The 240,340-nt window shown below is 39.5% G+C and overlaps 3 protein-coding genes across 12 annotated transcripts; 2 read left to right on the top strand and 1 right to left on the bottom strand.

Moving 5' to 3' along the window:
• Positions 1-337: 337 nt before the first annotated feature.
• Positions 338-73,361, top strand: ARL6 (ADP ribosylation factor like GTPase 6). 4 transcript variants are annotated; one of them, XR_009540781.1, is made up of 9 exons: positions 338-761; positions 4,282-4,431; positions 25,175-25,236; positions 25,656-25,724; positions 29,484-29,578; positions 41,935-42,064; positions 45,771-45,826; positions 48,947-49,021; positions 50,825-53,531. XR_009540781.1 is itself a non-coding variant. In XM_060150734.1 (9 exons), exons 3-9 carry the CDS (start codon positions 4,309-4,311, stop codon positions 50,848-50,850), a joined length of 561 nt encoding a protein of 186 aa, XP_060006717.1. In that variant the 5' UTR covers positions 338-761; positions 2,484-2,629; positions 4,282-4,308; the 3' UTR covers positions 50,851-53,531. The 4 variants fall into 4 exon arrangements, 2 of the variants coding, with proteins under 2 accessions (XP_060006717.1, XP_060006716.1); XM_060150734.1 differs by lacking the exon at positions 48,947-49,021 and adding an exon at positions 2,484-2,629; XR_009540780.1 differs by lacking the exon at positions 48,947-49,021 and adding an exon at positions 73,138-73,361 and having other exon boundaries at positions 339-761; positions 50,825-51,016.
• An 8,820-nt stretch (positions 73,362-82,181) lies between these two features.
• CRYBG3 (crystallin beta-gamma domain containing 3) lies at positions 82,182-196,699 on the top strand. The gene is made up of 22 exons (XM_060150724.1): positions 82,182-82,430; positions 98,900-98,966; positions 113,799-114,232; positions 120,831-126,954; positions 128,926-128,970; positions 129,209-129,324; positions 130,878-131,025; positions 136,116-136,252; positions 137,523-137,637; positions 138,793-138,828; positions 140,989-141,122; positions 144,576-144,702; positions 152,415-152,557; positions 152,663-152,789; positions 153,702-153,734; positions 159,172-159,284; positions 163,932-164,058; positions 179,035-179,174; positions 182,222-182,345; positions 192,610-192,768; positions 193,953-194,112; positions 194,904-196,699. The coding sequence occupies exons 1-22, from the start codon at positions 82,282-82,284 to the stop codon at positions 194,990-194,992; spliced, it is 8,847 nt and encodes a 2,948-aa protein (XP_060006707.1). The 5' UTR covers positions 82,182-82,281; the 3' UTR covers positions 194,993-196,699.
• Positions 196,610-223,525, bottom strand: RIOX2 (ribosomal oxygenase 2). 7 transcript variants are annotated; one of them, XM_060150726.1, is made up of 10 exons: positions 223,399-223,525; positions 217,787-218,255; positions 212,867-213,040; positions 211,321-211,449; positions 205,559-205,662; positions 202,080-202,182; positions 201,147-201,318; positions 199,150-199,238; positions 197,545-197,631; positions 196,610-197,091 (listed from the first exon to the last, which is right to left on the bottom strand). In XM_060150726.1, the coding sequence occupies exons 2-10, from the start codon at positions 218,216-218,218 to the stop codon at positions 196,933-196,935; spliced, it is 1,449 nt and encodes a 482-aa protein (XP_060006709.1). In that variant the 5' UTR covers positions 218,219-218,255; positions 223,399-223,525; the 3' UTR covers positions 196,610-196,932. The 7 variants fall into 7 exon arrangements, with proteins under 7 accessions (XP_060006709.1, XP_060006711.1, XP_060006713.1 ...); XM_060150728.1 differs by lacking the exon at positions 223,399-223,525 and adding an exon at positions 223,304-223,397 and having other exon boundaries at positions 201,147-201,315; XM_060150730.1 differs by lacking the exon at positions 223,399-223,525 and adding an exon at positions 223,304-223,394 and having other exon boundaries at positions 201,147-201,315; positions 212,921-213,040.
• Positions 223,526-240,340: the final 16,815 nt, after the last annotated feature.

Genomic DNA, 240,340 nt, shown 5'->3' with positions numbered 1-240,340 from the left:
CGGTTTTGCTTCTCCAGGACTCCGGGGTCTCAGGCCTAACATCCTGTTAAAGGGTGGATGCGATGGGTAACCAGGCAATTCTGGCGTACTTCTCGCCCTAGAGCTCATAGTCGGGTCCTGCAGTTGTCGCCACCGCGCTGCGCCCATGCTCGACGTCGACGCAGACTCCTCAGCGCTCTGGGCGCCACAAAGTGCGCCGCTCCCTCTGAGCTGACTTTCCCGAGAGGGCGGAGAGACCGTGCGGCGAGAAAGGCCCGAAGCCAACGCGGACGCCGAACACTTCCCAGCAGGCTGTGCGCAAGCCTACAACTCCCATTATGCTCCACCGGGGAACAGCGCGGCTCCTCCCTGGGAGGCGGCAGTTCACCCCTTCAACCTCGCTTACACTTCTTCAATACTGCTCGCTATGCCTCTGGCATTTGGGGGAGCTCTTCAGTCCCTTAACGGGAGCACGGCGGCTGACGCGCTGAGACCTGAGGAGGCGTGGCTCCGCACCGGGAAAACCTCCGGTTGCCCGGGGAACGCCGCGCACCACGGCGCCTGACCCGTCACTGATGCTTGGGCTGAGCCAGAGGCTACCCCTTCACCCAACTTGCGGAGGCGGCTTTGCTCAGGCCCAGGAATCCTTCCTGTGGAGGCCTAGAGAGGAAGGCTGAGGGACGCCCGGACCATATTCCCATTGCAGAGAGGGATACGAGCGAGTGTGTCCATTCCTGTTCTTCAGCAGCTCCCGGGCCCGCAGGACTAATCTCAAAGACCAGGTATCTCCCCAACCCCAATTTTTGTACCCAGCGCCACCCCCCAGTCCCCTCCGCCACCAATTTTAGAATTGCTCTTCCTCATGGTTTTCACTCCGTGTGCTGGTTTCTAATGTGTGAGAACTAGAAAAGAAGAAGTGGGCTATGGACCCCAGAAAACTCATGGAACTGCTTTGGGTGAATTTTTGTTTGATTGGATGGTTTTAACACTACCCGATTTGGGCCTCTTTGCTGTGTGGGAAGTATAATTGAAATTTCATCATCAAAGACTGAAAGCTGAATAAAAATATTTATTGGGGGTAGTGAGAGTGTGCTATAATTCACTCTAGAAACATTTTTAAAGTTACAAAGTACCATTCATGGTGTTTTCTTTGCTCGACCACTCTCTCTGTGTAGCCTACCTTCCAAGCTCATAACTATGGGTAACATCCTAATTCTTCAGGACTTTTATGGCAACAAGTTAAAAAAAAAAACTTTAGAAAGCAGATTCTGGGACTTCCCTGGTGGTCCAGTGGTTAAGACTCCTCGCTTCCGCTGCAGGGGGCCCGGTTCAATCCCTTGCTGGGGAACTAAGATTCCCTCGTGACGCCTGGAGGGGCCAAAAGAAAGAAAGAAAGAAAAGAAAAGAAAGCCGTTCCTCAGATAACAGCCAAGAGAATTTGATTGGCTGGTTTGCAGAGAGAGGAAAACAGTAAAATAAGAAACTGGAAAGGTAGATTGGAGCCAGATTGTGAACAACTTTAAAAGCTATGCATGGAAGTTTAGACTTTATTCTAAAATCCTGAAGTTCTCAATAGTGACTGTACATCAGAAACACTGTGTAGCTTTTTAAAATACAGATGCCCTGATTCCATCTTCAGAAATACTAATCCAGCTAGCTGATTCCAGTGTGCAGCCAGGGTCGAGAATCATGGCTATAGGAGTAGGTTGCTACAGAAAACTTTCACTGTATCTCCTCCTGTGCACTTAGGACATGGTTAATGAATGTCCAGTGACTTAAGTTATCTTGTTTCCTTATTTCATGCAAGCAAAAAGTAAATTTATAAAGATGTATAATTACTAAGAAATAGAAGCATATATAAGGCTCTATGATAGTTGTTTATAAAGCAACTTCAATAAATGTAATTATATCTCTTAGAACAACTGACTTTTTTATTTTATTATTTTTTTTAACATCTTTATTGGAGTATAATTGCTTTACAGTGTTGTTAGTTTCTGCTTTATAACAAAGTGAATCAGTTATGCATATACATATGTTCCCATCTCTCTTCCCTCTTACGTCTCCCTCCCTCCCACCCTCCCTATCCCACCCCTCTGGGGCTGATCCCCCTGTGCTATGCTAGCTATCTATTTTACGTTTGGTAGTGTATATATGTCCATGCCACTTCTCTTTTAAATTGCATATCCCACAGTATTTCAATAACAAGCATCAGGTGTTTGATAATCCATGAAAAAGGGGACAGAAAATCACAATCCGATGTTCTATGAAAAAACGAATATTCACGTATCAAGCTTTTGACAATCAATGCTTTATTGTAGATGCCCAGAGGGGGATGATATGAGAAGTGGTCATATTTTTTAAAATCTATTCAAAATTGTATGGGAATTGGAAAACAGGATATAAACCTATATCAATACGCTTAGTACAATTAATAACAAAGTGAGTAATAGCAAATTTGCCTTGAATTAAAATGGTCTGTGTGAATTGTTTCATGATATCCGAAGGCTAACTTAAAGTAGATTCTACAGATGTCTATCCCTAAGCTGAGATTTAAAGGAATGGGTTGAGTGAGATTTGAATCTCCAACACAAGGAGAGAAGTCAATTCAAGCGGCACAAATGGAGTACCTGAAGTCAAACCCATCCCTTGGGTAAGACAACTGTGGCCCCATGTTTGGGTGGGGCGCTTTACCTTCTCTTTTCTGCACATCATTGGAATTCAGTTTTGAAATTTCTGTCCATAATGATCTCTGAAGGGGCCTAAGCAAAACTAATGATGCAGCCACCTTTCAGATGCAGTTGTCTTGGAAGCTTCTTATTTTTTAAGTTGCTGAATCCTCATCCTTCAAGGTATGGTCTTGCCTTTTTGGTGTGGAATAAAAAAAATACTGAAGGAGCTGTAAGATGACAAGCTTCTGGAACCTTAGATGGAGATGAGAATAAATCAATTAAATGAAACTGATATTTAGAGGGTTTTTTGTTTTGTTTTGTTTTGTTTTTTAAGAGAACTTTGAAAATGGTGGTTTGGAGAGTAATAGGAAATGTTTGGAATACAGGTGTATTGTAGTTACTGCTGTAGCAGTCCCTGCAGCAGTTGAGGGCTGGCAAAAGTGGTATCTCTCTTCTCCCACCACATAATAATGTTTTGGGAGGTGGGGGTGGTGATGGACCCAAAGGAAGAACCTTTGGAAAGTTTAATTTGGAGACCTGAAGTCTAAATCTAACAGTACCTTAGAAGGGTATGAATAGCCATAAAGTTATCACATAGCCAGCAACGCATCATCAGCAGTTTTATCTGACTTCAAAATGCTTGTGTTTGGATTACTGATGGAGTTTTTTTGAAAGTTTGCATTGGAAGGATTTTTTTTTCCAAAGAAAGAATTGATAAACAAATGAACACTTCAGGGACAAGTTAACAAAGAAACTTTTATGGTATTTGAGAAAATGAGATGGAAATGTAAGATTGGTATTTACATTCATATTCTTTACTAGTACACTAGTTAAAATTCTTTTAAAATGATACTTAACAGGATAGTTCATGTAAGTTATAGTTTCAAAGAAACAGGTATTTATTAAGGTTCAAATTGTGTGTGTGTTTTATACACAACCTTCTTCCCAAATGGATTTGTGGTGACTTACAAAGATATACGTAAGGACTAAGGAAAAATTAAGATAAATATATCAGTTAGGATTTTTTGTTTCTTTTGATAGAAGACATAACCTAAACTGGATATAATCAAACAAAGAAACAAAAATGGTGAATTCAATGTTTATTACTTTGTATTATTGCAAACTACAAGGGGGCTGGCTTTAGAAAAAGATTTGACCAGTGGCTCAAATGATGTAGCCAAAATCTCAGTTATTCTCTGTTATTCTGGTCTGCCTTCTACTTTCTAAGCTTCAGCATCAGGCTCACATGAACGCCATTGCCCATCATTGTTCCAGATTTCCAGAAAAGGCTGCAAATATTCTCAAGTATCACAAATGGCAGACTCCACATGATTCTGAGTTTAACCACATTTTCTTCTTAAGTATTGTATGTTACGATGAGAAATGTCCAGTTACTTCAAGGGCATTATTCTGTGTTGCCAGGGGTTATTATCCGCCAATCTGCATTTCAGTTAAGACTCCTTTCTGGTAATCAGCTTAAACTCTGTTTACTAAATGCAAAGCTACATAGACATGGTTTTCACAATATCACTGTGTCTTTAAATTCTGAAATTTGGGATACATATGCTCATATTTTCTATTCTTAAGGTGCCTGTGGGTAATATATCTTTTTTTTTTTTCCCCTGACTTGCAGCTGGTTTGTAAATACTTGACTCACATTATGGGATTGCTAGACAGACTTTCAGGCTTGCTTGGCCTGAGGAAGAAGGAGGTTCATGTTTTGTGCCTTGGGCTGGATAATAGTGGCAAAACAACAATCATTAATAAACTTAAACCTTCAAATGTAAGTATATTTATTAGATACTTTGTGTATTTTCTTTTTTTTAAAGGACTGTTTTTATTTTTTATAATCCATTATTTTTTTTTTATTGGAGTAAATTTGCTTTACAATGTTGTGTTAGTTTCTGCTGTACAATGAAGTGAATCAGCTATATGTATACCTATATCCCTCCCTCTTGAACCTCCCTCTCCTGCTTCTCCCACCATCTAGGTCATCACAGAGAACCAAGCTGAGCTCCCTGTGCTATACAGCAGGTTCCCACTAGCTATCTATTTTACACGTGGAAGTGTATTTATGTCAAACCTAATCTCCCAAGTCGTCCCACCCTCCCTTTCCCCCCATATCCACATGTCCATTCTCTACGTCTGCGTCTCTATTCCTGCCCTACAAATAGGTCCATCTATACCATTTTTCGAGATTCCACATATATGCGTTAATACACAATATTTGTTTTTCTCTTTCTGGCTTACTTCACTCCGTATGACAGACTCTCGGTCCATCCACGTCACAAAGAACCCAATTTTGTTCCTTTTTATGGCTGAGTAATATTATGTTCAATATATGTACCACATCTTCTTTATCCATTCATCTCTCATTGAACACCTAGATTGTTTCCATGTCCTGGCTCTTGTAAATAGTGCTGCAGTGAATATTGGGGTGCATGTGTCCTTTTGAATTATGGTTTTCTCTGGGTATATGCCCAGTAGTGTGATTGCTGGGTCATATGGTAGTTCTATTTTCAGTTTTTAAGGAACCTCCATACTGTTCTCCATAGTGGCTGTATCAATTAATATTTCCACCCACAGTGCAAGAGGGTTCCCTTTTCTCCACAATTTCTCCAGCATTTATTGTGTGTAGATTTTTTGATGATGGTCATTCTGACTGGTGTGAGGTGATACCTCATTGTAGTATTGATTTGCGTTTCTCTAGTAATTAGTGATGTTGAGCATATTTTCATGTGCCTCTTGGCCATCTGTATGTCTTCTTTCGTGAAGTATCCATTTAGGTCTTCCGCCCATTTTTTAATTGGGTTGTTGGTTTTTTTGATATTGAGCTGCATGAGCTGTTTATATATTTTGGAGATTAATCCTTTGTCCATTGTTTCCTTTGCAAATATTTTCTCCCATTCTGAGGGTTGTCTTACCGTCTTGTTTATGGTTTCCTTTGCTGTGCATAAGCTTTTAAGTTTACTTAGGTCCCATTTGTTTATTTTTGTTTTTATTTTCATTACTCTAGGAGGTGGGTCAAAAAAGATCCTGCTGTGGTTTCTGTCAAAGAGTGTGTTTCCTGTGTTTTCCTCTGAGAGTTTTATAGTGTCTGGTCTTACATTTAGGTCTTTAATCCATTTGGAGTTTATTTTTGTGTATAGTGTTAGGGAATGTTCTAATTTCATTCTTTTACATGTAGCTGTCCAGTTTTCCCAGCACCACTTACTGAAGAGGCTGTCTTTTCTTCATTGTATGTTCTTGCCTCCCTTGTCATAGTTTAGGTGACCATAGGTGCGTGGGTTTATCTCTGGGCTTTCTATCCTGTACCATTGATCTATATTTCTGTTTTTGTGCCAGTACCATACTGTCTTGATTACTGTAGCTTTGTAGTATGGTTTGAAGTTGGGTAGCCTGATACCTCCAGCTCCGTTTTTCTTTCTCAAGATTGCTTTGGCTATTCAGGGTCTTTTGTGTTTCCATACTAATTGTAAAATTTTTGTTCTATTTCTGTGAAGAATGCCATTGGTAGTTTGATAGGGATTGCATTGAATCCGTAGATTGCTTTGGGTAGTATAGTCATTTTTGCAATAATGATTCTTCCAATCCAAGAACATGGTGTATTTCTCCATCTGTTTATGTCATCTTTGATTTCTGTCATCAATGTTTTATAGTTTTCTAAGTACAAGTCTTTTGCCTCCTTAGGTAGTAGGTTTATTCCTAGGTATTTTATTCTTTTTGTTGCAATGGTAAATGGGATTGTTTCCTTGATTTCTCTTTCTGATTTTTTTTTTGTTGGTGTATAGGAATGCCAGAGATTTCTGTGCATTAATTTTGTATCCTGCAACCTTACCAAATTCATTGATTAGTTCTAGTAGTTTTCTGGTGGCATCTTTAGGATTTTCTATGTATACTATCATGTCATCTGCAAACAGTGACAGTTTTACTTCTTCTTTTCCAATTTGTGTTCGTTTTATTTCTTTTTCTTCTCTGATTGCTGTGGCTAGAAATTCCAAAACTATGTTGAGTAAGAGTGGCGAGAGTGGTCATCCTTGTCATATTCCCGGTCTTAGTGGAAATGCTTTCAGTTTTTCACCATTGAGGACGATGTTGGCTGTGGGTTTCTCCTATATGGCCTTTATTACGTTGAGGTAGGTTCCCTCTGTGCCCATTTTCTGGAGGGTTTTTATCATAAATGGGTGTTGAATTTTGTCAAAAGCTTTTTCTGCATCTATTGAGATGATCATATGGTCTTTATTCCTTAATTTTTTAATATGGTGCATCACATTGATTGATTTGCATATATTGAAGAATCCTTGCGTTCCTGGGATAAATCCCACTTGATCATTATGTATGATCCTTTTAATGTGTTGTTGGATTCTGTTTGCTACTATTTTATTGAGGATTTTTGCATCTATGTTCATTAGTGATACTGGTCTGTTTTATTTTTTTTGTGATATCTTTGTCTGGTTTTGGTATCAGGGTGATGGTGGCTTTGCAGAACAAATTTGGGAGTGTTCCTCCCTCTGCAATTTTTTGGAAGATTTTGAGAAGGATTGGTGTTAGCTCTTCTCTAAATGTCTGATAGAATTTGCCTGTGAAGCCATCTGGTCCTGGGCTTTTGTTTGTTGGAAGATTTTTAATTACAGTTTCAATTTCATTACTTGTGATAGGTCTGTTTATATTTTCTAATTCTTCCTGGTTCACTCTTGGAAAATTATACCTTTCCAAGAATTTGTCCATTTCTTCGTGCTTGTCCATTTTATTGGCATATAGTTGTTTATAGTAGTCTCTTATAATCCTTTGTATTACTGCGGTGTCAGAAGTGATTTCTCCTTTCTCATTTCTAATTTTACTGATTTGCGTCCTCTTTCTTTCTTGATGAGTCTGGCTAAATGTTTATCAATTTTGTTTATCTTCTCAAAGAACCAACTTTTAGTTTTATTTATCTTTGCTATTATTTTCTTCATTTCTATTTCATTTATTTCTGCTCTGATCTTTATGATTTCTTTCCTTCTACTGACTTCGGGTTTTCTTTGTTCTTCTTTCTCTAGTTGCTTTACATGTAAGGTTAGATTGTTTGAGACTTTTGTTTCTTGAGGTGAGATTGAATTGCTATAAACTTCCCTCTTAGAACTTCTTTTGCTGCATCCCATAGATTTTGGGTTATGGTGTTTTTGTTGTCATTTGTTTCTATTTTTTTTTAAATTTCTTCTTGATTTCTTCAGTGATCTCTTGATTATTTAGTAGTGTACTGTTTAGCCTCCATGTATTTGTATTTTTTGCAGTTTTTTTCCTATAATTGATTTCCAGCCACATAGCGTTGTGGTCAGAAAAGATGCTTGATACGATTTCAGTCTTCTTAAATTTACTGAGGCTTGATTTGTGACCCAAGATGTGAACTATCCTGGAGAATGTTCCATGTGCACTTGAGAAGAAAGTGTATTCTGCCACTTTCAGATGGAATGTCCTATAAATATCAATTAAATCTATCTGGTCTATTGCGTCATTTAAAGCTTGTGTTTCCTTATTTATTTTCATTTTGGATGATCTGTCCACTGGTGTAAGTGGGGTGTTAAAGTCCCGTACTATTATTGTGTTACCGTTGATTTCCCCTTTTATGGTTGTTAGCATTTGCCTTATGTATTGAGGTGCTCCTATGTTGGGTGTATAAATATTTATAATTGTTATATCTTCTTCTTGGATTGATCCCTTTATCATTATGTAGTGTCCTTCCTTATCTCTTGTAACAGTCTTTATTTAAAAGTCTATTTTATCTGATATGAGTATTGCTACTCCAGCTTTCTTTTGATTTCCATTTACATGGAATATCTTTTTCCATCCCTTCACTTTCAATCTGTATGTGTCCCTAGGTCTGAAATGGGTCTCTTGTAGACAGCATGTTTATGGTCTACTTTGGTATCCATTCAACCAGTCTGTGTCTTTTAGTTGGAGCATTTAATCCATTTACATTCAAGGTTATTATCGATATCTGTGTTCCTACTACCATTTTCTTAATTGCTTTGGGTTTGTTTTTGTGGGTCTTTTTCTTCTTTTGTGTTTCCCGCCTAGAGAAGTTCCTTTAGCGTTTGCTGTAAAGCTGGTTTGGTGGTGCTGAATTCTGTTAGCTTTTGCCGTTGAATCTGAATGAAATCCTTGCTGGGTAGAGTAATCTTGGTTGTAGGTTTTTCTCTTTCATCCCTTTAAGTATATCCTGCCACTCCCTTCTGGCCTGCAGAGTTTCTGCTGAAATACTAGCTGAATATTTCATCCCTTTATTATTATGAATATTTCATCCCTTTAAGTATATCCTGCCACTCCCTTCTGGCCTGCAGAGTTTCTGCTGAAATATTAGCTGATAACCTTATGGGGATTCCTTTGTATGTTATTTTTTGCTTTTCCCTTGCTGCTTTTAATATTTTTTCTTTGAATTTAGTTTTTGTTGGTTTGACTAATATGTGTCTTGGTGTGTTTCTCCTAGGGTTTATCCCGTATGGCACTCGCTGTGCTTCCTGGACTTGGGTGACTATTTCCTTCCCCATGTTAGGGTAGTTTTCCACTGTAATCTCTTCAGATATTTTCTCAGACCCTTTCTTTTTCTCTTCTTCTTCTGAGACTCCTATAATTTGAACGTTGGTGCATTTAGTGTTGTCCCAGTGGTCTCTAAGATTGTCTTCAATTCTTTTCTTTCTTTCTTCCTTATTCTGTTCCTTGGCAGTTATTTCCACCATTCTGTCTTCCAGCTCACTTATTTGTTCTTCTGCCTCAGTTATTATGTTATTGATTCCTTCTAGTGTGTTTTTCATTTCAGTTATTGTGCTGTTCATCTCTGTTTCTTTGTTCTTTAGTTCTTCTAAATCTTTTTTAAACATTTCTGTATTTTCTCAATCTGTGTCTCCATTCTGTTTCTGAGATTCTGAATCATCTTTATTGTCATTACTCTGAATTATTTTTAGGTAGGTTGCCTATTTCCTCTTCATTTATTTGGGCTTGTAGATTTTTTACCTTGCTCCTTCATCTGAAACATATTTTTTTGTCTTCCTTTTTTTTTTTTTTTTTTGATGGGTGGGATTGTGTTCCTATTTTACTGGTTGTTTGGCCTGAGGCTTCCAGCACTGGAGTTTGTAGGCTGTTGGGTGGAGCTGGGTCTTGGTGCCGAGATGAGGACCTCTGGGAGACCTCACTCCAATGAATATTCCCTGGGGTCTGAGGTTCTCTGTTAGTCCAGTGATTCGGACTCAGAGCTCCCACTGCTGGAACTCTGGCCTGACCCCCATCTTGTGAACCAAGATCCCGCAAGATGTGTGGGGCAGCAAAAAAAAAAAAAAAAGAAAGAAAAGGAGCAGAACGATAACAAAGAGTAAAAAATAAAATTAGATTAGAAAACTAACAGATTTGTTAGAAAGAATAAAAATATAGTTGAAACAACAACGGAAGGTAAAACAGAGCCACAATAGTAAGGAGAAAAAGAAAAAAAAAATCCGGAAAAAGCCTTGGCTGTGGGGGGTAGGGAGTGGGCAGGGGTGGGTTTCAGGTGGGGGCGGGGCCTATGCTTAGGACCAACAGAGCAGGAAAAGGCCCTGGAGGTGCTGGGTGGGTGGGGTGGTGAGTCTTAGGCTCAATGCAGCAGGAGGAGCCTCAGCAGGAGGGGCCCAGGCAGTGCCTCTGGCCTTGGAGGGTGGAGGACCTGGTCCAGGACCCCAGCAGGCTCACTGGGCCCGAGTGGGCAGGGGAAGTGCTAAGCATATTCCCCCCAATCCTCTGATCCTGGAAGGACCCTCCCCATTGGCCTCTCTTCTTCTCCCCTCTCCCTCCTTCTTATGCCCCTGGGACCCACACAGCCAGAGGAGATCCCGGAAGGCAGAGGACCAGACCTGGAAGCCCAGCAGGCTTCCCGGGGCCAAGTGGGTGGGAGAAACGCCCACAGTGCCTTCCCGTGATCCCCTGGCCCCAGATGGTCTGCCTCTCCTCCTCTTCCCCCCTCCTCCTTCCCTCCCATTCTCCTAGGACCCACAAGGCTGGAGGGGGCCCTGGAGATCAGAGCACCAGGCCTGGGAGCCCAGCAGGCTTCCCGGGGCCCAAGTGGGTTGTGGGGAAATGCCGGCTGCACCTCCCTTGATCCTCCGGCCCCAGAGGGCCCGTCCTTCCCACCTCTCCTCTTCTCCCCTTGCCTCCCTCCTATGCTGCTAGGACCCACGCTGCCCGGAGGGAGCCTTGGAGCCCAGCAAGCTTTTTGCGGCCAAGTGGCCAGGGCAAAGACCTGTCGCACTTCCCTGATCCTCCAGTCTGGAAGGGCTCCTCCCACCCACCTCTCCTCTTCTTCCCCTCACCTCCCTCCTATGGCTCTAGGACCAACGGGGCCTTGGAGGGTGGAGGACCCTGCTGAGGAGCCCTGAGGGCTTCCCAGGGCCCGACTGGGCAAGGGAGACGCTAGGTGTGCTCTCCCTGATCCTCTGAGCCCCCCGAAGCCCCCTCCAGGCATGGGAACCCCTCCCCTCTCCCACCCACCCCTCAGGTGCACCAGTCCTGTCTGGCCTCCACTTCTCCTCCCCCCTCAATCCCCCCTCATGCTACCCAGTTGCTTGGGGGCTCCTCCCATCTCCTAGGGCGTTGAGGTCCCCCACCAGTGTCCAGCAGGCACCCTAGTTGTGGAGAAATGCGAACTCCGCGTCCTCTCCTGCCACCATCTTGACTCCACCCCCTGTATTTTCTGCTAAAGAAAGATAAGGCAGGATTATTTTGTTTGCCATTATAACTTCATTATCATGTTATGAAGTCTTGTCAAATTCGTGGTACCTTAAATTAATAAGTGTCAGCCAGCCATAATTTGCAGTGTATTTTATGCAGGTAGGTAGGTAAATCTTTATTATTTAAACTGGAGTATTTTCCAAATGTCTTTTCTTCTCAGATGATCTTCACAAATTTGTGGAATTTACTTTCAGGTAGCATTGCCTTCTTTTTGGCTCTCTCTTTACAAGAAGAGCAAAGCAAAGGGAAAGGTGAATCATTTTTATAGGTTCTAGGATAATTAGACAGTTTCCCAGGAGTGTGGTATGCATATCAGTAGTAGCAAGCAAGACGACTGAGTCATTTAAGTAGTAAGTACTTGAACATATTATTTTAATAACTGAAATATATATAAAGCTAGCACATCTACCACATAATGCATGAGTTACAGTTAGGTTCTGCTACGTATAAAGAAAACCCACAGAACAGTGGACTAAATAAGATACTTATTTTTCTGTCATCTAAATAAGTCCAGAAGAGGTATTCCAAGGCTGGTGTGGCAGCTGCATGGTCCAGGCGTCTTCCATCTTTCTGCTTTGATATCCTTAGTGCCTGGTTTTCTTCAAGATCCTCAGGATCTCCACATGGCCACCTTAGTTAACTATCTTATCTATATTCTAAATCACAGGGATGAGAAAAGAACAGGGCAAAAGAATAAGCCTTCTTGCTAAATAAGCCCTCTTTAAAGAGCTTACCTAGAAGCCCCAACTAATGACTCTTTTACCTCATTGGCTGAGGCTGGATTCTTTTTTTTAGTCAGGACATATTGCTGCTTCCATTAGTAATAGGGGTCCTGTAAGTATGAAAGAAGAGCAGAGTGGATATTGGGTAGACAGCTAACATTTACAGTTGTAAGTACTTTTATCTAGGTAAAAACCATTAGTCAATCAATGAAAAATGCTGAGTAAAAATTAATATAGACTGCATACAGACAGAACAAAAATTAGGAAGCTGGTACTCTTAATGACTGAATGGCTGGAGAGTGGGAAGCATTGCTCCTAAATATGGTAATTGAAGGTGGACTTCAGTGCCTCCAAACAGTGCTTCAGGTTGAGCAGAATGAGAAGCCTTACTGCCTTTTTTTTTTTCTTTCTCCCAACGGCTTCAGTTATACTTCTGTTTAGTTCGAGATTGCTTTGGAATTACAAAAATGCCATTATTTCTTTTCTTCTGGTCATCATTCCCTTCTTCTATGTGAGTGAGTTTGCCATGTGAAAACAACTAACTGCTGGTGTATTTTCAGGTGGGAGTTTGTTTGAGGCAGCCGTGATAAGAAGTTGAAAATGGATTTGCAAAGCAATTTAGGTGTTTTAAGGGGCTCCCCAGCCAAGCTGGAAATCAGCTGAGATATACATGCTGAAGTCAGGCAGAGATAAAAACTAGCAGTTTTATTGAAAAAGGTGATTGTGGAGGGCAAGGTTTAGGTCTGGCCAGAGGACTTGCTAACACTCTAAGTTATGATTCGTGTCCCAAAATTCAAGCTTTCCTACCCAGGGAAAGATCCTGCTCATCTAGGTTTACTGCATGCTTAAGAACAGGTGAGAATGCATGGTTTCAAGAAGTATGTGGCTCTCAAAGAGACAGAGACAAAGAGAGAGGCAGAACCAAGGATGTCGGTTTCCATTTCATAAACTGAGAAGTCAAAGAAGTCTCTTTTTTTTATCCCCTATGAAGAGGAATAAATTTGGAGAGGGGAGACAGTAACTAGAAGTATTATTTTAATGGATTTCTCTCTATATAGAAGCAGAGAAAAAGAGATTCTTCCCCAATAAGGAAAAGAACAGGTCAAAAAGTCCATATACATTGGAGTCTGTCTCCTGACCTAGGTGATTATGAGAGATTTCTTTGACAGTCCTTGAGAGGAAGATATAGCATCCTACCCAATTGAATGGGGTCTGAATTGAATTTAGAGAATGATGGATGTACGGTAAAAACAGAACCACGTGCAGCTGTGCTTGGGTCCATAATTAGTTCCATGGATCAGCTATCAGCAGATCAACCTGGGCTAATAGTTAAACTTAGTGGCTGGTGACCTGCACTTCTGCAGGTAAGGCTGTGAGCAAGATTATAAGGAAATTCTTTAGGTAGGGTCCTTTAGGTCCTATCCTATAGGAGATATTTCCATTTTTCTCCACGTGAAGGAATATCCTCTAAAGTAATTTTTTTGTAAAAGTAGTCTCAAATAAGTACAAAATGATTGAAACCAGAGCCACAGTTAATAGCCCCAAAGTGGACCAGCCCCCCCAGTGCCTACTATACTCAACTTGGCAGAAATGTCATTCAAAGAACAAAACAGAAATTACATTATCTTTTTCCATCATCCCCAACAGTATAGTGATCTTCTGTCCCAAGACATGGTTATTACCGTAGGGATAATCTTTGATATGGGTGGGAACAGCTTTCTTCTCTAAACATTATTGGTCATTTGTTTGGGGTAGAAGGGGAAGGAGGCAGCATGAGCTCAGTCTATCATCTTGAAATATTCTAATATCCCAATTTCAGACTAGTCCTGTGAAAGTTCTGCTAACCCTGCCTAACACACCACATTAGTCAGGGAGAGTCCTCAGGAAAACCTAGGCTTGCAGCCAATAAGTAAGACTTTTTAATTAATCTTGTTTTGCTTTCCAACATACCTATCTCTCTGCTACCTCTGATGAATATGGAACTAGCCTAGACTATCTCCAGGGCTATTATTAAGGAGATAGCCTAATTTCTGACACCACTTCCTGAGCCTTAATCTTTAGCAACTATCCTGTCTCCTGAGAACAATTGACCTCTACATCCTGAGAGCAGAGTAAGTTGCTTTACTTTAAAAAAATTTAAAAAACAACTTGGTGACAGAAGCCAAGAGGACACTTGAAATGGGACTTCTTAAAAACCCCAAAACCTCTGTCATTCAGGCACAGATATAACACTTGCTTCCTCCCTACCTTTGAACTCAAGAAAAGTGTCTTGTGAGCTTACATCCACTATGAGAAATTCATTATTTTTTTTTTACATCTGCATTAGAGTATAATTGCTTTACAATGGTGTGCTAGTTTCTGTTTTATAACAAAGTGAATCAGTTATACATATACATATGTTCCCATCTCTCTTCCCTCTTGCGTCTCCCTCACTACCACCCTCCCTATCCCACCCCTCTAGGTGGTCACAAAGCACCGAGCTGATCTCCCTGTTCTATGCGGCTGCTTCCAACTAGCTATCTATTTTATGTTTGGTAGTGTATATATGTCCATGCCACTCTCTCGCTTTGTCACAGCTTACCCTTCCCCCTCCCCATTTCCTCAAGTTCATTCTCTAGTAGGTCTGTGTCTTTATTCCTGTCTTACCCCTAGGTTCTTCATGACATTTTTTTTTCTTAAATTCCATATATATGTGTTAGCATACGGTATTTGTCTTTCTCTTTCTGACTTACTTCACTCTGTATGACAGACTCTAGGTCCATCCACCTTATTACAAATAGCTCAATTTTGTTTCTTTTTATGGCTGAGTAATATTCCATTGTATATATGTGCCACATCTTCTTTATCCATCATCTGATGATGGACACTTACGTTGTTTCCATCTCTGGGCTATTGTAAATAGAACTGCAATGAACATTTTGGTACATGACTCTTTTTGAATTATGGTTTTCTCAGGGTACATGCCCAGTAGTGGGATTGCTGGGTCATATGGTAGTGCTATTTTTAGTTTTTTAAGGAACCTCCATACTGTTCTCCACAGTGGCTGTATCAATTCACATTCCCACCAGCAGTGCAAGAGTGTTCCCTTTTCTTCACACCCTCTCCAGCATTTATTGTTTCTAGGTTTTTGGATGATGGCCATTCTGACTGGTATGAGATGATATCTCATTGTAGTTTTGACTTGCATTTCTCTAATGATTAATGATGTTGAGCATTCTTTCATGTGTTTGTTGGCAATCTGTATATCTTCTTTGGAGAAATGTCTATTTCGGTCTTCTGCCCATTTTTTGATTGGGTTGTTTATTTCTTTGATATTGAGCTGCATGAGTTGCTTGTCTGTTTTGGAGATTAATCCTTTGTCAGTTGCTTCATTTGCAAATATTTTCTCCCATTCTGAGGGTTGTCTTTTGGTCTTGTTTATGGTTTTCTTTGCTGTGCAAAAGCTTTGAAGTTTCATTAGATCCCATTTGTTTATTTCTGTTTTTATTTCCATTTCTCTAGGAGGTGGGTCAAAAAGGATCTAGCTGTGATTTATGTCATAGAGTATTCTGCCTATGTTTTCCTCTAAAAGTTTGATAGTTTCTGGCCTTACATTTAGGTCTTTAATCCATATTGAGCTTATTTTTGTGTATGGTGTTAGGAAGTGTTCTAATCTCATACTTTTACATGTACCTGTCCAGTTTTCCCAGCACCACTTATTGAAGAGGCTATCCTTTCTCCACTGTACATTCCTGCCTCCTTTATTCCTGCCTCCTTTACCATATGTGCGTGGGTTTATCTCTGGGCTTTCTATCTTGTTCCATTGATCTATCTTTCTGTTTTTGTGCCAGTACCATACTGTTTTGACTACTGTGGCTTTGTAGAATAGTCTGAAGTCAGGGAGCCTGATTCTTCCAGCTCCGTTTTTTGTTCTCAAGATTGCTTTGGCTATTTGGGGTCTTTTGTGTTTCCATACAAATTGTGAAATTTTTTGTTCTAGTTCTGTGAAAAATGCCAGTGGTAGTTTGATACGGATTGCATTGAATCTGTAGATTGCTTTGGGTAGTAGAGTCATTTTCACAATGTTGATTCTTCCAATCCAAGAACATGGTATATCTTTCCATCTATTTGTATCATCTTTAATTTCTTTTATCGGTGTCTTATAATTTTCTGTATACAGGTGTTTTGTCTCCTTAGGTAGGTTTATTCCTAGATATTTCATTCTTTTTGTTGCAGTGGTAAATGAGAGTGTTTTCTTGATTTCACTTTCATATTTTACATCATTCGTTTATAGGAATGCCAGAGATTTCTGTGCATTAATTTTGTATCCTGCTACTTTACCAAATTCATTGATTAGCTCTAGTAGTTTTCTGGTAGCATCTTTAGGATTCTCTATGTATAGTATCATGTCATCTGCAAACAGTGACAGCTTTACTTCTTCTTTTCTGATTTGGATTCCTTTTATTTCCTTTTCTTCTCTGATTGCTGTGGCTAAAACTTCCAAAACTATGTTGAATAATTGTGGTGAGAGTGGGCAACCTTGTCTTGTTCCTGATCTTAGTGGAAATGGTTTCAGTTTTTCACCATTGAGGATGATGTTGGCTGTGGGTTTGTCATATATGGCCTTTATTATGTTGAGGTAAGTTCCCTCTATGCCTACTTTCTGCAGGGTTTTTATCATAAATGGGTGTTGAATTTTGTTGAAAGCGTTTTCTGCATCTATTGAGATGATCATATGGTTTTTATTCTTCAATTTGTTAATATGGTGTATCACGTTGATTGATTTGCGTATATTGAAGAATCCTTGCATTCCTGGAATCAACCCTACTTGGTCATGGTGTATGATCCGTTTAATGTGCTGTTGGATTCTCTTTGCTAGTATTTTGTTGAGGATTTTTGCATCCATGTCATCAGTGATATTGGCCTGTAGTTTTCTTACTTTACGACATTTTTGTCTGGTTTTTGAATCAGGGTGATGGTGGCCTCGTAGAATGAGTTTGAGTGATCCTCCCTCTGCAGTATTTTGGAAGAGTTTGAGAAGGATAGCTGTTAGCTCTTCTCTAAATGTTTGATAGAATTCACCTGTGAAGCCATCTGGTCCTGGGCTTTTTTTTGTTGGAAGATTTTTAATCAGAGTTTCAATTTCAGTGCTTGTGATTGTTCTGTTCATATTTTCTATTTTTTCCTGATTCAGTCTTGGTAGGTTGTGCATTTCTAAGAATTTGTCCTATTCTTCCAGGTTGTCCATTTTATTGGCATAGAGTTGCTTGTAGTAATCTCTCATGATCTTTTGTATTTCTGCAGTGTCAGTTGTTACTTCTCCTTTTTCATTTCTAATTCTATTGATTTGAGTCTTCTCCCTTTTTTCTTGACGAGTCTGGCTAATGGTTTATCAATTTTGTTTATCTTCTCAGAGAACCAGCTTTTCGTTTTATTGATCTTTGCTATCGTTTCCTTCATTTCTTTTTCATTTATTTCTGATCTGAACTTTATGATTTCCTTCCTTCTGCTAACTTTGGGGTTTTTTTGTTCTTCTTTCTCTAATTGCTTTAGGTGCAAGGTTAGGTTGTTTATTCGAGATGTTTCCTGTTTCTTGAGGTTGGATTGTATTGCTATAAACTTCCCTCTTAGAAATGCTTTTGCTTTATCCCATAGGTTTTGGGTCATCGTGTCTCCATTGTCGTTTGTTTCTACGTATTTTTTTATTTCCTCTTTAATTTCTTCAGTGATCACTTCGTTATTAAGTAGTGTATTGTTTAGCCTCCATGTGTTTGTGTTTTTTACAGATCTTTTCCTGTAATTGATGTCTAGTCTCATAGCGTTGTGGTCAGAAAAGATACTTGATATGATTTCAGTTTTCTTAAATTTACCAAGGCTTGATTTGTGACCCAAGATATGATCTATCCTGGAGAATGTTCCACGAGCACTTGGGAAAAATGTGTATTCTGTTGTTTTTGGATGGAATGCCCTATAAATATCAATTAAGTCCATCTTGTTTGATGTATCATTTAAAGCTTGTGTTTCCTTATTTATTTTCATTTTGGGTGATCTGTCCATTGGTGAAAGTGGGGTGTTAAAGTCCCCTACTATGAATGTGTTACTGTTGATTTCCCCTTTTCTGGCTGTTAGTATTTGCCTTATGTATTGAGGTGCTCCTATGTTGGGTGCATAAATATTTACAATTGTTATATCTTCTTCTTGGATTGATCCCTTGATCATTATGTAGTGTCCTTCTTTGTCTCTTCTAATAGTCTTTATTTTAAAGTCTATTTTGTCTGATATGTGAATTGCTACTCCAGCTTTCTTTTGGTTTCCATTTGCATGGAATATCTTTTTCCATCCCCTAACTTCAGTCTGTATGTGTCTCTAGGTCTGAAGTGGGTCTCTTGTAGACAGCGTATATATGGGTCTTGTTTTTGTATCCATTCAGGCAGTCTGTGTCTTTTGGTGGGAGCATTTAATCCATTTAAATTTAAGGTAATTATCGATATGTATGTTCCTGTTCCCAATTTCTTAATTGTTTTGGGTTTGTTATTGTAGGTCTTTTCCTTGTCTTGTGTTTCTTGCCTAGAGGAGTTCCTTTAGCATTTGTTGTAAAGCTGGTTTGGTGGTGCTGAACTCTCTCAGCTTTTGCTTGTCTGTAAAGGTTTTAATTTCTCCATCAAATCTGAATGAGATCCTTGCTGGGTAGAGTAATCTTGGTTGTTGGTTTTTCTCTTTCATCACTTTCAGTATGTCCTGCCAGTCCCTTCTGGCTTGCAGAGTTTCTGCTGAAAGATCGGGTGTTAACCTTATGGTGATTCCCTTGTGTGTTATTTGTTGTTTTTCCCTTGCTGCTTTTAATATGTTTTCTTTGTATTTAATTTTTGACAGTTTGACTAATATGTGTGTTGGTATGTTTTTCCTTGGATTTATCCTGTATGGGACTCTCTGTGCTTCCTGGACTTGATTAACTATTTTCTTTCCCATATTAGGGAAGTTTTCAACTATAATCTCTTCAAATATTTTCTCAGTCCCTTTCTTTTTCTCTTCTTCTTCTGGATCCCCTATAATTCGAATGTTGGTGTGTTTAACGTTGTCCCAGAGGTCTCTGAGACTGTCCTCAGTTCTTTTCATTCTTTTTTCTTTATTCTGCTCTGCAGTAGTTATTTCCACTATTTTATCTTCCAGGTCACTTATCCGTTCTTCTGCCTCAGTTATTCTGCTATTGATCCCATCTAGAGTATTTTTAATTTCATTTATTGTGTTGTTTATCGTTGCTTGTTTCGTCTTTAGTTCTTCTAGGTCCTTGTTAACTGTTTCTTGCATTTTTTCTGTTCTATTTCCAAGATTTTGTATCATCTTTACTATCATTATTCTGAATTCTTTTCAGGTAGACTGCCTATTTCCTCTTCATTGTTAGGTCTGGTGGGTTTTTATGTTGCTCCTTCATCTGCTGTGTGTTTTTCTGTCTTCTCATTTTGCTTATCTTACTGTGTTTGGGGTCTCCTTTTTGCATGCCATAGGTTCGTTGTTCCCGTTGTTTAGGTGTCTGTCCCCAGTGTCTAAAGTTGTCTCAGTGGGTTGTGTAGGCTTCCTGGTGGAGGGGACTAGTGCCTGTGTTCTGGTGGATGACGCTGGATCTTGTCTTTCTGGTGGGCAGGTCCACGTCTGGTGGTGTGTTTTGGGGTGCCTGTGGACTTATTATGGTTTTAGGCAGCCTCTCTGCTAATTGTTGGGGGTTGTGTTCCTGTCTTGCTAGTTGTTTCGCATAGGGTGTCCGGCACTGTAGCTTGCTGGTCGTTGAGTGAAGCTGGGTGTTGGTGTTGACATGGAGATCTCTGGGAGATTTTCGCTGTTTGATATTATGTGCAGCTGGGAGGTCTCTTGTGGACCAGTGTCCTGAACTTGGCTCTGCCACCTCAGAGGCCCAGCACTGACTCCTGGCTGCAGCACCAAGAGCCTTTCATCCACACGGCTCAGAATAAAAGGGAGAAAAAGAAAGAAAGAAAGCGAGAAAACGAGAAAGAGAGAGAGAGAGAAAGAAAGAAGGAAAGCGAGAAAGTGAGAAAGAGAGAGAGAGAAAGAAAGAAAGAAAGAAAGAAAGAGAAAGAAAGAAAGAAAAAGAAAGAAAAGGAGGGAGGGAGGGAAGGAAGAAAGAAAGAAAAGAAAGAAAGAGGAAAGATGATAAAATAAAGTAACATAAAATAAAATAAAGTTATTAAAATAAAAAATAATTATTAAGAAAAAAATTAAAAAAAAAACGGACGGATAGAACCCTAGGACAAATGGTGACAGCAAAGCTGTACAGACAAAATCTCTCACAGAAGCATACACATACACACTCACAAAAAGAGGAAAAGGGGAAAAAATAGTAAATCTTGCTCTCAAAGTCCACCTCCTCAATTTGGGATGATTCGTTGTCTATTCATGTATTCCACAGATGCAGGGTACCTCAAGTTTACTGTGGAGCTTTAATCCGCTGCTTCTGAGGCTGCTGGGAGAGAGTTCCCCTTTTCTTCTTTGTTCTCACAGCTCCTGGGGCTCAGCTTTGGATTTGGCCCCGCCTCTGAGTGTAGGTCGCCGGAGGGCATCTGTTCTTCGTTCAGACAGGACGGGGTTAAAGGAGCAGCTGCTTCGGGGACTCTTGCTCACTCAGGCCAGAGGGAAGGAGGGGTGCGGATGCGGGGCAAGCCTGCGGCGGCAGAGGCCGGCGGGACGTTGCACCAGCCTGAGGCGTGCCGTGCGTTCTCCAGGGGAAGTTGTCCCTGAATCCCGGGAACCTGGCAGTGGCGGGCTGCACAGGCTCCCCGGAAGGGAGGTGTGGATAGTGACCTGTGCTCGCACACAGGCTTCTTGGTGGCGGCAGCAGCAGCCTTAGCGTCTCCTGCCCGTCTCTGGGGTCCGTGCTGTTAGCCGCGGCTCGCGCCCGTCTTTGGAGCTCCTTTAAGCAGTGCTCTTAATCCCCTCTCCTTGCACACCAGGAAACAAAGAGGGAAGAAAAAGTCTCTTGCCTCTTCGGCAGGTCCAGACTTTTTCCCGGGCTCCCTCCCGGCTAGCCGTGGTGCACTAACCCCCTGCAGGCAGTGGTCACGCAGCCAACCCCAGTCCTCTCCCTGTGCTCGACCGAAGCCTGAGCCTCAGCTCCCAGCCCCGCCCGCCCCGGCGCATGAGCAGACAAGCCTCACGGGCTGCTGAGTGCTGGTCGGCCCTGATCCTCTGTGCGGGAGTCTCTCCACTTTGCCCTCCGCACCCCTGTTGCTGTGCTCTCCTCCGCGGCTCCGAAGCTTTCCCCCTCCGCCACCCGCAGTCTCCGCCTGTGAAGGGGCTTCCTAGTGTGTGGAAACTTTTATTCCTTCACCACTCCCTCCCACTGGTGCAGGTCCCGTTCCTATCCTTTGGTCTCTGTTTATTCTTTTTTCTTTTGCCCTACCCAGGTACGTGGGGAGTTTCTTGCCTTTTGGGAGGTCTGAGGTCTTCTGCCAGCGTTCAGTAGGTGTTCTGTAGGAGTTGTTCCATGTGTAGATGTATTTCTGGTGTATCTGTGGGGAGGAAGGTGATCTCCACGTCTTACTCTTCCGCCATCTTCCCTGAACCCCCCAGAAATTCATTATTTTTAATGAATTAAGGTGAATAATAGAAATCTACAATGCTCTATTAGAAAATGTCTTGCAGAAGAAATCGCAAATCTCATTTTATAGTATCGTATTTTGGGGGGATAAAATCAGTTTCTAGATAACAAGATACTTCCTGAACCCAAACTAGTTTTTAATATTAAGCTGTCCTAATGTTCATTTATTGTTAATATACTGAGGTTGCTGATCTAGGTTTTCTAAACTGATGAATAGAGAGAGAGGAGGTACATTTTAACTTGATAACTTTCCAAGAACCTGATCTTAGCTGTCATTTTCTTGAGATGTGCTCTGTAAACACCTTTCTTCTACAATTCCCACTTTTGCCCCACTCCCCAATATAAATGCTCTCATTCTATCACATCATCCAGTTTTATATTCTTAACATTTAAAACAATCTGAAATTACCTTGCATATACAGTTGTTGTTTATTAAATTTTTCCTCATTGTAAAATTAAATTCCATAAGAGTATAGATCTTGTATTGTTCAATACTGAATCCCAGACACCTAGAATATTGCTTAGTAGTTAAATGTATTTTTGGACAAATGGACTGATGGGTGATTTTTTAAATTTTTATCTTTGGGCAGGGAGTAATGGTCGATAGCACCGAGGATATCATTTTTAGCAGTCTTAATAAAGCTAACCAAATAGGGTCTCTCTTAGAAATCTTGTTCTACTCTTATTGATGTTGGTCTATTCCTGGGCTGTCTCAGATAGCCTAGTCCACTTAGGTACTAATTCCTGTGCCCTTTGCTTGCTTGTAAGCATTCCCTGTCCAATTTAGAGAATTACCAAATGTATTTGTTCCTGGATAGAGCAGAGGAAAGTTAATTGGTGGAGACTATTTCGGAATTGTTTAGAGGAAAATCTGGAAGTACCAGCCCACATATCTTGTCCTATCCTGATTAATTTGTGGAGTTTCTTCTTTCTAATTATCTTCCAATAGAACTTTAGAAGTGAGGGGAAGAAAAGAAAGTTGATTAATTTTATCCCTATTAAAACAGCAAGTTAAAGGGTAGCTTATCTGGAAACAGAAGGAGTTTGTGAAGAAACTGGGTGATTGTGAAGAGGCTAGGCCAATTTCTAATTACAGCTCACTGAAGACAAAGCTACTCATTTGAGGTATATTTTCTGAGATTTCTTTAAACTTTTAACCTTTTTTATTATTATGTTTTTCCTAATAATAATAGCTGATGATTTTATCACATGATTGACACATGAAAATCCATAAAATCGAAAGTGTTGCATTTTGGGACAACAAAAATTAAGAAACTCTTTATTCCAAAGTTTGTTGTGCAATGAAAGACCCCTAAGGTATGAGGCAGGAATCTGAGTAGCAGGAAATAAAATCTGTCTAACATAAACAAAAAGAGAGATATTTTTGGAAGAATACTAGGCAGCTCACAGGATAAAAGGAAAAGCTGAATAAACAAATCTCAAAGCCAAAACCAGGGCAGCTCTGGGAGGTCTTTTCACTAGCACATTAGTATTAAGGTGACGAAGCTACAGTGACTTTTCACCTTCTGTCTTTCGATTTGAATTTTAAATTTTCAGGAGTAGACTACCAAAGTGAACATAATGATGTGGAGCAACAATTTCCCCTCTACTTCTCCTGTTTTTACATAAAAGCAACAGGATGAACTGAAAGGAAATTTTTTTAAGTTACACTTTGGGCAGTATGGAGAAAATTGGGGAATGAAACTGAAATCAGTGAGAGTGTAATTCTAATAATAGCAAACATTTGTTGAGCGTTTACTATGGACCAGACACTATGTTGAGTATTTTGCATCCATTAACTTATTGAATTCTCATGATAACACTATGAGTTAAGGATAGTAATAATATATTGTACATTTGGGAAAATTAAGGCTTAGAGCAGCGGTCCCCAACCTTTTTGGCACCAGGGACCAGTTTCATGGAAGACAGTTTTTCCACAGGGGGGGTTGCAGGGGGGTTGGGGGGGATGGTTCAGGCGGTAATGCGAGCGATGGGGAGTAATGGGGAGCGGCATATGAAGCTTTGCTGGCTCACCCACCACTCACCTCCTGCTGTGCGGCCCAGATCCTAACAGGCCGCGGACCGCTACCGGTCTAAGGCCCGGGATTGGGGACCCCTGGCTTAGAGAAGTGAAGTAACTTGTTTAGGTAGTATATTAGCAATTAGGAGTAATCAGGAGGCTGTTGTAGTAATTTGAAGCAAGAAACGATAATGGCTGAGCTAAGTTAGTGAGATAGAACCAATAAAGCTTAGAGAACGGTTGTATAGGGAATGTAAAAATGGGAGGAGTTGGGGGCTTCCCTGGTGGCGCAGTGGGCGCGGGTTCGTGCCCCGGTTCGGGAGGATACTGCGTGCCGCGGAGCGGCTGGGCCAGTGAGCCATGGCCGCTGAGCCTGCGCGTCTGGAGCCTGTGCTCCGCAGCCGCGGAGGCCGCGGCAGTGAGAGGCCCGTGAACCGCAAAAAAAAAAAAAAAGGGGGGGGAGGAGTTGAGAATAAATCCTAGGCATCTGGGTCAGAAAGTGAATGGATTTTTATTCAAAAGGAGAAAGTTTTGATGATAGAAGTATTATGATGCATTTGATGAGCTAACTTGTCCATTTAAGACCTTTTACTTGCCTGTGGGATGTGTCAGCAGGTCTCCCACTATACTCTTGCCCCCTTGTAATCTCTTTTCCACACAGTTCCCACCATGGCCTTCAAGGCCCTACCTATCTTACTTGGTTACATACAGCTCTTTCCCTCACTAAATATACTTTAGACATACAGGCCTTCTACTTTTTCTGAGTGGTGGTGAGTTCCTCCCCGCCTTGAGGTCATGCCCTGGCTAATTCCTTTGACTGGAATGTTCTTTGCCAATATCTTGTCATAGCTTTTCCCCTTCTTAACATTCACTCCTGGGTGAGATGTCCCCTCATCAGAGAGGCTCTTCTATACTAACCCTCCTCATCAGAGAGGCTCTTCTATACTAACCCTCCTCTGCCCCATTGCCTCCCACCCTCAATCACCTTTCATAGCACTGAGCACTGCTCAAAATTGTGTTCACTTGTAACTCAGTTGTTTATTGCTGTTTACCTCCTCCAGATTATAAATTCCATGAGCGCAGGGACCATGTATATTCACCATCTACACATGAGCACAGTCCTCTGTAGCATATATAAACTCAATAAGTATGAAAGATTAGAAAGTCCTATATGTGAGCTGAAGGAGACTTTTGAAAGCACTTTAAGTCCGTGGTAACTTGCAGCAAGCCACAAAATGTGAATGTGAAGACACACATGCAGATTTATAATTAGTAAACCTTAAACTTTATAAAGAATTTACATGCAGTGATCTCATTGCAAAATTTATAATTTTGTTTAATCCTGTCATCTCCTTAGTGGCAGATTTTAGAACTGGAAAATCTGGGTGCTTTTTTTTTTAACCTGAGGAAAAATTCATCTTTGGTCATTGCAATTTTCTAAACTTTGTCTTCTCTCTTAAAGGCTCAATCTCAAGATATAGTTCCAACAATAGGATTCAGCATAGAGAAATTCAAATCGTCCAGGTAATTCATTTTATTAAACTTGTGATTAAGAAGTTGTGGGTGAAAAGTGATATTAGATCTACATAGTTATTCCTCCTACTCTTAGAAAAAAGTAAGTTGCTATTTCAGAAGCCCATAGATATTAAAATACTTGTACCACTACCTCTGGATTATTCTAAAGAATTTAGAGTTTAGATAAACTCTGACAACGTCACTAGCAAAGGAAATATCTTTCTTATATGTTACTAATTGTAAAATCATATTTATATTCAAAAAATTCATTCTATGGCACTTGTACTTGAAAGCTGGCCCAAGTTGAATATTGTATATTAAGGGTGGTTTCTTTGATTGAAAACAATTTAAAATTTTAAGTAAAAGTTAGACTTTTACTACCTTATAATGTAATCATGTTTTTTCATTTTGTTTGTTTTGTTTTATAGTTTGTCTTTTACAGTGTTTGATATGTCAGGTCAAGGAAGATACAGAAATCTCTGGGAACACTATTATAAGTAAGTATGTTTATGAATGTTGGTAAACTAGATGGTTATATTTTAATAACCAGTAATGATTAGAAATCCAAATGATTACATGGGCTAGGTTGCAATGTTTATTCTTTATATAATTTAAGTATACTTCCTAATTTAAAAAAAAAGTATAATCATACTTCACATTATTTCTCAAATGCTTCAGGTTCTTCCTGACCTTGCATATGTTGTTCTGTCTGTTTTTAATGTCCTATTCTACCCTACTTCTCTGCAACTTAAGGTTAATATATTTGTTCTTTAAGGACTAGCTCAAAAGTCACCTCCTCTATGAAGGATTCCACTGTTTTGCCCAGTTATTCTGTCCCCCATGTTGACACGGTACTTCGTCCATTCATATCTCTTGAATCGTACTTATTACATCTTAAACTCATGTACCATAGCTGCCTCCCTAGTGGGATTATGAACTCCTCAAGGGCAGGGATTTTTTTTTTATTCAGTATTTCTTCAAGACCAAGTATGATTCTGGCCAGATAGATCAGTAAATACTTACTGTATAAATTTAGTTAAAATAACAGCACTAATAGTTGATCCATGTGTTCTACAAGCAATTGTAAACAAGATATTTTTAGCATGTGCAAATCAAGTGCTCACCAATTTCTTCAGATTAATAGCTGTCAAGTTGCTAGGATCCAAGTGTGTTATACTTTCTCAAGATTTGCATGCGATGTTAAAATAAATTCATTAAACTTGTAATATTGCTAGGACTTCTTCATTTAAGATGAGTGTAACTCACTTTTGGAGTCTGAAATTTATAAACAGTATCTCTTCACTAAATGCACTTTTGTTCTTATGAACTCTTGTCTTGAAATGGTGTGTGATGACTGCCAGATCAGATTTTAATTTTCATTGGCTAATTCTTTCATGCTAATGTGGGGACAAATGTTGTATTCCTTGGGTAGGAACCAAAGGAGATTTATTCCAGATATTCTTTAAATATTGAGGGCCTATTTAAATCATATAGAGCCAGAGGACCTCTGAGGTAGAAAGAGAAGAATGCTTCAGATTTGAGGGCCAGTTTGGAAAAGGAGGGGTGGAATGTTTGTGGTATCCTACAATAAATTCTCTGGGGGAAATGTGAGGCGTTTTTGTTTTTAAGGAAACCTCAGTTTTCAGTATAGGATTTTTTTATTCTTCTTCCAATTAGTAGGTAAACAATTCTTTTTTCTAAAAAAAAATGTATTTAGTTACTTTAAAAAAATGTAACATTTATTTTAATTATGGAAAACAATACTGCATAAAAAATAGTACTTTAAAAAGGAAGCTTTTTTTCTGACTTTAACTTCTTTTTCTTCAAAATCTTTTTGGAAGAAGTTAATGAATTCAGGAGTATTATAGGTACATTGTAGGTGGAATGCCGAATATGGTTACTGTTGAGAAGTCTACAGTAATAGTAAATTTATTTCCTCTATCTCTATACTTTTCTAATTGTGAAAGAACAAGTGCATTTTAATCTATTAGACTGAAAGAGGTTAAAAAGATTAAGTCTACTGTTGGCAAAATAAGCCACTCTTGTAGTGAGAATGTAACATCTTTCTTGGATAATTTATCAATATCTGTTAAAATGAAAAATGTTCATGCCCTGCAGGCATAATTTTTGCTTTCAGAAAAGTACAGTATGACTAGGACTACTGGGCAAAGATACACAGAAAAGAATGTGTGTTGAGAATTATTTATAATGACATTTTTTCATATCAATTATATGAAGAAAAAAATTATTCTTAATAAAAGTATGTGCTTAATATATATGGAGAGAGAAGAAAATTCTTAGTAGAATATACCGTACCATTAATAGCATTTGTTTTGGGAATAAGATTATAAAGGAAGTTTAGTTTGTCATTTGTATGACTCTGTAATGTTAATTATTGTATAATTTTTGCATATTACTCTTAGAATATAAAAAAAGTAATAAAGCATAAAATATAAAGAGTGCATATTTGGAAAGGAGTTAATATTTGGAAAATATAGAAAAGCATATTTAAACATTGTTTCCTGTAAATCTCACTAATAAATTTACCATTGTTAATCTTTTGGGTATGTTTCTTCTATTTTGAAATATATAATATACACTTTACATAATTGAGAAAGTAGCCTTCTAAAGTATGTACCGTGTACTATATAGTTTTTCAGTTAACATTTTATGATAAGGGTGAATCAGGAAAAACATAGAAAGGATGTAACTCTCATGGCAGCCTAATATTTTTTCATATTCCTGTGCCCAAATTTGCTTAATCATTTCTCTATTTTTGGACATAAAGACTGTTTTCAGTTTTTGAAGATTATAAGCAGTTCTTCAGTTAACATATTACTGTATAAATCTCTGTCATACTTCATGTTTCCTTAGTATAAATTCCAGAAATGAAATTACTGGCTCAAAGTGAACATTTTTAAAGCTCTTGATAGGTATTTCCAATTATATCAGTTTCCATTTCCACTAATAATATGTGACTGTGATAATCTGCATTCATTTTTTAAATGATAGGAGAAAATGGTATTAAAAATTTGTTTTATTTTTATATGCATGTGGTTACTAATGGCATTGAACTTTAAAATCTTAATTTATGATTACACTGAGTCACAAAACACATATAAATGTCCAATAAATATATGAAAATATATTGAACTTAACGAGCAATTAACAAAATACAAAGTAAAATAATATGCTGTTAGGGTGGTAAAAAATTGAAAAGAATGATAAGAGCCATGCTGGCAAGGGAGTGGGAAAAGTGCTGGTAGTAGTATAAATTGATATAACATTTCCAGAGGATAATTTATCAATGTTTATCTAAAACTTTAAATTTTGTATGTATTTCTGGAAATTTTATTCCTAAGAACAGATCTTAAAGTATCAAGAAATTTTTTAAATGTATTTAGGAGGATGTTTATCCCAAAGTTTTTCATAGTAATGAAAATTGGAAGTAACCTATGAAGTGCAAAAATAGAAGTTTGGTACAATATTCAATGACACGTCCATTATACTTTATAATCATTAAAAGAAAGATGCGAAGGAAATCAGTGATTTTTGAAGTGCCACTGTGATCTGTAAGTGAATCCTTATACAATTGCAGTGGCTGGTTATCAGCTTAAAAGTCAAATAGAATAAAATAAAAGCTCTTTGTAAGTATTGTCTCAGGAGACTATTTCAAATATATTTACATATACTTATGTGTCTAACGGCATCTTAATGTAAAATGTATTTCTCACTATGGTTATGGTAAAAAATATTTGAGAAACACTGGTGTAGAGCTTTAATGTTTCATATAAAAGTAGTTCAAACTATACTGCAAAAAAAGATCAGGGAAATGTACATATATTTCAGAAAGGCAGTATAAAACAGCAGGATTCCATTTAAATACAGATGTAGATATTCATATATGAATGTACACAAAGGAAATGTTGAAAATGATTTACATGAAAATATTAATGGTTGTATCTGTGTAATAGGATTATAGTTTTACTTGTTATTTTTTAAAATTATGAAATGTCACTAAATTTACCATATTATGATCCAAATGAAAAGAAATTATTTTACATGAAATATGACTAACATGGTTAATATATTAATTACTCATATAAACTAATAAGAAATAGCACCAAAGCCTGTAATGTATAAATGGACATAGGACATGAAGACATAATACACAGGTTAGGAATTGCAAATGGAGAGTAAACATAGAAAAATGTTCAAGTTTATCTTTAATATTTCTCATTCTTTATATTATACAGAGAAGGACAAGCCATTATTTTTGTCATTGATAGTAGTGATAGATTAAGAATGGTTGTGGCCAAAGAAGAACTTGATACTCTTCTGAATCATCCAGGTACATGTGTGTGTCTTTCAGTCTGTGATGTCTGTGCTTTGGGGTCTGTTTATGTATGATGTTTTGTTCTTTGGTGTAAGCAAAACGTGTTGTTTACGCTGTGTGATCTTCTATTTAAAATTTTTGAATTTTAAAACATATTAATTATGCAGAATTAACAATATCTTTACTTGCAGTACCATATATTTTTTAAATTTCAAAGCTTTTTGCAATGTTTTTATTTCCCTGAAAATGAAAATGCCCTTTTTTTCTGATTATATAAGTAATGTGTCAATAGCAAAATATGTGGATGGACAAAGAATAAGGAAGAAAGTAAAAATCGATGTTTCAACACATTAAAATTTTTTTGGTTACCATCTTTTTACGTGTGTGTGTGTGTGTGTGTGTGTGTGTGTGTGTGTGTGTGTGTGTATGTGTGTGATCACAGCATTTCTTAGATATTTATTGTGGGAATTCTTTTAAAACAGATCTTTTCTGTTTTTAAACTACTCCCAGCCCACTTTGAAGATATCAGTATTAACAATTTGGTACTTTTACTTTCATACCTTTATCTATATTTCATATCATATATACATACACAAACATATACAGGTACCAAAGATACATATAGTCGCCCTTGGTACCTATGGGAGATTGGTTCTAGGATCCCCAAGGATACCAAAAACTGTGGTTGCTCATGTCCCTTATATAAAATGGTGTAGTATTTGCATAGAATCTATGCGCATCCTCCCACATACTTTAAATAATCTCTAGATTGCTCATAATACCTAAGAAAATATAAATACTATGTAAATAATGCCAGTGCATGGTAAATTCAAGTTTTGCTTTTGGAAACTTTCTGTAATTTTTTCCTGGCGTATTTTCCATTCACAGTTGGTCGAATTTGTGGGTGTGGAGTCCACGGATACAGAGGGCAAACTGTACAGGGTTGGGCGCTATGAGAATTGTCATCGTTATTTACTAGACGGGATCATTTTCTGTACACTCTTCTGCATCTTCCTCTTCTCAAATAACACTGCATGATGGAAATCCTTTCAAGTCAAATTGCATATATATAATTATTCTTTTTAATGATGCCTAATATGCCATACTGTGAATGTACCATAGTTTATTCAGTCATTCACCTGTTGCTAGATATTCTTTTTTTTCCCACAGTAAGTTTTCCAGTAGTATTGTGAAATTCTGCATTTTTAGCCTTACTCATGGAAAAACATTTTAAGTGGCCTTTGTACCTGTGGTTTTAGAAAAGGACTTCTAACAATTCTTGCTGCTTAACCATAATATCTTTGGTATTTTTATTGGACAACCTCAAGTTTATGCAAGTATTTGGGGGGGAAATTATCCAGCCTGTACTTTTTATGTGACTTTTTCACTTTTAAAAACTTAGTCTTTTATCTGGGTTGAGAAGGCACTTGATTCTACATTCCCTTTTTTGTTAATATTTCCACTTTCTCCCCCAAAAGTGTTTTGACGTTGACCAAAAAATGAAATAGTTCCTGCAAAATCTGCTTTAAATACCGTGGGAACCTTGGTTTCCTCAACTGAAGCCTTGTCCATGTATCTTTATGTACTTACTGATGCATTTATTTTACCGTTAGATTCCCAAAGGAGGAATTTCTCAGCTGAAACGTATATGAAGGTTTTTTTAAAATTGAAGTATAAGTTGTAATACAGTGAAATGCTCAGATCTTAAGTATATAGTTCTGTAATTTTGACAAATGCATACACTCATGTAACTACATTCCCAATCAAGAAACAGAACATTTTCATCACCTCAAAAAGTTCCTTCATGCCCCTTTCCAATCAACACCCCACACCTGGAAACAGAGGAACTACTAATCTGATTTTGATCCCCAGAATTTTGCCTATTCTACAATTTCATATAAATGAGGAGAAAGGGACATACATTTCTGTCTAGGTTTTTTCATTCAGCATAATGTTTTGGGGAGGCACCCATGTTGTTGTATCACTTGTTTACTCCTTTTGCTTGCTTTGTAATATTCTATTATATGAATATACCACAGTTTGCTTATCCAGTCTCTTGTTGATTAATATCTGGGCTGTTTCTAGTTCAGGGCAATTATGAATAAAGCTGGTGTGAACATATTTTTGAGATATAATTCACATATAATATTATATCAGTTTCAGTTATTCAGCATAATGATTTGATATTTGTATATACAGTTAGCTCCTTGAACAACTGGGGTTTGAACTGCACAGGTTCGCTTATATGCAGATTTTTTTCAAATAATGCTACAGTAGTACTACATGATTCGAAGTTGATTGAATCCACGAATGTGGAACCGCAGATACAGAGGGTCGGCAACGAAGTTATTCACAGATTTTTGACTGTGCAGGGTTCGGAGCCCCACCTCCACATTGTGCCAGGGTCAACTGTATTATGAAATTATCACTATAATAAGTCTAGTTAACATTTTTTTTTTTTTACAACACATAGGGTTTTTTTCATGGGATGAGAACTTTTAAGATCTGTTCTTAGCAACTTTCAAATACACAATACAGTATTACTAACTGTAGTCACCATGCTATACATTACATCTCATGAATTATTTGATGACTGGAAGTTTGTGTTTTTTGGACCCTTTCACCCATCTCAAGCTCCCTCCACCCCAGCCGCCTCTGACAACAGCCAGTTTCTTCTCTGCATCTATCGGTTTGTTGTGTTTTGTTTTCTTCAGATTCCACATGTAAGTGAGATCATATGATATTTGTCTTTCTCTGACTTATTTCACTTAGCATAATGCATTCCATTTTGTCATTTCCTATCTTGCAATGCCCCCCCCCCGATTTTGTATTAGGGCTGTAGAGACCTCATAAAATGACTTGAAGAGTATTTACTCCTCCTCTATTTTTTTATCTTTTGGATTTGTGTAGAATTGATATTATTTCTTACTTAAACATTAAAATAGAATCTACCAATGAAGCCATCTGGGTCAGGATTTTGTCTGTATGTTGGGGGCATGAATTATAAATTCAGTTTCTTTAAATGATGTAAGGCTATTAAAGTTCTGTATTTCTTCTTGCGTCACTTTCGGTAATTTGTGACTGAATTTGTTAATTTGTTAATTTATCTAAGTTGTGAAATTTATTGGCATAAAATTGTTTGTAACATCCTCTCATTATCATTTTAATGTCTGTAAGACCTGTATGATATACATATCTTCTTTCATTTCTAATATTGGCAATTTATGTTTCCTCCCGTTTTTCTTGCTCCATCTTTTAAAGAGTTTATGGTTTTATTAATTTTCCAAGAACCAGCTTTAGGTTTTGGTATTTTCCTCTGTGGGTGTGTCTTTTTTAAACTTCATTAATTTCTGCTCTCTTTTTATTAAGAACTTCCGTTTTTATTATGAACTTTCTGTATTTAAATTGAATCTTTTTCAGATGTAAGTGGAAATTGTTGATTTTACACCTTTCTTTTCTAATAAAGCATTTTACACCTTTGTTTTATAGTAAAAGCATTTAAAGTAATACATATTTTCTGAGTATTTAGCTATATCTCACAAATTTTGATATATTTCTTTTCTTTATTATTTGGCTCAAAGTATTTTCCAGGCTTAACCTTGTAAATTCTTCTTTGATGCTTGGATTATTTAGTAGTGTATTATTATTTAATTTCCCAAATATTTGGGAATTTTCTAGGTATATTTTTGTGATTGATTTCTGATTTAATTCCATGTGATCAAAGAACCTATTCTGCATGATTTTTATTCTTAGAAATATATGGCCTAACATATACGATTGAGTGTGGTGAATGTTCCATCTGCAATTACGTAGAATGTATATCTTGCTGTTCTTGGCTGAAGAGTTCTATAAATGTCAGTTGATAGTGTTATTCACTTCTTCCACATCCTTTCTTTATTGAGGTATAGTTGATGTGTTAATACAATATCATATAAGTTTCAGGTGTACAGCATAGTGATTCACAATATATTAAAGTTATGTTCCATTTATAGTTAATATAAAATATTGGTTGTATTCCCTGTGTTGTACAATATATTCTTGTAGCTCATTTATTTTATACATAGTAGTTTGAACCTCTTAATCTCCTACCCCTACCTTGCTCCTCCACCCTTCCCTCTCCTGAGTGGTGACCACTAGTTTGTGCCCTACATCTGCGAGTCTGTTCCTTTTATGTTATATTCACTAGCTTGTCGTATTTTTTAGATTCCACATATAAGTGATATCATACAGTATTTGCCTTTCTCTGTCTGACTTATTTCACTCAGCGTAATACCCTTCAAGTCCATCCATGTTGCAAATGGTGATATTTAATTCTTTTTCATGGCTGAGTAGTATGCCATTGTATATACGTACCACATCTTCTTTATCCATTCATCTGCTGATGGACACATAGGTTGCTTTCATATCTTGACAACTATGAACACTAGGGTGCATATATCATTTCGAATTAGTGTTTGGGGTTTTTTTTTTGATAAATACCCAAGAGTGGAATTGCCGACTCATATGACAGTTCTATTTTTAGTTTTCTGAAAAACCTCCATACTGTTTTCCATAGTGGCTGCACTAATTTACATTCCAACCGGCAGTTTACAAGGGTTTCCTTTCCTCTACATACACACCAACATTTGTTATTTGTGTTCTTTTTGATGATAGCCATTCTGACAGGTGTGAGGTGATATCTCATTGCAGTTTTAATTTGCATTTCTCAGATGATTAATGATGTTGAGCATCTTTTCATGTACCTGTTGGTGAGCTGTATATCTTCTTTGGAAAAATGTCTGTTCAATCTTCTGACCATTTTTTAATTGGGTTGTTTGTTATTTTGATGTTGAGTTGTATGAGCTGTTCATATAGTTTGGATATTAACCCCTATTGGTCATATCATTTGCAAATAAGTTCTGCCATTCAGTAGGTTGTCTTTTCATTTTTGTCACTGGTTTCCTTTGTTGTGCAAAAGCTCTTAACTTTAATTAGGTCCCACTTGTTTAGTTTTGCTTTTATTTCCTTTGATTTAGGAGACAGATCCAAAAAAATATTGCTACAATTTATGTCAAAGAGTGTTCTGCCTGTTTTCTCTTCTAAGAGTTTTATGATTTCAGGTAGGCTTTAATCAATTTTGAGTTTATTTTTAGATATAGTGTTAGAGAATGTTCTAATTTCATTCTTTTACATGTAGCTGTCCAGTTTTCCCAGAACCACTTATTGAACAGACTGTCTTTTCTCCGTTGTATATTCTTGCCTCCTGTGTTTTAGATTAAATGACCATAAGTGCATGTGTTTATTTCTGGGCACTCTGTCCTAATGTGGTGTATCACAAGGATCAGTGGATCCTTCCACTGATCCATGTGTCTGTTTTTTTGCCAGTACTATACTGTTCTGATTATTGTAGCTTTGCAGTATAGTCTGAAATCAGGGCTCATGACTCCTCCAGTTCTGTTCTTCTTTCCCAAGATTGTCTTGACTATTCAGGGTCTTCTGTGCTTCCATACAAATTTTTAAATTATTTGTTCTAGTTCTGTGAAAAATGCCATTGGTATTTTGACAGGGATTGCACTGAATCTGTATTTTGTCTTGGGTATTATGGTCATTTTAACAATATTAATTCTTGCAATCCATGAATACAGTGTATCTTTTCACCTGTTTATGTTATCTTCAGTTTCTTTCATCAGTGTGTTATAGTTTTCTGAGTATAGGTCTTTTACCTCCTTAGGTAGGTTTATTCATAGATATTTTATTCTTTTTGATGCAATTGTAAATGGAATTGTTTCCTTGTTTTCTCTTTCTGATAGTTCGTTGTTAGTGTATAGAAATGCAACAGATTTCTTTATATTAATTTTGTATCCTGAAAATTTACTGAATTCACTGATGAGCTCTAGTAGTTTTGGGGGTGCATCTTTGGGATTTTCTATGTATAGGATCATGCCATCTGCAAACAGATCCTTGTGATAGTTTTACTTCTTCCTTTCCAATTTGGATTCCTTTTATTTCTTTTTCTTGTCTGACTACTGTTGCTAGGACTTCCAAAACTGTTTTGTATGAAATTGGTGAGAGTGGGCATCCTTGTCTTGTTCTTGATCTTAGAGGAAATGCTGTCAGCTTTTCACCATTGAATATGATGTTAGATGTGGACTTGTCATATGTGGCCTTTATTATGTTGAGGTATGTTCCCTCTGTACCCACCCTCTAGAGAGTTTTATAATCATTAATGAATACTGAATTTATTTCAAAGCTTTTTCTGTATCTATTGAGATGATCATATGGTTTTTATTCTTGAACTTGTTAATGTGGTGTATCACAATGATTGATTTGTTGGTATTGAAAAATCCTTTCATCCCTGGGTTGAATCCCACTTGATCATGATTCTTTTGATGTATTGTTGCATTAGTTTGCTAATATTTTGTTGAGGACTTTTGCATGTATGTTCATCAGTGATATTGGCCTGTAATTGTGTGTGTGTGTGTGTGTGTGTGCACGCGTGTGTGTGATATCTTTGTCTGGTTTTGGTATTAGGGTGGTGCTAACCTCATAGAATGAGTTCGGAAGCGTTCCTTCCTCTGCACATTTTGGAATAGTTTGAGAAAGATTGGTGTTAATTCATCTCTAAATATTTGATAAAGTTCACCTGTGAAGCCACCTGGTCCTAGATTTATATTTGTTGGGATTTTTTTTTTTTTTTTACTACTGACTCAATTTTATTACTGGTAATTGGTCTGTTTATATTTTCTATTTCTTCTTGGCTCAGTCTTGGGAGACTGTACATTTCTAGAAATTTGTCCAGTTTTTCCAGGTTATCCATTTTATTGGCATATAGTTGCTCATGGTAGTCTCTTATGATCCTTTGTATTTCTATGGTGTTGGTTTTAACTTCTCCTTTTTCATTTCTTATTTTATTGATTTGGGCCCTCTTCATTTTTTTCTTAATGCGTCTGGCTAAAGGTGAATCAATTTTGTTTATCTTTCAAAGAACTAACTTTTAGTTTCATTGATATTTTCTGTTGCCTTTTTAGTCTCTATTTCATTTATGTCTGCTCTGATCTTTACTATTTCCTTCCTTCTGCTAACTTTCAGCTTTGTTCTTCTTTTTCTAATTCTTTTAGGTGGTAGGTTAGGTTGTTTATTTGAGATTTTTCTTGTTTCCTGAGGTAAGCTTGTATCAATATAAACTTACCTGTTAGAACTGCTTTTGTTGTGTCACGTAGATTTTGGATCCTTGTGTTTTCATTTTCATTTGTCTCCAGGTATTTTTTGATTTCCTCTTTGATTCCTTCAGTGATCCATCAGTTGGGTGGTAGCATATTGTTTAGCCTCCATGTGTTTCTGTTTTTTGCAATTTTTTTTTCTTGTAGTGATTTCTAGTCTCATAACATTGTAGTTGGAAAATATGCTAGATATGATTTAAGTTTTCATAAATTTACTGAGGCCTAACATGTGATTTATCCTGGAGAATGTTTCTTGTGTACTTGAAAAGAATGTGTATTCTCCTGCTTTTGGGTGGAATGTCGTGTATATATGTATTAAGTCCATTGATCTAATGTGTCTTTTAAGGCTAGTGTTTCCGTATTGACTTTCTTTCTGAATGATCTGTCCATTGATGGAAGGGGCACTTAAAGACCCCTACTATTATTGTGTTACTGTCAGTTTCTATATTTACATCTGTCAATATTTGCTTTATGTATTTAACTGCTTCTATGTCGGGTGCATACATATTTACAATTGTTATATCTCCTTGGATTGATTCCTTGATCATTATGTAATGTCCTTCTTTGTCTCTTATAACAGTCTTCATTTTGAAGTCTATTTTGTCTGATATAAATATTGCTTTCCTTGCTTTGTTTTGATTTCCATTTTTGTATGGAATACCTTTTTCCATTCCCTCACTTTCAGCCTGTGTGTGCCTTTAGATCTGAAGTAAGTCTCTTGTAGGCAGCATATGTACAGGTCTTCTTTTTGTATCCATTCAGCCATTCTATGTCTTTTGAGTGGAGCACTTAAGTCATTTGCATTTAAAGTAATTATTGATAATATATGTTCTTATTGACATTTTATTCATTGTTTTAGGTTATTTTCATATCTCTTTTTTGTTCCTTTCTTCTTTTGTTCTCTTGTGATTTGATGACTCTCTTAATGTTATATTTAGACTCCTTTTCTTTTTTTGGGTGTATATCTATTATAGATTTTGGGTTTGTGGTTATCATGAGGTATATATGTATGTATGTATATGCATATATGTATATTTGTTTTAAGTTGCTGATATCTTACTTTCAAATGCATTTTAACAAGCCTGCATTTTTACTCTCCTCCCCTCGTGATTACTGTTGTTGATATCATATTTTGCATCTAATTGTTTTGTGTATCCCTTAACTGCTTATTGAGGATATAGATAATTTTACTACTTTTGTCTTTTAACCTTCTACTACCTTTGTGCATAGATGGTTTCTTATCTTTGCTATACATTTGCCTTTACTGATGAGCTTTTTCCGTTCATGCTTTTCATCTTTCTCATTGTGTCTTTTTCTTGTTCACTTAGGGAAGTTCCTTTAATATTTCTTGTAAAGCTGTTTTGGTGGTGCTGAACTCTTTTAGCTTTTGCTTGTTTGTGAAACTTTTGATTTCTCCATCAGATCTGAATGAGAACTTTACAGGGTGGAATATTCTTGGTTGTAGGTCTTTCACCTTATCACTTTAAATATATCCTGCCACTCCTTTCTAGCCTTCAGAGTTTCTGCTGAAAAGTCAGCTGATAGCCCTATGGGACTTCTGCTGTATGTTACTCATTGCTTGTCTCTTGCTGCTTTTAATATTCTCTCTTTATCTTTAATTTTTGCCATTTTAATTACAATGTCTTGATGTGCTCCTCTTTGAGTTAGTCATGTATGGAACTTCGTATTTCCTAGACTTGGATGTCTGTTTCCTTTCCCAGGTTAGGGAAGTTTTTCAGCTATTAGGCCTTCAAATATGTTCTTAGGCCTTTTCTCTATCTCTTCTTTTTCTGGTACCCTCATAATGCAAATGTTAGTGTGCTTGATGTTGTCACAGAGATCTCTTAAACTGTTCTCATGTTTTTTCATTCTGTTTTCTTTTTTCTGTTCCACATCAGTGGTTTCCACTACTCTGTCTTCCAGATCACTGATCTGTTCCTCTGTATCATTTAGTCTACCATTGATTCCTTCTAGTGTATTTTTCATTTCAGTTATTGTATTCTTCATCTCTGGTTGTTCTTTATATTTTGTAACTCTTCGTTAAAAACTTCTAATTTCTCTCTCTGTGCATCCATTCTTCTTCTGAGTTCTTTGATCATCTTTATGATCACTACCCTAAGCTCCTTCTCAAGTAGACTTCCTTGCTCCACTTCAGTTAGTTCTTCTTTTGGAGTTTTATTTTGTTCTTTTGTTTGGAACATGTTGTTCTGTCACTTCATTTTCCCTAACTTTCTGTTTTTATTTTTGTGTATCTGATAGGTTGGTTATATTCACCAACCTTGAAGAAGTGGCCTTTTGTAAGAGATGTCTTATGTCTCAACAGTACGCTCCTCTCTTGTCACCAGAGCTATATGCTTCAGGGTTCCCCCTCTATGAGGCTGTATGGGTCCTTCTGTTGTGTCGGGCTAACTGTGTGGGTAGTTTCGTAGGCCTGGTTGGCTCCTGGTTCATTGGTTGCCAGGTCCTGCTTTGTGTGGAGGCTGATGGCCACTGGTTGGCAGGATCAGCTCTCGAGGTAGCTGACTGCATAAACTCAAGAGGCCCTAGGGCTACAGCTGGTTTACTGGTGGGCGGAGTCAGGGTCCAGGAGATCCTGGGGCTGTTGCCTGCCCGCTGGTGGCTGAAGCCACATCCTGGAGCTAGTGCTGGCCTACTGGCAGGAAGAGCCAAGTCCTGGGTTCTGGTTGCAGAGCCCAGGGGTCCCATAGCAGGTGTTGAATCGCTGGTGGGTGGGGCCGGTTCCTGACACAGTTGGGTATGGGGCCCAGGGTGTCTTGAAGCTTGTGTTCACCCACTAATGGGCAGGGCCAGGGCCCAGCCAGTCCCAGAGCAGGGTCTGGGCAGGGCAAGGCTGAGATAAGCTAGAGAAGGATTCCAAAATGAGCTTACTGGCACCAGTGTCCACGTGGTACAACAAGTTCCCCAAAGTGGCTGCCTCCGGTGTCTTTGTCCCCAGGGTGAGCTTTACCTCTCCAAGATCAGCAAGTAGGTCTGACCCAGGTTCCTATCAAATTACTGCTTCTGCCCAGAGTCCTGAAGCCCATGAGAGTTTGTGTGCACCCTTTAAGAGTGAAGTCTCTATTTCTCCCAGTTCTCTGGGTCTTCCAAAAGTGAGCCCTGCTGGCCTCCTAAGACAAATGCTCTGGGGATTCATCTTCCCAGTGCAGGACCCCTGGGCTCAGGTGCCTAGCATGGGGCTCAGATCTGTCCCTCCTTTGGGAGAACCTCTGCAGTTGTAATTATTCACTCATTTGTGGCTCGCCTACCCAGGGGTATGGGATTCGATTATATCTCTACTCCACCCCTCCTACCCATCGTATTGTGATTCCTTCTTTATGTATTTAGTTGTAGAATATCCTTTCTGATATATTCTGGTCTTTTTCATTGATGGCTGTTCTGCAAACAGTTGTGATTTTGGTGTGCCCGTGAGAGGAAGTGAACTCCATTTTGCACCTGAGAGAGTAGAGAATAAACTGCCTGGGGACAGTCCGGGAAATGAAGGCTCTGTGCTGCGGTTTAAGATAATCATCTGGGACAAGCAGCAGCACAGCCAGGCATCAGATGTCAGGGGGTGTGGACAGGGAGCCTTTTCCTCCCACAGATGCCACCCAAAGTTGCTTCCTCATTCAGTCCTGTGGAAAACAATCACACATCTCCCACAATCTTACTGATTTTTTTTTTGTCTACTTGTCTATCAATTTCTAAAAGAGGGGTGTTGAAGTGTCCACTATGATTGTGAATTTATTTGATTTCCCTTTAATACTCTCAAATTTTGCTTTATGTATTTGGAAGCTTGTCTCTTAGATACACACTTAAAATTGTTTTGTTTTCTTGATTGCTTCACCTTTTTATAATTTTTAAATGCCTTTCTTTTTCTTTGCTAATACCTTTGTATATTGAATACTACTTTGTCTAATATTGGTGTAGCCATGCCAGCTCTCTTACACCTAAGCATACGCATAATATGTTTTGCAAGGCTTTTACTTTCAACTTGTTTGTGTCCTTATGTTCAAAGTGTGCTTCTTGTAAACTTCATATCTTACTTCATATCTTACTTTTTTATCTACTCTGAAATTCTCTGCTCCAGGATAAATTCCAGCTGGACTAAATATTTAAATATAAAAATTACACTATTACAGCAGTGGAAGAAACTATGGGAGAATTTTTAAATTAGAAATTTACATATCCTTTGACCCAGCAACTCCACTTCTCAGATTTATCCTATAGATGTTCTGGCCCCTGTACAAATTTTTGTATGTACAAGTTTATTCATTATAACATTGCTTATAGTTGTAAATATTGGCAACAATACAAATATATCTCAGTTGGGTACTAGATACATAAATTATGGTACGTAGTACTGAAAGACAGGACATTCACAACCGTTAAAATAATGATGAAACTGCTCTCTGTATGTACTGATATGGGATAATCTCCAAGCTATGAAATTAAGTGAAAAGCAAAAGGTGTAAAATAATGAGAATAGTCTGCTGTAAGAATAATATATAATAATTGTTTTCAAATATGTAAAATATTCATAAAAAGATGCCAGGATGCCAAGAAACAGATGATGATATGGGTTGCCTCTTGTAGAGAGGACAGGTGTATGGACTAGGACAAAGGTGGGAGGGAGGAGATTCTTTTGCTGCATACAATTTTGTCTCTTCTGAATTTTGAACTATTTAAATGTATTATGTATTCAAAAGTAAAAAAAAAATGCTCCCAAAATTGTAACAAGGTAAAAACATCTTGTTAAAGTATCTAGGTTACTTATAATGCTGCAACTAAAATATAAAACCAGGATCCATTTTATACTCCTACTTCTGTTTGAAGTTGACCTCTTTTTTTTTTGACAGTAAAAATGAAACCCAAAATGTGTGACCCTTTTCTAGGTGCTGTTCAGTAACTGTTTAATGAGCCCCCCACTCCCACCTCATCCATCTTTAGTTTACAGTTCCAACCAGAGGGCAGATAATCTTAAGAAGAGGTATTTTTAAAATTCTCCTGTCACTCAAATACATGCTTCACAGTATATGTCTTTAAATGTTTATGTATGTGTGATATGGGAAGAAGTGATTGGAAAACAATTTCATTGGATTACAGTTTTAAGGATTTGGGAGAAGATAACCCAAAAAGCTGGAAATGTGATGATAGCCTTATTTTCTCTTTTAGATATTAAGCACCGCCGAATACCAATTTTATTCTTTGCGAACAAAATGGATCTTAGAGATGCAGTGACATCTGTAAAAGTGTCTCAATTGCTGTGTTTAGAGAACATCAAAGATAAACCATGGCATATTTGGTAAAGTTTTATATTTACTTTTCATTTTATCATTCTGAAAAAAATCTCCAAACTTTAAGGGTTTTTTCCAAGCTCACTTTATAAGTGCTAGGATGTAAGGTAAAGATTTTGTTTTATAGAATCGTGGCTTGCAGGTATTCATTAATATATTACTGTTAAAACCTTTTCAAATCTTTTCAGGGATAGACAAATAAAAACAACTCTTTAAAAGAACAACTTAAACAACCCACTTACTCACCCAAGTTCAGCCACACTGATATCCTTCTGCACATTGAATCAGCCAACCACAGTCCCACCTCAAGGTGCTTGTACTTGTTACTCCCATTGTCGGAATCATTCTTTAAAATAATTTTCCTGCTTGTTATTGCACTTCCTTCAGGAAAGAGACCTCTCTTAATAACTCTGAAACATCACTATACCTTACCCCCATCTCTTGTTTTTTCCTTACTTTGCTTTACTTTTGTATTTCCGTATGACCCCTTCTTCTTTTATTTTTTGTTTTATAGTCTGTCTTCCTACACTAGTGCATTAGTACCATGAGAGCTGGGATTTCATTGATTTTGTTTACTCTGTAACCCCCAGAATAGTAATGGTACCTGCTACTTAGTAGATACACAATAAGTATTTGTTGATATGAATAAATAGAAATGCAAAAATTAATATTATTTGGACATACTAATAAGGTTGAACTCTTAAATAATTAGTGTCTGAAATTATTATACGTTGTTTATTTGGAAAGCAGTTTCTTGCTAATATATTTAACTCCAGTGTGCCTTTCTACCAAATATTCCAACAAGGATAACCAGAAGTTATATATTAGTATTTTAAAGCCTACCACTACCTTATGTTAAATTAACCTTCCTTCTAACCACCTGCTTACCTCTCCATGCTGGAAGATATCCTTCTCTTGCCATTTTTCCCCTTTTTATAAGAAGATATCTATAGAGCAAGGCTGAACACAAAACAAGGAAGTGGTAGAGCTCAGAGAAGAACTTTAAGAGCTAACCTTGGTGCTGAAAAGAGAAGAGCTTGAGAAAGCCCTTGAAACTTTTCTGTACCCAAGGCTTCATATCTCAAGTAAAACCCTCCTTACTTTGGAAATCAGAGGAAAAGTCAGTGTTTACTAAATGATTCTTGAGTTGGAATTTGAGGTTTTGTGGTATTTGGTTGGTGAAGAAAGGAGGGACTTGGGGTAGAGAAATATCTTGAGATAGAACCTTTGTATTTTTGTATATCATACTTAAATTGATAACATCTGAAGTAGAATAATTTTTAATTTTTGCATTAAGTGTTGTGATTACTTTGATAGAAAGTACAACATTCAAAACATAGGTCTAATTAGTAAAAGATGCAGTCCTCTTAATTTCGAAGTAGAAATTAATTTTACAAATGGAAGAATCTCTTTCTACTTAAAATAATTAGTAATTGAATTTTAACAGATTTATTGTGACACCTGAATATTTTTTAGTGAGAGAAAAAAGTAATACCTGATGCTAAAAGGATATGGACTTATAACATATTGCCAGTTTCTATATTACACAACTTATAGAAGAATACCAAGTTTTTCTTTTGAATTTATCTAAAATTTTGACTTCTCCTTAATTCAAACTGGACATCTCACTAAGTTCCAATTAGTGTTTCACTTGTTAAGTTTGTTTTTATCTTTTGCAATGTTTTTAAAGCATGTATGAAATTAAAAATACATTTATCCATTAATTTTAGAGAAAGAAAGTAGCACTCAGTGATGCAGAGATAAAATATTGCATCTCTCTTGTCTTAGGTACAAGTAAATTTGGTCAGTAAAGAAAAGCTCATAGAGAAATATAGTCTGGAAAATTAAAGGAAAAATTTTTTGGTTTATTTTTGACCAGTGTACTAAACATATAGTCAACTCTGATTTTCAGGTCTGATTATGTTATTGTTCTTCCAGTGTGTTCTTTGACTAAGTCCCTGGTGTGATATATGTATGTATTTGCTTTTTTTACTATCTTGTGAGGGAGACAGATAATAAAACAGGTAAATAGATGTATAAAATGTCAGTTGGGAGGATGAAAAAAAATGAAGTAGAATAGTAAGAGAAAGAATAATGAATGTGGTCCCTCTCTGAGATCTAATTGAAGTCAGGGAGCAGTTCACACAAAGGTTTAGAGGAATAACTTTCCAGATAGAGAGGCCAGCAAGTGAAAAGGCTCTTGGATGAGAATGTGCCCGGTGTTTTCTAGGAACAGCAAGAAGTCCATGCTGGCTGGAACAGAGATCTAGGGGGAAATTGTAGATGAGGCCACTGAGAAATAACCAGGGGCCATGTCACATAGGGCCTTGTAGGAAATGGTAAAGACTTTGGCTTTTATTCCAAGTACAAGTCTTATGATTTATTTGAAAGGAAAGTAGGATTTAAACATTTGGGAATTATTAGGAAAAGATGCAGGGTTTTTAGTGAGGTAGTGACACCTCCACCAACGGGGAAGGATTTCTTCATGGTACTGTACTCTTGTTTGGGACTAGAAGTTTGTGATAAAATCAATACATTGATCTTACTTGATATAAGTATTTCAGTTACTGATGTTTTGCCATTAATATAGGTAATCCATAGTTTGCTTTGAATAATTGTGTATCTTATGCTGTTTGTTTCTGTCTTCCTATTTTAAAATAATTTTATGATAAGTCATATTCTTAGTCTAACAAGTAATTCCTTGGAAGTAATTTCTGTTTTGATTAGAATCCAATTAACAGCTTTAAGGTAATTGAGTACATTTTAAAATCATGCTTCAGCACACTAAAAGGAACCCTAATCATTCAGAAAATCTAATTATGTATACTAATTGTTATTATACGATTATATTTTGAAAGGAAATAACTATATCAGTAACATGTTATGAGAAGCTATTAGTCTGTGTCTTTGAAAAGGATTATTTGATACCCTAAAAATCTTCTGCATTTTATTATTTTAGTTTATATAAGTTTTTATTATTTATAAAATAATGTCACAGTAAGGATTTAGGTTTACTCTCAAGAATGGAAAGACAATGAAAAGACCCTGTGTTCAGTGTTTTATATCCATATCTCAAATATTTAATTCTTACAATAATCACCTGAGGCCAATGGTGATATTCCCCCAGTTTACAGAGGCAGAAACTGAAGGCAGAAGAGTTAAACAACCTATCCAGGTTTTTGAAGCCAATAAATAAAAAACTGTGGTTGAAATCTCCTGGAATTTTTTTATTCTACTAGTTTACCAAAGTTACAATTACAGGTTTATGCCTTTTAGATATCAAACTTCATGTCAAATAAAGTCACTCCATCCTATGGCTAAATTACAACCGAAGTATAGCATTTCTAATAAATAAATGCTGTTGAATCATTGGGGCTGGTAGGGTGGTGTATTCTATAACGCTTTTCTGCTACTGGGACAATAACTCAAAGTGTATGTTTCATTAATGCCAGTCTGAGTAATATTCCTAGAATAGTAACTTTTTAGTGATACACTTTTCCAAATGTCCATATAAATTATGAATAATTTTCTCATGTCTTGCTCCTGAACACTTAGACTTTTATATCCTATATATATTCAGTTTCAGTGCTTAGCCAGTTTTGCTCAGATATGTTAGTAGAATATATTAATTTGCTATATGGCAAAATTGTAAGTATTTATTCTTGTAGTTTCATGATGTAATGAAATGGATTTTTTTTATGGATTTTATTGCAGTGCTAGTGATGCCATAAAAGGAGAAGGATTACAAGAAGGTGTAGACTGGCTTCAAGGTACATCACAAAATACTGTGCATCTTCAGCCTTTATTTCCCTTCCATTCAAGTTTTCTTTCCTTCTTTACATTTTATTTTTGTTATATCACTGCCTTTCTTCCTCTTGTTTCCATTTATTTCTGCGATCAGAAAAAACAATACAGTAAGTATCCAATACTTTGCTCCATTTACTTCAATTACATTTTTGTAAAGGATTTATTTAAATAAAGTGCTTACATCAACATGCATGACATCTCTAGAAAATAATTTTAATTTATGGCAACAAATTTCTGTCAGATCTAGTAATAGAAGCACATTTGAAGTTTGGGACAAATTTTAGACCTTACTGTCAATAACTAAAAATAAATCTTCATGGTATGTATCGTTCAAGAATCATGCTATACACCATATGTAGCTCCATTTATTCATGGCGTGTTTTTACAACTTTTAATACTCATATTTAGTATTATATATGCTGGTATTCTATTAATGTTTTGTAATCACAGTTCTATTTGTTATTCATCACAATAGCTATCATAAATTAAGATATATCATTTTTCCTAAGGTTACATTGTCTACTAGACACAGGAATGGATTGAAGCACAGTGACCCACAGAGAGCAACAAAATGTGAATGTGAATGAAACCAAGTTCTATAGGTCCTTCTTATTACAGGACCCTTGAAGATCAGGCCAAAAAATTTCCATTTTTGAGCAAGACAATTGAGGATGATTTCTATTAGAATCTCCCTGCCCTGAACAAGGGTGAAATAACAAGAGATTATAAATTCTAGCCGTAGTCTTGTGGCTATAAATTTAATTTCTTCTACACAACCCTCTCAATTCCAGTTATTTGTGGGGTTTTTTCTCTTCTGTATGTCATAGTGGATCTAAGAGTAGCCTGCTTGTCCATACATAAAGAGACATAGTATTTCTTTGGTTCAAAGTACTAAATGTACTTCTGATAAATATTTCTATGTGTTATTAGTAAAATGTGGTGTTTTAGGTAACTGCACAGACCATTGTATTTTTTTCTCTTTCGTGTTGTCATCATGACATCTACCATTAAACTGCAAAGAACCTTCTAGTTATATTTTACAATTAAGTGAAACTTAACTGAGAACCTCTAGTAGTTCTCAGAAGAGCTAGTGGGATTTTTCTGTGAACACACCAACTTCATTTCCTAGACTGTGCAAAGAAGTGGTCAAAGTGACCACTCTGGGACTGATTCCCACATAAAACAGGTAGGTTACAGAGGAACATTATAGAGAAGACACTAGAAGCATATTTTCAGCCTTTACTTCTTATTTTACAAGTGCTTATTATTGTTCACAGTGGAGATATAGCATGGATGGAAACACCACAATTGCTCATAATATAGTAATTCAAAGCACAGTAACTTACTGAAAATAGGTTGATGGTCATCTGAATTTTAAATTGTAAATCTCTTTTTTTGGGGGGGGGGTATTTTGTCTGTAACAATGAGGCCACTAGGTGTCAGTAACGATCCAACATCACAGTGCCACTTGCCAACTCTGGTCTTACCTAATTTTTGTGTCTTTGACTTTTCTGATCCATTATCTTTGCATCTTACCTCCCAAGTCTTTGTAAGAAGGATACTTTATAGGAAAAATTTTTGTGCCCTTGTGTTACCATATTATTTTATGTAACCTTTACAACAATTTTCTGCAAAGTAAGTAGTAGTATCCCCATTTTATGTGGGCAGCGTGGAATAGTAGTAAAAAGCACTTGGGCTTTCAAGTCTAGCAGATTTATTCCACTACTTATTAATTATTAACTAATGTCTCTAATTATCTTATAAAAATAATTTTCTTCATCTGTAAAATTAAAAAATAAAATTTCAAAAATTGCCATACAGATTAAATGAAATACTGCATGTGTTAAAGTGCCTACCGTAAGAAAGCACTCAAAAAATGTTAAATTTACCCTTTTACCTAACTTCTCCATTTAGTAGAGGAAGAAACTTAGTATGTAGATTTAAAAGTATATCAGTTTGGTTTTGAGTAGGAGATCCTTTGTTCATAATGTCTATGTAACAGTAAATAGTTTACATTTTTGATGCTCCTAACTTGTCTCTCTGGATTTGAAAAGAGGGGAAAACCTATACTGCAAAATAGGTAGCAATAAATATAGGAGACTAGTCTGTGCCTATAACTGTTAACTTATTAGCCAAAAGTTTTTCTGTAAATCTGTGAAGGATGTTCTGAACTTATATCTCTTCATTTTCCTTGCAAAATTCTGAAATTTCCTAGCATGATAAACCAGAAGGCCTGTGGTTCATTTTGGACCAATTTAATCTTATTAAGTTTACGGTTGAAAAATTGTGGGTAAAACATTAAATGACACATTTTGTGCCATGATTCCATTCTCTTTTGGAAGGATTCTCAATAATTACCTATGCACTACAGCCAAAGACAAGAACCCATGAGTAGACTATGAAATATTTTTTAAAACCACCAGAGAATATACAGAAACCATTGCAGAGGTAAAGAGAGATATTTATAAAATGAAATCCTCTCATGTGACTAATGAAACTTATTCATTGTATCACTTTATCTGTATGTGAAAAGTTAATAATGCTTCCAGGTTTTAATATAAGAATTTTATAAACTATGCATATGAGTATTCCAATGAAAGACCAAGGATTGAACACACACTTAGTTTCATCCCCTCTTCAGATCTCACTGACAGTAAAGAGACTTTTGTTTAAAGCCATTTAACCCAAAAAAACGGGAGCGACAAAAATGGCAACCAGATTTTGGAAGCCAAATATCTGATGAATGTTGAATAACTTAACAGACCTGAGAAAGCGGAATTCTAAGCTAGCACTGGAGAAAGCTGGAAAGCATCCTAATTTACATTGCAGATCCCCTCAAAGGCTCAGAAATTGATGGAAATTGGAAATAAGGATGAAGTGAGACAGAAAGGAGAAGACAGTTATACATCCTTGCCCCAAAAGAAGATTGAAGTTTCATTCTTTGCAGAGAGTCAAATAGTATCCCTGGACTGGAGAACACCAAGCACAACTGTATGTTGGCATGCTGACCTGAAAATGAGGAGTAACTGAAAGTTTCATACTGAAGGTTATAACCGTCTTCTGCCTTCTCCTATTTCTCCTAGAAGACACTGGCAATGGGTAGGAGACAGCAAGTCAACTTTGAGGAGTCAGACCAGACTAAGAGAAAAGACCTAAAGGTATTAACATCAGAAATTCTCAAGGAAACGGCTTAGCTAGATACACTAGACTGAAGATCACTTTTGACAAGCCTCACACATGTAACAAAATTCCAATCAGCTTTATAGTGTTCACTCATACATATGAGAAGATAGCAAAAGATCACCAAGTATTTGAAGATCAAAACATTAGAATTATGGAACATAAACAAAAAAAAGCAGATTAGAAGAAGACTATTTAGGGAGAACATTTCAAAAAACTATTAGAGTAGCTTCAAAGAGATAAGAGAGAATGTATTACTTTCATGAATATGACAAGAATACTACTTGAAAAATAACAAAAAAAATGAGTTCTTGGAAAATAATAATAGAATAGTAGAAATGGAAAACTCAATAAAAAGAAGATAAAAAAGAGACAATCTCTCAGAAGGTGCAAAAAAGACAAAGAATGGAAAGAAAAGATAAAGTAAGGAGTCATTTTAGGAGGCTCAATAACCTAATAAGAAGTTCTAAAAGAGAGAACAGAGAAAAAAGAGGGGAGAAAGTCATCAAATAAATCATCAAAGAGTATTTTCCAGAACTAAATGATGAGTTTTTAGTTGCAAGGCCCCTTGAGAGCCCAATGCAGTGGATGAAAATACTCCCACACCAAGGTGCATCATTATTAAAATCGACACTGTAAGACAGAGGAAGATTCTACAAGTTTCCTGAGAAGAAAATAAGAGGTTTCATCTAGAGGATAAGGAAACAAAGTAGCAACAGACTTCTCACCAGCAACACTTGGAAGCAATTCCTGGAAGAATCTAAGGAGAAAATAATATTCTCTGGCAGTATCAGTGTATTATAACTGTATAATTAAGACATCTTCAGCCATGTAAAGTCTGAAGAGTTCACTTTCTATACCATTTACTAAGGTAGCCACTGAGGTGTACTGATCAAAAACGAATAAACCAACAAGAAAAAAAAAATAAGGGAAATAGGAAAATCTGCACAAGAGAGTTGGGAAGGAATCCCTAGGATGATAGTGGAGATCCTAGAGTGATAATGAAAGATCTCATATGAAAATAACTGGCAAACATGGAGAACAACTGGTTCAGATTAAATAGTTTTACACAAGACTAAGGGAGAGTTCTTTAAGAAAGTGAAATTGATTGACTGTGTATTATGCTTCATAATAGTAAAGGTTGAAACAGTGTGAGAGTAGTGGGATTGAATTAATGTTAAGTACATTTTAAAAAAAAAGCTAAAGCAGGGTTGGGGATGAAGAACAATTAATAAATAACTGCAGGGAAAACAAAATGTAGTAGAAGAAAGGAAAAGTAACTGGGGTATATCACTCATTTCAGCTGTGAATAGCATTCATATAGTCATTCTATTGATGACTACATCACTGTGTTAGGAAAATGGGAGTATTGGTCACATGATGAGCGTGGCAGAAGAACAGTGTACAAGTGTGTGAGAACCGAAGCCCCTTATTACATTGAAGGAACTGATATTTCAAGAAGTAATAATAAAAGCATATTATTTAGAGATACACAGGTAATCACCTAAAAGGGAGTTGAAAGTAGTTGCCTGTGAAAGGAGAAAGAGGGGATGAGGCAAGGAACTGCTTTTTTTAATACAAGCCTTGTAGAACTAGTTGATTTTAATTAGGTGCATGTACAATGACAGAAATACAAACTATAGTGTGAATTGTGCTTTTAAAAAGAAAAAAGCGTACACATAGGTTTCTACCATGTTCTTATGGATATGTCTTGGATTACTTTAGAGCATGGGTTTTGCCCTGCAGAGACTGATAATTTTTTATTTGGTTTTTATTATCAGATCAGATCCAGGCTGTGAAGACATGAAAAGATAGTATTCGGAAACCTCAACAATTTTCAATTCAAGGAATATATATTAAGGCAAACTGAATACTTTAAATTTTTTGAAAGTTTTTACATCTAAGAATACTTGATAATCTTCTGCTTATATTTATGGACTCTGAATGAGGTTTTTAAGAACATAAGACTTCAGGTATGCTAATCTGGCCATTAATTATATAAAAACTAAATGTTTCCTGAAGGGCTCCCTCCCCAGAATTATCAACTTCTTGAAAGGTCTACATTTGATTGTAATTAGAATGTGTAAAGTCAGAGTTATCTCAGTATCTCATCTTGATTTATGATATCTTTAATGCATTTTATTTTTTTAATTGTCTTCTAAAAACTTAGCTTATGATATAACTTTGTAGTAAGATTATGCTTGTGAAAAAGAACTTTTAAATATTTATAAGGGACCATGGGTAATTAATATATATTGAAGTTTTGCTATATGTCACCATCAATAAAACATAAAATGTAATATACAAACTAGTGTGCTTTATATGCTGAAAAGAATAATGCTGTGTTAATATGGTGTTTGGTATTTTACTGTCAAACATTTGTAAATTACCTGAGTCCAAGTTAAGCTGAATTTATTTATTCAGTGAATAAAACACTGAATAAATAAATGAAACATCTCTGTACCTATACTAGTTTGACATTGTCCTAGGCAATGGTGATACAAGGTAAACAAAACATATTCCTTATCCTCAGAGAACTTAAAATTTAATGAGGGAGAATTTGAGAATCTTTTCATACAGAGTATCTAATTTTATTTCATTGGCTGACTGAAAATATTGCATTTTAAGATTAAGAGGTATAAAAATGAATTAATGTGATTCTTCATAATTATTACAACTGACTTATTCTTTCTTCCTTTAAAATGTCTCCAGTTTACTGCAGTACTTTGTTAAAATAGACTGTGACTCACCAACTGTGTTTTTCCTGGGCATAAACTGCTACAAAAATGTTTTTTAGAATTTTAAACATATCTCTGCCATCTACTGTATGCAAATTGTGTTACTTCTCACAACTTAGAGACTGCTTATAATTGTAAACTCTAAATAGAAGCTTTCATTTTTAATTAATCACTGGGAAACAGTGGATAGAGCAATGGTGTAAATCCTGAAAAATATTACATATAAAGAAAAACTGTAATATATAATGTGTAACATCATAAATATCCTTAGGTGTGAAAATGATAAAAACAGAAGACCAAAGGTAAGTGAGTAATAAAGATGTATTATGATAACTACAGTAGTGGTATGTTTCACAGAGATTTGAATAAAATATTTTTAAAACTTCAGTAAAAGTTCTATAATTCAGTTTCTCTTAGTCCAGAAATCCCAGTGCTTTCGAATTTGGCACACTGAAAGTCATCCAGAATATTCCAGTGATCCAGCATTTTAGCTAGCTTGCCAGCCTCTCATAAATTGTTTTGATGAAGATACAAAGTAAGTCTCATTAATCTAGAGGTGCCTCAAATATAAAAAAGACATGAACATGAAAACACTGTAATTCAACAAAAAAACCCTAATATGCTATAACTATTTTAGGAGGATGGAGAAAGGGGTGTTTTAAGAGAATTCAAATCCTCATCTACCATAAGGTAACAATAACAATGATAAAAGCTATCACTATATTTTGAGCAAGATATTATTACATGTATGGGATTTTGCATCATATAATCCTCATAATAGCCTTATGTAGTAGATTCTAGTATTTGTTTTATAGACAAGGAAACTGAGGCCTAAAAAAGGTTGTTTATGGTCACAGAGCTAGTAAATGGTGGTACTGGGATTCAGAACCAAACAGTCTGTTTAAAATGGATGATTCAAGAGCTAAGAGTATTACTGATTTTAGAAATATAGAGATATCTGCCATAAGAATAGCTAAAAGGATGGGAAAAATCTCTCACTGGGGTGGGAGACCAGGATTGGGGTGCTGGAGGTCAGGGACAAGGGACTACTGTTTTTTTCTTTTTGCTTGTTTTAAGTCTATTAACACTTCAAACTTTAAACTCTGGACAAGAATGACTATGATAAAAATAATTCTTGAAATTATGTTGATTTGTTGATTCTAAATTAGTATTCCACAAACTACAGTCATTTACACCTATGCAAATATGTAGAAGAGAGTACTAAATGCTTCCTTTGTTTTCATGATCTCCAGATCTAGTTTATAGTCTATAAACATCCATTCGTACTCTACATTTTCATGTAAATATTATGTAGAAGCAAGTTGGGCTACAGTGGTCACAGCATGCCATGTGTGCATACACTGAGGTTATTGCATTTGTATTTAACATATTATGCAATTAAAATTTATTGCATTAAAGCTCAAGCAAGTGTTTTTTTATGTTTAGACATCACTGTGTTAACAAAGTTTAGTTCATTAAGCTCCACATTTCAATGTGACACCTCATAAAATGTTCAAAAGTTAGCCTATTGTATGTTTTGCATTTAAATATTTATAATGTGGCCCTATTCAGCCTGTGCCTTATAAATCACAAAAGAGCTGAGTTGTATATATTTTTCATTTATAGGTCGTCTGCTAAAAATTATGAATTGCCTTCTGATTACTTATTTTTTTCCCACCATATTGTGATTTCCATAAATATATGTAGTTACTCTAGAGAAAACTTAAGGCAAATACATCCTGCATGTAGCTCTGGTACATTAAAATACATTAAAAATGATTTGCTTTCTGATTTTTCCTTCTTGCTTCTTAGTTAAAAAATAAATAAAACCGATATTAAATGCTCACTTAAATGGATGTTATAATAGGTTTGTTCATTTCTGTGACTGGAAGGAACTACTTTGAGAAATGGTTATTGTGTTTAATTAAATGTTTCAAGTAACTTATTTATTACATTTTTATTGTGAATCTTTCTCATTAAGGATGTTCCTTCTGGGATTTACAAGGAACTGCCTCAGGACCATTACTGATTCTTCCCTCTGATCATTCGATTTTAATGCCACACTTGGCAGCTTCATGAACATATAGTATTAAGCTTTTCTCTGGTGATTTAGAATAAACCAAAAAGGAAAAATTTAATTCTTCACCAAATTTCAAGTCACCAAGTAATGCTAGAAGTCATAGAGGAATAGGAGGTACTTTGAAAATAAAATTTGGTTAGAAATATAGTAGAAATAATAAACATTTTTGTGGGTTTTACTATGTGCCAGGTACTTCCTAAGCATTTTATATATGTATATTACTTCATTTAATAACATAATATGTATAAAATGGATAACTAATAAGAACCTGCTGTATAAAAAAATAAATAAAATTCAAAAAAAATCATCATAACAGTTCTATGAGGTAGGCGCTATTATCTCTATTATGTAGGTCACGGGTCAGCAAACTACTAATCTGTCTTTGTGTGGCCCTTGAGCTAATAATGGTTTTACATTTTTAAAGCGTTATTTAAAAAAAAAAAGGCAACAGATACAGTATGTGGCCCACAGAGCATGAAATTATTTACTGTCTGGGGCTTTACATAAAATCTTTGCCGACCCCTATCATAGATGATGAAAGTGAGGCAAAGGAGGTTAAGTAACTTGCCTACAGTCCCATTGCAAATAAACAAAAGACCCCAGATTTTGAGTCTAGACTATCTGGCTCCAGAATTTGTGTTCTCAACCTCTACAAGGTTTCTTGAAAAGCTAAAGAGCATTCTAAAATGGAATAGAACAATTTGAAATTACTTCTTTCTTAAATAATTATATTAAAGATGAAAAATCAGATGCGAATAGCTGAAAAGTAATGCTCATTGAAATCCTTTCTCCCCCCCCCCCCCCAGTTATATTGATGTCTTGGCCCTCTGATGTCTTTTTCCTTCCTTTTCTTTAAATGGGTGGCAACAGATGGGGCTGATTCTGAAACATCAGACATGTTAATGTTTCAAAGTTTAATCACACACAGATTATCCCCAAGCGTCTGGCATGGTCTTCCAGATTTCTCAGTGACTTTTACCAATATTTTGAGTTAACTGATAACTAGTGTTGACAGTCTTGAAACGTGGTAAAATGTAGGCGCATTAATAATCCAATTTGTGGATATGCATTTTAAGTTGTGACCCCAAGTAACAACTATAGCTAAAAATATTTTCTTAATTGCAAATATTTTATGGCTTTGCCTCAATGTTCTAAATTTTTGCCATTTGACTATTGGAATAGCATATATCCATAAAGGCCTAGGCCCAGAAATCAGTGTGTGTGTGTGTGTGTGTGTGTGTGTGTGTGTGTGTGTGTGTGTGTGTGTATGTGTGTGTGTCTGTGTGTCTGTGTGTCTGTGTGTCTGATTGTCTTTTGGAAAACTTTATAAACTCTTCCAATTATTTAATGAAATGTTATAATGTTGCAGTAAAATATTACTGAGATAGGTTTACATTTCCTTTAATTGAGAGTAATCATTAATGTTGGAGTTAAAGCCAATTTCACATTAAGCTCTATTTTCTTAGGCTCAGTGTGTGCATGTGTGTGTATATCAGAATGTACCATCCTAAGGTCATAGGAAGCTCTCACTTCACTCATTTTAGTGATCACTAACTATTTCTCCAGGGCTTTCTTGGGAAGGTTTATAGATAAATCTTACAGATATGTTATTCTTTCTGTGTTGTAGGGTTTTTTATTTTGTTTGTTTTTGTGGTGCTCTTAAATGATACGTCAGTTCTTGCCATTTCTGGAAACTTTATTATCTACTTGATAGAGTTTTTACTGCATTTTTTAGATGCTGGATTATTAGTGTATTAAGTACTGTCCACTAATTCCATGAGCTTAATTTATAGATTCACAAAATATCACTTATTCCTTTTTACATTGCAAAACCCCCATACTGTGACTAATTTTATTTCATTTATACATAGCAGGACAAAATTTCTTAAGAAAAAATAAAATGATTTCCAAGACCCTGTATCAACATGGTATCTTGTTAATGTTAAAATCTGTTTTTCTAATTTGAAATATGTCTAACACAGAACTATTTTTTAAATATTAATGCTATGTTTGCTGATTAAAAAGTGTGTTGGTCTCTGTAAAGGCAAGAGGCAGTATTTTTCTACTAATTAGACCTTCAGATGTAACAAGCAGATATATCAATACTTATCACAGAACTTGTCTATGTGGGAAATGGGTATAAACTTAAGAAATAGACTATAGTTCTTTCTTAAAGAGATCAGGACAATTCTGAGGCTTCGCCTCCATATCAGGAGGTCTTAGTCTTTTTTAGGAATAGGAATAGGGCTTGCCCTACTGTAGAAAAGGATTCGAGCAGCAACTTTGTCTAGGAAGCCTACAATTGTATTTCCTTTTAATATAAGAGAATTACTAGTGCCACAAAGAAGACTTTATTTACATTTAAAGATTATACAGTACTCTGTATTTAACTTAATACATCCTTATTTTTATTAGATTTATTTAAATATCTGTCTTATGTATCCTACCTTCCAGAAGGAGACTGAGGAAGAGTATCTACATCCTAAGGTCACTTCATAATAAAATGAAAAACCGTAATGCTAAATATCTTATTCTAAGGAAACTTAGAGGTTATTCACTTAACTCATGGTTAGTTTTTATTTTTTTATCCTTTTTACTTTATCCTTATTTCAAATTGTTCTTCAAAAGGCATAAGTTAATATTGATATATATGCATTCATTAAGACAATCCTTTAATCAACTACAATCAGAAAAAAATTTCATAGTGTAACTTAAGTGTAAACTCTCTAATTATAAAGTAGGTACCCAAATCCTTACCTTCTCTTCCTTCTTACAGAAAATAGTATGGAGTGGGAGGGTTCAGTGGTGCCCTGGATAAAACTCAGATCTGGGCTAACTCACAGAAAAATCATGATTTCAGATTACTTCCAAGTCCTTGTAGCTATCACTGAGTAGATGGGTCTCTAAAATTGATAGCACATTTGCTTATTCCAGTAAACCCAGGTCACAGCCTGGAAGCCAGAATGTGAACACATTAGGGATTGACATGGCTCTGCATAATAATGTAAATCACTTCACAGACTATATTTTATTTAGAAAAATTGTTTCCCTCAAAATTATTCTAGAATTTGACTCAGTACTTATTTTAGAGACGTGTGCATAACCTTGATTTGCAAGGGCAATAATTGTGTCTTGAATGTTTGAGTCTTTACCATAATCCTTTATTGAGGAAGCTGATGGATTTCATCTTCCTTTTTTACACATCCTAGTCACTCTTGTTTTGAATATCCACTCACCACCTAAGATCCTTTTCTCTGCTGGTTCCTGTCTTAAGTGTTTTCTAAGCAAGTATATCAGTTCCTAGGGTTCCCTATGGAAACTTAACATATTCTATTTAATTGAACCATATGACATTGCCATTTTGTAGGCCCAAAGCAGCTGAATGATAGCACTTTCATATGGTTCAGTTAAGGTCACCTGGAAACTTCCGAACAGCTTAATTTTTCAGTAAGTGTCAAAGAAATCAATACCTAAGCAGCCACAACCTAGCCTGGCCCAAAAAAGACCTATGGTTTTTTTGGCCACAATACTTGGTAAGTTCCATGCCTCAAACCAAGCCAGTAATCTGAGGGATTTCTTAATTTTTAAGGTATATATCATTTCAGACACATTTTATGAGCCATTTCAGATTCTCTCAGACTCACCATCTCTTGTTTCAGCTGCCACTGCTTTTAGGCTCCAGCCAACTATATGTAGGTGCAGAGCACCCTATTTTTGTTCTCATGCCCCTACCCCTACCATTCCAAAACGCACATAACCCAGCAGGGGAACCATTGACAAGTGGAAGACAGAACTAGTGAATAAACTCTCCCCTCTTTCTATTGTTCCCATCAATCATGGACAGTCTAGAGACTCACCATATATAGCTTCCGGGATGATTACTGTGACTCTAACAATTAGTCACACTCAGCAGCAGCCAGCTGAGAAACACCTCACATTGCCACTCTCCTAACCTGCTTCATTCTCCTTTCCCATGACTTTACTTCCTAATAATACAGAATCTCTCTGCCTCAACAATACTTTCTGAGGAACCCAGGCTATATCCAACAATATTCTCAAATTTGCATCAGAGTCACCTATGGTAGAATACATGCTGAAGTTTGAGAAGTATTCCCCTAGGACTTTTCTTTCTTCATTTTTATATTTTAAATGTTTTTAATATTTATTTTATATTGGAGTAGAGTTGATTAACAATGTTTTGTTAGTTTCAGGTGTACAGCAAAGTGATTCAGTTATACAAACATCTATTCTTTTTCAAATTCTTTTCCAATTCAGGTTATTACAGAATATTGAGCAGAGTTTCCTGTGCTATACAGTAGGTCCTTGTTGGTTATCTGTTTTAAATATAGCAGTGTGTACATGTCAATACCAAACTCCCAATCTGTCCCTTTCCCCTCCTGGATAACCATATGTTCATTTTCTAAGTCTGTGAGTCTGTATCTGTTTTGTAAATAAGTTCATTTGTATCACTTTTTTTTTTTAGATTCTACATATAAGTGATATCATATATTTGTCTTTCTCTGACTTACTTCACTTAGTATGTTCATATCCAGGTCCATCCATGTTGCTGCAAAGGACATTATATCATTCTTTTTAATTGCTGAGTAATATTCCATTGTGTGAGTGTGTGTGTGTGTGTGTGTGTGTGTGTGTGTGTGTATATATATATATATATATATATATATATATATATATATATATACCACAACTTTCTTTATCCATTCATCTGTCGATGGACATTTAGGTTGCTTCCATGTCTTGGCTATTGTAAACAGCACTTCAGTGAACAGGGGTGCATGTATACTTTCGAACCATGTTTTTTTCTGGATATATGCCCAGGAGTGGGATTGCTAGATCATATGGTAGCTCTCTTTAAAGTTTTTTAAGGAACCTCCATACAGTTCTCCATAGTGGCTGTATCAATTTACATTCCCACCAACAGTGTAGGAGGGTACCCTTTTCTCCACACCCTCTCCAGCATTTATTATTTGTAGACTTTGATGATGGTACTTCTGACTGGTGTGAGGTGATATCTCATGGTAGTTTTGATTTGCATTTCTCTAATAATTAGTGATGTTGAGCATCTTTTCATGTGCCTCTTGGCCATCTGTTTGTCTTCTTTGGAGAGATGTCTATTTAGGTCTTCTGCCAATTTTTTGATTGGGTTGTTGGTTTTTTTGGTATTGAGCCACATGAGCTGTTTGTAAATTTTGGAGATTAATCCTTTGTTGGTCACATCATTTGCAAATATTTTCTCCCATTCTCTAGGTTGTCTTTTCGTTTTGTTTATGGTTTCTTTTGCTGTGCAAAAGCTTTTGAGTTTAATTAGGTCCCATTTGGGTTTTTTGTTTGTTCTTATTTCCATTACTCTAGGAGACGGCTTGAAGAAGATATTGCCGCGATTTATGTCAAAGAGTATTCTGCCTATGTTGTCCTCTAAGAGTTTTATAGTATCTGATCCTTCATTTAGGTCTTTATCCCATTTTGAGTTTATTTTTTATATGGTGTTAAAGAATGTTCTAATTTCATTTTTTTTACGTATAGCTGTCCAGTTTTTTTCCCTGGGTCCTGGTGCACACAAGACCTTGTGTGTGCCCTCCAAGAGTGGAGTTTCTGTTTCCCCCAGTCCTGTGGAAGAATTCCTGTGATCAAACCCCTCTGGCCTTCAAAGCCAAATTCTCTGGGGCTCTTCCTCCCGTTTCCAGGCCCCCAGCTAGGCAGCCTGATGTAGGGCTCAGAACTTTCACTTCTGTGGGAGAACTTCTGTGGTATAATTATTTTCTAGTTTGTGGGTCGCCCACCCGGCGGGTATGGGATTTGATTTTATCATGATTGCGCCCCTTCTACTGTCTCATTGTGGTTTCTTCTTTGTCTTTGGTTGTAGGGTATCTTTTTTGGTGGTTCCAGCATTTTTCTGTCAATGGTTGTTCAGCAATTAGTTGATTTTGATGTTTCCATAAGAAGATGTGAGCTCATGTCCTACTCTGCCATCTTGTCACCAGGATCCTCATTTCTTAAATAGACTTTATTTTTAGAGCAAATTTAAGTTCACAGCAAAACTGAGCAGCAGATACAGAGATTTCCTACATACTACTGCCCCCACATAACGCATATACCCTCCCACACTGTCCACATCCTGAAGCCCTAGGATTTTGAAGCACGTAAAAGTCACCCTCAAGTGAGCATAGTGATAAACAGTTGATCAAAAGCTACCTTGGAAGTTCTGCCTCTGGGTAAGTTAGAGTAAGTACACTCCATCCTATCCCCACCAAATGCAACCATAAAACCTGCATAGACCAGGTATTTGAATGCATGGTCCAGCTACTTGAGGACTCAGAGTGGCAGTCAGATTGAAGAAGACCAGAATTTAACATACCACAAGACCAACAGTGAGTTTACCCGTATTTTCCCCTTTGGTAGCCCCTCTACTTGGGCTTAAGGCTGCTTAAAACCCAGAATTGGGATTCTGTGCAGACAGAGCTCCAGAGAAAACCTAATTTTGGCTCAAAGAGTGGGAAGGGAGTCTCCTAATGACCAGCAAAAATTAAGAAAATACTCCTTTCTCTTTTTCTATGTTTTCTTGCACACCAGCTCTCAAACAACCTGAGGGTGTCAGCAGCAACAACAGTGGCAGTGGCAAACCCACAGACACCTAAAATTCTGAGGAAAGGGAACCTTCGTGTACAATCAGAGGAGCTGTTGTCCCAAGAGGATGTGGTAAATCCCATTGCTTTTGTTCTCTCTGTCTTCCCACTGCTTGGCCCCAGACGGGCATATTCATAGAAAGTGTCTGGTAGAGCAGGGCACATAAAGCCTCAGCTTTCTAGCTGGGAGGTTAAAAAAAAAAATAGTAGGGGGAGCCCCTGGAACTAAAGTACAGAGGAGATTGGGAGACGGAAGAGATCAGCAAAGTAACCCCATAAAGTTGCTTATGAAATCTCAGTCTTGCCCTCAGTGTGGGTCTGAGTCCAAACAGCATACACAGACTTGGAGAATTAAACTATGACCCAAATCCAAGATTAGCCACTGGGTGGCTCACACATGGCCTAGATATGAATAAAACTCTGGAGGTTTTTGAAAACAGAAATAACATTGAAATATGACTCCCACAAGGCTGGTTGGAACTTTTGACCTGAATCTAACCAGAATGAAGGCCTGCTAAAGAAAAATTATCAATAATCTCCATAGAATTTAAAAAAGAGGGACTTCCCTGGTGGTGCAGTGGTTAAGAATCTGCCTGCCAATGCAGGGGACACGGGTTCGAGCCCTCGTCTGGGAAGATCCCACATGCGGCAGAACAACTAAGCCCGTGCGCCAGAACTACTGAGCCTGTGCTCTAGAGCCCACAAGCCACAACTACTGAAGCCCATGAGCCACAACTACTGAGGCCTCTGTGCCTAGACCCCATGCTCCACAACAAGAGAAGCCACCGCAATGAGAAGCCCACGCACCACAACGAAGAGTAGCCCCTGCTCGCCACAACTAGAGAAAGCCCGCGTGCAGCAACAGACCCAATGTAGCCAAAAATAAATAAATTTATTAAAAAACTAAAACTAAAAATAGGTAAATAATTAAGACTTAGACTCTCATTACATAATACTCAAAATGCCCAGGACAATCCGAAATTACTAAGTATACAAAACCCAGGGAAAATTCACATGGGAAAAGAAAAAGCTGATGCCAGTATCAGCATGACACAGGTATTTGAGCTATCTAACAAAAACCTTAAAACAGCTACTGTAAAAATGCTCAAAGTAAGTTTGAACACAAATTTGGCGAAGGGCAGAGTGTACACATTTCAGAAGCTCAGCTTGAAAGCAGCCAGAGAAAATGACATATTACTTATAGGGAAACAACAATTTAAATGACTACTGATTTCTCATCAGAAATCATTGAGGCCATAAGGAAGTGGCACACCATTTTCAAATTGCTTAAAAAAAGAGAAGGAAGGGAAGGAGGGAGGGAGAAAGAAAGGAAGGGAGGGAAGGACTCTCAACCCAGAATATCTAGCAAAAATATCTTTTAAGGATGAAGGTGAAATAAAAACACTCAGAATAAGAAAAGCAAGAGCATTTATTGCCACCAAAACTGCTCTAAAAGAAATGCTAAAGGAAGTTCTTCAAACAGATGGGAAATCTTACCAGAAGGAAACTTAAAGAACATCTTATGTTCTTTAAAACGTTTGACAGTTGAAAACATTGTGTTATGTTTCAATGTATGTAGTTGTAACATATACTACAACCACAAAATAAAGGAAAATAAAGGGTCAAATGTGGTGCTTTTCTACTCTTGAAGCACAAAAATATTTTTCTAAGTAGACTGTGAAAAATATGTTTATTGTAATACCTAAAGAAGCCACAAAAAACTATACAAAAAAATTAAAATCATAAGTAAGTTAAAGTGAAATACTGAAATATATTCACATGATCCAAAAGAAGGCACAAAAGGGGAAGCAGAGAAACAAAATATGGAGGGAACAAACAAAACATAATTGTAGACCTAAATCTAAAAATATTAAAAGTAAGTGGCCTAAGCATACCAATTAAAGAAAGAAATTGAATGGATAAAAGCATTACAAAACTATATTTGCTTACTAAGTTACTGTCTATAACCTCTCCCTCAACTAAAATGCAAGCTACAAGAGAGCACAATTTTTGTTTTATTCACTGCTGTGTGTGTAGTGCCTATAAAAGTATCTAGCATGTGGCAGTTACTCAATAAATGAATGCACAGAGAGATGAATGAATGAACTGCAAGTAATTCAATTCAAATATAATGATATAGGGAAGTAAAAAGGTAAGAAAAGGTTTACTACGCAAACACTAATCAAAAGAAAGCTGGAGTGCCTATATTAATATCAGACAAAGTAGATTTCAGAGCAAAGAAATTTATCAAGAATTAAGATGGGCGTTACATAATGATAAAAGGGTCAAGTTACCAGGAAGACAATATTTTTTTGTTTTGTTTGTATTTTATTTTATTTATTTTTTTATAAAGCAGGTTCTTATTAGTCATCCATTTTATACACATCAGTGTACACATGACAATCCCTATCTCCCAATTCATCACACCACCACCACCAGCCCCCACCGCTTTCCCCCCTTGGTGTCCATACGTTTGTTCTCTACATCGGTGTCTCAGTTTCTGCCCTGCAAACCAGTTCATCTATACCATTTTTCTAGGTTCCACATATATGCGTTAATATGCGATATTTGTTTTTCTCTTTCTGACTTACTTCACTCTGTATCACAGTCTCTAGATTCATCCATATCTCTACAAATGACCCAATTTCTTTCCTTTTTATGGCTGAGTAATACCCCATGGTATATATGTACCACATCTTCTTTATCCATTTGTCTGTCGATGGGCATTTAGGTTGCTTCCGTGTCCTGGCTATTGTAAATAGTGCTGCAATGAACATTGGGGTGCATATGTCTTTTTGAATTACGGTCTTCTCTGGGTATATGTCCAATAGTGGGATTGCTGGGTTATATGGTAATTCTATTTTCAGTTTTTTAAGCAACTTCCATACTGTTCTCCGTAGTGGCTGTATCAATTTACATTCCCACCAAAAGTGCAAGAGGGTTCCCTTTTCTCCACAGCCTCTCCAGCATTTGTTGTTTGTAGATTTTCTGATGATTCCCATTCTGATTGGTGTGAGATGATACCTCATTGTAGTTTTGATTTGCATTCCTCTAATAATTAGTGATGTTGAGCAGCTTTTCATTTGCTTCTTGGCCATCTGTATGTCCTCTTTGGAGAAATGTCTATTTAGGTCTTCTGCCCTTTTTTGATTGGGTTGTTTGTTTTTTTAATATTGAGCTGTTTATATATTTTGGAGATTAATCCTTTGTCTGTTGATTCGTTTGCAAATATTTTCTCCCATTCTGAGGTTTGTCTTTTCGTCTTGTTTGTAGTTTCCTTTGCTTTGCAAAATTTTAAGTTTCATTAGGTCCCATTTGTTTATTTTTGTTTTTATTTCCATTACTCTAGGAGGTGGCTCAAAAAAGATCTTGCTGTGATTTGTGTCAAAGAGTGTTCTTCCTATGTTTTCCTCTAAGAGTTTTATACTGTCCGGTCTTACATTTAGGTCTCTAATCCATTTTGAGTTTATATTTGTCTATGGTGGTAGGGAGTGTTCTAATTTCATACTTTTACGTGTAGCTGTCCAGTTTTTCCAGCACCACTTATTGAAGAGAATGTCTTTTCTCCATTGTATATCCTTGTCTCCTTTGTCATAGGTTAGTTGACCATAGGTGCATGGGTTTATCTCTGGGCTTTCTATCCTGTTCCATTGATCTATATTTCTGTTTTTGTGCCAGTACCATATTGTCTTGATTACTGTAGCTTTGTAATATAGTCTGAAGTCAGGGAGTCTGATTCCTCCAGGTCGGTTTTTTTCCCTCAAGACTGCTTTGGCTATTCAGGGTCTTTTGTGTCTCCATACAAATTTTAAGATTTTTTTGTTCTAGTTCCATAAAAACTGCCATTGGTAATTTGATAGGGATTACATTGAATCTGTAGTTTGCTTTGGGTACTATAGTCATTTTCACAATATTGATTCTTCCAATAAAAGAACATGGTATATCTCTCCATCTGTTGGTATCATCTTTAATTTCTTTCATCAGTGTCTTATAGTTTTCTGCATACAGGTCTTTTGTCTCCCTAGTAGGTTTATTCCTAGGTATTTTATTCTTTTTGTTGCAATGGTAAATGGGAGTGTTTCCTTAATTTCTCTTTCAGAATTTTCATCATTAGTGTATAGGAATGCAAGAGATTTCTGTGCATTAATTTTGTATCCTGCTACTTTACCAAATTCATTAATTAGCTCTAGTAGTTTTCTGGTGGCATCTTTAGGATTCTCTATGTATAGTATCATGTCATCTGCAAACAGTGACAGTTTTACTTCTTCTTTTCCTATTTGGATTCCTTTTATTTCTTTTTCTTCTCTGATTGCCATGGCTAGGACTTCCAAAACTATGTTGGAAAACTATAATAGTGGCAAGAGTGGACATCCTTGTCTTGTTCCTGATCTTAGAGGAAGTGCTTTGTTTTTCACCATTGAGAATGATGTTTGCTGTGGGTTTGTCGTATATGGCCTTTATTATGTTGAGATAGGTTCCCTCTATGCCCACTTTCTCGAGAGTTTTTATCATAAATGGGTGTTGAATTTTGTCAAAAGCTTTTACTGCATCTATTGAGATGATCATATGGTTTTTATTCTTCAATTTGTTCATATGGTGTATCACATTGATTGATTTGCATAGATTGAAGAATCCTTGCATCCCTGAGATAAAGCCCACTTGATCATGGTGTATGATCCTTTTAATGTGTTGTTGGATTCTGTTTGCTAGTATTTTGTTGGGGATTTTGTTGTTGTTGTTGTTGTTTGCGGTATGCGGGCCTCTTACTGCTGTGGCCCCTCCCGCTGCGGAGCCTGTCGGACATGCAGGCCCAGCGGCCATGGCTCACGGGCCCAGCCGCTCCGCGGCACGTGGGATCCTCCTGGACCGGGGCACAAACCCGCGTCCCCTGCATCGGCAGGCAGACTCTCAACCACTGCGCCACCAGGGAAGCCCTGTTGGGGATTTTTGCATCTATATTCATCAGTGATATTGGTCTGTAATTTTCTTTTTTTGTAGTATCTTTGTCTGATTTTGGTATCAGGGTCATGGTGGCCTCATAGAATAAGTTTTGGAGTGTTCCTTCCTCTGCAATTTTTTGGAAGCATTAGAGAAGGATGAATGTTAGCTCTTCTCTAGATGTTTGACAGAATTCACCTGTGAAGCCATCTGGTCCTGGACTTTCGTTTGTTGGAAGATTTTTAATCACAGTTTCAATTTCATTACTTGTGATTGGTCTGTTCATATTTTCTATTTCTTCCTGGTTCAGTCTTGGAAGTTTATATATCTTTCTAAGAATTTGTCCATTTTCTTCCAGGTTGCCCAGTTTATTGGCAAAGAGTTGCTTGTAATAATCTCTTAGGATGCTTTGTATTTCTGCAGTGTCTGTTGGAACTTCTCCTTTTTCATTTCTAATTTTATTGATTTGAGTCCTCCTCCTCTTTTTCTTGATGAGTCTGGCTAATGGTTTATCAATGTTGTTTATCTTCTCAAAGAACCAGCTTTTAGTTTTATTGATCTTTGCTATTGTTTTCTTTGTTTGTATTTCATTTATTTCTGCTCTGATCTTTATGATTTCTTTGCTTCTGCTAACTTTGGGTTTTGTTTTTTCTTCTTTCTCTAGTTCCTTTAGGTGTAAGGTTAGATTGTGTATTTGAGATTTTTCTTGTTTGTTGAGGTAGGCTTGTATAGCTATGAACTTCCCTCTTAGAATTGCTTTTGCTGCATTCCGTAGGTTTTGGATTGTGGTGTTTTCATTATCATTTTTCTCTAGGTATTGTTTGACTTCCTCTTTGATTTCTTCAGTGATCTCTTGGTTATTTAGTAACGTATTGTGTAGCCTCCATGTGTTTGTGTTTTTTACAGTTTTTTTCCCTGTAATTGATTTCTAATCTCATAGCGTTGTGGTCTGAAAAGATGCTTTATATGATTTCAATTTTCTTAAATTTACTGAGGCTTGATTTGTGACCCAAGATGTGATCTATCCTGGAGAATGTTCCGTGCGCACTTGAGAAGAAAGTGTAATCTGTTGGTTTTGGTTGGAATGTCCTATAAATATCAATTAAATCTTATCTGGTCTATTGTGTCATTTGAAGCTTGTGTTTCCATATTAATTTTCTGTTTGGATGATCTGTCCATTGGTGAGGTGTTAAAGTCACCCACTATTATTGTGTTACTGTTGATTTCCTCTTTTATGGCTGTTAGCACTTGCCTTATATATTGAGGTGCTCCTGTGTTGGGTGCATATATATTTATAATTGTCATATCTTCTTCTTGGTTTGATCCCTTTATCATTATGTAGTGTCCTTCCTTGTCTCTTGTAACATTCTTTATTTAAAAGTCTATTTTATATGATATGGGTATTGCTACTCCAGCTTTCTTTTGATTTCCATTTGCATGGAATATCTTCTTCCATCCCCTCACTTTCAGTCTGAATGTGTCCCTAGGTCTGAAGTGGGTCTCTTGTAGACAGCATGTATATGGGTCTTGTTTTTGTATCCATTCAGCAAGGCTGTGTCTTTTGGATGGAGCAGTTAATCCATTCACGTTTGAGGTAATTATCGACATGTATGATCCTATTACCATTTTCTTAATTGTTTTGGGTTTGTTTTTGTAAGTCATTTTCTTCTCTTGTGTTTCCCTCTTAGAGAAGTTCCTTTATCATTTGTTTTATAGCTGGTTTGGTGGTGCTGAATTCTCTTAGCTTTTGCTTGTCTGTAAAGCTTTTGATTTCTCCATTGAATCTGAATGAGATCCTTGCCGGGTAGAGTAATCTTGGTTGTACGTTCTTCCCTTTCATCACTTTAAGCATATCATGCCACTCCCTTCTGGCTTGTAGAGTTTCTGCTGAGAAATCAGCTCTTAACCTTATGGGAGTTCCCTTGTATGTTATTTGTCATTTTTTCCTTGCTGCTTTCAATAATTTTTCTTTGTCTTTAAGTTTTGCCAGTTTTATTACTATGTTTCTCGGCATGTTTCTTCTTGGGTTTATCCTGTATGGGAATCTCTGCACTTCCTGGACTTGGGTGGCTATTTCCTTTCCCATGTTAGGGAAGTTTTCAACTATAATCTTTTCAAATATTTTCTCGGGTCCTTTCTCTTTCTCTTCTCCTTCTGGGACCCCTATAATGCAAATGTTGTTGCGTTTATTGTTGTCCCACAGGTCTCTTAGGCTGTCTTCATTTCTTTTCATTCTTTTTTCTTTATTCTGTTCACAGCAGTGAATTCCACCATTCTGTCTTAGAGGTCACTTATCCGTTCTTCTGCCTCAGTTATTCTGCTATTGATTCCTTCTAGTGTATTTTTCATTTCAGTTATTGTGTTGTTCATTTCTGTTTGTTCTTTAATTCTTCTACATTTTTTAAAATATTTCTTACATCTTCTTGATCTTTGCCTCCATTCTTTTTCTGAGGTCCTGGATCATCTTCACTATCATTATTCTGAATTCTTTTTCTGGAAGGTTGCCTATCTCCACTTCATTTAGTTGTTTTTCTGGGGTTTTATCTTGTTCCTTCATTTGGAACATAGCCCTCTGCCTTTTCATCTTGTCTATCTTTCTGTGAATGTGGTTTTTGTTCCACAGGCTGCAGAACTGTAGTTCTTCTTGCTTCTGCTGTCTTCCCTCTCGTGGATGAGGCTATCTAAGGCTTGTGCGAGTTTCCTGATGGGAGGGACTGGTGGTGGGTAGAGCTGGCTGTTGCTTTGGTGGGCAGAGCTCAGTAAAACTTTAATCCACTTGTCTGCTGATGAGTGGGGCTTGGTTCCCTCCCTGTTCCTTGTTTGGCCTGAGGCGACCCACCACTGGAGCCTACCTGGGCTCTTTGGTGAAGCTAATGGCAGACTCTGGGAGGATTCACGCCAAGGAGTACTTCCCAGAACTTCTGCTGCCAATGCCCTTGTCCTCATGGTGAGACACAGCCACCCCCCGCCTCTGCAGGAGAGCCTCCAACACTAGCAGGTAGGTCTGGTTCAGTCTCCTATGGGGTCACTGCTCCTTCCCCTGGGTCCCAATGTGAACACTACTTTGTGTGTGCCCTCCAAGAGTGGAGTCTCTGTTTCCCCCAGTCCTGTTGAAGTCCTGCAATCAAATCCCACTAGCCTTCAAAGTCTTGATCCTCTAGGAATTCCTCTTCCCTTTGCCGGACCCCCAGATTGGGAAGCCTGACGTGGGGCTCAGAACCTTCACTCCAGTGGCTGGACTTCTGTGATATAAGTGCTCTCCAGTTTGTGAGTCACTCACGCAGCAGTTATGGGATTTGATTTTATTGTGTTTTCGTCCCTCCTACCATCTCACTGTGGCTTCTCCTTTGTCTTTGGGTGTGGGGTATCTTTGTTGGTGAGTTCCAGTGTCTTCCTGTCGATGATTCTTCAGCAGTTAGTTGTGATTCTGGTGTTCTTGCAAGAGGGAGTGAGAGCACATCCTTCTACACCGCCATCTTGAAACAATCCTCTATTTGTACTTATTCTTCAATCCAACTCAAGTTCTCAAATCAATAATGAGTCCTACAAAATTTGAGACATCCCTTTTTCATTTTCCTATGACTCATACTTCTTTCTTCCTGGCAGTTTGTTGGGGTGGGGGTACGAGGAGGAACTCTCCAAAATCCGGAACTCCACACCAAGAAGACAACAATTTTAAATGTGCATTCACCTAAAAAACATCTTCAAAATACTTGAAGAAAAATTGACAGAGCTGAAAGAAATAGATCCACGGTAATAGTTGGTACTTCAACACATCTCTGTTAATAAGTGATAGAACCTGTAAACAGATGATCAGCAAGGTTATAAATGTCATCAAACTGCTATATTGAAATGACATTTATAGAACAACACTCAATCCAACAGCATCAGAATAGTACTTTTTTTGAGTGTATAGGGAATGAATCATCAAGATAGACCATATCCTAGGTCATAAAACAAACGTTAATAGACTTAAGACAATTGAAACCATACAAAGTATGTTCTCTGACCATGAAGGAATTAAATTATAAATCAATGACACATTTAAAAATCTCTAAACACTTAGGAATTAAACAACACATTTCTCAACAATCCATAGTTCAAAGAGGATAATTCAAGGGAAATCAGAAAATATTTGTAACCAAACAAAATGAAAATGCACCATATCAAAATTTCTGGGATGCAACTAACAGCACTCCAAGGGAAATATATAGCATTAAATATATAGCATTAAATTAGAAAGAAATTATTTCAAGACAATAATCTATGCTTCTATGTTAAGAAAATTGAAAAAGACAAGAAAATTAAACCTAAAGCAAACAGATCAAAAGACATAATAAAGATTAGAGAAGAAACCAATGATATTGAAAAACAATAGAGAAAAATCAGTGAAACCAAAAGCTAGTTCTTTGGAAGAAATAAACTACCATAGCTTTGAAAGGGGTTCTAGGCCTTGGATGGACCTTGCTTTGATTCACATATTCTCTTGTTTTCTGATCCTGATTTAGTTATTAGGTAAATCTCACTACTAGAAATAGAAAACACTTTATATGATAAAATCAGATTTTTGATGCAACCATGGGAGATTGAGGGATATTTTTCAAGGCCTTGACCAGCCATGTAAATCGAACTGTTTAGAAAATTGACTTAAGAACTGGAGACAGATAGTAAACAGCAGCATTGAACTATTTCTTATTCTGTGTTTTTGACAACTTGTTGTGTGTAGATATCTATGTAAATACACTATGTATGTATGTTTGAATCAGGACAGATTTAGGACTCTGAGAAGCTAGATAATTTTTCACAAAATTAATTTAAAAGAAGATTCTTTATATTTCTACTTAGAAATTATAACTTATTAATACAAGTGATACCCTAAAGTTTCATAAAGCATTCATTCTCTGAAAAATACCAATATGTTTTAAGCTGTTAATGAGGTCTCCAAAATGTTTAAAATTTCATGCTTTTTGTTTCACATATGCACATTTTGGAAATCCTGGATGGTTATATTACAACAGTACTGATAATAAGTTTCATTTTCTGCTGTTAAATAAAGACCAAATGACATCATTTTGTACCCTATCCTAATATTTTACAGTAGGGTATGTAAAGAAAAGTGGGAGAATTGAGTAATCACAGTATTCACAATTATATAAACATGGCAAAATCAAAAGAACTTATCCATTATAATCAATATTCCATTCACTTTGCAAATAAGTATAGTAAGAAGATCCTATCTTTATATGTACCAACTTGCATGAGTTCATTTAGCCAATCAAAATAAGATATCAGGAATTAAAAATGGGTTCATTGATGGGACTTCCCTGGAGGTCTAGTGGTTAAGACTCTGTGCTCCCAATACAGGGGGCCCAGGTTCAATCCCTGGTCAGGGAACTAGATCCTGCATCCCACATGCCACAACTAAGAGCCCACATGCTGCAACTAAAAGATCCCACGTGCTGCAACTAATACCCAACACAGCCAAATAAATAAATAATTTTTTAAATGGGTTCATTGATAGCAAAGTAAAATAATGACAATAATACTGAATGCAAATTATGATTCATTATGCCAATAATCAAATTGATAACAATTAAAATATGAAGAAGAGATATAATTTCTTCTCTCATGTCCCTCTTACAATCCATCAGCAAATTCTGTTTCAAAAACAAAATCCGGAATCTGACCTCACACCCCCTTCACTAGAATTTCTCTAGTCCATACCACCATAGCCTCCTGTCTGGACCTCTAAATTCACTTCCTAGTCACTCCACTTCCCTTCTACCTCAACAACAATGTTCTCCCTTCGCAGCAACCAGTGTCATTTTTCTTTTTAAAAAATAAAACATATCACTCTCCTATTCTGAACCTTCCAGTAGCTCCCCATCACATGTAAAATAAAATCCAAAACTTTACCAGGGCTTACAAGGGTCCCTACCTCATGCGTTCCAGCTACATCTTTAGTCTCCTTCCCAATAATTTGCTGCACTTCAGCTTATTAGTCCTCAAATGAGCCAAGCCCATTCTCTTCTCAAGACCTTTGCATTTGCTCTTCCCTCTACCCAGAATACCTTTCCCTGGATCTTTGCATGTCTCACTCCATTTCATTCAAATCACTTCCTCAGAGGTTTCATCTCTAACTATCATATTCAAACCAGCAAATTCACCCTCCTCTACTCTCTTCTCCTGCTATATTTTCCTTAAAGCACTTTATCATGACCTGATATTATTATATATATTTATGTATTCATGTTGGTCTTTTACACTAGAACATAAATTTCACAAGTGCAGGGAATTTATTCACACCTTACATTCCAAGTGCCTAGGGCACTGCATGGTATATATTGTGCCCACATTTGTTAAATGAATGAATATGTAAGCCAATATTATATGTAATTTTTGCCTGGTCCACAGATTTTGGGGGCATATTAAATAAATTTGGAATGTTAGTGAAGGGTTTTTTTTTAATTTTATTGAAGTAGTCTTTATTTTTGTAAAACAGAAAAGAATAAAGAATAAAACAAGCAAAAACACCAATTATCCCTGTACCCAGAGAGTGTTTGTTAACATAGAGAAAAATTATACATACATAAGATTTTTCAAAAATTAACAGTACAGAAATGTAAATATTAAACAATGTCTCTCTTACCCACCTCCATGGTTTTCCCCCACCATCTCTCTCCCAAGAGATGTACCTATCACATATTTCTTATGTCCTTACAAAGAAAAGAAATTAAATTTTATGGCATATATAGATCCTTTGAAAATGTATACACCATATTGTTACTCTTTATCTTCCTTTAAAAATAAAATTAATAGTTAACTATACTTACTGGCATTTTCCATTTCATCTCTATTCTTTTTAATGGCTGTATAGTTCTTTGTTAATATGTACCATTATTTGTCTAATTTGTCCCCTTAAACATCTCCATTTTTTCTACCACTTTTTGTATCATAAGCACTGTGGCAATGAATTTTTTTTTCTTTGCTTAGTATTTGTAGATTTTTTTAAGTTTATTTTTTATACAGCAGGTTCTTATTAGTTATCTATTTTATACATATTACTGTATATGTCAATCCCAATCTCCCAATTCATCCCACCACCAACACCCCCACTTTCCCCCCTTGGTGTCCATACATTTGTTCTCTACATCTGTGTCTCTATTTCTGCCTTGCAAACCGGTTCATCTGTACCATTTTTCTAGATTCCACATATATGCGTTAATATACGACATTTGTTTTTCTCTTTCTGACTGACTTCACTCTGTATCACAGTCTCTAGTTCCATCCACGTCTCTGCAAATGACCCAATTTCGTTCCTTTTTATGGCTGAGTAATACCCCATTGTATATATGTACTACATCTTTATCCATTCGTCTGTCGATGGGCGTTTAGGTTGCTTCCATGACCTGGCTATTGTAAATACTGCTGCAATGAACATTAGGGTGCATGTGTCTTTTTGAAATTATGGTTTTCTCTGGATATATGCCCAGTAGTGGGATTGCTGGGTCATATGGTAATTCTATTTTTAGTTTTTTAAGCAACCTCCATACTGTTCTCCATAGTGGCTGTATCAATTTACATAGAATGTTAGTGAAGGTTAATATTTGATTATGTTAGTCTAAATAAAATATTAAATTATTCAGTGATTAGCTATTTTTATTTTTATTTTTTATTTATTTATTTTTTTGCAGTACGCGGGCCTCTCACTGTTGTGGCGTCTCCCGTTGCGGAGCACAGGCTCCGGACGCGCAGACTCAGCGGCCATGGCCCACGGGCCCAGCCACTCCGCGGCATGTGGGATCCTCGCAGACTGGGGCATGAACCTGTGTCCCCTGCATCGGCAGGCAGACTCTCAACCACTGCGCCACCAGGGAAGCCCAGGACATCATTTTGAAAACATACTTTCAAATGATTCAGGGAATAAAAAGTTCTTTGTACTATTCTTGTAGTTTTTCAATAAGTATAAAATAATTTCAAAATAAAAATTATCTTTACATAAAAATAATTTTATACAAAACAGTAATATAGAGTAAGTGGCATTTTACATAAGAAGAACCAGAATAGAATATAGTAGATTTGAGTAATTAATTTTCAAAAAAGAAAGTCTAAAATTGTATAACATAAAAATCAACGGCCTGAATATGTTGACAACTGCAAACAGTATGGGAAATGTGAATATATTTATTATATGAGTTACAGATCTCTTGAAATTTGTAGATATACTATTAGACAATACAGCACTGCCACCAATTTTTAGAGGAAAAAAACCACTTTAACCACTAATCATAAACATGGACCAGGTGACTTCCTGGATTTCACAACAGAAATAATAACAACCTGACAAGTTAGAGTGAATTCAGTGTAATAGCTGTGAGAAAGGCAATTTACAAGAATGCCAAACAAATGTCAAACTGTTTGGTTCTTGTATACACTTGATTTTGGTCCTAAATTAGATATTTGGTTAGTAGTAAGACTTCTCCATCCTGATTTACTGGTCTAACCTGTCTCAGTCAGTAATTGGCAGATATAAACTCAGATTATGTAAATCGAGTTAGGATCAGTGCAGCAGTTTCTCTGCTTGCATATTTCTCATACTTTATTATTGTCGTCTACTTTTTAATTATGCAATTATTTTAAAGAATGAAGCAAGTAGTTCACTTAAAGGTAGTTTCATATTAACATACCAAAGCCCTTAAATATCCTTATGTTACACATATTATTTGATGATTCACAATGTAGTAGCACCCACTGACTGTAATGTCTCCTCACCAAATCAGATAGCAGGTATTAATTATATGTCTATTGTTGGCCCAGTGTTGTATGCACTCCTGTTGGGCTTTGATACTGCTTTCTGACAAGTGCGACATTTCTAATATAAATGTTTCAACAGGTGTTTTAACTGGTTGTGGTTGCAGGACTTTCTGATCCATGTTTCTGGAGCCTGATTTGTGAAATCTATCCCTGACCTCAAGTACAGCCTGCCCAAGTGATACAGTTAGACACTTTCTTCTCCCCTTTTCCCATGTACGTATTTCTCACTTTTCCAATTTATCACACTGTCCTGTGATTTGTAACTGTCACTTAGTTCTGTTCTCCTTTTTTGAGACAATGTCTTGAGGTGGATCACATTCATATTCCAATCGCCAAACGCAGGGCCTGGAACAGGTAGAATGTTTATTGAACAGGTAGAAGGCCATAAAATAACTTTGTAGATGGGATATCGTTTTTTGGTTTTTCTTAATATATATTCCTCCCACCAACTTTCCTAATCGAGTTTGAGGCAGCTAACACTAGAAGAATGACTACTAGGTCAGTGATCTTGATTTAGACTCTATCTAGATCTTTATTTCAGAATTTTCCATTTTCTTATTTTTTGTTTTGTTTTGCTTTTCTGAAATGTAGACTGATTAATAAACTTTTCAGTAAATACTTAATTTTTAAAAATTTCTCTGTCTACCTTCCTTACCTACTAAGGAAGAGTTTTCCAGTAGCTACATTTTAAATTTTATTAAAAGATGCTTTTTATTTCTAACCTAGATTGTGTTTTATTTAAGCTGCAGAGATACATATACCTACAGAATGTCTTTAAGTGGTAGGAAAAACTAGAATGAAAGTGGCAGAATTTAAGATGAATAAGTTAATTTCCATTCCCCTCAGACTGCATATGGTTTATAAAGTTGTGGTGTGGTCAGCTCTTTCATTTGATGATGTACATGACTGATCATTTGAAGTGGAGTTCCTGTTGAACCAGATAGAAATGGAATCATCATTTCTGGAGTTACTTAAATTAAGACCAACTGTGAAATTGATAAAAAACAATTTGTTCATTTGATTGTCTTCCAGACTTGATAATTCAAAGTCATATGTCAATATATTCACCTGTAGGAGAAATAAACCAAATGACTTACGATGGAAACTGACTACCCAAAAGTACTTATTTGGAGAGTTGAAAGAAAGAAAAGTAAAGTAGAAGATAGGATGTAGAAATGAATGAAACTTAAGAATGGTTGTTAATATGAAATCAATTATAAGAATTACCTTTTTACTTTGATACTGGAGTCAAAATATTCCTATTGTAACTTCTTCTGTTTCACCTTTTTTTCATAGGTAACTCCTTTTACTATTTACCAATGAAAAGTTGATTGGAAGAGGTGAGGAAGGAATTCAGTTGCTAACACAGACTGATGGAAATATTTGATGTAGGCTGCTTTTGTTCATTATTTGCAAAACCAATTAAGTTATAGTTTGATAAATTTTTAGAAATTTTTCATAATGAAAGTGGAGGCATTGAGAATGTACTTACTTCATTTCTAAAAAATCAAAATTGTATCCTCTACAGTAACACTTGATTTTATAAGCTCCATATGGATTTTTAACTACATTTAGCAATATTTTTAAGTGAAATTTCATGAAAATTTGTTAATGATATTATTATTTCATAACGGACTATGTAAGATTTCCATAGGTAAGTATCAGTACTTCATCACTCCAGATTATAAACAAAGTGAATAGCCATCTAGTCCATTCTATACAAAGAAAATTCATGTAAAGGAAATAATGCTAATCTCAATTTTAGATTAGGTAAAGTCCCCATTTGAAAACTGTGGCTTATCTTACGTGACAGCATGTATCATTTCCAGCTGCTTTCTCTCTCTAATCAAAACATTTGCTCACAATAACAGCTGCCTCTATGCCTTGCTTTTAAACCATTTGCAGCAAATCAAACTGGGAACATGTCCATAGTAAGAAAACTCAGGATTCTGGGATATGTCTGTTCTCCAACTTCAAAATAAAAACAACAAGAAAGCTAATTCACAAACCAATTATCTTTTTCCTCTGAAGCTTTGTTTCATGAGCCCTAATAAACAAAATTTACAATAAACACTAAAATAGTACAGTCCAGAAATTTATAAACAATTGTTCTTTTCAAAATAAATCCATTTAAAATTGTATATCAGATATGTACAATACAGTACATAACTTCTGTACTCATCAATTATTTTCAGAAAACAATATAGGAACTGAGTTTTGCAAATAATAGTAAATTATTATTCTGAGCCATTATCTGTGTCATCTGTATGAAGCTGCATTACTAAAAGTTAATAGTCTACATATGACTTTATATTATAGATAGCTTTTGACTCAAACAAAAGATATATCAAACTGAATTGGTATGAATAACTATTTTGGAATAGATTTTATAATCTATGTTTGCCAAAGAAATCCTTCTTCTATTTATATACCCTTTAGAATACAATGGTTTGGTATTAGCAAATTTTGCACTGTTTTAGATGAAAATATTTGTTAATGTTATAATTTTTTAAAGCATTCATTTCTCTTCATAAGTATCATCATCAATTTCAAGGGAAGAAAAGTAAATATAATTTAGGTCAGACTAACACATCTTAATTTAAGCATTAAAAGATGTGTGTTTGAAAGATGTCAATCTCCACATGTTCTGGAAATAAAAACCAGACAAACAATACAACAGAACTTCATGCATCCCATAGAAATCTGAATAACCAATTACTTAAAATTTTACCATCTGCTCTCATTGAAGCAGCAAGACTGAGGCATTTTCCCGTGTTACAAACCATGATAATCAGAATGTAACAGAATGAGAAATGCTAACATCATTTTCCCCCCTTCCTTATTTGCTGTTGTGTTTCTTAATGAAAACCTGGGCTATACAAAGGAAAGGGGAGGACGTTCCCCCGCCCCATCTCCTAACTGAGGGCTTATACCAAGTAATAGCTTTCTACTGCCCTGGGCAGCGTGACATTGCCTCATTTGGCCAGCTATTATTCTAGGAGGCAGCTAGTGAAGTGCCCCGATCCATCTGCTTGCTTTTCATGGACTGGTGCTTTCCTTGATGTTGACAGCTGTCTTAGTATTCCTGGGCCACCTGCCACATAGTAAATACTGTGCTCCAACATATATACAGAAGCTTATCCCTCTGGTGGACTTTTTAGAACAAAAAGCTTAACATTTCTAAACTACACTTGCATCTTTGTTGAAATGCTTCAGAGTCAGCACTTTGTCTTTTCTCATACTTTTGAGGAATACAGTGCTTGTGCATTGGGAATGGTAGTTCAGTTACAGTGTGATGAACTTCAGCTTTTCTCAAACATCAAATAAGTATTGAATTGCAGACCTTTTGTGGAAGTCATGGTGGTCACAGGAGGCAGAGGGGAAAAAAGTTATCTCCTCTAGTGAGCCTTCCTGGAACCTTTTAGACTAAGTTGGGGTCCATCCTATTTATACCCATAGAAAGATTTTCCCTGTCCTACCTGCTTTGCTCCTCCGTTTACCCCATCAGACTTGCTCCTTGAGGGAAAGCACTGGTTTTTATTCATCACTGTATCTCTAAGAATGAGTGTGTATCTGACACATGGTTGGCACTCAAGGACAGACCAAGGTTTTAAGGTACGTGAAGATTTTTGCAATTTCTCTTTAAAGAGAAAGATTTAAAATTAAAAATAAAAATTAGATATAAAAGTGAATGAAGCCGCAACTACTGAAGCCCACGTGCCTAGAGCCCGTGCTCCGCAACAAGAGACGCCACCGCAATGAGAAGTCCGTGCACCACAACAAAGAGTAGCCCATGCTCGCCGCAACTAGAGAAAGCCCGTGAGCAGCAACGAAGACCCAATGCAGCCAAAAATAAATAAGTAAAAATTTTTTAAAGTGAATGAAAAAATAAATCATACAAATTACCAATTTTAAAAGGTTGGCTAATACTACAAATATCACGAAGTCTAGAAAAACAGTATTTTTTCCATTAACTGCCTGGTATACCTCTATAATATTTTTTTCTTATACCTTTGTTGGTATACTCTTTGATAGCATTTCATATGACAATGATTTTCTAGTGTCATTTTCTGTACATATAATGGAAAGAGAATTCAGTCTTTCCTCAAATTTGATTGAGTGTATTATTGATAGAAGGGCCAGGTAAACATACAACACTATACACTCACATACACACTCATTGTTTGTGGTATTGCCACAGGTTTTTGCCCTACAAACAAAAATTCTGAAAAATTCTATTTTACATGATTTTCATTTAAAAAAAGTTTGCTGAATTTACAATTATAAAAATTATATACACTCCATTATTGAACATATTACTGTTATGAGAGAAATTACATCAATTAGATGTGATTCTTTCTGTTCTGGTTTTGTCTTCTGATGCCTGAAATAATTTTCTACAACTCGCCTTTTGCTGTTGTACATTTTGAATCTTGTTTCACCTCCACTACCCACACATATTTTCAGTGTTAGGGGAATTAGGATGTGTTTATGTAGTGATAATGTATCCTGGGTGTAATGCTTGGTGAGTTGCACAATGGACAAATTGGAATTTAAGCAGTAACAACTATTCTTTGGAGAAGCTGACAACCAAAAAAATATATCCTACTAAATCCAAACTGAATGTATCCCCAGCGCAAATTTCCCAGCAGATCCCAAAGTGCCCCCAATAACTCCAATACCAACTGACTCTAGGCATAAGGTGATGGAGGGAAAATCCAAGTGGAAAGAGATTGTGGTCTTAATTGCAGTTTAAATGTTTGCTTTTGTAAATTTGTAAATTTCATAAACACACACGACCAAGTGATCACATTCCTGAGTTCACACTGGAAGAGACTGTACCAGTGGGATGCCCTGAAGCTTCAGCTTCATCAGCTTCACAGTAAATGTGCTTCTACTGCAGATACTCATTAAATGTCTTCAGGAAAACTGAATGAACAAATGAAGGCAACTGTGCTAAATTAGCATCTCTAAGATCCTTACAACTCTAAAATTCAACTTTTTTACAGACTTCCTAACGTAATCTTAGAACTTAGTATTCAGAAATTTGTTATTATGAGTTTAGAATAGAAGAATGGAGGACATCTAGGAACTGATAAGTACTTGAAAAGTAAATAAATTAAAATTCAGGAATCATTAATTTATGGTTTTAAGCTAATTTTTCATAGACGAAGTTTGCCTTAATGGAGGCAGGACACCATGTATACTTACCTTACAATTCATTTAAATGCTTTGTTCTACCACAGGCTGGAGATTAGAATATCGTTAGACATTGTTTCCTTCGTGAAGTAGTTGCTTTTGAGGAAAAAATATATATATATAAATATTTATAAAATATAAATATTTATATATATATATCATGGGTCTGTATTGGACCAACTGTTCATTTTAGGGGCCTCTAATAACATTTATATTATCTTATACCTTTGCAAGCTGTTTATTAATAGAAGGGATTCTAGCTGGATGAACATTAGCATTATTTCTACTACATATACTATCACCACCAATACTATAAAACGTTTCTATATGAATGAAGGACTTTACCCATTATGATTCTATGCCTTCTCATTTACCAAGGATAGTGGTTATTGAAAGAATATGACTATCACAGCATTCTCCTTGACAATTATTTTTTAGAGAAATTCCTTTCTTTAAAAAAAAGCATTATTAGATAAAACCATAACTCAGTAATAAATCTTACTGTGCCCAGTAAGTTTTTATCCCCAGAAAGACTTCCTGAAAATCTACCCTCTGGGTAGGTATTAGGGTGTAGGGCTTGCTTTGGTCAGTACAGTACAGTACAAGTGGTGGACACATCTGGTAGTTATTTAACATTCCTTTGGGGAGATTAATTCTCTAGCCCTTCTAGATGGAGGGAATGGTTTGCTTCATACTTTCTTTGCTTTCATATTCTCTGGGCTTTCTGGTAAGCTGGCCTTTAATGGAGATTCTTCCCTAAAATAATAAGGCTCGAATTGGGAATTTTACTTGTCTTATTCTAGTGTATTAATCTAGCTTTTCCCTTTTTTCTCAGACTCACAGAGAGGGAAGAAAGATTTGCAAAAGAGAAGGTGCTGACTAGCACTTTTGATCCCAGACGATTCCAATCTTGAGGGATCATCTGGGATGAACCCAGCAGAAGGAAACTAGACTGATTTGACTTTGGTAGGTTAAATTGAGCCAGAACAAATTAGAGTGATTGGTTTTGGGCTCTGCTGCAGTTAGTAGGGGCTGGAGTGCTGCTGCGAGGCAGCTGTGGTGTGGCAGGGAGGCTCAACAGCCATCAGCTGGTGTTGAAATGACCTGGGATGTATAGCCATCCAATCGACTCATCAGCAACCTTCTCTTCCTCCAGGACTCCAAAGAAAGAGGGGGGATGACCCCAGGGTACCTTCCTGCCCCTCCCCCAAGTCAAAACTGCCTTGGACATTTCATTTTTATCTCATTTACCTGTATAACATTTTCAGTGAACAGGTATAGGATGTTCACTTTTCTGATTTCTACACCCTCACAGGGGCAGCTTAGCTTTAAAACAAAACACCTGCGGTGTATGGGCCCCTTGATATTTTCTCTACTAGCCACTAGGGTATAAAAAACTAAAAAAAAAAAATCGTGCTACTATATTAGTGAAATAAGTCAGACATAGAAAGACAAATACTACACTATATGGATTCTCTTATATTGATGAATCTAAAAAAGTCAAATCCATAGAAGCAGAGAGTGGAAAGGAGGTTGCCGGGGGCTGGAGATGGGGAAACAGGGCGGTATTATTCCAAGGGTACAAAGTTGATGTTATGTAAGACGAGTAAGTCCTAGAGTTCTACTTACAGCACAGTGCCTATAGTTAACAATACTACATTGTATGCTTAAAACTTTGCTAAGAGGGCAGATCTTACGTCATAAGTGTTTATAATAATAATAAGTAAGAGGGTGGGAGGGAACTTTTGGAGGTGATGGATGGTTTTATGGCATAGATTGCCATGATGGTTGCATGGTGTATATTTATCTTCAAACTCATCAAGTTGCATACATTAATTATTACAGCTTTTTGTATGTAACTTCTTTTAAAAACTGAGAAAATCCAAACTACAGTATTTAGACATATTTAAAAGCAAATCTTAAGGACCTTTTTTGGTCTCCAGATTTCAGTGACGTCTGTGTAATAACTACAAAATATTTGTTCCAGCATTTACAAGTTTGAATTACACTTGTTTTTGATCAGTGACGTTTTGCAAGAGGGTTCGCCGGGGAGTAGTATGTAACACGGAGTGTGAGAAATACCAAAACACATCTGGGTTAGGGTAAGTTACTCCACACAGTAGTAAGCCAGCCGAACAAGAAACGAGTTGTTGACAGATCTAGACCAGGCACCTACGGAGCCCTCCACTTCTAAGACTCGGCCACGGGGTAACCTCATCTTCTGCAGCCCCGGGTAGCTGTTCTAGGAACAGCTGTTAGTTAGCTGAAAGGCAGCCCAGGCCATTCTGGTACCGCAGTTTACCAGGTGTGTTCACAAACTTTAGTTAATGAACTTCTTTCAAAAGTCTGAAAACTGTTCCGCCCATTGGCTGGAAGATAGAAAAACAAATCAGTAATAGGAAGGAAAATTTGAGCGAAAAGACAAACGGGCTGGAGCTCGTTTGGGCGGGAATCCCGGAGCCGGGCGTAGCGGGGTTCCGCGTCCCCACGGGTCTCAGGCCAGCACCGGCAGCGAGGGCCCGGCCGGCGGTGGCGGACGGCCGCGGGGCCCGGGCTCGGGGCGGTGCCGCGGCCTCTGGCTCCTCCCGGGGGCGGGCGGGCTGGGGGCAGGAGGAGGAGCCGCCGCACAGCGCAAGAAGTAGCCGCGCTGGGAGCGCATCGTGCCCGCGCTTCTCCTGCCGGAGATGGACTGAGCCGCACAGCCCGCCCGCCCGCGCCGAGTCAGTCCTGCCCTCGCCGGGTCCCGCGGCGCCGGTGTCAGGGCGCAGGACACCGTCTCACGCGTTCCCCGGGGACGGCCGCGGACCGGCTGCCGCGCCGGGGAGATGTCCGGCGGCCGGAGGAGGGGCGGCGCCCCCTGGCACAGCTTCTCCCGGTTCTTCGCTCCCCGAAGCCCTTCCCGGGACAAGGAAGAGGAAGAGGAGGAGAGGCCGGGGACAAGCCAGCCGCCCGCGCCGGGCCGGGGCGCAGCCAGGTGGGAGTTGCGGGGGGGACGTCGGGGGGCCCTGCGCCGACTCGCGGGACGGGGGGCTCCTGGCCCCGGTGTCCGCAGCCAGCCGCTCTCGGCCAGGCTGCGCTCGCCACTTTCTGTTCCTCCATTGCTCAACTTTCGTCCTTCTCGCCCAGTTCTCTTGCCGCATCGCTTGGTTTGTTAAATCCGGGTGAAGTTCGTGACCCGAGGCCGCGCCAGCCCGCGGGGCGCTCTGCCTCCCCACCTCCCCTCCCCGGATGTGATTCGGTTCCCGTCCCACAGTCGCGTCTGCTCTCCAAGTTCTGCGGCAAAAGCGAGTCCCCCGGCGTCCTGCCGACAGTAATGGGAAACAGTTGTGAGCCCAGCCATCCGCCAGGGCAAAGAGGGCGCGATCCGAAAACCACTTCTGTGGGAAAGGTAACGCTTTGGAGCGCCACCCCCTTGGCTGGGATTTTACCATTTTATTCATAGTTTCTCAAAATGATTTTTTTAAAAAAAAGAATGGTGATACTGAGTTCCGAAGACTCCATCAAAATATAAAACCCTCGCTAGGCTTATTTACCATTGCCTGACATTTAGATGATGCCGTCCTTCTTTCCCATGTCTCTTCGGAAACATCTGCCTCAAGTTCCCAGACAGATTCCAGAAACCAGAACTCGAGCTGTCTTGGTTTCAGTAATGAAAACTTGCCCCTTCTCTGCAGTCCTTTTTCCTTCTCCACCTGCTGCTACAAAATCGAAATTAAAAAAAAAATTCATGTCTAATAAAACTACCTATTCCTGAGTCCTTTCATCTGAGTCCCGAGGGAGGAAGAGGGGTTAAGTGATATACAACTCGCTGTTTTAAACTTTTGATGGCAAGAGAGGCTTACTGCTCCGTCTTCCCCCAAATCGCACTAGAAGATCACTCATGTGATTGGAAGGACGCTCTCCAGAAAGCTGTGTTTACTTCAGATGTTAAAGCCTTCGTGGAGGCCTTCAAAGAAAAATGGATAGGAAACAGAACTGTAACTGTGACTGAGCTGATTCCATCAATATTCATTCAGGTCTTGTGATTTGATTCCAGTCATTTATGTGTTCCTCAGTTTCCCTATTTGTGAAACATTTCCATTTTGACCATCTGTTAATAAAATGCCACATCTTTCCAAGAAAGCTCCTATATAATATTTGGAAAACTTCTTCTGGGAAACTTTAGCTATTATTGCCCTGTTAAGAGAAAATTTAAAATTCAGAGTTACACAGTAGTTAAAAATAGTTTTGAAGTCTGACAGGGCTCAACCAGAATGTCTGAATGCTGGTGTGGGCAGACAGCCTGTGGTGCCTGCCATCACTGTAACAGCACTAACAGCCTTGGATAATATGGAGGCAGTGTTTAAAAGAAATCCCAAGTAGACTCAGCAAAAGTTGGAAACTTGTGTCAGTGTTAGCAGGGAATAGGCAGGCCAATTTCAGGTTTATATCAGAATTGTCCTGAAACCCTGCCTGCTGCCCTGCCCGTCTTTGGGCTTTTTAGGCGCTTCTCAAATCTCTTTTCTCTCTGGAGCTAACCGCTACAGCAACTTGTCTCTTGTCTTCTTACCACTCCTCCATTCTCATCTCCAGAGAGGCACACACTGTGGCTTTTTGACAATGAGAAATTTAATTGTGCTTATATGAACACTAATTGTGTCCTTATCTTTTTTAGAACTTGCCAGATGTTAAGGGGATAGCAGATAATCCTTTGTGTGGGTGTTTTACCTTTTAAATGAGTTTAAATCTTTCTTTTCAAGGATATAAACAGACACAAAGCGTTTATTGAAAGTTTAATGAAACTAACGGAAACAATGTCCTAGTAACACAGCACCTGGTGTTAACAAGATTGGAAACAGAATTGCGATTTGTCACTGTGATCTTATTTCAAAATGAAGGGGGTTTTGGCTGTTTATTTTTAGAGGCAGTAAAAGCTTTTGGTTTTATTGGGAGCCTAGTTTACCTTTTGTACTGGTGATTTTAGATGCAGGGGGAGTCCGTTCGGACACGAGGGGCTTGGTGTGGTAGGGATGTAAAGATGACTGAGAAAAAGGTCCTTTCTCTCAAGGAACTGGGAGAAGGGAAGAAGACCACTTGAAAACAGTCATCCTACCATCTATGGTGTGTCTGGCCCATTACAATTGACAGAGTACTTTTAATAATATTACACTTTGAGGTTGGACAGACCTGTACGATCAGTATTTTCATTTTACTATAAGAAACAGTTAAAGAAACTTCCCCAAAGTCACACAGCTGCTTTTCAGTTAATGAACAAGTATTAAGTCCTATGCAGTGCCTGCAACTCTGAGCCCTCTTAACATACATTAAGTATTAATCCCTGCATTCTGACTTTTCCATGTACTCAAAACAAAATGCATTCTCTCAAACTTGGGTTGTATAGTCTCTGTTTCTGCACTTCCAGTGTTGGCTTACGTGAATTTTGTGATGTAACTGTGTGTGTACAAACAAATGGGACATAAATTCCTTAAGAACAGAATTCTTTAACAATTAAGAACAGAATTAAAAATTAAACACAAACGTAACCACAAGACCAATAAAAGTAAAATTTACAGCATTATCCTAACAGCTGTTTTTTGGCTACTCACAAAATGCATATGGTACCAACTGGGACAAACGCAAGTTTTTTGGGGGTTGCTAGGATTCTAGCACTGTGTACCATGCCATGATTCAGGTTGTCCAATATTTCCCTATTTGAACCATAGGAAAACTTTTGCTTTTGTGGTGTGCTGTTAAGTTATTTGGGCATCATTTGCTGTGAACACATCATTTATATATTGTGTTCACTGCTGTTCTCATTAACCTTCAGCAGTTAAAGAAGGCCTGTTTGCATCAGCACTGTTGTATATGGGAATTCAGGTGTTGGCAATGGAATTACATTTCAGTACTTATGTCTTAGGTGGTTGACCAGATCCAGTAAGTGTTTATATTAATTTGTTTTAGGTGTTATAGAGATGAAAACTGCAACTGAATTCAATTCACTGCTATAATGTTTAGCCCAGTTTATGAGCATGCAGTGAATGGACTCATTAGAAGTGATAGGGGAGAGCAGGGAGGGCTTCATGGTGGAGGTGGTTTTACCTGGGCCTTCAAGGCGCTGGTGTTTTCCACAGGTAGAGAATTTAGCCACGAAGAGAGAAATAGGGAGTGGGTCTTCTAGGCTGAGCAAAAGCCTTCAGAGGTTATGATCTCTTGGGGGCTGTATACATTAGTGGGGCAGAGTGAAAGAGGTGTTAAGAAAGCTAGATTAGTGCTGGGCCATAAAGAGCGTTTGGCTCTCAATTTAAAGCTTAGAGAATTTTTGTGAAGGTCTTTCAAACAGATACTGCTGAACTGAAATTTGGAGGATACCTGCCTTCTAATTTTCCCCACTTTGAGAAGATGATTGCTCAGTTTTGTTTCTTTGCTATATCACACATGATGGACGTGTTTAAAATGAGCTCCGTACAGCGTTCATAAACTCGGGAGGGGGATAGTAAGGCGAGAACAGCATTTATTCAAGGGCCCACTGTGCACTTCCTCCCGGGCTGGGTACTTTTACTTGCATTGTCTCATTTAAACGTCACCCTCAGCCTGGAAGGTTGGTATGCTTATCACTATTCTGACAGTTGAGCACACTGAAGATGATAGGGTTCTTAGGCGTGGACACTGTTGGCATCTTGGGTGGAACAATTCTTTGTTGAACTGGGCTCTCCTGTGCTTTGCAGGACATTTGGCATCTGTAGCCCCACCCGCTAATTGCCAGCTGCATCCTCCGGTCATTGGGAAAACTCGAAACGCCTCTACCTGGGTGGGTGGCAGGGAGAGTGATAGCACTCCCAGTGGAAAACGATTTACCCCAAATCATGACAGGAGTAAGTTTCAGGGGTGAGATTTGAAATTGGGTCTCTCTGACTCAGAAGCTCTGATTCTTTTTCTACACCATTCTGCCCGCCACCCTGCTGAACTGTGCTCCTTCAAAATACATCTGAATATGTAAGTTAGTTGGACCTTTCCTTCCTTTATTCCAGAATGGGTAACGCTGTGGCCCATTTCACATATACTCTTTTTGGTTGTTCCTTTGAGCGTCCCAATATAGTGCTATTGATAGAAGGTAAGACAGGATCACTAGACCCAAGGCAGGGCTGTGTCTCATCTTGGTGTCCCCTTTACCTAGCTCAGGTGAGGGAGTGAATCTCTGTTGATGGAGCATTAAAGCACTTACTACTGGCTTTAAGCGAGGGTTAGTACACTCCTACCCTTAAAGTGGGCATTTTGAAACATGGGGGGACCATAAAGCTCTCTAGACAGAGTGTTTGGCTATTGATTTAAAGTTCAGAGAATATTTGCTTTGCACCATGGCTGAGTGTGATTGATAAATGGGTAGAGCCAGGATGCTAATGGGATGCAGTGCAGGAGATAGTCTCATAAAAAATGTCAATAATGCCCCTGATACCAGCATGAGAACTGTTGGCCTTCAAATTAAATGTTGACCACAGCATCAGTTATGTAAGGAAAAAAAGCTTTGTTCTCCGAATTTTTATGATGATTGAATTTTCATTGATTTGAAAGCGCTATAGAGAATAATTGATAACTAGTTTAGTGGAATAAGAGATACCTATGTGGTGTTGAAGGACCACATCTGTAGTTCATGCCTGCAACAATAAAGATGACTGGGGGCTTCCCTGGTGGCGCAGTGGTTGAGAGTCCACCTGCTGATGCAGGGGACACGGGTTCATGCCCCGGTCTGGGAAGATCCCACATGCCGCGGAACGGCTGGGCCCGTGAGCCATGGCCGCTGAGCCTGTGCGTCCAGAGCCTGTGCTCCGCAACGGGAGAGGCCACAACAGTGAGAGGCCCATGTACCGCAAAAAAAAAATAATAATAATAAAAAAAAAATAAAGATGACTGGAAAATTCCAGAAGTCCTCAGCCCTGTGTATTTTGTGAGAATCTTGAGCTTCCAGGTTAATGGAAAGCACAGAACCTACCTTTGGCAGTGGATTAGAAATATAGACTGTTTTATGGTATTGAAACCATACTGTTTTTCAAGTGAGATTTCTGACTTTTGGGCTTAACAGGGTGTCTGCCAGATGTCTACCTTGGGGATTCTGTTTCTTGCTGAGGAAATTCCTTGAAAGCTAACTCAATTGTACACTCTAAACGGGTTCGAGTTGCAAGTGTACCTCAAATTGGCCTGCAGTAAATTTAATCAGCACTTCTAACTTTGAAAGTTCTGATTAAACAAACATTTTTGTTTTGTTTTTTTATCTCAGTGGAAAATACGTAAAAAGGATAATAGCACATTCTGTAAAGTAAGAGGAAAATAATACTCCCTCAATAAAATATTTTATCTCCTAACCAGAGTTTTGATGAAATACACTGATGTGCAGATATACCAGAAACGCCAGTACAACTGTGGTAGCAAGAAAACAGGTTGACAGAAATTGAAACTGGGGAAAGTAATCCAGGCTCTCTACTGAAAAGAGAGTATCGGCATGAAGTAAAAGTTAGTCCTATTTTTTTAGTCTGTTCATTCCATAAATTTGAGTGACTGCTACTTGTTGAGTATGTCGCTAAGGAGTGGGATACAAAGATGAATGAAAGACCAAAACTGCCCTCAGAGAGTTCCTAAATTAATGGAGGAGATAAACATGTATGTCAGTATTTTCCAGATGAGCTCATTATGCGCCAAACATGTATTTGGTGTGTGTGACATGTGGTTCAGAACGCATGTACTGTATCACGAGGGTCAAACATTGTATGAAGACTTTCTCATACAAAGTGACCTCTCGCTGCTCTGAACTTCTCTCTGAGCGTGGTTTGATGAGCAGCCTTGGCCAAGGCAGACTAGTGGGGAGATGTGGCAGTAACTATACCAGCAGGGATGGAAGTGCTTTCCCTCAGTCCCGCCTGCTCCTCCTTGACTCAGCAAGTCTTAGATGGAGGCAGAAAAGCGCATCCTTTCAAAAGTCAGCATGCCGGGCTTCCCTGGTGGCGCAGTGGTTGAGAGTCCGCCTGCCAATGCAGGGGACACGGGTTCGTGCCCTGGTCCAGGAGTATCCCACATGCCGCGGAGCGGCTGGGCCCCTGAGCCATGGGCGCTGAGCCTGCGTGTCCGGAGCCTGTGCTCCGCAACGGGAGAGGCCACAACAGTGAGAGGCCTGCGTACCGCAAAAAACAACCAAAAAAAGTCAGCATGCCAAGTAAGCGGAAATCCCTATACAAAATGACTTGGTGTTGATAGAGAAATAAGTTGAAGTTTTGTGACCAGAAATAACCAATTCTTAATGTTTATTTGTCAGTTGTGAAGGCCAAGTACTGGTACAACTCCAGCAGGATTACCTCTCGGTGTTTGACCCCTGGGGGTATGTAATTGGAAATATCCCAAAGCAGCGAAACAACTGTTTGCTTAGTCAAGTGTTTCTTTTTGCCTGACAGATTAATGATGACAAAACTAAACTACCCTTAACCGGGAGATTGGGATTGAAACATATATACAGTAATATGTATAAAATAGATAACTAATAACCTGCTGTATAAAAAATAAATAAAATAAAATTCAAAAAAAACAAAAACCTAAATCACCCTTAATTGAGGCCCTAATAAGATCTAAGCCCTATGGTTGGGGCTTTAAACATATACATTCACTTAATCCTCAAAGCAACCTTATGAGAGAGGAATCTTTACTCCATTTTACAGATAACATAATTTAAGGCTTGGAGAGGTCCAATAACTAATCAAAAGTGTCAACATCTTGTGGTAGAGTAAGGAGTCGAATTTTCCTTCCTGAATTCAAAGCCTACAGCATTATGTGACTACATCCCCTGCTTAACTTGGGAAGACCCAAACAGAAGGCAGGCCTTAGAAAATGGTATTGAATGGCAATAAAAGACAATGGCATGCAGCTGGATGTCTGTCCAGATGGCCTGGATCAGTGCTCTGTACAATAAAGAATTTATGGTCCTGGAAGTTGAGAGAGGAAAATATATACACTTATACAACTTATAAATTTATATTTGAGCACGTAAAAAGAGTCAATCTCCTTCGGAAAAGATACAAATTAAGACTAGCAAGATACCATACTCCACCTGTTTGATAATCAAAACTTGAGTTTGTTGGGAGGAACTCTCATACACTACTAGTGGGAGTGTAAATTGATACTTTGGAGGGCAATTTGACAAGTTCTATCAGTATTACACATTCACATACTCTGATTTAACAGTTCCCTTCTAGGAATTCCATTGGGTGTATACAGTTTGTAAACAGGCCAAAAGTTGCCTCTACAAGTTTAGTCATTGCAGTGTTGTTTTAATTAGCAAGAGATGAAAAGTAAAGTGTAATCCCATCAATAGTGGACTAATTGGTAAATCATGGTATATCCATGTAGTGGAATATTATACAGCTGTCAAAAAGAATGATAAAGCTTTTTATATACTGATAAGAAAATGTCTCTTAGATACATTAAGTAAAAAATTAAAAAAGCAAGATACAAACCACTGTGTATAGTATGCTCCTGTTTGCATATGAAAATGGGGGAGTATGAAAAAAGTCTGTTACTAGTATTGTGTTAACTACTTAGGGAGGATGAGAGACTGGGTGAATTAATGAGGAACAGGAGGGAGACTTTTCATTTTAGACCTTCTTATACTTAAAAAAATTATGTGAATTATCTATTTCAGAAAAAAAAGACTGGTTATGACCTAGTGAATATCTCTGTATAAAAGAGGAAAAAAGAGAGAGAATTTATAATCCTGAGTTGGCAAAAATTCTCCAAAGAAAGAATGAACTCCATTAACTTGTTCAAGTGAGAAAAGTTATGATTAAGGCTATAAGTAAATGGAATATTTATAATGGAGAATAATTAGATATTTTGATACTTTCTGCAGGTATGAGGAAGGCTTATGTATTATTAGTCTGCAGTGTGAAACTGGGTGGAGTTAACAGAGCATCAGAAATATCAACTGTGCTTCCCTGGTGGCACAGTGGTTGGGAGTCCGCCTGCCGATGCAGGGGACACGGGTTTGTGCCCCGGTCCGGGAGGATCCCACATGCTGCGGAGCGGCTGGGCCCGTGAGCCATGGCTGCTGGGCCTGCGTGTCCGGAGCCTGTGCTCCGCGGCGGGAGAGGCCCCAGCAGTGAGAAGCCCGCGTACCGCAGGGAAAAAAAAAAAAAAAAATCAGCTCATTTTTGTGAGATCACCTAAATCATCTGCTTTAAGTAGCAGTGTGACTCTGGGTAGTTCATTAGCTCTCTGTCTTTGATTATAAAGCGAGGGAGGTGGCCCTCATTGCTAAGGTCTCTTCCAGCTTTATCGTGCCAGCCAAAACTCCATAGGGTAATAGGTGTGTACAAAATAAAGAAGTATGCCTTATAGATTAGGAAGACTTTTGTTTTACTGGAAAGGTTACGTATGAATATGCATTGGGTATTTCCCTCTGTGGTTCTAACATTTTCATCAGTTGATTTGAAAACCTCACCAATGTTTTAACAAGAATTCATTTGGTACCACTTGTGCCAGGCCCTGTACTAGCCTCTGGGAATCCAGTGCAACATGGTCTTTGGTTCAAAACACTCCTGCAGTTTTGTGGGGAAGGCCGACATAGCACAAATCTTTCTTTCCCTCTTAAAATAAGTACCAAGGTGTCTCACAGGGCTGTGGAGGATTTAACAGGTGTAGGCCCATTCTTGAGACTCTCTTCTTAGAGGAAACGGTTTTAGTCTCTTTTAAGCTGTTTCTTCTGGCCTTTCTGTACATGTGTCTATTTACTATTCTTTCTTGATTTGTAAACTTTAGACAGTTTATATTGATTTCTGATGATGGTAGATGAGGACTTAGCTATTTTACACCTCTTCCCACTTCCCTTTATTCATTCAGTCAAAATAAGTGTTATAATTTTGGGACTAAATCAGAAGTCAACCTTTCCATGTATATAAAATACAGTTTTGTTTAGAGTAGTACAACATGCTTTTGAAGGAGCACACCTTTTATATTTTCTTTATGACAAGTAGCGCAAATGGTAGTGCCAGAAATGACATGAAAATGGTATTTGAATGCGCTCACAAATACTAATTTTGTGTGATTTCTACATGATATGTTAGAAATTTCTCCTTTACTCTTTGTGCTAAAATTTATACAAAACATGGATGCTACCTTAGTGGCAGATCGTAATTTTTTTTATAACTGCCATGCTTATGACAAGGAATGAAATACTTTGAATTTTAAAGTTTGATAACTGGGAACAGGTTGGGTGAGATATAAACTCTCAGCTTTTTATTGTCTTTGTTGTCAGAGCACGAAAGATCATACCCTGGCTGGAGGGGTGGCATTGTGCTGTATTAGTCAAAGCTGAAAATATGTATGATAATTTTTTTTTTTTTTTGTGGTACGTGGGCCTCTCGCTGTTTTGGCCTCTCCCGTTGCGGAGCATAGCCTCCAGACACGCAGGCTCAGCGGCCATGGCTCACGGTCCCAGCTGCTCTGCGCCATGTGGGATCTTGCCGGACCGGGGCACGAACCTGTGTCCCCTGCAGCGGCAGGTGGACTCTCAACCACTGCGCCACCAGGGAAGCCCAAATATTTTTTATTGTTCCATTGTTCTAGGTAGGCAGATAAGGATATTATTTGGCAATGTTGTATTTATTATGATACAGAGAAATTGCCATTATGAAATATTTGTACTGTTAGTATTTAGTTATTTGTCTACTTTAAATTTGCTAGCATTTTTCACTAACTTGTTTTTGTGTTTTAAAATCAACTACAATACTTGTCTTTTCTTCCTTTTGATAGTAATATATGCTTTTCTAAAACAGCTGTGAAATTATAAGAAAATCAAAAAGAAAAAAAGCACAGCTCATACCTAACCCTATCCACCCGGAGACGAGTACTGTTCTTCTAGATCATTTCCTATGTGTATGTCTACATGTATACATATTTTTAGAAAAAGTAAAAGTTCTCTTCAGGATTTTGAAACCTGAATTTTTTTTTCACTTAACAATGGTGCTTTGTCATTTCCTACAATAGTACATATACTTTTACAAATTATAAAGATAATTTTAACCCTTTAAAAAATCTTAGATGGGTCATTGCTTTTCAGAATCTAGCTTGAATATCTAAATGTGTCTCTGCTTACAGAGGGTTTGTATTCCGATGGGAAAGTTATATAGATTTATATATAATGTTAGCTTTGAAGTAAAATAAAGCCGGGTGAGGGAAGAGGACGTGATGGAAGTAGTGGGTCTGTAATAAGGTACAGAGAGGATGGTCATGAAACGCCTCTCTATTGGGTACCATTTGACCCAAGACCTGCATGACATTTGGAAGTAAGGACATGAGCAAATCAGAGGAAAGGTCTTTCCAGGAAGAGCGAAGAGCCAGTTTCAAGGTCCTGGGGCAGGACCATGTTGGCACAGATGCCAGAATAGGCAGAGACCACAGAATGGAAGGGAGCCAGGGGCCTGTTGAGGTAGGTCTTGGTAAGGAGTTGAGATGATGAGATTACTTTTTTTAAAAAAAGGAATCACTGAGGCATGGGTTTATATGTACTTGTATGTTTGTATATTCTCACACAGTTTATCAGCTTATTGGTATCCAGAAGACTTGACAGAGGACGAAGAGTTTGAGTTGGAGGTAAGGTCAGCCTTGGTCGGCTCTGGGAAGGCCCAGTCTCACCTGTCCTTGCATCTCCAGTGCCCCTCCCTCAGGGCAGTTTGTTGAATGGTACACGAATGGATGTCCCATTTTAGACAGCAGCTAGAATACTGCTTTGAGTTCATGTCACAGCAAAAGTTCAGGGTATTGATTCTTTTTTTTCTTTTTTCTTTATTTATTTATTTGGTTGTACCCGGTCTTAGTTGCGGAGGAGTATTGATTCTTGTGATTTGGGTCACAAATGTTCAGAATCTGAAGGGTATGAGGAAGAAGACTTTGGGAAAATAGAGCAGTTGCTGATGTCATGTGTAGCTGGACAGCTCAGGTCACATCAAACAGACTGAGCTTCTCTATAGCCTGTGATTAAACTGTAAGTATGGGTCTTGTTTTGGGAGCATGTGATGGGAACAGGAAGTAAATAAGCTTCAAGGTGGATACATAAATTATAGGAGAGAGTTGACATTATGGGGAAAGGACTGTCAGAAGCTCTAAGACTGCAAAGCCATGAAGCTTCATAATCATGTCTATTACCTCTCCTCCTTGCTCCCAGTTTCTCTCCAAAGAGTTCTGAAATTTAGACGCCAGATGTTTGGGCTAAAATACATGCTGTTTGTCTTAAAAGTGCAGCATTTTGTTACCTTTTAATTTGAAACCCAGAAATAGCCATAACCACCTGTTTTATATTCTGTTAATAGTCATTAAAAAAAAATACAAGTACTACTCTACTGCTGGCAGTCACTGTTTATGAATGGGGTTGTTTGGAAATTGTCGGTGTGGAACTGTCTTAATTCCCATAGAAGCAGGGTTGGAGATGCTGGGTGGGATTCCAGGCCAGTGCACAAAAGTCAGTCTAATCCATAATGTACCTGCAGTATAGCAGTGCACAAAGAGAACTCTAGAGCTTGTCGTGTGAAGATGTGTTTCTAAGATCCCCAAGGTAGTGTAGATGCCCCAAGGAATGAGCAGACCCTTTGGAAGGTGTGAGGGTGCTATATTTAAGGACCCAAGTGAGGGATGAGAGGGAACAGTCCAAGGGAATAGAGGACAGACCCCGGCTTGGCCTCAGTCACTTTGAAATAAGGGACAGTAGAAGTTTCTGCCTCCTTTGTGATGCCCTGATATCAGTTTTGACTGAGTTGGTTTCTTGGTCACAGTCTTTTTCTTCCTTTACCACAGAAGCCTCAAGGTTAGTCTCCCTGTTCCTGTTTCCCCTCACTCTGCTTACTGAAGGATCATGTGGGATTTTAGATATGGCAGAGTGCTGAGCTGACACTTCCAATGTACATACTTGAAAAAATCAGATCCAGAAAGAAGCATTTTGACTGAAGTGCCTTTTGTCCCTAAGGTGCCATCCCTGAAACAGACCTATGTCCGTTTTGTTTTATTTTACGTCTGGCATAAAGTAAGTGGTTGCTTAATGACTGTAAGTTGGATTCCTGGTTTTCAGACATGGTCTAAATATGTTTGCTTCAAAAATGAGGAGCTTCTGTGTTGCTTTGACCTTGATATTTATCTGGACCATTTTGAAAGAGTAATTTCCAGAGTTCTGTTAGCTAAGTAAGATGAGGCTATTAAAATTCAAGGGAGTCTTATTTGTGCCTACGTGTGATTATGATTACTGCCCCTCACCCCCTGCCGTGAGCAGAATGTGTGCTTTCTAAAAATACTGCTGTTGAAATAATTCCCGGGTCCCAAAGGGGGTTAAATTGTGAAAGAACAATAGGAAAGGCTTGTCGTCTTTCTTAACGTTTGAGATCATCTGAATTGGAAATGTTTCTCTTTCTTTTGTATTTTTGAGAGGCTGAGAGTACCACTCCAAGTCTTTCGAGACTTTTCTGTTAATGTTTCTTCTTCTTCGTCCTCCTCCTAAGTTGACATCTAAGTATGCAGTATTTTGAGTGTCTTTATAGATTCTCTTCTAATTTTTTTGTGTTTTGTTTGTAAATCAATTGGAAATACCCTTGTTGCTATTGAGTAATTTTCTTCTCACAGCCCTACTCCCCTCTTTATACCTTTAGAGAAAGATGATGCAGGATGAGAGTGGATGGTACATGCTCTCAAGAGACTTATACTAGTATTTCATTAAGGAAAAAAGACTAATGTGTATTATTCCATTGTTCCCAAATGGAATAGTGTTTTCTGATTAAGCACACATAACTGGAGACTGTTTAATATCAGTTATTTTAAAAATTCATTTAACAAACAATATTTGAGTGCCTTCACACTGTCAGGCACGATGCTAGGCTCTGGGATACAGCCATGAATGATATCGTTCCTGAGTTAAATGAGTTCAAGTTCTAGTTCGACAAATGGACAACCAGCCAGTCATTACCAGCAGAAACGTATGAGGGGTATCAATGAGCGCAGTGGAAGCACAAAAAATACAGGTTAATGGACTTCCCTCGTGGTGCAGTGGTTAAGAATCTGCCTGCCAGTGCAGGGGACACGGGTTCGAGCCCTGATCCTAGAAGATCCCACATGCCGCAGAGCATCTAAGCCCGTGCGCCACAACTACTGAACCTGCGCTCTAGAGCCCACGAGCCACAACTACTGAGCCTGCATGCCACAACTACTGAAGCCCGCGTGCCTAGAGCCTGTTCTCTGCAAGAGGAGAAGCTACCGCAGTGAGAAGCCCGTGCACCACAACGAAGAGTAGCCTCCACTCTCCACAACTGGAGGAAGCCCGCACCCAGCAACGAAGACCCAACACAGCCAAAAATAAATAAATAAATGAATAAATTTATTTAAAAAAAATATAGGTTAAGCTAGAACTAAATTGTAAAGGATTAAGAGTTGGACAGGGTGGGGAAGGATGTTGCAGGCAGGAGAAGAAAGTGGTTTGCTGGCATGTGAATTTGGTGCATTCTGAGAATGGGAATTAGTTCTATGTGACAGGTGTGTCTGCGACCAGGAAGTGAATAACTTTCTATATCTATATTAAGGACTCTTCATTTTATTCATCAGCTGATGGAGATTTACTGAAGGAGTTTTTGAACAGAAGAGTGTCATGGTCAGATTGAAAATCACTTTGACCAGGAAGAATGGATTGAAGCAGAGTGATCCTGAAGATGTCAGAGACAAATGAAGAAGGGACTCTAGTAATCTAGGAAGGAAGTGGGGAAAGCTTATCTGAAGCAGTGATTTTTATACTTACCCCAAATTTTAAAATATTTGTTTTAAAATTCAACACATTTTAAAATTTTGATTTAGCAGTAAGATTAGTGAAACAAACATAGAATGTAAGTTTCAGAAAGTTTTACGAGTGTCAAGTATTACTTCTTTTGGTGATTTCAGCTTTAAATTCTTCAGTTGTTTGCGCAATGCAAAATACTTATGTGCTGACTTAACAACTGTTTTTCTGGTATTTTGTGTGTGTTTATAGTGTGGAAATGATTATAGCTGCTTGAAAATACTGAGTTCTGCCTTAAATCCCATGGACGCCGAGCTGCATTTTCTGCAGAGTTTTTGTATTGGAAAAGACACTTTTGCCATTTTCATTTACAATTTCACTAAGGCAGTAAGTTTATAGAATACCCTGTAAATGCTCTAAGTAAGTATACTTTCAGAAATCTTGAAGCAAGAACTAGGATACTAAAATGCCTATTGTATGTTTAGATAGTTTTTAGGTCATTCAAAATAGATTGTAGTTAGAGAATACACTTATAAAATCACCATAATCAGTAGTATTCATGATTATACTCCAAATTTTTATATCATGCTCTTTTTATGTGTATTTTGCCAGTCTCTTCCTTGATTTGAGCTTAAATAGACAAGTATTGACATTTAATTTAAAAAACCTGAATTGTAAATAACCTTGTGGCAAAAGATAAGCCTAGTAAAATAGGAAAAAAGAGATAAGAACCCACTAACATTTAAAATATTAACCATCTGAAACATTCTTATTTTATAGACATGTACATGTATATAGGTTACAATTCTGTGTTGTGCATTATTTTTTCTACTTTTGTTCCTGTTTTTTCCTATGGAATTTCCATGTGTTAAACACATAGCTCACAGATTTATCTTATTCACATGCTTGCTTTTTCCTATTTGGCATTTAAAAGGCTTAAGACAATGGCTGTTTCTTGTTGGTCCTTGTATTCCTGCATAGAGTCTGAGACTAAATGAAATTTTAATCCATTATATTTTCCAGGTGTTCATGATCTTTTTATTTGTTCCTTCTGTTTTTGGGGTTTTTTTTTTAATCATTATCACTTGTTGCCTGGATAGTCTGCTCAAGTGCACTGGATTGTATGGATAGAAAATCTAAGTAGCACAAATGTGGCCTCTTTGCATCCTGATGTGAGCTATCGACCCCCTCCTCCTTTCCATTCCCAACCTCCCCCCCACCCCCCGCCAGTCACCATGATTCCATATGTTTTCCCCCACCCAGTCATTCTCCTGCCTGAAGGCTTCCCGGTGCTTCTCACATTCTGTAACTGGTCCTCTGGTCTCATTCTCATCTTTAGCAGGATTACCTCTGCCTGTCACAAGATCCTGTGCTCCAGTCTTTTTTTTTTTTTTTTTTTTAATTATTTTTGGCTGCCTTGGGTCTTCGTTGCTGCACGGGCTTTCTCTGGTTGCGGCGAGCGGAGGCTACTCTTCGTTGTGGTGCGTGGGCTTCTCGTTGCGGTGGCTTCTCTTGTAGTGGAGCACGGGCTCTAGGCGCGCGGGCTTCAATAGTTGTGGCACGCAGGCTTAGTTGCTCCGCGGCATGTGGGACTTCCCGGACCAGGGCTCGAACCCGTGTCCCCTGCATTGGCAGGTGGATTCTTAACCACTGCGCCACCAGGGAAGTCCCCTGTGCTCCAGTCTTATATTAAAAACAAACACACAGAACACGGTTTCCCCAAAATGCCGCATTCTCTATCACCTCCTGCCTTTGTACCTCCTCTGTGGGCACTTGACTGAGCAGGCAGAATCACTGCCTCTTGTTTCCTCTGTGCTCTATGGCATTTCTTTCATTCAGCAGTTGTAACTTGTATCAAGTTGTATTATTTGTTTGTTTGTGTATCAGTCTCCCCTACTAGACTTTTTACAAAGACCCTGACGTACTCCTTCTTAAATCCACAAGGCCTAGCACAGTCCCCAGCACGTGGTAGAGTGTCATGATAACCTTTAGAGTGGAGCTACTCAATTTGTCTAGGATTATCAAAGTGTGAAAAGAAAATAATATGTAAACATAGAGACATAAATATTTAGATCTAAAATGTACGTGTGCCTAATAGGCAAAATAGGTTATTGTGACATCTGTGAAGGTATTCCAGACAGGACAATTAGAAGTGACTATCTGGAAAATCAGAATTTTAAGGGGCCATCTGGGACACATTTGGGGTTAGATAAACCTGCATCTATTTTGAGTGTCCCCAGAATTCGCTAGATGACCCTATACATTTATAAAAATTTGCTGAGTAGAAATATATTCCAAATAACACTCAACATAGGCATTAAAAAAAGATTAGACTGTGGAGAACCTTAATAGAGATAAAATCAAAGAATGGTAACACTTTCCAAGATTATGATAGTTGTACACGGGTGCTCCTTTGTTCAGGTGCATCGTTAGTGTGATGCTGGTCGTCCACATAAGAAAATACAGCGCAGAATGGACTCACAAAAATGTCTGGAGTCTAGATGAGCATTTTCAAATGTGTGTTTCAAGTGTAGAGACTCCTATCAACATCTTTTTAGTATAACACTTTGTATATGAATCTTGAGTATTTCAGATATAAAGGACCTTTCAGTTTTTTCACCCAGAAACTGTATGATTTTAGTAATTCTCTTTTAATTTCAAAAGAAACTGTGGTTTTTATTTTTCAGTGTTGAAAATGAGCCCATGAGCACAAGTCAGAAAAAGGAAAAGGTACTTTCATCAGAAGCAGTAAAGGTATAGTTTTAAATTAATATTATTTTATATCAAGCAAATATGTTTCTTAGTTTCTGCTGTTTCTTATTCTTTTAGATTCTGTCATCTCATTTTACGTTTCAAAAAGAGCATAAAGTCTTATCACTTTATGTGGAACTCCAGCCCAGCTCTACTGGACATTTGCATCTTGGGGTGTGGGTAGGGGGAGAGGACTGAGGAGAGACTTGAGGCAGTGGTCCTCTCACCCCAGCCTAGCCACTAACCAACTGTGAGGCCTTCAGCTGAGGCATTTAACTTCTTTGTGCCTTGGTTTTCTAATCTGTAGATTGTATCATCTGACCTCCACAGTCTCTTTTCTCTAGGAACTTCTTTGATTTATGTTGTGTTTTCTCAGATGTTTCTGACAACTAAGAGTGCTTTTGAGGGCGTAGAAGTTAAAGACATGTTCGTACATGTCATTAGTATGTGATGATATGTTTGTCAGCTCATATATGAACTGGCTTTCCCTGCATCTACAGGGCAAGCATGAAAAGAGTATAAGGTACACTTCTACGCAAATAGTTACTGAAAAGTGTGGTTAAAAATCCTGGAAAACCACTAAACCTTATAACATTTCTTTTTAGTCATAAGTGATTTTATAGAAATTGGATGTTTATGTTGTTTGGGGATATGAGGCCAGGTATGTGATCAAGTTTCGGTAGCTGTCTCCCATTCATGGAGTTTGGTCCCAGTTACTTTCTTTTTAAACGATTTGTGACAGTCAAGGAGAAAGCTTGTGCTTTCCAGGGATTTCTGGGTACATTAGCTTGGTCAGTGAAAGGACCAGAAAGTCATCTTAATTCTTCCTTACTGATATGGGGACTCTTAAACATTATATGAGATCCAAAGACCTTAAATATGGTAAAGATAAAGCTGTGTTCCTTCTTTATTCCCTCCTTCTCTATCATAGTTAACAATATAAATATTTTTTGAAAAAAAAAATCAGAATCTGATTTATTTTTATTTGTTTGTTTTGTTTTGTTTTGTTTTTTTGCCATACGCGGGCCTCTCACTGCTGTGGCCTCTCCCGTTGCGGCGCACAGGCTCCGGACGCACAGGCTCAGTGGCCATGGCTCACGGGCCCAGCCGCTCCGCGGCGTGTGGGATCTTCCCGGACCGGGGCACGAACCCGTGTCCCCTGCATCGGCAGGTGGACTCTCAACCACTGCGCCACCAGGGAAGCCCTGATTTTTTTTTTTTTAACTTTATAGGAAGAAAAAAAATCAGGATCGCCTTGCTTCCCTTCCCTTTCTTCTTCCTTTGTGAATTTGGCTACTAAATCCTGCTCCCAGGTTTGATAACACCTCCTGCCTATTCTGTTTCAGCTAGTCGTTAGCCAGCTTGCTGGTTCACCACTGCATGGACTCTGTAGCTTTCTCCCTCTTGCTCAGTTTTCACATGTCCTGAGATGCCTTACTTCAAGATTTTTGCTTGAATTCTATAGGTGCAACCTTGCTGTTGAGTTGCTTCACAGGAAGTATGTATGTTACTTCTGAGATCTCAGACTTCACAGTTGCTTTGGCTGCCAGCTCCTGTCATTCTCTCTCTTAATCTCTCATTGCCTCTGCACCCACCCTTGAGCTTCAGAGAACCTTCATGTTTTCCCTGCTCTCTTCTCTTCTCTTGGTCTCTACTTGTTTGTCTACTTAGCCTGGAACTGATATGTAACACTTCAGCTATTAATCTCACTGAAAGAAACAGTCTTCAAATTGGCCCTCAGACTTTAATTTCCAGTAGTCCTGCTTTTTCACCTGCAGAGTTCTGCTCTAGAAAGTTACATCTTTGTGGCTTCAGTGTCTATGTGGTGGCAGATATAGTGGCTGGGCCTCCATGATTATGATCTTTTCTATCCATTCTTAGTATCTTGGTTTGAGTGCCCAGGATAATTTCAGTTTGGGATTTGGGCCCCCAAGTAAACAGGGCTCATGTTGTGAAACTGTTTCTCTTATGGTTTAAACGAGACCTATAGGATTACTTATACATGGGCAGTTTTGTTAGCCCATGATAGAAAGGGCACCGTGGCACTCTCACTGGGGTAGTGTAAGCATTTTGGACCATGTAACTGCATTTTTTTTTTTTTTTTTTTTTTACTCTCTGGAAATTATTGGTAGGATTTCCTCAACCTCGCTACACAGACCCAGTTCTGGGACTTGCTGCTGCCAGGCATCAAAAATACTTACATTTTGCAGATTATATTCCATTATAAGTTATGACCAGCTATTGGGTATAATTCTCTGTGCTATACAGTAAATCCCTGTTGCTTCAATTAAAAAAAGGAAAGAAAAGGTACATATTTTGATAATATCAATAGTCAGATGCATACCTAGGGGGAAAGAAAGGTTAGCAACAATATCTATGATCTTATTATTTTAAATAGTCTCATTTAAAGTTTTTTATTTAGCAATTAGTATAAAACACGCATTTGCTTTCTTTGTAACGAATGGTTTTCTGAAACAGCACTCCACTGTAATGTGACATTTCTTGCCATGCTTCCATCTTCTTAACCTGAATTTTATGATAATGCCTTCCATGATAAGGAAAAATGTGTACCATTTTTCCTCTCTAGTGTAAAATGTAACAGATTTATATATAATGAATGTTTTTAGTGCATTGCTTTTTGCATTTGACCTTGAGATACCAAATCAAGATATTGAAGATTGTTTTGTTATAAATTTAAGCTACAAAAAATTAAGTATATTTTTCAAACAGCTAGAGACTGTAGAAGCTTTATATTATCTTTGGACATAATTAGATTCTTAGTTCTTAAAATATCACTTATACGCTATACAAATTTTGCTGTTTTGATAACATTGGAATCTGTTTCTCACATGTGCATGTACCGTTCCACTGAAATATATATTTCTTCTATATTAATCAGTTTTTGTATCTAACTGGCAAAATTCCAGGTATTTAGTCCATATTCTATGTTTATTTCTCTATAGGGAGTGTAGATTCTTGTCTTGCAGGCTTAGACTCTTCCTGTGCTCATGTCTACTGTTATTTAAAAGAGAGGGAAGGCATGTTATAATGCCTTGCTCCCTTCTGCCTGTTTCAGAGGACTATTCATCCCTTCCTGCCTTCCAAGGCTAAACTCCCTAAATCCCCCTGCTAGTGGTACTGGTCTCTAATTTCCCACCTTCTTTTGGACTTCGCCTTGCACTGCATCCATCTCTCCATCTTCACTGGCTTCCTCTATTTCTCTCTAAATATATAAAATTTTTAAAAATATACTTTTTTCCTTTCATGGGTCTGGATTCCTTTCAGGCTATCATTTCATTTTACCTGCTGCCTTTAACTCAAAGATTTCTTATGAAAGTTTGTCATAATCACTGTTTAATTCTTAATGCTTTCTAATCTGACTCCGGTCTCCCTCCTGGTTCCCTTAGACATGGGAAAACCAGTACTGTGCCTGCCATACATTGTCATAGTTGTTAAATGAGTGAGAGCCATTCCATGAAACCCTGACCTCTTGCTAACCATCAGTGGCCTTTTCTTAGTTCTTATTTAACCAGTTGAGACACTTGATTTTCCAAGTCTTGTCTCCTTTCCAGAAAGTCTCTTTTTTATATTTGCACTTATGATATTGTACATTCTTGTTTCAATTCCTGCCTCTGGCCATTCCCTTCTGTTTCCTTCACTGATTCTCTTCTGGCTAAATTACTTTTCATGTAGATGTTTCTCAAAGTCCTCGACCCTCCTCAACATCAGTCTTTCAAAGCAGTATCTTCCAATCTTATTACTTCATCTTTTGGCTCTCAGATCTCTACCCGACATCCCTCTTGAGCTCTAGACTTGATTGTCAGAGTTCCAGACATTTCTACATGGATGGCCTTTGATACTGCAAATTCAGTCTGCCCAAAAGTCTCAATATTTTCAGAGATGTTCTCTCTATATAAATTTGTTTGGGAGATAGAGGTGTTGGGAGGTAGGGAGGATTGTTTAACGGCTTGGGATGGAGGAAGAGCCCTGGGGGTCAAGTACTCCATTTGGAGATTTTCAATCAAACTCTGCTATTAATCCTATGTCTCATATTGCCCTAAGTAGTACCTAGTCTCTTCAAATCCTGAGCTTTTCCAGGTGATCTGCTGACAATCTGTCTGTAGATTGTTTCCCCCTTATGATCAAGGTTCCCTGTTGCAGACACTTGAGTGGAAGCTTCTTCTGGTCAATTACCATGCCTTCATCTGCTTTTGCCTTCTAAACTTTTTCTGAAATCTCTTATCTGCTAATACCTACTCTCTTCCTCTCCTTGTATTTATAACTTAAAAAAAAAACCCTTTACTGTCATTTTAGAGTGTTTTGTACAAGAGAAGAAATCAGTGTGTGTGGTTTATCCCCAGTGTTAATCAGAATTTTTATCTCTCTTTCTTTCTATAAATTTATTTATTGATTCATTTATTTAATTTTTGGCTGCACTGGGTCTTTGCTGCTGCACGCGGGCTTTCTCTAGCTGCTGAGAGCGGGGACTACTGTTTGTTGCGGTGCGCGGGCTTCTCATTGTGGTGGCTTCTCTTGTTGCAGAGCACAGGCTCTAGGCGCACGGGCTTCGGTAGTTGTGGCATACGGGCTTCAGTAGTTGTGGCTCGCGGGCTTTAGAGCACAGGCTCAGTAGTTATGGCGCACGGGCTTAGTTGCTCCACGGCATGTGGGATCTTCCCAGACCAGGACTCGAGGCTGGGTCTCCTGCATTGGCAGGCGGATTCTTAACCACTGCGCCACCAGGGAAGTCCAGAATATTTATCTCTTAATAGTTGAGGAAAGTGAATCTCAGATTGTCACTTGACAAACTCATATTATTATTGAGAGGAGGCAGGAGAATTCAGATGCAGTTCTATACCATAGTGCTTCCCATTTGTGAACTTAATTTGTAAGGTATACTTATAAACTTAATTGACCAAAAAGAAATCCTATTAAAAATTAAAAGAGCTGTGGTGGTAAGTCTGTTTTCAGAATGAGTCATGAGCTAAATAAAATAAATTAAATCTGAACCATAGGTTATAGATTTTCCAAACCAGCCCTAAATAACTTGACGATTATTAGGCCTGTTCTCAGTAGCTTGGCATCTGTTTTATGTAAAGTTTAACTCTTGCCCCATTTTAGAATTGTTGCTTATAACTGATCATACAACATTGGTGAAGGTTCTGGTATCTTTTAAGAGATGTCTGGTTGCTATATGCCTATGATGTTTCTAGGGACAACCGAGGAGTATCAATCTCGTGCATATTACTGTTAGTTGTTAATAATTCATAACCCTTATTTTTAATATTATCATAAATAGTTTACTAAAAAGAACCACGCTTGTTTTTATTGTTGCCACTGTTCACTGATATGTAAAAATGGAAGAATTGTAGCTCAAGAGTATCTCACTGAATAAAAATAGTCACAAATTGTTCTTTATATCAATGCCTATATTGAGGGTACAGTACTGTTTAGTAAGATGAATATATTAAATTATGCATTTGTTTATATTTTGATTCGTGTAACTGTTATTTCCTTATTGGTCTTTTTCAACTCTTTTTTGGCCAGAGGTGAAATGGTAGTCAAATTTAAATATATTAAATGTTTGCATGGTTAGGAGAAATTTAATTACTGAACTAATTTTTAAAAATAAATTATAGCCTTAATGCATGCTTGCTGTCCTTTTTTTCTCAGTGATACAAATAGCAATATGACATAAATTTAAAATCAAGATTAAAAAATTTTTCTTTTTCAAACACGGGAACTCTCTTTTCAAAAACTTCAACTATAGTTGGACTTGGAACCCCATATGTAAACAGATCCAAGCAACGCTCCCCTGTTGATGATGGGAATGAGTAGCCTGGAGCCTCAGAGTCAGCCGCTGTTCCCTTCCTCTGCCAGCTATGGCACCTCCTTGGAACAGTTTTAAAATTACATGTGCAGTGATGGAAAGAACACAGTCTTTGGAATCAGACATATCTGGGCTTAAATCCCAGGTCTCCATGTGGTAGCTTTCTAACCTTGGAAAATGTACTCAACCTCTCTGAACTTTGGTTTGCTGCTCTGTAGTGGGAGGTGTCAAACCTTATTTTTTTTTTTTTGCGGTACGCGGGCCTCTCACTGTCGTGGCCTCTCCCGTTGCGGAGCACAGGCTCCGGACGCGCAGGCTCAGCGGCCATGGCTCACGGGCCCAGCTGCTCCGTGGCATGTGGGACCCTCCCGGACCGGGACACGAACCCGTGTCCCCTGCATCGGCAGGCGGACTCTCAACCACTTGCGCCACCAGAGAAGCCCCAATCCTTATTTTATAGAAGTGTTTTAGAATTAACTGAGATAACATGTGCTGCACTGCACGATATCCAACACAATTTAGGTACTGAGGAAAAGAGCTGTCTTCCTACCTTATGCAGTCTGACGAAAACTTAGAATCTAACTCTTTGCTTAAGAATGGTGCTGACTTTTTCTGGGTGAATTGTATGGAAATCAGCTATTAGAAACATTGATTCTCTGTAACATTTGAAAAGAAGGCATGCATGAACGTATGTATGCACATGGAACTTTAGCTAGAACTCAAAAACTCTCACCCCTGATTGCTTCTCTAAAGACCGGGTGCTGTCAGCGTGCCTGAAGTGGAGATTGCACTGCATGTTACTGCACCATTCACATGACCAAAGGGGCTGCCAGGGCTTAAGCCTGTTGATATGGCTGGTGCTGCTCTGGGGCCTTGATATCTCAGAGTTCTTGGATGTTGAATGTATTGCATGGTATCTGGTTTGATTTGCAGCGGCTCCAACCTCTCATAGACCTGGAATAGTCCTACTCTGTGGTGTGGTGGCGTACCTTATGAAAATGGAAACTGAGGGTGAAGGGTCATGTACATACTCTAGATTTTTTGTGAGTAAATTTGCCTCCACAGGTACTGATTTGAGATACTGATTTGAGAGCTCCAAAAGGCTCTCACAGAATTAAAAACATTTATTATTCTTGCCCAGTGTTTTCGTTGGAGAAGTGTTTATACCATAACAAGAAGGAATGGCTTTCCCCCTACACTATGTCATCTTGTTCTTTTCTCTTCTCACCTTACACACCTGCCCTGGTTGATTTGATTTTACCTACATCTTAGCCAATGACAAAAATCACATCTGTCCCTCCAGCCCAATGTGTTCTCCTGAGCTTCAGGGTGACGGAGCCAATTCGTTGATGGACCTTTCCTGTGAAGGTCCCTGAGTATGAGATTTGACTTCCTCAAAGTTGAATTCAGTGTATTTTATCCTAATTTCCTTCTGTTCCTGTATTCCCTGTCCTGCTGAAAGGTGCCGCCAGGTACCCAGTATTGGTATCACGGAATGATTCTGCCAAGTAATGTGTTGTGGCCAGATATCTTAGGAGAAGACTAACTAGAATTGTCTAGTAAGCAGCTGGGTTTAGTTTATGAATGCCAGATTTTGGTAACTGTAAGTAATCTAGGTAATAGTCCTACTCATGAAGCAAGCATGAAGTTGTTTGCCCTAACCTTGTGGTGACAAGGAAAAATAGGATGTTAAGAGTTGTTTATTGGAAGAACACGCACGCACGCACGCATATATGTAGGCAGTCTCCATTCTGAAAAACTTTTGAGTTGTAGTAGGAATTTCCCAGGCAAAGAGGGCAAGGGATAAATGGTCTCAGCAGTGGTAATAGCTTTGTGCAAAGACATACCTGTAGTAAGAGAAAGAGGAAGCAAGAGGGCAGGGGGGAGAAAATAGGCTCCCATGAATGCCTGAGACCGCATATGGTGACATTAGGCATTGCGAGTGACAAGAGATCAAATCAGAGAGGGGCTAGACCCACCAAGACCCTAAATGCCATGCTAGGGAGTTTGGATTTTATCCTGACAAGGGTGCACAGCCAATGGAGGCCTTTAAGGATGATTAGATTTGAAATCTTTTAGATCGCTGTGGCTTTTGTCTGGAGAGCAGACTGGGGAACTTTAGGAAACAAGTCATTCATTGCTGGCAGTGTTCTAGGAGAGAGGTCATGGTGTCCTGATGTTTCATCTGACTTTTTAACAAGTGGGAATGTTAAAGTTTACAGAAAATGGAAGAATGGAGACACAGCATGGTCAAGTTCAGTTTCGGATGTATTGGGTTTGAGGTGCCAGTGAAGCATCCAGGTGGGTGTGGATGTTGGGTTGATCGTTGGATATACAGTCTGAGTTGAGAATACAAATCTGGCAATCATCCGATTAATCTGTGAGAAATGAGACCCCATAAGAAAATCATGAAGGTAAAGCAGCCCCGGGCTGGAAGTTGGAGAAACATGACATGTAGGGAATGGCTAGAAGGATGTGAACTTGAAGGAGATGGAGAGAGAGGAAGAAGGGAAACCTCAGGGTGATGTCATGGAAGCCAAGGAAGACTGGTTTTCAGGATCAGATTCAGTCTCACCTCCTGTAGACGCATCATATGAGACCAGGGCAGAAAGAAAGTACATTGAATTAGCAAGTAGGACAGTGTCTCTGAGAGATCGTGGTCAGAGCACAACTGGGGCAGAAGCCAAATTGCAGGGGCTCAAGGAGTCACTGGGAGGAAAGGGAAAGAAGATGGTGAGGGTTGGTGACTCCTTTTAAGGAGGTTGGTGGTGAAGGCAGAGGAGAAGGCTGTCCCTGGACTTAGACTTTTGAACAGTGGGCTCGCAGAAGGGGCAGACGAGGAAGTGGGGTTCCTTAGGAGACATCAAGCGTTATGAAGTGGTGCCCTGGTGGATCCTTAGAGGAGGAGTCCTTCATGCCTTTATGCTGAGGGTGAGTGAAGGAAGTGGGACAGATGTGCTGTGAGGCAGGTAGAGGAGGGGTGGAGGCAGGACCATAGGAGAGCATCTCCATGAAGTAGAAGGTAGGTGCCTCTGCTGGGCGACGGATGGGATGGTGGAGGGGGTGTGGCAAAGGTTTGAAATAGCTGCTGTGGAAAATGGGGACTGTCGCAGACTGATTTCCAGCAGAGGCTGTAAATCGTAAATTATTGGCAGCCTACATCTGCATAGTTGTGCATATCCCTGTGGATTTTTAGAGCAAGATGCATTCACTTATGAGGAAAAGGTAAAACTGGAATCTTTCCGGGTGGGGATGACCAGAGAACAAGCAAAAGAGGCTCTGAGGGTGTTAGCCATATTTGATGGCTGGATAGAAAAGATACGAAAATTTGCGGGAGCTGAAAGGGACAGAGTGAGAGAGGCCAGAAGCTGTGATGAGGCAGGAGGACATTGTGTGGTGGGTGCACCTGGGACAGTGGGTTAAGAGAGCTGGAAAGATGATAGGGTGTGAACACTTGGGAATGCCTGAGATTGAGATTCACAGGCTGGGTGATTATGGGTAAAGACAAGGGTCGGGTTGCCGAACAGTGAGGTCCAGCAGAAGTGGAGGTCATCGGAGTTGAGGACGCTAACACAGGTCAGGGTGTTGTAAGGATTATCCCTGCTGTGTACAGTGAAGGCAGAGCCTGAGGTGGGCGGATGACCAAGCCAGGTGCTTGAGACGCTAAAGGAAGGGCCATCTGGCTCTTCACTATTTCTCATCAACAGACTCTTCGTTTGGTGACACTCTCTACCCCTTGGCCTTCTTGACCTTGTTCCCTGTGCCAGTCACCATGTTGGGACAGCACCGGCCACCTGTTAGAGGCTGATGAAGGAGGTGACAAACTAATGCCAATTAGACCTGAAAATAAGTTCTCACATCCCTAGACTGTAGGCTCTGTGAAAGCAGGGCTCTTGGTATATTTTTTTTCACTGTTGGATCAACGCACATAGAGTAGTATCTCGCTGTTCATCATTTATATAAGAATGAATACCTTAACATTTGCATTGACCCCGACTGTTCCTTGGAACACCTGGTCTCAGCCTATTGCTGCATTCCCCCAAACGCTCTTCCAAGTCTTCTCTATTTGGGGAGCTCAGATCCCAGCTCCACCTCTGTGTCCCTTCTTCAGCAGAGCATCTCTCCTCTCGCTTTACTGAGGTCAGAGCCACTCGTTGGACCTTGCTCATAGTCTTCTCCCCCTTACAGAATTGCTCAGGCTTTAGCCACTTCCTTATCACTGTAGCTGGAAGAGGAAGTGCCCCTACTCAGCTCCAAAGCTCGTGCTTCCCCTTTATTAGAAGTATTAGAGACTGTACTGGTCTCTTCATCCCATCACCTTCTGCTTTTCTTCCTCATATCCGTCATCCTTCTGTTGTACAGCAGTTACTCCCTTCCCCCCAGGTGTAGAGCTGAGCCACAAAACAGGAACAAAAAGTCATTTCTGCTGTCTTGGACCTTAAACTGTCACCTTTTTACCTTTTCTCTAGTTAAAAAAAAAAAATCATAATAATTCAATAATTATTGAAAAAAAATCAAATAATTCAATCTTCTATTGAATTATTTACCGAGTGTTTCTATTTCTTTGCTCTGTGTTCACTGTTTAACACCTTGCGTTTGGGGCTGTACTCACAAATTCCTGAGCTGTTATGACTATTTCTCCTGCATTCCTAGGGCTTTTCTATGGTCTTCATTCCTTCGTTTATTAGTGCAATGAGGATTTAAGCACCCCTTATTGTCAGGCACATTTCAAGGTGCGAGAGACAACAGCAATGACTAAAACAGACAAAAAACCCTGCACGTGTGGCTTTTACTTTCTAGAGGAAGAAACATTAAATAATATGTGTGTGTGTGAGATGTGTGTATTTGATACTAACAAGTACAAAGGAGAAAAATAAGGCTTTTACTTTCTAGAGGAAGAAACATATTAAATAATATGTGTGTGTGTGTGTGAGATGTGTGTATTTGATACTAACAAGTACAAAGGAGAAAAGGCAGAGAAGGAATATAGGCCGTTTCAGAGTGGAGGAGTTTACTATTTTAGATAGAGTGACTGGGGAAACTTCAAATGGAGATGACAGTTAATAAAGGTTTGAAGGTGGTGAGCGGGTGTGAGTCATATAGCTCTGTGGGGGAAGAACATTCTAGGCAGAGAGAAGGGTGAATGCACAATTCCCGAGGGATGAGTGGGCCTCATGTTTTTTGGGTTTTTTGGGGTTTTTTTTTTTTGCTGTACGCGGGCCTCTCACTGTCGTGGCCTCTCCCGTTGCGGAGCACAGGCTCCGGTCGTGCAGGCTCAGCGGCCATGGCTCACGGGCCCAGCCGCTCCGCGGCATGTGGGATCTTCCCGGACCGGGGCACGAACCCGTGTCCCCTGCATCGGCAGGCAGTCTCTCAACCACTGCGCCACCAGGGAAGCCCGGGCCTCATGTTTCTGAAGAACAGTGAGGAGGAAAGTCCTCATCTTTCTTGACCTTACAGTGGCGTTTGTCATTTGCTCCCCTTTGCTTTCGGAAATATCCTTCGTTGTTTGCCTCTGGAGACCAGCATTCTGGTGGGATGACTGTTCCGGCTTTGGCCTTCCCCATCTCTTTCACTGATTTTTTTCTTCTTTGTGCCTGCCTTTTAATCTTTTTTCCCCAAGGCTCTTTTGTTGGTCCCCCTTTCCCCTGAACACACTGTGTATCGCCAAATTATGTTCTTAACTGTGCTCTGACTGCTTCACCAGGGGACCACAGATTCTGCACGTTTGACATCTAGTTTGTTGCCTCACCTCCCCCAAACCCCACAAAGGCTCTAATCTCACCTTTCCTTCTATTTCCCATATCCATTTTTGTCTTAACTACTTAGATAGTTTCCCAATTTAGAACACTTAATCATCTGTGACTTTGTTATCTCTCACCCTCCACTTCTAATTGGTCATCTTATCGACTTCATTCTCTATCCTCTGTGCCCCAGTCTTCTTCACCCACAGCCCTGCCGTAATAAACGTACTTCACACTTCTGTGTGCTCGACCCAGGCGCTACCTTATGTGTTGAATGCTCTTCTCACCCTTCAGGAGCAAGCTCAAACATCACCTCTGTGTAGGGGATTCTCCCCATCCCCAGCCAGATTAATTTTGTCTTCCATTGTGTACATATCTCTCCCTTGCCCCACCCAGTGATATAATGATGAGTATCTTGCTGGACTGTAAGTTCCTTGAAGCCACAGCTGAGTGTTATTAATCATTGTTCTTAATGCTTTCCTGTGTTTCCCTGTATTGGGCACATAGCAAAGAGAATAGTTAGATAGACGGATGAATTTGGACCTAAGGACACTGCGTTACAACATATTGAGTATGAAGGGAAAAAAATTAAATTCCCAAGATACATATGCCTTCATTAGTAGCCTTTATGTGTTATATTCGGAATACCAACATCTTTGAGGGCAACTGGAACCGATGTTTTGTTAACGTTTGCTTGAATCCTGAGTGCTTTCATTCTAGTACTCGTTGGAACAGTGGCAGACACTACTATTGGCAGGTGACATTGGCCCTAGCTTGTGGCAGGCTGAACTTCAGTGTTGTCTAGGCTGAGGTCAAAGAGCAGCTATTTTATATCAAATTTTAAGATGTAGTTATATAAATACTGGGTTTGTTGTGTTAACTTTGAATAGCAGTGCTCTTTCGCGCTAACTTTTGTCTCTAAATTTAAATAGTTTTTTGGTGGTGTTGTTGAAGGTATTTTAATTACTGATACAGATTTCTCACAAGATTAGTAGGCAAAAATTAAGCAACTAAGACATTAAAATGCTCTTAAGATACTGGGATTCTGGAATAGCAAAGAAGTGATAATTGAGGGGAAAGAGAAACAAGTGATTTTTTTAAATTTTATATATATCATTCTAAAAGCGTTAAATGAGAAGGCTTTCACTAGTTTAGCAACATGTATTTTCCTTGTTGAGACAGCAGTCCATTATATTTTGAAAGGAATCGTCAAGTAAAAATAATTGAGGCAGTGAGAGAAATAGTATTTTTGACAAATTGTCTTGAGATTTTATGAATGTCAAAAAATGTAATTTCAATGTTCTCTAAGTTTTCCTTTTTCAAAAACCATTGCCCCAATTTTATAGAACTCCTTTGTGACTCTCTAAAGCATTTCAGGAATATTTGTGTTATTTTAGTGAGCAGCCTGTAGTTCCCGTTCCTCGGGTAGCCTCCCAGGAGGAGTGATGATACTCGTTGCAGGAAACAAATCACTGTTCTCTTCGTGCTGCAGTCTTGGTTCATTTCGAAGCAGGAAGAAATATTGTGGGTGGCCATTACAACAAATTAAATGGAGTAGTTAAAGGCAAAAAATATATGTCTTTCATACACACGATCACTTTCAAAATGTCAACTAGCATATTTGCTGCTGCTGTACCGAGAGGCCATCTATGCTGTCAACGCGAGGAGAGGGCGCAGTTAATTTATAGGGCGGACCCCATAAAGAGCAGGAGGCTGGGTGGATGAAGTGGAGGCGCGTGGGATTGAGATGCCGTTGAAACCAGTAAAAGGCGAGACTTTGAGTGCCTCTGGAAGGCTGGTGCTACTCTAAACGTAGAGACTCACAAGTTATATTAAGGACGTAACACACAGAAAAATGCTATGCTGGGTGTTTACTCAGAAATATCCCTGACTTCTAAGGTGGGAACAAACAAAAAATATTGTTCGCTTGAAATTGATTTCCTGGGTTAATGGGTTCTAAACATTTTCTCAACCCTCCATATGCCAAATATTATTAGTGGTTAGTGGAACACTCCTTTAAACTGTTTTGAATTTGGATTAAAACAGGGAAGGGAGGTGAACAAATGACATTATACTTATGATGTTCTTGGCTTCTTGAAGATCAGCTTCTTACAAAACGTTTTCCTGTGAACCTGCAGTGGCCTAAGGTGGTCTCACCTTGGTGTCCTGATATTTTTCTGACTCACACTTGAGCTTTCCTTTTATAAGGACTAGTGAGTGTGACATCTGACACATACTATCAGACCGCATTCCTTTCACAAGTAGGTGAGTGAGCGTGTTGGGAAGGCAGGCTGAGCTGGTCCCTTGGCCTGAAGCTAACGCAGCTTTAGGGAGGAGCGTGCCCTGGAATGCCAGCGCGCGCTCGGATGGAGCAGCTCCGTCTCCTCACACAGAGTACGCGTGAATGGGAGCTTGCTTCACTAGTAGGTTAATTATGAGCAGGTAAGATGCACCCCTGAAAGTGTTTAACGTCTGCAGGAATTCCCGGTGCTGCCCACCGTTTGCATTAGTGCACATATCAGGGCTTTGTGTTTTACCTTGAAGAGTTTGTAGCGGGCTTTTCCTCTAAATTGATACACCATGTTGCTGTCTTTCCTCATCTTCCTGAGGAACAGTTTTCCACCATGTGGCAGCTTCAGAGGTTAACACAGTGCTGAAATGATGAAGTCTATTTATCATATGTGAAAATACTGTCCATTAGCTCTGTAATAATAAAAGCTAAATTTAAACACCTCTGAGGTCTGCCATGATCTGTCCTTTTACTTATCTCTCCATACTTAACTTTTTGCTCTTCTCATTTTACACTCTTACCTCCAGTCCTTTTAAACTCCTTAGAAGCTGACACCTCTCTAAATGCAGAGAGACGGGGAGAAGAAGCAGGGAGCGGAGAACAGAGAGTGAGGGAGATGCACAAGCATCACATAGGCACTTTTTAGGTCTCCTTCAGAGGACACTTCCTTTAGGAAGCATCCCCTGAGTTACCTCCTCTGCTCTCTCCACAACCAAATCTGGACTGGTTACTCCTGGGTCCCCATGTGGGCTGTCCTTCCCCCTTTGTGACATTTACTATATAGCTTTGTTAAAGTTGCACTGACGGTGCCCTTCAGTAGCTTGTAAACTACTAGGGAACAAAAGCCATCTGTCTTATTCACAGATGTATCCCTGGCATCGGGCACAGAGTGTGTCATGTAATAGGTTATCAGTTAGCTTATGTCATTTTTTAAATGATGTTGCTTAATATTCTCTCTTTCGTTTTCAAAGATTCCCCAAAGTGAGGACAAAAGGAACCATGCTGAGAAGCTAATCACTCTTCCAACACAGGAAGATTCCAAAAAGCCAAATGACCTTTCCGGTTCCACTTCAGATGCCAGAATGGGAGAAAGCGATAAACAGCCGAAAGAAAGCTTTTTTCAGTTTCTTGGTAACTTATTCAACATCTCAGGAAAATCATCTCTTGGTGAAGCCAAGCAGTCTTCTTTCAAAGATGAACATGACAAAACTGAGAAAGACTTACGAAATCCCAGTGACCATCCTGATGAAGGGGTCCAAAGGGAGAGGGCTGTTGTCAGTGGCTCCCTGGGAACCCTGGCACTTCCAGAAGAAGCACAAGAATCCAACTCAGCTGAACTCTCAGATGCCTTTTCTTTGGATACAACACAAGACAGTGAACAGGAAACCAGTGATTTGCTAAGAAAGTAAGTTTAAAATCTACTTATCTAAAAAAACTGAGCTTTTGGACCTAGCTTTTGAGCCTTAGTTCTACTACTGTTAAGTAAGGGGATTAGAAAAAGTATTCTGTAATGTCCCTGCTACTAGGTGAAAAATTATATGATTCTGTGTACCATACACATATCTAGGGCCCTTTGAGCTATTTTAGGGGGTGATACTAATACCTTTTAGGTGCTAACTTTGTCATAGTAAACGATTTATTTCTGATTTAAGACTTCCTTAAATGGGAGTGTTTTCTGTTGTCTGAATTCTTCTGTAGTAGGACAGGCAATGTGTTCAGTATCTGCATTTTGGGAACAAAAATAATCCTACGGTTTGTGTTCACGTTCCATCAATATCTTTTCTTTGTGGAATCCAATTAAAGGGGTTAAGAAAAGAAATTAAATTGACTTTATTTATGGAATTAGCCTTTTGAACCTTTCCCACAGCTCCAAGAAACAAATCTTGAAGAAATTTAAGAAGCACTTCACCAACCCTTTTTTCTTTCTTTGATTTACAAATGGGCACTAACTTGTTTTTCTTTGACTCAAATGAGCTAGAAGGAACATTTTCTATCCAGAAAATGTTTGTAACAATGTTGAGTCCATTAGACATTTTGTGTAACATAAAAGTATTCATTCATAACTGATAAGGATCTGTTTTATTTTATTTTTAAAAATTTATTAATTTATTTATTTTTGGCTGCATTGGGTCTTTGTTGCTGTGTGGGCTTTCTCTAGTTGTGGCGCGCAGGGGCTACTCTTTGTTGCAGTGCTCAGACTCTAGGCACGTGGGCTTCAGCAGTTGTGGCACAGGGCTCAGTAGTTGTGGCGCATGGGCTTAGTTTCTCTGCGGCCTGTGGGATCTTCCTGGACCAGGGCTCGAACCCGTGTCCCCTGCATTGTCAGGCAGATTCTTAACCACTGTGCCACCAGGGAAGTCCATGGATCTGTTTTACTGATTTTAATTTAAACTCTACTTGAGAATTATTTTTGTTCTTTGAAGAGTTCATTAATACTATAGTCAGATGACAATTTAGGACTATGTGATTCTTTATAGTTTCAAAGAGTCCTCATGCATGTGATTTCAGTGAATTCCTCATAGTAAGCTTTTGAAGTAGGGGTAGGCACAGACCCATCTTACAGTTGTGAGAACTGAGACCCCAGATGGATTTGGGTTTGCCCATCAAGAGTGATGAGGTGGGGCTTGCCCTACCAGTTGTTAAAGTGTACTGATAAAGCTACGTAAATTGAAATGATGTAATACTGGTGTAATATTTGCTAGACATTTATATGGAACAGAATAGACAGTCTAGAAATAGACCCTTGTGTATTTTGTGATTTGAGCCCTTGAATGTGATGGCATTATGTATTCTTGTAAAAAGGAAGACTTGGGGAAATGGGATAATAATTTGGAGAAAAAAATAAAAGCTAGATACTCATCTCATTTTTACATTAAAATTAAAGTGGAATAAAAATGTTTAAGAAACATACAAAACTAAAAGCAGCTAAATGTGAATTATTCTGGTGAGAAACAATTTTCTAAGCATGATAGCAATGGAAAGTATCAGGAAAGAGAAGATCAGTAGATAGGATTGCTTCCAGTTTTCCAACTCTCTATGATAAAAACTGTGAACAATGATACATTAAATTGGCAAATCAGAAAATTATATACAAAATTTGTATGTAAATAGTATATACAATTATATGCAAATATAATCATATAAATATACAAGTCAAAATTTAGACAAGTTATTACCTATAATTTGAAGTGTTAGAAAAAAATCCTTATCAAAAAGCATTGTAAATGATTTCATCTTCACTTAATTAAAAATAATAAACAGCTGTGTAATTGTTTTTATGTACCGTTGAGTATGCAAATTTCATTTTTAATACCAATAAAGCCTTTAAGTAAACCTGTTGTGCTAACACTTTTTAGATTAATTTCCATACATTAACTCATGCTTCTCGTGTAATTTATGTAGGAAGCTACTTCACTGTTGGATTGAAATTCTTTAAAAAGTTCTGCAATTCTTACATTTTCAGCAAATTCATATCCATCATGAGAAACTCTTCTGTCAAAACTTTATTGTGCTTTTTAAGTAAATGTCTGGTTTTGCAGCTTTTCTTTACATAAAATAGTTAAAAGCCTTCCCTATTGTGAGAGAAGATATTCTTTTTAAAAAATTATTTTTATTTTTATTTTATTTGTTTTGGCTGCATTGGGTCTTTGTTGCTGTGCGCGGGTTTTCTCTAGTTGCAACTAGCGGGGGCTACTCTTCATTGCGGTGCGCGGGCTTCTCATTGTGGTGGCTTCTCTTGTTGCAGAGCATGGGCTCTAGGTGTGTGGGCTCAGTAGTTGTGGCATGTGGGCTGTAGAGCACAGGCTCAGTAGTTGTGGCACACGGGCTTAGTTGCTCCGCGGTATATGGGATCTACCCAGACCAGGGCTCGAACCCGTGTTCCCTGCATTGGCAGGTGGATTCTTAACCACTGCACCACCAGGGAGGTCCCAGAGAGAAGATATTCTTTTTTAAAAAAAATAAATTTATTTATTTATTTTTATTTTGACTGTGTTGGGTCTTCATTGCTGTGCATGGACTTTCTCTAGTTGCAGCGAGCGGGGGCTTCTCATTGCGGTGGTTTTTTTTGTTGCAGAGCACGGGCTCTAGGTGCGCGGGCTTCAGTAGTTGTGGCTTACGGGCTCTAGAGCGCAGGCTCAGTGGTTGTGGTACACGGGCTTAGTTGCTCCGTGGTATGTGGGATCCTCCTGGGCCAGGGATCAAACCCATGTCCCCTGCATTGGCAGGCGGATTCTTAACCACTGTGCCACCAGGGAAGCCTGAAGATATTCTTCACTATGTAATTTGAAAGGAAATAAATCTTAACACTAAAAATGTAGCTTAATCATACTTACTAAAAGTGAATTAGATATACTGAATACTTTTGCTCTAATGCTATTATTTTCAGGCTGCCTTTATAGAATTTTCTTTGAAGAATGACACATGTCTTTGGTTGATCTTTGTAGTATCAGATGCATTAAGTTTATCCAGGATAGAGTACAGCCATATGTAGTACTTGGAGGCTTAATAAACTTGCACATGATAGGTAGTTAGGTTTGGGCTGAAATGCATAAAACCCTTTCCAGATTTTAAATATGTATGTCTATTCCCTTAAATAGTTGAAATTTCTAGATATTTTACTTTTTTCTTAGTGTTGTTTGGATCACATACCTCTACTTATATTGGATAAGCTACAGATCCCATGCACAATTACATAATACATGAAATGAATATGTTCTTTATTCAGTTTGTGAAAATAAACCTTTTTAATTTTCTATCTTTAGTTTATTTGTAAAGTTATGTATTTTTGACATTTCCATTTTCTTTCTATTTTCTGTATTAGGGAAAATCTTAATTAAAGGACAGTTTTATGGTCTTAATACTATTCAGTTATGAAGACTCAACTACAACCTGTGAGAGAATGTTGTAGAAAATAGACTATCTCGGCATGACTAACCCTTTACAAAGTGTGAGTATAGCTCATCAGTACCTGAAAGGACTAATTATAATACATGAAGCTAAGCTTGAAACTTTGATGTTCAGTGCTTTAAACGTGATAGTATAGTTGTTTAGTATAAAGGGTACATATTTTAGTCACAAGCGTATAACATTTCCACCTAGGGTGCTGAGGGAGATTATTTCATTAGAAATTTATACTGGTTCATATAAATCAGTTTAATCATTCTAGTTGACAGTAACCAGAAAGCTCCCAAGATGGGAATGGAAAACAATTATCCGCGCCCCACCCCCCCAAAAAGGACTCCAAAACTACCAAAAGGCATTCTTAGAGTGAACTGAAATTTTTTCTGGAGTGGATTTTTCTCTGTGCTTTATTTTAATAGAAGTTCTTTTAGAGCAAAAGTTGCATTATTGGATTGATGTAGAATAAAACGCCTTGACGTCTCGTTAGGATGGAGTTGGTAGTAAGAGAACCTGAGTCTACTATACTTGAAGAATAACTTCTGATCCTTATCTCTCGAGTCTTATTTCTTCGGACATCATGTACATTTTGGTGATCTTTTAGGGGAAAAAAAATTTGCAGCCTTGAAAGTAGGTTTTAAGTATAAAATTTAAAAGCTTTGAAAGAAAAATCAAACAATAAAACTTCTTGTCATCTGTTCATACTTCTGGATCTTCGTGTATTGTTCTGAAAGGCTCTTGTATTTTCTGAATAATTTATGCATTTTGATATAGGATTTTACCAATAACATTAATTTACCTATATGTATTTTTTCTTCTTGTATGTTTTCTTAGATAGGTTCCCTTATCCAACTTTTAACTTTGTTTCATAACTGTCTTTGATCTAGCCTGAAATTTGTGTAGTAGCTAAAATCACTTCTCCAAGGCAAAGCTTTTCTCTATACATCTCCTGTAGCTCTTTTAAAATAGACAGTAAAATGAATGTAACTAATACAAACTTTTACAATAGTGGTGTGGTAGGATTTTAGAGGCCAGCAATTACATAGATTGAAATAAATTATTTCAGCTAAAATTCAAGAACTACGTTAAGGGGCACAGTTAATTGAGATTTTACTTGTCAGAGGTTTACTTTGTGTTTTATCATGTGGGCAAACCTAGCATTCTTCATGGTGTTGCTTTAAAGTTGGGGAGAGGGCTTTCCTGGTGGAGCAGTGGTTAAGAATCAGCCTGCCAATGCAGGGGACACGGGTTCGAGCCCTGGTCCGGGAAGATCCCACATGCTGTGGAGCAACTAAGCCCGAGTGCTACAACTACTGAGCCTGTGCTCTAGAGCCCTCAAGCCACAACTAGTGAAGCCCACGTGCCTAGAGTCCATGCTCCACAACAAGAGAAGCCACCGCAGTGAGAAGCCCACACACAGCAACAAAGAGTAGCCCCTGCTCTCCGCAACTAGAGAAAGCCCGTGCACAGCAATGAAGACCCAACGCCAAAAAAAAAAAATTTATTAAAAAATTAAAAAAATAAAGTTGGGGAGAAAATACCTCATTTTTAGATACTGGAATACTGATAACTGGATTTCTTAGTTATTCATATGGGTTCTATAATGTTTTGTTAATTATATGTTTAACCTGAAAAAGTTAGAGCATACATCAAGTTTTTCTACCATACATTTTTGTAGCTGGGACCCTAAAATGTAACTAGAGAGCAGAATTGAAAACACTTTAGTATCATTTATAAGGATTAAGACAGAAACAAATTACTTAGCGTTTAGTATCATTGCTTTACTTAGCCATTCATTAATTCACACAAAGTTATTAAACATACATCATTTGCCAAATCTTATGTAGGGCACTTAAAAATATGAAAATGGGGCTTCCCTGGTGGCGCAGTGGTTGAGAGTCCACCTGCCGATGCAGGGGACACGGGTTCGTGCCCCGGTCCGGGAAGATCCCACATGCCGCAGAGCGGCTGGGCCCGTGAGCCGTGGCCTCTGAGCCTGCGCGTCTGGAGCCTGTGCGCACCACAAAAAAAAAAAAAAAGGAAAGAAAATGATGAAGATGTAGTGCCTGCCTTCAAATAGGCACTAGGTTAGTGGGGAGATAAATCAGTGCATATATCTTTATAATCTAATATGGCAAGTGATGTGCTCAGGGCCCTTTGTCCCCACAGATCAGAGGCTAACTGCCTGTTCTAGCAGTAACGGGGTCTTGGGGTAGGTTTGCATTGGGGTTAACTTGGGAACTGAGTCTTATAGGACAGAAGCTTCTGTCTGGGGCTGGAATTGAAGGGGAGAGAAAGGTGTGTGTTAAGGGCTGTAAGGCAGCATAGCATAGCATAGCATAGCATCAGAGCTCCCAGGGGTAGATTCTCCAAAAGAAGTTAGATGCTGAGGACATCAGGAACTTTATGCTAGGGTTGAGAAAAAGTAGGGAACTTGTGCTAGAAACCTTTTTTGATTTCTGCATTCACCCAGCCAGTTTAATACTTACTCTGCTAATTGAAGAACTTAACAGGAGAGAGGATTTTTAAGGGAATTCTGTCATTTATTGACTTAAGTATATTTTGAATGCTTACTGCAGGCTAGACATCTTGCCAGGTGTTTTCTTTACAACTTCTCTAACTATGCTAAAAGTTGCTGTTCCAAATTCACATCTAAATAAAGGAAGAGAAGCTCTCTATGATGCTCTGTTATGGTGGAGAAATCAGTGATTAGCCATGAGGTACCAGTATGAGGCACAAAGGCAATGTGGTTCCTTCTAGTCAAAAACTCTTTGGAGATCAGAGCTAGAAATCAAGCCTCAGGCTTGTCCGCCCACGTTCTCTCCATTAGCCACCGTGAGAGAGACAGACGTAATCAGGTGAGAGGGACAGTTCTGAGGAGCTCAGACATTCATGCTGGTTGACACTTATGTGCTGCTGGTCACGTTTGTATTATGCTTAATAAAGGTTGAGGTTGAACTAAAATATTCTAGGATTTCCTTCCCAAGTTTGGACATATGAAGAATAGGAGTGTTTGAAAGATATACTTCACTATGATTTCTGGAATTACTGTTAAGTGTTACTAATTATATTTCCTGATACTCTCATGCTATCTCTTTTTGCAGACAAATGGATGGTAAACCAGAGAGGCCTGTAGTAACATATGCCACGTACCGAGGCCCCAGACAAATTAGGAAGTATTTGAAGCAGCAGACAGCGCTGGAAACCTTGAATCCCTTAGACAGAGAAAATGAAAGTTCCGACTCTAGTACGAGCACACATATTGGCCTTGGAAGTGAGATAGAGGCTGGGATGGTGTCATTGTCATCAGCTAGCACAGACGTTTCTGTGAAAGGACAAGTGCTTAAAGGCCGGATAGAAGACTCTGATTATAATAAAATAAATATCAACCCAGAAAGCCATTCAACAAACAACCGAGCACTGTCTAGCACTGCTTCTTCTAGGGATGTTTTAAATAAAAATGATCCTGGGGGACCTGAGAGAAGTCGGTCATCCCGTTCTGAGACTAACTCTAGCTCCACTGATGGAGAATTTGACTCACAGCACCATTTAAGTTGTATACCAGTTTCTCAGACTGACAGAAATTTGGTATGTTCAGCATTGTTTACAAAAAGTAACAGTAGCAAAATTCCTTGCAGTCCAGACTTGCAGAGGACAGCAACACCAGAAACTACAGTAATAGAAAACAGCTCGATGATGAGTGATGGGACACTGGTGCAAAGAGAGGAACGTGTTGAGCCTGAGAACCCTGCTGTTTCCGACTTCTCTGGTAGTATATCTGATGGGAGTGACACTACCAAACATGGAAATACAGATTTGCCAAGTCCAAATAAATCAATTAGGCGTCAAGCTCTGCAGTGGCCAGAGAGTAAGTGTTCTGACAAGCACACCGAAGGTAACTCGTCAAAGCACGCTGCCAATCACACCAGCAACATTGCTCTCCAGAGACATGCTGTAACAGACACAGAACTTGTAAGTGAAGAAAACAGATTGTCTGCCCTGGACACACAGGAAAATTTGGCTCCTACAGAAATCAAGCAAGAAACAGAAAGCACCTCAGTTGGTGAACCCACAACTTCAAGTCATGGAAAAGCTCCAGAAGATAGAATCGAGTCATTACCCAAAGGTACTGACAAGTTGTTGGTAACAGAAGCCAAGAAGCTCGTTAGGCCACATAGCAAAATGCCTCCCATTGTTAGAATGAATGAAAAGGATGCTGCCTCTGTAAAACACACCAGTGAATTAGCCGTTGTAGCATGCTTAGAAAATAAAATATCACCTGAACTGGATAGAAATCACATTTCAGGATCTATTCTTGACTCTCAGAGTCGTCAGCAAGCCAAAGCATCACCTGATGCCAGGACATCTCTTAACCTTGACCATAAAAAATCAGATTTCAATACTTCATCTCCTACCTTGGTTTCCCGAGCTGGCCTGCTGAGCAGGTTGGATATTCCTGTCTTAAAGAATGAAGGTCCCTCTGTGCTCGCTGAAACTGGGGATGTCAGCATCATTGGTATTTCCCATCAGCCTCGTAAGTGTCAAGAAGAAAATGTGGCATATCATGCTGAGGCCACAGACAGGAAGAGTCTCCCTGCTTGCCTTCATCCTGAGCGTGCATCTGCAATTCCTGAGTCCAAGGAAGTTCTTCCTGATAGTGAAAAATGCCAGTTTCCACTAGGTCTTGAAGCCAGTGACACCCGCTTAACTGCAGTGGACTTGAGCTTTGAGTCCAAAAGCCTCTCTAAGGACCACAGTTCCACTTCATCTCAAGACCGTGATAAAGCAGAGTTCATGCTGTCAAGCGCCAAAGCAAGTCAGGGCACTATAGGCAAGTCTGATTCTCTTTTCTCCTTGGAAACCAAAACTGATAACCTTGCAGAAATGTTGTCAACGTCTGAAATTGACAGTCAGAACAGTGTTCCTGTTGGGTCACATTCTGGAAGAGGAAAAACTCTAGGTCTCTCCAAGATATCTGTTCCCCAAACAGAGCCCAGAGACACTTCTCAGGATACAATCTCTTCTCCACTTGAAATTACAGATGAGCCAGCAAGTCCTCTTTTATCAGAATTGACTTCCCTAGAAGTTGAACAGGACAGAAGTTTTCAGTTAGTGGGTCATAAAGAGATTAAAGAGAAATATTCAGATGCCAGCCTTAAAGAGAATCGCCAAACTGAGGTTTCTCCTTCTGCCTCCAAATATCAAGGTACACAGGAAGCAGAGGTGGAAGCCTCAGGTAATTCTGCTCTTCTCCAAAGTAATATACTTGGGACTTTACCTGCTGTTCATGATGGAAAAGTCACTAGGCAAATGGCACAGAACTGTGAAGCCAACACTTCTGTGATTCATCAACCTTCAGTTATCTGTGGGACCAAAAAGATTTCTGGTTTTTCAGAAATGGCAGAACTCAGTTTCACTAATACTTCCCCCAAATTCCAAGAAACTGACAGCGCAGCAGTAAATGCACCTTTTCTAGGCTCTGGTGTGAGTTTGGAAAAAAATGCGTTTGCATCTGAGGATTCAAATTTTCGTACTCATCCTTCTGTGCTGAGATCAGAAAAGAGAGCCTCATCTCACAGAAAGAAAGAGGGTGCTCATCTCCTAAGTGGTGGTATTGATGGCATGACTTCTTCCTCCAGTAACTCTGAAGAAGTTAGCATGGTTACCAGTTCACAGAATCCCCCAAATGATTTTAGTTCTGTAAAAGTTACCATAGATGTCCCACATGAAGGTGCCTCCTTGACTAACCTGCTGTACCCTGATAGCTCTTATTTGGAATTTGAAACATCTCTCCCAACAGGGGCAGAAGTCACCCCACTTCAGGACCATTTTGGGGATCATACTGGGATGGTATCAGTTGATTTCCCAACTGCTGCCCAATTTGACAGTCCTATGGAAGCAGAGACTGGAGCAGTTGCTGGGGCCCCAGCGTCAGTTAACAGCTCAAGCCAGCAGTGTTCTGAAGCATCTGCTGAGCACATAGAAGCAAGGTGGAGAGCACGTGAGCAACTTCTGGACCTCGAAAGTGGTTTATGTAAAAAGGCTGATACATTGATTGGTGAGATCTTTAATTCTGTCAGGGAAGAGCTAAAGTCCAGACACACAGTTGGTACCTGCCAGGAGTATATAGCCGTAGGCGGCATAATGAATCCAGGTACCCTAAAAGAAGACGTCCTTGAGAAAAGCCCATCAGAAGTGACACTGACAGGGATCCAGCTGACAGAGCATTTGGAAGAGCAGGCCGTGGAAAATATGTCTGAAGTCCAAGGGGAAGAAAAGGCTTGTGCTTCACCTATGGGTGGTGAGAAGAGTCTCCTTTTTGATTCTGATAGAATGAATGTATCTTGGTTGTTAGAAGATCAAGCTAGGGAATTAGTCAATGAGATTATTTATTCAGCCCAAGAAACCTTAGCAAAGGATGCTCAGGATACCCGGGATTCTGAACTTCAGGCTAATACTTCAAAACTTCTGAACAGTGATAGTGTTAAGCCGCTTGATGTGGTAAGGGAGTTCTTGGTGTCAGAACAGGCAGGAAATCAAAGCACATGTGAAATTAGTGAAAAAGTGTTAGGTAGATTCTTTGCTGTAAGTAACTTAGTTAGTGACACAGAGTCCATTAAAGGAAGAGAAATTGTTCTCTACCCCAAATCCCCTTTTTCAGGAAATAGAGGTGGACCGTCTAATAGTATAAACTTGCAGGAGTCAGATACTGTTTTACTAGCTGAAGACACGCCCCATACAGGGTTAGATGATAAGTCAAAAGCACATTCGTTTCTCAACAAGGACTGTAAAGAGAAAATGGAAATAAAGGGTGTTGATAATCACAAAACTGAGACAGAGGAAAGAAGAACTCTTGTATTAAATTTCACATGGCCTCCATTTGTGAATGATGACATCCATGTACCTGGGACATCTAAAAGCGGTTTGTCTGATACTGTTTTATGTATATCTGAAAAAAGCTTGCCAGGATATAGTAATAAAAGCGTACCCCTTGCAGTGTCAGAAGTAGGGAAAGTACACAAGAAGGATACTGAAGTAAATATAGGAAGAATTGAGCTTATATCTTCCATGGTAGATATGGGAAAGCCAAATAAGAAGGATGCTGAATTGAATATTATGAAATATGAGGCAGTCCCCCCTATGTCAGACGTGGGAAGAGCACATAAAGAGGATGCTGAATTGCATACCTCGAAAACTGAGCCAGCAACTGAAATTCTTAAAATGAGAGAAGCATACCAAATGGATGCTGAGAGGTACATTGAAAAAACGGAGGGATTACCCGCCATTTTAGGAATGGAAAAAGCTTATGAAATGAGGGATACTGAAGGGGATATTGGCAAAACTGACATAATACCTGATATGTCAGAACTGAAAAATGTCTACCAAAAAGATACAGAGGGAATCACTGGAAAGACTGAAGTGATACCTGCTACGTTAGAAATGGAAAATGTTTACCAAAAGGATGCTGAAGGGGATGTTGGTAAGACCGGGATGACTTTGGTTATGTCAGAAATGGACAATTTCTACCACAAAGATGTTGAGGGCACTGCCGAAAAGGTTGAAATGATACCTGCTACACTAGAAATGGAAGATATTTACCAAAAAGATGCTGAAGGAAAGATGGACAAAACTGAGGTGATGCCCGTTACATTAGAAGTGGTAAATATCTACCAAAAAGATGGTGAGAAGATCACTGGAAAGACTGAAAGACCTATGATGGACGTGGAAAACACTTACCAAAAGGATGCCAAAGGGGTTATTAGGAAAACTGAAATGGTACCTCTTTTTGTGTTAGAAGTGAAAGAAGCACACAAGAAGGCAGTACCTGCTTCCTTAGAAATGGAAAAAGCATGTAAGAGAGATGCAAAAGAGACAATTGGAACGATTGTGTCCATGCCCTTTAAGATAGACATGGAAAGAACATCCCCAGAAAATTCTGATGGGACTGTCAGGAAACATAAAGTGTTGTCCACAGCGGTAAACCTTGAGAAAACATACGGAACAGATCTGGAATTGCCTGTTACACAAGAAGAGGCCACGCCTCCCATATCTGAAGCTGAAAAAGCACCCCAAGAGGTTGCTGAAGGGAGTGGTGGAGAAATGGAGAAGGAGCCTACTGAAATGAAGGCATGCTTGACAGCGTTTGACACTAGACTCACCTCTTTCAGGGGTTATGAATCACCTATGCTAAGTAAGGATTATGAAGGCTACCCAGCCTTAGCAATGCCAGATTTTCAACCCGAGGCTACCATAGGAAAGCTAGACAGAAGAACATCTGTTACTGCAGTACATAAGAAAATAAGAGATCTAGATTATGGAGATGAAAAGGAAGAGCCTAACTTAGCCTTCGTTGCTCAGGATGAACAAGAAAGTTCTTCCTTTACTATATTATATGAAGAGCCTCTTCAAGATGAGGACAAGTATGCTACTGCAGAAGTAAGAAGAACACAGTCCCTCCTGATTCCTGACACATCCACCAACAGCATGCCTGTTTCCGCGTGTGAAAGGTCTGAGAGTAGAACTGACCTCTTCCATCATTTTGAAAAGGAAACTAAATTAGGTGAGACATTCGATGATGATAGTTCAGAAATGATCTTATCAGTAGAGGCCAAAAGGTACAAGATTTATCCCTTAGCTTTGTCTCCCATTTATGAGGATGACAGCTCTCAGGAGGACATTCTATCCAGCGAAATCTCACCTGGCCATCGTGGCTCCACGAAATCGAGAGAGAGTGCAAACCAGTCCTCTTCTGTTTTATCGCTTCTCCAGTCAGTATCGGAGCGTTTAAAGATGAATTTGGATGAAGATGACAGATGGAGGGGAGGGGAAGAGGAGAAAGAGGAGGAAGAGCCATTGCACAAAGGAAGTCTGAGAGCTAGAAGGCGGGAAAATGTTATCTTCAAGCTGCCAGATTCTTCTGTCGCATTTTGCCCTGATGATGACCAGGAAAGTACTGGCGTTTCTAAGAGTTCTTATGTGATGTCAAATGAGCCTACTACCTCTAATCTGCAAATTGGTCTGTGGCCAGAAAAGGCCTCATTTCTACAAAAATCTGACCTTACTTCCAAACTACATTCTTCTTTAAAGAGTGCTTATCATCAGTATTTGCAGACTTCCAAAATCCGTTCTTCAGAAAAAGGAGCCAGATTTGGTGGAATTTTTCAGGAACCGGTGTCAAAATATTGCTGTGCTCGAGACACCTCAGGCCGATTAAGCTCGTTCACAGAGGTGAGTTATTTTGATTATTAACTAGTGAAGTAGTGCTTTGGATCATGAAATGATCTAAAAGTTTATTAAGAAAATCAGTGTTGGGCTTCCCTGGTGGCGCAGTGGTTGAGAGTCCGCCTGCCGATGCAGGGGACACGGGTTCGTGCCCCCATCCGGGAGGATCCCACAGAGCGGCTGGGCCCGTGAGCCATGGCCGCTGGGCCTGTGCGTCCGGAGCCTGTGCTCCGCAATGGGAGAGGCCACAACAGTGAGAGGCCCGCATACCGCAAAAAAAAAAAAAAAAAAAGTGTTTTGAGGTTGTGAAAGATTTTTTTTTTTAAATACCAGAGGTTACTTTGTACTTTGAAGTGTATCATAACTCATGAATTTTAGCTGGACTGGTATATTTGAGAAAACAAAATTGCTTCATCAGAATTTAAAAGGCATAAGAGAGAAACAAGTTATATCCCAGTTCTTTGCTAATTTTTAGTTTTCAAACTAAATTAAGTGACAGCCTTCTGAGTTTCTCAAGGTACTGTATGTAGAAAAATTGTCACTTGCTGTTGAGCTTATGTGTCTCAAGAAAATATTTCACGATACTTAAAAATACTTTAACTACTTAAAATATTTTAAGTCTTTGCTTGACAACAGTCTCTCACTGTAGTTGGTCTTCTTCTTGTTCATACATAGCAGGGCAATGAACAGACTAATTCAGAGAAAAGGAGATGAAAACATTATAGCTGGAAAATGTCTTGAAATTCAATTACACTTTTCTTCAACTTAGAAATATTTAAATGTTTACTATAGACTATTCATTGAATATGGGACATTCCTTTTATTTTTTTAATATATTTATTTATTTACTTTTGGCTGCTTTGGGTCTTCATTGCTGCGTGCAGGCTTTCTCTAGTTGCAGCAAGCGGGGGCTACTCTTCGTTTCAGTGCACGGGCTTCTCATTGCGGCGGCTTCTCGTTGCGGAGCACAGGCTCTAGGCACGTGGGCTTCAGTAGTTGTGGCACGTGGGCTTCAGTAGTTGTGGCTCGTGGGCTCTAGAGCGCAGGCTCAGTAGTTGTGGTGCACAGGCTTAGTTGCTCCGCGGCATGTGGGATCTTCCCAGACCAGGGATCGAACCCATGTCCCCTGCATTGGCAGGCAGATTCTTAACCACCGCACCACCAGGGAAGTCTCAGGACATTCCTTTCTGACATTCCAAGATCATGGAACTTTCTCTAGGATTCCCAAGGACTGTATCTGTACTTTGAATACCCTTAGTAGCAAGTACTAATACTTGAATACCAACCAATAGCTTGCAAGGCAAGGTCCTTTTAAAAGAAAGCTTGGTATTTGAAGAAATGTTTCTTGGTATTTGAAGAAATGTTTCCTGGTTTCCTACTAAGTCAAGTGCAACCTCTTCACTCTATGACGAGGTCCCCAAGTCTTGTTTGCTCAGCGTTCTCTCTTTGTGCGCTGGTTCCACGCCCTGTAAGAGTCTGCACTTTTTCTCAAGATGGTCTCTTCCTGTAATTTTTTTCTTTACTACCTCCACACCAACCTGCCACATTTTTTCACTTAACTGAAGTCCTGTTTTTCAAGGTCTGCTCCATACCACTACTTCACACAAGCCTCTTGGGCACCTTCTTCTGCCATCACCTCACCTCCATGCTGGTGCCATTTCTCTTGACTTCCATAACTTGGCATTTTGATTGTATTTTACCTGAGGGTTTAACTTAATCCCCCCACCTAGAAGAGACATGGGAATGTGATCACCTGTTTCCCCTTTCTAAGCTATAAACTTCTTGAGGGCAGAGACAAAGCTTTATTTTCCTTTGTATTTACCTTTATATCCCTTATAGTACCTAGAGGTGCACCTTGTAATGATGCCCACTAAATAAATATGCGATAAATTGGATCTGTGACCGCTAAGAAAGTGAACTGTATATCTTTCTGTTTATGTTTCTTAAGGCTTACTTCTTCCACTTTTATTATTTCAGAATGTTGACAGACAGACTCTGAAGTGTAACCCAAGACCTGGGAAGGTAAGCACAAGTTTCTTAGGTAGACTAAAATAAAAGAAGTAAGGTTACTTTTACGTTTGGGAGTTTAAAGTAAGTACTTTTAACTGACTTAGAACATGATTGTTTTACTCAAGGGTTTAGCATCTAAAGTAATATTTTTGTATATTTAGGATGTTTTATTTTCTACATTCTAGGACATTTTGGAATTTTAAATGCATTCTTAAAATTAGTTATTGTGCCTACTTACTGTGTGTTGCAGCTGGTTATCTATGATCTCCATGGAAGTAAATATAAACAAGAGATCTACTGTAATATTCCCGATGCTACATCTTGGTCCTTTCCGAATGGGGTACTGATAAAGGTTGTAAGGGGCTGGTAAGAGATCTCTTAAAATTTATAGCATTTTCCCCCTAAATTAAGTGTTTTCTTGCTGTTTATGCTTTATGTTTTTTGTATTGAGGTCACATTCCTTTTCCTCTAGAATAACTGTTTGAAACGTTATTTGTATTTTATAACTTAATTGTTCTCTTTATTTACTGTGACAGAAAATATAGGTTGTTTTTAGTACTTACAGCCTGCAGTAAGTAGTAAGTCCTAATATATACAGTATATATAATCAGTACCATTTTGTAACTGCATTATTAGCAGGATAGATTTGGCAAGTTTAGTTGAAGGCTTCAATTGAACGAAGCATAGCTTTGAAAATGAGTTCAAAATTTGTCGGACACTAAGGAATGTGAAGGCCACATGCTTAAAGTCATTTGTATCGGGCTTCCATGGTGGCACAGTGGTTAAGAATCCGCCTGCCAGTGCAGGGGACATGGGCTCGAGCCCTGGTCCAGGAAGATCCCACATGCCGTGGAGCAACTAAGCCCGTGCACCGCAACTACTGAGCCTGCGCTCCAGAGACTGTGAGCCATAACTACTGAGCATGCGTGCCACAACAACTGAAGCCTGTGTGCCTAGAGCCCGTGCTCCACAACAAGAGAAGCCACCACAATGAGAAGCGCACGCATTGCAATGAAGAGTAGCCCTCACTCTCCGCAATTAGAGAAAGCCCACACACAGCAACAAAGACCCAATGCAGCCAAAAATAAATAAAATAAATTTTTAAAAAGTCATTTGTATCACTGATCTGCTCAAGAAGTGAAAGATTTTTTGTATGGTGTAAAAATGATGGAAAACCTCATTTGTTATTATGGACCATGTCCCCTGGACATGTGGGGGCCAGAGTTTCTTTGTCCAGTGTTTGCGTTACCCACTGGTCAATCACGTTAAAGCAGTGTCGTGTAGTGTATCTTCATGTTATAAAATGAGACACATGTGCTCTATTGTCCAATGACAGGAAAATTAGGGTAGAAGTGGAATTTGGAATTGTTAAGCTATTGTTTTTTTTGTTTGTTTGTTTGTTTTGCGGTACGCGGGCCTCACTGTTGTGGCCTCTCCCATTGCGGAGCACGGGCTCCGGACACGCAGGCTCAGCAGTCATGGCTCATGGGCCCAGCCACTCCGCAGCATGTGGGATCTTCCCAGACAGGGGCACGAACCCGTGTCCCCAGCATTGGCAGGCGGACTCTTAACCACTGTGCCACCAGGGAAGCCCCAGCTATTGTTTTTAATGTAAATGTGTATACAGCATCTGTAAAGTGTATGTATACATAAATATAGGCACAGGCATAGACTGTGGTGCTGTGTTCAGGAAGTATTACTTCCAAGTTCTGTGCACTTTTATTCTTCACTCTTTGCTTATCCTTACATTAGCATATTTATCATTGTTTCAAAATAGGATTATATGCTAGTAGTGGAAAATAGCCCAGATATTAAAATTTAAGTAGAGAAGATGGTCTGTGAATTATAAGTATCATTTGTTTTATGCCTCGTTTCTTAGAAAATTAATTATAACTGATCATGCTTTCATATTTGTTCAGCTGGATTTTATATGAGAAACCACATTTCCAAGGTCAGAAATGTATACTGGAAGAAGGGGAAAAGGTGTTAAATCATGACTGGATCCTTCAGAACAGAAAGCATCCACAAAGAAACTTTGTATTGGGGTCTATCAAACGTGTCTTAAAGGTAATGGAACAGTTGATTTTATCCCTATTTTTTATTTTATTTTGTTTGTCATGTAGTAAAGCTGTACTTTGGCCCAGCAATGCTAGGAAATGGTTGCTAATATTTGTGCTAATTTTATTAATCTTCATATCATATTGATAATTTTTTGACCAGATATGTATAAAGTGTTAAGTGAATGAAAATTTAAAATATTACATGTAATCTGGCACATAAAATGTTACGTTATGTATATGTATTTTTTTTTTTTTTTTTACCCCCTGTATTTTTAATAGTAGTAGGAGTATACCATCCAGACATCTTTAGGATAAGATATTTACAAATATATCTTTTTCTAGTGTAGATTTCTATTCCTCATTGTAGCTGTGTGTGTGTGTGTGTGTGTGTGTGTGTGTGTGTGTGTGTGTGTGTGGTGTTTATGAGAAAGGGGGAGAGAGACGAGTGTTAGAAGAAATTAGAGAAGGAAGGATGGGGAGAGGAAGCGAAGAAGTGTTGCTTTTTTATTTTCTGTTTAGAAAATATTATTTAATACTAAGATGAGGAAGGTCTTGCCACATAATGAAACATTTTGTGGGAAGTGCCTTGGTGGTTTAGAGGAGGGGTGAGTTAGTGATAATGACAGAATTCTCCCATGTATTCTTAAGAGTTCCTTCGGCAGTAATGTAGTCCATGATTTAGCGCAGTGACTCCTGTGACAGTCGTGGACATATATATTTTTCAAATTATGGAGATTCCATTTATATGCTAAAAATGTCTAAATTGGAGTGGACCCTATCATGATGACTTGAATCAACATTATTTAACCTTGATAGTTGCAGATAGCATATAGAAAAATAAGAGGACATACAGGAAAACTCATATTATCATAAAGGAGTGTCTGCATGAATTAATACCTTCTGCAAAACTGTTAAACAAACCTTTGTCTAACAAATGTTTGTGTCTTCTTTTGGACCCAATACTGTGATAGGCATTGGGAATAGAAATACAAGTGATGTACGGTCTTGTACTTCAGATTGCTCAGAGTCTAGGTCAGAGACAGCTGAATCACATGACCATATGATGTGAGAAGTACTACGCAGGGCCCTACAGGTGCTCGAAGAAGAGGTACCTCACCCAGAGGAGGTGGTACCTGATTGGCATCTTGACTGAGTGAACAGGAGTTAGGCAGCACGGGAGATGTGAGGGAGTCCCTAACAGAGCCACATGTGTCAGATACTGAGGTGAATGTTGGTGGCTTGCTGGTACTTCAGGGAGATTGATGGCTACAACATAGAGGGCAGTGTTCGTTTTCATTGAAGAATTTAATCGCAAGCAGTTCAGCTCAGCAAGCAGCATTTGAGTGCTCACATAATTAGCTAACTCACGAGAAATTCCTTGAAACAGATAATTAGTTTGTAGGTGGAATCTTCTAAGATTTAAATAATGTGTGGTTTTGTGCCTGCCTTGTGAATGTCAGGCACTGTGCCAGGCATAGTGGGGGAAAAAAAAAAAAGATGAATAAAGTATTGTAAGCAGCAACCTCCACCCAGAATCAAGCAACAATAAAATCAAACAAAACTTCAATCTGTTGAGCCTGGGTATATAAATGGGTATTTGCACTTCCGCCATTTGCTTCGAATATATTATAAGAAAGAATAAGTCATACTTGCATTTTTTTCTTCTTCCACTGTTTGTTTGTGGAGTCATTTTTTAAATTGCAGTGTTAGTGCCCGCTTGTCTTGGACATGCTCGCAACTATTAGTGAGGAAGGAAAATAAAACTATTGAGCATTGAATGGAAAAAGCATTAGCATTGTTCTAAATATTTTACAAAGCAAGAATCAGGCATCAAACTGCTTCCTTTCTCCCACCTTGTCAAAATTCTGCCTATCGATAGCTTCATTTTCCTGGCAGCCATTCCAAATTCACCTAGGCCTATGCCAGCTTTAGCTTGTTCCAGCATCTTTTAGTGGCTCTAGTCTGAGTAGTCAAACTTTTAATGTTCTTTAAAGAAAATACTTTCATGATGTCTTTGTTTTGCCGTGAATAGATAGAGCAAGTAACAGAAGATACCTCAGTCATCAGCAGTTGTAGATTCTGCTCAAGGGTCATCTTTGCCCCCAGTGGAAATAACTGGAGGTGGGGTAGCAGTGCAGTGAGTCTTGAGTCAAGTGCTTTCTTTTCTCAAACAGAAAGAAGGAATATTGCGCATTACTCTGTTTATTACGCATTTAATATTTATTTTCAAAGAATGACATTTCCCTCTTTCAGAAGTTACTTAGGTTGTGCCCTCATTAATGAGCTGAGAAGAGAGAGATCTGTTGTTCGATCAGGGACTGGAGGTATTTCATGTAAGGTGGAGGCAAGTTTTTCTTACTGTTTTTGTAATTCATTCCCACCCTGTTTCTCCTATAGCTTTGTCTCCATTCCTACTAGTCGCTTTAATAGTCTAAGCTTGTAGATTTCACCAAGATATTATAAAGTATATCATGACTAGAAAAGTCTGGGAGGAAGCCATATAAATTCTACCAGGAGTAAACTGCTTCTTGTTGCTAGGTTACCATAAGGCGCCCTTCAGTTGCTAGTGTTTACTGCCTTTGTCAAGAATTATACAAATCTTGCAAAAGACATTACTTCTGTGAATAGCCACCGTGGAGAAAATAGAACTCATCAGTGAAATCTTTTTCAGTCAACTAGAGAAAAAAATTTGTCCTCTAGTAAAGATAGTTGAGAGCATAAGCATTCTTATTTTTATTTTCAATTTTTTAGCCATCATTATGCTTTTTCCATTATCTGTTTCCTTCTGTGTTGTGGTAGACTCATGCCTCTTAGCTTTTTCCCTTTTAAAATACACCACCCAAACATTGTTTGTATAACACAATGCAGAGGAAACTTATTTGTGTGAGACACTTAGTTATGTATTCTGTTACTGTACCTCAGATCCCTGGGGGAACATTAGTATGGCAGCATTTTAAATAATGTTACTAGAGCTCTATTTTTAATAGCAAACAAAAGAGTCTTGAAGATTGACAGGTGACTTCTGGAGATTTCTGGCTGTTTTTTAAATGAAACTTTAGAAGGAAATATACCTTTTATACTTTAAAGGATATTTTAGGTTATACCTTTTTACCGTACTGCATTTTAGAACTAACTTTCTGAAAACAAGATGTATCAACTTGCTTGCTTTTACATATTAATAAGAATGATTAAGAACGATTAATAAGGAACTCAGTTTGAAGAAAGATTAAAAAATCAGAAAATTGCAGTTTTAAAATTGCAAAGCAGATTATAATAAAAATATAATTGTTTAATAACTGTCACCTCTAATTGTTATTGCATTTACCTATTTTATTAAAGCACAGTCATTTGAATTTCACAATGTCTTGGATGAGAATTACGCTACTGAAACTTGAGTTGTGTAATTAAACATTCATGATTACTGAGATAGATTGTGTGTTCAGACAGAAGCACATCTGTAGTTTTAGAGAAGAGAAAAATAATTGTGGTTTTGATTCTTTAAGAAATGATAAGGTATTTTTTTTAATTAATTTATTTTTGGGGGGTCTCTCCCATTATTCTTTTTTTAAATTTTTAAATTATTTTTTAACATCTTTATTGGAGTATAATTGCTTTCCAATGGTGTGTTTCTGCTGTATAGCAAAGTGAATCAGCTATACATATACATACATCCCCATATCTCCTCCCTCTTGCATCTCCCTCCCTCCCACCCTCCCTGTTCCACTTAGAGATGGTCACAAAGCACCTAGCTGATCTCCCTGTGCTCTGCAGCTCCTTCCCACTAGCTATCTATTTTACATTTGGTAGTATATATAAGTCCATGCCACTCTCTCACTTCGTCCCAGCTCTTTTTTGAGTTAGGACTTGACTACCGAAAACAAACTTATGGTTTGCAAAGGGGAAACGTGGCTGGGAGGGATAAATTAGGAGCTTGGGATTATCATACATACTACTGTATACAAAATAAATAACCAACAGGGACCTACTGTGTAGCACAAGGAACTCCACTCAGTGTTCTGTAATAACCTATATGGGAAAAGAATCTGAAAAAGAATGAATATATATATATATATATATAACAATCACTATGCTATACACCTTAAACTAACACAAGATTGTAAATCAACTATATTCCGATAAAATTTAAGAAAAGATTTTCGTAAGTAATAATACAGACAGTTTTGTCTTTAGTTACAATAAGGGAAACATTTACCAAGGTTAGAGAGGCCAGAAGCAGAGGTAGTATGGATACCAGTATGACTGAAGAGTTTTGGGGAGTTAGTGTATAGCTCACTGGGTTGTTGCCATATTATAGAAAGGAAAACAGAAATATAAATTTGAAATGCTTGGGTCTTGAACCAAGGATTATGATGAGGGAAGTGGTGTTCTCACAGGCCCAGCTCTATAAAGAGTAAGCTTACTCGACTGGTGGCCTAGGCCCGTAATCAAAGTCTTGGCCTTGATGAAGAACCTTGACAGTGGAAATTTTAAAGGAAAGTTTGACAGGACATGGTGACCGTGGACGTGTGACGGAGTATAGGTTCAAATTTCATAATGTCTTTCTTCTTCAAACCAACTTGTACTAAAGAAAATAAATACCACAAGTAGGAAAACATTTCCTTTGCCCTCACCTCTAATTCCTATTTCTTTTGTCAATGTAAATTGGATAACATGCTGAGGGAGCAGTGCCTCTCTGTTATTTATTTTTTATGTTCCCCATGAGATCAGCTTTTATTTAACTCCCTTCCTCCCTATGGCTTTGTTATGCTTCTAAGAAGGAAGGCTTACAGACTCTTGGCACTCAGATAGTTTGGTAAATCTGAACCTTGGTTAATGGAGCAAGACTTTTAAAAACAAAGCAGAGAGACTTGGAGTAATACTTTTTCAATCAATAATATTTATAATTTTCATGTTATCAACGTAACTCCTTAGAAAAATTTATTTTAACAGACTGGTAAGGAGAAACAGTACTTCCTTTAGGCTGTTTTTGGATAGAAATTCAACTGAACAATGAGAATAATTGTAACTGCATGTCCAGGGTGTTGAGAATACTGGAGTGTGTGTCTCTAGATATTTCAAAGCCAATTTTTTTTTCAGGATTGCAGCATTCCAGAGATAGAACTTTGCCCACAGTCTGACCCAGCATGTTGTCCTATCTACCTACAGCAAGCAGTCCCCAATTTGGAAGAGCTGAATATCCCCAAATCTGTGTCTCTTACTGTGAAGTCAGGAGTGTACGTATCCGTTTCTCTTTATTACAGTGATTGCTGGTTACCAAAGTTAACTTTTTGTTTAATGTTTCAATTGGTGACATACACATTTCTGAAGTTTTAGTTAATTTTACTGTTTATACTTCTGTATACCCAAGGAAGACTTTTGCAGGGATTAAAACAGATTCTGTCTTTTTTCGGATCCAATTAAGTCTTTGGTATGTGACTCACAGGAGCAGATACAGATTCTCAGACGTAGTTCTTGATAGATGCATCCATTGTCTTTTCATCCACCAGACTGTGGGACTAAGAAATAGATACATGTCCCTGGCCTAAAGTTCTGGAGCCTGAGCTATTTGTAGAGTGTCTCAGTGCTGATAGTTATTGAGGGCCTCGTAGGACCAGGGACATGGCACCTTTTTATTACTCCTCTATTCCTGGAAGACAGGTAGAGCTGCTCTCATGTCATAAATGAGGAAATTAAGTGGCTTGTCCCAGGCTACCAGTTGGTAAGCATTAGATTTGATACTAGGCCTTTCTGATTCCAAAGGTATCTTCAGGACTGTGGATCTAAATTCAATCTTAATTCAGTCCCAGATTGGCTTAAATCATAAGTTTTGTGATGTCTGGTTCAACATGGATCCTTCTCTCTTTCAGCGTTTTCATCTGCTCTGGAGATGGTTAGTGTCGAATTTGGGGGTCACTGTTGGACATCTTTCTTCATCTCCCCCAAGTGTAGATTAGAACTGTTGGGCAGACCCAGTAATTGACATGATCCTGAGAAATGTCTGTAATTATCAAGTTTAGCTGGTTGCTAAATGGGTTTTTTAGGAATCTTATTTCAAATGCTGTTCCTGAGGCAGCCCAAGAACTGATATTGATTCTAAAACTGTGGGTCAAAGGTATAAAACGCTTAGTGGAATCCCTACCTCTTATTGTCCTAGTTTAAAAAAGAATGGAATATAGTGGAATGGTTTTTATTTTTCAGTTACATCCTAATTGTAATTGTTTCACACCTTTTAAATATTGGAAAATTCTAAAGAAAGCAATGCCAGTGCTTGGAAAACATATAATAAACTTAGGATAGTATCTGAATGTAAGTACTTAACAACTTGTTAACTCATTGTTATATGCTGTCTGGCAATGTCACTTTGAGTGTGTTTTACTAGTGTAATTCTGTGACAGAGGTTTCTTTTACTTTTTGTAGCTTTTTTTTTTTTTAACTTTCAACTCTCACAGAACCAGATTAAGGTATTCCTATTATACTTTAACCAACCATTCATTTCTTACTTAGTTGGCTTGCCTACCCAGATATTAATTTCAAGGGGCAAGCCACAGTTTTGGAGGAAGACCATGGACTCTCTGAGATTTCTGCAGCAGAAATGAAATCATTGCATCCACTTCAAATGGTAAGCATATTTAAAAAGAAGCATTTTCCCAAGTATCCATGAATTCAAAATTAAGATAGCTCTGATGATTGGTCATGCATCTCGGTCTTGAGAAATGTATATGTATCCTACTGAATGGGCAAACTATTCATACATTGTGTTTCTGTTTCTTTCAGTGTGTGTGAAAATATTTTAATGTTTTCTAGAAGACAGATGTCTGAATTTACTTTGTGCTAAATTTATCACAATACAAGCAGTTTCTTTATAGTAGTATTCTGTGAAAATTTTGCAAACTTTAAAAAGTTCTGAATTTGTTTTTTTGATGCTTATTAGAAAATTGCTTGTTGGAAATTATACTCTTCCATTGCAGTAATGAATGATAAGTTCAGCATTAATAATAAATGGGCAGTTCTGTCAATGGTTGCCTTCTTAAAAGTAATAAATGCCTGCATTAATGATTTATTTTGTTGCAAACATTTTTACTTGAGGGGCAGACTTCAGTTAAATGATACTATGTGATAAACCATTATGGTTGTGCTGTGCCTTTAAAAAAGCAACAGGAAAAACTGAGAAATTTTAAGGAATATCACAGTGTGGAGTACCATTGGAAACAAGGAAATTATAAACTAGAGCTTTTGTGAGGAGTGGGTTACCTTTTATGCTCTACACCCCTGTGGTCACAAAGATAGTAAGTGTGATACGACGTGTTGATAGAACTTGGAAGAGGAAGTGCTCTCTCTAATGTAGAAAGCCCAAGCAATTGTAGAGAAGCAATTTAGTATTATGTGGTTTAGAAATGTACTCTGCCAGATGAAAGTTTTAAATCTACTAACAGCTCCACTGTTTTGAGACACTCCGCTGTGGGGTTAAATCTTTAATTGGTCACATGTACTTAAGCACTAAAGTTTGGTTTCCTTCCTTGTAGCGGTTATACTCTAGAAAGTATCTTTTAAGATATCTTACCCCATCTACACTGATGTAGAGTAGTCTGACTTGATTTTGACCACTGTAGAGTTCTCTACTTAAATTTCTAAATTTTAAAATACACAACTTAAATTTGACTAGTATGTAATCTTCACTGATCAGATTTTTATATAACCTACATACATCACTTAGTTACTTTTGAGTACTTTAAATATGTGTATGTCTAATATTAAAATTTCTTGTCATCTTAAGGGTGGACTGAAAGTGGAAATGCCTATGAACTTAAAGGTGAGTCTTAAACACACTTTGGTAGCAGGCTAAAAAGTTTGAGTATTAATCTTTAAGTATTTTGGACTATTAAAATAAAAAAATGATTACCTGAACGTATGCTAATAATAGCTAGCTAATGCATATTGGGGTGGTGGGAAGTGACTGCACACAGTGGTTGCTGAGAGCCCAGGCTTGAATGAGGAGAGGGCTCAGTATGCAAAGGTGGAGGTCTGTTCTGACAACCTAGTCAGACCCAATAAGTACCTCCTAACAGGGTGGAAAGATGATAGGTTTGATATTTGTTTTGTGGAGTGGTTGAGGTGACAGCTAGACATTCAAGTGGAAATACCTGGCAGACATTTGGGCGTGATGCTGAGGATGGAGATCAAGGATGATGGAAGGAGGTGTAGGCAGCTCCTATGAGGTGATGTCAGTTTGAAAGTATGAGTATCTGAAGGGAATGGTAGAGGCAATGAAACCTGGGGTAGTAATAATGCCAGGATTAAGTATGTTTTGGGAAAGGAAAAGAAATGGAATTAGAAAATTATGGTAAAGAGAGATAGGAAGAAAACCTCTGTTTAATTAAGTTACAGCATTTCCAGAGACAGGCAGGGAGACAGGGATTCATCCTCCTCTCCTCCAAAACAAGGCACAACTCCTCCAGCTTTCCCATTTCTGGGCTTCCTAATTTTTGGAATTGACTACCGTTTTCTCAATCACATAGGTGGAGTTTTTTAAAACTTAGTATCTGACTATCTCTAATACACCTTGGCTGTATGTTGGAATCATACATGTGTGAGCTTTAAAAAATACTTATGCCTGGGTTCCACTGGAAGAGATACTTTTTTTGGTCTGGGGTGTGGTTAAAATTTTTCAAAGCTTCTTAGGTGATTCTAACATACAACCAAGGTTTCGAACCAGTGACCTAATAGTTTCAGAATTAGTTGTGACACAGTTAGTTGTGACACTCCCTGAGTGATGTCTCAATCTCCTTGTCTGCTGAATGAGAATTTCAGGTGCGACAGGCTGGGAGTCTGACAAGTTGTAGAGGTGTGTGAAAGGAATGGCTATCCTAGATAGTCACAATTTTCACGTTGTTAGGTGTTGGCTTATGACTTACTCATCAAAAAATTATTGCTTCTTACTTAGTTTGAATGTGTTCAGCATATGTAGCATGTATTAAACCCAAATAATACTTCATCACTTCCAATAAACACTCTGAAAATTTAATACGTAGAAAACAGCAGGAACAGTACTACATATTTTTTTCAGTCTGTATAATGTTCTCAGTTTGTTTTTTTAATAAAGAAGCTATAACTTGCTGGTTCAGTGTGTCTAAGCATGGGTCTTATTTGCCAATTGTACACAAATTATGCCATTAGCCATAAATAGGACCAAGTGATAAGAGTGTGAATAGATGAGCGCTGTTATCACTCTTATCACTTTCCTGTACTAAGGGCAGCTTGTGTTTGGGAAGTAAAGAGCATCAGAATGGTAGAAGAGAACTACTACCAATCCAAGTTTGAAGTAAATGAAATACTAGAAATCTGTTTCCTACTACATTCCCTCCTCCCCCATTTGAACCAAATATCCAATAAAAATACCAAAATTCTTTCAATCATTTCAAACTTTTAGGAAGTTTTGTATTTAAATTCAGGAATTTGCATATCTAATTCTTCTCAGTGATTAGTAGTGACCATACAAGCAGTGCTACAAGACACAGCATGTTCTCTCAAACCAGTAGATAATTTGTCATTATGCCCTGGAACCCCTAGAGAGTTTTTATTTCTTATAGAGGACATTAAATAACTGTAAGGCAGGTCTGTATCAAATTTTGAACAGAGAGAAAAACGTAGAAAGATAATTCAAGAACCAGTTATAAGGCAGTTTACTCCATGAGATGGTCCTAGGATTTGGGTAACTAGAACGATGTAATCATGCTTGAGTATAGTGATACGAGAGAAACATATTATCAAGATGTTTTAGCTTTATGATGATAAAGACTCACATATTCCTTGTGAATGTCAGACAGCGTGCTCTATTTTGAGTATGTATTAATGAAGAAAATGGACAGTGGCCCTTAATTCAGGTTGTGGCCTTTAGTGTCACTTAAGTAAATCAGTATGTATCTATTCTAAAATATGAGCCTGCTAAGTAATTTTCTTTCATATTTTTCAGGTTATTATTTATGAAAAACCTCACTTCCATGGACAGGCCAAAGAGTTTAGTGAACATGTAGACTCTGTCCCTAATTTTTTAAAAAATGATGTAGACTTTCATGGAATTGGATCAATGCGTGTCATCGGTGGAGTGTGAGTGTTATATTTTCAATATGTGATTCAGTTGTCGATTTTTGAAGATCAGCACAAAACATGTGCTAAGCAGAGAAAAAACAACCTACCTTAGTCTAAAACTATACATCCCTTCTGAAATGTGGGAAATAAAAAGTATTAGTTACTGACAGCTTCCTGTGAACTCTTGTTAGTATTAGAGATTTTGAGATAGATTAAATGAAGAAAACAGTTTCTAAAACGTAAACACTTAGTATTTCTAAACACAATATAGAAGATAAGAATTGCAAGATAAAATTATTTTTTGACAGATCGTGCACATGAATGAGAGCCCCAGTTTTTACCCCCTATTCTACCTTAGTTGACTTTCTGTGCTGAGCATCTTGGCAGTGAGTCCTCCCTCATTAAAGAAGTAGCCTGGATTGTGTGTTTACAAAGTCGAGGATTCTTGACACTGGTTATCCTCTGGCCCTGCATTGTTTTAAGAAAGCTCCCTAAGAACTTCTAAGTACAAACCCAAGTGTAACCATCATGCTGCTATCCCAGTCTCAATCGGCAGTTACTGGGGCAAGAACCCCAGAATATCTATGACTGCACCTGTGATGTGCCTTTGTATCCTGGCAGGTAAAACCATAGAGAAGAAGCCTTCCTCATAGCTTATTTGCCATTGTCAACTCAGTGCTAGAATTCCTTCAGACACATTGTGTTAGTCTCTCTGTTGATAGGTTGGACTGTTTGGAATGATGGTTTATTTTAATTTAAACGTCCATATCTCGTATTATTTGCAGTAATAACATCATATAACTTGTTCATGCTATTCTAGCAAAAGATGCTGCCCAAATATTTTATTCATAGAAGTTAAATAACTTGTTTAAGATCAGTCAAGGGTCTACATTTAGAGACTTAACCTTTGCAATTTCTGACAATAAACCAAGCAGTGGCCACACTAGCCAAAATGGAAATATAAGAGAGTATGCGATGCATTAGATATGTAGGTCATGTCCATAATTAGTCTTGTTACTTACCAGGGTTCTTGGCCTCTTTCATCAATAGGAGGCTGACAAGAAATTCAGGCAAGGCTTCACTGGGGCCCCTGCTGTAGCAGGGGGGGAGAGAGAACAAACAACAAATTCCCTTTCTTACTCACTCCCTGAGCGGGTGGTGAGCTTGTTCCTGATATGGGGTGAGGGTAAGGGTGTGTCCAGGGGTTGAGCCCGAGGGGTAGCTTAGGTAGTCTGCCCACCCCTTAGGTGGTGGTGTGTGCAGGGGGCATGGGCAGTGCCCTGCCTTTGCTCCAGGCACTTCAAAAGTGGCAGTTGTGTTTTTTGGTCTCTTTGTATCTTTTGTTCAGAATTTGCCCCAACTGCACATGTACTCAGTTATTTTTAGTCCCATATTGTTTCTTTGTATTTTGTTGCTCCAGGAGAGGTTTGTTCAGGTGCAAGCATTGCAGCACTGCAGCAAAGGGTCCCAGGTTCCAGCCTGTCTGAGTCTGACATATTAGTAATCAGCTAATTCCTTATCTTTGAATTAAAAAATTTTATTAGAGGCTTGAAAAACACAGCTCTTTTAGATAAACAAATTTTTATTGTGTTGTATTTAGTTACAGTGTTCTCTGATCTGTGGACACACATGCTTCTTGTTAATCCTGATATAAAATATTTTTTGCCTTTTCTTTCCTTTAGGATCTGAATGGTTTTATCATTAACTATATAGTGATTTGCATTGTTATTTTCTGAGTGTATTTGCAGTTATTTTATAAAAATCTCAAAATATTATGGCTGGTAAAACAGTATACACACTTTCATTTTTTATATGACACCTGCAGGAGAAAAATGTGATGTCCTAATTTAAAGGTGAACAGCTGACTTCGTTAGTTTTTCACAATTTCTACTATTTTTTTGTTTTGTTTTACTGCTTCTCTATTTCATTATTTTCACTTTTAACTTTTGAACTTTATCTGTAAGTAATAGGAACTCTTCCTCACCTCTGTCTTGTCTCGAGGAGTCTAGGGAAAGTGAGGTTGATGTGTCTTAATTTTTCTCAGATAACATCTATTTTTAAATATCCCAGATATATAAATTGAATACTAATCAAAACTTTATCTATTGAGAAAAGCTGGGCAGAAGATTTTTGAACTGTCATTATGTAATAATTGCTGATCTGTCCTTTAATATTAGATCTTCTATATCATATTATTTTTCCCATTCAGGTGTATTAAAAGCATGTTTCGAATAGCTACATTTATGTAAACTTAGAATTTGAAAGTTCTCGTGTGAAATTTATTTTCACATAATAGTTTAAGAATAAAATAATGTTAGTTTCTTTATATATTACAAATGAATGAAGACGTATAAAATGTTTTTTCCAACTCATGTGGACCCTTACCCTGCCATATGCACTAAGGAAATTGGAGACAGGTTCATGATTACTGAGTGGCTACTGTTATTTTTGTACCCTATGAAAACGGTTCTTTGGAATATTTTTTGTATCTTCCCAAAATAATTGTAGTCAGCCCTACCTGGCTTCATTTTGTCAAGCTCCAGAATTCAGAGGTCCCTAACCCAGGAGCCCAAAATAGTCGCCCTTGAAATCTGCCCCATTGGAGGGGGTCCCACGCTAGTTACACAGTGCCAGCTGAAGGCAGATTTAATCAGGTCAACGTGTGTTTTGAACCATCTATGCCCACGTTGCGTTAGCTACTGTGGATTGCTCCAAATAAAGGTAAGTTTCCTGGAGGAAACTTAATGACTAACGGTGTTTATCAGTGTTCTGTACTGATAATTTTAAAAGTCAGGAAACCTGTGTCCCTGGAAAGACTGCCACAGTGCTTCCAGTTTCCATTATCACCACTGATAAACTAGTGGGAGCAACATTTCCTACCCATACATATTTACAGGAGTCTTTGTAATATACTTAGGCCACCAGGGCTAATACCAGCCCAGTCGCACTTCCCAGTTCTTGCTTGCTAAACCCACCTGTAATGTGTTTCAGATCTGAAGCTGGTGACGGGTTCCTTTGATTTAAACCCTAAATAAATATTTAATATAGTAATCATTCTGGGGTTCCAGCAGAGCTTAATCAGAAAAATAAGACTGATTATCTTTGAATCTCAGTGTGGGCTTGCACTATTTCTCATTGGCTATTTGTGCTTTCCATTCGTTTTTACTCGGCAAACTATTCTCCGACCACGTTGAAATATAGTATCGGGTCATGCCGCAAACATTTAATGAGAGTTCCTCTGTTGCAGTTCTACAACAGTTAAGCTTTTGTTGGGAAAAGCCTCCAAACTATAAAAACTATTGATCCATGAGGCATACACCATTTGTTTGTCTCTGTAAACGGTAGCAAAATAAATGTGTTGCTTTTTAAAATACGGTGATGGGCAGCTCGGTGCTTTATGATGATTTTCTCTCTTGCTTTCTTGCCTGCAGTTTTATCAATGACTCAGTTGGATGTCCTCTGTATTTCTAGGTGGGTTGCCTATGAAAAAGAACATTTTAAAGGTCAGCAGTTCTTGCTTGAAGAAGGAGATTTTGAAGACAGTAGTGCCTGTGGCGCGTTAAGTGGTTCCATCTTGTCTTTCCGGTACTTACAAGCTGTGAGTTGGCCTCCTTGTTCTTAATTTTCTTTTTTCTTTTTTAGCTCTCCATGTAAACTGGATATGACCTCTGGTAGAACATAAGATTATAAAATGTTTCTAATACCTGAGAGCATTAAACTGAACGGCTTATGTGACTTGCATGCCTTTCTTAACTGCCATGATTAATATAGACTATTTATGTTTAGTTTTCATCCATTGATTCCATAATCATTTTTGACCACCTGCTTTGTTAGATGTATTGTGTCAGGTGCTGGAGATATGGTGGCCAGAGACTCAGTCCCTGCCTTCGCAGAGCAGGCAGTGATAGGGTAGATAGCACCTATATAAATGTTTGATATTGTTTGACTATGACTGGATTAAGCACAGAGTACTCAGGATACCCAGAGAAAGGTCAAGTACTTCTCCTTGGAAGTAGAGAGGAAAAGAGGGCAGCTGAGTTGAAATTTCAAGTTTGAGAGTTAGCCAAGTGAAGAAATTTGGGGACAGGGTGAAGAGGAAAGACAGGTGTTTCAGCAAGAGGTTAACATATAAAAAGGCAAGGATGTAAGCCAGTGGTTCTCAGCTGGGGGTGATCTTACCTAGGGGGCATTTGGCAGTGTCTGGAGACATTTTGGACTGTTATGACTTTGGGGCGGGGGGTGGTATGGCATGCTACTGACATCTAGCGGGTAGAGGCCAGGGAGGCTGCTAAACCCCTGCGATTCACTGAACAGCCCCCCACCACAAAGAATCATCAGCCTAAAATGCTAATAGTGCTGAGGTTGAGAAACCCTCATGTCAGTGAACCTGGTGTGTTTTGGAAATGCAGCAAAGTCGGGATATTAGGCAGAACTTTGGGAAGATGAATACAGAGCCAGATAACGAAGGGCCTTATATGCCATGTTGAGGAGCCCACACTTTTTTTCTTGACCTTCTTGGCATGAGGTGAAGAAGATAAGTAAGCCTGGAGGCAGGAGGTCTAGAATGTTCCAGGACTCCAGGCGGAAGCTGATGTTAGAGAGTTCTGCAGGATATCAGGGCTTCTCAAATGTTGCTCATTTTTCTGACCAGCTCTGGAGACTTTTTTGGTGTGTTCAGAGGGGCATGTTTTCTCATAATTCAGGAGTTATACCACCGCAGTGTATTTCCAAAATAATCTTTACCCATATAAACTCTAAGCTATCTGGCATGGCCTCCAAAGCCTCCTTTAGAAGGAATTGATAATGAAGTGAAGGGTGATTATTGGGTCCACGTGGGCTTTGCATGAGCACAGGGGTTATGTGCTCTGTTCCTTAAGTTTCTGTCTGCCGGGGGCCACCAACACCACTGGTGCAAACCCTCACCTGTTCAGGCATGAGGAGCCCAAATGGGAGAGAAGCAGCACAGGGAACAGGAGAGCTTTTTTTTTTTCCCATGAGTGATCATTGTTAGTAAGAAAGTGAGTTGGAAACCGGTTCTACCAAAAAGAAATGTAACACAGTCCACTGAAGATTGGGCACTGAGTTTGCATGAGCAATGGATAGATAGCTTTTGAGGTATTTAGTTCACAATTCTAATGTACAAGGGCCACGGGTTTCCTCTACATAGCTACTCCTTACTTGAGCACTAAAAGGCAAGCCAGACAAAACACAATACAGCCTTTTTTTTCTTTTAGGTCATTGTGACCAGACGCGTCGAGGAAGCTAAGGGTTGTGATTCAAAGCATCTTCCACCTAGTATTGAGTAATTTTTTAAATTTTCCCTCCTGATTTAAAAAAAAGAGTTGGGTGGAAGTGTTGCTTCTAGAAATGTTCAGCAGTGAATATGATGGTATCTTCCAAAGATGACTATGACTAAAACAAGCAAAACACAAACCAAAACCCCAAGATTTTACTAGTTGAACTCTCCCAATAGTAGAAAATGTAAAAATTAAAAATACTGTATAACTATGTAGCTAAAATTTTAGGAGATATTTGATATAGACAGTCTATGATAAAATATATTGGAAAAATTAACAGAGATTGGCATGTCAATTACCTCTGCAAACAAAAGTTTTGGGTATTTACAAAAATGATGACACAGTTTTTGTACAAATAAGTACGACTTTCCTTCAAAGAAAATCTTTTTAAATTAGATTTTAAAAAAATTAGGACTATGGGGCTTCCCTGGTGGCACAGTGGTTAAGAATCCGCCTGCCAATGCCGGGGACAGGGGTTCAAGCCCTGGTCGGGGAAGATCCCACAGACCGCGGAGCAACTAAGCCCGTGCGCCACAACTATTGAAGCCCGCGCCCCTAGAGCCCGTGCTCCTCAACAAGAGAAGCCACTGCAGTGAGAAGCCCACGCACCGCGACGAAGAGTAGCCCCCGCTCGCGGCAGCTAGAGAAAGCCCACGCACAGCAACGAAGACCCAACACAGCCAAAAAAAAAAAAAAATTAGGACTAGTTTACCTTGTAAAGATGTTAGCATAATCCTCATTATAATAATCCTAACATTTTCAGGTACTTATTAATGGCTTTACATGCACTTAATCTTCACAAAAATGAAGAGATAGAGACTCACGATTCCCATATTATAGATACAGAAGCTGAGGATCTAAGATGTTCAGTACTGTGCCCGAGTGTGGAGCTGTGATTTGAGGGGCAGTCTGTCTTACTCTAGAGCCCATGTCGTATTACCCATTTTCCTTTATTACAGAATGATTAGAGTAAAAAATTTAAGCACTTCAAGAGTAGAAAGCTGGAATTTCATTCAGCCAAAGGATTATTAGCATTTCATTTGTAGCTATAAATATATAGTTACTCTGCAGACTACTACACATGTATAAATATAAATAAATATTTACATAATTTTCAGATTATTTATAATTTAAATGTATGTTCACGAAAATGTTTTCAGATGAAATATTTTATACTCTCCAGGTATAGCATATAATTGGGGAGGAGTTCTTTTTTAAAAACCACTTTATTGAGGTATAAGTGACATGTAAAAATCTGTACATATTTTTTGTATACAACTGAGGAGTTTGGGAATAAGCATACACCCATGAAACCATCACCACCATCAAGGCCATAGACATAGCCATCTCCTCTCAGAGTTTCCTCGTGCCCTGTTTATAATTATTATTAATGTTTTTGTGCTGTAAGACACAACATAAGATCTACCCTCTGAAAATTTTGAATATATGATACAGTATTGTTAGAAATAGGATTTAAAGCTCTTGGGGTTGTCACCTATGTCAACCTATGTGATTAGCAGGCAGAGTTGATGTGAGACATCTTTTCCCCATGTAGACTCTCAGAGGTCTCTCACCTGGGAAGAGTGAAGCACTGCATTTAAGATCTAAGCTGAAATAATAGAAAATAGAGGACAGAAAAGTTGCATAACACAATGCAGTCTTCTAACATCCTGGCTGTAGTGCGTGGAACACTCTGGATCTGCGAAGGTCAGATCCTGGATATGTTCCTTAGGGATAATGTGATCTGTGTCATGGATTGCTTTGGAGAGGACAACCAGAAATGTGTTTCTAATTCCAAATGAGTCAGGCAGATGTGTTGACTTGGAGTTGATTACTTTCTAAAGCGAAAAGGACCAGAAGGAATATAGCAGTATTTAGACTCCAGGGATTAAAGAAGGAATTTTTATTCCTTGGTTTCCTCTAAAAAACTTTCTTGGGATGCTTGTTTTTCCTCAGTTTCATACTAGCCTAACTTCTGGATTTGCTTTTGATATGATTTTCAGACTTGGGGCCTCTTTTCAGATCTCTGAAAGCAGGTGGTGTGCAGCAGACACTGTTATGTCTCCTAAATTAATGGATACACCAGATCCCAGCTGGTGTCTCGTATTACGCTGCCCACCCCGGGGGGTTGTAGCGTAAGAGTTCCAGGGCCCAATGAGCTGAGGGATTTTATGGAATTTAAGAATAATCAAATTACTGATCCTTAAGACTTATGCTTGCTCCAACAGTGGGGAGTACTGTACCTGAAACCATATTAGACTACCCAGATTTTTCATTGGATTTAAGTTCTTTAAAAATACAAAACGGAGTACAGATTTGAGGTTGTTACATCATTATTCATCCTTCTGGAGCAACAGAGCTCCACTTAAATCTGTGTGACTTTCAAAGTTATTTGATAAATTTAAGTATTATGTAATTGTGCTTATAGTCAGAATGATAATAACCTAGAATAACCTAGTAACCTCACAGGACTTGTGTCCTGTGGCAGTCACCTCCTGAGCAAGGCAGTTAGAAGTTTTGGTTTTTTGTTTTTGTGTTTTCTGGCATATTTTATCCCATACTTTATACATGTGACCCTTGAGATTTAGCCCCAGATGAGTGGATTTGGCTTGGAGTTAAGAACTCTGACCAGCAGGGACACCATATTGATGGCAACTAGTCAACTGGATCAGATACTGTATATTTGGTAGGTTTGAGTGAAAAATGCAGAGGGGGTCAAAGACCGAAGCCTGGCTCAGAAACATACTTAGAAAAAGATGGAAGGCAGAAGCTACAAGGCATGAATACACAAAAGCAGGAGATTAAAAAAGAGAACGATGTCACTTAGGAGTCTCCTGTGGCCTTTGGCCACGTCTCTGGGAATGGTAGCCAGAGTAGGAAGGACACAAACTCAAGCCACATGAGTAAATTTATTTGTGAACCCATGTGCTGCCAGCACTTGTACTCGGCACTGCGTCCTGTGGCAGTGGGTCCCTCCTCCTCTGCTCAGCTCCCGGCTGCATCACTGCCAAATGGCCTGCGCCTTCAGCCTGCTTCCCAGCTCACCCTCCTCACTGCCGCCACTCTCCCACGACCCACACAGTAGGCTTTGTGCAAATCAGTGCTCAAGTAGAGTCCATGACACTGTAACACAAGTGATTTCTCAATGAAAAGGCACAGTCCCAGCACATGTGCACATATCTGTGCTTGTCTTTGTCCCGTTTCGCTCCAGCGTGACGCAGTGACCCATGGTTTATGTCAGCTTATCCCCACTCAATTCCTACAACCCTAACAGGGAGTAGAGAACAGTTGTAGGGGCAGAGGAGATAAAAGCAGAGATGGAGCGTTCCAGAATCACCAGAGTATGGGAGGAGGGGTCCACGTGTGAGAGCTGCTGAAGACCTGCCCATTGTCATGGGGCCTGACTTGGTTGGCAGCTGTTGATACCAGTTCCTGACCAGGACCCAGATGGGCGCCTTCAGTTGTCATTACCGCATTGTATTCTCACAGCCGCCTGGAGCTATTTACACACTTTCAGGTTGCAAGAAACAGAGGCATGTTCGTGTTCCTTGGATGATGGAAGTTTATGTTGTCAATATAACCAGGTTTGTTGATGTGGCGCCCAGGCTGTAAAATGTCATTGGGGAGGCTTGTCCTGGACACCTTAAGGCAAATCTCTTCTAGGATGTTGAAGCCTTGATTTAATATATGTATATTCTAGATTTGTATCTGGAAAATGGCAGATCTATATCTGTAACAAGATAGATATAGACATCTGTGTATATGTGCACGTATATGTATATATATGTGTATATATACACATATATATGTAAAATAAGGGTTTAAGGGGAGCTCAAAAGAGATAACAAGTGCAAGTGTTTTGAAAAGTGTTCTATTAATAAAATGAGGGATGGTGGGAGTCATGAAGAGTAAATCCACCCTGCTCCCGTTTTCTTGAGAACCATGAGAAAGTAATGAAGGTGACAGGTGTTCTCAGGTTGCACATGTTTACTCTCAAGCAGGAATTGAGAACACGAATATGGGTTAGAAATTATTTTATAATAAAAATTTCTGGTAAAAAGCCTTTATCTTTGAAAATTTCAAATGAAATTTGACCCAGCTGTGTTAGCAGTTTTTAAATCCTTCAAACTTGACAAGTTGTAAGTGCAAGAGAATTTGTTTTTAAATGTATTTTCTTTCTCTCCTCATAGGTGCTTTGTTTTTTTTGGACACTGTTTTGCTTGTTCATGTAAAATGAATGGTTATACTAGAAATCTTAGATAATATTTATAATAATAATCATAATGAGAAATTTGATAGTGTTTGAGATGTATAGAAGCTGATAACTTTTTTCCATAGGTCTAAGACTTGAGTTACAAACAATGAAATATAGTAGGCAGAAAGGAAGAGTCTTTGTTTTTTGTTTTTTTAAAAAATATATTTATTTATTTACTTGGCTGTGTCAGGTCTTTAGGTACAGCACGCGGGATCTTTAGCTGCGGCACGTGGGAATCTTTTAGTTGGGGTATGCAGGATCTAGTTCCCTGACCAGGGATTGAACCGCGGCCCCCTGCATTGGGAGTGCAGTTTTAGCCACTGGACCACCAAGGAAGTCCCTCTTGTTTTGTTTTTTTAATGCATTCTGTATTTTCCATTTAAAAATATACCTATTATAAAGTTTTGAAAAAAATATAGGGTAAAATTGTTCAACTTCTGGACCCAAAGTTAACCAGTCTTGGTATTTTCTTTTTTTTCTTCTAGTCTTTTTTTGATGAAAGTTGGGGTTTTTTTGAGAACTTGTAATCTTACCAAGTTTTTAAGTTTTAGTTTTTGTCCTACTGTTTCATCCTTACATTTATATCTGACAGTAATTAAGAGTTTAGAGTAGACAAATAGACAGATTTGGACTCAAATTCAATCTCTGCCACTCAGTAGCTGTGTTATATCAGGCAAGTTACTCAGTTTTGTTAGCTGTAAAATGGGAGTGATAGTAATATAATCACATTGGAAATAAGGCATGTAAAGCTCCTGGCCACTAGTAAGTGTATGATATAATTTTTAACTGTTAGCTTGTTAAAAACTCTGCTTAATTGTATTTATTCCATCAAGCAGTGGATGCATAAAGGTTTATGTTTGTAAATCTTTGGGGCATTTACACTTTTTACAGCTTTTCGCTATGATAAATAATTCATCTTTGCATATAAATTGGCTATCATTTAGTTTTAGGAAACTTAAGAAAAAAGGAATTTCAGACTCAAAGAATGTAATCAATTTCAGTCTTTTAAATATATATCTAAATTATTTTCTAAAGTAGCTGTAAAATTTATATTTCCACCAGGAACGTTCCCTGGTAAAACTGGGTTTTTAGATCTTTCTTAACTTAAAAAGTGAAATTGTATCTGTTTTAATTTGAAGTTCTTCATTTTTATGAGTGAAATTATACATTTGTTTGTTTTTAACATTAATCTTTTTTGTGAATTATATGCGCCTTTTGCTGATTGTCAAGTTGGGTCTTAGAATCTTTCTGTTATTTTTGTTTTAAATATGCCGTCTGACTATACAGAGATGTCCTCTGATTTTAATTTTTAAAGAACAATTTTTTTGTCAAGCGGATTTTATTTTTTCTATTACATTTAAGCTCATAAAATCCTCTCCCACAATGCCCACAGTACATTGTGTGTTTACTTCTTGGTTCATATGGCTTTTGCTTTTTAGGCATAAGTGAGACTTTAGTTTCCTTTACATTTAGTGTCATATGTGATAGTCTGTAAGTCCTGGCAATTTACTAACTGTTGACTAATTTCCAATTTCATAAAAATGTGTTTTCCTGATTAAAGTAAATTCAGACTTATTTTTTTTCTTTAAAGTATATAGGAGTAGTGACTATTAAAATTGTTTTCAGTGCCATTTAAAATTCTTCCTGGATTTATTTGTGTGAAAATCATCCCACAAGTATGTGAAAATTTGCTAAAATACAGCAATCCGTAAAACAAAATACCATTGTTCTCCTAAACTTTCCTCTTCCTCCTTTTAGAATTTCATAGAATCTTCTATCACACTGTTTGAATCTGATCTAGAAAGTGGAAAGTTTATTGACATTACAAATCAGGAAATTTCTGACTTAGAAGAAATGGGTTTTGGCAGTGAAACAAGATCCATTCACGTTAAAAGTGGCGTGTAAGTTGTCTCCTATTCTGAGAACCTAGAGCTTCTTTGGTGTTTAAAATTATTGGTTGCTCGATTCTGTGTCACCTCAGTTCTTTTTACTTTTTATCCTGCTAGATGGGTTGCCTACCAGCAGAAGTTCTTCTGTGGAGAACAATACATTTTAGAGAAAGGGAAATACAAATGCTTTTTTGACTGGGGAGGATCAAATAATATAATCATGTCAATACGACCTATCCAACTGGTGAGTTAAATGTGAACATAACCAATGCCAGTGACATGTAATGGCATACAATTGAACACATGGAACAGGCTTTTGTAAAAGTGGAGCTGTTGGATTATTTTGTATGTATCTATAGAGAAGATGAAACAGCATATGGATTTCTGCAGATTCCATAGAGAGCTAGTAGATTGGCATTAGCACCTCGATGATTAGGTACTCTGTAATTTGATCAGTTCATTCAGTAGCATTTATTTAGTGCCTTTGCTGTGTCAGACAGGACTGATCACTGGAGATGAAAGATGAATAAGACTGCCCTGTCTCAGTCTCTTAGAGAAGACAGGCATATGCACAATTGCTTATGGTATGACTAGTGAGGAAATGAAGTGTGTAGGCAGTGCTGAGGGACCAGGGGAAGGGAGAATGGAGAGCCTGGGGAGCTGGGGACCATGCCTCTCCTCAAGAAGAGGATGCATTGAGTCATGTCTTAGAGGATAAAAGCAATTTTGCCAGGAAGGGAAGTGGGGCAGAAAAGGCAGTTCACCAAGAGGGAATCATCTCCTCATGTGCAAAATTACGAAGTTATGAAAGAGTGTGGCCAGTGTGGTTAATAACAAACACTGCAGAACTATAGGGTGCCCAGGAGATAGTGACGGGAAAGAGAATGTTGGCAAGTTCAGACTCTATCTTTCTGATGGACTATTGGGGCACATTTTTCTTCTAGCTATAATATTACTCAAAATGAATTAGTAATAAACATTAAAATTATTATAAGCTAATTTAGTAGGTTATATGAGGGTCCTAACCAGTTCAAGGAATCTAGTAAATTGGTCAGACCATATATTTTTTCATTTTTCAAAGGAGATTTTCAGCACTTTCAAAGACAACTGTGATTATACAATTATAATTTTTAAAATGTTTTAATATATGTTTCAGGAACCACTTGGGATAAATGAGCCTCCACATTTGGTATGTTTAAAAATATTCTTAACTTATAATTGTTAAATTGTGTACTAAAAATGTATGCCCTTTCTCTCAAGTCTATCCCTTTCCCTCAGATAACTTTTATGGGTCTGTATGGCAGGGCAGTTTCTGTTGTCCTAGGAACCTGTGAGCACAAGAGTGCCCATCTTTGTTACTGATCATATTGGCCTGGATTTGTCACGGTTCCTTTCTTTTTCTCCTACTAGAGCTTCAGCACTGACCACTTTGGGTTCGTCTTGAACCTCTGCCACTCCTTCCTTCCTGTTGCCCATCCATTCTTCAGTGTCACATTCGTATTCAGCACAGTACGTTATGCTGACTGGAGGAGCAGACTTACCAGGGAGAAATGGCATGCTTATTATGTAAATGTAATTCTAATACCTAAATCACATATTCCTTAAAAGCACAGATAAAACTGCAACCCCGCTCCTTTATTTCTAGTGTGTTAATGGTTTGAAGGATTGGGTAATACTCTGGAGCCTAATGTTTGTTTATTATCCATTGAGGGCTAGAAATTGTGCTTATTTAATGCTTCTGATAACTCTGTGAGGTCAGGATTTATTCCCATTTATTAATGAGAAAGCAAAGATTTAGAATTTAAGTAAGCATCATTTCACACAGCTAGAAGTAGCAAAAGAGGCATTTTCTTCAGTATCTAATTCCAAGATTTTACGTCAAAGAAAGACATATCATGATATGAGCGGTACAACCACAAAAGAAAGGGGATGAGTTACAGTGATTCCTCTGTCTCATTTTAAATAACCAATTTAGAAAAATTTCTTCAGGAAACCAAATACAATGATTAATTTTTAATATTTGACATTTGCTAGTTTTACATAAGGCTGAATCTTTTTCTCTGAGTGTGTATGTCTTTCGTGTTCATGTCAGTGTTTATATATTTCAAATCAGCTTAGTTTAACTGTGATTCTGTTCACAATGCTTCCAGGTTTTATTATTTTCCGATTAGCTCAGGCCTATTGGGAACATTTCCTCCCTGAATATAACTCAGTTGCTGTTCTGGAGACACTTCCCGCCAGCTCTTTATTTTGAATCTTAGAAAACTCCGAGTGTGGACTTTCAAAGCACTTTTTCACATGCATCAACACAACCTGAGTAGATAAAGAGGTAAACCAGGATAATTCCAAACTGCACATTTCTCTGAGTTTTAAGTGCAGATAAAAAAATCACATTCTTTTAAGCTCTGTTTCTCCCCCTCCTACATCCCTGTTCTTTCTTATGAACTTCCTTGTTTGGGGCAGATTGCTCAGAGGATTTACAGCCCAACTTGAAGAGAAAGTAAGCAGCAGCAAACACCCAGTGAAATTGGCCCTGTTTAATTTTCTCAGTATAGCTCAGCCATTGCCTTGTGAAATAAAGGTCTCTGACTAGTGTATGACAGCTGGATATTTGGTAACATGCAGACAAAGCCTCCTTCGTTTACCCAGTATCGAAGCCCTTATTATTTCCATTGGACCAAATATTCAGAAAGTTGTGCTTGTTTTCATTTACCCAAATGAAAACAAACAGATCTTGGCTGATAGTCTGCTTCCATTCAGTAAGTAGAAGGTATTTTCTCCTTCGCAAGTAGTTGTGATAGGTTGACGATGCAGAAGCTGTGTTCGTTTGGGGTAGTTAATTTCCCTATCTAAGGTATAAGGAGGAAGTTACATCTCAGGTTCAAGTCAGAGAGGGAATTCTTGTCTGCTGGTGATTTGAAAGGAAACCTCAAGCCACTTAAGGGAAAAGCCAGAAGATATATGTGTGTAGAAATTAATATACAGCATGAGAGTTATGCTAATAAAAATATTATTGCTGATGTGTAAGCATATTATGATGATATATGTCTTTTTTGGGACACAGAACACCACCTTTTATTGAGAAGATTATTTTTTCCCGTGGCTGAAGATTGATCACCAAGTCTGATTGCCAACACAGAATATTTGATACAGTGACAGGACCATTATAGAGTTCTTCGTAGCAGCTGGCATTTTATTTTTGTTTTTATTTTTTCCCAAACAAAACAAACAGAATGTGGATTATGTTCAGAATGTCCTCATCTCTCTCTTTCAGCAAGTCCTGAGTATCAGAAATCTCACTAGATTAAATCTTCTAAAAGTGAGTTTCGTTTCTAGAGAGGCTGTAGTCAGGCATCCATTCTCTAGAAATTCTAACCAGTTCCCCACTTTGACCCAACCAAGGACCTTTCTTTCCTGGAATCTTTTAAAAGTCCATTTGCAAATATAATTAGAAGTTTGGATTTCTTTAAGTACTGAGCCCTCTGTTCCATTTTATACATGATTCTAGCTGAGAAAAAGCAACTGAATATTTTCTTCTATTGGATAATTTGGCCAAATTGAATTTTAGAGCTATCACAGGATCTTTAACAGTGGTGGTTACTGTTATCATGTATGGAGGAGAAGTAAACAACAGTTTTAGTCAAATATCAGTAAGATTCAAGAGCAGTAGAGGAAAACATTTTTTTGGTACTACGACCAGATCATTTTTATAGAATCCAGAGACCAGAAATATTCAGGAAGTAGTACTTATCTAAGTAAAGAAAGCCTTCTATGAGTAAACAGGGAAGTAAGATTATTATTGAATATGTAATGAATGTGAAAACTACATAGCACTGCATTATGAGACAATGTGATGTAATGGAAGAGTGGAAACAAAACTGTTCTTTGTTTAACAATCAGTACATTTATTTGAAGGAAGTCCAAAGGGCTGCAGAAAGTCTTGTTTAGACAGGATAGGATGTTTCTCAGAGAAATTATTTTAGCATTGGAATAAATAAAATTACGTTCAAAAATTATTCTGATATTGTGGAATAAATTGAGAAAGCACAACTGTTGTTCAGTAATTAAGTTCTTGAGGTTTTAGTTTGTCATATTGAAGAACTATTACATCTATTTCTATATATCATAAATGAAAATACATAGTAAACAAAGGATCTCTACAAAATTTTCATCATAAAGAGGTGATAATATCTGCTTCAAAGGGTAGTTCTAAAGAAGATAAAAGATAGATATGTGAAAAGGCACCTTGGAAACCAGTGATACACTGTTGTTTTTTTTTTCCTTCTTCCATACAGTTCCATTTGGTGCTGGTAGGGATTAAGCCATGCTCACATGGCACGGAGGAATGGGCATAGTTCGAAATAAACTCATTTCTTGTTCAACTGACTATTCATCTGTGTTCTAAGCCACCTGTCCGAGTTGTTAATTTATTCTCCATTAACCTGGAAAGGAAACCAAAGTAGTGAGTCATCCAGCTAGCTTTTCACAGGACTTATTCTCACCAAGGTACTGCCACTTAATTTCACCAAGGGTAGAAACCACAGATTAATTATTATAATTAGAAAGTGCAGAGTTGGTTTCAGGTGGTCCATCCTCAGAACATTATCATGAGAATTATTCTGTTCTGAGGCATTTGTAAGGTACTCAGAATGAGGGGTTACTTTTCTGGGGTTGGACAAATCCTGAGTGAACTGTGTATCAATACCATATCTCATTTGGGGGGTAAAAATAAACTCAGGTCAGTATTAAGTCCTTTTTTTAAAATTTGGGTAAAGAGTATTTTAAATCATCAAATCAAAACAGTACTTCATGGCAGAGTGAGTGTGTGTATGTGTGTGAATTTTAATGCTTCTGAGTGTGACAACTGAGACTAAAAAGTAGAGGTGGCTGTTACTACATCAACTGCAATATGATTAGCTTGCATCGTCAGTTGTCCAGGATTTGACATTTCACGACTTCATGATGAAATACTGAAGTGTAAATCTTAGGCTCAGCAATATGAATATAATTAATTCAACAAACTGGGAATACACATAGTGAATCAGACAACCGTGATCTCTGTTCTCATGTGCTTTTTCTGATTCTTATTGTGAATAAAGATAATATTTGCCTGTAGGAGAAATTACTCCACATTTTTGGGAGTTAAATGTGATTTACTTTTTAGCCTCATGTTTTATAAACCTTTAAGTTAAAAAACATAGTCTGAAAAACCACTAACTAAAATATATGCTCTTATCAAGGAATCCAGGGCAGTTTGCCTGGACATGTAGAATTGTTCTTATACAGGGAATCAGTCGTTCCAGAGGTTTGTATTATTTTGAACTTGCGTTTTCTTTCTATCCCCTGTATCCACCAAAGGACCATGATGTAGGAACTTGATGGATCACGCTTCCTTAAGGCAGGGAGTCCCTTGGTGTTTGAATGCTCCAAATAGAGCCTCGTTTCACATTAGGAAATCGTATTGTGCAAGCCCCGGTTGGTCGGGGGGAATGGGTTCTCTCGGCTTTCTGGTTTTGGCTTCGCTTTGATATCAGACCTAGCAAGGTCAGAGCAGAATGAGCTAGCTAAGAAACAATTCCTCAGAACTCAGAGACCACCCGTCTCTAAGAGGACCCTTGGGACAATGAAGCTGAACTTCAGCTGCTCAAAGAAGCCTTGTTCTCCAGGACAGCCGTGGCGGGAGAGAGGGCGGTGCTGTAGATGATCATGATGCGCTCTTAGCTACGACGCAGGCCTCTTGGTGCCGGGTGGATCTGTGGGCCATGTTATTTCAAGGCTCCACTGTATTATGAAATATTTGTAGACCTCATTCATTTTTTCTTACTTATTGGAGATCCAAGGCCACTAGTGTTGCAGATTATTATATCTCTGGTCTAAAGGGAATTATAGTTGAGACTTCATGAATTTTCCTTGACAAAAAGGACTAAAGCAGAAATGTACTTATATAAAGCTGTAAGCTGTGCATTTAAGGTACTCTTCAGTAAACTGGAACCTGTAAGCTGAAATATATGGCACAGACATCTTTCTTCACCATAAATCTTCCACTAATCCCATCATTATTGTCTTCTCTGCCATCTGCTCCTATGGTCTCACAGTCACCCTCATGCTCTCTTATGAGCATGCGCTTGTGCTTCCTCCATCTCCCTTTTATTAACTGGGGATCAAGAAGGCTTGGGGAGAGAAAAGGCATAGCCACCACACCTCATACCACTCCAAACCGCCTTCGTGTTTAGCACTAAATTGCTTCTTATTTTACACATGTAGTCTCACCATAGGGGATAATAATTGCTTGATACAATGGGCAAGGACCACATTTTAGTAGAGGAGGGACTCTGATTTACTCTTATAGGTAGAATTATTTTCCAGGCCTCTGTGCCCAGCATCTGATGCAAGAGATGGATGGAAATGATAAATAAATCTTGACGCTTCTGGCAAGTACGTAAGGGGAAAAAAATTGAGTTTAAGGAGAATGTCATCCTTAACATGGATTCCTTGTTAATAAATAAAACACGAGTCGAGTATTTTGCTGAATTCTTGTAAGTACATGAAATGAAAGGTTTTCATTTGCTTTGTGATGATGTCAAGCAACTGTTTTCTGTTTCATTGTTGTGTTGTTGCTCTTATAGCTCAAAGCATTCAGTAAACCAGGGTTCCAAGGTGAATGTGTAGATTTTACCAAAGAAATTTCGGATTTGACTTCACCATTCACGCCGTGTTCTTTTAAAGTTCTTCGGGGTTGGTAAGTATGCTTACGGAGTGATTTCTGCTGTTGTTTACATAACTAAATTGCTTTTAAATTTGCAGAGATTTAACTTTATTTTTTGTGTATACAGTGAAATAAACATATTTAATCATTAGTCAACTGCTAATTTGCCTATATGATCTTTGCCCAGCTTGTATTACAAGCTACTGTGAAATAGAATGCTGATTAGCCAACATTGGGAGCATTTTTGGTGGGGTTTTTTTTTCTCATCGTTATCTTAGATTATTTCCTAAATGTTTTGAATGTTTATACTGTGTGTTTACTGTGTAGTATAATAGAATGCTATAAAAATTAGCATTTTTGTCCAGATAAGACATATTACTCCTAAATTTAAAAAAATAAATAAAAAACTTTTTGTTTGTTTAAAGTATTCATTGTCCCCATTTCACAGATGAGGATCCCTGATTCAGAGCTAGTTTCCCAAGGTCACACACCAAATGTCAGACCCAGGATTGTTGGGCCGTTTTTTTTTTTTTTTTTTTTCCTGTGTTCTTCCAACTGTGGCAACGTACTGGACCTTTCTCACATGTATATGAGACTATATGTGATTCTCAGCTTATATTCTAACATATATTCCTTTTTTTAACATCTTTATTGGAGTATAATTGCTTTACAATGGTGTGCTAGTTTCCGCTTTATAACAAAGTGAATAAGTTATACATATAAACATGTTCCCGTATCTCCTCCCTCTTGCGTCTCCCTCCCTCCCACCCTCCCTATTCCACCCCTCTAGGACATATATTCTATGTATCATTTTTTATTGTGGTACAATATGTATAACATGAAATTTATCATTTTAGCCACTTTTAAGTGTATGTATCTTTACAGTGGCATCTCTGTATGTCAAGTATCTACCTAATAACTCATCAAAGTCTCTCTTCTCCCTTCAAAATATATTGGATTCATCCGTTCTCCTCCGTTTCTCTTGAACTGGTAGAGGGGTCCTATCTTCCACTTGAGGAATTTCAGTCCCCTAATGAGCCACACTCCAGTGTCATCTTTTTGTTTTTTAATTAATTAATTAATTTTTTGGCTGCATTGGGTCTTCGTTGCTGTGTGCGGGCTTTCTCTAGTTGTGGCAAGCGGGGGCTACTCTTTGTTGTGGTGCGCGGGCTTCTCATTGGAGTGGCTTCTCCTGTTGCGGAGCACAGGCTCTAGGCACGCAGGCTTCAGTAGTTGTGGCACACGGACTTCAGTAGTTGTGCTCATGGGCTCTAGAGCACAGGCTCAGTAGTTGTGGTGCATGGGCTTAGTTGCTCCGCGGCACGTGGGATCTTCCTGGACCAGGGCTTGAACCCTTGTCCCCTGAATTGGCAGGCAGATTCTTAACCACTGCGCCACCAGGGAAGTCCCCCAGTGTCATCTTATTTCCAGTGTTTACCACAAACCAATCATAGCCCAGTTATTTGTCCCAAAGTCCAGCTTAATATTTTACTACTCTTCTTTAAATCCCACTCATTCTCTAATACCAGTCAGATCAAGTTCAAACTCTTCCTTTTCCAGGATTTACCATCAATGAGTCTCATTTTCCATATCCATACTCCATTTTATCCTTGTACTATCCTCCTTTCCTCCTGTCTTTGGGCATTTCCTCAGCTATGTGTTTTCCTCCTTACCATCTGTACCAGGGGTCAGCAGACATTTTCTGCAAAGGGCCAGGTAGTAGATATTTTCAGTTTTGTGGGCCATACAGGCTTTGTCCCAGCTACTCAGCGCTGCCACTGTAGCACCAAAGCAGCCATAGGCAATACATAAACGAATGAGCATCGCTATGCTCCAGTGAAACTCTGTTCATGAATGTTGAGATTTGAATTGTATATAATATTTGCATATCACAAAATCTCCTTTTAATTTTTTAAAACCATTTAAAAATGCAAAAATCAGTCTTAGCTTGTGAGGTGTTGGAAAACTGGCTATGAGGTGGATGTGGCCTACATGCTGTAGTTTGCTAACCCCCGCTCTGTATCAAACGTGGTAGGTTTCAGGTAAATCTAGCAGATGTTATTTGGTTGGCCTACACACTGTTTAAAAAGTTTTTTGGGGGCTTCCCTGGTGGCGCAGTGGTTGAGAGTCCGCCTGCTGATGCAGGGGACGCGGGTTCGTGCCCCGGTCCGGGAAGATCCCACGTGCCGCGGAGCGGCTGGGCCCGTGAGCCATGGCCGCTGAGCCTGCGCATCCGGAGCCTGTGCTCCGCAACGGGAGAGGCCACAACAGTGAGAGGCCCGCATACCGCAAAAAAAAAAAAAAAAAAAAAAAAAAAAAGTAGTTTTTGTATCAATACTTAAGTTTAGAATATTTTTCAGAAGAACCTGTTTTTCACCTTCCCTTTAAAAATCAGAAGATTTGGAAACTCTGGGGAAACATTCACCTTTGGTGATAATTAGCTGGTGTTGAGTAGAGGCATATGTGCTCCCCAGTGTACCATAGGATATATTGCCAATTTTTTTTTTTTTTTGAGGTACTCGGGCCTCTCACTGTCGTGGCCTCTCCCGTTGCGGAGCACAGGCTCCGGACGCGCAGGCTCAGCGGCCATGGCTCACGGGCCCAGCCGCTCCGCGGCATGCGGGATCCTCCCAGACCAGGGCACAAACCCGCGTCCCCCGCATCGACAGGCGGACTCTCAACCACTGCGCCACCAGAGAAGCCCTGCCCATTTTTTTTCATCTGGTACACTAGTCATTTATATTACGTGCCTGACCTCCTGCAGGTACGTAAGTTCTTGAACCCTGCTTAATACTAACCTGCATATATGTTTTTAAGGTTCAGTCCATCCTCATTCCCTCTGTTAACCTTCTTGATTAACCCTAAATAAAACAGTCTTTTCCCTTTCTGATTTCCTGTAACTCTTACTACTTTGAACCTCTCTGTATCTGTTACTGTTCTTATACTTACTTCCAAGAAGGATATGAAAGTTTTACAATGTGAAAACACATAAAGTAGGACACGGTTAGTTAAATAGATTATCTGCAACTTAGAAATATGTATATCAAGGGCCTGAAATAGTCTTGTTCCTAGTATTTGAGTTTTCTTCTCTAAGAAAAAAGAAAGTATTTTGCAAGATATAGTTTAAATTTTCTGATAAAAGGAAGCACTGAAGTTGTTTTTGGAGGGGAATGTTTTTGTCCTAGACACTGAAGTCTAGGACAAATTAGTCATATGTGTTGCTTCATGTAGGAAATGTATATGTTATTTACTTATAAATAAATATATATATATAATTTATACATATTTTTCAGTATAATGTGTGTGTGTGTGTGTGTGTGTGTGTGTGTATATATATAATTTATATACACAGTTGTTCCTTGATATCTGTGAGGGACTGTTTCCAGGAGTCCCCACATATACCAAAATCCGTGGATGCTCAAGTCCCTTATATAAAGTGGCTGATGACAGTCGGGCCTCTGTATCTGCAGGTAGGAAACCTGTAGATACAGAGGGCCAACTACATACAAAATGTACATTTTATTTACATATTTTATTTAGATTTATGTGTAATTTATTAAACTGTAGTTTTAATAAAAGAATACAGGAACCATGGTGATTGTTTAAGTACCAGGGATGCTTCAGAGATGAGGATTTGAGCCCAGTTCACCACTATGTAATCTTAAGCAAATTGGACCATCTCTCTGAACCTTAGTTTCCTCCTGTGTAAATGTGGGCTAATAACAGTACTTACCTCAAAGGATTCTTATAAGAACTAAATAAATAATGCATGTAAGGGCTTAGCTGCATGCCCAGCACATTGAAAAACCTTTCGGAAATATTGGCTATAAAATGCTTGTTATGTAGGAGACGTGGCAGTAAATTTTGTCACAGAGCATTTCTGTGGTTATCTAAAGTTAACCTCGTATAGCTAGAGCATGGTTCTGGTGATCTTAAGATATAGAGCTAGAACTTAAACACACCAAAGCTAAAGTAGTAACAGTCAATTAATTTCTCCCTTGTGCCCCTTCTTTCCAAAATGGCATGTCTTAGCCAAGCTTTTGATGAGTGCTATATTGAAGATAATTTGCTATGGAAGATTCTAAAGGGTTCATTTCTTTTTAAAAATCTCCGCTTGCTATCAGCCATGCAGGTGACAGGTTTTAAATACTGTTGTGTGATTTTTGGAGTCTAGCTTCTAACTCAACCTAGACTGAAAGCAAACTCATCATTAAATAAGGATACAAATTTTTGTTTTCCTCAAAAAGAATTTCTAATCTGTTAAAGTACTTAATAATTACTATAATTTGATCCCAGGTTTTTATACTTGAAAGCACTGAATGAAGTTAATGTCTTTAGCTTACAGCAGATGTTTTATTTCAAATTTATTTAATAGTTGGGGGAATCTTGGGCAAATCACCTAACTTTTCTACCTCACTTGTTTCTACCTCATAAAGTAATGAGTACACGGTGAAATAATGCATGCAGGGTACCTAGTCTGGCACATGGTAAGCAGTCAATAGGTGACAGTAGTAGCTTCTTTTTTTTTTTTTTTTTTTTCCAAACCGACTCTGGGTATTCGCTGCTGACCAGCACCAGGAGTTTTATGTCTTACTCCTACCCTGGCTCCCACTGCATGATGACGAGTCAAACTGCCAACTGATGCACTTTGACTGAATGTTCCACTGCTTGTTTTTTCAGCTGGCTCCTGTATTACCAAGAGGACATTTCTAATCATCAGTGTGTGTTAGAAGAAGGGCTGTATGCTGACCTTACTTCCTGTGGCTGCCCAACATCTAGAGTCAAATCCCTCAAGCCCATTGACTATGTAAGTACTTCGCTGATGCATATTTATAAGACTTTTTCTTGTCCAGTTTAATTACCGTGAATGATAACATAAAGTTGGAAGAAATAATACAGGGAAAATGTAAAAATTTAAGTAACTTGCTTGAAGATTGTAAAATTGAGATTCACTCATGAAATCCAACTAATGAAAGATGGATTTTTTTTTTTTTTTTTTTTTGCCGCACCGCGCAGCTTGTGGGATCTTAGTTCCCTGACCAGGGATTGAACCCTGGCCCTCGGCAGTGAAAGCACTGAGTCCTAACCACTGGACCACCAGGGAATTCCCAAGATTGATATTTTTCTTCTTTCTTTGTTTTTTTTTTTCATCAGAATGCAAAATTTAGGAAGTAGAGTAATATAGCCCTGAGCTTAAATGAATACTTTAACGACTTTGGGTGACATTGACAAAGTTACTTAGTTTCCTCATCTATAAAAGATAGTAGTACTTTGTAAGGCCACTGGGATATTAAATGCGATGGTGCTTGTAAAACACCTAGCACATGGTGAGCGCTCAATAAGTATTAGCTGTTAGTATCGTGACTGTAATTGGTAGAGCTGCTTAATAAAAATAACCTGATCATTTTATTATTCTGCTAGATAAGTCACATGACAGCTTGTCTGCTACTTAGGTTTGCAGTGTTACTTTAAGTCACGGAGCACCGTTGGTATTGATTTCAAACCTTGTTTTGGGGGAACTAGGGCTTTCCTGCCTAGAGTGTGCAGAGTTATCTGGGTCACCTTGGAGGCTTACATTTATAGAGTAAGTAATTTTACTCCTTTCTATCATATTTACTCAGAATTTTAAGTGTGAGAAAAACAGGATAGCTATTCTGGGACATTCATTCCGGGTCCCTAGTTAGTAGTGTCTTTGCAGAGGAAGTAGTAAGGATCTGGAATATTTTTAAGATGTCTAGTTATGATGATTCCCTAGGAGCATTTGGTCAAAGCTGAGATTTACACAATGATGACTAGAAGCCCAACATGGTGACAGGAGTGACTCAGTCAGATCTTTCAACCAGAGCTGACTCCAGGAGTGATGATCATACTCAGGATCTTCGATCCCAACCTCAGCAATGTAGTCTTTTTTTTCCTTAAGATTTATTATTTATTTTTAATTTTTTAAATTTTTGGCTGCATCAGGTCTTAGTTGCGGCAGGCGGGCTCTTTGTTGCGGCACACGGGCTTCTTTCTGGTGGTGGCGCACAGGCTCCAGAGCTCATGGGCTCTGTAGTTTGCGGCACGTGGGCTCTCTAGTTGAGGCGCATGAGCTCAGTAGTTGTGGCTCATGGGCTTAGTTGCCCCGCAGCATGTGGGATCTTAGTTCCCTGACTAGGGATCGAACCCGTGTCCCCTGTATTGTAAGGAGCATTCTTTACCACTGGACCACCAGCAAAGTCCCAGCAATGTAGTCTTATTTCAAGGCATTCCTGGAGAGAGTATTCTTGGTATCAGGGTAAAAATAGAGTCTTGGCTGAGGAACAAGAATAAAAATAGAGGCTCGGTCTCTCTTAGTGGCCTTTAGACACCAACTTGGAAAGACTGAGTGGCTACGATGCTTCCTGTCTATTGGAGGAAAACTGGATTTAAAAAAAAAAAAAAAAAAGAATGTGTTTTGGTCAGTCTCTCCAAGTATTGATAAGGCTGAAAAAGGCATGGGAAAGTAGTCTGCATTTACTGGGAAGGGAACTTTTTAGCAATTTTTAGTGGTCAAACTAGCAGACAGATACTTAGGTGCTCCAAATGAATGGTATTACTATTTTTGTGTGAGGAGTTACATTTCTTCCACATTCATGAAGTCAAAAATAAATAGTTAAAATTAGGAGTAAAAATACAGACAGAGAAAAGAAACATCTCTACATAAGTTGAACTTTGCAGTTGCATGTCCCTGGTTTGGTCCTGTGGAATCCAGGCAGTGTAGATGAAGGTGCCTCTTGGAAAGGATTTGAGAGCTATAGCCTTTTCACTTCAAGAACTGATTAAAGAGTGTATTCGGTTTATGTAAGGAGAGCATATAAGTTTTCTTAATGCCTTTACCAGGTATGTTTTGAATCTCTGAAAGGTCTTTGTTGAAGCCATGTTTAGGCAGTAGGTTTGGTGGTGAAATGGAAGGAATATGAGGTGACATTGGGCATCCCAGTAAAGATCTGCAAGCTGACCAGGAGGCAGCCTCAACAGGTAACATTTCCTTGGTGAAGTCAACCATGCTTCACCCTGGTGGCCCTGAAACCCTGAGTTGATCAGACCTAGGAGATTGATAGGTGAACCAGAAGGCCAACCTGGTAATTTTGTAGTAGGTGGATTCTAGTAACTAGAATACTTGAGAATTCTGTCCTGGGTATTTTTCTGCCTCTCTGGAAGAACCCAGGAAATGGAATTAGTCATCAGACATTTTAATATTTGGATAAAATTAGGTAGATGTCTTGAGTAGTTTACCTAGGCTAATATTCCCCACAAAAGAGACTCCACCACCCCACCTCCCCAGTTGTTTGTATTCTCCAAATTCTGTGTCTCCTTTCCTTGGAAAATTCTAGACACACTGTATCTATCCTGCTTCTCTGATTACTTTCACAGCCCCTGTCCCCCTACTGTGTTCCCACTTAGGAACTGATACGCCTTTTTCTATAGATTGGTTAATACTACTGCCTATGCCACAATCCAGTGTGATTCTGGATTCATTGTGGGAAATGTTACGTCCAGCTGAGTTAACTTTACATATATATGAGCTAAATTTTTTTATTTTTGCTTTTATTAGTTAAAACTGCAGAATTATGAGGGTGTTGCTTGTAGTTGGCATTCCCAGACATGCTGGGACTTTTAGTGCTAAAGTGTCATAATGGTATAATATTGAGGAATCCTAACACTTCATCTTCATACAAGATCAGTATGTCTTGCAAATGACAGTTTGCTCCAGGCTGATTTCTATCTGTGCAGACATATGTTACATTCTAGAGGTCCATGGATGCATAATTTGCAGTCATTTTACAGCAAAAGGAGCTGCGAGCATAGTTTACAGTTCTGCTTTTCACTAGTGTGACCTTGTACAAATCATCTAATTTATTTTGACCTCAGTTAACTCATCTGTAAAGAAACTGTTAGAACAGGTATTTTTACATCTTTGACAGCCTCCACTTCAACAGAATAAGTATCCTGGGCATATTTCTAATTGGACATGAAAAGCAATGTGTCCAGTCTTAGGCCTCACATGGTCTGAGGGAATAAGATGGTATGTTAGCTTTCAATAAAGTTTTGCCAAATAACAGTCCCCAGAACAGTTGGTGAGGGGCTAGAGGTGAGTTGGGAACATTAAGTAAAATGTTTTTTAAGCATTGGTCTAGTAGTGTGTGGGGTAACCTGCTTTTGTTGCATTTCCATGGGAGCAGCAGTCTTCTCATTACTTCTTTAGTGTCTCCATGGTGGCTTGGCATGGAAGTTGGCCTCCTTTGAAGTATAATCCAATCCTGGTAGCTATAAGCAGGCAAAGCAAAAGAAACATTGTAACAAGAGATTGTAGAAAAAGTTCAAATGAAATTTATGACTGTGATGACATAAATGATCTTAAAAGGTAGAATAAGAATTGGCAAGACAATAATTCATTCTGTGCAAGAGTAATGAATAAGGGAGGGGTACAGCTATAAATAGATGACTGTAAATCCAGGCACAGATGAAAGGAAGCAATGACTTTATAAAGTGTAGGGGAGTTCGGTTACTTTTAAATTTTCAGATGAACTCATATATAGTTAATAGCAGTAACTACTGTGTACATTTTGAACATGAAGGCCAACAAAAACCTACAGTAAACATCATACTTCCAAGTAAGATATCTGAAGCATTTCCTTTTAAATTCAGGCAGAAGACAATGGTCTCTACTATCACCACTTGTATTCAACATTATTTTGGAGTCCTAGGCACTTTAATAAGATTAAAACCACAAAAGGTATAAAGGAAGAAACAAAATTGTCAAGAATATCCACAGACAAGTTATTACGATTAATATGAAATCTTTAAAAGTTGCTGATTACAAGATAAATAGCAATTAAAATATAGGATACTTAGAAATAAATCTAACATATGCAAGTAAGTTCTTTATGAGGAAAATTGTTAAAACTTTCTTGAAGGACATAAAAGATGGAGAGAGATTTTATAGATGAAAAGACTCAATATTGTAAATATTTTGGTCTTCCCCAAATTAATAAAATTTCAGGCAGAATGCTTACAGAATCTTTTGTCTTTTGCAGGGGTGGTGGTAAGACATGATGAGCTCCTTCTAAAATTAATTTGGCAAAGATAGGGATTCAAAATAGCCAAGATTATTTTTAAGAACAATAGGCAGGATCACTTGTCCTACCAAATACAGATATTGCATTATTCATCAGTAATAATTAAGGTAGTGAGTATTGGTGCAAGGAGAGACCAATAGAAGAGTGGGATAGGAGAGCATAGAAACTGACCTTCATGAATAATGGAATTTGGAAGGTGACAGAAATAGCATTTCAGTGGGACTATTATGAAAGACAGTTGGCCCTTTACATGGAAAAAGATACCATTTGAATCTTGCTTTATTCCAAACACCAAAAATAAACTCCAGATGGATTAATGGCAACCTAAATGTGAAAAACAAACCTGAATGAAATGTACAGTGCCGGGCATATAGTTAGTAATTACGTAATATCTTTGTAAGGTGACAGATGACAACTCGACTTCACGGTGATTGTTTTGAAATGTATAGAAATATTGAACTACTGTATTGTGCACCAGAAACTAACATGGTGTTGTAGGTCAATTATACTTCAAAAACAAACAGACAAACAAACTCATAGAAAAAGAGGTCAAAGAAAAAAAAGAGGTCAGATTTGTGGTTAATGGGGTGAGGGGTGGCGGAGGGGGAACTGGATGGCAGTTAGTCAAAAGATGCAGACTTCTAGTTATAAGATAAATAAATACTAAAGATGTAACTTGTAATATGATAAATAGAATTAACACTGCTATATGTTATATATGAAAGTTGTTAAGAAAGTAAATCCTAAGTGTTCTCATCACAAGGAAAACAATTTTTTCCCATTTCATTTTGTATCTATATGAGATGACGAGTGCTCACTAAACTTACTGTGGTCCTCATTTCACAATGTATGTAGGTCAAGTCATTGTGCTGTAAACTTTAAACCTGTACAGTGCTGTGTGTCAATTATGTGTCAATAAAACTGGAAGAAAAAAACAAGAAAATATGGGAAACTATGCTAATGATATTGGAGTAGGATGGATTTAAATGCAAAACATACAAGTCAGTAGTAAAAGGCAAGCGTTATCAGTTTCCTGTTGCTGCTGTAACAAGTTACCACAAATTTAGTGCTGAGGGGACTTCCCTGGTGGCGCAGTGGTTGAGAGTCCGCCTGCCGATGCAGGGGACGCGGGTTCGTGCCCCGGTCCGGGAAGATCCTACATGCCGCGGAGCGGCTGGGCCCGTGGGCCATGGCCGCTGAGCCTGCGTGTCCGGAGCCTGTGCTCCGCAACCAGAGAGGCCACAACAGTGAGAGGCCCGTGTACCGCAAAAAAAAAAAAAAAAATTTAGTGCTGAAAACAACAGAAATGATCTTACATTTCTGGAGGTCAGAAGTCTAAAATAGGTCTTACTGGGGTAAAATTACGGGGTCGGCAAGACTGCATACCTTCTGGGAGACACTAGGGGCGAATCTGATTCTTTAACTTTTCCAGCTTCTAGAGGTGCCCAGCATTCCTTGGCTCATGGCCCTCTTCCATCTTCAAAGTTTATCACTTCAATTTCTGTTCTCTGTTCTCTGTCTCTGACCCTCTTATAAGGACCTATGTGATTATATTAGGTCTATCTGGATAATCCAGACAAATATCCCCATCTCTAGATTCTTAACTTTTTTTTTTTTTTTTTTTTTTTTTTGTGCGATACGCGGGCCTGTCACCGCTGCGGCCTCTCCCGTTGCGGAGCACAGGCTCCGGACGCGCAGGCCCAGCAGCCATGGCTCACGGGCCCAGCCACTCCGCAGCACGTGGGATCTTCCCGGACCGGGGCACAAACCCGTGTCACCTGCATCAGCAGGCAGACTCCCAACCACTGCGCCACCAGGGAAGCCCTAGATTCTTAACTCTTAATCACATTTGCAAAGTCCTTTCCAGTATATCAGCTAACATATTCATAGGTTCCAGGATTAGGATGCAGACCTCTTTTTGGATGGTGGTGGGGCAACATTAATTATTGAGCCTACCACAGCAAGCCACAGACTAGAGAATATATTTTCGGCCCTTATAAGCTACAAAGGTTTAATGTATAGAATATAAAAAGAACTCTTTCAAATCAATTGAAAAAAAAAAAAGAAAAACCTATTTTAAAAATCAGCAGAGACTATGAATAGCCAGTTCATAAATGTGAGAAGATGGCTAAGAACATACAAAGGATGTTAAACCTCACTAGTGATCCAGTAAATGCAAATTATCAATAAAATAGTAATTAGGTAGCATTACCTTACTTTAGATACAAACATTGGAAGATCTGACAACACCAAAGTTTAGTTTAGTGGCAGAGAAGTGGGATTATTCATACAAAGCTAGTGGAAGGAGTATCAGTTGCTATGAGGGAAAAATAAGGATGTTTGTTGCAGCACTGTTGGATGAAACAAACTATAGTACAGCACAGTCATAAAAGGAAATAGAATATATTAAGTGAGGTTCATGTGTTACTAAGGATGTTACAGTAAGATATATTTCTGTGAAATTTAAAAACAAAAGATGTATAAAGATTCACAACTTCAGCATAGTGGTTACTTCTAGGGAGGGGGGAAAATTAAAATTCATCTGTACATGTTATGATTTTACTTGTTTATACAATTTGATATAAATATAGTAAAATTCAAATGTATTACTTCTGGGTGCTGGATACATGATCGTCTAGATATTATTTATTCTTTTTTGAAATGTATTATAACTTTTTTTTTTAAAGGAAGAAGACCAGTTAGAAAGGTAGGCCTGTGATGAAACTGATTTTCTAAGCCAAGTGAAAGAGGCTCTTATGAGGGGCATTATAGTTCACTGGAGAAGAGTTTGGTTTGAGAGTCTGACAGACCATTGCTTGTTAGCTGAGTGACCCTGGGCATGTTTCTGACCACTCTGTGCCTCAACTTTCTCATCGAATAAAATGAGGATTATATGAGCTAGTGCATATGAAGCCTTTAGCACATGAAAACACTCAATAATACTATAATAGCTCATAGACAAGAATTCATATTTGTTGTGCAACATCAAGATTTGATAAGACTGAAAGTATTTATGTGATTTTGTTTTAAATGGGCCAAAGTTCGAAGATTCCAGATTAGAGTCTCATTAGAGATTTATGAGCCTTCTATTAAATTTTCATCACTGCAGATACGTTTTTGCCAGCACACTGTTTGGTATTTCTCTGGATTGGAATGGTACTTGAGGTGCACATTATGGTTACTTTCCTTGAATTCAGTCTAGTTGTTCTTAGTTTTTTAGCCGTGGTTCACTTGGCAAAGATTAGGGTGAAGTGATATTGTTGGGCTGTACAGATATGGCTGTTCTTAGTGGCTGTTTGCTAGATATTTTTAAAATAAAATAACATGTTATATTTAGAGTCTAACCAACTAACATTATCCTAAGGTAATATCAACACCTTTTCCATACAAGCAGTGATTTGAAACTCAAAGAACTATATACAATGCTAATGTACAGGTCTGTATGTTTTTTTTTTTTTTTGTATGTAAATAAATGAGCATGTTTATTGCCCAAAGGGAAAGAGCCAGGAAAAAGTGGAAGGTGGAAATGTCAGAGACAGATGATAGGGGACAAAAGAATTCCCCTGGACTTGGCAACTGGAAATACCTGCAAGAGTGAAGATCTGGTTAAGGCAGATAAGGATGTAAAGTGCTGAAAAGCAATACAGATGATAGTAACTTTGTTACTCTGACAGATGAGGCTGCAAAGCCCTTTGGAGATCAGAACGTGAAGGGCTTTGTATACCATGAAAGGAAGTTTTGGACACTTCCTGTTAAAGGTCAGAGCTCAAGAGCTTCCTTCCATCTCAGCGTTTGAACTTGTTTAAGTATCCCAGGCACTTGGCAAATTATCTGGCGTGCAAGAAAAATTCAGAAATGTTTGCTAAATTGAATAATTTCTTCTTTCTTCTAAGCAATGAGAAGTAAGGCAAAATTTTATCAGATGCTTTGTTTTTAGTATTAATAGTAAACTTTCCAAGTAGTTTTCACCTCTGTTCTCACTTCCAGAATGGCCTCTTTTTCTCCAATAAATGTGGTCTTTGAACGGGATGTTCCCTTTCATTATGTTTTTGTCAGAGGTCTCTCTTCCACCCCCGCCAACTCCCCCCTTTTAGTCTAACACAGACTCTAACTAGAGATATTCTGTGTGATTACACAAACCATGCTTCTATGACCCCAACATATTTCCATTTCAAAAATCTTTTGACTATGTGCTTTCAAGTTGTAGTTTATGTACTCCCTGGAGTGAAAGATTGAAGTCTTGGTCTCATGTTGACACTGAGCTAACCAATATAATTCAATATTTGCTTCGTCTTTAAAATTAGGAAAAGACCATTTGATAGACTTCATTCCACCTCAAAGACTTGCTATATGGATAAAAAAATAATGAAAAAAATGTATAAAGTACATATATTCTCTTTACCATCTTGCAAACTCATGCAATTGGTGATTAGGGAAACTAATTCACCCCCATTGTTAACTACTATTCAAGTTCATATTCAAGTCTGTATAGTTTTAAGAAATGTCAAAAATTAGTAGTTAGAGTTAAACATTTTATCCAATATATATTGAAGGTGTGTTGATATAAATGTAATCCTTCTAGCAGAGTACCTGTACCCAGGTCTCAGAGCTTCAAATTTAGATGGTGGACACACTTGCTAAGTTGATGGGATAGGTAAGAATGGGGTCATAGATATTACCCAGATGAGCAACATGAAGTCAACTGCTTTCAGATAATGTCACACATGCCAATCAAAAATATTCTACATGATAAAATTACTTAAAACATTTTAGAACTATAGTGGAGGGGTTAAGAACACAGCCATTCTGTCTAGTTTCAAATGCCAGCTCTTTTATTTACTGTGTGTGACCTGTGCCTTCATTCTTCATCTGTAAAGTGGGGATAATAATGGTACCCATGTCAAAGGAAAGTTGCATGGATTAAAGGAGTGAACACAGTTCTACAATTCCTAACATGAATGTATTTTGGGATTTGGAATTTTTCATATTTTAAACAGTAATATGGTTCATAGATAGCATATAAGACAATAACCCCAGAAAGGTTCTGGGCAACACCCCATAATTAAACACATTTCTGTTGCTGTAGCAAAATATAATCATGGCTACACAAGTTGGATAAATATTATAAATAGTTTTCTACTTATTCAGATCAGATTTTGTTGCCAAATGAATTCGGTTAAAAAAAATCGGGATATATGTATATGTATATATACACACATGTATATATACATATATATATCCATCCATTCACAATCCCTTCTATATAGTTTGTGTGTATGTATGTATATATGATGCCCAGCACATATTAAGTGTCATGTATGTTAGTTCTTACTATTACTGTCATTTAAAATATTATTTTCGTTGATGGAGTGATAAGTTTTCTTTTCATTTATACAGTTTAAGTATTCTTTTCCTTTCTTAACCACAGCCTCCTTTTAGAGGCTGTATCCTCTTTGCATGGCTTAGACTTCACCCAGCAGGAATGTCCTGTTGCTGCTGACACCTAAGAAGAGCCTGTGGCCCCAAATGGTTGGCTGTCTTCTAAGTTAGCATGGACTGAGGCCAAGAGATTTGTAGAGCTCAAATTGTAATTAAGTTCTGGTGGTTTCTGTTGTCCTTGGAAAGTTCAGATTACTCTGTCATCTTCAGTTTTAAAGACTGTTAATAGTGTATGTATACTCTTCCTACTTTCATATTTGGAAAATGTATCAGAAAAATAAGATTTTAACATAGTTCTTCAGTGCTCTTTATTTCTGAATGATTGCCTTCCTAACCTTTAGGTACATTTATAAATCGAGTACATTTATGAATTTAAGTGCAGTTGACCATTGAACAACACAGGGGTTTAGGGGTGCTAACCCCCCCGTCTCCACCCCCTATAGGCAGTGGAAAATCTACGTACTGCTATTTCTGCCTCAAGACAAAGGAATTGATAAATGTCTCACCCAAGGGCAGGAAGGTGAAACAATTTGGATAGAATCAGGACTCGAACCCAGTTCCTTTGATTCCATATATTGTGATCTCTAATGAACACAAACTTTCCCCAACACTTAGTTAATTTAAAGAACTGTAAAATGAAAATACAGATACTAAATTTATTGGGGAAAAATCCACGTTCGGGTGGATCTGCACAGTTCAAACCCATGTTCAAGGATCAACTGTGTATTTATAAATTAAGACCATTTAAGTAAAAATAATTTAAATAGAGAAAAGTCAAGTTAAATATATATCTCAAACCTCTAAAGACGGAATGACTTTAAGCTTAGAAACAATAGTTGTTCACAAATGAAAAGTTTGATAGATGGGACCACATGATGATATCTCGTTGTTGTTAATGGAAAGGAGGGAGGTTTGTCCATCCCTGTTAGTCATATTTCCTACTTGGTTAATGCAGTTGGTTTGTGTTCTTTGCCCATTTAGGTACTGGGTCTCTTAGAGGATCCTTACTGATTTATGTAAACTTGTAAAAATATCTTCAGTCATTTTCTGCAATTTTTTTCTCAGTCTTCCTGCATGATCATTTTTAAAACAATTTTTGAGATCCCCTCCATCAGATTTTGCATTGTTATCGTAAGATAAATTTCTAGGTACAGAATTGCTAGATTGTCTTTGAAATGGGGAGTGAATTTGATGCGATGTGAGTGATAATGGTAGTCTTTTAAAAAATGCCTTTGAAAAAAATAAAATAAAATAAAAAACACCTTTGTGGACATTCCACAAAAGGAAGGTGAAAAATGTACACAGGACCTATTTTCTTAGAATATCACTTAGCATTTAAGTTATATCCTCACATAAGATTTTAATTTTTCCCTGTGGAATATAAAAGAGTTACCTCATGTCAGCGTTAAATGCCTGTAATGTAAGTGCCACTCTTACCACAGCAAACTCTTTACTGGGGAGAGTGTTGCTGGTGGTTGATCACGAGCCCAGTCCAGGCTCCTTGCCTGTCTGCCCTTCCTTACTAATTAGCAACTCAACAAGTAGAGGTAAGCTGAAATGTTTCTTCATTAGCTTAAGGGTGAGAATGTTGGGAAAAGTCCAGCAATAAAGTCAGGGGCTTATCTGTGGATTTTGACTGTCCACTAATTTTCGGTCACCAGTTTTAGTGGGTAATTTAGAGGCTGCTATTGGCTGCATTTCTAAACTACTGCTGTTCTCGACCCTCCTATAAGGACATTTCTTCTATAAATTGTTGGCATGCTTCCAGTTTTTATTTTGCAGATAGCAGAAGAGAAGCCTGATCTGGTCTGCAGTCACTCAGGAACCTCAGTGACTTGAGATGAATTTCCATTCCTGACCCAGTTTATGTTGTTTACTGAAGGAAAATCAGTGCTCCCGGGCAGTCTTTTTATGCTTAGCTTACTGTCTCACTGCACACAGTGACACTTACCTTCTTTTCCAGCATCCTCTAACCCCTCAGTCTGCACTATCTGATACCATAGCACTAGCCACATGTAGTTTTTTTAATTAAAATTAGATAAAACAAATTCACTTTGGTCACACGAGCCACATTTCAAATGCTCAATGGCCATTTACGGCTAGCAGCTACCATACTGAAGATACGGATATACAATATTGCTGTCGCTGCAGAAAGTTCCGTTGGACAGTGCTTCACACCTTCCTTGATCCACAGGCAACCTTTGCCACATAACATAAAGAGAAAATTACAACACGTTTTACCTATTTTAGAAACCTGGAAATTTCTCGGTATTCTTTCTCTATCTTTCCTTGTATTTCAAAGGTAGCATATTTCATCCTTTTCAAAGCAATCCTTTCCTCATGGACTGATTCCAGTCAGGGGTTCTGCACTGATGGGACAGTGGATTGGACCTCCGCCTTCTTCCCTAGAACCACCCCTCTTGTCTTGCATCATTCAGGTTCTTCCCGTTATGCTGCCACCTTCCACCGTGCCTGCCACGTGGACCAGCCGCCAATTTCCCTCCTCTTTACCAAACTTCTCTAAAAAATAACCTGTATGCCGTCTACAATCTCTTCCCGCTTATTCCTCAGCCCTTTCAGCCTAGATTCTGCCCCTCATCTCCTGCATGTGGCTCAGTGAGCTCTCTCATTGGTTACCAGCTGCCCCCTGGTCGCCAAACCCAAGCAGCCTCATCGCAGTCACCCTCTTCCTTGACATCGCAAAAGTATTTGATACTGTGGCCAACTCTTCCTTGTAATTTTCTTTCTCCTTTACTTCTGTGATATGTCCTCTTTTGTCTCCTCTCTCCTAGTTCATTCTTCAGTCACCTCCACAGGCCTGCCTTTGATCACCACCCGCTTCGTTTGTCAGCGCAGTTCTGTCCTCCTGTCATTTCCATTTTCTTACCCATAACTGGCTCCAGTTATTACCCAGATTCTGAGAGTTCCCAGATTATCATCCCTACATTCGATCTTCTCCCTGAACTCCAGATCAGAAGGTCCAGTGTTCATTGGACATTTCTGTTAGGATTATTCTGTCTCTATCTCAACCTTCAAACCTCCAGTTCTCAATATAAGTTCTCAGCTGCAGGGCATATTTCCTCTCCAGATTTTCTTATAATTAGTGTTGACTCTTGAACAACATGGGGGTTAGGGGTGCCGACCCTCCGCACAGTTGAAAATCAGCGTGTGCCTTTACTGGTGGCCCTCCATTTCCGTGGTTCCACATCCAAGGATTCAACCAACCTCAGACTGTGTAGGACGTATTTATTGAAAAAAATCCCTGTACAATTGGATCTGTGCAGTTCAAACCCTTGTTGTTCACGGGTTGACTCTGTACCACCGTGCCCCCAGCCCCACTCTCGCACATGTTTTTTCTCACTTTCTCATTCCATCTGTTTGTCTCACTTGGTCTCTCTCATCACTGCGATAGTTTTTCTGGACATCCCTTATTCGCCAATCCTAACCTTCCAACACCCCCCCCCACCACCACCACCTCCTGTTTTAGGTCTGACTCTTCTTCTTTGGCCTGGGGGATTCTTCCCCTGTACTGATACTTGCATTCTTTCTTTTCTTCACTCATGTTGTTGCCAGATACGTTTTCTGAAGTCCATTTAAAGAAAAATATGTGCAAACACATTTACATGCAAACATAGGCATAATAATTACCAATTTAAATTTTTGAATAAATATTTCCATGGTTCAAAAATCCAAAAGGAACCAAAAGGCATGCAGGGAAAAACTTGGCTCCCACTTGGGCCTTTTATCTTCTCAGATCCTAGTTTCCTGACAGACATATTCGCCATGGAGTAGTTTTATATTGATTTTTTTAAGGAAAATTTTAATGCATATAAAGCACATGTTATATGTGTGTGTACATAAATTTTCCCTTCTCTACACAAATGGCAGCATAAGAAATGTGCTCTTCTGCACTACTCTTTGTCTTTGCCACGAAAGAACATATCTTAGAGATCTTTCGTAACAATCTCATTCTTTTGTACAGCTGTATAGAATTCCTCCACAATTTACTTAACCCGTGCCCACTTGATGGACATTTAAGTCATTCTCCATCCTTTGCTATTCCAAACACTGCTGCCAGGAATAACACTTTGATAAGTCATTTTGCTCTTATGCAAGTGTATCTACAGGTCACTTGTGAGAGCTGGTCGTTGGACTGTTTATTTACTGTTCTCTGAACGTCCACAGTCCCTGTCCCCAGTGCTCTGCTTCTCATGTACCAACTTACACATAGTTCAGCCCCTTCCTACTCCTCTGCCCAAAAGCCTTCAAGGACTCCCTGTTGGCAGTACATCTGTCTCTGCCCTGTCAGTGTAAAGGAGAAGCAGGCAACTCAATACACAGTAGCAAACAGTGGGAGCGCTCGGCACTGTTTCTTGTTGGACTCTGTGTTCTAGCTACATAGGTCTACCTGCTGTTTCCCTAACGTGGCCCGTGCCTTTCTGTCTCCCTTCTTTGCACAGAGTGCCTTCCCTTTATTCTCCGTAGGCCTCTGCAGATCCGTGGCATCTTTGGAGACTGAGCTCCTACACCACCGTGTCTGTGAAGCTTCCTTGATTCCTGCACCCTTCTGCTAGAAAGAGTCTGGGCTTCCCCTGGGTACTTTCATAGGGCATATCCTTCTCTGCCCTGGATTACATGCCAATATCCGTGCAATTCTTCTAGTTTAGCTTCTAGTTAGTAATGCCCCAGACATAAGGATGGTGACTTGTTTTGATTTCTCATCCCCCAGAAGTTGCCTAACCTGGTGTCTTGTATATACCAATGAATGAGAAAGAGCACAGTTGATTCTATTCTTCTCTGACGTGAGGGTTGGGGGAATACTTAAGAGCCTAGAGCCAAGAAGTCTTGTATTCTCAGTGACTGCTCCTGTGACCTCCTGGGAAATGCGAGTTCTGTTCCATTCTATGTTTATTCTATGGCCAGCTAAAAGCATTGGCAGGACCAAAAATGCGGTCTGTATTACAGCACAACCAGACCTTAATATGTGATTGGAACCAGGTCTCCATTTTTATTATGACAGCGAGACTCCTTTTTTCAAGCTTCAATTATTTACAAAAAAATTGAATAAAAATTATTTATGGAATCTAGTCTCACCACTGCAGCTTTGACTGTAAGGCCATTAGAGGGTAGAGCAGTAAACTGCATATGAAACCGTGGATCCAGGGTACCCTGCGTTCTAACTGGGATGTCACTGAGGTGTGGCCACTGTGTATGGTGATGTTTTCTCTTTTCTGTGCTGTTAGGTTTTCGAAGAACCCTCCATTAGCCTTTTTGCTCTGGAACATTGTGAGGGGAGAGAGTTACATCTAGAAGAGGCTGTGAACGCTGTTCTGAACAAGGACCTGCACTTCTACACCCAGTCTGTGTGGGTAAAAAGTGGACTGTAAGTATGGGACAAGGGCCTGGCCTGCTTCAGTCACTCTTGTAGGACAGAGTTGCACGGTTGCTTTTTATTCCCCCACAGCTGCTGTTACTTGGTCTGATGGTACTCTTACTCCTTCTTTTCTCTCTCCATGTAATAATAGTAGTTTCTCTCAAATAAGAGAAGACAGTGGACTGTGTCCAGTATGAAGTAGCAGGCAGTGGTCTGGGAGAAGAGCCTGCTGCGAGAGAAGGGCTGCCACGTGTTCAGAACATGTGTCCTAGAGAAGGTGGACCAGATGACCGTAACAATTTGAGCCCACTTTCCTTTCAGAAGAAACCTAATTAAACCAGCCGCTTTGACTGGTTGAGACCATTGCCTGCTTATGACAAGTGACTAAAACTAATAGGGTTTTTTTGTATTTTGATTTGACATCTTGTTCATTCTAGAGCTGTTTGCTCCAAGGCAGTTATTTTCAGGCTGGATGTCCTGGCTGACCCAGCCCACCTACCAGCGTTGCTGTTCATTCAGGATGTCAGTCAGGGTGGATCCAGGTCTTGCAGGGCCTGCACTTTTACAATCTAGGGAGATGACTCTAAGAAAAGAAATAAAAAATGATGGGTATGAACTTCATTAGGTATGAACTTGCAAATTTATTCAGAACAGAAATGGTAAGTGGCCTGCAAGGGAAGGGCCCTGAAGTTGAAGCTCTAATGCTTCCTAGAAAATCTACATCTCAGGCCGTTTCTGAGAGTGGCTGTCAGCCTGCCCCTCCTCCTGTACCTTTGGTGTTTAGGTACCAAAAGTCATCTGAAAGAACACACATTGCTCTCAGTGATTAATATAAAGATGCCTATTTTTATGTCTTATGACTTTGAAATTGTGTGATAATCAACTCTCCTTGTTAAACTATCTTGGGGATAATGAAAGACAAAGCTGAGACTATAAGTTGATTTGAAAACTGAGTTAACTATTATAATAAGTGGTTTCTGTATCATTCACGTGTACAGCAGTTTAAACTTTCTTCTGCAAAGCATTTCACATGGTTTGACGTTTATTAAACATAAATTGCTTTACTCTCTCTAAGCATAATAATCCCTATATTATATTCCAGTATATCCTTTACCACTTAACTAACTCTGAACTGAATTCTACATCCCTGTGAAAGTTAGGACTTTCACAGCATTTTTTTAAATAATAAATTTATTTATTTTATTTATTTATTTTTGGCTGCGTTGGGTCTTCATTGTTGCGTGTGGGCTTTTTCTAGTTGTGGCGAGCGGGGGCCACTCTTCCTTGCGGTGCACGTGCTTCTCATTGCAGTAGCTTCTCTTGTTGCAGAGCATGGGCTCTCGGCGTGCAGGCTCAGTAGTTGTGGGATCTTCCTGGACCCAGGGATCGAATCCGTGTCCCCTGCATTGGCAGGTGGATTCTTAACCACTGCACCACCAGGGAAGTCCCTTACAGCTTTTTTATACGTTTCTTTTCTTTACATTTCTAAGTGGAACTGATAGTTACTGACTCACTTCTGGAAATTTCTCACGAGCTTATTTCACTCTTTTGTAGAAAACTGCTGCCATTTTACCATAACATTCTTATTGCTTCTCTTTAGTTTATTATGTACCTCCTCTCACTGTTCTGGATTCTCTGAAAGAGAATTGGTACATGGAGTAAGGACTAGTGAAGGCTGTCTGAAGGTATTCCTAGGCCACAGATGGCTCCCAGAATGCCACTTAATGCACAACCAGCTGCCCTCAGTGACAAGTTTTGTTTTGTTCTGTTTAATCCCTGTATTATGCCACATCTCTGATCTGTGGTGGTAATGGGGGCCAAGTTAATGCTTTTCAACTGTGAAATTCATTAGATTAATATATAATGAGGTATAGTTTATTGAAACCTTGCCTAGGTTTTATAACTGAGACATCCCTGCCTGTCTGAAAAGAATCTGCAAAGCTGGAGAGGTAGCTCAGCCCCTCCATGGTCATGCTGTCCTGACTCTGCACCAATCTGATGGTTTATTTAGATTGTGTTGGCAAGAAGGGGTAGAGGGAAGGTCATATGCCTTGTTCATCCATTCATAATTTAGCCAAGCCTGATCTTGGCTGTGGAGAGCAGGAGGCTTCATCTGAACCAAGCAAGGCAGCCACCTCGTCTTCATGCCTACTTTCTGAAAGCACCATATGCCATGACCTGGAGTCTGCTGAGAATTTCAGATCCTCTTGACAGTCCCAGCTTATTCTCCTTAGCTTGATAACCACCTCAAGCAGGGCTCAGCAAACCTTTTCAGTAGGGGCCAGGTGGTCTTTTCAGTTTGTTGGCTATCCTGACTCTGTCACAAGCATTCAACCTGCCATTGTGGTGCTGAAGCAGCCGAGGCCAATCCGGAAAGGAATGGGCGTGACTGTGTGCCACTGAATGAGTCTCCAGGCTCCAGACACTCACCTTGAGGCCCTGCACACTTTGACACCCTGTAACTTGGCCTGACTTGAAGGCCCCTGGGGTACTGAGAAATATTTGCAAAGGAGCTAGACCTTGAAGTAAGGGTTCAGACCAGATTTCTGTGGATAATTTTAAGTAGCCCTTGCTGGGAGTTGTTGTGGAAGGAGGTGTGTCTGCAGAGGTCACCGGAGCTGTCCAGAGAGGCTGTGAAGGATGTGGGACAGTGAGCCTAAGAGTGGAGAGGAAACAGGTGGTTTTTAACTGGGTGAGTAGGGAGGAATTACGGTCTATCTCTGAATGTTAAAATGTTAGGGGAAAAAACTTGGTATCATCAAAGGAACAAAGAATTCTAAAGCTGGAGGGAACCTTGTTTTGGACGTAAGAAAACCAGATTCCTGATGAATCTAAATCTTCTAAGCCACAGTCCAGTGGGCTTTCTCCTTTCTCCTAGTCCTCCCTGCTTTTTCCGTTAAAATATACAATTGCGCAATGCTTTTTCTTAAAAACAGTCTACAAACCTGGAGGTTTTAAAGAAGGAACCCTATATGGTATAGTAAGAGGTATTTTTGTTAAGAGATTGCTTTCTGTTTTAAGCATCCCATTTTTTTTTCTTTCCTCTTCTCGTATAGGTGGATAGCTTATGAAGGATCCAATTTCTTAGGAAGACAAATCCTACTCAAGCCTAAAGAGATCCCGAATTGGACAGCATTCAGTGGATGGAAAACAATTGGTTCCCTCCGTCCTATGAAGCAGGTAAGGAGAAGAGAACCATACGATCCAAAATAGCTCCATTTCTTAGTAGAAATGTCAAAACCCACAGCATCTGAACTATGGACCGTTTAATTTAGTTTGTCATTTATGTTGTAGGAGGATCTGATTAGGATGGGGATTTTATAGATTTTAACTAATTCATAAAATTGTACCTAAGGTCAGCACTGGGTTTTAGCTTTGAGTCCAGAGTCCTATTGACCTTGTTGCCTTTTCATGGGAAAATAAGTATCATAAGCTCTGTGGCAAGCAGTGGAAAGAAGAATGAACTCTGAGAGTGCACTAGTTTTACTTCCTAAGTACTTGGCTTTTTCCCCCCACTTATGTAATACTCAGGATGGATCCTGGCAATTTAATTAACATAGTATTTATTGCACACCTACTGCTTGTCAGTCTTCTATTCAAAAGCTTCCCACTGTACTTCGGATATAGTCTAATCTCTTCAACGTGTCCTATGTGATCTGGCTCCCCCTGGCTTCTCCAGCCTCATCTCTCATCATCTCCCACTCACACGCATGGCTGTCACATGCACCAGCACACAGAGTGTTTTCCCACGCTTAACACAGGCTCTGCCCTCTGTCTAGAAGTTTCTCCCCCCATTCTTTGCCAGGCTAGTTCTTACTTCTCCTTCTAAGTTCATCTGTAGTTTCAGGTCCTCCAGGAAGCCTGTTTCACTCTCTCTCTAAAACCAAACTACATCCTTAAAGACCTGGTTCTTTTTCTACAAGACACTGCCTGCAGTTTGTCATGACACAGTTGTTGTTGGGCTGGGTGCTTTCTCACTCTGCTAGAAGCCCTGTGAAGGCAGGGGCTGTGCATACTCTACCCTGTCACAATGTCTGGCACATTGTAGGAACTCAGGGACTATCTGTTTAATGAAGGAATGAATGTATAAATGGATAAGTGAATGTTTGACATTATGCAGGAAAATTATGGAATATGTATAGGGGTAGACATGATTTTGGCCTTCTTGGAGCTTACATTTTTGTTGGGTAAAAAACATGTCCAACTCAAAGCAGTAATATAAACTGCAAAATGGGGAGGGGCCAAGATGGCAGACTAGAAAGACCCTGAGCTTACCTCCTCTCACAAGCACACCAAAATCACAACGATCTGCAGAACAGCCATTGATGAAAAAGACTGGAACCTACCAGAAAAGACATTCTATAACTGAAGACATATAAAAGGAACCACAACGAGTAGGAGGGACAGACTTGCAATATAATCAAATCACATACCCCTGAGTGGGTGACCCAAAACCTGGAGAATAATTATATTGCGGAAGTTCTCCCAAAGGAGTGAGGGTTCCTGAGCCCTACATTGGGCTCACCAGCCTGGGGGTCCTGCACCAGGAAGATGATCCCCCAGAGCATTTGGCTTTGAAGGCCAGTGGGGCTTAATTTCAGGAGCCCCACAGGACAGGGGAAAATAGAGATGTCACTCTTAAACGGTACAAGCAAAATCTCATACACAATGCCCAGGGCAAAAGCAGTAATTTGACAAGAACCTGGGCCAGACCTACCTGCTGGTCTTGGAGAGCCTCTCAAAGAGGTAGGTGGCAAACGGATCAGTGAGCTGGAAGACAGAGTAGTGGAAATCACTGACGCTAAACAAAAGAAGAAAAGAGAAAAAAAAAGAGGACAGTATAAGAGCCCTCTGGTACATCAAGCACACTAATATTTACATTGTAGGGGTCCCAGAAGGATAAGAGCAGGAGAAAGGGCCTGAGAAAATATCTGAGACATAATAGCTGAAAACTTCCCTAACCTGGAGAAAGAAATAGTCACTCTAGTCCAGGAAGCACAGAGAGTCCAATACAGGATTAACCCAAAGAGGAACATACCAAGACACATTGTAATTAAAATGACAAAAATTAAGGATATAGAGAGAATATTAAAAGCAGTGAGGGAAAAGCAACATATAACATACAAGGGAACTCCCATAAAGCTATCAGCTGATTTTTCAGCAGAAACTGCAGGCCAGAAGGGAGTGGCATGATATATTTAAAGTGATGAAAGGGAAAAACCTACAAGCAAGAATATTCCACCCATCAAGGTTCTTGTTCACATCTGATGGAGAAATCAAAATCTCTACAGACAAGCAAAAGCTAAAAAGAGTTCAGCACAACCAAACCAGTTTTACAACAAATCTTAGAGGAACTTCTCTAGGCAAAAAAGAAAAGGCCACAACAAGAAACAAGAAAATTATGAAATGAAGAAGCTCACCGGTAAAGGCAAACAAGCAGTAAAGGTAGGAAATCATCCCCACACAAAGCTAGTAGGGAGGTTACAAAGCAAAAGTAAAACCACCTCTATCCACAATAAGCAGTTAAGGGGTACACAAAACAGGTGTAAAACATGACATCAAAAACAGTAATCATAAGGGGAGGAGAGTACAAATAGAGGCTAGTTAAAATGCACTTGAGATTAAGAGATCAGCAACTTAAAACAGTCATTTATATATATAGACTGCTGTATAAATACCAATGGTAACCATAAACCAAAAATCTACAACAGATATACACACAAAAAGGAATGCAAACATAACACTAAAGACAGTCATCAAATCACATTAGAAGAGAACAAAAGAAGAAAAAAGGGGAGAAAAGGGCCTATAAAAACAAATCCAAAACAGTTAACAAAATGGCAGTAAGAATATACATATCGATAATTACCTTAAATGTAAACAGACTAAATGCTCCAACCTAAAGACACAGAGTGGCTGAATGGATACAAAAACAAGACCTGTATATATGCTGTCTACAAGAGACTCACTTTAGATCTAGAGACACATATAGACCAAAAGTGAGGGTTTGGAAAACGGTATTCCATGCAAGTGGAAATCAAAAGAAAGCCAGAGTAGCAATACTTAACATTAGACAAAATAAGACTTTAAAATACTGTTACAAGAGACAGAGAAGGACACTATATAATGATCAAGGGATCAATCCAAGAAGATGACATAACAATTGTAAATATATATGCACCCAACATAGGAGCACCTCAGTATATGAGGTAAACATTAACAAACATAAAACAAGAAATTGACAGTAACACAATAATAGTAGGGGACTTTAATACCCCATTCACATCAATGGACAGATCAGACAGAAAATCAATAAGGAAACACTGACCTTAAATGACACATTAGACCAAATAGATTTAATTTATATAGAGAGAGCATTCCATCCAAAAGCAGCAAAATACACGTTCTTTTCAAAGTATACCTGGAACATTCTCCAGGATATATCACACGCTAGGCCACAAAACAAGCCTCGGTAAATTTAAGAAAATTGAAATCAAGTATCTTTTCCGACCACCATGCTATGAGACTAGAAATCAGCTGCAAGAAAAAAACTGCAAAAAACACAAGCCTGTGAAGGCTAAACAACTAAACAACCAATGGATCACTGAAGAAGTCAAAGAGGAAATCAAAAAATACCTACGGACAAATGAAGATGAAAACACAACAATCCAAAACCTATGGGACACAGCAAAAGCAGTTCTAAGAGGGAAGCTTAGTGATACAGGCTCACCTCAGGGAACAAGAAAAATCTCAAATAACCTAAACCTTATGCCTAAAGCAACTAAAGAAAGAAGAAACAAAACCCAAAGTTAGTAGAAGGAAAGAAATCATAAACATCAGAGCAGAAATAAATGAAATAGAGACTAAAAGCACAATAGAGAAGATCAGTGAAACTAAAAGCTGGTTCTTTGATAAACCTTTAGCCAGACTCATCAGGGAAAAAAAAAAGGGGAGAGGGCCCAAATCAATAAAATCAGAAGTGAGAAAGAAGTTACAGCCGACACCACAGAAATACAGAGGCTCATAGGAGACCACTACAAGCAACCATCTGCCAATAAAATGGACAACCTGGAAGAAATGGACAAATTTTTAGAAAGGTATAATCTCCCAAGACTGAAGCAGGGAGAAATAGAAAATATGAACAGACCAATTACCAGTAATGAAATTGAATCAGTAATTCGAAAACTCCCAACAAACAAAAGTCCAGGACTAGATGGCTTCACAGGTGAATTCTACCAAATATTTAGAGAAGAGTTAACCCCTATCCTTCTGAAACTATTCCAAAAAATTGCAGAGGAAGGAACAGTTCCAAACTCATTCTCTGAAGCCAGCATCACCCCGATACCAAAACCAGACAAAGATATCACACAAAAAAAGAAAATTACAGGCCAGTATCACGAATGAACATACATGCAAAAAGCCTCAACAAAATACTATCAAACCAAATCCAACAACACATTAAAAGGGATCATACACCATGATCAAGTGGGATTTATCCCAGGGATGGAAGGATTTTTCAGTATCTTCAAATCAATCAATGTGATATACCACACCAACAAATTAAAGAATAAAAAAAACATATGTTCATCTCAACAGATATAGAAAAAGCTTTTGACAAAATTCAACATCCATTTACAATAGAAACTCTCCAGAAGGTGGGCACAGAGGGAACATAACTCAACATAATAAAGGCCATATGTGACAAACCGACAGCTAACATTATACTCAAGGATGAAAAGCTAAAGAAATCTCCTCTAAGATCAGGAAAAAGATAAGGATGTCCACTCTTGCTGCTTTTATTCAACACAGTATTGAGAGTCCTAGCCACAGCAATCAGACAAAAAAAAGAAAGAAAATGAATCCAAATTGGAAAGAAGTAAAATTGTCACTGTTTGCAGATGACGTGATACTATACAAAGAAGATCCTAAAGATGCCACCAGAATACTAGAGCTCATCAATGAATTCAGTAAAGTTGCAGGATCCAAAATTAATATGCTGGAATTTGTTGCATTTCTATACACTAACAATGAACTTTCAGAAAAAGAAAGTAAAGAAACAATCCCACTTACCATTGCATCAAAAAGAAAAAAACACCTAGGAATAAACTTACCTAAGGAGGCAAAAGACCTGTATTTGGAAAACCTTAAGACGCTGGTGAAAGAAATTGAAGACAACACAAACAGATGGAGAGATTTACCGTGTTGTTGGATTGGATGAATCAGTATTGTTAAAATGACCATACTTCCTAAGGCAATCAACATATTCAATGCAATCCCTATCAAAATACCAATGGCATTTTTCAAGGAACTAGAACAAATAATTTTAAAATGTATAATGGAAACAAAAGACCCCTGAATAGCCAAAGCAATTTTGACAAAGAACTGAGCTGGAGGCATCACACTCCCTGACGTCGGACTATACTATTGTACAAAGCTACAGTAATCAAAGCATTATGGTACTGGCACACAAACAGACACATACATCAGTGGAGTAGGCTAGAGACACTGGAAATAAACCCATGCACCTACAGTCATTCTATGACAAAGGAGGCAAGAATATGTAATGGAGAAAAGACAGTCTCTTCAATAAGTGGTGTTGGGAAAACTGGAGAGCTACCCATAAAAAAATCAAATTAGAACATTCTCTAACACCATATACAAAAATAAACGCAAAAGGATTAAATACCTAAATATAATACTGGATAGTATAAAACCCCTAGAGGAAAACATAGGCAGAACACTCTGACATAAATCACAGCAATATTTTTTTGGATCCATCTCCTAAAATAAAGGAAATAAAAGCAAAAATAAATGGACCTAATTAAACGTAAAAGCTTTTGCAAAACAAAAGAAATCATCAGCAAAACGAAAAGGCAATCTACTGAATGGAAGAAAATGTTTGCAAATGATATGACTGATAAGAGATTAATATACAACACATAAAAACAGCTTGAGTAGCTCAACACAAAAAACATACAACCTGATTTAAAAATGGGCGGAAGAACTGAACAGACATTTTTACAAAGAAGAAGTGCAGATGGCCAACAGGCACCTGAAAAGATGTTCAGCATCACTCACCATCAGAGAAATGTAAATTAAAACCACAATGGGATATCACATCACACCTGTCAGAATGGCTATTATCAAAAAGAAGACAAAAAAGAAATGTTGACGAGGATGTGGAGAAAAGGGAACCCTTGTGCACTGTTGGTGGGAATGTAAATTGAAACACTAATTCAAAAAGGTACGTGCACCCCAATGTTCATAGCAGCATTATTTACAATTGCCCAGATATGGAAGCAACCTAAGTGTCCATCAACAGATGAATGGATAAAGAAGACATGATGTGTGTGTGTGTGTGTGTGTGTGTGTGTGTGTGTGTGTGTGTATACACACACACACACACACACGATGAAATACTACTCAGCCATACAAAAAAATGAAATTTTATCATTTGCAGCAACATGGTTAGACTTGGAGGGCATTATGCTTGGTGAAATGTCAGAGAAAGACAAATACTGTATGATATCATGTGTGGAATCTAAAAAATACAACAAACTAGTGAATATAACAAAAAAGAAGCAGATGCACAGATACAGAGAACAAACTAGTGGTTACCAGTGGGGAGACTGGGGAGGGGTAACATATGGGGGAGGGGGAGTAGGAAGTAGAGACTATTGGCTGTAAGGCCCAAGGATGTATGGTACAACACGGGGAGTACAGCCAATATTTTGTAATAACTGTAAATGGAAAGTAACCTTTAAAAGTTGTACTAAAACTTTTTTAAAAAATTAAAAGCTAGGGGCTTCCCTGGTGGCGCGTTGGTTGGGAGTCTGCCTGCCGATGCAGGGGACACGGGTTCGTGCCCTGGTCCGGGAAGATCCCACATGCCGCGGAGCAGCTGGGCCCGTGAGCCGTGGCCGCTGAGCCTGCGCATCTGGAGCCTGTGCTCCGCAACGGGAGAGGCCGCGGCAGTGAGAGGCCTGCGTACTGCAAAAAAAAAAAAAAAATTAAAAGCTAAGAAAAGTGCAGAACAGTGTGTAATCATCTAAAAGCCACAGGCAATCCCTGATTCAGAGGAAGGAAGCATGAACATGTGTAGGAGTGGTGGGAGGTTTCACGGAGGGTAGGAACCCATGCTAGGCTTTAGAGGTACTGTGGCCAACGGATATGCCATTGGTACTTCTCTGAACCCTTTAGAAACACTTTCACACTTGATTCCAACAATAGTCCTTTAGGGTAGGAGTTATTACAGTTGACTCTTGAACATGGGTTTGAAATACGTGGGTCCACTTATACTCCAATTTTTCCAATAAATACTACAGCATTACAGGACTACAGTGATCCAAGGTTGGTTGAATCCACAGATGTGGAACTGAGGATACAGAGGGCCGACTCTAAGTTATGCTCAGATTTTCAACTGCGCAGAGGGTTGGTGCCCTTCACCCCTGCATTGTCTAAAGGTCAACTGTATTCCTGTTTTCTAGAAGGAAAACTAAGGCTGAGAGAGAGAAAGCAAATTGGCAAAAGTCATCCAAGTGTCAGAACCAGGATTTGAACCCATACCTATTATGCTCTAACATCTGTGTTCTTAAAACAACCACACCCTACTTTCCTCCAAAATAAGAGAAGCATTTACAGTGTGGTACCATATACTTCAGGCACTGAGCGAGTGTAGGTAGCATAGTGGGTATAAATGCCGAGGCTCTGATTTTCAGATCTGACATATAAGTGGTAAGTAAATGGTAGCCAATAAAGTTACCCTAATTATTGGTCTTGCTGCCCCCTTCTCTCTCTCGCTCTGTCACACACACACACACCCCCCCCATGCTCATCCCTACCACTCTGGTTCTGTTGGTTCAAATCCTAGCTCTGCCTCTCAGAAGCAGTATGACTTGGGGTGAGTCATTCATTTCTTGGCACCTCAGATTCCTCACTGGTGAAACAGTGATCACATTGCTTACCTCTCAGTATCACTGTGAGGGTTAAATAAGAGTCTGACACAACACGTGGCTCATATTGCTGTGGTAACACATTTATTTTGAAAGGTTCTTTACTCACGATGTCCTTTGAGAGAACCAGAGATGCCCAACTGAGGGATACTAAACATCAGTGCACTTTCTTGGCAGAGTGTGTGGTACAGGATTTCCTGACCCTCATATCTTGCTTATTCCTCAGTCCTGTCACATGGGATGATGGGTAACCGCCCTGAAAAGCCGTGGGGAAAAAGCACGGCTGAAGTGGGATTTCAGTTTAGCTTTTACCGACTATATGATAACGCTTAATCCCATGTTGTTAGAAACTTTAGAAGCCAAGTTGGATGCTGAGAACATTTCCCTCACTTTTGAAAGGGAGTTCCTTGCTGGGGAAGGATGTCCCTGCCTATGTTCAGGGCCCTGAGATAAAGAATAGCTAGAACAGTGTCCTCTGATTTTACGTAGTTTTTTGACAATTAACATTATATATCATTCTCCTTGCATTGTGCTTTGGGAAATTATTCCTGGTTAAACGTTTAATTTCAAAATAATATTTAATAGATTATTTTCCTTTGTTTATTTAGGCCACAGCTTTGAAACGCAGCAAAGGAATTCTAGGTTTCTAAAACAGTATCATGGGTCCTATTTCCTTTTTGGTAAAGCTCTTGGCACTGCTTTAGTTTATATTCTTGTTTAGAAATTCAGGAATCATTAAAATGTGATCCTCTTTGAGCTTGGGAATTAGGAAGTCACTAAGGTAATTATCTGCATATCGGTGTTTAAATGTATAATTACAGAGGAGTCAGACTACAAGTGTGTAAAAAGGGTAATTAGTACCTTGCTTGAGTTAATGGATTAAAACTGTGATGTTTGGTCCTAACATAATTGGAACTCTGTCATCTGTGAAGGTCACACCTGTTTCCTTATATATATAAGGTAAGGAAACTGTAGCAAAGAATGTACTGAAGCATCCAGAATTAATTGCGGTGGGAGATTCATAGAATTATATGATTTATAGACTTTTGAATTATAGGAGTTTACCTACTGTTGCACTATGAATGTGGAAGTAGTGGTTTGAAACACTTAAAACATTTTGCCTAGTAGAGGTCTTTTTCACCTGCTTTAAATTACCAGATTAAAAAAAAAATGTCTTTCTATTTGCTCATTTAAGTGTTCCGAATGTTTATTTCCTTAGGAAGGCAAACCTTAACTGGTCTCATGTTGACCCATCTTAAGTTTCAAAATAGAATATTCATTGGTGGGTTTACCATGATACCTTGTTGAATTTACCTAGCACTTACATTTCTCAGAGTGAAAGTGCTCTTTTGTTAAATCACAGATCATGTGTTACTATTATTTGACAGGGTTGTAATTGGGATGCCAACACCTGACCCAAGGTGGGGATGTTGGGTGTCCTGTGTTATATTACATTAAGACTGGAGGCCTAAGTCCTGGGGCTGAAAGAATAGTTTCTGTGGAGCTTCAGTCATGTGCTGTGTCCTCCTGTCATCTTATTTCACTGCCACTTTTGGAATCGGTCTCATTCCCTGTGTCTGAGAGTAACTAGTGCATTTCTCAGGCCTTAGAGCATCAGGGTGAAGAGGGAGTGTTTTGGTGCAGACAAACCTGGCTCTTCCTTGTCTGCGTCACCCTTATTTACAAAAATGCGGGTCATAATTGTACTTTCTTGAGGGGTTGTTCTGGTCATTAATTCTGACTGTGGCCCAGAAACCATTTAGGACTAAGTCTCAATAAATAATAACTGTTACCCATAGAGGCAAGTCCCAGATTTAATATTTTATTTGCAAACTTCTTGTATATATGCCAGGCCCAGGAGATGAAGTCCTCTGTTACCCAGTTTTTGAATACCTACATAGTGATCACCTACATGCATGGTCTCTTTCCTTGACATATTAAGGTCAACAAAGTATAAACAAACAAATTACCAGTGCTACTAGGGCCCTCAGCTACCTGGGTTTTTCAAGACCTCCCATAGCATTCATTGGGCACTGAATCATAGCTCAAGCCAGTATGGCTGATGATTGTACTGTCGCTGCTAAGTTGTTGTTACATCCATGTAGGTAGTACCCTGCCCTTATTCCTACTCCTCTGCCTTCCTGCGGCCAGCTGGGACATAGTAGTTAGTGAATGAACCTCATTAAGTGCCGAATTCTGCACCGCCCCTTGCCATAATGGAGTGCGAGTAAATGAAACTATTACCTTTCACCCTTCCAAAGGAGTGTATTTCAGAAAAAATATAATAGAGACTGTACAATTTAAGCTGTGTGCCCTGTGGTGTAAGGATCTGTTAATAGAAAATATTAATTTACACACATCTGCTAAAGTGAAACAGATATAAATAAGCTAAATTCTGTTACCTCTCACATCCCCCTCAAGCTGTCCTTTGGAAAGATTGATTTCCAGATTCAAAAGGTTTTTTCAAAATGTCTCTGTTCCTCCCATCACAGCCTGCAGTGTACATAAGAATAAAGAACCGAGCCCAGGACGAGTATCTGACAGTCACCGGAAATGTAGCTGACACAAGGGCAACATCTGTGTGCCTTTCTCCCTACAGTGGGAAGAATACCCAGATCTGGCACTACTGTCGAGGACTCTTTAAATCCAAGGTAACCAACCCCACTGATAGTATACCCCGCTTTTCGGTCTTTGGTATTTTTCCTTTGGAAACCAAAATCTTGCCAAATCAAATGGCATGATAAAATAATGCAATTCCCTATCAACAGTTTTTTGCATAATTATAAGAACATTGACATATATATTACTGAAGCATCTAGGTGAAATGGGCTTAGAAACTAGATTTTCTACATCAAAAAATTCTCTATTTTAAGTAAAAAGTAAGATTAACACATACTATGGATATTCCTAAATGGTTTTTTTAAACCAGTGATAAGTCACTGTACCCAAATGGACAATGTGCTTTTGTGAGACGTTCCTTACACTCTGCGGCCCAGATTAATTTAGCTGTCTTTGTGATTCCAAACATGTTGAAGCCTCCTCATCTTCAAAATATACAATGAAGGTAGAGCTGCTGTTTTTTGGAGGAAGCTTAGAAAATAAAACTTAGGTTTCTTTGTTTTTCTGCAACCCTTCCATTATGTTTGATGCTGTGGGGAATAAGACACCAGTTTTATTATATCACCAGTGGATTATCGACCATTTTCTCATGCTTCAACAAAAATGAGAAGCACTTAAAAGTAATTATTGTCTGGGTATCTTGCACATCACCCAAGGTTTTTTTGTTTTTTGTTTGTTTTTTTTGCGGTGTGTGGGCCTGTCACTGTTGTGGCCTCTCCCGTTGCGGAGCACAGGCTCCAGATGTGCAGGCTCAGCGGCCACGGCTCAGGGGCCTAGCTGCTCCACGGCATGTGGGATCCTCCCGTACCGGGGCACGAACCCGTGTCCCCTGCATCGGCAGGCGGACTCTCAACCACTGCGCCACCAGGGAAGCCCACCCAATGTTTTTGTAAGAAAAACAGGCTCGACCTTACACATTTAAGCTAACAGGGATTCAACATTTAATTGTAATTCAACAAACCTTTGACCATCTGTTGTCAGATCCAGACCATCCTTTTAAAAACAAGTACCTCTAGTTCAGTATGTTTATTTCCATACCATCTCCTTCCTTCAGCCATAAAGAAGACTTAAAAAGTTGACTGAATTTATAATTATGCTAGTTTTCTCTTGAGATTAGACAGTCATGTCTCTGATCTGTTCACATGAAAGAAAAGGGGCCCAATCCAATTGATTTTAGTAAACACAGTACTGCCAATTTATTTCTTGACCCTTTTAGGCCAGTGACACATGTCTCGATGTGATTGGTGGTCGAGACATACCTGGAGCTAAAGTTGCCCTATGGACTGAACATGGGCAGTTCAGGCAGAAGTGGAGACTGAACAAAAATGGGACCATCAGCTCCTACCTCAGTGACCAACTTGTCCTTGATGTTAAAGGTAGGCCTGTGATGAAACCCAGTGTTCTGTGTCCTTGGATATTCCTTTTAAATTCCAAGCCTCCTCCTCCTTATGGGTAAAAGAAGTCCTTATGCATAAGGGAAATATTAAATCATTTTAAATTATGCTTGAAAAAGTCGAGATATGCCATTTTAACAAAACAATTAGCTATATACGGATCAAGAAAAAGCCTAAGGACCAAGCCTACAAAGGTTTTTGTTTATCAGTACAGCTGTAAAATTTTCATGTTCTACATGATCTTTGAGAACATTTCTAAATTTGAAGCATCATCAACCATAAGATGTCATCCATTTCCTAAAGAAATATTTCTCACTTTCTGTTGTGCATTGCTGTGGTCCTTAAAATGTATGGTCCTTTAAATTTATCATTTAAACTTGTTTTTGAGTCCAGCCAAGGTCAGGGCCAATATTATTCAGTGCTGTCGCTTTAATTGAGTTAGTCATAGCCACTCTTGGTGTAGAAACTAAAACCCAGTACCTGCCGCTGAGCTAGAGCACTCTCAGAGCACTGTGTTAAGAATCCCATTGTCAGGGCACACCGCTTATGCAAACATCTATTATACCACTTAGCTTTTCAATCAGTCATAATGTCTGATTTGAGGTGAAGAATAGCTACGCCCGTTTAACCTCAGTTTCCCATTTCAGACCGCTTTACAAATGACATATTAATCTACCCCAACAGTGAGTGGGCTGAGCAAAAGCCTGTGACAACTGAAATTGCTAAGCACCTGTGTGAACAAATAATCTTTCCTTTTGGGATTTCTGTTTTAGGAGGAAATTATTATGACAAAACTCATGTAATTGTAAATGAGCCCCTGGAGGGAGAAGAAACACAGAAATGGGACATTGAAATATTGTGAGAGAATCTGCAGCATCCCTGAGAGAGAGCAAGGGGAGAAGGACCCTCATGCCCCGTGAAAAGGAAGCTACCTGTCCTCATGCTTCTGGGATCACTGAGCAGAATGAACTTCTTCCCCAACCTTGAAGACTATTGTTGTTAACCATGGAAAAGCTCAAAATATTCTTGCCAGTCATCCAGTGTTCCTATGAAGAATGCGTTAACGATTTCTTGGAAAGGTTCTACTCCTGCTTGATCTCCAGCTTCGGTGAGCAAGCTTCTTGAAGTCTCTTCTCTCTCCTTTCCACCAAACACGAATCCTATCCCTGATAGCCATTATAGGACACTGGTGATGCTGTCATCCTGTGTTAATTAACCTCCTAGTAGATGTGTGTGTGAATGCAAGGCACAGACAAGCAGAGTCCTATAGGTCAAGTCATACTTTTAAAAAGATGAATAATATTTTTAGCAATATCTGAAAACATATTTAATAAACCTTACTATTAAGCTGCTGTATTAGATAAACATTAAAGGTTCCCTATTGAAGCTTTTATAACTGAAGCACCGTAAGTATTCACACTTGTAACTGACCCCAGGGAGGGGACCTCAGCTTTGTAAGGAAAAGGCTCAAGTACAGGAGTGTTTTCTGTGGCTGTTGTTTGCTCGGTCCTTCAAACTAAAAAAGCACAAGTAGCCTGCGGCTGTCCTTGCACTCTAAGTATTAACAGAGACACCCTTCTGGGTGACAAGACTGTAAGTAACCGGGGCTTACCTATCCTGGTTCTGAGACCTCACCTGATCTACCCTCAAGAAGTGTTTATAAAGACTCTGTCACCTACGTGTAAGAATAGTCAAATTTTTCTTTGCCTGAAGTAAGGGGAAATTTCAGATGTTCAAATTAAGACCAAGTAGTATCTGATCCTTGACTATACCACTTTACTTTACAAAATGTGACAGAAAACTCAGTTTTTCACTCCCATTTTAAATAGCTTTCATTCAAGCAAAATCAGGTAGGATAATGTCTTTGACTTAGTTTCAAGTAATCATTACCACCATCACTATACAATTCTCAAGCATTTTTCCCTCCTGAGTTGGTTTTAAACTTACATTGAGACAACTGTTCCCTTCATCCCCAACTTTTGCCAGAAAGCAGAAAAAGGTCTGCTCTATTTTTATATACAGAAAGATTAAATTCTCCAATGATATTTTTAAAAATATCAACCTGTATGCACTTTAGAATGTTAACAGTGAACTGTTTAAACTCAAAGACCCACTATTTTGAGTATTTTTTATAGACTTGGTCTTTCCATGTAAATATTATTGTGTTTTTTTTCCCCTTCCCTTCAATCTCAGGCTCTTTTGTCATCTTTCAAGCAACATCTGTAAAACTATTTTATGCCCACAGATGTGAGTGCCTGTTAGTGTGGCAGTATTATTTAATGAAATTGATGTTATAGGGTAACTTTATTTTAATGGGAGGCCTTGTGTGTACACAAAGGTAGGTATGTATATTTTCACTGTAAAAAACCAAGTTAAAAAATTCTTCATGTTAATTGTTTAAAATTTTTCTAGAGCCAGTGAGGCTCTTTAAAGAAGTTGTTTCTTCCAGAGAACAAAGACAAAGCCAGGTAACGACATGTAAATTTAAATGAGACATTTATTGAGCTGTGCCTTTTCTACCACACTGGATTAAATAAACTTGTCAAGAAGTACGGTTTTTGTCACCTTCTGGGACATTTAGTAATTTGCTGTTCTTTCTTCTATGTACCTCTGTTAGTACACATGGCCAACTGGTCACCTTTAACAGGTAGGTCTCATGTTATGTTATTAGATACACAGGTAAGGAAAGTTACATTCATTATGTCCTTGGTTCAAAGCAACAGGGGCTCCCTAGCATGTAAATCTTTGCAGAAGCAAGTGTCTACTATTTTATATATACATATTTAAAAAGAAGCAAAGGCACTAGACTACTTGGATTAAACATTCTGTCCAGAGGGCTAATACCAGGCTTTGCTTTTCCTCATCTGTAGTAAGTTTCAGGTCCTTGACAGAAATAGCTGAACTGTTCCAAATTTGCTTCAGTGCATCGATATGTGATAAAGGAAAGCGAAGTCCATGAGACTGAAAAAAGATAAACTATTTAGTCACTTAGGTGGCATTTTCCATAATTTCTCAATACATGATTATTGATATCCTTCACAAGTATGAAACTTGTTTCAGATAAGCTACTTACAAAAACTATGATAACTTATGATAGTTGCTAATTCCCATATGAAAACTCAGACTTCATGAAAGGTATTCTATTTTATAGAGTAAGAAATATTAATCCTTTGAGAAATGCTTCACATTTGTTACACCTTTCCCACAAGGCCACAGGTCCTAGTATCTTTTAAAGTGGGTACATATATCACAGAAATGTCTGACTTAATCATCCCTGTGCAAGGGCTGTCAATTTGTGAAATGTGAAGTCCACACTGCAGTCATAAAAAAGGTCATTACCCATAAATCAAAGGTAACAGATTCTTCCCAGCCACCAAATCGCAGGAAAGACATGCATTTTAGGTTGGAACAAACCTCTGGTTCCTCATTTCCCATCATGTGTGTGTCTCTCCTATTCTTTAAGGAATGATAGATGTAAACCATCTTTTCTCGAGTTTCATCCTTTAAAAAAAAAAACACAGCAAGTCGTCAACACCAAAATATTGAGCACTTCAATACTAGGAGGGTTTTCCAATAACAAAGGTCAACACCAAGAAAAATCTTAATGCCTCAGTGCTTAAGTGAAATTTATTGAACACTAAAGAATCCTTCTGGCAAAAAAATTATGAGATACAGATAAATATAGATATATACACACGCAATGTAGAATATACGTATTTCATTATAGTGCTCAGATTACTATTTGTATGCAGCAAATAACCACTCGTCATTTTTCAAAAAGATAACAGCATCTTCAGAAACGACCTAATGAAAAAGCAACCATTTATATATCAACTTACCAATGAAACATTCAAGTTTTTCGTTTCATCATACCTGCACTATCTTTTTGCATCAGAAAAATTTGACATTCCTAGGTATACATAAATGGGCAATTTATGAACACCACAGAGTAAATATTAATTCCTAAGAAATACCAGCTATGTGATCTATAAAAACTTCTATTCCACGTATAGTAAAGTAGGCTCCCGAATGGTCTCGACTTCCCGTCCCTCTCCACCCACCATAACACAGTGCAGTTTATTATCTCTTCCAGAACCTTTAGAAATTCCTTGTCACCTCTCACTCAGACGAGGACCCAAAGCCTTAGCCTGAAACAGAACGCCTCAAACTGATTGATTGGTTAGCAGAATAACTAGGATTTTCTTTTTTTAAATGGGGATGTGGGAGTATATACTTTTTAGGTTTTATATCTATGTTATAAACCAGTCTTCTCCAGGGCTGGCCCTGATGGCTGGAAAAATAGGGTTCTGGAGACATCTCGGTGCCCCCCGACTCTCATCCCCTCCAGACATTCACTGGACACCTCCCAAGAAAGCTGATTAGGAGGAACAGGGTGAAGCCACAGGGCATGGGAGAGTTCCCAAGGGCTTTAGGGTTGTGTGGGGTGCTTTCAAAATAAATGCAGAGGCTCCACACCAGACGAAGCCCAGGAACTTACAAGTTCTAAAAATTTTCCAGTTGACTGTAATCAGCCAGTTTGGGGAACCACTGGGCTAGGTGGCAAGGGTATGGAATGTAGATTTTCCTCTCCATCATCTACAGAATAGAGAGTTTTTGAGAAGAACCATCAACAAAACCATATGTAAAGGCAGGTCTGCGCCGTATACAGGATGGGCGAGGGACTGAGACAGGGAGACGCGTGAACGGGGTCTGCGGCCGTCTAAGCAAAGGCAACCTGGCCTGAATTAGGAGACAGAACAGACATTTAATTACTAATTAGAGAAAAGAAGGAGGGTTCTGTGGGGCCGAAGACAAGCCCTCAAATGCCCAACAGGCAGGAAACCTTGGAACCATAACAGTGAGATCTGGGCATGATCTGATCTAAAGAGATGGCGTTAAGCTGTGAGGAGGTGGATGCCCAAAGGAGGAGGGCAGGGCCATTTGTCAGTCTGATAACCTGGGGCCTGTGATGGAAATGCCCTGAGAAGAACGGAACCCCCTTCCCCTCTGGATACTCACGGATGGGTCCTGATCGGGTCCTACAGTGAGGACAACGTGGTCTCTAAATTGCAGCCTCACAGTGCTGTCCAACCCCGGTAACCGTCCACCTGGAAAACCCAGAGACAGGGAAAGCCATCTTTCAGAGAGGAAAGCAGCAGGCTCAAACCTGCTTGCAGGAGCAACTATTTAGGAAGTACACTTAGTAACAATTTGCAGGTGAAGCCAAATGTGGGGCGCCCTCTCCAGCTCAAGTATTCGCTCTCCCCGACATGTACGGTGATCTGAAAAGTGTAGCTGACATCTTGATGGAGCTCATCCTTATACTGAAGACACACATACAGACTTCTGTTGTTATTTATCTAACTGTAAGTTCATTTAAATAGTTGTCACCAGTACCCGGGGAGCACATACTATCACAGTACAGACAGGGCCACCATGCCTTCTGCACAGAATGCTCTCACGTCTCCAGGTTCTCTCCCCTGCTTGCTCCACATGTGGACTCTGAAAGGACTTCCAGAGCTCAAAGTGCACCACCCCTCCAATTACTAGTTCCATGACCATGGCAAAGTATTCAGCCTGTGTAGGTCAAGTGCAGTGTCATAAAAAAGCCACCTAATAAAGTCCACAGGAAAAACTACTCTTTCCTAGATTGGATTTAACTTAGTGAAAAAGCAGCCACTACAATCAGACCAGCCTTACAGGGTCTTCTGGCTGGAGAAAGAGTTGAGGGATCATAACTTTATTGACTATAAGGACTAAGGCAAGGAAAACTCTGGATAACATATCCTGGGCCATAAGCTGATACTCAGAACACTGTTCTGCTAAAGATTAAAATATGTGCTGGGAAAACATGTGCTATTTTGAGTAGATGCTATCAAAAACAAATTTTAAACTCCCGCCCCCCCCCCCGAGACTATAATAAAAATGTACATAGAATCAGTGTTAGAAGGGACCTTGTAGAGTGTGCATCTCAGTGGTTCTCCACTGGTGATAAGGCTTTTATGAAAATTAGTGAAAATGAAACTCTCCCTGTACCTGACTAAGAGAGAAGGAGCCTGAGAGCCAGCCTGGCACTCACGGCTGTGTCTCCATGTTCTCCAGCTGAACACAGGCCATTACACAGAACCCCGATATTAAGCAAGGCCACGCTGTGACTGAGAGAGATCGAGACAAAACCAAGACCACTTCATCATCAGGTCAGAACTCAGGCCAAAGCAAGGACACTGTCCACACCACAGAAGGGACCAGACGTGCCCTATCCTGGCTGACCTGAGTGACTGTTGCTGCTGCTCTACCAGCTGTCACCTTGGCTTCATTTCACTCCTCCTGCTACTGGCTAAGATTTACAGGAGACCCAATCCGAGAATCCCTCCTTTTTCCCGACAGCATTCAATCCCGAGCCAAGCCCTGCTTCCTTGAACCCTCCTGAAAATCACCTAACTCAAACCCAAATCCTATAAATCCTTTCCAACATCCTTTTACCGAGGTGCCTACAGCCCCCAGTGGCGTGCTCTCTTCCCTGTTACAAGTCAATAAACCCAGCTTTGTCCGACTACAGGAGTGTGGTGTGGTCTCTGCTCCAGAACACCGGTATCACCATCCACCCAGAAGTCTATCAATGTCATCTGCACCTGACACCTGTCACAAAAGTCACCTGGGACTTGGGAGCAGGTCTGATAATCTTGGGCATTCTGGTAGTTCCCCCGCTGATGGCAACATTTTACCCATCCCTGGGTTAATTCCAACAAGACTATTTCAATGTTCAAGTTCTTAAAACTTCCTGAAGATGATGAATTCCAGAGGGGCCCTAACCACACATACTCCTCACCCCAAATCACAGGGCTCTCATTCCCCATCAGGCTGCATGTCCTGTCCAACCTCACACTAAGGATAGGCCCACATTAATCCTCAAATGCTTCATACATTCCATCAGCTCAAAGAGGTGCCCACCCAGAAAAGCTCAAAATAGCCCACATTAGCCCCTGACCACCTAGAAGAAAAGAGCAAAGCTCTACCTGGTGTTGAAAGCTCTGCTCCATCTCCCACATAGTACGGTGGGAGTCTGTTCATAGCAAAATCCTTCTTCATGTCTGCTGAAAGCAGTTCTCTGGTGCCCTCCAGCCGGTCTGCAAGCATCCTCAGAAAGCCACTTAATTTTCTTGTTGCAACGGCTGTGGTTTCCACCTGCTAGAAACACAGAAGTGAGTCCGGGCCCAGACTCCAGTGACCTTCCTGCCCAGGTCCCAGTCTCTGGAGTAGTCCACTGACCACCATCACCCAGGGCAGACGCAGATCCATGTCACCCCTTAAGAACCGTATCCCTTTATTTCCTCATAACCACTGTTCATCTTAAGCTGCCTACCGTTGGCAAAAAAAGATCAATTTTCAGGATTTTGCCTGAAAAGAGGGATCCCTGGGAATGTGGCACAGTCTCGGCTTTGCCTTTTGAAAAGCAAATCACTGTCTAAGGTGTCTGCTTCAGACCGCAAAAGCACCCTCTGCTCAACTCAGCACTGATGCACTCAGCTTCTCAAAACTAGCCAACAGGGCCGCTGTTTCAAAGGTAAGACCAGGACGGACAGGAAAGCCAGGGAGCACACCAAGGCCAGGCTCTCCAGTGGGTCTGTCCTAACTAGTGATCTCACGTGTGCTCAGGCTACAGTTCCCAAGCCAGGTTAGTTATTCATTCAACCACTGATTCAGCCAGAGCTCCCGGTGCCTGCCACTGCTGCCATGAAGTACAGGAAGCGGGCCGTCTGCACAACACTGTTGGTCCTTTGGGCCGCATGCAATGTGCAGCACTCCATTCGTTCTGCAAACCACCGTGCCCGGGAGAAGACGAGCTTGGCTCACACGGGGAGGACTCTGGGGTCCCGAGGAGGGAGCCACAGCTTCAGCTGGCCTGGGCCGTGGTTACCCCTCCTTGCCCACCTGCCTTTACTCCTTACCAGGAGCAGCTGCCGGGGTATGCCGGCCCGTAGCTCTACGTCTGCCTTTGCAGTATCAAACACGAGCCCTGAAATGGTGTCCAAAAGGAAATCTCCCCATGAACTGGAACGTGTACCAAGAAAAAAAAAAAAGAGTGAACACATAAGAAATGTGCATAGAACACTGATTACTAAAAGCCTAAAGCTACAAACGGTCACACCAATTCCCCTGCCCTGACGTCTTGAGTTCCACTAATTTCACATTACTCAGCATAAAGACTTAACGGCCTTCATCAGTCAGTCTTCCCTTACTTCCCATCCCAGACACTCAGGTGCAAAATTAAAGGTGGGAAGCTAGGCTTCCTCCATGATTTGTCTTAAATGTAAAGATACCAGAGAATTAATTACAGACTGTCATAAAGTAGGAAGTTTAAGGGACCAATTTTTTTTTTTTTTTAATGTTTTCAACTATGCAACACAGAGCCTCGAGGAGAGCTTTGCAGGAAACTTTAACCCTCAATCATTATAGGACCTAAAAAGATTTTTATGTGTAAAAAATCCAAAGCAACACATTTAGGGTAACAGCAAGATCCCCAGACTGTGTAATCATCTGAACAGTTAAACGCTACATTTTCCTTTGTTCCTTGTAAAAATTCCTCAGCAAAATATCCAACATCAACAATTTCAAAACAGTTGATTTTGCAACTTGTTAAACCCTGGCAGTGGTTTTACTGGGGTAGGAGATAGAAGCCAGAGGCCAAAAATACCATCTCGGGACGAGCATCAGTGTTCAGTTGCCTCTGCTTTCTCTGGGGCATTTAGAATCGCTCGTGCTCGGTGTGTGCCGGTGTGAGAAGCACACGCTGTGGGGCTGCTCTCTTTAAACACTTCTGAGCTGTTTAAAATTTTCCTCTGTGTCACCAGCAGATTTCAAATTGCTGGCTGCATGCAAGATGGAAATTCACAGTATGACTTGCTTCTCACGCAGTAACAAAATTAACACTTTTATGCTTCCCTCCTGGAAAAGTGGCAAAAGAGGACAAAAGCCACATGAGACACTTCCCCCAAGACGTCCACTCCTCCGTGGTAGCCTCACCACTTGTGACATAATGCTACACCCAACCTCACACCTTTGATTGAACTTCGACCATAGAGACCTTTCAGCAGCATGAAATAATATCGTCCTTTGAAGGGTCCCAGGTACAAGTCATGCAGCAGTAGCTCACAGAGGAGTTTAAGTGCCGTTAAATTGAGCTCTGTGTTCTTCTAGGAAAACGGATCTTGGGCCTTTCCAAAGTTTGGAAATAACACCTCTGGAGGGGTTCACTTTGGTAAAGCAGCCAAATCGACAGGCCACTGTCTCATACAGCTGGCCCTAAATGTTCCAACAATGCTACCCTTGAGAGGGGTTAGGAAAAGGCCCAAGTCCTCACTCTGCCACAGGCCTTAAGGAGCACCAGGACCAAAGCATAGGGACACCTCTGGGGAGCGATGGTCCTCGAGTTACATCTGTCCCGTTCTAGCACCGGCCCCCCTGACAAAGGCCCAGGTCGGCATCCTGCTTAGATGCACGGGTCACGGTGCCTACCCACAGCCCCCAGCAGGCATCCTCTGTAACTCAGACCTCTCTTCCCCAGCCCTGCTGCCTGCAGAGGGGGTGGGTGGGACCAGGGAAGGCTACCAGTTCATCCTGGGGACTGGGAAACAGCGAGTCAGGCACTCAGTGGAAGCAAAAGCTAATAGGTTCAACGAGATCGAGGGAGGTCAGAGAAGTAACTGAGGATGCCTTGTGATGAGCCAAAGTTGTGAGTAAGTAGAAACCGAGGAAGGAAAACAAGGGAGCGAAAACCGATTACTAGGAGACCAAGAGAAATGAAAAAGAGGGAGAATTAGAGAAAGAGGGAGCAGCTGAGTAACCTCAACGGCGGGACACCAGAAGATGGACATTCATGGGGCCAAACTATCAATATGTGGCTGCCAAGGCCCAGAGCTGCTTTAGTCCACAACGAACTTCTGGTTCAGCCTCCCTGCAGCCTGCCCTTCCCCAGTTCCTATGACCCACCCCCTCAGTCACCTCTGTTCTTCTCGAGCTGCCCTCAGAGACTGTTTCTCGCTATGCAAGGCACCTAACCAGTCATGGTGACAAGGGCATTTTACATAAAGGAAGCCCCAAACAAGCTTTAGCTTCTACTTGTGGGCAAAGAGAGCCTAACTTCAGGCCAGACTCCAGCTAGCTCCTCCTGTCTCTTAAACTCAGGGGGTTCACTTCTCGCTGAAAAGCCAGATGAGGAGGCAGAAGAATGCTTACTCACTTGTTCTGCAAGATACGGCTTTGAAGTTAGGAGGCGACTGGCTGTCCCTCAGGCCGGGAATATCCTCTCCTGCTCTGACCTCCTGACCCACTTCTACTTACTCCTCCTGTAAATCTCCCTCAGCTTGGGTGTCAAGTCATTTCCAAAGCCTTCCCTGAGGCCCCGGCTTAGCTAAGTGCGTTCCTCTGTGCTCCCAGAGTCTCCTCTGCAAACCTATGATGGGATGTGTCACACTGTTTGGTGACTACATGCCTATCTCCCCTCCTTCCACCACTTCCAGAGAGTAAGTTCTCTCAAAGCGTCTTCAGTCCAATGCCTACAATCTCAGCAACTAGCACAAGGTGTAGTGCTGCATGAAGAATAAATTAATGACTGGTGTTTTTAATGGGACCTGGACTACTGAGGTCGCTGCTACCAGGAAATGACTCACTGGGCACTGCTGCCCTGGCCCTGTCATGTGACGAGGCACTCGCTGAACTGGAACACGGTTTTAATTGGAATTGTTTTTAGCACGTGTGCTTTCAGGACTCACTGTTCCAGACTTCCTTTCTGACTTTAATTTCATGAACTGTAAAAAAATGGAAGCCTTAAAATAAACCCAGAGGTTTCAGTGGATAGAGTTTCTGTTTGGGGTGATGAAAACGTCTTGGAAACAGGTAGTGGTGACGGTTGCACAACAGTGTGAATATAGTTAATGTCAGTGAATTGGACACTTAATGGTTAAAATGGCACATTCTATGTTATAAATATTTTACCACAAGCAAAACAAAATTTGAAGGGGGCGGGGAGGGGGAGAGACAGAGACAGAGACAGAGAGAGACAGAGAGGGGAAGGGAGGGAGGGAGGGAGAGAGGCAGGGGATAGGGGTGTGGGAGAGAGACTACAAGCCCAGCCTGGCAACACGAGCACACTGCCACACCCACAGCTATGCTTCTATCTTCCCAAACCATGGGAGCCTTTATTTGGGCAACTCCCAGCGTTCTGTGGAGTCAGGGTCATGACAGGCCAGGAGGAAGCCTGAGTGAGTCAATGGCACAGGTAGGACGCTGAAGGAATAGGAAGTCAGCCGGAAACCCCGGGGCCGGGTAAGGAGGAGAGAAGCAGCTAACTCCCTCACGTCTCCCGAACACGCCGCTGTGGCGACAGCTCGGAGCTGTCGGGGACGCGAGGCTGCAGGTGAGTGCTCACCTGCTCTGGTAGGTGCTGATGGTCACGTGCGTGGAGTGGGCCAGCCCTGAGGGAGCGTCCGCCTGATGAACGGTCCCTCTGGGAAAGTACAGCAAGTCTCCTGGCTAAAGGAAAAAAAAAAGGGGGAAGGAGTTAGTAGGGAGGATATCTTCTCGTTCTTCTAGAAAGGCTGTGAGTTTCAGTTCTGCATTCTAGAAACCTCTATGTGGTGATTCGAGCAGTGGTCTGCATGCCGTTCTCTGTGGTATCCACCCATCTAGCTCTGCTGTGTCTGTGAACCTGTCACCATGAACCCCAATCCTGGAGAGGCTTCCAGAGCCTGAAGTCACTTTCTTTATTCATAAGCTGAGACCAGATACACCTGAAGCCACCCTGGGATCAAGGTGACAGCCCGTGCCTGGGAAGCCTGCTCCCGCCCTCCACATCCGTCAAAGGGGGCAGTGAGGATAGGAGCTTTAGAGCCATACAGAGGCTACACTCCCTGGCTGCTGGCCCCAGCAAATTACTTAACCTCCCGAGGCCTCAGTTCCTTTATGTGTAAAATGGAAGCCATCGCCCCAAATCTCACAGAATTATTTTGAGGATTAAAGGAAAAGAGTTCTTGGAGCTGCCTTCCCTGGCGGTCCAGTGGTTAAGACTCTGCACTTCCAATGCAGGGGCCGTGGGTTTGATCCCTGGTCGGGGAATTAAGATCCCACATGACGCACGCGAGGCACGGCCAGAAACAGAAAGCTCTTGGAGCAATGCTGGGCAAGTGGCTGTGGCTGTATTATGATTCTTATTGTACCTGCCGGTCCCTGAGAGTCTGTGAGCTCTTCCAAGCAGGGTTCATATCCATCTTGTATCCCCAGGGCCTAAACCACCTAAGCATCCAGCACACACCAGAGGCTCAAAAGATGTCTGGAAGGATGGATGAAAAACCCTGTGACCCTTCATTTGAACCTAAACACGATACGTAACTAAAGATCAGTCCCTTCTCGGGCAGGTGAGCCTCCTCCACCCTGTCCTATTTCTTTCCCAAGCCACGGAACAGAAATATCTTTCCCAAATCACTACTGCCCTGGAGCTTCCTCCTCCCTAATCCCAACCAGAAGAAGAACATTCTGTATACAGCAGTTGCCTGAGCAGAGGAGAGGGAATCTTGGGAGTCGCTTATCTGCTCTCTGCAGCCCTGCGAAGCCTTCTGTCTCACTCGTTAAGAGCATGGGCCCTGGAGAAAGAGCTCAAGAAATATCAGATTAAAAAAACTTCTCTTTTTAATGTTAAGTACATACATAAGTAATTATATATGTACTCATAAGAGCTATCTTGCCCTGGATAACACCAATCTGACAGGGAAACTAGTACTTCCAGTAAACAAATGCATTACTCATAATTACAGGTATCATTTGTGAGAGTCTGTGGGCCAGCCCTGTGACTGAGGCCCTCACGTACATATTTCATCCATCCATTCATGTATCCATCCCACAAACACCTGATTAACCCTTCCCTGCCCACCACCCACGCCAGGGACCTGTGCTAGGCACCGGGGGAGAGAGCACTGAACGAAACAAAGACCTGCCCTGATGGAGCACATTCCAGAAGAGAAAAACATTTGAGAAGGGAGAAGGTACACTAGACAATGAAGACATTCTAGTGGGGCAAGAAGGATAAAATAAAGCAGCAAATAAGTAATGTCAAGTGATGGCGAATGCAAAGAAGACAAAAAAGGCAGAAGGAGGAGGAGGGGAATGATGTTGATGGAAGTGGGGGGTGGCGGGGGGTGTCTGGGATTAGAGGGGCTATTTGACCCAGGATGGTCCATTAAACCTGACTCTGCTAAGGTGACATTTCAGTAGAGACTTCAGGAAACGAGCAAGCCAGCCATGCAACGACCTGGGAAGAAAGGATTCCAGGAGGAGGGAAGAGCAAGTGCAAAGGTCCTGAGGTTGGAACGTGCCTGGCAGGTTGAGGGGCATCGGTTAGGCCAGTGTGTCAGGAAGGTAGTGAGTGAAGGTGGGAGTGATGGGAGGTTCAGTGAGCAGGCAGCAGAGGGGCCAGGTTACAGGGCCTTCTAGACCATTTTAAGGACTTTGGCTTTTTTATAATGATAAGACAATTAGCCATTTGACATACCACTGTCCTGTTTCTGTTTATTCTGAAAGAACTAGAAAAGCTAATTTTTTTAACCAAGAAAAAAAATATTTCTGGCTTCAATCCAAAGGCTACATAAACCAGCAGCATAAAGCCTTGAGAAAAGGAGGATTGGGTATAAATGAGTTCCATTTTCATTGTCTTTAATTATTCCATTGATATTAATGCCTTTGAAAATATATACAATGGTAATGAATATGGTGGTACACTAGGATGTTGAAAAATATTTTAAAGAAATTTTATTATAATTTTCCATTAATTAGATCATTAAAACTTACTATGCTATCAAGTTTCCATTTAAGTAATAAAGCATTGATTATTTTTTAAAAAAAGGACTTTGGCTTTTATTCTGGGTTTAAAGGAAAGACAGTAGAGGTCTGGGCAAAGGGTTCAGGGATCACAAAAGGATCATCATGGTTGTTATGTCAGAAATGTCTGCAAAGGGGACACTAGGTAGGAGGCTTCTGTATAAATCTATGTCCAAGGATTTTGCCCCAAACAAGTAGAAGAAGGGTGACACATTTGCAGGGAGAAGGAGGTTGGGGACAGGGTAGGACATGGGATTTTGGTTTGGGGAATATTAAATTTGTGGTATCTTTTACATTTCCAGGGAAGACATTAAGTGGACAGCTGGATTATGAGTCTAGAGTTTAGAGATGTGGGCTAGAGATCTAAAACAGCGTTTAAAATACATCAGTGTAGAGGGTATTTGAAACCTTGGGAGGGGATGCTGACTGATCAAAGAAGTCCAGGAAATGAGCCCTGTACCCCAAATTAGAGAAGTAGGAAGACTGAGGACAAAACAGCGAAGGAGAATGAATAGGACAGTCAGGAAGGTGGAGAGAGAACCAAGAGAAGGTTGCATCCCGGAAGCCAGTGGACAGGGTGGAAGTGACCCACTGTGTCAAATGCTGACGACAGGCAGACTAAGAGGGGACTAGGAGTTGACCGCTGTACTTGACAACGTGGAGGTACCCTTGAGAATATTTCTAGAGGAACAATGGGGAAGAAACCCTGCTAGAAAGGGTGCCCAACAGTGGGAGAGTCGAGGAAATGAAGACAGGCCATTATGGCAGGGTCTCCAAAAATGTCTACATCCTAATACCTGGCATCTGTGAATACTTAGGTTACACGGACAAGGGGAATTAAGGCTGCTGACGGGGATTATTCTGGATTATCCAGGCAGGCCCAATGTAATCACAAGGATACTTAAAAGTGGAAGAGGGTAGGGCTTCCCTGGTGGCGCAGTGGTTGAGAGTCCGCCTGCCGATGCAGGGGGACGCGGGTTCGTGTCCCGGTCCGGGAGGATCCCACATGCCGCGGAGCGGCTGGGCCCGTGGGCCATAGCCGCTGAGCCTGCGCGTCCGGAGCCTGTGCTCCGCAACGGGAGAGGCCACGACAGTGAGAGTCCCGCGTACAAAAAAAAAAAAAAAAAAGTGGAAGAGGGTATTGGAAGAGAGAACCAGAGAGAGGGCAGCATGAGAAAGACCAAGCTCCATGTTGCTGGCTTTGATGTCGGAGGGAGGGGCCGTGAGCCAAGAGATGTGAGCAGCCTCCAGAAGCTGTAAAGGGCAAGGACACAAATTTTCCCCTAGAGCCTCCGGAACAAACACAGTCCTATTGACACCTTGATTTCAGCCACGTGAAACCCCTTTTGGACCTCTGAACTGCAGAACTACAAGATAATAAATTTGTGTTGTTTCAAGCCATAGAGTTTGTGCTAATTTGATAGGCAGCAATACACTGACATATAGCCATCACTTCCATGGAATTTCACTGTAAAGGCAGCATCAAAGTAATATTTTTAAATCTTTACAACCTACAAGATAAACATTATGATCTCCATTTTAACAAAGAAGAAACTGAGACAGAGATCAATAACTTGCCCAAGGACATGCAGCTCGTTAAGTGACAGCAGCTGAATTCAAACCCAGGTTTGTCAGATCCCCAAGCCACAGAGATGTCTATCCATTACAGGGGTGGTCTTCACCCCAAGACCTCAGGTTTGGCAGACGTACAAGTCAGGCTACCACTTGGGTAGGAAGGAAGAGGGGTGAGGAGGGCTCCAGACCGCTCATCGTAGCCCCCAAGCCCACCCCCACCCAGAGCGACTCAGATCTTTGATTTCATACACTGGGCATTTATGCAAGATTTCATTTGAAGAATTCCACTGATTAAAAACTCAATAGACATACAACTTGAAAATCCCCACAGGACACAACGCTGTCTTTCTCCTTCCAGGAGACTCAGGGCTTCTCGTAGTGAGCTGGGACCAGGATGGGCATGAGCAGCACGCAATGCTCCGTCTCCTGCAAGTCCCATGCCCTCTATGACCACCATGAAGCCCGACCTACTCGGGCAGGGCAAGTAGCCAGATGTCAGTCTGGGTAACTCAGCCCTGGCCTCAGAGACCATGGACAGCTTAGTCTTTGGCTTAAAAATAATCAGCCAAGAGCAGGGCTGGCAAACTCTCTCTGTAAAGGGCCGGACAGTAAATATCTGTGGTTTGTGAGCCACATGGTCCCTGTGGCAACTAGCTGGCTCTGCCCTAGACAGTACATAAGGAATGAGTGTGGCTGTGTTTCCATAAACTTTATATAGAAAAATGGGCAGCAGGCCAGATTTCTGGCCTATGGGCCATAGTCTGCTGATTGCTGACCAAGAGCATAAAAAAAAAATGAAGAACGGTACCTTTATTGTTGTATTTATTCAAGTCCCCTATAACACAGGCACCCATCCTAAAAAGGGAGATTGTTTCTCCCAGTTATGGCAGGCAGGCAAAGATCTTAAAATCAAGAAAGAGCTATGAGGCCCTGAGTAGGAATTAGATACTAAGTATAACATCAAGACACAAGAAATACAAAAACAATAACCATATGCAAGTTTGGTTAGAATCTTCGGTATGGTTTAAATTACCTATTTTCTTATTACCACTGAAGGAAATTAAATTTTAAGTTTTGTAGGAAAAGGTATAAAATTTAATTATGCAGCTATTCTTATCCAAGATTTTTTCCTCAACAACCCCACCTGCTGGGGATTGGCTATGATCCCATCCAGCTAACTGCTCAAAGACACACTTTCTCAGCAGCAAGATGCCAGCGAACCAGCACATGCTCGAGCCACCTGGTTTCCTGGGGAAGGCCTCCTCAAGGGCTTTCATGCTGACTATTCTTCTGGGTACTATATGCAGGGGGAAGGGAGCGCAGAGAGTCTACTGCACAATCAGGAGGAAAAGGGGTCAGACTGGAATTTTACCAACAAAAAAACTACTGGGTCCCTGGCCGTGCTCTGCTCAAGCAGCCTACGACCCAGCGGTGACCACTGGCCATGCCTTCCACTTTTGCTCTAGAGAAGTCAGTGGTTACTGAATTCATAATTCATTCCTGTTGCACTTGGATTATATTTGGAGACAGGTGATTTGGAAAATGAACTTAACATTTCCTCAGCTCACTTCCGCAGCTAAAAACTACCAAATGTCCTTTAAGAAGCCCCCCCGCCCCACCCTGTGCTGGCTAGCTGGAATGAGAGCCACTTGCCCCCAGCCTCTTGGGTACGTTTGCCGGGGACCATTACACAAACCTCAAACCAAACCTGTCTCAGGAAAGGCACCCACAAAAGCAGGCCCGTACCTTCAATGTGAACTCGTGTGCTGGCCTCCCGATCCTGTCCTCAGCCTCCAAGCTGTACTCCCGCGCCAGGGGCACCGTCGGGTGGTACAGGCGCCAGTGTTTCTCTCCCTCCAGCTGCAGGATGAAAACCTACAGGAAGCACAGGACCCCGGAGTGTCAGAGAGCCTCCAGACAACTCATGAGGCAAAGTGCTTCTAGAGTGTTAGCCCTCTCAGGGCTTAGATGAATCACAAATTTCAGATAAAAAAAAAAAAATAAAAGATCACAGATACATTTCACTATACACTTAAAGTTGCCACTACTGGTATTCACTTTTAAAAACAGGTAATCGTGAAGTCTGACACTGGAGGGCTAGTCATTCTTTTCACTTTCATGAAAACCTCACTGAGTTCTTTATATCCCAATATCTATCCCACTATCTCATTCTTTTAAACCTTCCATCAGGCAGCTGAAAGCCCATAATCTCTGACGGAAAAGCCAAGCTTCAGATATTACTGAGTGTCTAAAATCCTGAATACAATCCTTGGCACATAGGAAAATGTCAAGTTTTTTTATTCTTCATTCAACCAAAGATATTTTAAAGTTCTGTTAGAAATATATATTTTTAAATTTATTTATTTTATTTATTTATTTTTGGCTGCGTTGGGTCTTCACTGCTGCACGCGAGCTTTCTCTAGTTGCAGCAAGCTGGGGCCACTCTTCGTTGTGGTGCGCAGGCTTATTGCGGCTTCTCTTGTTGCGGAGCACAGGCAATAGGTGTGTGGGGTTCAGTAGTTGCAGCACGTGGGCTCAGTAGTTGCGGCACGTGGGCTCAGTAGTTGTGGCTCGCGGGCTCAGCTGCTCCGCGGCATGTGGGATCTTCCCAGACCAGGGCTCAAACCCTTGTCCCCTACATTGGCAGGTGGATTCTTAACCACTGTGCCACCGGGGAAGCCCTATTAGAAATATTTTTTTTTAATTTTTTTGGAAACTGTATTGATATCAAATTGCTCTCAAAGGAGGGGGAAAAAAGAGGTTTTTTACTAATAACTCTGTGTTCACACATTGTCTTGGTACAAAAATAAAACTATGAAATACCTAAGCCAAAGGGTTAACTCTTTTTGGCAGCCACATGAGAATGAAATCAACACTTGTCAAGGCGCCAGTGCTTAAGTGAAACCATGACCTTCATTCAAGCTGCCCCAAGATCTTCACAAATGGAAAAAATATATACTTTTGGTAGCTACAGAAAAAGGACAAAAGAAAGCAGATGTAAGAATTACTTAAGACCTCACCTTATTAAAGACCATACATTATAAAATTAAAGAAAAAGCCAATCACACTTTTCTGTAGAAAATTCAAAAAACACCTATTTCGGAGGAATGTGTGGCTCTTTATATTAGTAAATGAACAACCTCCCCTTTCTGAAGGAGCAGGAAACCAGTTTGATGGGATTAATTTTGGCCCAACATCCCGGTGACTGAGGTCAAGCTCTGCAGAGCCCGCACAGGAAGAGTTGGCAGAGACCCGGCCCGAGAGCTGAACTGAACCCTGACAACCCACTAACCCGGGCTGGCAGCAACTCGTCCTCCCGGAGCCGAGCAGTTTCCTCCCCCCTCACCTCTACGTCATCATAATGGGGCGGCAGGCCCTGAGAACCCGCAGGGGTTATGTATACATTCGAGCCAACCAACGAGCCAAAGTAGCACTCCAGCTTCTCCTGGATCCTCCAAAGCTCATCCTTTAAAAAAAAAAAAAAAAAAAAAAAAAAAGATGGAGGGGAAAGAGGTGAAAAATACATTAGAAACAAGGAATATGTTCTTATGCGCTCAGCAAGTCTTTATCGCACAGCTATTATGTTCCAGACACCTGGAATTCAACGGTGCCCAAGCCAGCGCCTCTGTCCTCAGGACCCTTCCGTCCTCGTGCAGAACAGCACAGAGAAGAGGCAGCAGCAGACGAGACTGGAGAGGCAGGCAACAGGGAGTCATAGGATCTTAAGCAGGACAAGGACAGGATCCAACGCACACTTATAAAAGCTCACTCAGGCTGCGGTGTGGGGAACTGATTGTAGAAAAGCAAGAGAGAGCCGTGGGGAAGCTACGAAGGCAGCAGCGTAGGCTGGGAGTGACCAGGGTGGTGGGCGAGGGAGAGAGAAATAGAAAAGTCGAGATGCGCTCAGAAAGCAGCACTGACGGGACATGCTGATGGCTGGGGTATGGGAGTGGGGAGAATAAATCAGAGAAACATTCTTGGGTTTTTGACTGAGGCAGTTAGTCAGCTCCCAGTTCCACTGAAATGGGAAAGATCTGCTAAAGAACAAGCTTTCAGGGGGGAGAAAAGAAAAGCCGTACATTAGCAGTGTTAAGTGTGAGCTGCTAAGACCCCCGTGTGCTGGCTGGCTAAGTCTGAAGTTCTGGCAAGACGAAGAGCTAGGGGGTACATCTGGGAACTGCCTGCACAAAAGGGTACTCAGAGCAATGGAAGCAGAAATGACTACCTAGGAAGGGGGTACAGACAGCGAAGGGGTAAACAGGGTCGAGGAATGCTCCCTTTCTCCAGTCGCTAATCAGCTCTTCAGGGCCTAAGTTGAACTGAGGGGCCTAGAGAGGAGCCACACATCCCTGCAAGGAAGAAACCTGACTGTCCCGAGGCAGGTGAGAGAGGAGAGGCAGCAGTTAGGCCACGTAGGTATCGGCACTTCCTATGTGCCAGGCACTGTTTCCAAGTGCTTTCCTACTTCAGTTGTACAACCCTCCCCGCCACCCCGTCTCATAGGGTGGGTCCTACCAATGAGGAAATGCCAATGAGGAAACGGGCACGAGAACACACAGCCAATGAATGATGGAGCCAGGATTCAAATCCATGCAGCCTGGCTCCGGAGCCCACACCTTTAACCATGACTCTATATTGCCCCTCTAAGGAACTACCTTAAAGAAGTCACCTACAAAGGACACTGCAGAGCCCCTTCAAGCACATGCATGTACAGTGCCTGCCACACACAAGACACTGAAACATCGAAAGTATCTGCTGAGTAAACCAGTGACCACAGCTTGGGAGTCAATCCTACCACTGGACGGAAAAACACCAAAAAAAAAACAAAAAAAACTACAGTATTAAAAATGCCAAGTGGGAAAGAATTGGGTCAGCATGAAAAAAGCTTTGGGAGACATCTTCAGTATAGACCACTGAGCTTCTCTACTTACACATCTCAGGCAACACAGGAAGAATGATTTTATGGCATCTGAATAGCTCCCGAGAGTTAAGAGATCTCCCAAGCTGCCTAATTTATACCTGGGAGGGGCCAGCAGGACCTGGCCCTGTAATTACATTTATACAGTAACTAGAACCAGTTTCTCTCTTGCTCTTTCTCTCTGTCTCTGATGGCCTGAGAGGTGTTTCAGGACCATATGGGTGACTTTATGGCCCCCAACTCAAGCTTCTGGGTCTGTAACTGAGGAGTACATGTCTCTTTTCTTCTTAAAAGTTACTGAAGGGCTTCCCTCGTGGCGCAGTGGTTAAGAATCTGCCTGCCAATGCAGGGGACACGGGTTCGAGCCCTGGTCCGGGAAGACCCACATGCCGCGGAGCAACGAAGCCCATGCGCCACAACTACTGAGCCTGCACTCTAGAGCCCGCGAGCCACAACTACTGAAGCCCGTGCGCCTACAGCCTGTGCTCCACAATAAGAGAAGCCACCGCGATGAGAAGCCTGCGCACCACAATGAAGAGTAGCCCCTGCTCGCCGCAACTAGAGAAAGCCCGCACGCAGCAACAAAGACCCAACACAGCCAAAAATAAAATAAAATAAATAAATTAAAAAAAAAAAAAGTTACTGAAAACCCCATCATTTGTACAATTTTTCTCTCTCTCCTGGAAACAGAACCTTTAGCTTCTCAATCTGCCCAGTGTGGCCCACTAGAAAGGAATCTGGAGTCAAATCACCACCGACCAAGTTGTAGGTACAAGTCAGCTTCTTTATTTGCAAAGGAAGACTCCCACCCTAAGACTGTGGGAAACAGCATATTTATCTCAAAGCCTATTTACATTGCAAAGCAATGTACAACTGTTACAGCTTCACCAGTGCTGACTGTGGCACAAACAAGGCTCCTGAAATGTCTCCTTTGACTCGTGACTCCCAACTATGTCTGGAGATGCCAAGGAGGACCCCAGAACAATGGGAAAGGGAAAGGGAAAGAGGAGGCTCCTCCTCTCTCCACTGACCTATCTGCAGGCTCAGCTGAACACAACAGCTAAGACCAGAAGCCCACACTCACACCTAAAGGTGAAAGCAAACATGCCCAAAGCCCTACTACATTTCAATTAATATCTTTAGATATATGGTTAGGAAAATGCTTTAATTTTGGAATCAGAAGTCCTTACTTAGTAACTATGGAAAAGTCACATCTGTGAACTCGTTTTTTCCATGTAAAATGGAGACCACAGTGATTGCCCCAATTATTTCAAATGTCTGTTGGAGAGTTCAAAAGTGAACACATGTAAATATCTGGTAAACTCATCTGGACTCCTGATACACGGATTACCCAGAGCAGATGGGGAACAACCCACCACTCTCTGGTTACCTCCTTACTCATTTCCAGACAAACTAGAATAATAAACTGTGCACACGGTGTGACCTGATAAAGAAAGGGCTGACTGTTCACTCTGATAGTCTCTCAATCCGGCCAATGAGGAACTGCCTCTATACTTTCTCTACCCTGATACCAACATATCCATTAGTAAACACACACACAACACTAAATCTGGTCACAATATAATACTTGGAACCCAGCTTCTAGTGTAAAAGGGTGAGCTCCTGAGGCCTAACAGATTTCTCAAGTCCTCGTGGTGGAAAAAACCAAGCAAAACAGGATGCATCCTAGTCTAGCCCGGGGGCTGCGTTGAGATGGGAAAGCTCATCCTTCCTGCTTTAATAAACATGGCTAGAGAGCTGAGTCAACAGGGCAAAGGAAACACAGTCTTGGCCACTTGAAAGTGGGGAAGAGGAACATGCAGCACTTAAGCAGACGAGCAGAGAAGAGCCCAAGATGATTCTATAGCACAAAAATGACAGCCACAGAGGACACCACACATATGCCAAACAATAACTTTCTGCTGGTCTGTGAACAAATTACATAATCAACATCAGTGATCTTTTCTATTCATACTTCTTAGGTGTCTAAAAACCACTCTTTTAAAAAACAGTGCTGCTTCTAGCTAAGTAAAGAGTCAAGGACAAGCTCAGAGTGAAGTACATCCGTGTCCATATTTTCTGAATACACATCATGACTTGCTCTGCAAGTGATTTATAAATTCCTTTTGGGTGCTAGGGACAAAAGGCTGGCATTCAAAGGACATTTCAACTGCTCATGATTGCCTCACTCCTTTGGAATGAGTGCTTGTACTGAAAAGTCTAAGAGTACTTGTACTTTATCCAGAGTACAAATAGGTTCAGGATCCTGCAGACAAGAAAGGGAAAGGCATTCAACAGATGAGAGAGGCCTAATGGATCTAACAGGGCAACTCGAGTTCCGTCGTGAGAAGCATTACTGGTAATTGATGACAAAGTCCTAGGAGCCACCACACAGCCAGAAGCCACCCGGTCAGTGTGGAACTTCACGTGCTGCTCTCCTCCTCCTAAGCTGACATTTTGATTCAGCCATGGGTCACAGAAGGGCATTTCTGAATGGGGATAAACTTTATCTAAAACTCAGAATGGGCCCTCAATTGTTCTGGGCCACCTGTCACATAAAGATCTCATGCCTCTAAGAGCAGATTAGCTCATCCTAAGTCTACATTTTATAAACACAGAAACTGAGCACAGAGGAGGCAAATTATTTCTCAAATGTCAACCACTGACGCAGAATAAAAGGTTAGCCAGTCTTCCCGACTTGCAAATCCAACCTACCCTCCACCTGCGAATGCCCCCCCAGCAGCAGTTCCAGGACCCTGCCCCTCAGTGCCAGGCGGGCTACTGTTAATAAGGGTGAAGTCTCTTTCTTAAACGTGCCTCTGGTGCCTATGTGGTCTGGTCACTGCTCAGAAGCCTCTACTTAGGTAGATGTAGGCAGTAGAGGGAGGCAACTTTAAGGAAAAAATGATCACCTTGACACTATCGTGCCTTAAGTTACAGTGAAGGGACAAGCCAAACAGAAATGTCTACCATGTGTCAAAACATAAACCAGCCCACGGAAATGCTCCTGGAGGTGTAACGTCACTTTAACAAACTTTATAAACCTGAAGTATAATTTAGTTTTTGCAGCTCACCACGTCCAGCCTGAGTTGTTGCAGATTCTAACAGTTTAGCCAAAAGGGAACATAAAGTCACTGAAGTTGTAATGCATTTGAAGACCAAACAGGTGCTACCTCTTCTCAAACTGGCAGCAGCCTCATCATCATCAAAACAGATTGACCCCCGAGCTGATCTGTGGCCAAATGGTAGCACTTTAATACACACCAGGATTCTGCACTGGGGAGAACCTGTTACCTTAAATCTCTGAGGTTGGTGAAACTGAATTGTTGCCCTTTTCTGATCAAAATCTTTTCTCAGCTGAAGAAAGTGCACTTTGCCATCTTTATTTAAAACCTTCTTCTTCCCATTGACACACCGGCAGACATTTACATCTCTTCCATAGTACATACCCCGGCTGCACAGACTCTTCAGATCTGAGAGCCTGAACAGGGACCGGTAATATGTGGCCAGCACAGGGTCATCTCTCTGGATAAGAAGGGGCTTCTGCTCCCAGAATTCCTTGAAAAAAGTCTCTGTCTTGACGGGCGAGATTAAACTTTCAAAGAGGCCACTGGGACTGTCAAGGTTCAAAGGGGAAGGCCCACCAGCTGCCTCCAGCTTCACCTGCTTACAGGGAACAGGCCCCTCCTCCTTCCCATCCCCTGCAGGCTTCACTTTCTTTGGCATCGTTGTCTTCAAGACAAGGCAGTGAGGAAAAGCAAACCTGCCAAAAAGAAGAAAACACTCGTGATTAGGCGTCCCAGTTTCGGTGTCAGAGGATCTCATACACACAACTTGCATGACTATTAGGCCTTTGTGCGAACTCTTCCTAAACCAAGGTCATTTCTACCAGAATAAGATACAGCCTGAAGCCAACACCATTTCTTCCAGGATATGATTCAGCCTCAAACACTATGCAGATCACATATTCACAGAAAGGAAGGCGTGTTTTTCTTGTACACGAGCACTAAGTCGTGGAATTCATCACTTATCGGAAGGTATAATTACCCCAAATTAAATGATTCAACTATCTCAGCAGTTCCTAGTCACAGTTTTTAGCCTGTGGCCATTGACACAGCAAAGTTGAAATCTTAAAGTTGGCTTTAATCAGCACCAGATCCCAAATCTAATTAGATGCACTCTGAGTTATAAATACTTGACTCAAGAGCTGCCCACGGCCAGGTGCTCCTCACCAAAGCACTACCCCCAGCTGCTGTCCTGGAGGCCACCTGGGCCAGAGGTGCCACCTGACGGCTGGGGCAAGAAGATGCCTGCTCCCAGGTCCTTAACCACCTGAACTGCCTCACTTCCAAACCTCAGCTTATTCCTAAAAATTGCCACTTTATCAGAAAAATTAAAATAAAGCAGAAAACTAACTGGGGGCTGAAAGTGAAGGGTAAAGATAGTTATAGCTCAAGGCTTTTAAAAGCTCTACCTTTTTAACTAAAATAAGACATAATAAAATGGCAACGTCATTAACTTCTAACAAAGCTCTCCTCCCTCCAGCCTTCACGTGCACACACATCCCCTGGGCGCCTAGGGCTCGGGTGGGACTTGAGATTCTGCATGTCTAACAAGCCCACAGGTAGTGACGCTACTGCTGGGCCACAGACCACACTTGAGTAGCAAGAGAATCGACTCCCCTGAGTATTGCCAAAGGTCTCTCAGAACTGCCTCAAATCACAACTGTCGTCACGTTTACAATGCAGGTGTCCTGCATCTAGAGTTCAAGAATGTATGAATTTAAATTATATGAATTTCCTGAAACTGCAAAATGCTATTTTAAAATCAATTTTTTTTCTGGGAAAGGGGGTAGGTCCATTGCTTTTACCAGATTTTTGAAAGAGTCCCCATCCCCCAAAAAGGTTAAGAACCACTGTGCTTATAAAAACCAATTTTTCCCAGAGACCAGTAACTTATTTATAAATGTCATGCTTTTCTATTTTGTTGGGCTATCAGAATTGCAAGCACACTGTTTTCTGCTCTTTTGTCATTATAACTAAGCTGTATTTCAGCTACACTATAGACTGAGTAGAATTAATGGTCCGGCCTGGGAAGTAGGCACCCGAACAATGTGTTACACATTGCAACAACTAACTTATAAATTTATAATTGATAAATTCAGAATAAACCTAGAAAATAAATTTAGAATTAATCCCTCTGTCTAGTGTACCCAGACCATTAGTCACTTAGTGGCCGTCTTGGTGATCAGATTGACTGTCCTAGTATCAGAAAGCTTGTCTTCCGGTGACCCTTATTTTACTTGATAATGATGGCCCCAAAGTCCAAGAGTAATGATGCTGGCAATTCGGATATTCTCTTACTGTGCCTAATTTATAAATTAAACTTGGTTATAGCTATCTGTGAATAGGGAAAAAGCACAGTATATACAGACTTCCGTACCATCCACGATTTCAGGCATCCACTGGGTGTCCTGGGACGTTGTCAGCCGTGGATAAGGGGGCGCTACTGTTTAAAACTCTCTAGTGGCCTCATTTTAGCTTCTAAATATTGTACCCACAAATAGCTCAGTTCCTTCAAAAGGTCCAATGCTTTGGGCAGGAAACACAGGACCATAGTATAAAACTAATACAAATTGATACTAAAAGCTTGCATTGAAGGGGTAAGGGCTTAAGCTTTTTTCTTAAACTTTGGGGAAAAAAACTTTAATGTCTTAGGATATATCATCAATGAGACACATTTTCTGAAAATGTTTCTTATTCTTTTTAAGTTAAACAGACCAGCGTGCTTTCTCAACTGAAGAATCAAAGCTTCAGTGAGACAAAGTACTGCTAGTACTTGGAGCGCAGAAGTGATGAAGAAATACAAGAGATACGAAAACAGATTCAGTGGACAGCATTGCTTGTGCAGAAAAGAGCCACCTGCTATCCTTTGAAAGGTCAGCATGTGGTGGATGTCAGGTCTGGGAACTTAGATTTCAGATGTGTTCCCACCACCATTAACTGAAAAGAGGGACTCACTGTGTCTAAGCTGTTTGGACAAACAATGAAGGTTATACTGAACACCCGCATTCCTTCTGGGTGTCTGGAATTTTGATACATGCCAGCCAGAAGGTCCTACATGATGAGCCCCCAATAAAAACCCTGGGCACTGAGTGTCTAATGAGCTTCCCTGGTTGGCAGCATTTCACACATGTTGTCACAACTAGCTGCTGCAGCAATGAAGCACTTGGTCTCCATCTGCTGTAATAAATCAGCTGTGAGTCCTAGCAAATCACTAACCCTGGGGATGGTGTTGGGGACCCGGTATACAATGCTCACATTTAATTGTTAAAAACTGTTAGGTTGCCTCAGAAGGTTTGCATAATTAAAGGTGTTTATTAATGGAAAAGTAATTTCATATTCAGCTACACATTTCTTATCCCTTACAATTGGTCAGTTTAAAACTTATTTAAGGGATGGGAGCAGCAGGAAGATGCAAACAAAAGGCTTGTTTTCCTTAAGCACAGTATATGAATACAGTATAAGCATATTCACCAGGAAGTGTGGTAAAACAATGTGTGCAAAATACTTAAGCCAAAAATAAAATCACTTGAAGCATATTTCCCATCTACAATCAGTAACAAAATAAATCCCAACAGTGCATAACGAATGCTTTTGTTAGACTATGAATTTCACTACTTTTACTGCCAAAAGTTACATCATTTATTGTTTCTATGTGTTCATTTTGAAATGATTTGAGGCTCAGTTAATTGGAACGTAGATTAGTGGTTATTAGGCAAACATACTATTTCTCTGATTCTCACATGGCCCATACTGTAAGACAACCATTCTTTTTAACAGCTTTTGGGAGGTTGAGAGAACAGATGACATACTCCACCACATTAAACTTACAAAATAGTAAGCTGCATCACAATTTCAGAAACATTAAAAATGAAAAAAGCAAAAAGTGTGTTTTGTAATGTTAAGAAATACAGGAACTAAACAAGAGAATGCTTTGTCTGGAAAAGTACAGCCAACACTAGCCTGCCTCTGAATCTCACAGACCACCCAAACAGAAGTTAAGAGTAAATATTTTCATAAGCTACAGGGGGAAAAAAAGCAAGCGTTTAAAAAGCAATTGTTTCCAACTTAAGTTGACCACAGCATTCAAATGTAAAAAGATTAAGTTAAAAGATTCAAGGTTCATATTTTACTAACTGCCCACAGATGAAAACCAGCAACTAATCTAAACAACTTTGAAGGATTAAACTCCACAAGAAAATCAATAGTGATACCCATTCTACAGGCAACAAATACAAACAAAGCCTTTATATTTTTAAGTGTCCTAACTTCCTTTTCTATGGTAATATTCACTGACCAGAAGTCTTAACACAGAGCAACTATCTGCACATTTTCAGAGCCTAGCACAGACCAGGGCACCTAGGAGGTCCTCAATAAACATTTGCTGAATTTTTTTCCCCTTTTCATCTTTTGTATACAATTTTAGAGGAAAAAAATCTCAAAAGCCTTACACAAAACAGAGTTAGGGGAAAACAGATGGTTTGTTCAGTGGGGATTATTCTTCTGATGGCAGCTGTAGCTTGAGTATTCAACAGTACGGTCAGAGCTGAAAGGCACCTTAGCCATCAGAGGTCATTACCAACCAGGAGAGGGAGGTGTGTCTTTATAAGCTCCAGAGCTGTGTTTTACAAAGTGTAGTCAAATCACCAGGAAAGCTTGTTAGTATGCAAATTTATGGGCCCCATATCAAACCTACTGGACCAACACTTCTGGTAGCTGAGCCCAGAAATCTGCAGTAACACAGTTTAAAATAAATTAAAAAAGAAAATTAACAGTTCTCAGCAGGAGAATTTTAGATCCACTAACATAGAGGAGGATCATAGGCAAACTCAGCTCAGTTAAACGCACACAAACTGACAGAAACGATATATTGCCTGTAACAAGGTTGCCTAGGCTGACTTAAAATATTTCCTTTGGGCCCTCATTGATGTTTACCAGTTCAGAGAGGGAAAAGTGGTTCTCCTGTTGACCTAAAGCTGTGATTGGCACTTATCTTTTTAATTCTATTTTAGAAATAATGTATTGAACCTCATTAAAGTATTTTAGTAACCCTGAGGTTACAAAGGATGAGGGCAGAGAGGCAAAACTATCCAAGCGATGGTGTTAGAAGCTGGATAAATCAGGCTTTTCCACTTAAAGATGAGCCCAGTGAAATCAAAGGCCCGGCGCCGAATTTATTGGAGTAATCAGAGCCTGCGACTCCCAGGCCAATACTTCCTGAAAACACAGTGAACCACCTGGTCTCATTAACCTGATGGACGACCCAACAGTCGAGCAGCCGTTCTAGAAATATTCGGTGACAAATGAAAGAAAGGGAGGGTAGGCTGTCATTTTAAAGTTACGGTGGGGAGAGAAAGACGCAGCTCTCCCGCCCGCACTTCAGGTTTTGCTGCTGTAAAGCCGGTCTCCTAGGCCCGCCCGGCCGCCCGGGAGGACAGCCCACGTGGCGCTCCCATACAGCCCGCCGAGCGGGGCCAAGGCCTGCATCACCCTCCCTGCAAACCTCCAAACTTTCCGTGTGCTCGTCCCGTCTCAAGACCACCGGCCGAGCACGTGGTTACTCTTGGTGCCCAGGCCATCCGCAATCCTGGGCGGCACCACACCCAGCGTGTCCACTATTCCAGTGCCCGGGATCGTCGAGCGCGTCGGCGCGCGTCCCCCGTCCCGAAACTAACAGAGCCCGCTGGCCGTGGCCCGGCCTTACCGAAGCTCTCGGCCCGAGCCCTGCGGTCCCCCCCCCCACCCCGACCTTGCTCCATCCACACTCGCGCCTGGACGCCCGGAAGTTGAGCACCACCCCACATAGCAGTGGCGGGGACGGAGAGCCGAGACCGCTCCACTCACCGGGCTCTGCGTGGGGCGCGCGGCCGCGAGCCAAGCGGGCGGCGGCGTGGGTTGGGGGCGGGGCAGCGCAGAGCGGCGCGACGTGAGCACGCTCCGGCGGCCCCTCCTGCTGAGCGCCCTTCTCCACGCCCGCCGCCGGCCCGCAGCGGGTGGGAGGGGGCTTGCTTCTAGCTCCAGGATGTAGGGGTATGTTGGGAGTTCAAGCCCGCACATTTTCTTATCTGGTGCAAAAGGAAATAAATGAGGGTTTTTCTTGAATTGGGGCGGGATGAGGCTCAGGATTTGGGGACGTGCTCTAGTACCGCACTGTTCCTTTAATGAATGGAGAAACTGAAGCCCGGAGGGAGTAAGTGAGCTGCCCAGGTTTAGGGAGCTAGCGGTCCAGGTTCTCCATCGCTGTCCTTTGGGGCTCTCTGCTACACTGTGCTGCTTTGTACTAAGTCAACTATAATTACTATCGTGTTGCTCCCGGAGAGAGAATTAATCCTGATTTTAAAGGATGCTGGAAATTCTTGCTACTGTGCCTGTAGAAGAAAAGAGTAATTATTTGAGTAATTTCGGACTAACACTCTCTCCTTTTGACTCATTATCAGGACTTTTGGGTGGGGAGGCTGGCTGAAAGGAGTTGTCAGGGGATCAATTGCTCATCTCTGCTCTGGCATGTGCGTTTCATAGCTCTGTACACAGGCAGAGGGGTCACAAAGAAAGTCCTTATTTCATTCTGTTAATATGATTGAAACCAGAAGCTCTTTCTGATGATCAAGGGACACATGAGCAAATGGGAACAAAGTTTACCCTTACCCAACACTTGTCCAAACTAACAATAATCGCAGCCAGTAACGAATATTTCTAAAAATGAATGCATAAACTGTGATGAAATAATTTGTATAGGAGTAAATCTAATGGGATTTTCACTTGAAATATCACTTAATGCCCCAAAACAGGAGGCAATCATAATACTTTTCTTGAGCACCTACCGTTTTCCAGGCACTTTTTAAAATTTGTACTCAAACTTACTAATGCATACAAAAATCTATGAGGAGGATGCTACAGTTATCCTCATTTTGCATGTGAGGAAAATGAGGCACCAAGAGACTAAGTTCTTAGTCAAAGGTCACAGAGTACACGGGTCAGAATGGCCATCATCGAAAAATCTACAAACAATAAATGCTGGAGAGGGTGTGGAGAAAAGGGAACCCTCTCGCACTGTTGGTGGGAATGTAAATTGATACAGCCACTATGAACAACAGTATGGAGGTTCCTTAAAAAACTAAAAATAGAACTACCATATGACCCAGCAATCCCACTAGGGGGCATATACCCTGAGAAAACCATAATCAAAAAGAGTCATGTACCACAATATTCATTGCAGCTCTATTTACAATAGCCAGGACATGGAAGCAACCTAAGTGTCCATCGACAGATGAATGGATAAAGAAGATGTGGCACATATATACAATGGAATATTACTCAGCCATGAAAAGAAATGAACTTGAGTTATTTTTAGTGAGGTGGGTGGACCTAGAGTCTGTCAGAGTGAAGTTAAGTCAGAAAGAGAAAAACAAATACTGTACGCTAACACATATATATGGAATCTAAAAAAAAAAAGGTTCTGATGAACCTAGGGACAGGACAGGAATAAAGACACAGACGTAGAGAATGGGCTTGAGGACATGGGGAGGGGGAAGGGTAAGCTGGGACGAAGTGAGAGAGTAGCATGGACTTATATACACTACCAAATGTAAAATAGATAGCTAGTGGGAAGCAGCTGCATAGCACAGGGAGATCAGCTCTGTGCTTTGCAACCACCTAGATGGGTGGGATAGGGAGGGTGGGAGGGAGACGCAAGAGGGAGGAGATATGGGGATATATGTATGCATATAGCTGATTCACTTTGTTATACAGCAGAAACTAACAACACTGTAAAGCAATTATACGCCAATAAAGATGTTTTAAAAAAAAAGTTCTCAGAGTAATAAGAGGTAGAACCAAGATTTTAATCTAGTCAGTCTGGCTTTAGAGCAGGCTTTCTCAATCTGGGCATTACTGACATTTGGGGCCAATAATTCTTTCTCGTATGGGGCTGACCTATGCTTCGTAGCAGCACCCCCAGCCTCTACGCTTTAGATGCCAGTAGTGCCAGCACCCAATTTGTGACAGCCTAAAATGTCTCTAGACCCTCCATAATTTCTCTGTGGGGAACTACTGTGTTAGTAGTAACCCCTACCCAGCTTTTAACCTCACACTATGCTGCAGTTACATTCCGCACTTCTCAAGAGGAGGTGCTCAACGTTGCCCTATAGGACTCACTAAAATAGGTTCCATGACCATCACCCACATTCAGAGTATGTGAAGAGAAGACTGGAAATTGAAGGGCAATCTGTGGCAGTAGGGAATATATGGGAATAGAAGATCATCAGACTAGTGGAGATTGCTGTAGCATTTCTCCTCCTCCCCCAAGCCAAGTGACAGGGACTGCAGAGCCCATCAGAGAGAATGGGGGCATCTGCAGAGGAGTACCTGACCTGCTGCTTGCTGAGCTGTGAACCTTCTGGTCTGTGCTGGGGCTGCTATCAAAGAAGAGCCCGGTGTAGTTACAAAGTTCTTGGATCCCTGAGACATGGCTGTGGGAGCTGGGGGATGGTTTGTGGACAGAGACAAGTGGCTGCTTCTTGCTGGGAGGATCCTGAAGGAGGTGGTACTCTGAGGCCAAAAGGCAGCATGAGGCAACTGCTCTAACACCCTTTGTCTTGTCAAGGACCCTTGAGTATCCTCTGGGTGGAGGGGGTGCTGTGGAAAGTATCAATACTTGGGCTTGGTCCATCGGGAGGTACCCTGCCAAAGAGAGTGACATAGCAGCTGATGAAGGCCAAGCATTAGGAGGCAGTGGGGTCCACTGGCATGGACAGGAAAGGAGGTATGGGGCCACAGGAGGTCAGTCAGAGATCTCAAGTTTAATTTTAATGCAGCCCAGTGTGTAGACCTCCAAAAGAACCTTCACCTGCATCCCCTGTAAACTTCAACATTTGAACACTCGTTATCAAGGCCAGCTACATAATTGGTGGGGCTCAGTGTGAAATGAAAACGTGGAGCTCCTTGTTCCAAAGGTAGGGGAAAAGTGTCATTAAAGGTTCTAAGGGGGCTTCCCTGGTGGCGCAGTGGTTGAGAGTCCGCCTGCCGATGCAGGGGACACGGGTTCGTGCCCCAGTCCGGGAAGATCCCACATGCCACGGAGCGGCTGGGCCCATGAGCCATGGCCGCTGAGCCTGCGCGTCCGGAGCCTGTGCTCCGCAACGGGAGAGGCCACAGCAGTGAGAGGCCCGCGTACCGCAAAAAAAAAAAAAATGTTCTAAGGTATAAAATGGTTCCTTTCCTTTGCAGCCTCTCTCTTCACTATGATGGTGGTGTTTTCAACTTGCTATTTAGTGTCATGCTCTAGGGAGCACAGGAATACTTGAAAGGTGAGTGCAGACATTCAGGAGCACTGGAGGGCCCTTCCGTGCCACTTGGACCCGTGTATGCACAGGAGCACCTGTCCCACAGGCTGTCGAGGTCTCCCATCTGCTGAACACTGGTCCAGCACTGCTGTGCCCTGGCCAGGGGTGGAGAAACCAATCCCTGATGCACTGGTCATGGCCCCAATCCACAGCAAACCAGCAAACCTCAGGAGATTGCAACCTTCCACCCAGGGAACACTCCTTACCTGGGTTGGGGTAGTGAGAGCCTTGCTCTAGTCCAGTCACCTTCCAAACACACCAAGGTGCTACCTGCCCAGGGCGGTTACAGGGTGTGGGATGTGCGCCCCGACCCAACCCACCCTGCATCTGTGAGGCTTCAGACAGGGGCAGAGGGCAGCCGTGGGCTTCGGGCGGGGCAGGGAGAGGGGGCCAGGAAAGCGAGGTCCAGAACCCATCTCACAGGGAGGGAGGCAGAGCTGCACAAAAGACTTCACTTAAAAATCAAATTCAGATTACATTATTAACAACTATAAGATAGCAAATGCAGAGCATTAAACTCCAAGGGTGAGGCCCTGTGTGAGGGCACTGACTGCACGCCCAGGAAGCAGACCCTACCTGCCAACCAGAGGACATCAACAAACTCAGCTAAAATACATGTCATTTCAGTAAAAGATTTGCCAACTCTTTCCCTAATCCTCCCCGTCCATTCCTTGCCCCTAAAACTGGTGGAATGGAGGAGGGTGAGAGAGAGGTGTGAATTAAAGAGCAGATTCTACGTTCTTCCTTGGACCATTTCTTCAGTTCAGGGTGCAGGCCTGAGCTGGGAGATGGGAAAACAGACTTGAATCAGTCTAGGCATTATAACTGAAAATTATTATCATTGTTATCAAAGTGAGTATTTTGTATGTATGTATGTGCTTGTTGATTGATTGATAATTCAAAGTATCCAAAAAGCAATGGGATTCACCTGAGAAGTCAGCAAGGGGCAGAGAAGGAATAGCTAATAAAGCATGTTTGACAATAATTGATGAAAAATACAGCCATTTTCTACCTGTACCTCCAACAAGTTCCAATTGTTTCACATAAAACTATGGTTCAGGGATATGATAAATGGGTAACAAAGTAGAACTCACCGGAAATTCTCCACCAGTAAATTCACTGCATAAAAGGGGTAAGTGATAAAGTCATGAGAGAGTAATTTGAAATGGGTTATTTGTGTCAAGATGGCATATTGATTACTTAGTGACCAACATGCAATTTAATTGCTTTGATTGCCCAAAGACACACCATCTTTTGTACAAATGAGCAATAGTCATCTGAGTGCATTAATCTAGACCAGGATATTAACCAAAATAATCAAAGTAATTAATTCTACATTCAAATCCAAATCTTTCTCCAAGATATATGGGACTTTAAGGAGTTTGTTTTGTGGATCAATCCCATTTTAGCTTCCACCTTGGTCTTTCCTTTGCCTTATTTTTCTCTCCTACTTTAAATTCATATTATCTTTATAAGTCGTATTAAATTATTTGAGCTCATTTTCACAAAGCTTTCTCTTTCTTTTCTGTCTACCTGAATTGCATATTTATTTAAAAGCTGTTTATCAGGTCCTGAGTGAGCCTCCTTTCACCTTGATTCGCCATTTAATTTAAATATGACCTCATCCAAGATACAACCTAATTAACAAAAGATATTTTAAGCTGTTTTGGGGTGGTGTGATAGCTCTAAAAATGTATTTGATGAGTGGGTTTATGTTTATAACACTTCTTTAAAGTGCAAAATGCTTGAAACACCTGCATTAATGTTCTCTGAAGAAGTAAGAGAAGAAACGAATATGGGTGCAACACATACATCCTTCGGATGCCTTGCTCAAATAGTCTGCTTGGAAATATTAGAACTTATATGTCACTTTTAAAAGACAGTCTTGTATATCAAACCTCAGAAAGTCTTATTACTTCACACTAGCTTTAAAAATAGTTGGTAATGACACTGTAACTTCATCTATTGATACTTTTGATTGCCTAAGGCAAGAAGTGATCAACTAGCAGCACAATTTTGTAGAAAGCCTTTGAAGCACTCTTGTATGAATAAGTTTCTATAATGAATTGTATTGATCCTAGGTTTAAAAGTAATAGTTCATCCTTCATATGACCTAACTGATAATAAAACATAGTTCAGTTTTTCCTACAACAAATTAAGTATCTATATATTGAAAAGAAAACTATGGTAATTTTTCCCAATGACCGTGAAATCTGTCATCACTTGGCCCCATCAATGACCAAAAAGCATTATGATTCAGCAGTGGATTAAAATGGAAGAACAACTGACAATGTTGAACTTTTTCTGAAGCCCCAGCGTTCATGGAAAGCACAGCAAAGGGTGAAAAATCCCCCCACCATTTTGTTTTCTGAGAAATGGTAATTTTGCTCTCATATATTCTGAGATAAGACCCACCGCTACCCTTCCCCAGTGGATCTGACTCCCATGTTTAATATACCTCTTGGGGTTTCTCAGTCCCCTTCCTTTACTTTGAGATGTTCCTAATTATGACCATCCTTCCTGTTGCAATAGCCTGAAAAAATCATCTCCTTAATTATCCCATGCATTTTGTCTTGCATAACTTCTTTTTTAAATTTAATTTTATTTATTTTTGTTTGTGTTGGGTCTTCGTTGCTGCGCGTGGGCTTTCTCTAGTTGCAGCGAGCGGGGGCTACTCTTCCTTGCGGTGCGCGGACTTCTCATTGCGGTGGCTTCTCGTGTTGCGGAGCACCAGGCTCTAGGCTCGTGGGCTCTAGAGCGCAGACTCGGTAGTTGTGGCGCACAGGCTTCGTGTCTGCGGGGTATGTGGGATCTTCCCGGACCGGGGGTCGAACCCATGTCCCCTGCAATGGTCGGCAGATTCTTAACCACTGTGCCCCCAGGGAAGACCCATAACTTCTTTACAAGAGGGAAAAAAAAGTGTTCAAGCTCTTCATTAAATCCTGGGAAGTCAAATTGCAGTTGGAAAGTGATAGGACTTTGAAATTAGGCAGGACTTTAAGTTTGATCGAGTGTTTTAAAACAATGTTTACAAGGGAAGAGTGGATGCCTCCATTCACAAATGAGGTAGTTGGAGTGTAACACTGACTGCTTTGCCTAAGGCCCCTCCAGGAAATAACAGTAGCACCAGGTATAGAATTGTAGTTGAAATAGCAATTTCCTTACCACCGCTTTCTTTTGCTTCTTTAAGGATGTTACTTAATTTCATTGGAATTTTGACCTTCAGTATGGTAATAGAATTAGATATAATTATTTTCCTCATTAATCTTCATGTTAAAAAATTTTATGTATATATATGTGTGTGTATGTGTGTGATTTGAACAGGCTTATGAGTCGTACAAAACAAAATGAGACCTTACACATTAAAACTAACCCACCTGCAAGGATTAAGACAATGTAACCATAAATTATGATTTTGTAGCAACTCATATACAACTATTTACAATCTCAGTTATTCTTCTACTTACAAAGATGGTTTGTTGTGGGAATAGCAGTCATGCAAGGAAGCAGGATTTCAACAAACAGGACTGCTTTAATATAAGCATTTTATACAATGCTGAAACATCTTTTATATAAAAGGAATGCCAGTGGATATATATTCATATATATATACATGTATGAAGGCTCTGCTTTGGGGGGAAAATGAACTAAAAAAAGTTCCTTTAGTTACAGTAATCTATACTCCAGAGCTTCTGGACAAATAGGCGAGTCTGACATGGCGGATTCTAGTAGCAAATAGGGATTCTTATAGAGAATAAATGCTGAAATTTGGATAGGGCTAGAAATTTCATTTGTTTCTAAAATAATTTCACTTCTAAATATTCTTTATGTTGCTAACTGCAACCCATTATAATGGCACACAATGGGAAATAAAGCAGATGTCCCACAGGAGAAGATGGGCTAAGTAAACCAGGGTGCACTCATTCAGTGGGCTGCTCTGCAGGTATAAAAATTAGTTTGCAGGAAAAAATGGCATAGTTGTCTATGGAAAAAAATTAAACAAATTGAAAAATATATTGTTTATGATCTAAGGTAGAAAATCTGGCTACAAATGGCACAGTTTAGACACATTTTCAAGTAGAATGTATGTTCAATAAGTCAGGGGGTGTTCATCTTCAGTTACTGTATCCCCAGCAGTGTTTAGTATGACATAAGCGTTTACATTAATAAATGAAGATATATACAAAATGATTTTGTTAGAAAAATATATGTTATGCATAGAAAAACTCTAAGAATATTCATTAAAATATGAACTATTTGAGTGGATTTTTTTTTGGCCAACTGGTATTTTTAATTTTTATAATGAAATTATATTTCTTTTGTAATCAGAACAAAAACAATAAACTTAAGTTAAAATATATCTTTTCATAGGTTTTTCAGAGCGGTCCTGATAAAATAGCCCATTTCTATATTTAGGCAGTTTATAGAGTTGGCTGGCTCTTTCTTAATCTTGGAAAGCAACTTATTTTCTGAAATCTTCACATTTTATCCAAGCTTATCCCTCAGTGAACAATCACACACAGTCTATTCCAGACTGTAATCAGTAAATGAAGTGAAAATCACAATGAGATAACTATTATATGCTGTCTGTCACTCACAGATTTCCCAGGTAGCTGTGATTTCATTCTTCATGAAATAAGAACCAAACCAGGAATGTTGTTGCTCCCCAGCAGAAACAAAGCTCACTGCAACAGTTCTGTCCTCACCATCTTCAACAAGCCACTGATTTGAGAAGAAAATGAGCTAAAATCCTAGGAGCTTATTGTGAACGCTCTAATTAATGCTCTTGAGCAGTAAATATATTTTAGACATTTATTACTGAAGAATGCAATGACTGTGTTTCTAGACATTAACAAAAGTTACGTTTGCTTGGCCAACTATTGTGCATTAATGCCCCTCAAGAGGAATGCCGAGTGTATGTGTCCTGTGATAGAGACCCATTTTTCTGGGCTAGATTGCCAAATGTATACAGTGATGCATTTAAAATTGTGCAATGAATACGCCCAAGGGAAGTGTTAGCTGTCCCGAACGTTATAGATCAAATGGAAGAAAGAAAGCAATGTCTGAAAAACTGGAGACTCAGAAGAAGGGAATTGTGCAGATTTATTCTGTTCATTTGCAGATATGTCTTTTCTTTTTTTTTGCATCGATTATATACAGAGTATATCATATATCAGAAGTAGAAATGTTAATCCAACTGTAGTATTTTGCTTAAATAATAGCTACAAATTCCCAAAGAACCACCTAGGATATTAATCTGTTCTAGATTTTGAAAATATAATCCTAGAAAATTTTACCCCCTTTAAGTCAAGCTTAAAAACTATTAAATGAATACTTATAAATTGTATTTATGGTTTATCCAATTAAACAGAGAAAGTTTCCAAATAAATTATATTAGCTCAATTTTGGACAGTTTCCTAGAAAAATATAATCCTTGGAAAGTTTTGAAATAACTGAAGAAGTTGTATTAAGAAAATAGAATGAAGTATCCCAGAATTAGCCTGCCCATGAGGGAAGTCATAATAGAGAAAGAATTTGCCTTTAAATCTTTTGCACCCAAGAGGAAAATAAGTTTCTAGAACAGTATGTTATTCACAATAGAGAACCAAAACCAATGTTATTGGTAAACAAGCAGGACGTTATTTGTCTCTTCACCTGGCATGAAATAATTCAAATCATTTTAGTTCACTTTATGGTAAAATAAATGGCAAGACACTGAAAGTAATACACCGTTTAATTTATTTCCCTTAATTCAATCCCAGAGATCAAAATAGGATGGGAAATATTTCATACTTCCTAGAGAGAACTTATCTCTAAATGGAATCTTTTTCACAAATACTCAACACAAAAGCATGCAAACTGTCAATCTACAAAATGAATGCTGATCATTGGAGGGTTTTCTACTTACCAAACGTTTATTTAATACCCACTTGACCTGATTTACTTGGTTCAACCAAAGTTACTACAGATTGCTACGGGATACATAAATTTCATTCAATTTTTTCACTCAATACCAAGTCTGTAAGCATCTTCAGTTGTTGTTTTTTTTTTTTAACATCTTTATTGGGGTATAATTGCTTTACAATGGTGTATTAGTTTCTGCTTTATAACAAAGTGAATCAGTCATACATAAACATATGTTCCCATATGTCTTCCCTGTTGCGTCTCCCTCCCTCCCACCCTCCTATCCCACCCCTCCAGGCTGTCACAAAGCACCGAGCCAATATCCCTGTGCCATGCGGCTGCTTCCCACTAGCTATCTACCTTACTGCGTTTGTTAGTGTGTATATGCCCATGACTCTCTCTCGCCCTGTCACAGCTCACCCTTCCCCCTCCCCATAACCTCAAGTCCGTTCTCTAGGAGGTCTGCGTCTTTATTCCTGCTTTACCCCTAGGTTCTTCATGACATTTTTTTTCTTAAATTCCATATATATGTGTTAGCATACGGTATTTGTCTTTTTCTTTCTGACTTACTTCACTCTGTATGACAGACTCTAGGTCTATCCACCTCATTACAAATAGCTCAATTTCGTTTCTTTTTATGGCTGAGTAATATTCCATTGTATATATGTGCCACATCTTCTTTATCCATTCATCCGATGACGGGCACTTAGGTTGTTTCCATCTCCGGGCTATTGTAAATAGAGCTGCAATGAACATTTTGGTACATGACTCTTTTTGAATTTTGGTTTTCTCAGGGTATATGCCCAGTAGTGGGATTGCTGGGTCATATGGTAGTTCTATCTTCAGTTGTTTTTAAATTGAGAGCCCTCATCCCTTCATGGATGTTTTTTCCCTTCTTTTGATATCCTCTTTTCAGAACCCAGGTAGCGTAGTGTATATACCTCTATTTTAACATCCATTACATTCATTATTTATTGTAGCTGCCATTTCACTGTTCCTACTATGCTGTGCACTCACTGATGGCAGGAATGTCATTTTGTATTCATTTTTTAGTACATAACACCAAATAAAATACCTAGTACATGCAGGAGGTCAATAAACATTTGGTGAACAAAGGTAACTAATTAAATACCTCCAAAAAGCTATGAAAGCTATAACTACAAGATGCTACTATTGAAGATTAATGTATTAATCTAACATTAGGATGGGAAGACTGAGTGATGTTTAGATTTTTTGTCCCCCCTTGCTGTCAATAACATATGAAACTTAATAGTAAAATAGGATGAAAGACTTGATTGGAGGTGGAAGAAGGAGGCTCTTCATGGGAATCTCAGCTGTGTGAGTGACCATGGTGCCACCTTGATGCTGGTAATTCTACCTCAGAGGGATTCAGCACTGTTAAGTAATCTAGAACTAAGGAACAGACTCTCCTGGAATTATTGTGATAGTCCAGCTTTATCCCTCAGTTAAATGCAGACAATTTACATTTCGAAAGCAAGGAGAATCTAAATGAAGCATTTACAAAGCCCTTCCCTATGGAAACTGTATTTCCATACTCTGCATGCCTATGACTATTATTTTTCTTTAAATCTTTATTTGAGTATAATTGCTTTACAATACTGTGCTAATTTCTGCTGTATAACAAAGTGAATCAGCTATATGTATACATATATCCCCATATCCCCTCCCTCTTGCGTCTGCCTCCCACCCTCCCTATCCCACCCCTCTAGGTGGTCATAAAGCACCGAGCTGATATCCCTGTGTGATGCAGCTGCTTCCCACTAGCTACTTTACATTGGGTAGTATATATATGTCAGTGCTACTCTCTCATTTTCTCCCAGCTTCAACTTCCTGCTCCCCGTGTCCTCAAGTCCATTCTCTAGTAGGTCTGTGTCTTTATTCCCGTCCTGCCCCTATATTCTTCGTGACCATTTTTTCTTTTTTTTTTTTAGATTCCATATATATGTGTTAGCATATGGTATTTGCTTTTCTCTTTCTGACTTACTTCACTCTGTATGGCAGACTCTAGGTCCATCCACCTCACTACAAATAACCAAATTTCGTTTCTATTTATGGCTGAGTAATATTCTGTTGTATATAAGTGCCACATATTCCTTATCCATTCATCTGTTGAAGGACACCTAGGTTGCTTCCATGTCCTGGCTATTATAAATAGAGCTGCAATGAACATTGTGGTACATGACTCTTTTAGAATTATGGTTTTCTCAGGGTATATGCCCAGTAGTGAGATTGCTGGGTCATATGGTAGTTCTATTTTCAGTTTTTTAAGGAACCTCCATACTGTTCTCCATAGTGGCTGTATCAATTTACATTCCCACCAACAGTGCAAGAGGGTTCCCTTTTCCCAACACCCTCTCCAGCATTTATTGTTTGTAGATTTTTTGATGATGGCCATTCTGACTGGTGTGAGGTGATACCATATTGTAGTTTTGATTTGCACTTCTCTAATGATTAGTGATGTTGAGCATCCTTTCATGTGTTTGTTGGTAATCTGTATATCTTCTTTGGAGAAATGTCTATTTAGGTCTTCTGCCCATTTTTGGATTGGATTGTTTGATTTTTTTGATATTGAGCTGCATGAGTTGCTTGTATATTTTGGACATAAATCCTTTGCCAGTTGCTTCGTTTGCAAATATTTTTTCCCATTCTGAGGGTTATCTTTTCGTCTTGTTTATGGTTTCCTTTGCTGTGCAAAAGCTTTTAAGTTTCATTAGGTCCCATTTATTTGTTTGTGTTTCCATTTCTCTAGGAGATGGGTCAAAGAGGATATTGCTGTGATTTATGTCATAAAGTGTTCTTCCTATGTTTTCCTCTAAGAGTTTGATAGTTTCTGGCCTTACATTTAGGTCTTTAATCCATTTTGAGTTTATTTTTGTGTATGGTGTTACAGAGTGTTCTAATTTCATTCTTTTACATGTAGCTGTCCAGTTTTCCCAGCACCACTTATTGAAGAGGCTGTATTTTCTCCATTGTACATTCTTGCCTCCTTTATCAAAGATAAGGTGACCATATGTGTGTGGGTTTATCTCTGGGCTTTCTATCCTGTTCAATTGATCTATATTTCTGCTTTTGTGCCACTACCATACTGTCTTGATTACTGTAGCTTTGTAGTATAGTCTGTGGTCCGGGAGCTGATTCCTCCAGCTCCTTTTATTGTTCTCAAGATTGCTTTGGCTATTCGGGGTCTTTTGTGTTTCCATACAAATTGTGAAATTTTTTGTTCTAGTTCTGTGAAAAATGCCAGTGGTAGTTTGATAGGGATTGCACTGAATCTGTAGATTGCTTTGGGTAGTATAGTCATTTTCACAATGTTGATTCTTCCAATCCAAGAACATGGTGTATCTCCCCATCTGTTTGTATCATCTTTAATTTCTTTCATCAGTGTCTTATAGTTTTCCGCATACAGGTCTTTTTTCTCCTTAAGTAGATTTATTCCTAGGTATTTTATTCTCTTTTTTGCAATGGTAAATGGGAGTGTTTCCTTAATTTCTCTTTCAGATTTTTCATCATTAGTGTATAGGAATGCAAGAGATTTCTGTGCATTAATTTTGTATCCTGCTACTTTACCAAATTCATTGATTAGCTCTAGTAGTTTTCTGGAAACATCTTTAGGATTCTCTATGTATAGTATCATGTCATCTACAAACAGTGACAGCTTTACTTCTTCTTTTCCAATTTGGCTTCCTTTTATTTCTTTTTCTTCTCTGATTGTGGTGGCTTCAACTTCCAAAACTATGTTGAATAATAGTGGTGAGAGTGGACACCCTTGTCTTGTTCCTGATTTTAGAAGAAATGGTTTCAGTTTTTCACCATGAAGAACGATGTTGGCTGTGTGTTTGTCATATATGGCCTTTATTATGTTGAGGTAAGTTCCCTCTATGACTACTTTCTGGAGGGTTTTTATCATAAATGGTGTTGAATTTTGTCAGAAGCATTTTCTGCATTTATTGAGAGGATCAAATGGTTTTTATCCTTCAGTTTGTTAATATGTTGTATCACATTGATTGATTTGTGTATATTGAAGAATCCTTGCTTCCTGGGATAAACCCCACTTGATCATGGTATATGATCCTTTTAATGTGCTGTTGGATGCTGTTTGCTAGTATTTTGTAGAGGACTTTTGCATCTATGTTCATCAGTGATATTGGTTTGTAGTTTTCTTTTTTTGTGACATCTTTGTCTGGTTTTGGTATCAGGGTGATGGTGGCCTCGTAGAATGAGTTTGGGAGTGTTCCTCCCTCTGCTATATTTTGGAAGAGTTTGAGAAGGATAGGTGTTAGCCCTTCTCTAAATGTTTGATAGAATTTACCTGTGAAGCCATCTGGTCCTGGGCTTTTGTTTGTTGGAAGATTTTTATTCTTTTTTTTTTTTTGGCGGTACACGGGCCTCCCACTGCCGCGGCCTCTCCCGTTGTGGAGCATAGGCTCCAGATGCGCAGACTCTGCGTCCACGGCTCATGGGCCCAGCCACTCCACAGCATGTGGTGTCCTCCCGGACCGGGGCACGAACCCACATCCCATGCACCAGCAGGCAGACCCTCAACCACTGCACCACCAGGGAAGCCCTGTTGGAAGACTTTTAATCACAGTTTCAATTTCAGTGCTTGTGATTAGTTGTTCATATTTTCTATTTCTTCCTGGTTCAGTCTCGGAAGTTTGTGCTTTTCTAAGAATTTGTCCAATTTTTCCAGGTTGTCCATTTTATTGGCATAGAGTTGCTTGCAGTAGTCCCTCATGTTTCATTGTATTTCTGCAGGATCACTTGTTACTTCTTCTTTTAAATTTCTAATTCTTTGATTTGAGTCTTCTGCTTTTTTTCTAGATGAGTCTGGCTAGTGGTTTATCAATTTTGTTTATCTTCTCAAAGAAACAGCTTTTAGTTTTATTGATCTTTGCTATCATTTCCTTTGTTTCTTTTTCGTTTATTACTGATCTGATCTTTATGATTTCTTTCTTTTTGCTAACTTTGGGGTTTTTTTGTTCTTCTTTCTCTAATTGCTTTAGATGTAAGGTTAGATTGTTTATTAGAGATTTTTATTGTTTCTTTAGATAGGATTGTATTCCTATAAACTTCCCTCTTAGAAACGCTTTTGCTGCATCCCATAGGTTTTGGGTCATCGTGTCTTCATTGTCATTTGTTTCTAGGTAAGTTTTGATTTCCTCTATGATTTCTTCAGTGATCTCTTGGTTATTTAGTAGCGTATCATTTAGCCTCCATGTGTTTGTATTTTTCACAGATTTTTTCCTGTAATTGATATCTAGTCTCAGCGTTGTAGTTGGGAAAGATACTGGATATGATTTCAATTTTCTTAAATTTACCGTGGCTTAATTTGTGACCCAGGATATGATCTATCCTGGAGAATGTTCAATAAGCACTTGAGAAGAAAGTGTATTCTGTTGTTTTTGGATGGAATATCCTATAAATATCAATTAAGTCCATCTTTTTAATGTATCATTTAAAGCTTGTGTTTCCTTATTTATTTTCATTTTGGATGATCTGTCCATTGGTGAAAGTGGGGTGTTAAAGTCCCTTAGTATTATTGTGTTACTGTCGATTTCCCCTTTTATGGCTGTTAGCATTTGCCTTATGTATTGAGGTGCTCCTATGCTGGATGCATAAATATTTACAATTGTTATATCTTCTTCTTGGATTGATCCCTTGATCATTATGTAGTATCCTTCTTTGTCTCTTATAACAGTCTTTATTTTAAAGTCTATTTTGTCTGATATGAGAATTTCTACTCCAGCTTTCTTTTGATTTGCATTTACATGGAATATCTTTTTCCATCCCCTCACTTTCAGTCTCTATGTGTCCCTAGGTCTGAAGTGGGTCTCTTGTAGACAGCATATATACGGGTTTTGTTTTTGTATTCATTCAGCCAGTCTGTGTCTTTTGGTTAGAGCATTTAATCCATTTACATTTAAGGTAATTATCGATATATATGTTCCTATTACCATTTTCTTAATTGTTTTGTGTTTGTTTTTGTAGGTCTTTTCCTTCTCTTGTGTTTCCTGCCTAGAGAAGTTCCTTTAGCGTTTGTTGTTAAGCTGGTTTGGTGGTGCTGAGTTCTCTTAACTTTTGCTTATCTGTAAAGGTTTTAATTTTCCTTCAAATCAGAATGAGATCCTTGCTGGGTAGAGTAATCTTGTTTGTAGGTTTTTCCCTTTCATCATCATTCATCATTAAATATTTCCTGCCACTCCCTTCTGGCTTGTAGAGTTTCTGCTGAAAGATCAGTTGTTAACTTTATGGGGATTCCCTTGTATATTATTTGTCGCTTTTCCCTTGCTGCTTTTAATATTTTTTCTTTGTGTTTAATTTTTGATAATTTGATTAATATGCGTCTTGGTGTGTTTCTCCTTGGATTTATCCTATATGGGACTCTCTGCATTTCCTGGACTTGATCCACTATTTCCTTTCCCACATTAGGGTTCAACTAAAATCTCTTCAAATATTTTCTCAGACCCTTTCTTTTTCTCTTCTTCTTCTGGGACCCCTATGTTTCGAATGTTGGTGCAATTAATGTTGTCCCAGAGGTCCCTGAGACTGTCTTCAATTCTTTTCATTCTTTTTTCTTTATTCTGCTCTGCAGTAGTTATTTCCACTATTTTATCTTCCAGGTCACTTATCTGTTCTTCTGCCTCAGTTATTCTGTTTTTGATTCCTTCTAGAGAATTTTAAATTGCATTTATTATGTTGTTCATTATTGTTTGTTTGCTCTTTATTTCTTCTAGGTCTTTTTTAATACTTTCTTATATTTTCTCCATTCTATTTCCAAGATTTGGGATCATCTTTACTATCATTACTCTGACTTCTTTTTCAGACAGACTGCCTGTTTCCTCTTCATTTGTTTGGTCTGGTGGGTTTTTACCTTTCTTCTTTATCTGCTGCATATTTCTCTGTCTTCCCATTTTGCTTACTTTCTGTGTTTGGGGTCTCCTTTTCACAGGGTGCAGGTTCGTAGTTTCCATTGTTTTTGGTGTCTGCCTCCAGTGGGTAAAGTTGGTTCAGGGGCTTGTGTAGGCTTCCTGGTGGAGGGGACTGGTGCCTGTGTTCTGGTGGGTGGGGCTGGATCTTGTCTTTCTGATGGGCAGGGCTGCATCCAGTGCTGTGTTTTGGGGTGTCTGTGAACTTAGTATGATTTTAGGCAGCCTCTCTGCTAATGGGTGGCGTTGTGTTCCTGTCTTGCTAGTTGTTTGGCATGGGGCATCCAACACTGGAGCTTGCTGGCCGTTGGGTGGAGCTGGGTCTTAGCATTGAGATGGAGATCTCTGGGAGAGCTCCCGCCAGTTGATATTACATGGGGCCGGGAGGTCTCTGGTGGTCCAATGTCCTGAACTCGGCTCTCCCACCTCAGAGGCTCAGGCCTGATACCAGGCCAGAGCACCAGGACCCTGTCAGCCACACGGCTTCTGAAATGTAGTCACGTTCTCCATTTAATTTGCAACTCCTTGTAGAAAAATGATTAGCCAACAATAAAGACTGCAGCCGGGCAGTGCTCTCTGTCTCTGTCTGTCTCT

This window comes from Lagenorhynchus albirostris, chromosome 5 (genome assembly GCF_949774975.1).
Source record: "Lagenorhynchus albirostris chromosome 5, mLagAlb1.1, whole genome shotgun sequence".
In the NCBI taxonomy this organism is placed as follows: domain Eukaryota; kingdom Metazoa; phylum Chordata; class Mammalia; order Artiodactyla; family Delphinidae; genus Lagenorhynchus; species Lagenorhynchus albirostris.
The sequence above is the reverse complement of the archived record's forward strand: the minus strand, read 5'-3'. Positions and strand labels throughout refer to the sequence as shown.

What these genes read in the sequence shown, in the direction of transcription:
- ARL6 (XM_060150734.1), top strand. Translation starts at nt 4,309, where the DNA reads ATGGGATTGCTAGACAGACTTTCAGGCTTGCTTGGCCTGAGGAAGAAG. An exon ending in ATAAACTTAAACCTTCAAAT is followed by an intron (nt 4,432 to 25,174) that starts GTAAGTATATTT and finishes TCTCTCTTAAAG; the next exon opens with GCTCAATCTCAAGATATAGT. An exon ending in CTCTGGGAACACTATTATAA is followed by an intron (nt 25,725 to 29,483) that starts GTAAGTATGTTT and finishes TATATTATACAG; the next exon opens with AGAAGGACAAGCCATTATTT.
- CRYBG3 (XM_060150724.1), top strand. Translation starts at nt 82,282, where the DNA reads ATGTCCGGCGGCCGGAGGAGGGGCGGCGCCCCCTGGCACAGCTTCTCC. An exon ending in TTTCATCAGAAGCAGTAAAG is followed by an intron (nt 98,967 to 113,798) that starts GTATAGTTTTAA and finishes TCGTTTTCAAAG; the next exon opens with ATTCCCCAAAGTGAGGACAA. An exon ending in TTTAAAGTTCTTCGGGGTTG is followed by an intron (nt 159,285 to 163,931) that starts GTAAGTATGCTT and finishes TTGTTTTTTCAG; the next exon opens with CTGGCTCCTGTATTACCAAG.
- RIOX2 (XM_060150726.1), bottom strand. Translation starts at nt 218,218, where the DNA reads ATGCCAAAGAAAGTGAAGCCTGCAGGGGATGGGAAGGAGGAGGGGCCT. An exon ending in ATCAGCACCTACCAGAGCAG is followed by an intron (nt 202,183 to 205,558) that starts GTGAGCACTCAC and finishes TACACGTTCCAG; the next exon opens with TTCATGGGGAGATTTCCTTT. An exon ending in TGGGAAATGAGGAACCAGAG is followed by an intron (nt 197,092 to 197,544) that starts GTTTGTTCCAAC and finishes ATCTTTTTTCAG; the next exon opens with TCTCATGGACTTCGCTTTCC.